Source organism: Zonotrichia leucophrys, chromosome 1 (assembly GCF_028769735.1).
Source record: "Zonotrichia leucophrys gambelii isolate GWCS_2022_RI chromosome 1, RI_Zleu_2.0, whole genome shotgun sequence".
In the NCBI taxonomy this organism is placed as follows: Eukaryota; Metazoa; Chordata; class Aves; order Passeriformes; family Passerellidae; genus Zonotrichia; species Zonotrichia leucophrys.
The window spans coordinates 15,263,768-15,552,125 of record NC_088169.1 but is presented as its reverse complement, the minus strand read 5'-3'; the positions used below and the strand labels follow the sequence as shown (position 1 = coordinate 15,552,125).

General features: G+C 40.0%; 2 protein-coding genes and 1 long non-coding RNA gene across 9 annotated transcripts; 2 read left to right on the top strand and 1 right to left on the bottom strand.

The window, feature by feature from the left end:
• Nucleotides 1-16,674: 16,674 nt before the first annotated feature.
• On the top strand, nucleotides 16,675-19,577 carry LOC135445022 (uncharacterized). The gene is made up of 2 exons (XR_010439440.1): nucleotides 16,675-16,734; nucleotides 18,209-19,577. It is a non-coding gene; the product is annotated as an uncharacterized LOC135445022 (long non-coding RNA).
• A 39,831-nt stretch (nucleotides 19,578-59,408) lies between these two features.
• CNKSR2 (connector enhancer of kinase suppressor of Ras 2) lies at nucleotides 59,409-268,890 on the top strand. Of its 7 annotated transcripts, XM_064707344.1 has the most exons (22): nucleotides 59,410-59,793; nucleotides 96,766-96,929; nucleotides 108,787-108,989; nucleotides 120,214-120,301; nucleotides 135,208-135,249; nucleotides 144,999-145,118; nucleotides 151,586-151,645; nucleotides 156,346-156,414; nucleotides 173,011-173,157; nucleotides 182,799-182,932; nucleotides 186,603-186,814; nucleotides 190,670-190,759; nucleotides 192,116-192,330; nucleotides 210,031-210,079; nucleotides 210,946-211,118; nucleotides 213,203-213,276; nucleotides 215,702-215,773; nucleotides 221,523-221,590; nucleotides 226,128-226,228; nucleotides 227,619-228,156; nucleotides 262,941-263,137; nucleotides 266,160-268,890. In XM_064707344.1, exons 1-22 carry the CDS (start codon nucleotides 59,730-59,732, stop codon nucleotides 266,373-266,375), a joined length of 3,096 nt encoding a protein of 1,031 aa, XP_064563414.1. In that variant the 5' UTR covers nucleotides 59,410-59,729; the 3' UTR covers nucleotides 266,376-268,890. The 7 variants fall into 7 exon arrangements, with proteins under 7 accessions (XP_064563422.1, XP_064563432.1, XP_064563414.1 ...); XM_064707352.1 differs by lacking the exon at nucleotides 156,346-156,414 and having other exon boundaries at nucleotides 59,409-59,793; XM_064707362.1 differs by lacking the exon at nucleotides 173,011-173,157 and having other exon boundaries at nucleotides 59,409-59,793.
• A 1,182-nt stretch (nucleotides 268,891-270,072) lies between these two features.
• KLHL34 (kelch like family member 34) lies at nucleotides 270,073-271,860 on the bottom strand. The gene has a single exon (XM_064707009.1). It carries the CDS (start codon nucleotides 271,858-271,860, stop codon nucleotides 270,073-270,075), a length of 1,788 nt encoding a protein of 595 aa, XP_064563079.1.
• Nucleotides 271,861-288,358: the final 16,498 nt, after the last annotated feature.

Below are 288,358 nucleotides of genomic sequence, written 5' to 3'. Positions count from 1 at the left end.
GTCCTCTCTGCTGATTTACTACACACAAAATAAGGCATCCTGCTCTGGTTTCTGAGCAAGACAAAATTAATCAGCTTAACTGCCAGTACCTTCAGAATGTAATCTCTCTGTTAATTTACACAAATGTGATGGAGTTCACCAGGGATGAAATATCAAATCCTCATGAACGGTCATGATGCTGCTGTTCAAATGGTGCAGATACTTCTAGAGGATCAGATGTTACTAAACATTAAGGTTTAGTTAGCACTTTTTTTTTTTCTGACAAATCACAGGATCAGTATTTGGACAAGATTCTTGTCTCCTTACTTTGTTTGCTGATCAGACCTTTCTTACCACACACTGATTTTTGCCTATTGAGGTCACACTTCTTGTTTTTATGTTCAGCACAGGATTTGGACTGCATCAATTGCCTTTTTTTTATGACTAAATTAATCTCTTCACATTTAGCACTGGATTACTAAAACAATTTGAACTTTAGCTGGCTCCTGCTAGCTTGGATAACTTCGAACACAGCCCTTGCAGATGATGTGAACGAGTCAGTATGAAACACTAATATTCTTTTCCAGCAGCCTTTTGACTTGGTTGAATACAAAATGAGATTTTATTATCCCAACTGGAATGGATAAGGTCACTCAGCCATTAGTCTTTGCCAGAGTAATTTAAGGCCTGTCTTAAAGAAGGAGAAAAAAGAAGTTTGATCCAAACTATTATAAAGTTGTTGGTACTAGTACCCTATTTTACTGAATCACAGAGATAATCTTTCTGTTACCTCTTTCCCTAGTTAAGGTTGGATCTCAAGTGAAAATTTCCTGTAATTTCTGGTAAAATAATTTTTTCCTGTTTTATTTATTATAACATTAGGCCTTGGCTGGAGGACAATACATGGCAAGTCACTGTGCTGAGGTACATTTCAGTCATGACAGAAGTAAAACATCAAGAGGAAATGGAATAATGAACATTTTTAACCAAAAAGCTGCCCGGTCTGGGTCTGGTTTTGGGTCTCCAGACCTTCTACCTGTCACAAGTCCCACTTGGTACTGGCAGCGCTGGAGGTTGCTTTTACCAGAGCCATATCCCATCTCCAGCAGTACTTTCTCAGCACAGTCATTTATGACATCCTAATTCAGCACTTCTCCTTAGAGTCATCTCTGACATTTAAATGCACACTTTACAGAAAGTCCAGTTTGGTCTCATATTTATTTTTATTTGATTTTTTTTTAAAGTGGCCACAGTAATGTGAAGAATAGAAATTGTTTTCCTATCCACCTGGTTCTGAGTGAAAATGGAAGTGTTGATTTAACAAGTGTACTCCCACATGGTCTGGGCTTTTTTCTCTGTAAACCACAAAAAACCCTTGAGAATGACTGAGGTATTTTTGTGAATAATCCCTTGCATTGTATGGCCAGGGTCACCAGAGGCCAGGGGAGCTCAGGAGAGGCCACTCTCCATTGGAATTTGATCCCTTCATTGTTCTGCCAAAGCTGGAGTGTTTTGACCTCTGGGGCTCATTATAAATCTCTGTTACTCATTCAGACTTGTGCTCTGAAGCATCCACTGTGGAAAGAGTAGTGGACTCTGTGTGGGTCCAATGAAATGATGCAGCCCCCTTTAATATTTCATGCATGTGCAGAAAGCACATCATGTGAAAGCATTTATACCCTGGCAATGCCATACAAATAAATGCTGAAGAAGTAAAAGTTGAAAATGGGTTTGATTTTACCCCCATTTGCACAATTCAGTGCAACACAGATGGGTACACAATTTTAAAACACTTAATTAGCATATAAGGTGGCATTGCTAGTTTTTACTGCTTTCCCACTATTCTTTCTGTACTGAGAGGCTCTCTCTGATTGTGGTAGTCTGGGAGAGCATAGCACCACAGGCAATGTGCAAAAGACCTGTCTAAAAATTTTTATGCTCCTTTTGTTTGTTATACCTTCAAAAAACCAGTTACTCATGCAACTCTTCACACCTGGGTAACAAATCAAGGGGCAGCTTGCAGCTCCTCATGCTGTGAGAAAGGAGGGCAGGTTTCTGCCCCTGAAAGGTGCAGCTGCCTGAGCACTGTGAGTAAACACTGTCAGCTGCTTCATGGCCCTGGGGACAGGGGGAGCAGGGATGCTGTGGTGTGCTGGAGAGTCAGCAGTCAGAAGAGAGGCAGTGTCAGAATGTCCTGTGACCAAATACACCCTGTTTATTTAACACAGGGTGTTAAATAAAAGTGGATTTTTTTTTTTAATGAATCATCATATCTACAACATCTAGGTAGCAAACATATCTTCGCTAGGTATTTGATCAGGCCAGAATGTAGATTTGCATTTCTAACTGGCTTAGGTCTTGATGGCATTTAAGTTTCCAATCTGCAACTTTGAGTCTATGTTTCAGCACTTGCCTCCCTTGCACTTTTTTCTTCCCCTGCCTCCCTGTTTCTCATAAGCACACATACACAGATGAAAAGGTAGCAGCTCTGTGAATTCAAGGTTTTTTTCTCTACAGATTCTTATGTTTGTTGTTATTAAATTAAAAAAGCATCTGTGTTAAAATTCATGCTGGTTTATTCCATTTTGTGCTAGTAAAAGCATTCATGAAACCTACACTGAATGCCGAAAAGAATTCATTCTGTTGTTCTGTAGCAAGTAGTTAAAGACCACCTGTGGGCTTACAACAGCTGGAGTGAGTATGAAACACTATTAAAATTAATGCTCTATATAATTCATGAAAGCTACCTGTGTGAGATGTGACAGATTTACCTGGTTATGGGCCAGCTCTGCTGCATCTCTTGTTACTGACCTTGGCCCACAGTGTACACTAAACATGGCAGAGACAATTCTTAAATGAAAGTATTGCTGAAGCAGGCAAAACCCAGTCTGTACCTGTAGTGACAAAATCAAATTTTTAGGCACATGGTATGCTGAGGCTTTCTGCAGATTCATGGAATAATTTAAATTTAATTAATGAAGCAGTTAATAGTTACTGCACTGACTGCAGTCAGTGGATCACTTCAGCACACACATTTTGTAACAGCAGGAGTTCATAGAAGGTATTATCAGGGAAACCAACCAGCAAGGAGTTTGAATAGTGTAATCTTGAGGTAACAAAAGCATGAATAACCATTGCAGGCTCTGGATCAGATACAACTGGCTGCAGAATGGTGATATTCTTTAAGCGCGCCCAACAGGATTTGGATTGAACCCAGGAAATAAACCAAAACCCTAGACAAATTACTATTAAAATACAGACAACATCAAAGGCAAGAGCAAGGAAAAAAAAGATTGAAAGAAATGTTTTGGTGCAAGGATAATTTATTTTCATTTTATCAACCTTTGCACATGAGTTTTTTAGTTTCTAGGACTGCATATTTTACAGCCATATCAATACAGCAATTCACATTTTCCTCTTCTACTGAGCTTTTCTCCAATGTTTCTCCATTGCTGAGTCCATGTTTTTATTTGTTGTTTGTTTTTTTTTCTTTTTCTATTTCCTTTTCTCAAAAGCCCTCTTGACATTAAGAGAAGGGAAAGAGAGATAGATGTTCTCTTTCTCCTTCCATGTAACTTAGAAAGCAACCAGAAGAATAGAAAGATAGAATTTCTTTTGGCTGTTACTGTGACAGAAAAATAAGTTAATTCATTAAAATTTTTTGTCTTTATAGAAACACAGATGGTTAAAAGAGAGTTTTCTGTTCTCCCAAAAAAGAGAGTTAATAGTTCTCCCAAAATATGCTTGGTGCAGTGTCCCTTAAAGTCAATGGCATCATATGATCCTAATAACAAGCAAATACAGTCAAGACAGATCAGCACAAAATTTGAAGGCCCAGCTCTTCTGTACACTCCTGGAAAATTTCCACTGGCACAGAGTCCCATAAGGGTACCTGGAGCTGAGATTCATCCAAAGATGATGAGAAATCCCTCTGTGCTGAAACAGAGTGGGCAAAAACAGGAGAATGAAGTTTGTCAGAGAAAATGACCAAAGTAGCTACAAAGTCAAATATAGGAAACAGCATCATAAGTAGTTGAAAAAAATCAATTTAAGAAGCATGAGACACACTTGGATACCCACATTAAAAGTAAAGTGTGTAATCACTGTTAAGCCCACTTTTGTACTCTAACGAAATCTATGCTGTCACCAGATGGATTTTCCATATTCAGTAATTATTCATTGGAACTTTTAGAGAAAACTGTTCAAAGAATTGTAGACTAGATGACTAAGGACTGCGTGTCTGTAAAAAGGAATTACAGGTTTTGAGCAACTGCTTTTGTGTACCAGGGGTATCTCCAGTCCTCTCATCAGCAGGCTGGTAGCACCATGAGGGTTTTTTGTGGGAAAGGATTCATCTTGGCACTCAGAATTCCAGACAAAGGGTCAGGGATGGTGGGATGGTGTGGTGCTCCTCTGGATCAGGTGCTGAGGAGCTCTTAGGGAGACTGACATGTGTCAAATTGCTGGAATCCTGTTTCTCCCTCTTTCTGGGCCCCATCTTTTGATATGGACACGATCTGGGCTCTATCTTCTGATTTTATTGTAACAGCTCTTGAAGACATGACCAACCTTCCTTTAAGTCCCTGCTCCATTCCTGTCCCACAAGCATGACTTGGTCATGGAATCCTTTAACTGCCTCAGTGAAACAAATAATTCATGAGATGAACACTTTCAGTTTAAGCAGTGCAGTAAGCTGCAACACTCTCTTTTCTGAATAAAGGCATCTCAGTTATGCATTAAAAAGTTCTCCCATGCCAGGCTCCAGCTTTCCTACACATCCATGCAGAAGAACCTAATAAGGGCTCTGTACAAAAGTGATTAATAATTTCTCATTAAATTAGGGGAAGTGCAGTAGAAGTTATAACTGGGGACATCTGCATGCAGATATCAGATATCAGTCAGATATCTCCAGTTTCTACCTATTATAAAAGATGCCAACTTCAAAGATTTTGTTACAAAACCTCTTATTTTATATTTCCACTTAAATGTGCACTGGGGGTTTTGCTAAATGCTGACTGTCAGAACAAAGGGTCAAAGCTTAGTGCACATGCATAAATATGTGACTCTAATACTTTTTATTTATTTTGGTATGCAGCTCCCTTCTATTTGTATCACATCTGTCACTCAAAAAACCTAATAAATTAGTGTCAAGTCAATACAGGGAATCCTCTTTCTTCACACTGCTGCCCCTAATTTAACTTCTTTTTTCTTTAGTGAAAAAAATAGGAAGACTATTTTATTGATTTTCTGTTTAAATTTTTTGAACAAAGGAAGTAGGCTGACCTCATTAGCATGTGTTTGGTGATATAAGAGTTAAGTTTTGGAAACTGTCATCCATATCATTCCTGAAGTCCATTTCCTAAATGAATTTTAGCTTTGGATGCTTCTGAATAAACAGAGATTAAGCCCCTTCCATTTTTTTCCCCATGGTAGGCAACAGGCAGAATGCAGGAGAAGACAAACTCCCTATCCTGGTAAGAGTCTAAGCCCCCCAAAAGTAAAACAAGGTCTTGGAACCCACTGTCTGAAGAAGTCCAATGGTTTGCAAGTTTGGAAAGCACTTCATGCTAAATCAGATTAACTAAATCTCCTATGCTATGTATCTTTCTGTGACTTGCCAACAAAAGACATTTCTGAGACTAAACACTGATTTGAAAGGAAGTTAGACAAATCCACTCCAACAACTATCTTTGTCATTCCAAACAGAATGGGAGCCTTAAGAGGAAAAGTGAAAAAAACCACAAAACCCCCCACAACTGCACAGAGCTCCAATGAGATGCAGAACTTTACCATAAGTGACCTGGTGCAATTTTTGCATTTTACAGAAGTGAAGTTGAGCACAGAGGGTGGAGCTCAGAGGAACAGTATCCTGACAACCAGCATCTGTCCATGCCCATTGTGCGACCCTGTCTTTGCTTTGGACAGCCAGGCCTCACATTTACTGACAGTACTTCCAAAACACCCTGCTCCTTGGAAGTTACAGCACAAATAGGTTTTAAAATTCTTGTGGTTTTACCCCAGCTGGCATCTAAGCCACTGTAGTTAACCCACAAACACTCATTCTCCCTCTCCAGTGAGACAGGGAGAGAATCTAAAGGGTAAAACTGAGAAAACTCATGGGTTGAGATAGAGTTTAATAGGTAAAACAAAAGCTGCTCACACCAGCAAACTGGAACAGGAAAGCCATTCAGCACTTGCCATCAGCAGCAGGCAGGGGTTCAGCTGTTCCCAGGAAATGGCCTGCACCCCGTGTGACAGCTGCTTGTGAAGTGCCATAGCTCCCAATGTCCCCCTTCCCTCTCCCAGCTCACGTGCTGAACATGGCATTTAAGGTGTGGGATACCCCTGTGGTCATTTGGGGTGAGCTGCCCTGGCTGTGTGCCCTCCCAACACCTCGTGCACCCCCAGCCTGCTCACTGTGGGGTGGGGGCTGAGAAGCAGGAAAGGCCTTGAGGCTGTGTAAGCACTGCTTGGCAATAGCTAAAACACTTGGGTGTTATTACACTCTTTCCATCACAAATCAAAACCACAGTCCCTTACCAGCTACTGTGAAGAAAATCACCTCTACCCCAGCACAAACTAGCTTACCAATTGTAATTGTTCCTTTACCCTGCTTTGATCATACCAAGGAAAAAGATGTGTCTGGTTAGGTTTTCTTCTTAGCAAACACCTAGATATCTCTTAAACATGTTTATATCTATCTATGCTTCCAGGCTTTGTCCACAGAATATGCCTGTGTAGGGGGGTGTTAGCCTGAACCCTAAATATTCCCATGGTATTAGCTCAGGTGGCTCCACATGACATGACATTCTTCAATTTAACATTACCCTGATTCCCCGTCCTTAACTACAGAGCACTGTCAAGCATCAGGGGCGGGGCCAAGGGCAAGCTGAGAAAGTTCACAAGAAAAATAGTCTCCTGGGACCCATCCTTCCCCAGCCTCATCTGTGCCACTGACATAAAATTCAAAATTATGGATGGGAAATGTATGAAAAGGAAAAGATACTTTGTTGTTTATAAAAATGCTGATGAAGGATTTCCTTCTCTTTATTAGAAAATAACTAAATATTTAAAGTGAACAGATGCAAACAAGAACCCTCAAACTAATTCACTTTGGCTAATCAATTCCACATGGAAAATAAATCCATGCAAATCTAAGTCTTCACAAGAACACACCTTTTCAGTGACATGTTCATGAGGTCATTTGTTTCAGATTAATAAATCAGACAGTTCTAGCAGCAGCATGCTCACCAACATCAACCTCTTTAATCAACAGTTCATTTGCTTCATGGAGGAGAGTTGGCCTCCTCCTGATTGCTATTTTCTGGTTAAGAATATGCTGAAGCTGTTGGGCACAGGATGCAGATGGGTTTCAAGAAGGGCTGGTGTTTATTCTGCCCAGTGGAGCGTGCTGGAAAGCTCTCCTTGTGCCCTGAAATATTGGGCTTTTGTCTGGTAAGTCTGTGTCAACAAAGCACAGGCAAAGTAAAATCTAGCACATGAAAAATTGGAAAATAGAGGATCAAGGACCAGCAAAGAAATCTTAGAATGGGAGCATGTGTTCCTTTGCCCTGGAAGTAACAAAGGCAAAATTAATTTATCTTTATTGATATTTTAAATAAATTGAAGATTCTTAACATATTTGTGTAATGACATCCACTGATCCAATAAGATTGAATTATACTGATATTTTATGTGTACAACACATCCTTAAAATTTTAGATTTTGTGGGGGAAAATATTCAAAAAAGTAGTAAGAAGAGAGGGTGAAAGTCTGAAGTTCAACTTTCCCCACTGAAATCAGTGGTGAGGTTGCTGTTGGTTTCAGTGCAGAATTTTGCTCGTGCTCAGAAAGCATGAACAATCTGTAGGATGCCGCTTTTCAACCAAGGCCATCTCATGACCTAGAGTTTCCTTTTCATGGGCAAGATCCCATCCTATGGTAAAACTTCTCACAGTCTCTTCTTGCACTTGTGGTCTTTGGTGTGTGTGCTGATTTTATCCTGATTTCATGCCAAGCTGAGAGGTGTTTGTGCAGCCCAGCCTGCCCCTCACACGCTGGTGTCCCCTGGGAGTGACACTGCCCCGAGGGACGGTGTGGATGTGTGGAGAGGGCACTCTGGCACTGAAGCCCTGCAATTTAAACATCAGCTACCCCTGGTTTTTTGGCTGGTAGAGAAAACTTGTTTGCAAGTCAAAACCTGCTTTTTTTAACCAGCTCCAGTGTGTGGGAGCCAACATCAAAATGTGGTGTTTATTTTGGTCTTGTTTCATTATGTGGGGGTCTTTAAATTCAAGCTCTGAGAGGTTTATCATAAGTTGAACTCTTCATTTTCAGAGCTGCAGATCAAATCATAAAAACAGCCCTTGGAGAGAGAATTTATAATTTTACTGTGTAGTTTTAAGCTCAACTTTTAACTCCATATGCAAACAAACCTGATTAAAGATGATATCCAAAGAGCAAAAACCGTAAGTTTTTTAAATTTTCATTGACTTGGAGTTTGCAGGTCAAATGCTTTCCCCAGTGAGCCATGAAGAACTGTAACTGTGTGTACAGCCTTCAAAGCAAAATACATGCTGTCATGCGGCCCTGATCCCAATTCCCTGCTCTGTACTGCCAGGTAAATGGTGGGTATTTGTTGCACACTCATTCCTTTAGGGCTTTTAAAGGTGAGAAAGTATCACTTTAAAAACTTGTTTCAAAATCTGATATTGTACTTGCCTTACACTTGTTTCACTGTCCAGTTACTATGAGAATCAAAATGGAAATTTTGATAGTTCCTGTGATGCACTGGATTAATAACTGGAGAACTCCTTTACCAGGAGGAGCAAAAGGGGGAGACATCCACTGGATTATTTATGTGCATGCAAGTGTTAAAAATGAGAAAACTGAAATATAAACCTTGTAAATGGCCAAAGAAAAGAAAAGAAAAAAGAAAAGAAAAGAAAAGAAAAGAAAAGAAAAGAAAAGAAAAGAAAAGAAAAGAAAAGAGAAAAGAAAATGCATAATGTTGCTTCTAAATGTTAAAATGTGATTTACAAGTGAATGAAGGTGATGGCAATTCTTGATAAAATGAATTCAGGTATTCTTCATAATTATATTATTGTAATGACTGGAAACTGAAGTAAGATTTTAGTCTTCCATTGCTCTAAACCTTCCAGTGAAAAACAAGTGAGTAAAACATATTCTGTTCTCCAGGGGGTGTGTTTGTGCAGTTTCAGGCTGTAAACATAGATGGAACAGATGATAATACAGAATGGAAGAAGGAGAATGGAAAGGGGAAAATGGGGGTTAAATACATAAAAATGAACATATGGCTGGAATTGATTGCAGCAATAGTTTCAGCTCCCCTCACACTGAATTCTTTAATCTTTCATTTCCTGGCTTATAAAGGAAAAGGAAATAATGAGAATGCAATAAAAAATGCACAATCGTATGTTAGCCTGAGAGTACAGAATAGTGCTTTTACTAATTTGCAATTTAGAAATATTCTGTGGAATGAACAATGAAATTGTCTTAGTCAGGAGTCTGGCTCTGAGTCATTGTGAGGGATGCAAGCTCTTAAGTCAGTCTTCTCTCCAGGTTTGAGGAAAATCCTCCTGTTTCCAGACATTAGATGCTCCAGTATTTAGCAATCAAGAACACTGATGAGCTTTCACAGAAGTAAATTCCTGGTTATTTCTTGGGTTTTGCTGACAGATTTGTAAATGCAGAAGAATTCTGAATGGGAAGCTGCACCAAACTGCCCATTTAAGAGTGTTAATAATGAACAAATGGAAAAAGTGCAGGTTAATGACAGCATTAATAAGAGGCAAGCCTGTTAAGCAAACAAGTTTTACTTAAAATGTTTACATTTTTTAAAATTAAAACTTAAAGCTTCAGAAGGGTTTTAATGTTTAATTTTCTATTTCTCATTTCACTGAAATAATTGGACTGTAAGTGGACTCTTTTTACTTTTATTGTTTCTTTGTCCGGCATGAGACTAAGTAAGAAAAAATTAGTGTAAGAGAATTTCATCACAATTTTAAAAGAGAACAGGACATAGGAATTTCTGTGCTAAGACCTCTGAGACAGGAAAATGTGAGGAGGATGATAAAAGTGATTAGCTGCGAGCATCTCCTTATGTGCTTTGGGCCTCAAGTCTTCAGCTGATGGAAGTCACCACAAATACATTGATTTCTTTCAAACCGTGCCTGCAAAGGATCTGGCTCTTCAGTTTTAGTAATCTAATAATGTACTAAAAAATAGCTTGTATTGACAGGCTTTTAAATGACAATATTTAAAACAAAAACATGTGGTTACAAAAAATAGTGATTTTCAATGTTTTGTTGCTACCAGAGCAAAATGTGTCATTGCAAATGCACAGCTCTTTTGTGATACATCGCACAACCCATGGGGGACCCCCTTCCGGGGCTGCTGCACCTCAATCTGATGTACTTTCTCATTCCACAGAAGACTGTTCTGTGAATCCCAAGATTTCCATTTTTAGAGGCTTTCTCTCTTTCTATCTGTGAAAATATTGCCTATGACTTGTAAGCTGCTGCTCAGTTTCCAAAATCTCACAGTACAAACATGTGCCAGCGGCTTTACCCTGATGGTCTCAGGCTCCAAAAGGGGGCTTATATCTCTTGTGAGATAGACTGATAGCTGGCAAGAGCTGTGCCAAGTTTTCCTGCCTCTTGGCCTCATGAAAGGATCCTTGGACCTAAAGATTCCTTCCATTTATCCTCTCATGTTAGCTATATATTGCTTAGCTTCCTATAATCCCCACCTTGTCATATATATTTTCTCTTCCAAAGAATGCCCTGGAAGGAAAAATTTTTCTTTCCTTTCTCATAAAACTCCCTTTCCATTCCCTTATTGAAGGCTTATGGCTGAGCTGTCTGAAATGGTGCTGAGCAACCATTCAAACACAGGGAAGGAGGTGGCTGGGCACCACCTGCCCCACCGAGCTGCATCCCTGGGCGCTCAGGTTTCAGCCCTTTGTTCCCTCCATCTGGAAAATGCTTCCCTGGAAAGAAGAGGGCATAGAGGGTTAATGTTTGAGGAATGCAGAGCCGGGATTAGTGCTTGTGGCAATTAGTTACTCAGTGGAGCTGCCTGTGCGCACCAGTTTTCCTGAGGCTTGACACAACGGGGAATTTTACTTACCTGAAAATTCTCTTTTAACCTGAGAAGGGCTCCAAACTTCAATAAAGTTGGACACACGCATAAGAACTTGAATCTTCTAACCCTAAAGCAGTAAAATCAACTGTATTTACAAAACCTGGTTTTGAAATACAACCCTGAACTATCACAGAAATAAACCAAGCAGAGGACAACCTCACTTTTAGCCCTGATCCCTCACTGCCAGCCTCAGTGCACGCAGGGGTGGCTCTTCCTGACGTGTGCAGCCTGCAAAAAGTGAGCTTGCAACACATGCAGAGAGCATTTCTGGAAAACACACAGAGAATTTATAATATCCATTCTATGCCTCCTCCATGCAAAAGTAAACTGTATTTAAAGGCATTATACATGCTTGCTATGTAATTACATCCATCAGAGAGAGCTGCTTCCCTGCGTTCCCCTGCTGTTGCCATGGCAGCATCCCCATGTTTGCAAAGTGCAGGGCACACGCTCTTAATTATACTTACAAAGCAGCTACATTTCAAAGGAATACAATAAATACAAAGTTGAAGTGAGGGTGCTGCACCGAAGTGATATGAACAAATATACTTTTATCACGTCTGCATCTCATGCACACTTCACACCTATTATTCTGCCTAATTCCCCAGTTCCTTTTGTGCATTTATGGAAAACTCCAGATTTTTGTCTGCCAGAAAATGCAGTCTGTGTTGCAGGCCTCAGAATTATCTCTGCTTCTAACCCGGGAGCTGACTGTTTATGAAACCAAAGCAATTTAGAGAGATCTTTCCATTTGTACCGATCAAAATGTGCCAAGGGGAATGTCTCCTTACTTAACCACTGTAAAATGCCATCTCTGCTCTCCACTCCCACTGGTGCCCAAATTACCCACCCAGCAAATGCCTAACGAGCTGCCCCCCTGCTGCAGTCACCGTGTCAGTTTTGGTGACAGCAAAGGTGATGCAATCAGTCTGAGGTGCCAACATGACACTGATCAAGCAGAATATATTTTGATGCATGAACCACCAGCTTGGTGCAGCACACACCACCAGCACAGTCTTTGCTTCTTTGTGGATGAATAACATGGAAATTGCAGCCGATGTAAATTTACATTTTGGGAAATTTGCATTTTTACCCCTATAAAGAAACAAGGGATTCCCTCATTCTGAAATTAATGCTCTCCCTGAAGTTGAACAGGGCTTATACAGATGCTGGATTGCAGATATGAATTATGTATTTTCTGGGGGTGGAGTGTCATGCAATTTTAGTGTTATTCAAGCCACAAAGATCCATCAGGGGAGAAGTAATTAGAATATTTCAGAGACCCAGATTTACATTTCTTAAAGCTTGTGAGCAAAATGAAATTGGCTGCCTCCAATTTACATGTCTGCAATCACACCATGAAAAACCTGTCAGATCTCAGCTTTTGGATTTGAAACCTCTGCGGGGGAAACCAGGTGTTCTGGCAAATTCTGGTGTTGCTTTGGTGTCACTTGTGCACAGTTAATTCTGAAATAAATATGTGCTGAGGTGTAGGGGGCACTGTGTTATTGCATGTATATAGGCAGGTGGGAGAAAAGCCATTAGATCAGATTTACAAGACAGAAGCCTTATTTTCTAGCTTATTTATTTCTATTCTTAATTTCTTTTTCCATGTGTATATATTTTTCACCTTGTGCATGGGAAACTGTGTTGTTCTTACCAGGGTGTATGCGCTTAGCCACAGGAAAGTGAAAGAATTCTGCCTTATTAATCAACTATGTTCTGACTTAAGCAATGTGGCCTGGATAAGCAATCTGAGTAAGCAATGTGGCCTGGATAAGCAGCAGGGTCTGGACATGGCTGACACATAAGGGCATGTGGGCAGTAATGATTATTTTATTTCAAAAAGGAAAGCAATTCTACAATTTGTCCTGTGAGCTGTGGCCAGGTGCTGTTGTGTTTTCTGGCTCTCTATCTGTTCTGTCCAGGTAGCTGCCATGGCTCCCCTAAAATTACAGTGTCTATCTTCTAGACAGACTTTGAGTGTCATTTGACTCTAGCCTGCTGATATGGGTGGCAGAAATCTTTGGGTTGCCCTGGCTGGAGCTTTGGATTGAACAGAAGGCCACAAAGCCCTTTCAAGGCAGAAGTTTGTTGTTTCTTGTACCACATACTGATTCTCAACACTGGACTCAACAGATCCATTATGTTTCCTTTCTCAACACTGGACTCAACAGATCCATTATGTTTCCTTACAACAGAATAAAAATAATTCCAGAGTGGTTTGGACTGCCTTGTGCAGGCTCATATTTCCAGACCTTTTTATCTGCAATAGTTTCCCCATAGGTCTGAGAAACAGAATCACAGAATGATTTGGTTGGAAGAGACCTTCAAGATCATTGAGTCCAACCCAGCCCTAATACCTCAACTAAACCATGGCACTGAGTGCCACATCCAATCTTTTTTTAAACACACCCAGGTATGGTGACTCTGCCACCTCCCTGGCCAGGCCATTCCAATACTTTATCACCCTTTCTGTAAAAAACCTTTTGCTAATACCCAACCTATATTTCCCTTGGTGCAGCTTGAGACTGTGTCCTCTGGTTCTGTCAGTTGCTGCCTGGAGAAAGAGGCCAACCCCACCTGACCACAGCCACTTTTCAGAAAGTTGTAAAGAATGATAAGTTCACCTCTGAGTCTCCTTTTCTCCAGGCTAAACAGGCCCAGCTCCCTCAGTCGTTCCTCACAGGATTTGTGTTCCAAGCCCCTCACCAGCCTCGTTGCCTCCTCTGGATGTGCTCAAGCTCTCAACATTCTTCCCAAACTGAGAGGCCAGAACTGGACACAGTTCTGGACACAATGTACTGCTGAGAGCAGAAATTATATGATTTAGGCTGCTTTATGTCTATAAGTATTTGGTAATGCACACAGAAACATACCTATATATGCATAGATGTACATGTGGAGCCTCCCTCTGCTGCCCTTATGTGGAGCACAGATGTTACATAATGCTTCCATCCGGGAACAGAGGAGCAGGGATATGACTAAGCAACCGAGCGTGACTTATGAATAACAAATTGTGCATATTCCCAAAGATATTTCTTTAGCTGATCTCCAAGGAAAGAAATCTCCAAAATTAATACATTTGAGAAAACTCCCATCTTCTAGAGGACTGCAAGGAGATAGTGGAGGACAAAGAGCAAACAGAAAAATAGGCAGAATTTATTCCATAAATTTGCATTGCTCCTTGTAGATAACTCATCTCTGACAATGACTTCATGCATTGGTTCTGATGATTAATATGTGGGTCAAGAGTTTTCACCATGGCACAGCAATGAGGGGGATTGAACCCCAGCTTGCAGCTGAAGGCAGAAAGCAGACCCCTCTCAGACATTTTGGGGCAGATTAAAAATCAGTAGGGTGAGATCTATAAAGTTCTATCTCCTGATTCTTGATAGCTCTATCTCCTTGATACTTGACCAGAGACCTGCATGCAGACACCTACAGCTTTATCACCCTCTTGCCTTGCCTCTTTGGTTTCTCAGTACCTCCTGCACAAACCAGCATCTGAAGATATCAGTGTGCACAGTATGAGCCCTGTAAAGGGGCAGCATCAGCTAGGCAAGCACTTCTAAAACCTTTGAGCCAGTTCCTTGTCTGGAAGAAATAGGCAGAGCTCCATTCCCACCAATAGAACTGTGCCAGATGACTCCTGCTGGGTCTCTAGGACTCAGATTTCTCAGAGAAAAAAAATCTAATTGACGATAAAATAAGAGAGGAGGAGGGAAAGCTTTTAAATTCCTGGAAGATGATTTGGAGATAGAAAATGAAGGGCCAGGGGCAAAGAAACAAAGGCACATTTGAAATGATTCAGTAAGTTAATGTGGAAAAAGATGGAAGAAATATCATAGATAATGGGAGAAGGGTGATTATTTTCCATCTCCTCTCTTAATCCACATTTTGTCAAAGCAATCATGATTTTCCCATAGAGACAATATGACCGTCTGATCCAAGGAGCTTTCACTCAGGTGAGACATCTGCTTGCAGCAGCAACCCCTCAGCCCTGGAATCCTCGCTCATCTTAGCGCTGATTGGGTGATTGCATGGGGCTGTTCATTATCTGCTGGATTTCTAAAACCTCCCTTTGGTGCAGTTGTACCTACACAGGCACTGCAGGACAAAAGGAACTGCTGAGCTCCAGCTCTCCCTTGCTGGTCAAACAAAGCTGAGTTAGTACAAAGCCCTCTGCAGTTTATTGCAAGGGGAAGGACCCAGGGAAGAGTGCCATGAAAGGCTGGCTCCAGAATAGGCACCTTTTTGGACTGAGCCTTTAAACTCAGGTTCTTTCAAAGGCACAGCAAGGCCAAGCCTTTCTGCTGACCTTTTCAGATGCTCACCAGCGGCATGGCTCTTCATTTCCTCTCAGATCCACTGTCTCATCTGCACTGGCTCTCTGTGCCATTCCCCTTGCTTCTCCCCCAGGACAACACAGTGTGATCTCATTTATTAGTCTGGCTAACAAGGCCTTGTTCTTTATCTTTTCTCCTTCTCTTTTGCTGTCTTCTCCTATTAATCACAAGGCTTGCTTCAGTCTGTGCGTTTCACAGTTTGCCATGACATTATTCCTCCCCATGCAGGGCAGCACCCCCTGATGTGGATGGGCTCTGGCTTCCTGGGACACGCATTTGGGTTCCTGAGTGACGGAATGCTCAGCACAGTTCAGGGCTCCACCCAGTCCAATGTGATGCTGATCTGGACAGTGAGGGCAGCTGATTTCATGGCTGATTGCAATCTGGGCCAGGCAGGTCCTGACCAAACCAATCTTCTGTCTGTAACAGGTGCTAATAAGTTTCATGATGTGGATACAACTTTGATCTTCATCTGAAGCCTCAATGTGAAGAACCTAATAACCTACCCCAAGGAAATGAAGTGAACACCTGCAGTTTTCCCAGGACCAGTTCAGCTGTGGACCAAGGCTGAAGTATTTGAAGTCCAGCGTTAAGAGGAGAGGGATGCATGTTTAGGCAGGTTATTGAAACCTTTAGTTCCAAAGAGCTACTACCTGATTTGGAAGGACTTCAAATATCTGAAAGATGAGCTCTATATATATTTAGCATCCAATTATAAAAATAACTAAAATGAGTGCACACTATAAATCTTTCCTTGATGATATTTGTGTCAGAACTGGTGGTAAGACAGCAGCATAGAGATGGCAATTTGAAAAACTCTCCTTTTTTATGTCGCATTTCATACCTTTGACCAACTCTCCAAGCTTCCCTGCAGCTGTCTGCTCTGTTGAGATTTATTCACCAGCAATCAAGATTCCAGGCATTCCCAGGCACATTTAAACTGACATGTTCCCCTCTTCCCACTAACCCTCATCTATGCCCACCTCTTCTCTTTCCAGCTCCATTTCTGTGGAGGGATAGAATGTAAGAAAATAGAGATAGTGCAGAAGGTAGTCTCACACCTGAGGAGCTGCAGCTGTACTAATCACCAAAGATTAGGAACAGCCCTGCCCTTAATAGGCCACAGCTGTGTCCAGTAAGAAGAAAAAGTGCTACAAAAGAGTGGGTTAGCTGGGTGGGGAGAGAGATGGAGTTTGTTGGTTGTGCTGTGAGGAGCTGACCATGAGAAATCACTGAGAAGGTAAGGGGCTTTTGAAATATGATGACAACACATTTCATTGCATTTTCTCCTCTCCTTTGGCAGGGCACTGATTCTGCTTTCTTTTCAACATACTTTCCTGAGCATGGCCACTTTGAGACTCAGCAGTGGTGAGAAAGGGTCATAATAGAGATAGCAGTGTTTGGGGTTTTTCATTGGGACTGATTTATTTAATAAAATCATGCAATAGTTTGGGTTGGAAGGGACCTTTAAAAGTCATCTAGCTCAAGCTCCCTGTGATGAGCAGGAACATGTTCAATTAGATCAGGTTCCCCAAAGCCCTGTGGGGATCCAATGTGGCTTTGAATACCTCCACTGATAGGATATCCCAATCACTCTGTACAATGTCTTCCAGTACCTGGCCATCCTTATAGCAAAAATTTTTTCCTAATATCTAGTTTGAATCTGTCCTCTTTTAGTTCAAAACCACATACCCCTTGTCCTATCACAACAGGCCTGGCTAAGAACTCTATCCCCATCTTTCTTATAAGCCCTGCCAAGTACAGGAGGCTGCCGGAAAGTCTCCCCAGAGCCTTTGCTTTTCCAGGCTGGACAACCACAGCTCTCTCAACTCCCTGCGCTCACAGGAGAGGTGCTCCAGCCCCTGAGCACCTCTGTGTCCCTCTGGACTGCCCCAACAGGTCCCTGTCCCTCCTGTGCTGAGGCTCCAGAGCTGCATGCAGTGCTCCAGGTGTGCTCTCTCTCGAGCCACAACTGTGTGTGTTCTGTAGATAACACCGACAACAAAGGTGTTATCACCTGCTAACACCAACTGAACAAGCTCTAGAGGCAGCAGAGCAGTGCCAGCCTAGCTCTACTCACAAGGAATAAATCTTAACCACTGAGCTGGTTGCTCTGTGCCACTCTGTATTGTATTGATTAACTTCAGGGGCTCTGAACTCACCTCTCCTGCATGGCATAGGGAAGTGAGGAGGGATTTCAGATAGTTCTTCACATTCTGAACTCAAAATGAGAGGGAATTTCTATGCAGCCATGCATGTGATCTCTACTAAAGAAACACAGACTTCAATGCTCTGGTTTCTTTCCTATGTGGATTTTTTGGTTTTGCTTCCTTCTAACATCTTCAAACACTCCAATTAGCTGTTTATGTAGCAAACAGCCTCATTTATTGCAGGCTGTGTCAAAGACTTTCAGCATGGACTGTTGGACTTTTGGCAACTGAATTGTAGCTTTTCTTCTGTTGAAGTATTCCCTTTTTGGTTAAAAATAGTGGTTTCATTTTCTAGATCTTGCACATTTAACTGAATGCACTAGTATAGTACGACCTTCCTGTGCAAAAACCTTTCTTTTTTAGTCTATGCTTTGTACTTTGAAGAGCCACTTTAATGAAGCTTCACATGTGTGAATGTTTTTCTTTGCTTTCATGACAGCAAGCACTGTAACATATTGATAGTTTCAAGGCAGGTTGTACAACTGAAGATGTTTGCTTTCTCAGAGTAAACAGGCTCTTCTGATTCTGCTGTTTAGTTTGGTCAAAAAGTATTACTAACCTTCCGCAGCATGATATTTACATAGAAGGAATGCAAGCTCTTGTCCAGCTCAAGTGATTTTTATGGTCCAATGAGTAACAAGACATTAGTCACCAGAAATCTTTTGATCTCATTTATTTTTACCTTCTTTTCTGCTAATAAGTGTATTATTCTGGTTATGAACTGCCTACTCTTTACTCAGAAAAAGTCAGCTTCCTGGAAAAATCTGCCAAATGTAATTCACTTTCAGCTTGATACCTTGGAAATTAAAACAAATTAATGGTGTGTTGACTTGGACATAAGTTTGCAAAACAGGAGCCACTTCAAAGCTACTCTTCTGACTTTTCAGCAAGCACAGAAATATGGAAGCAAGGGCTTTGTATATATTGGGCAGAGGAAACACTTGAACTTCTCCATCCTCAGGCCCCTGATGTGGGACCTCCAGGCCATTTAGATGTGAATCACCTCAGACCTTTTCCAGCTGAGCAACAAAGCCCATCTGGCCCAGACAACACTGGCTGTTGTAGGAACAGCACAATGGTTTTGCAACATGAACAAAGTATAAAGAGGGACAGGTTGCAAATTCCTTGGAGATGACACAGGGGAAGACCTTTCCACTTATGTGAGTGTTGAACAGGCTACTTGCATAACCCATACTCCCAGGACCTCTGCTGGAACAAGGATCTGGAATCAGCATCCTGCCATGTTAGCAGATGGACATGAGTAAGGCAGCCAAGAGAGCAGAGAAAAAGGGACGCTTACAGGGAGATCACATAAAGGGAGTTCATCCCAACTGGAGGATGCAGGCAGCTGCTAACAAGTTTGTTGAATGCAGTGGAGAGACATAATTATAATATGACTGTACACAGGCAAGGAACTGGGATTAAGACCTCAGCAACAGCAAAGCAGGTTTTACAGTATGAATCACCAGCAGGCAACTACTGTTGTTTATGAAAGCAGGTTCATTACCCTCTGCAGGCAACGCTGTGTCTTGTCACGAGATGAGGCTGAAGCTGGCATATTATCCTTGCTGGGACCACGTGCAGCTCTGTACTGCTACTCAGCACGAACAGATCTATCAGAATCTCTCTCTAAACCAGCAGAAAAATGCATGAAATTTGCCACTTCCAAAAGCTCAACTCTGCAGTACAACAGAATATTGTTGAGGGCTTCTAACTCTGCACTGCAAATAAAATGGCAGAATTATTCTGTTTGCCAACAGGTAGTGCCCAATCTGCCTATTTTCCAGTTGGATGCTATTTAAGGATAATATAAACTGCTCTCCTGCTGCAGTAATAGTACATTGTAATAAAATTGTAAGTTCTGCTGCTGAAACACACCTTTGTATGCTTTTATGTGTTTATTAGGAGCTGTGCAATTTAATTAAATAGAGGGCAAGCATTTTATCTTGTCAGCTCAGCTGACAGGTCTGACATTCATTGAGCACAGATGCTCTTCTTGGAAGATCTCTGTTCTGTCCTAGCTGTTAATCCTGCCCCTTCTCGTTTTCTGTCTGGTTCTTTGTTTCTAATATGTGTATGTTCATTTGCCTATGGGGACTTTGCAGCAGTGAATATAAGGACAGCTTTTAGTGTAGGTTACAGAATCACAGAATGGTTTAGGTTGAAAGGGGTCTCAGAGATTGCATAGTTCTAACCCCTAAGTACATGATCTTTAAAGTCCCTTCCAAACTCAACAATTCTATGATTCTGTGAATCAATACCCAGTGTATTCTGAAGCCTTTTTGAATATCTACAAGAGGACACCTGTCAGAAGCACCTAATAAAGGAGACAAACGCTTATTTGAGTCTTTTCTAGCATGGTTAGAGATTAAGGATGTAAAGTTAAGACAACAAATGGTTTGTGTCAATGTGCAGATGGACTTGCAGGATGAAATTTTTGAATTGTTATTTGTGCCTTAGATTGGCTCCATGGGAGGGATGGGATACATCAGGGCTGGTGCTGCAATGCTGCCCATAGCCTGAAGGCAGGAATCCCTCTGAGCCTCCATGGAGCAGAGCAGGGTAAGTGCATCCAGAGGGCTTGCACTGGGCTGCTGGGAATCCTGGCACCTAAAACAGGGTTCAGAAGACACTGGAGACTTCAGAGCTCCTGAGATTACACACTTCCATATAGGAAACCTACATGTAGTGCCCACATCCTATATGGATGGACCCAGCTCTCATGGAACTGGCTGTTGTCTTTTTGCTATGAATTCATGTGTGTTTCAGTGCTCACCTGGAGTGACCACTGACAAAACAAGGCAATAATTCTGCTCTGTCAAGCATCTCACTGCTGAGCCCACCAAGAGAGGGTGACAGCTGTGATTTTTGTGTTAGAAAGTGAGCTGCACTTGTAAACAGCTGACAGGTAAAGCTGTTTTTGCTTGTGGTGAACCTGAGAGAGTTTAAAGAGATGATTAATTCATAAAAGTTTCTCTTGACCACTAGCCCAGCTTCTTAGACACTTCGTCACCTCACAAATATGCAATTAGTTACTTTTCCTTCCAAAACCAGCTCAGAAACACACTTCTAAGCTGTGGTATCACTTATTAAATGATGCAAACCCCTCATCCTTAATGTGTCATGGTCTGGAAAAAAACCAGCCTTACTGATAAATGAGTACACTGAGACCTTCCTTTAGGTTTTGTTTGTGATGTTGCTCTTTGGAGATTCCGGCATGCCTCACTGAAAACCCAGAGGATTTGGGGCTTCCTTGCCAGGCTGGAGCTGCAGAGAAGCTCTGGGAATGAATGGGCTGCTGATGTGTGGGTGTAGCAGTCCCCAGAGCGGTGGCAAAGCATTGTGATGTCACTGGCAAAGGCGAGGGCAAGCAAACAAGAAGAAATTCAAAGAGAACATCAAACCACTGTAAGCAACCTGAATTATGCAGGAGTCATAGAGTGAACACCAAGAGAATTGGATAGGAAAATTACTGAAAAATGTATAGCAACATCTGTCTTATGTCTGTATTGGACTCGAAGCAGAGCTGGAGAACCTGTTTTGATGACATGCCAGGCGAAACAGAACTGTTTCCTGTCCCTCAAAGAAAATGAACACACAAAAATACCACAAATTATTTCTCCTTCTACCACATTAACCCCTTCAGAGCCACCTCTCTGCTTCAGTAGGTCTTACAAATTCAGAGGAGGCAGCAGCAGTGCTCAGGCTGTAGTTACCGAGGAGCTGCAGCCTGGTGCTGAAAGGGGGAAGCTGCTCTTCTGTCTCTGCAGAATATTTCTGACCCAGGGTGAGCCCATGCTGAAACAGGGGCTGGTGAGCATGGGAATGGATGGGATATACTGTCAGTGCCAGGAGCCATGTGGCTGCAGGGTTGCTGCCACCCCAGCTCCAGGGTTTCAGAGCTCAGGTAGAAAATGTCCCTGTTCGGTTCAGCTGCTGCAGCTCCAGGCACCGAATTTGCTCTGGGAGAGTAGAGAGGTGGTGCCTGCTCTGCCTCTCAGATTTTTCCCATAAAATTCATGAAGGAAAGGCTGTAGCAGTGCCTCCTCCACAGCTGATTCTGCTCTTCTGTTTAGCAACCAGTCACCCATAAGCTGGAGCGTGAAGTTTAGCCCTCTGGAAGAAAATATGTCAGGCCCTCAAAGGACACATGGGGCACATGGGAATCTCACAGGCACCTCTGCTCTGTGCTCATTTGCAAAGATGCCAGGAAGCAAAACACTGTCAGGATTACATTACTGGAGGCAGAGATAACAAAGCAAAATATTTAAGCTAACAGTTTAGCTTAACAGTCCAGGACAATGTCATTAATAATGATTTCTAAAAGATAATTTATAAAGGACTGGATTGAACACCATCTGAACATTTTGACAAAAACATAAGATGATTTGATCTCTGGTTTGTTTTTTTATTTTTTTTTAACTTTTGTGCTTTTTAAAATGAATTTTATAAATCTCATTTCATTTTTCTGCCTCAAGTACATTAGTTTCTATGGAAACGTGGTAGTCATTTATGTGCATGGTGTTTTCTGACATCCATATGGGAGTATAAGGACAAGTTATGTCACCATTATGAAGTGCAGGCATTTATGTGATGCTTACCATGGTTCTATGTGCAAGAGAGAGGATGAGAGATGATATCTTTGGTCTGTTATGTAATAGATGCAAAAGCCCAGATACAGGGAGGCAGCAATGAGCTGAGCTGTAGAATTTAATATATACACTCAATACATTTATACTCACACCAAATAAGAATTCAGGATTTACTTTGTTTTTATTTTGCTTATTTGGTGCAACCATGCCTGTCTTCACTGTGTAGAGCAACACTGAAACTGAGTGAATTAATTACCACAGATAGCCTGATGATGTAACTCATCCTTCCTGTGACAACATCCAGTATTGCTGAAGGAAAAAAAAGGAAACAATCATGCTGTTTCTTCTTTCATGAAAATGAGAAAATTATATTGTGACACCATCTGTAAATAACAGAACCATTGGCTGTGTAAGTATTTCATTCAGGAACATAAAACAAGTTTCCAGTGAGTCATATTTGTTCCTTATGTTTTAAATAGAGTTTTATTAATCTGCATTTCATGTCTTCTGAAGGGTTAATGAAACCCTCCCTATTTGAAGTATGTTTTAAAAAGCCATGCTAGTCAGTCCAGGATACTTAGAGAATAAAATTATTGCTGTACCTTGGGCACACTATGGAGCTGGAATGCACCCACAAAAATCCTTTTGCTGTTATGTGAGCACTGCACTTTGGGAAGTAGCTCTGCTCATTAAAAATTACCACAGCATTGCTTCTTATGCATCTCTTGCTTTTGATTCTTAATATTCAGAACCACAGTTTGACAATTTTTTTATCATTTTTACCATTAATTTCCTCTATCAAGACATGAAAATCATGTTCCTTGAATAAACCTCAGCAATACAAATTGAGTTGCAATGGGAACATTAACCTTGGATGTACAAATCAGGCACTGCTGCAGGTTTTTACTACCACAGGACTAACCACCAGCAAAAAGCTGCAGCAACATGACAGGTAGGATGAATTAAATCTAGCAGGCAACTGAACCCAGCATTTATTTACTAAGAGGACATAACAATACAGGCAATGTTATCACTTACTAAGAACAACACAAAGCAAACCATACTTTTTCAGACCCCTCCAGCTGATAGTTGGGATTCTGTGTATTCTTTCAAATATGTGTAGAATTCAAATGTTTTGATGTCTCCTGCTGCATAGGAAGAGTTGTGTTTTCTCTAAGAATACCATTAGGAGAGACATAAGTATCCACATTTCTCTGTCAGCCCACCTTCAAGTGCTCTTCTAGGGGATTTAGTAAGGGCTGCCAACTCTGTCAGCAGCTTCGATGAGCAGAGACAATTGTCCTGGTGGGGCATAGCAGGACAGCTCAGTGGCTCCTGAATCATTCATCAGCTCCCCAGCAGAGCTGAGTGGAGCATCCCAGGCTAAAGGATGTGGGCAGGGTTGGGCTCACACAGGGACTGAAGGGACATTTTTCCATTTAACACCTTGTTGTAGTCAGTATCTTCAGCTTTTTGTCATGTCTGAATTTGGAGTGCTTTAATCCCCAAATTCTCAGCATTAGACAAATGAAGCCATCCGTACAGGCAGGGCTTTGTTATTTCCAGTCAAAACTAATGGAAACTAAAAATCTATTGGCATGAGCGCGGATGAATCCAAATGCTTGAAAATGTGGGATTGTGGTACTAATGGGAGCAAGATGGCATTTTATCCCAGCTCCCTGGACTTCTTTAGGAAACAAATGACACCCAAGATAAGGTATTTTGTGGTCTTGGCAGGTGGGTATTGAGCAGAAGCTTATTTACCTCATGACATATGGCATTGCCTGATAGCCTTGGTTCTTATGCCCATGAGAGCACCAGCACCTGAGCCATGGCCACCTTGTTGGCTGCTGAGAGGTCCCTGTTCCTTCCCTGGTCAGTGTGAAAACAGCCCAAAGTGGGCTGTGATAGAGACAAACCCAGGAGCTGCTGGCAAGAACAGTGCTGCAAATCCCTTCAAAAGCACTGGCAAGTCCAGGTTGCCCTGACTTAGCCCTAAATCTAACACTAATTTCAGTCCTCAGTGAGATGTCAGACTTAACACTGCTCTTCTATTAGCTGTCTCTGGTTCCCTGGGGTTTGCCAGCAAGGGAAAGTTGCTGGGGCTCTGGCTTGCCATGCCAGAATTTGGTGAAGAAACCTTTTTATTTTGTCTATTCTGTCTATACTGCCTGAATTCTCAAGGCACTCCAATTCATCTACACTGGGATGATTCCACTCTAAATTAATTTGAGGCTGAGAATCCACTTTTGAAGGGAAATGCTAAAATAGCTGTCCTGATGAAGAGAAGTCGGGTCTTGAAGTATGTGACTGTCAGTGCTATGGGATAAGGCTTTTGCTGAGTGCAGGGTTTATTTTGGCAATTCTTGGTACACTAAATTCTGTATCACAGCTTCAGCCTCACACTTCTGTGTGTTTTTCTTTCTCTTGTCCTTCCAAGGACAGCTGTCTGATTTAGCAGGAATGTCAGATGGGTCAACTAGGAAACAATCAGCCTGGTAAAAGCAGAACAAGAAATGTGGAGTGAAGGGAAACACTGAATATTTATCTCAGTCTTGGCTCTGGGATGGTTCCAGATGTCAGTTCTGTGTCAGTGGTGGAGACAGCAGACAGGCTGGCCACCACCCTGAATTGGTCCCTTAGGATTGTCTTCCATTTCCAGCCTGAAAATTTCCTAGGAAAGAGTGTGGGTTTCTCAACAGGTTTTTTGAATGAATTTAATGAAATGCTGCAGGTAGCATGATCTGGTGTTCCCAAATATCCCCTACAATATCCCTAATACACATAGGAGGGGTGTGGAGTGGATCAGTGTGTGTGGAGAGTTGTCCCCCAAGATGCTGCTGCTAACACTCAGGACTGTGGCTATTGAAAACAAACTGTGATTCTGGCAGATCCAAGGAAATCTGGTCCTATTCAGCTTATGTTTACTCAACTCTCTATAAACTGGTCCTTTTCACTTTACTGACCTTTGAAGGCAGACATGAATTTCTCCTCTCTTAGAGCTTTCTTCTGTCACTGCTATAAAATATGAAAGTTGTCCATGCAGAATCAATAACAAATTCCCTGGTGGATTTTGGGTAGTCTCATGAGTGTTATAAAGTCAAATCTCTGCCTGAGAGAGCTACTCTGGTGATTTTGTTCTGTTTTATTCTGAGAGAAGTGAAATGATATGAGGACAAAATGGGACTTTTTGTTAATTAGCGCCACTGCTGGAGCAGAGGCTTTCCCTTGGATGACAGGTTCCTACAGGCTCAGCTCCCAGTGCTGAGGTGCTGCTCCACTGGCAAATGCTCTTCCACAAGGCTGGGGCCTCTCCCACATGGCCACTCTTGTCCTGCCACCTCTGCCATCCCCCAGGGTCAGAGCTGTCATCACAAATTTTAGCGTAGCTGGGGATTGATGCATTCATTAACTGATTTGAAAACTGAAGCCAAGGCACCTTCCTGGGTGTTGGCCAGGGCTGGAGCCAGGCTGGGGAGCAGCCACAGGAGCGTGGCCAGCCAGGCCCCAGCTGGAGGCAGCCTGTGGGGCAGCTTTGGCTTCAGGAATTACCCTGTGCCAGCATGGAGCAGACAAATGCCATGGCCACATGCTTGCCAAGACTACCAGGAGATTCAAAAAGGCACTTTATTTTAAAGATGCTCAACCTCATCACCCATTCACTGTGCAGAACCAGACAGGAACCCATAGGATTGCACCTGTTGTCCAAATGACGGCTTGATGTACTTGGCAGAATCCTGGAAAAGACCTTTGGTCTTCAAAGACATCTCTTTCTGACCAGCATCACCTGAAACTTGTCCGGGCTCAGCTTCAGAGCCAAGTGCTCTTTTTTTTTCATTTTCACAGATTTAGTGGCATCAGATGATCCCTCTACTTCTCTATATATCTATATCTCTATGCCCCTAAGCCTCTATATTTATATAATCACCAGATTTTTAAAGACTATACATATGCACACACACACAGAGCTATATTATCCCCATCATCTCTAAGTGCTGCTGCATGTTGTCATTTCCTAAGGGGTTCCTGTCGTTTTGATGAGGAGACAGGATACCATGAATATTTTTAGGACTTTGAATATGGCATTTTTTCATTGGCTTTTTTGCCTCAAAGGATCTGCACCAGAGGGTATAGCTCAAATGTTTTTCTCTGAGCCTTACAGGGGTGCTAGGAGCAATATCAGACAGAGTCTGTGAGGCACAGGATAAAACTAAATCAGGGATTTTTCCTCCTCACTCCTTTTCTATTATGTTAATATTTAACAATAATTCATCAATGAGCTTGCATGATATTTTCTTGGAAAGGTTCTTGTTTTAAAATATTTTTAGGAGTAGGGAACAATCATCATCAGCCAACAAAAAGGGAGCAGTAGTGCTTAATCCCATCATACAAGAAGAAATCACACACAGCAGCAGTGAAAGGTTGTGTCACAACCATCACAAACCCATTTTTCTCTCAAATGTGTGAGGTTTGAAGATTTATGCTGTGAAAGATGTCCAGACTTCTGTGAAAGCATAGCAAAAATGAGAAACTCCCTGCCCTACCTGTGCCTCTCACAACAGGGCTTCCCCAAGAAGGGTCCTTATCAGCCCATGTAGCCAGAGGAAAAGAAGGCAAGAACAGTGCAGAACCCAGGAGTCCCCAGCTGCAAATTGTGTACTGATTCAGACAAATAACTTTTACAGGATTTCTACTAAGGGATGTGGTACCTGACTAAACTGTGAGCAAGAATTTTGGTGATAGAAATTATATTTATGCTATCCATTATTTTTTGCTTTCAAAAGGCAGCAGTCCATTATTTTTATGTGTTGGACAACTCTAATTTTAATTTTTTTAATTTTAAAAATTAATTTTTAATTAAATAATTTTAATTATGCAAGATATTATAAAAGTATCTATTTCTAGTCCTTTATGGTATATGGGAGTTATCACCAACTTCTCAGCAAGAACTTGAGTGCTTTTCTCAAGAAATTTGGAAAATCAAAGCAACTGGATTTTACCACCTCACGCTATAGGAATATGCTTGGGTTTTAGCAAGTGTATGCCTTCTGTTGACTTTATTTTCAACCATTTTTATCTTCACTAATTTTGTTTTCTATCTTGGGTTAAGAGCAAAATATCTGAGAATAGAAGCTTCAATATGTGTGACTAGAATTTCTTTTAATCATAGATGTAAAAACCCAGCAAGTCTAATAGAGAGTCAATGACCAACACTCAAAGATGCCCAACACCCACAGCTCACCTCAAGAGGAAACAGCAGCTAAACCAGTACTTGTTTCAAACCAGTCTCAACATTTCTCCAGTGCTATTTGACTACACTTCAAATCAAAATGCCAGATCTAAGATTATACGCCACAGTCTCTCTCTGTAGGAGTTAGATCCTTTTACAGTCTCCTGCATGAACCTCTTTGAGGCAAAAGGATGATTTTTCCACCATGTTTTGCATCTGACATCCACTTACTCTTTCACATATCTATGTCTGTTGGACACTGAATTATTCAAATGTCTGATTATGGTTTGGTTGGTTAGAAACCAATTTACTAAGAGAACACATATATCCATACAGTCCTGCCTGTGTTTGTTATCCTTCTGTGGCCTCTCAGTAGGAGCAATTTTTCCTTTCCCTGCTTTGAGAACACAAGTCAGGTCATGAGGGCTGCACACACTGGCTTTGCATCAGCCTGTGGCAACCTGCAGGCACTGGTGACTTCCTCCTGCCCCGCTTTCTGCAGGGCAAATCTTCCGTCTCACTGCTGCCTTTTGATCTCCAGCTTGGAAAAACAACTTGTCATGGAACCGAGCACCATGCATGGATTTTTGCACACATGGATTTTGGATTAAGCTGTTTCATCTGACCCCTTTTAGAGAAGTTTCTTACCAAGATGTTGTGCTCCTTGCTTTCACAGTGACCATGTGTCACTCTACTCTAAAGCTGAGGAATGCCAAAATAAGCATTCACATATCCACAGTGTACTCATTAATAGACTGAAGATCTATTTCAGGTTATAAATGACATATGCTATGCAAGGAGATAAATTTCAAATTTGGAGCACACACAGAGTCCCTAACCCTATAAACTGACTTCTACCATGGCCTAGGAATGATTTTAATAGAGAAAGTTAAAGAAAGAAGGTCAACATCACAAAAAGGATACATTAACAGAGGAATGCAAATGCTGTGCACCACAATCTATATGAAATATTGATGAGGTTCTAGAATAGCTTCATTTAATACAGTGCTGTTCAGATAAACACAGTGGCCCAGGTACTCAAGGTACTTAAAACACAGAAATGCTCTCAAGACCATTTTCTAATGCCTGTACATATCAGAGCTGAGCAAGACAATCCAGGCAGGCAGCTGAGACCCATGAATGAAGGGTACACAGGGCACTGCTCAGAAAGCACATGAACATGTAGGTAAAGCTTACTCCATGTACCGTCTTTCTCCATGCAACATTTCCTCTAAAGCCCATCTCTTTTTCCAGGCCACCCAGCTTGTATTTGTGCTTGGGAAAAATGATCAGAGCCATAAAAAAATGCATTATTGCAAAGAGACTTTAATAGGGGAAATCCTTCCCCAGACTACATCCGACCTTTGCACTCTGTCCTTGCTCTGATCTCTCCAGGTACCCCCAGGCAGGCTGGTTTGGCTGTGCTTGTGGCCTGGGGGACAAGGAAGTCTGGTCTGGATAGCACAAAAATCCAGGGAAAACTTAGTGCTGTCACTGTGCATTGCAGCAAGGTGAGGCATGAGGCAGAAAACTCTACACCCTGCTAGGGAGACTTGCTTAGGTGAAAGCAATTACTTACACTGAAACTGGGCCAGAGAACTCAGCCTAATTGCACTTACCATTAATGCATGGCATTTCAAATACCTGACTACTTAAAATGTCTTGAGATTTGTGCTGATCAGAGCTAGCTAGAAATCCAATGCTACATTTTTAGCGATTCCTAAATTATTACTGTTGCTCTTAATTACTCAGAGTTATATAGCATTTGATCAGTGCTTCTGTTACATAAACCAGCTGTTGCTCCAAGGTCTTGCAGTCACTAAACACCTGGAAGCCCTCTGTCTCTGGTTGCAGAGGACAGGGCATCAGGGCCAGCCACAAGGCTTTGGAGAGGATTCACCTGGTGATGCCTCAGCACCTTCTGGCTGCAGAGGACTTTAAAGACTTCCCTGTGAGATGGGATCCGCCCCATCCAACACTGGCTGGCTGTCTCGGCCAGGTACCCAGCACAAACCTGTCTCTCTGCAGTCAATAAAGAAGGAGAGACATTCAGAGGGCAATTTATTTCATGTCTCAAGCAGAAAATGAGTAATTTCCCAAAGAACCGTTTCTTTACTTGCTGACTACAGGACAAGCCTAAACGGCCATCCATCCACATTCTGTGCCCTCAGACATACTAAAAAACCTGCAAGCAACCATAGAAAGGTCTGTTGCTAAAGAAAATTACTAAATTTCTTCAAACCCAGCCAAACTCTTATGAGCTTGATTCACACATGAAGCCAGAGCCTCTATATAGCCCACAGCTTTTGAATCCTTGGTTGAAATACAGTAAGATTGCAAGAGAAGGGAACTGAAAGATTACATTTTGTAATGGAAAAGTGTTATCATTAGACAGTGTTAGACACTATAGAAATGTTGGCATAGCCTGGCAGCCTAATTTTCTATATGCCATGTAATTACATGAATGGATCTTTTTGTAACTTAGAGCTGCTGAGAGATATAAATGTACTTGTGTGAAATTGGTGATGTTTGCAGTTTTGTTCATGTCCTTTGTTTTCCTGGTACATTGAAGACATTACACAGATAACACGCCCCATTAGATGTATACCATATTCTGCAATGAACTAAATCATACTCTTTTATTTACAGAGAATCATGAGGATGTACTATTTTTGTCTGAATAAATAAATAACAAATGCATGCACAGTGCAGTTTTGATGACTTGGATCCTAAAGAGGCGTGTTATTGGCTGTAACACTTCAATTGTGCTTTTCTCTGTTTTCCACATTAAGTGTTTCAAAAAGGACATTCTAATAAGAGACTGTACCTCCTCCAGAGACTCCCTGGGCAAGCTGTGACACACACATTTGCACATGCATATCTGAAAATTCAAACATGCTCCCTTTGTCCAGATTAGAAAATGGACTACTAAAAATGTGTCCTGTTAATCTTTTGCAAAACACCACTAATCTTCTTCCCACTGTTTTTGAATACTCTCCTTTGGATCCCTCTGTTGTTAACTATTTGATCAAGGAAATGTAATTCCATCTGGTCATCACAGCTCCCCTTTATACTTCAAAGAAATGCCTGCATGTTTTTCAGGAAAATTATTTTCCACTGTTTCACAGAGAGCTTTATTTTTCTTTAAAGAGTGGGTGAATAGAATGTTCTGTACCAGCATGTACCAGCAAAAGCCATAGGCTGCAAAGATTTCCTTGATGCTTTAGCAAAGAATAAAAATGTTTATTAAGGAGTTTGTTTTCCACATTTCCTGAGATAAGAATACAGATTATCAAACTGATGTCTCAATCTTTTTTTCTTTGTAAAAATAATACATGTACAATGCAAAATAATACAACTAAAGGAATAATACAAAAATAATACATGGTCACATCTAAAACATTCTAGGACATTAAACTTAAAAGTGCTATTCCTTTCTCTTTAAAGAACTCTGGTATGAGACACTATACCTATGAATTTTTGAGAAACAGAAAACAATCTCTGTGTGATATTTGAGAGAATGAATTCTTTTCTTCATAGCTTTCATTGACAGGGAAGCAAATTGCAGCAACAGACAGGTAGGAGCAGCCTCACATTCACAAATCCTGGTCCCCATGGGAATATGAATATCTGTTGGAAGCACAGCACAGCAGGGCACAGGCAATCCAGGAGGTTCCTGGAATGCACTGATGATAAATTCCTTCTCCAGGTGACAGAGGAGCCACTGAGGAGAGGTGCTGTGCTCTGCTGGACCTTGCTGTCACAGTCAGGGGCTGCTGAGGAATGTGAGGCTCAGGAGAAGCCTGGGCTCAGTGACCAGGGAATGGTGGAGCTTGGGATCCTCAGGGCAGTGAGGAGGTTGCACAGCCAGCTCAGTGCCCTGCACTTCAGGAGAGCAGACTTTGGCCTCTTCAGGGATCTGCTTGCTAAAGTACCTGAAGGGTACCCTGAAGGGCAGAGGGGCCCTAGGAAGCTGGCTGATGCTCACAGGTCACCTCTCCCAAGCTCAGGAGCAATGCATCCCAACAGGGGAACACAGGCAAAAATGCCAGGAGGCCTCTGTGGGTGAACAAGGAACTCCTGGACAAACTCAAACACAGAAATGAAGCCTACAGAGGGTGGAAGCAAGGACAGGTAGCATGGGAGGAATACAGAGAAATTCTCCAAGCAGCCAGGGATCAGGCTAGGAAAGCTAAAGCCCTGATAGAATTAATACTGGCCAGGGATGTCAAGGGCAAGAAGAGAAGCTTCTATAGGTATGTCAGTGATGAAAGGAAGACTAGGGAATGTGGGCCCTCTCTGGAAGGAAACAGCAGAAGGGATGTGGAGAAGGCTGAGATGCCCAACGACTTTTTTGCCTGATTCCTCACCACTAAGCTCTCCAGTCACACCACCCAAGTCACAGAAAGCAAAATCAGGAATTGGGAGAATGAAAAACGGCCCACCACAAGGGAAGAACAAGTTTAGACCACCACAGGAAGCTGAAGGTGCACAAGTCCACTGGATGTGATGAGACAAATCTGTGGGTAGGAAGCTGGTGTATGAAGCTGCTAAGGCACTTTCCATCATATTGGAGAAGTCATGGCAGTCCAGTGAAACTCCCACTGATTGGAAAAGGAGAAATATAATCTCTATTTTTAAAAAGAGAAGAAAGGAAGACCTAGGTAACTACAGGCTAGTCAGTCTTACCATTGTGCCTGGCAAGTTCATCAAGCTGATCTTCCTGGCAGATGTGCTAAGGCACACAAAAACTGAGGAAAAAAACAATCTCTGTGTGATAACTCTCTTGGTGAAAGCCAGCATGGCTTTACAAAGGGCACACTGTGCCTCACAAATTTGGTGGCCTTTAAGGATGGAGCTACAGAGATGGTGGATGAGGGAAGAGAAGCTGCCATCACCTACCTGGATTTGTGCAAAACACTTGACACTGCCTAGCATGACATCCTTGTTCCTAATCTGGAGAGACATGGATATGACAGGTTGTCCATTCAGTGCGTAAGGAACTGGCTGGATGGCCACACTGAGAGTGTTGTGATCAATGGTTCAACATCCAAGTGGAGACCAGGGATGAGTGGTGCTCCTCAGGGGAACACCAGATATTGGAACTTGTTTTACATCTTTGTCAGTCACATGGACAGTGGGATTGAGGGCTCAGAAAGCCAAATATGTCTTGGGCTGCATCAAAAAGCAGCATGGGCAGCAGGGCAAGGGGGGATTCTGCCCCTCTGCTCTCCTGAGACTCCACCCCACAGTGGAGGACAATGTCCAGCTCCAGGGCCCCCAAAATCAGAAGAACATGGACCTGCTGGAACAAGCAGAGAAAGCCACAAAGATGATCAGAGAGCTGGAGCACCTCTCCTATGAAGAAAGGCTGCAAGGCTTGGAGTTGTTCATCCAGGAGAGGAAAAGGCTTCAGGAAACCCTACAGCACCTTCCAGTACCTAATGGTTTACAGGAAAGCTGGAGAGAGAATTTTCACAGGGAAATGTAGGGATAAGACAAGAAGGAATGTCTTACTGAAAGATGTCTAAATTACATGTGAGGAAAAAATTATTTACTCTGAAGATAGTAATGGATGCCCTATCCCTGGAAGTGTTCACCACCAGGTGGATGTGGCTTTGGGCAACATGGTCTCATGGAAGGTGTCCCTGCCCATGGCTGGGCAGCTGGAACTGGATGCTCTTTAAGGTCCCTTTCAGAACAAACCATTCTCTGATTCTATAAGTTCTGAATTGCTTCTTGGGTTACATAAAAAAATATACTCTAGGATGAAGTGTCAGTGTATTACATGGTGGACAAGTATCAGAATGTAAACAGTCCATTTTAAGAAACAGAGGCAGCAGTCCAGCAGTACAGGTATGTGTGCTCAAAGTCCTATATGTGAATGTTTCTTATGCTTAACAACAAGTGCATGTGTAAGTATTTTTCCAGACTGGTAACCTCTGCCCATTCCCATTGCAGGAGAGCTGCTACAGCTCCCTGTCCTGTGCTTCCACACAGGCCTTGCTCCAGGTGCTGCTCATTCATGTCTTTCAAGTTCTGAAGATGGCAGGTTAACCAAAATTAAATTGTTCAAATTAAATCAGACAGGAATTAGAGAAAATTGTTATTTGAAGCTGACAGAAAGTGCAGCTGCAATTTGGAAATGAAATGCAAGTCTAAATAGGAGCAATGAGGGAAGAACACAGGTGTGTAGCATGAAAACCCCAGCAATGAAACCCCTCTGTGATATGTGAATTGAGAATTGATTTGGAAAGGGTAAAACTATCTAGACAGGCATGTACTGAACTGTAGAATAAATTCATAACTTTTCACCACAAATAATCCTGAAGTTCTTTGTACATTTAACTGATGAAAATTGGACATCTCAGAATTGGAATCACTCCATGATGGAACAGTTTAATACAAGTCCATGCAATACCATTCCATCTTTGGAAAGGTAGAAGCTTGGGGTGAAATCCAGCTTCTAGTGAAAACAGGTGTTTCAGCATTGCCTTCCTCTGGGCCCAAATCCCTCCTGGCATCCAATGTTACATTTGTAGGACTGCAGCCACAGGTGTGCAGCAGCCCCTGTGTCTGCAGGAGATGGGGAGGAGACCCAGGCAACTGGGACTGCACCATCACCCCTTTAGGAGAGCCCGTCCTGGGTGAGACTGCCCTAAATGCCTTTTGTCCCTTTGGGAGGTGCATAATTGAGGTCCCCTGGGTGTGCTGCACCCAAAGCAGCAGCCTATGGTTTGCTCCTGGGGTTTCTGTTTCCTCTGTCTTCTCCCAGGAAATGCATTAAAGCAAACTCTATGTGGGGGTTCTGCAGAAGGGACCACACCAGGCTAAGGAAACAGAAACCCTGGATTTCAATATCCCCAAATTTGCCAGCAGAAAGGCAAATCTGGCTCTTCAGGGGCATCTGGGGAGGGACAGATACTGTCTTTGGAGATTTCATTGCCATGAGTGGAATGGTTCATTACCATGGAGTCTTATTTAGCAAATCTGTGACACATAAAGTGGTACTGAAAAGGTCATGCTGTTTAATGTAGGATAAATAAAAGTGATCTTATTTTAGCAAGAGGCAATCATATTTCAGTGTTTTTAAGGCAAAGACTGTGTCAAGTCCCAGCATCTTTGGTAAACAGGTTTTTTTTATTGTTTTCTATAGCCCACAGAGAGTATAAAGTGACCTTGTTTGAGGGAGAAGTACCAATAATATGTCAAAATATTATTAACATCTTTCTCCACTTTCCCAAGTTTTCCTAATCCAAGTGACTGAATAAATAAAAATCAAAGTGAAGTAATCAATAAGAGGGAGCTTGATGACAGGAAGTCTTAAACAGAGGAAAAACACTCAAAGTGCAGAAGCAGCAACCCAGTTTGGCCATAGGGTAAATATATATTTATTAACAGAACTCCATTATTATATTTACATATGATGATATTGTGTACGGGATTGAAATATACATAATAGAAGGGATAATTAATTAAAAAATATAAATTAATTCCTTAGTCTCTTTCAAAAATCTAGCTGTATGAATATTTAAGGTGGAATATCCAAGGCACATGTGGTACAAACTTTTTAATAAAGTATTAAAATACTTCAATTAGAGCGCCCAGCCTATTATCAGACTGTTCAGGCCAATATACCAGCTACAAATTACTTTTGATAGCAAGATGCCAAACTGAACACCTCCAGAAAACCAGAACAGATGTTCTCAGGGATAAACAATCTGGGTCATTTCTGTAATTACACATTTGCATGAAAATCAAATTACTTTGTTGAAAAAAATATTTTTTCAGAATATATTCTTTGTTAATCATGAAACCAAGTGACCTGAGTGGCTCTGATGTGGCTTTTTGTCCTTGCTCTTATCCAATACTTACTTCAGTGACCTCCTTAATCATTCAGTTAACTTGTAAAAGATGAAAAGGGCAAACAAAGCCTACGTGGTTTGTCAGTATTAACATGAATAATGCCAATTATTTTAAAGAAAACAAGAAGAATAATGTCAACACAACAGGTTAAAAAATGCTCATCTAAAAGTTTTATGAGAGCTGATTTCTCTCAAAATACACTAGAGTAAATAATGCATGTGGAAAATTAGGCAGTGCAAGAAGAAAAAGAACATTAAAGATAAAAGCTCAGACTCTATTACTTTGAATATGCTTCCCTTCCACAAGCACACAAATGACACTGCTAACCACAGACTCCCAGATCTGCTATGCATCGACCAGTTTACATTTGTCCATGTGGATAAACCTCACCATTCCATGGAGAGGCAAGGTGGCAGTGTGCCTTGAGGCAACCAGCAGCAACTGAACGTTCCCAGAAAGTATCTGTGACTCTGAAATCTGATGGGTAGGGGCCAGGGGATGGGGGGGACAGAATGGAAGGGAGATAAAGACAAAATAAAGCTATGGGAGATATGACAAACATCTAAACTTAATAGGGCTTGGTAGGTACATGAGTTTCCTCTTGTGATGTCAACCTAAGGAAATGTTTCCCACATTTTAAAATTTAAGGCTGTTCCTACAGTGTCGCAGACATCTTTTATGAAAAATCTTTTCCTTAGGATTTTTCCTCCTGAGAAGCTGAGAGGCCTCAGGAACAAAATGCAAACAATGGTTATCTGCTGCTATGGAATGCAACAGGGGCATCTGTGATTGGTCTCATGTGGTTGTTTCTAATTAATGGCCAATCACAGCCAGCTGGCTCAGACAGAGAGCCGAGCCACAAACCTTTGTTATCATTCTTTGCTATTTCTATTCTTAGCCAGCCTTCTGATGAAATCCTTTCTTCTACTCTTTTAGTATAGTTTTGGTATAACATATATCATGAAATAATGGATCAAGCCTTCTGAGATATGGAGTCAGATCCTCGTCTCTTCCCTCATCCTAAGACCCCTGTCACACTACAGTAACATTATTTAATTGCTAAAAGGGTGTTCTGCTTTCTACAAAAAAATGTGTTATCTGCTTTGCCCTCATGAGATAGTCATTCTCTTATTGAAATGCTTCCTCCCATGTTTAGTCAATATGACATTCAAAAATACATTCAAATTTGCTGGTGTTTAGTTTAGGATAGTTTTCAAAAAGATCAGTTTTGAAAAAGTGGCAACAATGTGCATTGCTTCATCTGGAAGTATTGGGAAATGTGGGTACTCTAAAATTTGGTCATTTTCAGAGGAGTAAATTTTCTAGCATGAACATTTCAATACAAAAACTTTAAGCAGTTTGTTTTGTAGAAGTTATACTAACCTGAGAGTTCAAAGAAATAAAATATTTTAAACACTATATAGCATATTTAAGCAAAATTTCAAAATTAACAAAAATGCAAAAAGTCAGTGTTTCAGTCCACAAATCTCTTTTTTTCTTTTCCTCACACTTCTTGTCCTCTTTGTCACTGGAATAAGTGAAAAAATCAAAATTAAAAGTGGAGGAGGAGGAAGACTTTTCCTTACTTCTCACTAGGAAAAAAGTTAACTTCTCACCAGAAGCTGGCTGCTATTTTTGGTTTTTAGTATATTCTTATTAGTGATAGAAAAAGAACATATTTGAAGATTTAAAATGCTGTTTTTATTTATTCAAAGAGTTCTACTTTTCACTCCCATTTTCATCTGGGGTGGTGAGGTGGGGAGAATAACGGAACATAAGGATTTGCCATTATTTGGACATAAAAATGTCAAGCGTTATAAAAATACCCTCCTGATTCTTTTTAGAAGTGGTACTTCCCCCCAGAACACTGGCAATGTAATCTTTTTGAAATATTCTTATTGAAGAGGTCAGACCTTTAAGTTTACACCTTAAACAATTTTAGATTCACACATACATAACCCTCACTGAACTGCCCCCATTCTTGGCTGCATCCTCAGGAGGCTCCAGGAGGAGATGGAGGCTCAGGTTAAACACTTGGGAGCAGCGCTGTGATCCTGCAGCTCCTGGGCAGCCGCTGCCCACGGGGGGCTCCCACCCTGGGCTCCTCCCACCCCTGGGCTGTTCCCTTGATAGTAAAAGATTTTAAAATCACAAAATTCAAGGAGCTAGAAGGAAATTTAGGCTTAGTAGGCCCTGGGAAATGTTAGACCTTGTAGTTGCTAGATCATGTTAAACTGCACCTGTGAAGTCAGTGTATGATAAATGATATAACTGTTAGATGTGATTAGACATAATTATTGTTTAAAGAATCCTGAAAAACTGTGTTAGGAGTTTGAGGGGAGATCACGAGAAACCCACGCTTGGATGAAATCAATGTATACAACAGAACAATGCAAGTTTAATAATTAAGATGTAAGTTATAGACTATAAAAACACATTCATCTCAAACCCATGTTGGAGTCAGATTTGGGTTTGTCTACCCCTGACACCCAGAGCTCTCAATAAAAGCACCTATAATATAATCATAATCATAATCAAGCTATAATATAATCATTCAGTGGTTATGTGTTCCTGAACACTGACACCCTGAGCAGCCCCTAGGTGAGGCAGAGGACGGTGTCCCTGTGTCTGTCCCTGCAGAGCAGTCCCTTGGGTGAGGCAGGGGATGGTGTCCCTGTGTCTGTCCCTGCAGAGCAGCTCCATGGCGAGGGCTGCGAGCCTCAAAACCCTTCAGGTCCATCAAGCACATGGCTCCTGCCTGAGGGCACCTCCATGCCATCCTGTGCTTCTGGTCAGAACCAAAACCCGAAGTGATTTGGGGCTGGGTTTTAGTCTGGCCTCGAGCAGGGTGTCATCCCCAAGGAGGTGCTGGAAACCCCCACTGACCCAATGAAATCTGAGTGCTCCAGGCGAGCATCCTCAGCAGAGAATGAAATGGACTCTGCCCCCACTCTTTAAATAAGATTTTTAATAATATACAAGGCCTCTGTTAGACATACATTAAAAGCATGAAGAACTGCCCCCACCACAAACACAAGTCAGTGTGAAGCATTTTATGGGCTCAGTCAGTTTTAGATCAGTGTAAAAATAAAGCTTTATTCTTGGTGAACAGAGCAGCATAAATAACCAAAGTTATTCTTCAGGGAGAAGTGTGAAGATGCAAGCAAAAGAAGCCTGAGATAAGAAAAGCCACACAAAACCAGAATTTGTCTTTTTAACACCACCTGTATTTACAGTATTTAGAATATAGAAACATATATAGCTGTGGTGCATGAGGCAGAAAGGTACTTTGAGGAAGCTTTCTGCCTGAGAACTTTCAAAGATTAGTAAACAGATATTAGAGAGGATATTTCAGTCTTAACTCCTATTGTTAAAGAAATTAAATCATTCCAACAAATATCCTTAACACCTTTCCATTAATTTGATATAAACAGCGCACTCTCCTGAGACTTATGAGGACCTTGAAGAACTTTCTCCTTGCCTCTGTAGTGCTAAAGCCTTTTCTTTCCAAGGTGTGCTGGGAATTGATTTCTTCCATAGATTCTGTTTCCATGCACTTCATTCAGTATGGGGAGTTAGCAAGCTGCTTCCACAGCAGGACTGAAGCTGTGTGCCCACACAGACCTGCAGCACAGCATTGCTGTGGCCAGTGTTTGCCCATGAGGTTTGTGTTGGTTTTGCCAAGCCTCAGCACTGGAGCCTGTCCAGCTTGCTCTGTCTGAGCTGCCTCAGCTTCACTTTAATTTGCTTTAGCTGTAACTGCAGTTTTCCTCCTGACCAAGTGCCTGTGGCTATTTTGGCTTGTTTTGCTGTATGGTACTGCTGAGGTTTTGTGACTGCACAGGAGTGGTTCAGAAGGCGAATTCCACCTTGGTGAGGCAGCAGTGGCTCTGGGATGTTAGATCCCATGTGTGGTGTAGGGGAGTACAGCATGGGTGACAGGAGATGGGGCACAGGTTTGGCTCTGGAGACCCCGGAGCTATAAACAACTCAGCAGTGTCAGATAAAGAAATGCAGACCTGAGGCTGGACAAAACTGATTCTAGGGCAGCAAGTAGAACAAAGAAACAGTACCTAGCATATGTATGAGGCTCTGCTCTGTCCTTAGCAAATTCTGATCTGATGTAGAGATCAGACCACTTTAGTAAGAAAAGAGATGTAAATGCATGTTAACTGACATGCAAAAATGCACCCAAATAGATTCTAGAGTGAGAAAAAAGAAACTATCAACACAAACATCAAAATTCTCCTTGCAAAGAACTAAAAATTCATAATTCAAAATTCAACAAAAATTCATAATCCTGCCAACTCCAATACCTGAGCAAAAACAGCCACCCACAGCCCTGAAAGGGCTGGGGAAGAAGGAACATTTTGCCAGGAGGAGGGGTAGAAACTAAGGAGTCACAGTTATAGCTGTATTATTATTCCTACTACAGTTGTAACCTTTTCTGCATAGACACAGTCTTTTCTTTCTGTATAGTTGTACATGGAGTAGTAATGACTTTTGGATTAGACTCTTAAGGTTTCAATTATACTAACAATAAATTTCTGCCTTTATATGTAAGTTGCTTCTGCTTTGCCCATAAAACAAGATATTGAGCATAATGAGTAGCTTCACTAGATCTAAGTCATAAAAATATTACTTGTATTGAAACAGAATCTCTTCCTCAGAGGTTTAATATGACAGACTAAACAATCTCAAGACTTTTGACTCAACACAGCATCAACTGAAGATTCACTGGCATTTGCCAAAATGAAAGGACATCATGAGGTCAATTTTTAGGTGGTATAAGCTGGTTTAGTTCTTTGGTTGTGTGGGAAAAGCAGAGCCCTCATTTCAGGCTGTGTTTCTGGGGCACATGGCTTCCTTGAAAACCTGAGGTGTGGCACCACAGTAAGAGTTACTCTGAGGGTAAAATCTTGCTCCATCTGAATCAGTGGGAATTTTGCCACTCACTCATTTGTACTTGAGGTTTCACCCCAGGGAATTTCACCCAAAAGCAAACTCTTCACTCAAGTCCAGAAGGAAGGAGATCAGAATGGATCACAGCCAAGCTTAAGTCCACTTTTAGGCTATCACTACCTCGCCTTGTGCACAGCTGGAACTGAAAGCATGGACATCCTATGAAAATAATATGGTGACACAGAGTAATCTGGACCTGTTGTCTGTGGGATTATCCAGCTATGGTTCAGAGACATAAGTGGGTGCATTAGATCAGCTGATGCTTGTTATAAATATAAAAGAAAAAAAAACCCAACCAAACAAAATGTATCCCAAAAAGCAAAATCCCCAACCAACAAAAACAAGAAAAAACCAACCAACCAAACGAAAAAACCCACAAACAAAAAACCAAAACCAAAACCAATGAACAACTGAAAAAACAAAAACAAAACCAAGGAAAAAAAAGCCAACAAGAGGCATATCATTACACGCACCTGTTATTAAGAAAATGCAACATTATTAGAGTTATGACTAACTGGAATGCTTGGAAGAGATTTACCACAACAGAAAAAAATCAATTTGGTATGGATGTATACCATATATATACATCTTACTAATTCCCTTTAGGTTGCTCACTCAACTTTAGGTTGAGTGAGCAACTTTTAATTAAGCTTCAGGTTAAAATATGTATATTTGAGTACATGTATATGAGGACATCTCATAATATTGACCATAAACATATTTTAGTTCCCATATGAAATGTATCAGGAAGGTTGCTGGCCTATTTCAGTCAAGGTACATCACGTAAAGATGTAAGTCCGTAAACCAAGACTGAAGAGAGTATGGATGACCTCTTCAACCTGGGTACACTTCACACACCCAAGGAAAGTTCTCCTGTTGTCCTTGGGATAACCAGTGGTTTGAGATGCCTTCATGCCAGAGAATGTGGCACCACGCAGTGCTCTCTGACTCCTGCTCAAGCACACACATGCCCCACATTTCTTTTGTTGTTTTGTCACATCAGCCTCTGGGTTTGTGCACATAGAGTATGGGCTGCATTTACTCAAACTTAGATTTTCTGAGAAATTAAATGTCTAGGTCTGAATTATTCACTATTGGATCATTTTATAGTCTGTTGAGAGGCACAGTTATTTCCAGAGGGCAATTCCTCTTCCTGTAAGATCTTTAAGACAAATCAGCCTCTAGAAATGCCTGCTTCTCTTAACTGGGCTTTGAGGGTGACCAGCTCAGACTGAGATGTCTAAAGTTTGCTTACTTAAGGTTAAGCAAGATGCATCCCTCCCAGAGACTGTAGTGGAGCACACAGTGTCTATCAGTTCTTGCCTGTACCTGACTGGAGGGCCATAAAACAATATCAAGTGCTATGTGTGACTTGAGATTGATGATTGCTGTCATTTGGAACACTTTGTATTTTGTATCTATTAAGTTTTAAATTTTATATACTTTTCTGAGGTGGGATAATGACCTCAGAAAATATTTTTTTTTTCCAGAGAGGATTCATCTGAATGACTTTTCATCAGAAATTTACAATTTTTGGTGAAATTTTTCAAAGTTTTAAAACATTGGGATAATTATAAGAAAATAAATTCTAAATAAGGTATATATTATGTTAGAACCATTTCCCACAATATAAAAAACCACTCAAGCATCTCAGCCATTCTGTGAAAACAGATCCCTATGATCACTTAGAATTTTAAAACATTATTTTAATTACTTTTTAAATTGCCTTTTTGTTTTTAAATGAACACATGAACGCTTTCATTTCATTTCATACTCTAACCCCCCAATTAACTGCATTAAAGTAAGCACTCAAACCTTCACAAACAGTTGTTCTAATAACATTTTATTAGCAAAATATTAATTTTTGACAAATTTGCTATGAAGTCTCTTGCATCAGACAGAGGATAATATCCATCAGTAAGCTAAATGCCATAAAATCATCTTTAAATGCAACACTAGGCTTAACAGAGTGGGAAAACATAATCTCTGATTGGGAAGTTCATTTTATGAAGTAATTCAGGAAAGAGGAGCTGAGCTCTGGAGTAACCTCGGGACCACTGCTTCCCTGCCAGATGGAAAATCTCAGGGATGACACATTTGCTCCTGAGGGGAAGGATGCAGCCCCTTTGGCAGCTCCACACCAACTTCATCAGCCTTGGAGGAGGTTATGCTCCCATCCTCCCTGCAGAGGAAAGGCTGATTCGGGGGGAAATGGAGGGAAAACCTCCAGGCTGTGCTTGTGCACAGGGGCAGGCAGCAGACTGACAGGGGCCAGGCTGCTGAGGCTCCCAGGTGGAGCAGGTGATTCCAGCAGGCACATGCACATGGAAACATCACAGAATCATGGAATGGGTGGGTTGGAAGGGACCTTGAGGATCATCTCATTCCAGTCCCCCTGCCACAGGCACAGACACCTTCCACTAGACCAGCTCTCACACATACACATATGAACACAGACACACAGATCACGTTTTTAATGCTGCATTTGTCTTTCCCAGAAGAGCTTTTTGTTTCTTTCCTTGTTGTTGCTGCCCTTCCAACCATGTAATCAGGGGTAGCCCTTGGACTTCAGTGTGACCAATCTCAGACACTGTAAGTCCAAGTGCCATGTGCACCTTGGGGCCACACAGCTCCTCTTGGTATCCAGTCATGACTCCAGAATGAATGACAGTAGTGGGGAGCCAAGGATTTCAAAAAGTACAATATCTGGTACCAAATCCAAAGGTTATGTCTGGAAGTGTAGACAGGCATTCATGAGTTTCATTAGCTCACAGCATCTCTGGTCTGGCTCCTGGGCTGTAAATTCACGTGCAGCTGGAGGGTATTTGTTGTGCCACTGGAGTCTTCTGGTGTATCTGATGTAGAAGAATCTTTTTATTTATTTATTTATTTAGCTCAAATTTTTTCCATACAGAGCAAAGCACAGTAAATTGGGACAATTGATAAACTCACTTCAGCTGTGACAGAAAGATGACTGTAGACACACTTTCAATCAGAGGAAATGAAACCAGAAATCAATCTCTAATTTTAAAAATAAGAGAGAGAGAGGTATAGAGAGCATGGAATTAGGCATATAGGAGCACATTTTATGCATTCCTGATGTTAGATTTAGTCCAAAGAAAATATAAACTGTGCATAATGTGTTGGATGGACCTACCCCTACCAACACCTCACACTGCCTGCTGGCAGATGCTGCAAGAGGCAGAGGCAGCCAAATCTGTCCCTCGGATCCAATTCTGTCCTGGAGGGTGCTTTGGATCCAAACATCCCCAGAAGTGTGCACATGTCTTGTTTTGGGGAAATCTAGAAGGTTCATGCCAAACTAAACTGGAACTGGACTAATGTGGATGATTAGAGGACAGAACTTGGAAATGAGATGGGGAATTGTGATTTAAGGGGATACATGTACCTGATGGAGCCATTACTCTTTGGGGGAAAAAAAAAAGTTACTTATTCACTAACAAACAAAAGCTCATTTCTGTAGGAGAGCTAGTCCTAGCATAGTGTGTATTTATTTACTTTATTTTTTTTACTTTCAAGGTAGAAGTACTTAATCTTGTGTATTTATTAAGCCAAATATTACAGCAATTTCAGTTCAATTGCAGTTAGCAATGGGTTCCATATTAGTTCACAAACAAGGAATGGTATTTGTAAAATAGCATAGTTTAGGCTTCCTGAACCAACAAAAATTGTGGACCAAGCCTATTATGAAGGCATGCAGGAAAGTTAATCAAATAAATGTGGAATGTAAGTTTGCCTAACCTGCAGGTTGATAAACGCCATATGGGTGCTCTTACAGAGGAATAAAATTGCTTTCATTTTTTGTAGCTTAATTCTGTTTAAATTGCTGCAAACTCCAGTCTCTTTATTCTGAGTGAAAACACATGTCCCAGGAGTTTAACGTGCTTGAACTTATGCCTATTAACTTCACCACTTGATTATCCATAACTTTCCCAAGTCTCCCCACCCAAACTTGCTGTTAAAACAAGTTATTGTTCCTACTTTCACACAAAGTGTTTAAGCAGGCACAGCACTGTGCTCCACACCAGCTGCACTTCAGCCGTGTGGGGCCCTCCAATGTGTGCCTTTGCCCACGTTTGCAAGTGTTCAAAGAAGTTAAACTCCCAAAGGGAGTTAGAAAGAGAACTAATTGGGAATCTTTAGAGAAATCTGGCCCCTTTCTATGCACTTTTTCTGAATTTGTCCCATGGGCACTGGACCCACTTCTTTCTCTTATATGTAATGCAGGGATGGCAATGCATATCCAAGAGGACCATGGCAGAATAAAGTTGCTGTCAAGCCTTAGTAAGAATGCTGCTTTCTGGTCCTCACCTTCTACCAAATTCCTCAGGAAGAGAAGCTGCAAGTTATTCTTTTGCACTTTACTTGCAAATGCCCTTCACCATTCCAGTACTTCTCGATGTACTGTTGCTGATTTAACTTTAATGTTCAGCATTGCATTATATTTCTTAGCATTTAAAAATATGAGAAGTAGTAAAAAGAAAAAACAAATAAAGTAAAGCAGATCAGCAATAAATACAAGCTAATTCATGGCTGAGGTTCCAGAGTTTTGCCCAAACTGTCTGGCATGTGTTTGATGTACAGGATGACAAGAAACTTCTCACAACAACTATTTCATTAGTGTGCTCCTAAATAGGGCAGGAATATTCAGAAGATGTGCATCACCACTAAATAATTCAATCATTGCAGGTCTTGTTCTATGGAGCATGAAAGCAATACTGCCTTGATCTATTTTGGAGGAGACTGACATCAGATGTGGCTCCCCACCCGTGGCAGGAGTGCCCCTGGCATCACACAAACCACTTCCAAGGCCATGGCCAAGGCACCTCCCTCTTCCTGTATGGATGCTAAACTGAATTGCCCAGGAACAGCCTGTTCACAGGCCATAACTAGCAGCTGTTTATGCAGGCATCCAGCCTGTGCCTCACTCAGGCCACCACTGCCTCCTGCCCTGGCTGGCCCCGGGCTCCAGCACTGCTGACTGTCTGCAGACAAGTGGGCTTGAGAGATGGAGGAGTGGGAAGGGTGGGCTGTGAAGCTGATGCCCCAGTGTCAGAGTAGGTGCTTGGAGGAGATGTGAACAGCAGGGGTAGAGACAATATTCAGTGTCACCACCAATGATGTCACTCTGTTTTGGATGTGAGCAGCCCAACTCCACAGCAACGATTTCAGTGTGTCTATGAGCGACAGCTTAGAAAATAATTTGGAAATGAATGATAAAATTCATACCTCTCTGTGACTCTGGTTAATAGACAGCTCCTTATTTTCATTGTTTTTAAAGGAAGTTTTACATTCTCTGTGTAATCTAGATGAGAAAAGTGCAAACCTACCTCCTATGGACAAAAAAAGTCTAAGCTTCATGGATACTGTTGCTATATACATCTTCATAACTCTGTAACTGGACTCTAGGTTCCCCATGAAAAGAGGTCTTAGAGGAGAAAATCTGATTTTTTTGGGAACTCTAGAACTATATTGAGAACAATGTATAATATTAAAATTACATCAAGAATTATAGAATACAAGAATTACGTCAATAAAATCCCAAAGTGATTTATCTTTTGCTAAATGATACCCTAAATTTTAATACTAAACTTTGCATCTCCAAGTAAGTTTAGATTATTTAATATGACCATATGAAAAATCTTAAACTATGCCAAAATTTTGTGGTTGACCTCAAATTCAACTTCTAAGGAGAAGCAAATATATAGGGAACTTATGCAAGAAAACATGCACACACTTTTGGAACACTCTATAACCAAGAGTCTATGAGAAAAGGAAAATATGTAAAAAGCGGAGGCAGCTGAGACAAAGCATCAAGAGTTAAAAATATTTAGCTGATACTAAATAGTTTTTAAAAAGAGAGTTCAGAAGTGTTGCCTATCTTATTCTGGTATTTTTAGATTTCTTTACACTTCTGATGATCTGAAAAACTTAAAAACTTAGTATTATTTGGAAAGCACACTTACTAGCTAATTAATGTATCCTTGCTGCATATTGTAACTGATATATTGGGCATGCCAGGGCAGCAGCCTCTGCCCTCCCTCTCTGTCCACCACAATGTCAGGGCATCCTCCTGTGGACACAGCATTTTGTTGATTTTTTGCTGTACCAAACCTTGTGAGATAAAAATCTCCAGGTGCTGTGGGACAGTCTTTTGGGATCATCTCTGGGAGTTGTGGGCTTTATTCTGGAAATGTCCAAAAGGGAAAAAGAGCCTTGAGGCTACGGGGCTGCGCCAGGACTCTCGGGCTGCCAGCTGTGCAAGGCCCTTAGCTTGCTTAGCCCTTCTGTGCCAAATTTTTGACCTCCACAAGAAGAAGAATATAAATATTTCAGATGGAAATATTACACTTTTCCTTGTTTTAATACTCATACTGCTTGAGACCCCTGAGTGAGGGATGCCATATAAATATGAAAGCAGTGACAAGTGGCTTTGTCAAGCACCAGGACAAATAGAGTGGAAGAGTTTAAAAGGCCAATCCCAAGTATGCACACATGAGTGCATGCAGGAAAGGAAAACCTCAGCTTGCTCAAGACATCCATGCACTTCTTGAGAGTTAATGTAAATAAATGGAATTGCCTGTATGAATATCATGAAGCAATATAGGCTGGAAACAATTAAATGAGTCTGCCTACTCTATTCTGTGGCAGAAACATAAACTACATGCTGTTTGCATTCAAATGTCACATCAAAAGATTAGGTGCATAAATTTGGATATGGGGTTGTGAAAAAATGCTTCTGGAGTACAGGAAGATTAATCCACTGGTCAATCCTTCCTCAATGTAGCATGTTAAAAGATTAACTTCCCTTTAGTACCAATTTCCTATTGAATATATTATTGAAAAATGCTAATTTTATGCAATTTTTAACTCTTATGTATGACTGACTTACATTGCAAAAGTACACAATCCTGTTTTTCAGTCTGACATAGTTTTCTCTGATGCTTTGAGCTCCTCTATGTAGTCACTTGACTACAAATTATAACACACTTGACTTTTAATATCTGAAGGATAGCTTGAGATATTTTTAAGCTTTATTCAAAGTGTGCACACACTGGATTAATATAAGTGGAAAACTAACTTTCAAAAAACTCCAGTGTTTTCTCACCATAAGTGTTCTTTTTCTTTTATTTTTTCTGAAAATAAAAGAAGAGAATAATATACAATCTTGTGGTTACATGACTGTATTTCCACAGGTTTTGATAAGTTTTTCTGTTGCAGTTGTTACTTTAGAAAGAGCTAATATGACTGACAGAGTAGAACAAATTATCCTAGAACTACATATCTTTTTGTGGGCAGAAATGCCATGATGAAAGAATAACAAAATTGAAATATGATACAACTTTCGAAAACATGAAAAAACCCATTGCTCTTCTCTTTGACAAGCTTGTCACAAAGGTGAGACTAAAACAAACCTCCAGATACTCGATATTAATAGGTAGTGATGAACAACAAGGTTCCTGCTCTCCCCTCATGTGCCAGGGTGTTCAGGGGAAAGCAGTCTACCCTACCTAAGTCACTACATTGAATTCTCTTCCATACACTTAACACTCACTTGCTTGTGCTTTGAAGTTAATGGAGTTATTCTGAAGTTAATTGGGTTTAACTCAGAGGAAAATTGGACCCACTAGAATGATACAAAATACAAAAGGCTTTGGAAGCCAGCCTGCATTGCTGGTCAGAGATTAACAGTGCAGCAGAAAAGGACCTCTCAGAAAACAAGAAAGACAGGAGTCTGATGCAGAGGAAACTTGCCCACTCTTTTGAATTGGCAGCTGTATCACATACTCTAGTGGGGAGACACTCAGCACCACTCTCCACCAGTTCCAATAAATTTTCTCCTTGGTTCTTCACTACAAAAGTATGTGTATGATGTAGGATGAATAAAAGAGAACTGTCAGAGGGGTTAGCACAGGTCTGGGATAATGCTTACAGGGATCAAAATTAGTTAATCATATCTAATGTCTTGAAATTTGTCGGATCTCAAGATCTCAGTCCTGAGATGCTGAGCCTCCGAGACCAGCTTAGGGGTCTCGGGACTCCTGGAATGTTGCCAGAAGTGTCTGGTAGCTGGACTTTAACCCTACACAGGAGACGACAAGGATGAGGGCTTCACAGGGTGAATGGTGAAGGGATTAGTTAATTAGAGAGTGAGACACAAGGTTTAAGATTTATGTACAGGGGGGTTTGGAGGAGTAAGATGGAGGAATTGGGGTGTGTCCTGTCCTCCTTCTTCTTCCTCTTCTCCTCCATCTTCTTTGGCCACGGTGGCACCTTTCTATTGGTTATTACTAAGAGTACACCGAGTTATAAGAATAGATGGTATTGGGGAAAAATGATAAATATTGTACACGTCACAATGGGTATAAAGATAGGTGCCTGCCCCGGAGGGCAGAGACAGTGTGCCCATGGCTGACTGCTGAGCAGATCTCTGCTGGCTGAAAGAACATCTTTTAGATAAACAATTAATAAACATAAAACCAGAAAGAAGAACTGAAGCCTCTTCTCGTCCTTCGATACGCGGGCTGCCCCAAGGCCACCTCCGGGCCTTCCAGGCCCCTCAAACAGCCGAGATAAACCGGACACTTGGCGGTCCCTGGCTGGGCTCCACCACCACAACCTTTCGGGGAGACAAACCGGACAGAAATTATACATGCAACTGTGCTGAAAAAAAATAGATCCAGAAAATACATTTTATCTCATGTTGTTTAAAAATCTGTTCCCAAATTAAAAGGCAACATCACTTCTAGCTTCTCACAGTAACATTGGATCAGTTGGTCAAAATAGTTTCTGTGATCTCAAACCAAGAGTGGTGCCACCAGCTATACCCTAAATTTCTTCCATGGTTACTGAGTGCATTTGCATTTACAGTACAGTATGCAAGCCCACATAAAGTGCCCCAAATAAAATTAATTCCTAAGACTTTTATATCTTTCAAATAAATGCATATTAACCAGCAAGGTTTTATCTTTCCCATACTGAGTCATTTCCTTCTTCAGCAAATGATCACTGTGTAACCCATTGACTTTCTCCATGACTACCGGCAGCTGTAAGAAAGATTTCTTGCACTAACAATAAGACAGGTGCCATGCAAATTGGGATACATTAATGTTGCTCTATACATATATATATACATATCTATAGAGAATTTAATCTATAATTACTGAAGATGGTGATGGCAATTTTCTGCAGAGTGCAGGAGGAAGTGTCAGATGTAAAACCTGCTCAACATTTTCCCCTGTTGAGCTGTTACTTTCTCTCTCCTGGACTGAAAGGAAAAAATGGGCACTTGGTAATTTTTCAAATACACCACATTGAGTTCATGTTAGATTCATTGCTAGCATTGCCAGCAGGGCAATGCTTTCCTTCTAATATGAGCTATGAACAAAGGACACACTTTTTTGGCTGTGCACGTTCTTGCTTGGCAAATAACTGATGCTGGTTGCCAAAAGTCTCTCATGAAAACAAAGACACATCGTGGTCATTTAGGCCATAATGGCCATTTGAGCCATCTCTGAAGGCTGGAGAAGCAGTTGCACTTCCATCTCTATAGACCTTGCCTGTGAAATTACACAAGCAGATTTTCTCTTCTGTTTGACACCTGAGTGTGACTGCTACCCTGCTACAGCTGCAGGTCCAAGTACCTGCAGACATAAACCAAGAGGGTTTAGTGGGCAAGCTAGGACTGTAAAGGCTTTTGTCCCTCCCTGCATCACCAGATGGCATAGCATGTCACCCATGCCAAATGACCAGATCTGGTCAGGTGGCCATGGAGGTAGATTGAAACCAAATGTTGACTTCACATAAGGGCTTCAGGGAGGGTTTTTAGCTGTGGAATCACCATGGGCCTTTCTGACTTTTCTATTTCTATTGGTTTTCCATTAGTCAAGACTGATGGAACAATATTTTTCCAGGTAATGGTTGGAGACCCAGTCCATGGCTGCCATATGCTGACATAGTTCTGAACATTGTTGACTTCCAGAGTGGACAGATGTAATCCAGTCAGCTGAGAAACAACCTCAGCTCTGGAGTGGAAAATGTAAAATTCAGGCTGGTTCAAGAGACAGCAGCTGACCTGCAATGAGAATGAAAGTGGGCAAATAAATCATTGTGATGTCTGCAGACTCCGACCTGACCTTCATCAGTCCCAACAGACTCATTCCAGATTATTTGCAAGATGACTTATTTCTAAAAAGCCATATGGCCACATTTGCACAGTAGGAATTCACATCAGCACAATGCATTATGCAAACTCGGATACAAACCCTGTGCTCAGATGCAGGGCAGGTCTTAAATTGGATGCTGCTTAATTTTGGGTATGAAACCATATATGCTGCAGCAGTGCAAATGTTAATATGCACCTCTGCTATGTATCTGCTGCTGAAAGACTATTTGAACAAATCTGGGTATGCTAGTGCAGTGTTCTCCATGCTGTTCAACATCACAAGAGGATGTTTTCCCAGGGTTCTCTGGGATTCACTCCTTTGAGAGACCAGAAGTCTCACAGTTATCAATGCTCTCTGGCTAAAATGCAGGACTCCTCTCTGTCAATGCTTTCCCACTGTAATAACTTTAATAATAGTAATAAAGCTACATGAATTGTGTGCCTTTTCCTCCTTCCCATGTTGAGCAAGAAGAGAACCAAAAATCTATATAAATTAGGTTAGATGGTAGGCTCATTTAATTCTCTGGAATGCTCAGAATACTATGGAGAAGAGCACAATGGAAATGCCTTGGAAAATGAGATTAGATAGCTGTGATACCTGGGTGTCACTGGGATATAATAAGAGGGATTTTTTAATTGGGGTGGTTAAAGGAATCTGAAATGAGATCATGGTGTGCATTTTCTCTGAGCAATTATTAAAATTGCAGTTGAGATCTCTGCCAAAGTTTTTGATCTGTGACTCCCATGTCCTGACTTCCCACTGCTCATCCTTGGACAATTACAGAAACAAAAGCTTCTGGAGACCTCAGGACTGGGGCAGCACCATGATTACCATCAGACTGTGTGGATTGGAGGATGGGCCTTTCTGTTGGGACTTTGAGGCTCTGAAGGTAGAGGGGGCTAAGAAATGAGAGTAAATAGTTTCATTTGTAGTGTGCTATTGACTATTTATCCTCATCCTACTGCTTTTTCAAGCACAGGTATGGAGGGGCAGGGAAAGGAAGCTGTTGTGATACTTCCAGTTGATTCTAAACTCTTTTGAGACAGAGCTTAGATTACCTTCCCAGGTCACCTCCAGAGCACTCCTTTGGGATTTATGACACCTTCAGGACATCCTTGCCCTTTGGTTGCCAAAGCACGGGGATTGAGAGACCAGATGGAGACTCCAGCCCAGGCTTCTCCTACTGGATGCTGCTTTCAAGACATAGTAGAGCAGAGCATGAATCAAGACATGGAAAGCAATGCCAGAGCCTGTGGTATGAATGCAGGTTCCATCCTTAATTCCCTAGGAGAAAAACTATCTAGATCCTGGAATATTTCCAGGCATAATAACACTCAAATGTTGCCCAGCACAGCTAACACCTCCCAGACAAGTCCCAAGCTCTATTAGGGTGTTGACATGGCCAAGAACCGTTCAAAGGATGCTGACTACATGCAGCCACTTGGTTTTGCAGGTAAAGGCTATGGACATAGGCCACTCTGTGGTGGCTGAGACCAATGCTTGAGAATGAGCCACTACTAATCCAGCAGAGCTCAATTCATTAGCTCTAGTACAACAAGGAACAAGAAAAATAACAACAAAAAGCCTTTGTTGAGCACTTGGGCCTGTTTTGGGAGGAGCTTGCTTTCTTCTCTGAATAATTAGTTTAGCTACTTATCCTTGGCTGAATTCCTACTGAGTCACTTTAGGTATTTCAAATACACCCTGTCCAATCTACCTGCCTTTTAAAAAGAGCTTTTTTTTCTAAAATCTGTCCATGTTTTGGAGTTCTTAGTATTGACAATATTCACATTTTCTCATTTATTTCCTCACATTTTTAATACTCTGCCATATCTTCTGACTTCACTCTTTCTCACTCTTTCTAACCCTCCCTACCCTTAATTCTACCTGTACCTACTGATTGATCCATACTAATATATATTTTAATTTCTTCTTATGCTTCCTGGTTTCCTCAGTTTCTTGTAACATTTTCTTCTGATTACTGTATTGCTTTCTGTAGTGTATTGCTTTCTGTAGTGTATTGCTTCCTGTGTATTGTATTGCTTCCCTGTCACTCCTTTCGTAATGCCACCTTTTCATCTTGACCCCTCATTCTTTTCCATACTGATACATTTCCTTCATTATTACAGCTATTTAATACTAGAAAAGTTTTGCAGAAATATTCCTTGTCCTTCCCTCTGATAATAGCAATAGTCCTTTTCCTTATCATTGTTTCCTATGCTTTAACCAGGTCTGGCTGTAAACAGAAAAGAACCATAAGAAGATGATAGTATAAAAAGGTCCAAACCATAATAATGATGTGATATATAAATGCTGTGTGGTATATAGGTCTAACAAGTTCTCTGGTGAAAATCCATCTGCAGGCATTCTCTTGATTTGGCCATTAGACTCCCAAAAATTCCCATTGATTTCAATGTGACACCATATGGACAAACCTTTAGGTCTATGTACCGTCCAAACAGACCTCCAGGAAGAATTTGGAGTCTGGGGAGGACAATTCACAGTAGAGGACCTTAGGTCATAAATTTATCTGTAAACATGAAGCTGCATGCATTAAATCTCAAATAACTTCTAATCATAGCTTTATCAGGGCATATCAGAGCATATTTAATTGTAACACCAATAAGCTGCTGCACGCCAGGAATATTTGAAAATATGTGAGTTTTTTCCTTCTCCTGTAAAGTGCATTTGAAAGCAACAAATGCTTCTTGAAATTCAGGACAATTTTCACAGAAATAATTTTTAGAGAAAGTTGTAAGGTATGAGAAATAAAGCAGACCTGTCAAGTTTCCCTCGTCAGTAGAAGCCAAATTATGGCTGTCCAGTTCATCCACAAAAGCTGGCTGATATGAAGTCTTCTGGCACTAGAAGATTTATATTGTCTTTAATTTTTTCAGAATAAATACTCTCCAAGCAGGATGAAGCCCGCACAGCACGAACAAAGAACATGCTATATTTAAGAGGTCATGTCTGACTTTGAACATATGGTAACGATTCTTGAAGTCAGAAATAAAATAAAATACTTGTAATATGGCATGTAATACTTTCTGTACTCCACCAAATTACCAGGGAAACAGATTGTGCTTTTCTGAGTATACTGACAAATGTCCCTCCTCATTATAATTTTGCCCTTTTTGTATTACCATATCATTATTCTTTTTCTTCTGTACTCCAGTGTGCAATTTAGATGACTGCATTCTTTGGCAACATTAAATATTTTCAGGATTGCTTAGAAAATTATCAGATATTTATTATTCTTCAATATGAATTCATCAGAAATATATACCTCAAGGGGACCCACCCATTGCATTTAGCCAAACCAGCCAACCATTCCAAAGGCAATAAAATAGCATTTATCACCAGGAATAAACTCTGACATTTCCTTCTAATGAGGTTTCCAAGCTGAATCTTGTTGGCAGCCATTTTACATTTGTGATGCTAATAATGTGGGGACCTGAGTAGGAACCTGATGTTAATAATTAGTTGCTGTTTTATTTTATAATCTTTTTCTGTATGATTTTAGCACAGAAGCATACTTCCCTTGGGTTTCTCATTGTTTGGGGCAGGGCATTGGTGTGGCAGTAGCAGAGGTGCAGCCTTAGCCAAGCTGATGAACAAACAGGATCCATGAGCTCGTGCCTGACAAGCAGAAAATGAGAAGGCCCATGTAGCACAACCTATGTGTATTTATTTTCACAAAGGAACAGAAAGCTGTTCTTTGAGATGGCAGCTCCCCACATAGCTCCAACTCAGTGCTCCTGACAAACCCTCTGCCTCTGCAGGGACATACCTGTTGCCCCTCTGCCACTGGCTTGCACATTCCTCATGTCAGCATCGCTCTTTCCCATCTTTGTTATGAAGCAGCACCAGCTGGGAGAAACCATGAGCTGCAGAAAGGCAAGGGCCTTCCACATTTCCAGACATTCCTCTTCTTTTCAGTGACAAAAGGAACCAGCAACTTGACTCCACATGGAAGGAGATGAGAAATGGATACAGTTTGGGCCAGAGAAAACATGATCAGAGGAAAGATAGTTCCCACCACCACAGGAAAGGTTGGGAGAATTTCTTTGGCAGGAATCAATACAGGAGAACATGTCAGATGGTTGGGGTGGTCCCTCCTGGTAGTCAAAACCTATTAAACCTTTGCACATCCCCCCAAACCTGGGAAAGGAAGAGGTCTCAGCAAGCAATTAATTGAGTCCACTGATTGAGAGAGGAAGTGGCACTCATGTTGTGTGGTTTCTTTTTTTTTATTTTAAATGAAGAAACCTAATTAAAATTATAAGAATTTCCTGGGGAAATTCTCAGCCTCTTCATTTTTTAAGAGCCTTTGTATTACAAAAGGTGTTTGAAGTCCTTGAATTTTTACCCTTTAGCCACCTTTAATCTAATTTTTAATCTCTTAATAGCCTTAATTGAGTTCTGAATACTTTAAATTATTAAACATCTTTGGGGGATTATGATTTCTATTTCTGATTATACAAAATAGTATCAATTGCCCAACAACATCCCCCCCACCATTTATATCAAATTAAACTACCAGGGATGTAAGGCACATACTTCAAGGCCAGGATATTTGCATTGGAAACATTTAAAAAGACTTGTGCTTTCAAGCAGGTTGAAGAAGATGAGTGGTAAGAAATGAGGGAGATCCCGATGTAGGTCCCCAATCATTGGAGGCTCATTGTCTTTTTGTCCCCTTTGCTGTACAGGTAGAGGCTGCCCATGGCCACGACCAAGCAGTGCCACCTGCCAGGGGCATGGGCCATGCAGGCCCCTGAGGCACAGGCAAGAGAGCCACGTGCTCTTCTCAGCTGGGATGGGCCTCCTTCCCACCCCCATGCTCCACTGCCAGGGACAAATGCTCAGATTTGCACCCCAGTCTAATTCAGCGTGGGTCTTCAAGTGCATCTAAGCCCCTTTGCTCCTCTAAACTTTCTAATCTTCCTTATCTTATCAATGTCTACCCTTCTCAGAGGCTTACTACCTTACTGTGCCTCTGATCATGAACATTTTTCTTCCTCCTCTGCTTGCCCCTGCTCCTGGAACCAAGGCTATTTGTTATTTCCCTCCTCCCAAAGCTTGGAAGATGCCAGCCCTGGCAGAGCAGCAATCCTCATCCTGCTGAGGCACCAGCTCAGGCACTCCTCTGAAGGGAAAAAGGCTCTGGGGAACAGAGGACAGGCAGCAGCCCTCCCCTCAAGGAGAAGAGCAACTTGCTTTACACCTTGCTGCAAGATGTGGAATAAAATGTTCTCTAAAATGCAGATATGGCATCCAAACCAGGTATTTGTAGCATGAGCTAGTACCAGTGGAAAAGATCGATTCTTATATAAAATAAAGCCTCATTTGTAAAAATAAGGAATTATTTGCTATCAAAACACAAACTTTATTAATGTGGAGAAAGTATTAGTTTCTTTTCCACTTTGCTTGCTTTTGCTTTTTTAAATTTTACTCCAACTGTTTTTATTAGATCTGAGCTTTAGTTACTGTTAATTTGTCTCCACTTGTTTTCATCTCCCACCTAAGAAAGAGCTTTAATATCCAGCACCAGAAACAACATATTTTGAGAGCTCAATTTGTTTCTCTAACTTCAGGGCAAGATTTCATTTCTGAGCATCTTGCATGTTTTCTAGACACTCTAGCAAAAAGTCCATGAAGTTTCTGAGGCACCTCAGAACTCATCACTGATACCCACTGTAGAGTCTGACTTTATATACATAAAACACATGACTATTCAGTCTGCTATTGTTAAAACCTGGATCTAGCTGCCACCATTATTCAAGATGAACAGTGCTCTACTTCAGTTGTCCTATTGATGAAATATGCACAAAATGTACATTATTGGACAGACTTGAACTATTTACTGGTATTATTTTCAAATCTGCATTGCTGTAGCAGCTATGATAGCCAGCTGAGCTCTAGGGAGGTTGGTTTTTTGATAATGTACCATGCCAGAAAAAGCAGTATCTTCTGTGAGCTTGCAGTCTGAGGTGCTGATCCATGAGGTGTGTGTGCTCAAACTTAGCTGCTAAAGCTGTCCATCAGTATCTGTGGTGCTCAGAGAATAGATACCTAAGCATATATGTAGTTTTATATTTCTGAGTTCAGACTGACAGTTCAATTTTAAACTTATTCCTGTTCTTTTATTTTTTTTTAAATATTGAGTTTTATTGTGTACCTTCTTTAACATTTACTACCTAATAAATGCTTTCTTAACAGGAACATGTATATTTAGACATATTTTTGAACATAATAATTTTTATGCACTATATGGATCAGAGTAATTCTAAAACATAAGTTAAGACATAATTCTGTAGCTCAGTGTCTCTGCAGGAGACTATCCCATGTGCTTTATGTAAAAGGCCTGACTCATACAAGTGTGATAGCAAGATGAAGGCCACTAAACTGAAAGATGAAAACATCTAAAAGACATTGGTTAAGGCATTTTGGCTGAAACACTTTAGTTTTGGAAGGTCAGCAGAAAAAGTCATTCAGCTCTCCTTCTTACCCTAGAAAGAGAGAACAATAATAAAATCAGGCAGAAATAAATTTAGAGCAAATTAAAAAAATACTTTTATGTAGCACATGTCCTGACTATAGAATTCATTGCTGTAATAGGTCACCAAGTTAAATAGCATGGATGGGTAATTTTATCATTACTCCTGAGCCAAGTCCTCCCTACCATAGCAAAGCCAACAATCTTCAGTGAAACTGAACCAAGATCTAAGTAAAACAGTGGGATTTTCCCCAGTATTTATGACATGGCTATACTCTGTGAGAAGAACAATAAAGGTAATTAGAATCCATGCTCAGCACTTCATCTGTTTACTGAAGTGGAAGAGTGGACTCCCTTTTACCACCCCATAATTTGATAAAACCTCCATAAAGGGGTTTTAAAAGTAATATACACTGACCATGGGGACAGTCTTGGGTCACAGATGCTTTACTGAAAAACTTGCTGCAGCTACAAATTACACTGGCAAGCTATAGGAAACCCGGGGCATGCATAATTATGTATTATGGGACTACATACATACATATGTACTGAGAACCTACCTCCCTGGTCCTCTCCTACAAGGAATGTTTCAGCCCAATAAGAATTGCACAATGACGTTATAAATTACATGCCAGGCTTCAGTCTGATCTTGCATATTGAGGCTTTTAAACCTTTCAAACTACTGGTTTCTAATTAAAATTATGACATGCTCTTTCAACAACAATAACTCAGTATATAAGGATCCTGCATACCTTTCAAACCTTTCACAAGGAAAAGTCAGCCTTAGTTTGCGAGTGAGTTTATTGTTTCTGTGGCTTTAAGTAACACAACCTCTTTAGAAGCAGACGGCCTCGTCATCGTGCTGGCAGGAATGTGACACAGGAGACACGAGTCTAGAGCTAAATTCGAGGAAAATTACAGTGTGCAAGCCCCAGTTTTCAGTGAAAAGATTCTTCTCAAAGATAAATAAGTACAATCTTTAAAGTGAGAGCCAAGTCTACCTAACACTGGTGGGGAAAGCCTTCCTGGGTCTCCAGGGAGAGGCAATACCAACCCTATGGCTGCCTCACTGCCCCCCATCACTTCTACTCCAGCCTCACATAACAAAGTGAAAAAGCTCCTGGCACCGCCTGTACAGCACAAAGGAATTGATTCCTTTGCTATTACCATTTCAGGGCTGAGGGAATCCTCTTTTTTCCTCACATACAGATAATAAATGTCAGTATCAGCAGCTGGCGCTCAGCAGCCAACGCTGTCAGAGGGAACATCTCGGTGGTCATTGCTTCAGCCTTGGCAGGAGAAGCAGGGTGAATGCAAATGCAGGCAAAGTCGTGTACTGGCCAACTTACCAGCAGGAAAATAACCTTTAGCACCACCCTCTGCCTGGAGCTCCAGAGGGGATGCCACCGACTCAGAGCAGAGGCTCCTATGAAGGGTGCTAGGAGGAATCGCTGTGAGCTTGGGAGGGGTTCCTACAAAACACTGTGCCACAGGGCCATGGGAATTGCCTTTTTTGGGGTAACATCCAGGATGATGCAGCCTGGGGAGACGGAATGAGGAGAAAATGAACAGCTCCAGCAATGATGACCCGCTGCAGGGATGGTGGATTTTCACACCTGCAGCCTCCATACGTTCGCGGTGCAACCCGCAGGACAGGGAGGGCAGAGGAGCACCCGCGGTGCTCTCTCCATGCCGTGGTCGTAGTGGTCCGAGCCCCATTCTGCGGGCTGACTTCGCTCCCTATGGCCCCATTACCGCACCCTCGGCGTGGGGCGGGCAAACCACAAGGTGCAGCTCCTCTCCTCTCCCTCCCCTGCCGGGGCTGCCCCCGCTGCCCGCACACCGCGGCCAAATGCCGCCACCGCACCGGTGCTGCTGGCACGGCTCCCTCGGGGCGCCCGGCGGCACCGTCCATCACGGCCGTTTTACAGCCGGGCTTCGCTCTCTCTCAAAAAAAAAAGAGAAAAAAAATTACTTTTCCCGCCCACGCAGTGATGCTTAATTCAGGGAAAATAAAATCCAACAGACCCACACTCGGAGCGCCAGCTCGGTGCCGCTGGCTGCGCTCCCCCGCTGCCCGGCCCGCCGGGAGCAGGTGCTCGGCGCTGCCGCCGCCCCAGACTCCCTCCCGCCGGCGGCGGCACCTTGCGAGTCATCCCGGCTCCCTCCCCTCCCCCCGCCCCGGGCGGCCGTCGGGTGTCGCTTCCCATTTCACTTGGAGATATTTTCGGGTGGCAGGAGCCGCCTCGTCATTTCCGCCAGGAGAAAAAGACACCGGCGCGGCAGCCGCGGCCGCGGAGAGCCGCGGGAGCCGCTGGGCACGCGAGCGGGCAGAGCACGGTCAGTGCCCCGCTCGCCGCCGCCGAGGACCGACCTCTCGGCGGGGCCGGGAGCCGCCGCCGCTGCCCGCGGGTTCGCGGGGGCGGGAGGCGTCGGAGCGTGCCGCCCCCTTCTCCCCCTTCCTCCTCCTCCTCCTCCTCCTCCTCCCCCTCCCCGCCGAGCCGGCAACATGAACTGAAATCCCCAGAGAGGCACAGAGGCGGCGAGCGAGCGAGCGGAGCGAAGGCAAGCGGGGATATAGCGGCTCTCTCCTCCCGCCGGCGGGATTCCGGGCAGCGCGGTCCCTCCGCCCCGCACAGCCTCGCCCGGAGAGCGGCGGCCGCCCGAGCCCCGCGCCCCCAAGCCGCCCATGGCCCTCATCATGGAGCCCGTCAGTAAGTGGTCGCCGAGCCAGGTCGTCGACTGGATGAAAGGTAAGGAGCGGTGCCGGGGCCGCGTGGTGCCCTCTCCCATCACCCGCACCCCACCCCGCAGGTGCGGGGAGCTCCGCGGCTTCCCCCGCGCGGGGATCCCGCCTCCTGGCAGCGCCGGCTGCCCCACGCTTTGCCTGGGCTGGGAAGGGAGGCGGGAGGCCGTCGGGGCCGCGCCGCTGGGGCCGGGGGCCGCGCTGCCCCCCTGCCCCGGGCTCAGAGCGGCGACGGCGGCTGGCGGCTGTCCATAGAGCTGGGGAGGGGGCCCGGGGCGGAGGCGAGGCTGAGCCCGGGGGTGCCCGGGATGCTCCCGGGCGGCGACCGCGGTGTGGCGATGGAGCCGCCCCCCAGTCGCCGAGGGACGCGGGAGCGGGTCCGGCTGCCCACGGCGGGCGCGGCGCGAAACGCCTCGGGAATGGAAGTGCAGCCGAACGTGCGGCACCGCCGGTGCTGGGGGCGGCTGGGGGAGACTCGGCTGCGACCTCCCCCGCCAGCAGGGCCCGGGGGCGCTCCGCGGGCGGCGGGGCCGGGGTCGGTCCGCGCCCCCGAGGTGCCGGGGCTGACCCCGCTGCCGGGAAGCCGCCGTGCCCGCGGGGGCCTCCTCCGCCCGGGCCGGGGGCTCCGCGCCTCGGGCGGCCCCGTCCCTTCCCCGGGGGCTGCGCTTCAGGGTCCGCGATTGAAGGGAGCGCGAACAGTCTGGGCTCTGGGCTGAGTGAGGCTGCTCCGCTTCTCCCGCTCCCTCACCTGTCCTTCCCTCAAATAAACTCTTATGGGAATAAAATTTGGACCTTTTGGAAACGCTTTTCTTTTATTCTCTGTGTATGCCATTCTGACATGGCTTTAATGCTGTAATGTGAAAAGGTATTTTGTTGTGTAGTTGTGTGAGGTTTTTTTTTTCTTTTCGTATTACCTTTAAGTTAGGCTGCAGCTGTGTTTTGAATAAATCACCATCTAGTGTTATATATCTCTTTATAAAGATAGAATGACCGGATGGGTACAAGTTTTGAACAACTGCTACATTGTGGGAGTTCTTTATAACACGCTGTGTGCTACCAATGTGACAGTTTCATCATCCTTAAAATTTCAGGCATATAGCATATGTTTTCAGTTATTCAATCCTGGCATTTATAGCTGGCGAGTTATAATTGTATTTAGTAACATAGATAGTTTAGCAATTTCGGAAGCGTTGTCACTCTATAGAATAATAATTGAAAAGAATGATGTAATACTTTATATCCTGGGAAATTAATAAATATTAATAAAAAACTTGAAGAAGCTACAGATGATCAGTATTAAGAGGAAAGCATTTTCAACATAAAAGCGTTTTTTACAGCAATTTAGCTTCCAATGTTTTTACTTCAAAATGAAAAGGTTGTGTAGGACTTTTTTTCTAATCAGTGTCTGAGATACCTTCCCCATAATTTGGGGAATGCATAAAACCAATGAATTTGCAAGTAATGCATTTTTAAAACATCTAAAAAATGTAATGCATCAACTACTTTTCATAAATGACAGGTGAAGTGCGTTGCATACTCTGCTTTTGTATTACATTATTATAAAATCAGTCATTTGAAAAGAACAGGCTAAATGGTAGCATTAGAAATTGTGCTGTTGGATAAGGGTTTGTAGTTAGAAACCTGTGACTAACACTCAGAGCTGCAGATCTTTTAGAAATAATCATGTAAACTTTACCAAAAAAAAGGCAGTTATTGCAGTCGTGCCCTCTTTCTGGAATACAAAGCCTGCTTTTTAGTGTTTAACCTGTTTTTTCTGGCCTGAATGTTTGATTGTTTCTCTGGAGGACTTTCATTTTTACGGAGCGAATGCATATATGTTGCTTCACGCTTCCATTTCTTCATTTTGTATTCTGTGTAGCACGGGAACTTTCACTTAGGTGCTGCAGGGAGCTGAAGCACCTGCCTGTGACTGGCACTCTTGGAGAAGAAGCACCTGGGGAGCCACTCTGGTTTCAAAAGCTGAGCCTGGAAACGAGTATGACCAGTAGCTGGGGGCAGGTTTGCTCCTGCCTGATGGGTCACACCTTGCTGAGTTTGGTGGTAGTGGATAAGGGCAAGCGGTCTTTGCTGCAACAACTTTGTGTTCCTTATGCATAATTTGTAGCGTTGCAAACGTTGATATTGAAATCCATATGAAAATACGTTCCTCTAATGCTTTAAGTGCTTTGTTTCCAGCAAATTCTGTTTCTGAAAGTCCCCAAAATAGCTTATTTGTGTACCCAAGACAAGTTTGATGAGTAAAACACGAATGTGTCTGTCAGGAGAAGTTTGGAAGGAGTGCAGTAGTGGTCTTTGCATTAGTGGCAGTCAAGTCTTGCTTGCAGAAATTACATTAAACTTCAAAATGTGAGAATATTTTGCTGACTTACTGGGGGTTATTTTACAGAATTATAAATGTTGAACTTGGTTTTAACCTCTTCCTTGAAGTAAGTGCCCTGCTATGTCAAGTGCCTGCTCAGAGGAGCTTGGTAAAGAAAATTCTTCCAAATAGATTTCGATGTTCAAAGCAAAATCTTTCCTGAAAAAGGAAAATCCTACTGTTCAACATTGTTTACAGTTATCTGAAAGCAAGGGGAAATGAAACACTTTAGATTTTATTGTTCTTAGTGTTTTTGTGATGGTCTTGTTGGTATGACCTGAACATTTGCAGTAAAAGGCCTCATCTGGAATTCTTTATTTAGGCAAAAAAATCATTACCTCAGTGGCATTTTGCTCAGAGTAGTGATAAAGCATTGGGCCTGAAATTATAAGATGTGAGAAATTAACACGGGGAGAGTATTTCAACTCAAAGGGGTTAGATGAAAGTGCCAGTCCCTGGGCTGGATGTTTGTATAGGAAACAGACTCAAGACTGGGTATTCATGGAATAAATGCAGTTTCTCCAGTATCTTGTCAGTTTTTAATTCCTTGACGGACACATTGTCTGTGGATCCCTGTAATGGCCTAATGCCAGTGCTGCTGAGTTACAGAGTTGTTCCTGGAACTGGTTATACAAATAAGTAACTACCTAAATTTTGACTATGAAAATGTGTATAACAAGAAGTTGTGGACCAAAGTACCAGTTAAAACTCTATAAGTGAATGGGACAAAGTGAGGAGAGCCTATGTCAGCCTATGAGTTTTCCAGGGTTTAAAGTGAACCCAGAAGAGAAGCTGTCATAGAGCTGGAAAAAGCGTAGATGGATTAGCTCATCTCTCCCACAGGATGGCATATTGTACAAGGAGGATAAAATGAGTATTTAAATTGATTCAAACAATGCATTACTGTGCTTTTCGTACATTTAGTACTAATTTTAAGGTCCTGTAGGGATCAGTGAGATGAAGGTGTGTCAGCCACCTCCTCTGCCTCCCCTCTGGAGGACACGTGTGGATTCCACTGCTGGGTCTCAAGACGTTGAGACGTTACAAAGGCAGTGTCATCAAACGTCATGGCTTGCACTCACTCAGGAGGGGAACATGCCAGATGTAGTTTAGATTTCTGAGGCTCTGAGAACACTTAAGACACTCAGTTACTTACCGAACATTAGGATGTTTTTAACTGAGTCTTCTAATCTAACTTCTTTGGTCTGAGGTTATTGATGATTGCTATATTTTGATAAGGGCTTGCTGCTTTTAACAATATTCAAATTTTGATTCAGTACCAATCTCTCAATGGCAGAATCTGTTCCAAAAGGCACTCCACCTGAAAACAAAAATTAATATTACTTTATCTAACAAAGCTTAAATATTTATTTTTTGCTTGCTGAATGATAGCTCATGAGGCTTGTATGAAACTTGTACAGCTTAAACTGTTATAATGGTAGTCATAATCAAGAAGCTGACATCTGAGGCATGGGGTTGCCTTTAAAGGCTTCTACTGCTAAGGAATAGGGGCTTTTAACCTCTACAAGGTCTACCCTACCAGGGTTTAGAAGGATGCAGATATTTAGAAGGACTAGGGGGAGAGAAGCAGAAATATGAACGTGCTAGCAAAGTGAAAGCAGAGTGCAGAAGTTCCCCATCTGTATGATTGAATATTGCATGGGTTTGAGAGCTGATTCTGTCTGCTGTTTGTGTGCTGAACTTCATGTCCATTTTCAGTGGCATGTGTTTGCAGAGTCATCACAGGCTGCCAACAACTGTGCTCCACTTGGTGTAGTGGGAATTATATGTTATTCATCAAGAAAATGCAACAATTTGTGGGAATACTCTGACACTAAATACTCCAGTACTTAATGATGATTTAAAAAAAGTATTGCCATGGGGATCCTCCTACTCCATTGGTGCATATGCAGAGCCCTAGGAGTGCTTTGGCAGCACCCGGGTTCTGCTGCAGTTCCTGAGCCATCAGGTAGCAACAGGGAAGCTCATCAGTGGGGTCACAAATTCTCTCACAGCACTGGGATATAACAAATCAGTTTAGGCCTTAAAAAAAGTCAGGGTGAATCCTGCATTCAGGGTCACTGTCAGACCAACCTCATTCTCGGCCCTGGCTTTCTCTAAGGACTGACATGGACTGGGTTTAGGGGGGAGCTTTTTCTGGAGCATAGGATGGACCACAGTGTTACAAAGGCACATGAGCACCTACTTTACGTTAAAGAGGAGGTGTGCTTCCACAGGTGTATGTGCCTTATTTAGGGCTTTCAATTTTGTCCATAATTTCTAGTTTTTCTTCTAGTGGTCTATTAAGTTAAAGCTTCTTTCTTATGCTACTTTCATTAACATTGATATTGGCAGGGCCCTTAAAAATTGTGACTGTTGGAAATAGTATGGAAAAGGCTGAGTTGTCTCAGGGAAAAAAAAAAAGCTGGATGAGAATATGAAAAACACTTGCATTCTGAAACTTTGATTCCTTGTTAAGTGTGTGTAGGTGACTGATGAGCGTCAGAATAGTCATCAACTTAATAGTCATTGCTAAGTGCCATATGTGGAATAGATCAGGCATTTTACAATTTGTCAGCATGAAACCATTATTTTCTTTCTCCAATGTAAAGCAAACGAAAATTTTATAGTATCAGAGGGTACATGTAGTACTCCATTAGCTTTGAAGTGATGCTATTAAATGGATTTATGGCTTTTACTGTAATGCCTAGCAAAAAAAGCTGTAGAAAAATGTGAAATAATGGCATAGCTGGAGTTTCTTTTTGATGAGCACACAACCTCTTTAATTTATGGATAGTTACTCTGTAAGAAAGTAACAAGAATTTTAGTCGGACAAAGAGAGGGGAGTTTATACAAAGACAGGTAGTCAAGAGTCAAACTGCACTATTCCAAACTTTAGTTTAAAGGACTCCAGGTTTAAAACTGGATTGAAAGCAGTGCTGGAAGATCTCTCTAGTTTATTTTTCCTGTGGATCTCCCACTTTTTCTTGCCCTTCTGACATGAGGAGTTTTAGCAGTATCAATGGCTGCCACATCAATCACAATGAAATGTTTTAGAGCATCTTTGTTTGTGATTAGAAAACCTCTCCTGCCATTGTTAATCAGCAGAAAATGAAACTGCCCTTGCAACTGGGATGTGTCAAAGCCTAACAGCCGGGTGTTGCCATAGCAAAGGCGATGTTACATAAGCAGCCACTCGGCAAATAATTCATGCAGCCAAATTTTAAGCATAACATCAGAATTAATTTCTAAATTTATGATCTTTTTAGGAGGGAGCTTTCCTAGATGAGGTCATTTCAGTCGCTACTAAAATTGATGTGCTTAGTTGTGAAGCTCTTTTAGCACTGCCCATTTACACCTTAATTTTGTTTGAACATATTGTTCTATTTCTGAAACATCTGTTAGTTTAAATATGGCCTCACAATATGTTTTCTCAAGTGGTTTTTTGAAACAGTTCGGTACAGCTCTGTATTTTGATCTTATTCAAATTTATTTGCACAATGCAGTATTAAACCAAGCAATTTACAAATGCCCTTTCTGGTTAATGCATGTCAAGAATTTTGCAAGGCAGCAATATTAACCAGATCACTTTTCAGATGAGAGGATTGATATATATATACAGATGTATTTTTAGAATCTTTGCAAGTAGTTGTCTTTAAGCACTTTAACAATAATAACCCAGGCAGTTTTATCTTCTAAACCTCAAATTGACAAATGGTCTAGCCTTTCTGTCTGATCTGCAGAAGTGTAGATAACCATTTAATCTCAGTTAAGTTGCTGTAGCTTGTGATTGTACTGTATTTCCCTGAGTCAAGTAGTAATATTTGTTACCATTTTCCAGAGGAATAAGGAGAAGCTGTTTCCTGAGAAATTTCTCCCTGTATAGGCTTGTATTTAAAGGTGTGCAATGAAGAAAAAGAACTAATTCTTTAAGGCTTCCATTCTGAGTAACTGCATTTTTTTTTCCAAGAAGTTGCAATATCATCCTTAAATCATAATTGCATGGAGGATCACCTGTAGCAAGGGCTTACTTTACTTTCATCAGGATAACAACTTTAGATTTTTAGATCCAAATAAAGCAAAACTGTACTTTTACATTTATTGCTTAAATTATTTTCTTAATGAATACTCTAAACCTTCAGTTTAGAAGCTGAATAGTTACCAAGACAAATGCTGAAGAATAAGTTCCCAAATACCTTGTTAAAAAATCCTGTCTGGAAACACTGTGTTGGGAAATTCTAAAAGGTCACGTTTTCTTCATTGATTTCTTCCAGCTTTTCAAATGCATTTACTTTCTCTAAAAGATGAATTGAGTGATGAAATTAATCTCTAAAAGGTGAAGTTTTCAGATGAAAAATTTTGGGGGCCCGATATTAGGCTCACGTTATAATAAATCTGCTGCCACACGAATCTGCTCAGAGCATTGTCATTTTCCTGTTATGAGACAGGCCTAGCAGGGCAGCTCCTCTTCAATTTGAAATAGCTGACAGTCCAAGAGCAAGCATCTACTGCTCCTCATGATGTTCCTTTCTTGCACTTGAAGGATGAAGGGCTGGAAGACACAGATCCATTGGTCTGGGGCAGTCAAGATCTGGCGTGCTTAATGAACATCCTCTCTTAAACACATTTTTGCCCTCCCTCTGTAGGGGGTTTAACACTTATCTGGGAGACAAAATAGATTTTTCCTCTAGGTTTTCAATGCAAGCATTTTTCTTATGCAAAGGGAGTCCAGCACTGTCTATAACCAGTGATTTTATAGTACTGGAGGCTTAAAAATCTACCCCATTTTGTGCTACTTATCTGCCAGATAATATTATCTTGAAGAAAATAGCTGTGGATGTCATCTTCTAGGATGTTTGGCATTTCCAGCTTATCCTTTAAGCAGAAATTTAGGGCACTTGGTACCTCAGATGAAGTGGCTAGAACAGTAATTTCAAAGTGTTTGGCTTTACATGATTAACATCTGCTGCAGTGCCATATGGTGGGAATTTCCAAGTAAACTATTAATTAATATTGAAGTGCACCAGAGTAAGCCTTAATTAAACTATATTCAGCTTAAGTGTATTATTTTAATATAGTCAGTTACCAAGTGCTGTACTTTTGTATCGATACCTTTTTCTGTCGTGTGACGAAGAGGGGGAAATGTTGATGAGAATTATTTGAACCTTTAAATTGAAGGCTCAAGTAGCTTTTAAAATAAATAGTTTAGGACTCGCATCAGCCTCAAGCATCCATTGATTTAAGGGTCTATATTTGGTGGTGTAGAGTTGTGCTTTGTGAATGCTGTGGTGACTCCTCTGCTAGGGTTTTTACTGCTGTGGGTGGTCAGAGGGTGTCCAGCAGAACTGCATGTGCCATTTTCACAAATCTTCAGATATTACTGGTGGGGTCTAGTAGCACTGGTGGAATGATACATTCCTGTGTGAGCTGGCCAGAACAGTCTGGAGGAGTGTTGGGGTAGCAGCTGAGGTTGTCCATGAGCGTGGGTAATGCTGGGACCTCTCCTGGCCTCTTGTGTTTGGAAGGATGAGCATACCCATGTATAGAGCTGAGCAGCTGGCAGGCTCACCTCTGAAGGGCTCTTCCTCCCACAGGCAATGATTGTCAGCTGTAAAGAAACTGATAACATTACTGGTTTTGTCAAAATATACAATTTATTTTTAGTTTGGCCAGATCCACCAGTTGCCAGTAGCTACAGCTATAAATGACCTATTTTTAAATATGTATTTTTTTCCCTGTTTTCTCCTCCTTCTTTTATCTCCTTTCTCTCCTGGTAATCTTCACATCAATAAGAAGGCAAAGAAGTCCTTCCTCTGAGTATTGAGGCCAGGTAAATATAGGTGGGATGTGCCAGTGTTGTCTGAGTAATTCGCTAGGTGGCATTCTTCCCTCTGAGTCAACACTGAAACCCTTCATGGGAATGACAAGAGAACTTAGTCATTTTAGTGAGATGCCAACCTGAAATCTTGACCAGGTGTGGTTGCTGAAGGCTTGCTTCATTGTAGTGGCAGAGTTAGCTGCAGCACGCTAATTAAATTCCATGTTAATAATTAAAATCTTTGTAACTGGATTCCCCTCATCGATATCCATTACTGGCATGTGCCTGCCTTACTTTCTTTAATTGCTTTGCAGCTTTGTTGGTTGCTTTTGTGCAGTTGATAGTTTGATTTGCAGGGTGCAGTGCTGTTCTTGTCCTTGTTTTGCTTCAGATTTTTGTGTTTGAAGAAATATTGGTAGAGGGATCTCTTGAACACAAAGAAGAAGTTACTCTCTTAATAAAAATATCTTTGGTTGTGTACACTGAACAGTTGTGAACCTGCACTTGTACAGCTTGGTGTGCACTTTTTAAACACCAAAAAAGTAACAAAACAATTTTCTTCTTGCTTAGTTTCAGTGAAGTGTGACTGGAGACTTTTTTGTGAGATATCCAAGAAGTACCTTCTTGAGTGTTCAGCATTGACTGACCTCTGGCTGTCTTGTTTATTGTTGCTTTATCATCATGGATAGAACCATGTGCCTTTTGTCTCCATTTCTCCTCAGACTTCAAGAATGGCTGCTTTTGGTAGACTTTATTTTATTAGAGCTAATATGAAAAGAACCCAAACCAAATGTATTAGTCTGTTTTCATTTTGGTAGTCCACTTCTACTTGCTTCCAAAATTTTCTGTAAATGCAGGATGACAAAATGGTCCTTACTGCTTTTCTAGAGGTGTTAATTATTTCAAATGTTGCAGTCTTCAAATATTTTCAAATAAAAGTATATGCTAGTTTAACCTAGAATGTGGAGGCTTAATATTTCTTAAATTTCTTTTAATGTTTTTTGATATAGTGTTGAGTATTGTGCCCCACAAGTCCTCTTGAAAATACCAGCAGTCTGTAAGTTCACTGTTGGATACTGGACTTCAAAAGCAGATGCAGTTTTTGTTGCTTCAGTCATTATTTCATTGTATATTTTAAACTGCCTGGATCTTAGCTGTTTAATGCAGTCTGGAGTCAAAAGCCTGTTTCTGGAGTTCTGATAACTGAGTCCAAGAGCACAGTGTAGTGTGAATAATTTGTCATGCTCTGCATGTGGATTTGACAGAGTTTCAGTCTGGAAGTGTAATCATTGCAAATAAAAAAATCCATATAAGTGTCAGTCTGAACTTTTGAGGTACATAGGCCAGATTATAGTTAGAAAAATAAGACAGGTTTATGACAGAACTCCTTGAGAGCAATTAAACTAATTTTTTAAAAGAACTGGATAGTTCATAGCCTTCAAAGTACTGTATTAATTATGAATGCTTTAGCAAACTTCATTACTGAGAGACATTTGGATGTCTAATGAGTTGTGGTGAAGTTACTGTTTGCAAGTATAGAAAGTATAATGTCTATGTAATTGTGAAGTTTCTGTATTTCCTATGATTACCATGTTTTCTTCTTGGTTTGATAGGATTTTTTTGGATGTGTTTTTTGTTGTTGTTCTTGTGGGTTTTTTTCTCATAAATTGGTTTTGGCATTCCTGATGTACCTTGGCTTGAAGAAGGCAGCTGAAGAGTAGTGGTAGTGGCCGTGAAGAGGCGGTAGCCATCTCACAGAATCATAGGATTGTTGGGGTTGGCAGGGGCCTCTGGAGATAATCCTGTCCAACCCCCTGCCAAGGAAGGGTCACCTGGAGCAGGTGACATGGGAATGTGTCCAGCTGGCTTTTGGATGCCTGCAGAGAGGGAGACTCCACAACCTCCCTGGGCAGCCTGTTCCAGTGCTCTGCCACCCTCAATGTAAAGAAGCTTTTCCTCATGTTAAGGTGGAACTTCCTGTATTTTAGTTTATGGGCATTGCTTCTTGTCCTATTGCTGGGCACTATTGAAAGCAGTCTGGCACCATTTTCTTTGCCCCCATTTCCATTATGGAAATGTCAATATTTGAAAATGGTCTTGACTGTTTACCAGTTCAAGGTCTTAAGAAACAGCGAAAGAGAAATTACTTTTCTGAGGAAATCCCTTGTACTGGGTAGTATTTGTTGGATGAGAAAAAGATTAAATCTGTTGCAGAGGTCTAAGGATAGTTTCTTTTCAGTTACTAAAATTCTACAAAGTTAGTTTACAAGGAGCACACCAGTATTTTGGTTGATCTGTCTTGGACACTAAAACCCTTTCCTGTTACTTATTTGGGCATCATCTAGCTTCTCTCTTGCATCTTATCAGTTGTTGTTGAGCTGACTGTAAGCTGAACTATCCAGCTATGAACTGGAGGTAACTAATGCTAATGAGCTATGAATGAATAAACCCAAACAGACTGGGCCTGCCTGTGTTACCAGGGGTTTCAGGGGTGCTCCTGACAAAGTGGGGCGCAGTGGTGGTGCTGCAGGTGGCTGCCTGGGCATCCAGCTGCTGTCACTGGGGGACAGAGGCTTGAGTCTGCACAACAGCAGGTCCTGAATGTTTTTCACCTCTGCAGATCTGAGCAAATTCCTCTTTAGAGGAATGAGTGCTCCATTTAATACAATAACTGAAAATAGAACTTCAATATGTGACAGGTCCCTTCAAAACCTCAAAAATTAATTAAAGTTTGTTTTCTAGTTCAAGAGAAGGTAAAGCTGAATACAAACCTCACTGCTCACTCTGTTACTAAAAAACAAATTGTAAGACCTTTACTTTACAAATAATTTGTTTTTTGGTTGACAGTATATTGTAGTCTGTGGTGGGAATGCTGACATTTTAGATTGAAAGAGAAAATGAACATCTTAAAACTCTTCATTTGTGCATATACAAAGTCAGGCAGAATGAAATAAGACCTAGAAACTGTAATATTGTCATTTCATTAGATTTTCTAACTTTGTTTGTGTTCAGCAATGTGATGTAGGTAATTGACTTGTATTTATATAAAGAATTAAAATTGTAAATCCTAAGAATTAAAATTGTAAACCCTAAGCCTTTCCCGTCTTGTTTCGTGCTCTCAAATACTATGAGGAGTTTCCTGCAAAATACTGTTTTGATAAATCTTACTGAATCAAACTTCAAAAATTACAGTGAGACCTCTGAAGGCAAAGATTGATGTGTATTGGGATTTAGTCTCAATCAATGGTAAAATTTTTTATAAAATGACAAATGTATCTAATTTTCTTTTGATAGAGTCTTTGAAAGTGTTATAGCAGGTCGCAAACTTGTAACTCAAAGTTTTTGAGTTCAAAGTGTCTCAGTAATGCCAAATGTTAGGCCTGTACCCACTAGAAGGAAAGTGGCTTCCAGTTTACAATAATTCAGAAATGGGCATAGAAGGAGAGTTTTGGTGGTGTGATTTTGGTGTTTAAATCTCAAGAGATATTTTTTAAAATTTTTGTTTGTTTGCTCTTGTTTTGTTTTGTTTTTGTTTGATGCTCACTATTTTAGGACTTTTTTGTCCCTTTGGAACCACTCAAAATAATAAATAGTTTAATGGTGAAATTATGCCATAAGTGTTGAGAATAATAAATCCTTGTAGTTTCTGTAGAAGAGCACACCCTTCTGAAGTGGAATCAAAGGCACTAAGAACAATTGGCTTGAACTTTTGATGAGTTCTTAAATCTGTTTCTTTCAAAGTTATTATCATATGGCAGATGGGGAGTAAGCTAGCTGGGAATTCAGAGAGGTCGGATACGGTCAGGTATAAAGAATTGTCTGCCTGATTGGTTTTTTGGGGATTTTTTTACCCTTTTCCCCCCCTTCCCTTAATGACTTTTTGCTGTGACATATGTGACTTAATATTTGAGTTTTCTCTGTGCACTCTAATCCAATTCTTTTGTTTAGTCAAATGAATGTTTTTTGTTTCGTTCTGAATTTTAGCTATTGGTTTCTGCATTAAATGTGCATATTTAATTAGGATATGTTATTAAAGATTAGATTCTCACAATGGGATGTGTGCTAGCTCATGAAATGAAGTCATGCTTGTCAGGAGATAGTAAATAATAAGCTTAGGAAGGTTTAAAAGATGTGTCTTGCAAAACATTAGCCCCTGTAATGAGTGCAAAGTGGCAACAGCACATAAATATCAATTGTTTTTCTCCAGTGGAGCCATTTGAATATGAGTTTTCTTAATTTGAATTAAATTTTCTTTTACCAGTTTAATGAAACAAGCAAGAAGGGATATGTGTCTTTTCAGAAACCAGTTTCCCATCCCAGAACAATGGCTTGTTTTGAATTGAAGGGGAACAATCCAGCATTCATGCAATGTCTTGTAATCTCTGTTCCTAAAACCACTTTAAGAAATAAGAAACTGCTGTCCAGTGAATCTCCATTTAGCTGCAAGGATGTGTCTTGGATTCCCAGCTTTGCTTCCAGGACTGTCTATATTTTGCTCTTCATTTTACTCAGAATTATCTAATAATCGTGTGCAAGAGCTGGGAGCTTAAGGTTCCCTGTGCCTTGAGCATCCTGGCTGGTGTGCCCAGGGTGGCATTGGCAACAGCAGGATCTGGAGGCAAGGATGTGCCTGTCTGCATCCTAATCTGATCAGACAAAACTGCCTGAAATCATGCCCTGTGATCTGAAATTCAGGCATCTAATTTCTCTCTTCAAGTGCCTGAGTCTCTCTCCTTGGGCCTGGGCAGACTAAGTCTTCTGCTAATAATATTTGCAGTGGGCTTTCCACTGATGTTTTTGATGTTGCCCCTGGTGCTTTTGGGAAAAGGAGCAGCTGGCACAGCCCTGCTTGGGTTGCACCTCAGCCCAAAGCAGAGGGAAGATGGGGACCTTATGTTAGAATGCAATTGTATGATGTGGAAAGCAGAGTCCCTTAAGTGGAGTGGACAAAAAAAGGTCTATTATGCATAAACACATATTCTTAGTCTTTTTTTTTTTTTTTTTACATTATAAAATAGTGTATCCCAAATATGCTATGGGAACCATGCTGTCACTTTTGGCCAATGCACAAAACATTGGTACTCAATACTGGAGGGACTTAGAATATCCTACAGTTATTTTTGCATTAAACTCTTAGCCCAAGTGTCTGGAAAATTATAGAAAATGGTCCTTTTTAGTCCTGACTTTTTTTTCTCTGTGCTGCTGGACCCTCTTTATTGCTGGCATTTCTGGGGAATTACAAGTATTGCAGTAGCAGGAGAAGGGCCTGCTCATCACCTGCTACTTGGGGATATTGCTCTGGTGCCTCCATGTTATAAGAGAGGGAGAAAGTTTATTGTCTTATGTCATCCTCAGTTTTGGTGCACTGAAGCATTTCTGACTGTCTGCTTTTTTTAATGAAAGAAATTTGTCTTGCAACAGCTTTATATGCCCAGCTAATTAAAACCACTGTTATATTACTTGCCATGTATCCTCTTCGTTAGGCAGAAATTGTTTGCACTTTGGCAGATTAATTTCTTGTTGATAGTAGTTTTGTGGGATGCTGCTAGCTCGGACTTATATAACTTAGAAATAATGAGTTGTTTTAAATACTGGCAAATACAAAGTTTTGTTAATCATTAACACAGAAAACATTTTCTTAGCTTCATAAGATATGGTTTGTTCTGCCTGTGTGAATGCCTCTGCCTTATGTGGAGACTAAGCTGAGTGACCTTTAGTTTTGATACAAGAAGCTTGGGAATGTGTTTTAAATAAAGAAATGGTTACAATGCCATAATCCATTTTCAAAAGGAAAAATGCTCTTTTTTAGTGAAGAGGCAGGATTGTCTATTCTTTCTTAGGCACTCAGTGGTGGCTGATGTCTTTCAAATTACTTGAGGCATTGTGTGTTTGTTCTGTGGTATCCTCATTGAAGAGCTCTCATTTCTTCCACACCAATCTGAGCTTGCACAGGTGGGACCTGGAGGCTGCTGTGCTGCCTGTCACTCCTGATTTGAGACTGGAGGTCTGAGGAGCTTCACCCACCTGGGAAGACTGAGCCACCTCCTAAACAAACCGTACTTTTCCTCCTGTCTTTTGCCAAAAGCTGTGGGGTGCATTGAGGATTAACAACCTCATTACTTTTGTCCCTGCTGTCAAGCAGTCCCTTGAAAAGGTTTTTGTTGGTCATGATGATGCAGATTCTTAGCACACTGAAAAGTAAAAAGGTCATTATTAGTGGCTTAAAATTTCACACATGAGGTTGGATTCTTTCTGTAAGTACAGGAGTCTTAAAAATTAAGACCAACCACCCCCACCTGCCCAAAAGTAAGGGATGGGATGGCCTTAAGGAAGCGCCTCTCTTCATCCCTGAGTGAAGAGGATGTTGCAGCCAGAATGGCACCAGACAAGGTGAAGTAAATAATTGTATAGGTTATTTGGAGGAAGAGATCTGGTCACCCAGTGGTGATTGCTCATACTTCTGCCTGAGCAGTAGAAGCCATCACATTTTGCTATCTGGTTCACCATTATTCTGACTGAACGTAGGAGAGATGAGATGTTTGTAATTCATAATCCACTATGTTGGAAGAAGCCTGGTGCCAGAAACCAACTGAATGGGTGCCCCTTTTCTTGGGCTCTGTAAGATGTAGGCCCTGTATAACTTCGTCACATGTGAAAAGAGAACGGCAATGTATGAACAGACAGAGAAAAGGTACTGCAAATTTTTGATGTTATATATATTATCTGATTATTTAAGCAAAAGAAAACCCTTCAGTATAAAATTCCTGCCTGACATATCTTACAGGCCTGGTTTGATCTTGCACAGCACATATTACTGTTACATTGATAAGCAAGACACTGGAGAACAAATCTGTGTAGATGGAAAATAAGCAGATACACAAAAACCTACTTCAGAAATTCCTTGAAGCTTCATGAGAAATACCAAAGCTGTGACAAAATACTGGTACATGGTGTAGCAATGGCCTTATGCTGACTCTGCATCCTGTTTATTCCAGGGGCAGGTGGGGCTTCTGTACACCCTGCCCAGTAAGTCACCAATTGTGACTGTAATAAGACTGCAAGGATTTTTTAAAGTGTTCTGAAGAGAAGTAAGTGTACCAGATAATTTGGTGAGTCTGTACAGTATGTTCATGTCTTAAAAGAAGCTCAAAATATCAGCTGAAGTCCTCAAGAGTACTCACGATTAGTAATGATAGTAAATGCTGACATTCTGGTAAGCTCTAGCTGTTATTTGCACCAGTATTTGAGATGTTTTTTAATGGAACATTTTAATGGGTATTTATGGACTTTCTAAAGGAAAATTTGAAATTACATTATCTTACAGGTTGAGACTAAACTGTTTCTGTTTCTGAGTTTGCATAAAAGAAATTATGATGCTAAGATACCAACACTGGTAGTAAAAGCATCATGACACAGAAATTACAGAAAACAAAAAGTTACCAGTGCAGCATATCAGGTATAAAGGATACATCAGTTTTCTTGCTTTACTTCCTAATGTTAAAATATTATGACAACTGCTTATGGCATTTACCATAGGCCAAAGGTGGATTACAGGGAAGGCCAGATGGAGATGCTTTCATACTCTTGCTAGATGGACTAAAAGAAAGTCCTTCTAGGTGTGTCTTTGGCATATTGGTGTGGACACAGAGCTGCTGGTGTGGGAGCAAGGTGAGGGTGGCAGGGTCACTGCTGGAGGTGGCTCTGGTGCTGGCCAGGGGACATCCCTTGCCACAGCCCTGAGCCTCCCTGCAGCGTTCCTGGGTTATTGATGTGCTCAGCAGGGGGAGGTTGCTGAGCCTGTGAGACAGGCCTGCATCCAGGGAAAGGGAGTGAGAAAGTCTCACGGTTAACAAAGAGAATTCATTCAGGTTGGTTGATGTGCAGAAGGCAGGGGGAGAGTGGTAGTGGTAATATTGTGGTTTTATTTGAGTTAGGTTCTGAAATTGGTGACTGCCCTTGGGCTGTGGAGCAGGGGGAAGCGAGAGCCTTCCCAGCAGGTGGGTGTGAGCCAAGGCACCTGGTGGGACAGGTGGGAGACAGTGCTAAAGGGCGTCACTCTGTGTCACCAGTGCTTAAACCAGCAGGTCTGGGATGTTCTGATTCTGAGTCAAGCCAAGCAAAAGAGTCAGGTTTATTCATTGCTCCACTGTAGTGAGAAGCTCTGTAACAATTGACAATTATGTTCTGAACACTCATTAGCACTTCAGATTAGCTATTAAAGGACATGAAACATTTAATCACCATGTCTTTTCTTGTTAGCAGTAGTCACTAGCAGAATACTTAAAAAAATTTGTAATTAAGTGAAAAATTGTACTTTAGCAATTTTACTTGGGATGCAGCAATTTCAGTCATTGAGATTACTGCCCTGAGGAAACTACTTTTTCTTCTCCCTTAAATAATGTTTTTTAACTCTTGAAATAGTAGCATAATAATTCTGCATGTCATTTTGAAGCTGAGAAGATCCCCGTTTATTGCCTCTATATGTTTGGGCATTTCTAGTGTGTCGTGCAAAGGTGGAACTTCTAGTCATGATTGAAATTGCTGATTTCTCATCTTCCCCAGTCTGCTATTTAATGAAATATAAGCGTGATACAGCAGTTTTCTGTAGCAGTGACACATTCATTGAATTGCTTTTCTCTTCCCTAATACTAGTTAGCTTTTAAAAAAAGCTATTTGGAGTAGACTTCTGACTAAGTTTAAGAAGGAGCTCTCTTAATTATAGATTAAAGGAAAATTTATAAGCCTCAGAAATCCTCAAAATACCGAAGCACAGTCTTTTAGAATGTTTTCAGCTTGATATTCAAAAGGTTTTAGTAAAATAAAACAGCTAGTTCTTTCAGGGATCTGTAATTATAGGCCTATTTCTTAAATTGAGATCTGTTTCTTTGCACAGAATCAGCATTTAATCAAAATAATTTTCATATAACTACTTGTGCTCTAGAAGTACAGAATATGTGAAAGATAAAAACAAGCACCCATTTTTAATAGTGTGTTCCAGCAAACTCTGAAGGCAATGCTATGGAAAATACCAGTGAGACTTTGCTAATCAACCCTTGTCCTTCCCTCTACTCTTCTAAATAGCCCAGATCTTTCCCAAACCATGTCAGGAGACATCTTCACCATGAATGTGGTGACTGTGGTGACTCCTGCCAGCTGTGCTTTTTAGGAGCATGCAGCCAGCTCTGTACCTAGAGGTGTGTGGCGTCCCATGGCATCCCATGGCAAAGAGGTGTGTGGCATCCCGTGGAGGAGGCAGCTGAAAGGCTGCATGAAAATGGGAAGATGGGGCTGTGGCTCCCTGCAGTTCCTCCCCTGGCTCTGAGGGGTGGGTGGCTGTTCAGCATGGGGGGGCTCTGAGCAGACATCAGGGGGGTGTGGGCAGAGGCAGGGCATGGTCACACTGAAGTCTTCCCCAGATGGAATGGGTGCGGTGAGGGACTCAAGGTGTCCACGCTGCAGGGCATGGACAGGGCAGGAAGAGCAGTGGGTTTGTACAGGGAATTTTGGGATGAGAAAGACTGGCTCTTATGGGTGTTCCTGCTTGTTGGAACTGGGCTGAAACATTCTTTTTTCTCTTTGCCTCAGCCAGCCATGGAGAAAGAGTGAGTGGAATGCAGGTGATGACTGCTGCAGTCAAAGGTCTTGGGAAGAGCTGAGGTTCAGGAAAAATAGACATTTTTTTCCTATAAATGCTGAACGGTCAAGTTTGCTGTGAAACCTAACTGTGAAAAATAACCCCTTGTTATGTTTTTCCTGCATGCCAATGGGGTATGTTTTTGTGCTGGCATTTAGAGAGTGCTGAGTCGTGAGGACAGGGTTTACAGAAGAAAGTTATCTCCTCCTTTCTGGAGCTTGGCTTCCTTCATATGTAGAGAGGAAGAACAACCTCTTTGCAGGTCTGGCTGAAGTACAGCCTTGGTAAGAGGTGGGCATGGTGAAATTGGAGAGTAAGATGCAAACAAGAAAAGGTCAGTTATTACTAGAAGTAAAAATACTTTTGTGGGCTTGACAATACAGAAAATACTTCTTTACAAAAGGGAAGAAGGATTGTGTATAATGCACAGCTTGTAGAATCCTAAAAATGCATTTGTCCTTGACAAAGCATCTGAAGGTGTCAGGAACCATAAGATGTTACAAGCACCTCACAAGAAGACATCTGGGATCCTGATTCTCGAGATTTCAGTGCAGCTTTAGGCTGGAGTGCTTTCTCCTTTAGACAGTGTGGTAGGATTTGAGATTCTCTGAAGAGATGAGATTAAATCCTTGAAGTTTGATTATTGAGTGTTAATGTCCAAAACACTTGCAGATTTTTTTTTAATACATTCTATATATATTATATTCTAACATCTATTCTAATACATTCTGTTTTTCCATTCTATAACATTGTAAATTCTTGAAGACCAAATTCATAAAAAGTTAGACTGTCATGGTTTGAGCCTGGCACAGAGCCAGTGCCCCCATGAAATTGCCCTCACCCTGGTGTCTGCTGTGAGATGTGACCAGGAATAAGCAAAACAGGCTCCAGCTTAAACATAAAGAACACTTTATTACCTAAACTACAGGAAAATAGGGAAAAACTATAAGGAAAAGAAAAAAAAAAAAATTGAAAACCTTACAAAAAAACCCACTTTCCTCCTCCCCACTACCTGAATTTCCCAATCCGATACATTCTCCCAAATCACCAACTGCCCAGCCTGGCACCACACTTTAGTATACTCAAACTTCAGTTCATGAAGAGGAGAGGAGTCCTTCTTGTTCCATAGGCTTCCCCTGGAAACACACTGAAACCTCGTGTGCTTCCCTGTCACTTCGGCACCACCCGGAAAGTCCTTTTGCCGCTTGTGACATCTTCCTTCCATGCCCAGTGCTCTCACCACCGTGCATGGACCAGAGCTGCTTTTAGGGTTGTCTTTTATGGATGCCTTGTCTCACTCCAAAAAGGCACAGTCTCTGCTTTGGGACATCTGTCCCCCCCATATTTTTCCAACCCCCTGGGGCCGAGGGGTCCCCACGATGAACCCTCCTGGTTCTGAGGCACTGCTTCCCCCCAAGTGCAGTCTCTGTGTCACAGGAACAAACTGAGTCCATGGCCACAAGAAAAGTCCAGCCAAAAGGCCACTCCAAATCATCTCTCCCCATTCAATCATCTCCACGTTCTTCGGGCCAGGTCCTTGTCTCATCTCATCTCCTATCTCCCTTCTTATTCAGCTTCGAGGAGGATTAGCATTTTTGCAAGGCCCCAATCATGAAAGAAAGGGGTTAAAACTTGCAGTCTCTGTCTGTCCCGGAGCTGCGGCACTCCCACACACGCTGCCACTCCGGCCGGGCACTCTTCCCCCCGCCCTTCTCCTCCTGGGCCGGCTGCTATCACATTCGGTGTCGCCGGCTCTCCTCTCTCCCTCCTGGGGGGGGGAATGGCTGCCCGAGGGCTGTCTCCCTGGGCTCTTCCACCCTTCCATCCTCGAGGGCCTTCTCACCCCCCATCTCTGTCCAGGCCCCAGGCCTACCGCATGGCAGCCCCTCCCCCGCCCAGCAGCAGCGGCTGGACAGGGGAGGGTGATCTGACCTCTTCACCTCGACGTCCCAAGAGAACCTCCCAGGGCCAGAGCTCTGCTTTTTAACCCCTGTGTATTCTCGGAGGTGTGTCCAAACCCCACTGGCTACACCAGGTGCCAGTATCAAACTCAGAACATCCATTGGTTTGACCACAGCCTCCCAGAATTCCCACTTCTTCCTGGTCAAACCACCACATAGACTTTAATTATTTTGCCAGTATTAAAGCTAAAATGAAGGAACATGTCAGTAGGCCTTATAGTTTTATAAAACTGTATCTGAATTAATTTTGGAATATATTCTATCATTTAACTCTGTTTAGTAAAATATGTTTAATTGGAGGGCTTTTTAAAAATATTTCCAAATGCTGATACCTTTGAGATTTTCACAATATTCTAAGGTAATTAGATTATTTTCTGAGAGAAGCTGTGCAGGACATGCTTAGTCTGATATATATATATATATATATATATATATATTCCTTCAGTAATATCAATTAAATTATTAGGACACGAGTAGCTTCACAACTTTCTACTAGAACTAAAGCTTCATCACCTAACAAGATGTGCGAGGTCACGCTAACATAAAATGTTAGTGTGATCTGCATTAGTTTCAGTTGGAGTATTCACTGTCTCAAAGTTAAAATCATGGATGCTCTCAGAAATGAAGCCCATATTTGAGAACTGCAGTGTAGCTGTGGTACCTGTACCTTAAAAAGCTTACTCTGGGGATTTTCTCATTTTGACTTTTTTTGTTTCTGCAACTTTAATTCTGCATTTGTGCTAGCATCTACCATTCAGTTTGCATGTAGTTGTTCCTTAGTTACTTTATTGAGGGTGGTATGTTTCTGGGTTGCCAGTAGCTGTGAAAATAATGTAATAATGAATAGTCCTTTAAAACTACTTTTGTACTGGCAAGGATCTCTGTTTTATCTGGGATGAAAGGTTTACTTTCTGGTAAGCTAAAAAAAGCATTTGTTGTTTTTTATGCCTGTACCCTCATAAACTTTTTCTAGTTGTTCTCCTCAAGGCATTTTAAAAACATTGCTTTCTCATTGATTTTGTTTAATTGCTTTTAATTGTTTTAAAATGTTTAAAATGCATTCACAGAGTGGGGTTTTTCTTTTCCCTCAAGATGGGAATAGACTTTGAGAGGATTTAGAAAGTACAATTGCTGCCAGCTGTCTTGGATACACATTTAAGCTTGCTAATTTGCTTGGTAAAATTCTTTCAAAACTCAGAAACTTTAGGATCTAATGATTTAAGTTGGGCTGTGAAAGCCTCTAATCCTCTGTGTCCAAACTAGCCTTCCTCATCCTGTGCACAGAAAGAAGGGAGACGTTTTGGGATGGAATTCAATAGCATCAGGCCAAACACTGAAAGATTGTTTGCACAGCTGTGCCTAAGCGGTGACCAAACTGTTAAACAACCTAGTGGGGAGAAAATGAATAGAAACGCCTGTTGGCCAGAGGAATGAGTTTCCTGGACAGTGCTCAGGACGTTATGAAGTCATTGCACATGCTGGGTCAAGGCTTTTACCCATATTTTCCCCTTGTGCTTGGGAAGACTTCATGCTTCGTTTTTTCATAATAATATAATTGGCTTAAAGCATCTGAACAAAATTCTGCACTGACTGACGAATGATGCACCGTGGTGTACTTACCTTTAACTTCAATTAGGGAACCTTTCTCTGCCAGTAAACTGATTCACTGATGTGAGAGGAGACAGTGCCTGTATATCTGTCTTGCTTCCTTGCAAATTGTAGATTATGAAACTGGACTACTGAGCAATAATTTAATCAGTGGCATCAGAAGAGCATTAAGCTCCATTAAATGTTGGGTCACCATCAATGTCAGATGAGTATTAAATTATGGCTTGCAACTTAGTTGTACTCATCCAAAAACACAGTGCTTCAGTTCTTGGCAAGCATATAACAGTTTATTATGAAACAGATGCTTTAGAGCTTAACATATGACTGAAGTGTCAAGTTGTATCAGAGAAGAGGGTCCCAGCAGTAACGTGGTGCTCAGACTTTGTGAGACACATGTTAGCAAATCACTCCCTACCTCAACGATGTGGGTTAAAATTATTTCATTAACAGCATCTCCTGTTGAATGCTTGGAGGTCAAAGCAGTGCTCTGCCTGCCAAAGACTGGCTTACATAATTCTGTCTGCAAATGGTGGAGGTGCAGTTCTCCTGACAAGGAGGGAGGATCCCTACAGGCTGCTCAGAGTTTGAATTTTTATGTAGAACAAACACAATTTTCTCTCTGGTTCTGGTGCACCACGACATTGCCAGCTTGGAATTTAGAAGATGTCTTTGATACCTCTGTTGCTAGTGATGGATTTTCCAAGTGACATGAGTGAGGTGAAACTAGTAATGCCCTTCTAGGTGGCTTTGCTAATGTCAGCAGCAGCTCTCATGCAGCAGCTAAATCTTGAGCCTCTTGTCAGTCTGCTGTACAGGTCCTGCCTCTTAGGAAAGCTGCATGCTGCAGGAGATGCTGACCTTGGAGCTGTGCGGGGAGGGAGAAGGATGAAAATTGGATGCTTGGATAAAATGTTTTTTCCATTCCTGTTTAAGTGGAAGGATTACGTGGTGGAGCTAAAGGAGAGAGGGAGTGGGTTGACCTGGGAAAGTAACAGATGTGCTGAGGAGAATTTTTCCTGGTGATGGTGCTGGGAAAGGAATAAATGACAGTGATGCTGATGTAGGTGGAACTTACCTGATCTTTATGCAGGCTCTAGCTCAGCAGTAAGATGGGTTCTCCAAACAGGAATCTGAAGAGGATCTCTGTACCCCTCTGCTGAAGATGGTGCTTAAGGTTCTTGCAGAAATTTTGTGTGTGGTTAAGATTTTCTTATCTGGTGGTAACCACAAGTTGGCCACATAGTCTTATGAGCACAATATCGGGGCAAGATAGTTAAAGGAGTGTTGCAGTTTTTTATTTGAGGGTTGTGGTGCTCAGGTGTTGCCTGAGCAGCAATTTCTTATTGCTGTGTAGAAACCATAGTACTTTTTTTCGTGGCAGTGGAGTGCAGATGAAAATGCTGCAGTTTCAGCTGAAAAGATGACAACTGGCTAGAAGGCAGTGGTCTTCAGGGATGAGTCCTATGAATTAGCTGCAGGAAGGGCTGCCTGAGGTGATGGAGCAGTGTGCTGCAAAACCACTTCAGTCAAAAGTCTCCTGAGTGTCCTTCTGCCCATCATTTTCACCCTAACATTTGGGGTTCATTTGCTTGTTTAAAAGTACTGTCCCAAAAATCTGCATGTCCTATATTTCTCTTTTCAAAACTCTACCAATAACTTGTTGAAATTTTGATGGTAAGCTATTATTATCAAGTGTCAGATATTCTTTCAATTTTTTACTTCTCTACCTATTACAGTTCTGAAACTGGCTGTTATGCAGAGAACCAACTCTGATGGGAACTTCATCAGAGCAGAGCCTGTCATGAGGAGAATTGCACCTTATCATAGGCATTAGAATTGTCATTTTCTCTCTACCAGAGCTTGTCTTCATGCATGCTTTATTATTAAAAGCCCTGTTATTTCTGAAATAATTCAAGTTAGGAAAGACATTCTAAAAGAACTGAAAGTTTTAAGGTATTACTCTTTCTTAATGGGAGATGAAGTAAAACACAAACACTAGCATGCATTTGATGCAATGCAAGATCAGAATACAGCTGATAGATACATGGTTGGGATTTAGAAATGGTGGTGAAATTTTGTGTTTAATACTTAGAGAAACACAAATTATGTGTTTCATACTTAGACATTTTTTTCTCTTAATAAAAAAAAACAAAAAAGCACTCTAAGTCTCACTCAGAATGTTATTTTTCAGTGAACCCAGAGGAGTTTGTGGCAGGTAGCAGGGACAGTCACTTCTTTCACTTGTTCAGTTAGCAACAAGTAGGAAGGCATGCAAAGTCAGCCAGCAGTAATATCAAAATAGTAATTATTGACTCATTCATGTTTTACAAGTATATGAAATTATATCTGTCTAACCTTCTGTTTCAGGTATGTTTTAAAGGTTAAATATGGAATAAGAGAAGTCTTATACAGTAGAAAAATCAATACATATAAAAAGTCCTATTAAATTCAGCAGAGTGAAAATTCAGGGGTTTTCTTCACCTTATTTTTGTTCTTGTCTTTCTTTGATTTCTTATTTTCCTGGCTTCTGATTAGGTATGGATGAAGTGCTAACAAAATACATAGGATTTTTATACTGTTCTCTTATCACTTTTCAATACAAATAATGCTTAAATGGGTAGGAGATAATGGACAAGACCAGGAAGTACACTACAGTTGGCTATATCCAGCTAGCACAGGAAATGCTAAACAGCACTTAGCATAAACCTCCTGCTGATGTCTCGTGGAAATGGGCAGGAATATCCATAATCAGTGCACTTTATCCCATGCTGACTAATACAAGCATTTAGTTCTACCAGCCAGGGCTATTGCAGAATAAAGGATGATGATCACAGAAAGAAAAGGCAACCTCAAAATTATGTCAGTGGTAAAATTTCACCTGTTTTGTTTTTGTTTTATTTTACTTTTTTTTCCTTTTATCTGATAAGCTGAGGCCACAGTAGACTAGGGTTGCAGTTGAAGCTCAACATTGTTTGTTTTCCATGCCTTCCACGTGCCTTGGGGCAGGGCTGTTTGCCAGTACAGCCAAGGGAAATGCAGGAGAGCATCGCTGTGCCTTGTGCTGCCTTCTGGAGGGCTCTGTACCAGCAGAGCTCTCAGTGGCAGCATGTTTTCTGTGATGTTCCTGGCCTCTTTCTGCGTGAATCGCTTGGGAGGGTGAGTGTGGTGTGCATCTTCCACCTCCCCACAGACAGTTGTCAGTGTTGCCTGAAAGAGTGGAAAGTGTGGGAATTTCAAGTTAGGATTTCCCAGCATTAGGCCTCTGAATGGGTGAAGTAAATGTTTGTGTATATATCTGCATTATAAAATGTTAGTAGCACTAAATGACAGCATTTTGCACAAATGTATTTAGTGTGTAATACTATTATTTAATGGATTACCTAACCCTATCTTCGGGAAGGAAGTTTAGGGATTTATACCATTAATTTAGTGCTATGCAGTTAATATTAAAAATAAATTGTTATTATTTTTGTGTGTGCACGTGTTACTTTCCATGTGAATGTTCATTTCACTTCTCTGGGAATGTAACATTGACAGGACTTGAAAGAGACTAATATGTCACTGTAGATTAATTCAGTCTTTGAAGGGTCTAATTCCTAGTTACAGCTTTTTGCTCATATGGAAAAATGGTACAAGCAAGTGATTATGTAAAATGAGAAACTAACTAAAGTGTAGTTTACTTGTCACTTCAACAGATTTTTTTTTTTAAATGTATTTATAACCTCAGCAAAACTGACAACATTATTTTGGAAAGTATATTGCTAAAGAAAAACAACCCAACAGATATATTTTACCATGATCCAGTTGTGTGGTTTGCATTTCCACTTTACAAGCTTGCAGTCCATGTTGTAGATTTTACATGATGGAACGTATTCTTCACTTCTAATGAGTGAGAGGAAGAGTGGAGAAGAGCACACACGTAAAGTTATCCTTGCCTATTCTCTTATGTAAAGCTCTCTGCTTTGGTTATAGTTTGAAGCAGATTATGTTAGCCAGGAAGCTTAAAACCAAAATGTTTTTACTTCTTAACATATCTATGCATATCAGAATGTAATAAAGCTGTAATTACAGGACTGTTTTTAAAGTAATTTGAACATATTCTCTCCAATTATGGTTGATGTCATTGGGGTTCTCTCTTAATTCTGAAATCCTTCCTGAGAGCCAGCAGATAGAGCCAATGAATGCTGGATGATTTTGCTGGTCATAGAAGGAGAATCAGATACAAGGAGAGGAAGAGTAATTTGAAGCATGGATGAAGTCATTGTATAAATACTCCCAACCAAACTTAGCATCTTGTCCTGTTGTTCTAGAGAGAGGTTCAGTGTAACTGTAGCAAAACGATGGAATTGCTCCTGTCGCAAAAGAAATCAGTTTTAACAATCCTGCTGGGCTGTATCAAAACCACAGACCCTCTGTGGAGAAAGGACCAAATAAATCTTGAAGCCTTATTTGAACCATTAGCAGATTTCTCTAGTGGGTGGGAGACTGTAAAGTACAGAGGTAAATGAAAGCTTTAACAACTGTTGTATTATTTCTTCAGGGACACAGTGTTCCAGCTTGTGCCAAAAGGATGCCTTCTGGCATAATGAATTATTGGCAGCAAAGCTGGTTTTCATGGTGAAAAACTCTAATAAAGACTGTGGAGGGGTTATCTGACTATTTTGCATAATAGCATATATATTAGCCCATGTGAGGGAGGAGGAAGAGGAGGCCAGTTGTTACTGTCGTGTAACAAGAACAGTTGGTTTCAGGTGGCTGCTCCAGAGCACGCTGTAAAAATGCAAACATGGGAAAGCACTTGAAAGAACAACCAGTACTTATTTACTTACTTGGCTAATGTCAGGGCTGTGCTTGGCTTACAGAAACATCTTTTGACTGTCTAACATATTATAGTTGTTTATTCTGTTTAATATATGATTCATTTATATTTTCCAGAGGTGTGGGATGGTTACTGAGACATTTTATATGAAGTGATGAATATTAGAATTATAGCTTTCCCTTTCTTCTTCAAGACACTCCTACACATATCGAAGTATTTGACCAGTTGTTTTAAGTTACAGATGTTTCTTTGTCATGTGCAGGGGGATGCACAGCTTTTTCTGCCCACAACTCTAAAACCATCCCAAGTCTCACACTGTGCTGAGTTGTGCGAACTCATTCTAAAGAGTTTTGAGCCTGGGAAATGCATGGGCGTTGTGAGAAGGAACAAGGAATGGGAGGGAGTTCACTCAGAGTTTGAAGAAACTTTCCCTCCTGTCCTGCCTGGTGCGTGCTTGTGCATTTGATGGCTTTGCACTTTCTATGGTTGTATGGTGTGAAGCACAGCTGCAAATAATCATGGGAGACAGTGAAAAGTTATGGAAAATTAAGGCTTTCATATCTTAAGTCCTGAGGGTGTGTTTCAGACTTAGCCTCTTCTAAAGCATTGAATAAGCCAATACCACACCTATTCAGACAAAGCCTGCCATCCTTAGGGAATATGATGGTTGCATTTCAATGCTTACAGTAACCTTGGGGAATTTGATAGTTTGTCATTGTTACTTGGCGCAAAATTATTTGGGGGCAGGTGAGGCACATCAGTGCAGTTGTGCTCAGAGATGTGCAGCTGTAGCCCAGGGCTGGGACAGATGGAGGGCAGGTTTGCTTTGGTCCTTTCCAGCTCTGGCACTGCTGTCTATGTTGGTGGTGTGCTTGAGGATGGTGGTACTCCCTTCAGCCTCTTTTAATGTCATCAGTGTTCAGTGCTTGCTAGAGAGATGTGTTGGAGAAGTAACAATTGTTATTAAATGGTCAGTTGTCTTTTCTGTGTAAACCGGTGGTTTAGCCTCTTTGTGTGCTGGTACCAGAATATTGTATTTTTGGGGATAAGTTGTGTTTTAATCTTATAAAGTTGCTTTGTTCTTGCCCCCAGATACTCTAAAGTCAGAAGGACATTGCTGAGAGCACACTTTGTTGTGCTCATTCATATATTGCTTTGTATTGTATGAAGATCCAATTAGTAATAAAGTTACTCCTTATAGTTGGATGTGTAATAGCAAATTTGTAGGAAGCATCAAATCCCCACAGTGGTAGTGGTGCAGACAGCTGTTGTACAAGGAATCATTTTAGAGAAGAAAAATGGTAACATTTGAAATTTTAATGGTAATGGTAACATTTTAAATATAAATCAAATAGGTGTTAGTTAATGGTATTTAGATCCCTAATTTTATAGTGGTGGTTGAAAAATTCCTATATGCTAAGATAATTGCAGTATATTCTAGTTTATTTGTGATAATTGGAGCAAAAACATGGTACTTTGAGGAAGAATGTTAGATTTCCCTTTCTTGGGGTACTCTGCACACTAGAGTACGTTTGAAAAAAGGGGAGAATGATTGTGAGAATATGAAAACTGCAATGTGAAACAGAGTAGAAATGAAAGTAGCTGTTGAGGGATTTGCCTTTATTAGCTAGCCAGCGTGAATTTCTTGGGAAAAGAGAAGTATATTGAGCTTCTTGGGTCAGGGCCATGTCTCCTTGTATGTTACTTTGTTCAGTCTCTAGCATTGTGGGGCCCTGAATAAGGCTAGACTGGCTGGATTCTTAAAAATCATAAGCCTGGATCATAAAAATATATTATTACATGTAAAGTGCCAGTGTCACTTTTACCTCTTGCTTTTGCAAAGCTTTGATGGTACATTCCTGTCGTCAGTTCTGCTCCAAAAATCATAAGGCCATAGACTTAAGTAAGAAAAAATAATGTAATTTCCTCTTTGAAATTTTAGGGGAGTATTTCATTCAGTCTTTATAGTCTTATAATCTTAATGCTTGGATGACTTTTTGGAGAACTTCTGATTTTGGATCAGATATTTCTGAGATGCCTCTCCTATTGGGCTGAACTTCTAACCTTGAACTTAAAAAGCTGTCATTTTATACATTCTACTATAAAAGTGAATGCACACTTTCTCTTCACAGCCCCACTGGGGCTGTCCTAGGCCCCTGCAGTTGGGTATTGTGATTATCAAGAGTAAGTGAATGTGTTCCTTTCATTTTGCTTCATTTGAGGGATTCCTGATATTTAATGATGCTGTGGGTTGTTTGGCTCCTCTCCTTTCCACTGTCAGAGATTTCTGCTGCCATTATCAGCTACACAAACTTTTCAGCACACTTCAGCAATTCTCATGTGTAAAGGCCACAGCTGTAGTTGAACAATGTGTTCATTGTAATCCAATAATAAAAGTCCTAAATATAACAATAATTATAACCCCTTACATCGAGAACAATATTGATAATCAGGGATACTAATCCTTGAATTTCATAAAAATAAAGCTCAACACTGGTTGTTGAAGTGTTATCCATGTTTTAAGGTTTAGAAGACTTTGCAAAACTACTATGTGGTTGTGTAAAGATTTGGCTTAGCTATACAGATAGGCATAATGGAAGCAAAATGTACCCAGAGAAATACAAATGATTGCATTTACAGACAGCTAAACAGAACACTGTGGATATTATTCTTGTAATTAACAAGTCCAGCTTGCCATAATAAGCTCTGATTATAAGTAGTCTAAACTGATTTTATTAAAATAAGCCCTGTTGGACACAGCGCCCAGTTTGGTCTGGTGTGTCTTTAAGTCATGCTTATAATTAGTTCTACATCTGCATTTTTGGTTTCTCTTGTCTCCTTTTGGTTTTTTTTTTTCAATAGAAATTGGTCTATTGGTGAGTCAGTGTGAAGTTCTTTGTAAGGTAGAGCTTTTGATGAGCCACGTGTGATCCACAATGTCTTGATATTTCTCTAATTTTCTGATGAACAAAATTGCCATGTATTGCCAACATGGTCATAGAATTAATATATCCAGATCTTATAAGAGGGCAGTCCCAAAAAGAGAATGCACCTGTAGGCATAGAAATAGCAGCTCCTTCACAGTTGGATTCCTTGAGCAGGATTTAATTTTTAATTGCAGAATTCACAGTGACTTGAGACAGTACATCTTTCATCTCAGGCTTCTGTTTTGATCCATTGCTGTCACAAAGGCACCCTTTGACTCCCAGGTTCTTGCCCAGTGTAATGCCATCTCCTTGTTTGCTTGTGTCTTTCCACTGACCAACCACAGGTCCTTCTCCTGGCAAGGACCTTAAGAAGAACAAGTCAAGAGAGGCTGAATTTGAATTATGTTGCTGCTTTTCATGTTCACATCTCTATTTTGTATTCTTCATTTTACAAACTTAATATGCTTTTCTAGATTTAGTAGTATATACCCAGTGGATATAAAGTGGGTTTTTTAATTCTGTTTCTCTTTCATTATCTAAAATAGTAGTTTTCAGTTAGCAGTACCTTTCAGCTAATGTTTTGACTGAACATTTGAAAATTCTTAGTAAAAAATACATTTAAACTAAACTGCACCTAGAAAACATGTAATCTTATACTATATTCTGTGAATACACATTATGCTTGAAGGAATAATTATTTGGATGTTCTTGGTAATTTTTAATACTTCTCTTTAATGCTTTTGGAATTTTATTTTAGTCTGCTATGTCACAGAGAGGGAGAGAAGGGAGTAAGTAACAGAGTAATTCTACAGAGTGAAGAACAGATATGTTTTGCAGTTAGAGAGCTTTCATCTGAAATTACAGATAAACAGTGCACAAACTGATTGTCTAGCTCTTTTGCAAGTACTGCTGTAATCCAGGCATTTGGCAATTCTTTTTTTCATTGATCCTGTACCCATTCCTTAATCGGCCTGCAATTAATGTGCTCGGGTTTTTTTTCCAGTTTCAAATGTATCATAATGTTTTTTCAGTCTGTACTGAAAGCTGCTTCTGGTGGCTCATGGAACATCCTTCCTCAGTGCTCCTCTGGGGTGGGGCATTGCTTTTTTGCAGTTATCGTGTTCACAGTAGGCATTTGCCTTCCACAGCTCTTAAAACGTTCTGTTCTTTGCACTGGCTTCTGGCACTAATAACTGTGACATCTGTTTGTCACATATGAAGCCCAGGAGGTGCTGAAGACCCTGAAGCAGCGAGCATCCCTTCTGTGGGCAGAGGAGAATTATCTTTGCCTCTCAGGTGGGAGGTGGCTGGCTTGGCTCGCCCCTGCTTTCTGTGCTGACATTCGGACTGAGGGGCATGGAGAGTTTCCAAATGCCCATCTCCCATGTACAGACTGTGGGGAAAACTGGCATTTCCTGGTCTTGCCTCTCATCTTTTGGTTCTGGGGAGAAAATGTGAGTGGGGATAATTGCCTGTTGTGACCTGCCAGCAGTGTCTGTGCCCAGGAATGGCTCTCTTGGTGGAAAGGGAAGAGAGGGCATAGTTTTCTGCTTGCTTGCCTTGCTCTTTGGCATAAGTAAAGCTTCTACTTTTGTGCAATTAAAGTGAATAGGCTAATAGCCTATCAGCCTTGGATTAGTAAAGCCTAGGTGCAAATGCATATGTCATAGCAAAATTTTTAACTTACCTTCGAGTCTGAAACAATTTTTTAACTTCAGACTTCGAGTTTGAAATATATGTAGACTGATGTGCAGTCTCAAAGATTGACAGTCCTTAAGAATACTTGGCTAAAATTTAGTGGTGAGCAGGGATAAAACAACTGTAACTTTTGAGAGGTGACTTCCAGCATTCTGGTTTAGGTAAAAGCATTGCAAATAATATTTTGCAATATGAAAAGGCATTGGGATAGTGCTACATATATGCACACCCAGTCTATATTACATTCCAGCTTACTTTTCTTTTTCGTGGTTTGGTAAATTCTGTGCTGCAGTGTGCTGCTTGAATTTTTATTTGTTAAGGTATAAAAGCTGTTGGAGTTCAGGTACTCCTTCTGTTCAGATTGAAAGATAAATTTGTTTGCCTTATATTTAAAGAAAAAAGAAAAGCCTAGACATTTCATTTTGTTTCTGATATTTTTGGTTTTTTTTTAGTAAAGCTGTGTGTTTTTCCTTCCCATGCAAAATTATTCGATGGATTGTTTGTATGTTACTACTTTTCAGTAAGTGCTGTATTTACAGAACAAGGACTTGCTCAGGGAAGTTGTCAGTTTGTGTCCTCACTTTGATATACCAGGAGAGTAGAAAAATATACTCCCTTGTCAAAGTTTCAGGTATGATAATTAAACCTGTAATGTTATCATCCTTTCCTTAAGCCAAACTGAAAAGGTGGCTGATAAGGACAGAAGGTTGGTTGTTTCCACTGTAGTTTCCCAACCTTGAAGAAAAAAATTTTTACTGCCAATTTCGGGAAGAATATTCTACCTAGTTGACTCTGTTTTAGAACTGTATCTGAGCAGCTGATTTTATTCAGATCTAGCCATAGAAAGAGCCTATTTTAATATTTTTTAGTCTCTTAGAGGTAGAAGAAAAGACTGAACTGCTTGCAGAGAAGGAGCAGACTGAGACCAGAACCTCAAATATATTTCATGGAGAGGCTTATTTGAGTTTCAGTTATCACAGATGTGCATAACGTGTTTGGGCACTGAATTACAGGGCAGTTTGTTCCTTGGCGTGTTTCAAAAGAAAACAGATGACCTGTTACACACATCAAAATAAGACAATTCCTCAGAATGATCATGAAGTTTTTAGTTAGGAGACTGTGACATGGAGGATTTCTCTGGAGGGTTGTAATGGATTTTGCAGTCTTATTCCAGAAAATCATATGAATAAGAAAATAAAATTAAACATTTATTGATCACTTTCTATGATGCTGTTGTAATAAAAGGAATTAATTACATAGAAATCTGTCTGATTTGCATCTGTGAAGTGTTAAAAATTGTTAGTGGTTTGATGAATTCTGAATAAGCTCATGCAAGGTAGAACTCACTGACAGAGTTGGGAAAAAAACCAGCTCCAGTATGTTCTACTCGCAAGAGAAACTTTTCTAGATGAGGGTTCTTTTTTTTCATATATATTTTTTTTATTTAAAGCATTGAGTCTTCTGTACAGTTTCTTTTGGAGGAGCATTTCTTACTTTCTTGCTGGTATTTATGTATTTAATCCCACAAGAGAGGTAGAGCTTGCTTGAGATTAAATGTAAAAAGTTGTTCCTTCTCTGTCAGTGTCCAGAATGGTCCATTTGTGTACACAGCACCTCAGGTACACACCAGCTAACAAAGATGGGCAGTGTTTCAACATCTTCATTGCTCTTGTAGGCGCGAATTGAACGGGCCAGGTCATGAGTGACAGTGGGGTCTGGACAGCATTCAGACTCCGTGGTTGATAAGCTCGGGTGAAAAGCATGTGGGGCAGGGGAGTTAAAATCACTGGAGATCTGTGTTACTGCTGGAACTCAAGACCAGGGATCTTTCAAGGAAAAAAGGTTATAGTATATAGTTTCCTTTAAAGAGTTGGTTTAAAAGGAAGAGGACTATCATCATCCAGTTTAAGAGGACGAGTGTCGTACTTTACCTCTCTTTCTACTAAAACCCCTGTATCTTTACATATTCTCGGAAATCTCACAGTTATTTTGGGTGATTGTTTGGGTGGTTGTTGAATATAAGACTATTACTTGTGTACTGACACTACAAAACCTAGTTTTTATGTACTCCAGGGCCTTACACATCCAGAACATAATCATGAACTTGGCTTTTGGACTGAGGCCACTTCTTGAAATATCCAAGAGTGCTGGATACACTGCAATCTTAATCTCACCCATGGCCAGGCACAGGGAACAGTGCATCATACCGAATTATTTGCTGGAATTGCTGTGATATGAGAGTTGGGTGACATCCTCTCATATGACAGAGGGGAAGAAGCAGAGCAGCCCTTGGCAGCTAGAAAAATTGCTAACTACATTGCGGTTGGGTGGAGTTTAGACTTGCAGGAAATTAGGAGAAGAAAGTACTCTTTAGATGTTATTTTCACTTAGCTTCCTCTCCAGGCACCTGGTGTTTTTTGGTACATCTTGTCCTGTCCCAAGTTAATGGTATCATCAGCTGGGAATGCTCGTTCCCTGCAGCTCCCCTCCTGTTGATTTGAAGGCAGCAGTGGCTGTCTGGATGTGTTGTGGCTTTGGGGGCAAAAGGTGTTGGAGAGGAATGCTGGCCTTTTTGTATTATTGTCATCATCATCATTGTCACCATTATTATCTGTGCACAGTTTTGTTTACAAAAAGAAGAGTTGTTCTTTAATTTAGAAATAAAATGACAGAAATAAATTACTTTAAAAGGATGCTTAGGGAATAAGGAGACATATTTGTGGCAAGCTATTCTGTAAATGTCATCCAGTATATGGTTAAATTATTTTGTTGTTTCCTGGCTGTAATTTATTTGAAATTGGTGAGTCAAACAATTCTCAGTAGTATTTTGTTCTCTTAAACTTTTTTCTCACCCTGTAGGGACTACATCTAGAATGACAAAATCTGAATGACAAAAATAGTTAGGTAGCAGGAGGAGGGAGAGTAATGCCTTTACGTAGAATTATCTGTCAGTAACTGTTTATTAAGTGCATCTGTCATGTCTTATTCTGAATTTGTGTTGCTAGTGCCTTAATTGGTAATTCATTTTTTGATACCTGATGACGTTGATTATTTAATGTTATTCTCATTCAGGAGTCTGTGTGGGTTTCAGGTTCAGGAAGAGCAGAAGTACACTGAGTCCCTCATCCAGATCATCAATATTTTAAAATGGACTGGTCTCAACAGAGAATCCCGAGGAGCATCACTTGTGACCAGCCACCAGCTGGATTAACTCCATTCACCGCCACTCCCAGAGCCCAGTCATCCTGCCAGTTTCATACCCAGCCAAGAGTACACCCATCCAAGCCATGAATTGCCAGTTTTTCCAGAAAAATGCTGTGGGAAATGATGTCAGAGACTTTTCTGAAGTCTATACCACAGCTTTTTCCTCGTTTGCTAAGGGGGTCACCCTGTCACAGAAGGAGCTCAAGTTGGTCAAACAGAACGTGCCTTTTCTAAATCCATGCTGGTTGGGCCTGATCTCCCAGTTGTCCTGTGTGTGCTGTGTGATTGCAGTCAGGAAGAGCTGCTCTGTGACCTTTCCTGGCATGAGTTCAGACTGAAAGGTTTGTGGGTGCCCAGATCCTCCTTCCAGCACTTCCTAGAGCTGGACATCACATTTGCTGACCTGCAGTCAACTGGAACCTCTCCAGTTAGCCAGGACTGCTGGTATTTGGTGGAAAGTGGCTCAGTGAGCACTTGCACCAGCTCCCTCAGTACCCTTGGGTGGATCCCATCCAACCCCACAGACTTTTTTGTGTTTAAGTAACCTAACAGGTCACTGACCATTTTCCCTTGGGTCATGGAGGCTTCATTCTGCTCCCCATCCCTGTCTTCAAGCTCAGGGGGCTGGCTGCCTGGAGAACAACTGGTCTTGTTACTCAAGGCTGAGGCAAAGAAGACATAAACCTTAGTCTTTTCTTCATTCTTCCCTACGGTGTTTCCCCCCACATCTGATAAGGGTGGAAGATTCTCTGTGGCTCTCATTTGGTTGTTAATGTATTTATAGAAACACTTATGTTTTCTTTTATGGCACTGGCCCAATTAAGTTCTAGTTGGGCTTTGGTCTTTTTGATTTTCTCCCTGTATAACCTCATTATATCCCTGTAGTCCTCCTGAGTTTCCTGTCCCTTCTGCAAAAGTCATAAACTCTCTTTTTCCCCTGAGTTCCAGTCAAAGATCTCTGTTCAGTCAGGCTGGTCTTCTTTCCTGACAGCTCAATTTTCACCCTGTCACAGAATTACAGAATGTTCTGGGTTGAAGGGGCCCACAAGGATCATTGAGTCCAGCCCTTAAGAGTGGTCTGTACAAGGATCAACCCCCTCCCAGCTTTGGTGCATGTTAGCTCTGACCAGTTGAGCTGGTCTAAGCAGCTGCCTATGGAGGGGGCCTCTCCTGCCCTCTTAAGATTTCTTTCCTGAAAAATGGGTTGAGCAACTGATTGGAGAGGGCAGTGAAATGAAGGCAATAGCTTCAAGTGCTTGATTAACCTAGACCTTTAGGTGGTTATGTTTTGGAGGCAGAAAATCAGGCAGCAGGCTCTGGAAGGACATGGTTGAAGTCTGCTAGAACTGGGGACTTTCTCCTGTATCTTGAGACTGGAGCACTTCTTTTACAGCTTGTTTGTGTGTGGTTTAGTTTCAGTGTGTGAATTCTAGAGGTTAAAGCCACGCTGTCCATGCTATACCAACGCAATATGAATATTGTGTTGGTGTAGCATGGACAGAGTATGGGTGACTCCTGCCCCAGGGCTGAGCCAGGAGCAACAGGCTGTCCTGCTACTGGGGCATCCCTGCCTGAAGCACCAGCATGTTCCTCATGCGAGTCTCTTCTGAGGTGTGGCTACGCCCTGAAAAGCATGAATGAGAACCAAAAATGCAACAAAACCAGTTTCAGAGAAGCTTTATGTTGTATACCAGGGCTCTTACAATATAACTGGGGCTCAGCAGTCAGATCAATCTTTTATCTTCCATTTATCTTCAAATTTTTCAGACATTTTGATTAGCAAGTAAGAATGTTCTTGGTTTCTTCCAGTCTAATGAGCAGATGTCTTTTTACTCTTAGGGATTGTTTGAAGACATTTTTCAGAAAGGTTGTTATCTCTCAAGAAATTAATGCATTTAGAGCTTTGTCAAGTCCTGTTGCTTGGTAGCAGTCATGTTGATCCATGGGAAATATTCAGACAGAAATGTTAAATGGACCACCAAATACCCAAGAGTCTTACTTATCCCCTTGGTACATGAGTGCACATGCTGCAGAGCTTCCCTGGACTGCCTGGCTCTCTTGGGCAAAGATGGATGGGCCGGAGATGTGTGATGGATTCTCTCACAATCTGCAGAGCTCTTTGCTCCAGGTGAACGTGTGGCCAGCTGCATATCATTGACTCATAATCAAACGGAAAAGGTAGAATATGGAGGCCCCCCAAAGCAGGACCTGTACAATGCTGCTTAAGCCATGTCCTGAGCAAATGTGGTGCATGACTTTCAGCCATGATTTTTGGCACAGTGGGTCTGTTTCTGCTCCTTGTGTTCTGAGGAGTGCAGCCAGGTCTTGTTTTGAGTGGCTTTTCATGCTCATTTGTGTACTGTCATTCCTTGCAGGTCTCTTTGTGGGACATTGAGCTGGATCTGCTGCTGGGTTGGGGCCCAGTTTTTGCATTTGCAATGCTACTGCCTTTCTTGTTCTGTAGAGCTCAGCTTGTTTTAGAGGCTAGCATGATCTGTGAACTTTTAGGTGTCTCAGCAATATGTGAGGGACCTTGGAGTGGGAGAGATGCTGTGGTGTGGCACTGCCACTTTGACTGTTGTGCTCCATTTTCTTCTCTCCCCTTCCACATGTGTGGAGGCATCCCTAGCATACCTGTTATTAGGGGCTGCCAGGTTGGCATTCACAGCACAGTAAACTACAAGAATTCAGGGCTTTTTTCAGGGTTCAGGAGCAGTTGGTATTGTCCACAGGTATAAAAGCCATGGCTGCTGTAGCTCTTTGAATCTCAAGGTTCTTGGGTAACATAAAGTTTTTTTAATGTTAAAATGCTTCTCTTAGAGATAGGGCAAGAATCCTCTTCTGCCTTAGTTTTTGGCCAGTTTTATTTCCTGCTAGGGTACAAAAATGTTGCTAACTTTTGTTTTCCCTCCTTCTGTCCTTTTGTGCAGGTCTTGATGATTGCCTGCAGCAATATATAAAGAACTTTGAGAGAGAGAAGATTAGTGGTGACCAGCTATTACGAATTACTCATCAGGAACTGGAAGATCTTGGAGTCACACGAATTGGCCATCAGGAGCTTATCTTGGAAGCAGTAGACTTGCTCTGTGCACTGGTAAACTTCTGGGGCAAATTGGGAGGGGTGAGCACATTGGGAATGGGAAGTGTTCACATATTCACACTTCCTGTACTCAAAATGTTAGTCCTAAAGACTGTCTAAGCAGCTCAAGAAACTCCTGATTTGTAATGTGTGAACAGTTTAGCATTTTAAGCCAGGGGCAAGATAAAGGGAAAAATCTATTGATAGAGTGATGTTTGTTAAATAAACTCGCATCAGAGATTTAGGGCTTGCATATTTGTCTTTATGGAGTAAAATTTTATCTGAAATCACTTGTTTCTAGAGAAGCTAGACTCTAGTTTGGAATGTAAAATAATTACATATGTGAATGGTGTAATTGAGTGTTGGTTGCCCTTTACAAACAAAATGTTCTGATATTAACCATGTCATTTTTCACTGGTCCTTTCATGCAAATTATGTTTTAGATGGTTTTTTGAGCCTGATGAAACAGAGCTGCTTATATTTCACAGTTGAAAGGATTAAATACTGAAGTAATTACCTTATGTATAAATAATATATAAATTTTTGATGAGGCATAGGGAAGGATTTTGGTAATGATCTTTTCAGTCAGGTCATGTCGTGCATAACTAGGATTATCTGCTCAGTGAGGGGTGTGGTGCTGACTTCACCCTACTTATGAACTTCTAGTGTGTGTCTGTAAAGATTAGTGATAGATTGGGCACACAGTATTCTCCACTGTAGAAAAGATTGTGAATAGCTCTGTTAAGATGTACTTCACTGCCTAAGGTGCTGTTTTGTGGGTTTTTAGTACATGCTATTCTTCAAGCCTCAGAAGGAGCTTTTAAGAAAGCTGAATCCTGGGAGAGGCAATCAAAGACGGTAGGCTGAAAGGCTCTTCACAAGGGCTTGTTGGTTCTCCATATGCAGCAGCTTTTCTGAATACCCTGTTGTTACATTTTTGGGGTATTGTGAAATGTAATGAAAAGGAGAGAGTGAAAAAAAAAACATACGCAAAAAAAGTTAAAAAAAGGAGAAAGCTTTTTGGTACAGGAAAACATTTGATTTTAAACACAGATTGTCTTCAGTAGAATACAGTTTCTAGTAGCGTTGCAGTGTGAGTCAGTGCAATAAGTTAACTCATCAATTTGTTTTTTTAAATAAGGAAGCTGCAATCTTAAAAAAATGCTACTGATATAGAAGGGGACATAAAGAGTTATTCACAAAGTACTTTTCTTATCAGACAGTGCAAAAGAAAACAAGAAAGTAAATACTTCAGTTAACTGAGAAGGATAAAGTCTAAGTTAGGGGGAGCACCAATGACTGTTTTTCCCAGTCACACAGAGAAACAGATTGTGGCTCTTTGAAAAATAGATTACTGTTAAGGGAAAAAAAACCTTGTTTATTAGCTGAAATTTCTTTTTTCTTTGGTATGTAATTATAGATATAATCTTCAGACAAACAAACACAACTTGTCTTTGTAGCTCCTTTATCTTAGGCAAAAGTATATGGAACTAAGTTGAATATAAAATGATGAATTTCTAGCAAAGGATAACACTGCATCTTAAATGCATGCAGCAAGACTCTCCATTCCTGGTTCTTGTTGCACATACAGTATTGTCTGCTTTTCTGAGTTTGTCTTAGAGAAAATTGCTAAGACACAGTGGCATGAGTTCAGATTGCAGCTTCTAATTTAAGATGAGGTTTTTGCAGTCTCACTATTGGCTCCTGATGGCTCCTCGGGGATACAGAATGTTATTGTTATATTGATTTCAGTGGACTTAATTTGAATTTATTGTTTACCAATCAGATAAACCTCTTAGAAAATTTAATTCAGAGGCAATCCATTTGGCTGGACTGGTCCTATACATACAGGCTTTTTTTATTGCATCTGTGAGTATCTGTCCTGGGTAGGGCTTGTCTTTTCTTCTGATTTGACTTTAATATTAGCTGTATTGTTTAGAAGAACATTAAGCCTATGACTCTCCAGTATAGGATAACTGGTAATTCAGATAGTGGCTATGCAATTTTTTTAAAATTATCTGATTTTTTTGTTTGTTTGTTTGATAGGAGTTTGAAAGACGTTTCATGATAGAACTTAGTAAGAGTTACAAATACATGATCCAAATGAGTTAACATCTCTTTGGATGCTGGAGAATATGGATGGGATGATGGGCTATGAGTAGTAAAGTTAATTATGCCTTGCAAGCTTAACTCCAGATTGATTTAAAAGCAAATATTAAAAAATTAAAGGATTGTTGCTTCTGCTTCTTCCACCTTTCTCTCTGGGTTAGTGAGTGACCACCTAAACAGTTTTTGGCATTGAGTACAAGTGAGGGGACAGAACCTCTCCCACTGTTCATCTGTTCCCACTCTGCAGGGGAGTTTTCCAACGCAGAGTTGCTGTCACTTAGGAAAGTTTCTGCAATGTTGATTGCTGATGTGCTTTATTCCTGCCACCCCTTCCCAATATTTTTTGGGGGTAAACTTCTGCTTGCAGTTCCCTGGCAGCTGTGGATATGGCAAACAGCAAACCAGCTGTTTGTGTTGCATGCCTATAATTCACAGGACTGCAACTTGTTACCAGGGGAAGGTGGAGAGCCTGAACAAGCAAATCTGGCTGGTATGGAGAGTGCAGGGGACACGCCAGTGGGGGCTGTTGGACTGTGCTGAACGCACAAACTGCCACAGTAAGAGCTGGGAGCCAGTTATGATTGATAACACATCCTATTTAAAGGATGTTCTGTATGGGTTTTTGACAGAAGGTGGGTGGGTGGCTGGCTGTGGTCTCTCACATTATTTGCCTCCTGTCATCAGCACTTGCAACAAATGGATCCTCCAGAGTTTGTGAGCTGATCAGAGGACAAATGGTGGCCTGTGCTATCCATCTTTAGTAGAGTCTCTCTTGGCTGCCAGCCTGCCATACTGTGCTCCTGACAGCAGAACAAGCATTCAGGGGGTGATATTCACAGGTTTTCTTTTCCTGTGGTGCTTAGAGAAAGGAGGAATAAAGTTTTTGCCCAGCTGCTAGTGCTGTTATAGGTCATGCTTGCGGGTAATGGTGGGGGGTGTACATCCTGCATACCTTCAGTGGAGCTGAACATGCTCTGGGAGAGGGCAAGCAATCTAATAAAGGCAGTTCATCTCTTCCCTCTCTCCTTCAGACTGGGAAGGTGGGAGCATGTTCAATAGATTATCATGCCTCAGTGCAGCTTTGTGTTTTACAAAATCTATATGTCAGAAAGGGCATCATAAAGGAAATGTTCTCTGTGCTTAGAAGAAATAAGTAGTGATGTCTGTGATGGTATTTTGTTGCTGCTAAGAATTTGTCACATGCTTTTTAAGGTGAGAAACCTTGAGAAGCCACCATGATGGATATATGCTGGCATCATTACTTGATTTCCAGCAAGACAAATCTCCTGTTCTTGTCTTTCTGTTTAAATTGGGACATGCAATCAGACTGGCGGTGTCAGAAGGTAGATTTTTACTTGATGTGGATGGGCATTTTTATTCATACTAACAAAATCACCCAGAAAAATTGATGTCTCAAAACTGGTGGAAAATGATAGACTGAGGAACTACTAGTCCACCTCTAGAGATACAGGAAAAACTACTGAGTTGAGTGCCATGTTTCTCCACTATTCACAGGTAATAAAATACACAGTCATTCATTAGTTCTAACAGTTGCCATTAAGATCTTAGCCTCAACATGATCATGTGTGAGGGTGAAGCTAGCCTAACACTGCTTTTCATTTAATCATTAAACAAACAACAGTGTAGCAGACTTCATCATCACAAAATGTGATGAGCCTTGTTTCTTTCATGGTTCCTTTAAGAACTGAATGGGAATGAGCAATGCTAGTAGAAAATAAATTGAGAAGAAAAGGAGATGATGCATTGGGAGGAGAGAAGTGCATAATAAAGGGCAAATTCCTTAGATACTGCTGTCAGATTACTGTATCAGTCATCAGGTTTGTAATGCATTGAGGGGATCTTGTAGCTCCTGCTACACGTAACTGGCATGAAGAAAACAAAGAAATTACATAATTCCTTTTCCATCATCTGTTTGTCAGGAGATGGAGTTTCATTTACAAAACTGTGTATGACTATTTTTTCCCAAAAAACACTACACGCTGCCTGGAGAACACAAAGACTGAAGACTGCTCAGCCAAACATGACTTCTTCCATCTTTAAGAAAATGATCTAGTTTATCACAATGCCTTGATAAATGAGATGCCAGATGGAGAGTCTTTTTTTTTGTTATTTTTTGCTTTCCTGAATATCATGTTCATTGTATTTGCATGAAGATTAAATTAATTTGATTTTGCAAATATTTTTAAACAGAGATGCTAAAGTAGATGTGTTGTTATAAGAATTTGAAAAGCTTCAAAAATGTATTTTGGATGCTTTGGAGTTTTTCATTAGCAAAGAACTTCATGAAGTTCCTGTGAATTTGCAAAATAATTCTTCAGGAAATCTTAATTTGTGTAGGATAGAGTTTAGTTAAAAAATAAAACAGCTTTTGCTTTATAGAGCATACTAGTTTCAGTACTAGTTTCATGCTAGTTAGTTAAATCTGCTATGGCTGTACAGGAATTTATTGCACACTATATTTGAATCTGTAAAGCTAGAAGATTGCAGCAGATGAAGTAGCATTATTATTTGGCAGAGAAAACATTGGTGTGCACTAACAGCATGAAATTACTTACCATTTACCACTAACACAAAACATTGATATGCAAATGAATGTAAAAAAATAGACCTACTTTACCCATGAATTATTTGATTCCTCTTAAGAATTATGCCTTTTATCTTAATTTCATCTTCCTGCCATTTCTCACACAGAAATGCTTTTTTTGTACTTATCACTAGTCAGATCTTAAAACTGTTTTGTCAGTAACAGTGAATATTAGACTTAATCATTCTGGTGCTAAATGAAGTAGGCTTCATTTCAGAATGGAGATTTATATGTACTGAAGGTGGAATTTACTGTTAGTATTCTGAATGCTCATAGCAGAAAAATTACTTACTGTTTTCACTATTGCCCATTGCATATTGAAGTTCTGCTTATATATCATATATCATATGCCTCCCTGTCCTCAGCCTGAGCTAATCTAACTGCAGTGCAGGAAATCCTGAAGTCCATCACCAGATCAATAAAGCTAAGGAGCTAAAGAGTTTCTGATAGCTCATATAGATCACATTGAAAATGTGTTAACAAATCTTTTGCACAGAACTGCAGTAAACCCCATCTTGTGCCAAAGGCAGTAAATATATCTGCATGCAAAGGGTGAACATCCTTCTGCCCACCAGCCTCAAGAATCAGTCATGGATCCTAGATACTTTTTAATTGTGGATTTTGTTGTTGTTGGTCTTTCTCTTCTCTTCTCTTCTCTTCTCTTCTCTTCTCTTCTCTTCTCTTCTCTTCTCTTCTCTTCTCTTCTCTTCTCTTCTCTTCTCTTCTCTTCTCTTCTCTTCTCTTCTCTTCTCTTCTCTTCTCTTCTCTTCTCTAGCAGACCAGATAAAAAAAGCTGTTACAATGTAAAATGCTTCTAAAAGGTAATGTGTTCATAACAATACTTATTTCATTTTTCAAACAATTATTTTGAACTGCTGATTAGCTGTTTAAGACTTTTGGAAATGCATGTAACTGGATATGGAACTGGTAGTTCAAATTATGGGGAAATAAGAGCATTTGGCAGGCTAGGGACTAAATTGCATGAGAGAGTAAAAAAACCAAAAAAGTAATGAGCATTTGGTCTTTCAGAGGCTTTTGATTGAATAAGAGAAAGAAGAATAGTTTATATAATTGCTCTATTAGTGCTACAAAGCATGGCCTTGGCTTGGCTTTTTGACATGTTCCTTGATTGTGGTGTAGAAAAAGAAGGGCATTTTTCAAGGAGATAATGATGATGACTTCAGAGTCATCTTTCCTGGGTTCTGCAAGGCTAGAAGTATCACACACCTGAGTGTTTTTCTGACCATAAACATTTAGGACAAATATTTATACTCTTTGAAACAGTTTGCCTTTTAATCAGTGCATGTTTAATAATTGCAGTAAATGATAAATGTCATTTGAGCTATCTGGGGTTTCTGTCCTTATCTACTTATTCTGTGTAGAAGAAACAGATGTGTCAGGATCATGTGTTGTGCACTTCTAAATTACCCCATATGCCAGTGCTATTTGAAGGAGAGATAACCTTAGTGTTAGCATTTCGAGACGCTGGAGGAAGGGCCGTTAGAAATATATGTTGTAGGCAGATCTGATGAGGTATAAAGTTACATAAGGCACCTTCCATATGACAAGCTGTGATATCAGTTGCTAGCAGCTTTGGGCTGGTAAGCTATCTGCCTCATACTTTGTGGGACGTGTTCAGCCAAATGTTTTGGAGAATGAGTTTCGGATCCATTTTGTTCATTTTTAAAATCAACTTCAGAGGCAAAGGGTGGAACTTATCTTGGTGAATTTTTGCCCACCACTAATTTTCAGGTGTGGTTGTGAAATGACTGCATGTGCTGCGATATCTGTGTGATGCCGTTTTGATTATTCATTTAAAATCTTTCTCAGGCTCCTGAGAAATGAGGATCCTGTGAACTTTACTGTTTCCAGGTTGTTTGTTTAAAAGCAAATAAATCATACAAACAGAAAGGATACTTAAGAATTAAGTGTGGAAGGTGAAAGCATTGGAAAGATAGTGAGGAAAAGAATTAAACTCACCTGAGGTGATTTTAAGTCCATTTCTTAGCAGCCATATTTTATTCTTGCCTAAAACTCCTGTGAATAAGTGAAAAATGACTTTTTATTGCATTGGAGAGAAAACGTACTATTTCATTGTTTTGATAGTTATCCTTATTACTGAGATATATCAGATGTAATTGAGAAGTTGCACTTCTTTACACATAATTGATTGCTCAGTACAGCTATCTAGACTATAAAATTTGTCTTTTCAAATGGTTGCCATTTTCTCTCTTCTTAAAATTATATTGTTTGTGTGCGTTACAAAAAATAGTTACCAAATTAAAATAAGCCTTCACCTTCTTCAGTTTATACAGTCATGGTTGCCTTCTGCAGAGGAGCAGCAGAAATTAATCAATGTAAGCACTGCTATCTGCTCCCTTGTCTGGTGAAGATACTGCTTTTATTTTCTTCTTGCCCACAAGCACCAGTATTACAGTAGCACCTTCAGTTCCCATCTTGTGTCTCTTCAGCAGAACTGAGCACTGGTCTCTGCATGCCTTTTGCTCCACATGGTTTTCAGCAGTATTCTTTCATTGTTTCCCAATGTTTTCAGATTTCTGGGCTGAAGAAAAGACACTGATTTAGAAAGGTAGGCAGAGAGGCCATATGTTCATTTCCCTGTCTTGAAGTGTTTGTAAGAGTCAAACAGTGTCACTGAACTTGATACAGCATTTGTGCTTGGAGACGTAGAGATATTCATGGTTGCATAAAAGTTGTGATCGAGACAGCTGTTCTAAGGGATTTCTGGATTTGTTAATGGGACTGTGGTTATGTCTGTGTTGCACATTGTACTGAGTTTAGATCTGAGCTTGGCTTATTTAGGTAGCTGAGATGGCCTTGCACTTGGAATGGGCAGTATAAAAATACCCAAAACCAAAGTCCTGGCATCTTCTAGACAGTCTGTCTAAGCCAGCAGAGATTAGTTAGCAGTGTTCGAGTTTGGAACACTTTACTTTTCAGCTGTGCTAAAAGTGTCAGATGTATTTCCTACCATCAAGAATCAAGTGAATTTAACACAGGAAAGAGATTAGGTCTAAATTTTAACTTTTTTTTTTTGATTGAGGGAAGCAGGGAACATAACTACTGAACATTGATGAAACTATTTAAAGAAAAGTTTGCTTTATTTTCACATTTGGTTTGTGAACTCTCTTCCTACTCTTGGTATGCTCCTGCAAGGATGGGCTTGCAGAGGGACCAGGCTGGCTGTTCTCACAAAAATACCCTCAAAAAACTCCACAGTGGTGATTAGAGCTGCTGCTTGTCAGCATGTGAAGAAAAGAGCTACAATTCCTTGCTCACACTGTCATGTTAAGGCACAGAAAAGTAATTAGCAGGTGAGATGTCTATTAATAGCACCCACCACCTTCAGTTCAAACACCTGCTGACAAGCTATTACTCTGTGTAGTTCAGCTTCATCAAGTTCTTGTTTTATGATTGCCAGAAGGGACTCCATTGGAGCCTTTTCTGTTGGGGCAGGGTATCTGAAGACACTCTGTGGCCTCTCACTGGGGGAGTGGATGCCTAGGCTTGTGTCACTTCTCGTAATCTCTACAGGCATGCAGAGATTTCTTTGTGGCTCTTTCAGTGACTGTGAATATATTTTGGCTAATGAAAGCACAACTCGTGTTAGTGCTGGCTAAATGCAGACTAGGGGAAAACAAAGAACTGTCTCCTTTGCCTGCAATTATCTTCTTACAGTGCTTGAAAATAAACGCAGTGCTTTTCTAACAAAACCATGTTGTTAATAGTGTATTATTGAATATAAAGTATGATTCAACTTGGCACTTTTTATTTAAGCATGCTTTTCCGTAGTATTAGAACACACAGCTCTGGTCGCTTTTAATGTGGGCCAGAAATATTAGTGATAAACAAAGTGAGGATTTTGTTAGCTTGGCTGCTGCTTTAGGATCCTTCTACTTAAAGGCTTCAATAAATACAGCTGCCCTGAAATATATTTTGCCTGAAATGTATCTCTGTATTTTTCATATCTGGCTTTATCTGTATGATATTACAGGTGGAGGCTTTACCAAAGCCATCCTCATGTAAGACTGAATTCACATGTGGCCTAGGCCCAGTGTTTTGTGTTAACACACACACACACACACACGCACACATTTGATGAAGAGGTGTTAAAACAGGCTTTGAATCTGTAATGCTGTCTCTTCCTTCCCTCATATCTGATGGTGAAAAACAGCCTCTGAAAAAGAATGTGGCTGTAGGTGGCCATCATTTAGATATTAAGAGGGAGCGACTAAGGTTTTGTAGCTGATTTTCTAAAGAAGTGTATACATAAATGTAGCCTGTTTTCCTGTTGTACAAAAAAACCTGAGTGTTTTGCCTGGTCTGCAGCGTTCAATATTGCAGGTTTTCTTTTCTTCTGGGGCTTTACTTTCTGCTGGTACTGCAGGTCTGCACGCTGCCTGCGAGGGCTCCCTCTGGGGTGGGCATGGCGGCCTGCACAGGCTGGGAACCAGCACCTGCCTGTCCGAGCAGGTGAGGGACAGACAAGGTGACAAAGAGGAAATGGCAAAAGAGGGGGAGCTGAAATAATCTGGGGTTGTTGAGAACCTTTGGGGTCCCACCTCAGCCTCAGTGTGGTGTCCCCTGGCTCTGGGCCCTGTGTGGGGCACAGCTGGGGTGACAAGAAGGTGCCTGGCCTTGTATGGCATCTTCCTCACACACCCCTTCCTCACCCACCTTAGTTTTATTTTTGGATTATCAGACTCAGCTCCTTAGGAACAGCCTGCTGAATTAAGAAATTCAGCGTTTCAGTGTGTCAGAAAGAAGGCAGCCCTGTGAGCAGGCCCGTGGCTGGCCTGCAGCCTGTGGTTGTACCTCCACGTGTGGGGGTGAGTGCCATGTTGTTGGGGCTTGCTTGTGGTTGGTCTTTAAGACATTTTTGGTGATGTATCATTCATCCAGAATATTTTTCATTTATTTCTTCCTCCATTAATTTTGCCAAAATGAGCTAGATGTTCAAGAAGCAGAATGAAGTAAGAAAAAACCTGTTATCTTTTTTCAGCTTACTCCCCCCCACTCCTTAATTGTGCTTCCTCAGCAGGCCAACCACAGAAAGCTACAGGAAAAAACAGATATATTTTTATCTGATGTTTATCTTCTTATTTTGGACTGATTTAATAAGTTATGAGCCATTTAGATGCATAATAAAGTACATTTTTCTTTTCAATCCCAATTAATTGTTTTCATCTTGTAATCTCTATTTATAACCCAATGCTATCTGTTGTATAATTGCTCTTAAATATGTACATGGTGGAAAAGTTACTGCCCAAATATACAATTTGTCTAATTGGGATTGATTGTAGTGGCAGGGGACAGCATCTGTGTAGTTGAGAAACATGCCTGCAGAGCCTTTCTTGCCCGAGATAGGGATCTTCACAAAAGTTCCAGTAAATGGTTTATAAAGTGCAATCTTAGTATATGGTCAGTGGCCCCTTCAGCAGAGTTCCAAAGTGCGTTTTCTGCTGCAGAAGGATGGTTGTTGGTTGAGCAGCTCCCTCACAAAGAGTGCTCAGTTTGCAGGCACACAGAGCTGGCTGGGAGGTGGCAGATGAGCTGTGTGCTGTAGTCTCTCCTTTCCATCATGATCCCCTTGGCATGGGAGTGGATGTTGGGGATGGCAGGGGGCTCGCTGGGAATGGCTTCAGTATAGTGTTCCTGCAGTCCCTGTGTAGTAAAAGAGAATTAAATTCATTTAGTAGGTGGTTTGGATTGGGAGCAAGACAACTGCTGTAAATAATCACCACCTCACATTGTGCCCCCTCAATTCCAATAGAAAAAGACTAAGGTGAATAAGCTTCAGCGGTCTTCAATTAGCATTGATGAGTGTATCTCTCCTCCCTTCTCTCCTTGTGGACAGATCAGCATGGGAGGAGAGCTGGGGCTGTCATGGAGTGTCATTAGGAAGTAGATTTTTCTGTGTGCATCTGAGGGGCTTTGTGCATTCTACTTCATAGTTTGTGGTAGGAAATGGTCCATGCTCTGTAATGAGTAGCCCATTTCATTGTCAACTGAGCGAGTTGTCAGCACCGCATGCTATCACCCTCTGATGTGGCTGAAGTGAGAACCTTCAAAATTCAATTATTCTGTTAGAGGAGTACTAAACTCAAGTCTGTGCAACTGCTTGTTCCTTTGCAAAGGCAAATAAGTCCTTTTTGTAATAACTCTATCACTCTTTGTGTATGTGAGGAAAACAAATCTCTTATAGAAATGACAAATCACTGATGGTACTTTATTATATTGTAATTGAACATTAAATCAGGGCATTCTTGAGGGCTGTTTTGGTAACACTTGTACTTTTGAAGGATTTCCAGCTACTGTTTGTTAATATTGTTTGTTTACTACTTTTTGTTAATATCTCTGCATAATTATTTATGTCTCTTCTGCACAGCTAAGGAATGTAATTTAAGCAAGTGATTCTTGAATGGAAACAAGGTTTAAAACTTGACTTTAAATGAGTGAATATTACAGGATAGAGGCTGTGCAGGGCAGCACTGTATTCTCTGGTATGTGATTGTGGTGGTCCTTCACTGCTAAAAAAGAATTTAAGTATGCTAATTAACTTAGATCTCTGAAGCCACCAAAACCAATTTAGTGCCACACCATGTCCATGCTGCATACTTCTGCAAGTTGCTGGGCCTGGTGCTAGGTGAGTCTGAGGAGTTGTGAGTATGGACATGAGGTACCAATCCCTTATCATCAGGTCTACAGAGAGAACCCTCTGATCAAGGCCAGGTTGGATGGGGCTCTGCTCTAGTGCAAGGTGACTGTGTACATGGCAGGGGGGTTAGAATGAGATGGTCTTGAAGGTCCCTTCCAACCCACACCGTTCTGTGATTCTGGTAATCTACTGACAGTGATGCAGTGCTTTGAAAAACAGTTTTCCAGACTAGGTTTTTTCTTTGAGATGTTTTTCTCAGTACACTTAGAACAAGCTAAAGGATCACTCATAATTTTGCTCTTCTTTTGTTCACTTTTTATGCACTTCAGAAACAGAACATTCTATACATTTAAAAACTACTGAGTGGGTGTATTTCTGACTTAATTACTAGGAATGAAGTAGAACATCAGTTTTGCTGTTCTTGGTTCTTCTGTTCATCTGTAAAGCTAACTTTCTTTTTTTTTTTTTTTTCAATGCAGAACTATGGTTTGGAAACAGAGAATCTAAAAACTCTTTCTCACAAACTGAATGCATCTGCCAAAAATCTGCAGAACTTCATTACTGGGAGGAGGAGGAGTGGTCACTATGATGGAAGGACCAGTCGCAAATTACCAAATGATTTTCTGACATCAGTAGTGGATCTGATTGGAGCAGCAAAAAGTCTTCTGGCTTGGTTGGACAGGTAAAATCTCCCAAATGTCTCACAGGTAACCAGATCATGCACATGAACAAGCTCCAACTTCTTTACAAAATGTAACATAGAAACTGAATGGAAGCAGAATTCATTCATATGTTCCAAGGGGATGTTTGTACCAAATCATTTTCTTTTAGGTCAGCATGCAATTCAGGTTAGCTTTTCAATACAGTACCTTCAAATGCACTTTGACCCTACACATATATATGCAACACATATGAGCAACAGGAGGACATCATTAGGTTATATATCTATTTTTTACTAATATAAAGCAGCAATTTAACTTGCATAAATCAGATTCATTGCTTTGATACTATCAAGTTCACAAAACTGATCATACTTTTCATTTTACGGATGTCAACATATAATTTCAGAGTGTGTGTGTGTGTGTGTACAAACATGGATGTTGTGTTTTAGGTTTTTTTAAACAGCAGTGAAATACTTCTGATTTTCTAGAGGCAGTGCTCTACACTTTAAACTCTGTTACCTAGGACATGTGTGGGACCAGGATTGAAGTACTTTTGCTACATTTGTAGTGAATTTTTCTAATTATAACAAGAATAATACACAGATATTTAAGCTGATCATTTAAATTCCTGAAGTGGTTAAAATTAGTCTATGTGTAAGTCTTTATATAATGCATCACAGTGGATTTTCATCAAAGAAAATAAAATGCTTATCTTGATTTAAAGGTGTATCTTATTTTGTTTCAAGCAGCTGAAGGTTTGTTCAGAGTATGATATTTGTGTAACTTTTTAAATCCAACAGAATTATTTAGTTTTACTGCGTTGTTTAGTGTTTACTGTGTGTTTTGTTTTTCTGAGGAAAACCAACAACTTTCCCATAAATTATTTCCATCTGAATGGTTTAGGTGAGGCCTGAATCTTTTCCACTTCTTAAGCTGGACTGGAAGCTCTTTGTTTTGTTCAGAAGATTGCAGCTACCATTGCTTCTTCTTTTCTACTCCCTCTCTAGCCTTTCCCCAAGGTTGAAACCCAGAGTACCTAAATTTGGCTCCTAAATTTTTCTTTAGGTATTTAACATCAGTGTGTAGAGAATTAGTGCAATCTCATGGAAAGAGTTTAGTATTGAGACTTGAAAATTTGGGAATATATTTTTAGCTCTGTTCTAACCTTTTAGTGCTTGGAATATCTATAGGCTTCACTTTTTCTCCCTTGTAAATTGTTGTTGGCAGAAAGCAATGCATCATACTGAGTTTTGAAACAGAAAGAACAATAGAAAAACATTTTCTTTTGCATAGATGAGTCAATTTTTGCCACAGATTTCTGTTGAGAAATAATCTTGTTTGGTTTCTCATTGAAACTGTGGTCATGATTAAAAGACTGTTGGCTAGTAAGAACTCGAAGTTCATTTTGGGTTTTGATTGTTTGTTTGATGGAGTTTTGAGTTCTTTTTTTGAGAGTCTGTTATTCAAAAGTAAATTTCATATACACGTACACACATTTAACACATTGAAGAACAATGGGTTTTTTGCAACTAAATATAAATTTAATAATGGAAGTTCAGGAAGAAGGTAGTTATTAATGCTAGAAAACATCTGTATCTGAGGACTGGTGTGTCGCTGCAGTACTGTGCACTGCATGTACTTTTGCATTTAGCTGAAATGATCAGTGATCAAACCCAGGAATTCCAAGAAGTCAAAAATGAAGGAAATGATGGTGATATCACACTTTCAGCAATGCTGTCTTAAGTGTCCAAAAAAAGCTTCAGATTTCCAGGAAAGTTCTTTTGAAGATCTAAACACCTGGTTCTAAGAAATGTTTTTCTAAAACGTTTTAAGAATTTTCTGATTTATGAATGTCTGGGTATTTTGGTAAAGTTTGTTCTTCCTTACTTGTGAAGACCCGAAATGAGGATGAAGGTAGGCCAATAAATACATTTTTCTCAGGAAATGGGAACATCTGGATATCAATAGGATTCTGCTTCTTGTATGCCTTCTAAGAAAGTATTGGTGCCACTAGGGGGAGATAGAAAGATTTAAAAAATTGATTAGTAAAAGTTAGAAACATGGATTAAATTTTATTCTGCACACCTGTTACTATCAAATCTAGACCCCAAATCTTAGTTTTTTGGTTGTTTTCTAGTACCAGTTCCATCTTAGGTTGGGAGAGGGGATGAATAGGATGGATGAAGTGGCTGTTAGGGTTGTCCACCCCATTGCCCTGCTAGGCTGCCCCTGTGCAGTGGATTTTGAGGTTATGTCTGGGAAGAGCAGCTAGCAGCAGCTCCAACTTGCATAGACATGCAGTGATGGGGCTTTATACATGGGGAATGGTGACAGTGCCATGCAGATTGTGCTTCCCTTGTTGCTGTAGTGAGTGCTCTGTCTATGATGTGTCTGTGGGACACCTAAGATCGTAAAGGACTTTGTGATGCCTGGCACAGTTATCTAAAGGAGTGTGAGTTGTGATTTGCTGAGTTACTTTCACTGTGGTCTTGCAGACTGTGCAGGGCCGATCCAAGGACACTCTTTGTTTCAGGTCTTTGCCTGGAGCAGTCCTACTTCCAGATGTATGTCAGAAATTGAGTTTAACTGAAAATTAGAGTGGCTTTTATTGCCAGGCTTTAAAAGTGTTTTGGTTTAGTTTCATTTATGAGCTGGAAAACTTAAAAGAGAATTCTATTTTCAAAAAAAGTTGTCTGAGGATTTTGAGGAGCATGGAATAACTCTGCTATAACATGCTGTAAAGAAACTGTCATCACACTGATACATTTGAGTCTAATTTTAATTTCCTGTTACTTTCTCAGCCCACAAAATGTATCTTCTTTCAGGAGACTTCCTAGCTTTAAAACGTTTTGTTTTATACTTTCTCCATTATCTTAAAATTCTTCCTAGTGAATTTCGTGACAAGATTGGTGCCTTGAAAACCCATGAGTCTTTTGTGAAAGGGTGATGCATTTCTACTTGACTCTGAACATGATGTAGACGGATGGAAACCCACACTTCAGACTAGGGCAAGAAACTACTTACCTGATCAAAGCAACTTGGCATTGACTGTCTCCTGTGATACTTCTCCAGAATTACAGTCAATCAGGTCTTCTAGACTTCCAGAAAATCTCTGGAGTTCTGTTCAGTCTTTACTCCTATAATTCATGAAAGTTATATTCTTTGGAATAGTAATATATGTCACCTTTATCTTCCTTCTTCTCTGATGTGTCAGATTCCTGGAAATTCTTCTGCTTTCTGTAGGGCTGATTCACTCCATCCTGGTGAGGAATATTTAAAAATGTGTAAATTAATTAGGATTACTGATTAAAATTCACTACTGTGGATTTGCACTATGAATGTGTTGCAATTTTTTTGGCATAAAGCTATTTCTAAGCTCATGAAAATATTTTTTTCCTGTGCACTATTATGTCCAATAGTATCTGCACATTTAATTGAAATTGAAATTGGGTATATTTACTTCTGTTAATCCTGATTAAAGTTTCATTCTTAGACCACACATTTATAATCCACCTGAAAAGCACTTTGTAAAATGTTGCTTTATGTGTGGACGTGTTGGTATTCACTGCCTCTGCAATTTCTGAATTATGTATACATTATCCATCCATACATTATCCATCCATGGCTTTCATGATCTAAAAGGAACATACGAACACCTCAAGGATTTTGAGAGCTGAAGTCACTTTTTTCCATCTTTAACAAAATTCTGTTGGGATTTTACCATGTTACTTGTATCTTTAATGACACCAGTGAAAATGTCCCAGTTGCTGTCTAGAGGCAAGCATAAACTGGAAAGTAATGATATCATGGGGATCCCAGAAAATTCTTTTGAGCCCCAAGTTTAGAGCATTTACCAGTGCCTATAAGTAGCTTTCTCTCTGCTTAGGACACAGACAGGTCTTGTACTGTACTCCCAGCTCTTTTTTTTTGTACTGATTTGCTGATACCTATCAGTTGCAGTACTGAAATCACAATGAGTCCTGAATTCCTGAGTGCTCAGGTTCATTCAATAGATTTTCTCCCAGATCTTAGCAGACCACCTGACAGGCAAACAGAAAGTTGTGTCTTCTTCAGAAGCTGGCACAACTCTGAGTGTTGAGTTTGTCTCCTAATGAGTCAGAAGCTGCTGCAAAGTGAAGACAGCCTTGGGAGCAAAAGGCTTTTACAAATCCTTTAAGCACCTCATTCTTTCTCTTCAAGTCCCACTGTACATTGTATGTTTTTCTTTCATGGGACTGCTGGATTTAACAGGTACAGCTCATTACTGTAGTCCTGACTGGGAAGAACTGTATTGTTCTTTGTGGAAGAGGAAGGATCCTTAACAAACCTGGACTGAAGTGACATTTGAAGGCAGCTTCATGAGCTCTGTCTCTTCCAGTTTCTCTCCTTGCTCTGCCAGCACTAACTTCTTGTGATGTCATCTCCCACGTTGTTCCTGGTTTCATATGTTCTCTTTGTTCACCCTCACCACATTCAGTTGTCTTTGCCAACCAAAATCCCTGGAAATCTGTATTTCCTGCAGATTGAACTAAGCAATAAATAGAATTCTTAGTTGTGTTTCTGGGCTTCTTCCTGTCTAGTCCAGTGTTTGGGCCATGTTATCTGGAGCAAGGACTCCTTATACCATATATCTTATGCAGCATCAATAGAACATTTTGGTTCCTAACAATAGGAGTAATATCTGTATAAAGTATAAACACAGACTTAGAGAATTGTAGTGAGGAAGGATTGGTTGTTTTTAGGACTGTGTGAGTCCTCATTAAAGAGACTAAGATAATGTGGTAGGTTTTGGTGGTTTTTTTAGTTTTAAGCATTTAAAAAAATACAGTCAACTTTCCATGAGATAACTACTACAGCGTTTTGCGTCTGTTGTTGTGTCACAGGTTTCAATGGTCGTGAATTAGGATTTGTCAAGCACCACTGGATTTTTTTCGTGTACTGTTTGACTCAGCCATCTGTGTGGGCAGAGATTCAATATGTCTTTCACAGCAACTCTTCTGTAGCTCTTGTTTTTCATACTAGCACTATCCTCTTTTTGAAAATAAAAAACTTGAAGTGCTGCTGCAGATTACACTGCAGTCTAAGTAGGAGAAACAAAGAGATTTTGTGGAGATAGATTTTTGTATTCAAGACTTTCAGTGCTGTGGCCAGAGAAAAGCTAGCAGGCTGACAAATGTGCATCAGTCTGATTAACTTGCCACTGCTGTCTGGATACATGGTACATGAAGAAAATGGAAAAAAAAGGTGAACAAAAAACCTAACTGTAACTAGAAATTGTTGGTTATATAAAATATATGGTAAAATTATTGATGGAAATAAAAAAAGATGTAAACTTTCACAGTCAAAGGCCTTTTAGTCAAGTCTAGGTCTACTTTTAGGGTCATTCCCAGAATAGTGGGGTATAATCCTCTAACTTCTAAACCTCAGGTGGGCAAATTATTTTGGTACTGGCATGAATTGCTACAATTCTGTGAAGCAGTTGTATCCATTCAGAAATCCTATTAAATAGTAGTAAAACCTGTTCTTGAAGTTAAGGACATTTGAATACTTCAGTGGCTGACAGCAGAACAGGATCTCCTTACACCGTGGGCTTTTTTTGGTGGTGCTTCAATGCATCAGAGAAGTGCAGCCTGCAATGATGTAAATGGTCTTGGTTTGTGACTGAACAATTCTGGATGTTCGGGTTTAGCACACCCTCTGAGTGTGCATTGTGTAAAGCATTGTAGTAGGAGAATGCTCCCCACACCAAAATGGATGTCCTTCTTTTCACCATGGTGACATACTCAATGCATGCATTTCCTTCCATTGTAGGTAGAATGTATTCAGCTGGGTTTCTTTGCCTTATTGTTTTTGGTGAATGAGCCCTGATGATGTTTATGGTGTGACTGTTTTGTAGTTTTAGTAAAGAGGTGCATTGTTTGTAAGCCCATAACTTCTTACTTACAAAGAAAGTGTTACTGGTTTAGAGTCTCCTTTATTAGAAACTTCATACAGTCCTGCTAGCTGTGCTTGGTTATTACTTGTCCTGACAGGGTAAATCTGCTTTGTACACAAGGTAGTGGGAGTAAACAAATGAAACCAAAGCAAAAAGAAATAAAAGACTTTAGTGGTTCTTTACTCACCCCACCAGTATTGCACTATTTGTCAACTGGGTTTCAGCCTTAAACCTTTGAATCTTGTTTCCTTTATGCATTTCCCTTTTTGCTGGTTTGAGTGGTATACCAAACCTGTCACTAAGTGCTGCCTTAGAATGCTATGGTACTTAACTGTATTGTGCTCCTGGAACAGCTGTAGAAGTTTAATAGAGCACTCGTTTAAAGAGTTCCTTTGTCCAGTGTGAATTTTCCTGCATTCTTCCCTGATTCTACATAAAGCAGTTCCATTAGAAATACAAATGAAATGTTTGTTTCATGAAAGCCTAGAACTATGAACCTTGGATGGCTTAGGCAGTGTATATACAACAGTATTGTGCATTCAGATTTTTATTTGACCTTAATATGTTGCCTTTGAAGACTGCATTATAGTACTGCTTTGGTTGCCTCTCTCTTTGAAAGATTTTGGACTATTATGTTTAATCAAAAGGCTTTGAGGATGTTTTCCCTTGTTAGGGTGCTAAAATAAGTATGATACTGGTTTTAAACCACGCACAGTGTTTATTGTTATAAAATATCTCAGTACTACAACTAATGGTGAAATAGGATTAATTTTTGGTTTGGGTTATGCTTTTACTAACAGCAGTCTGAATTTGTCCAAATTGCAACTTTTTAAAGTGAGATTGTTATTTCTATGTATTATTTCCCCTTAATGTTTTATGAAGAAGGCAGATGAGGAGGCTAAAGCATATGAGGACAAAAAAGTTGATAATGTAGAAGTACTGAGGGTATTTATCTCCTTTGCAAATTTTTAATTGTTTTTGAAGGATTTTTCTTCATGTGGAATCAGTGACTATTAATAGCTGTTGACTTGTATTATTTCTTAATTCTGTGATGGAATTAGCTGTGCTATGTTAATGTGGCTGGTTTTTCTAATAGTCCTTCAGGGTGGTTTCATGAATGAATGTTTAATAATATAACTTATTTTTTCATTCTGAAAGATGCTGACGCTGCTAAAAATGCTAATTAGGTCTCAATTCATAAAAGTGTACACATATGCATGTGTGTTGCAGCCTACATTACATGTGTATAAACAAAGTCAAATTTCAGAGCTGTTAGATTATTTATGTCCAACACTGGTTTAAAAAAGTGTGAAAAGAACCAGTTGCCTTTTCATGCCTTATCTTAGGAAAACCTTACATCCTATATAGATCAGGGCATTGAAGTTGATGGACTTTAGTGTTAATTAAAAAAAAAAAAAAAAAAAGTAAGCACCAGTGTTTTTTCCCTGTGGATGAGGTGTTTCAAAGCTCTTCATCTTGCCCTGGTGTCTCATAAGGTAAAAGTTCACAATGTGGGTTTGCACTGTGACAAAATATCATGGTTCCCACTTTTCCAGCTGTATTCATGATCACAAAATGTCTATGAACTTAATTATCCTTGAAACCCATTACCCACTCATTTGTGAAAGTGGTTTGAAAATGACTAATGGCCTCAAGTGTTGGAAAGGAGAAGGATTGAGAAAATGGGAAACTAAAGGCAAAAAATACCATGTGTTTGCAAAAGCATTCACGTGATTGTGTAAATTTATTTTCCTTAAGATATCAGGTGTAGAAGGGTTAGAGAAATAATGAAAATGGGAAACCAGCAGAGGTTTGGAAGAGGAAATGTGGAAAGGGCATGTGGTAGGCATGCTGTGGAGCTACAACGTGTTTTCATGTGGGTGTTGTAAGGAAATCACTATTTTGAAGGAAGAACAAACAAATTACATGAGAAACAGTAAAAAATCTTCCACAAAGAGGGAAATGTGCATTGGAAATATCTTGGAAATGCCTGTGAGAGGTGAGACAATGAGACACAGATCAATGTTACAGCAGGAAGTGAGACAACATGTGGCCCCAGAACAAGGCAGTTCTTTACTTCCTGTTTTAATTTGAAAGCACCAAACTGGACAGTACAGATGTTGAAAATTGCAAGTTTTTCTCAGGGAATTTTCTTCACTGTAGTTGTATAAAGTTCCTCAGACCTGAAGGTCCTAGGGTCTGTGAAAAATGTGGCTTTGAAAGAAAAGCATAGAAGCATTGCAAGGTGATAGAAGTGACTTTGCCAAGCCAAGGAAATATTATTTTTTTTTAAGTAGAGAGAAGTTGTCTAATTAAACAAGGAATTTCTTACACCTGGTGCAGGTCTCAAGGAAGAAAGTGTTTTAGCAGTCATCTGCAGTTATACTATATGTAGGCTTTATTTACATTTATACAAGTTGATTCATCTATTCGCAGTCAATAATATTGTGCTGTATTAAAATTATAAGCAATGGGTATATTACCAATGAGGAGTTTTTTTTGTCAGATTGGTATTTTTTACTGTGTCTCATGTGAAATCCAATTGGTGATCCTGCAGTGAAGTTTCTGTTGCTATTTTTTTTGAAACTACTGGCATGTTGTTACACTGAATATTGCTGGACTTTGGCTACTGAAGTTGAGGCTTGGAATGGAATCCCAAAATACATTTCCTTTGGAGGAAAATATTTAGAGAGGCCTTTCCCATTTATCCAGCTGCTTATGTAGAAGTGGCTGTGTAATTGTGCATGTAGATTGCCTCCAGGGATGTGATCTGAACTGGAGATGGGGAGAAAAGGGAGCTGCAATTTTACTGGTCCAGTTTGCAGCAATACCCCAGAGAGGCATCTGCAGAAATTGATGCAAGGGAGTTGGTTTAAATGCTACAGAGACTTCCAGAGGAGGCAACTGGAGGATCCCTTTGGTTTTCTGCAGAAGCAGAGTTTATTTAAACCATGAATCTGCCTCCTTATCTTTTTAAGTTGTGAAGCACTTCTCAAAATCTTACATCTTAGTTGTGGATTTGTAGTAGTCTTCTTCCTCCTGCTGGCACCCTTGCTGCCTGCTTGACATGCTGTTGCCAGTAAGTCTTCACTGGGATAACTTAAATGTAACTAAAATGAGTAATGTCTCAGTCCCTTTGCCTGCTCTTTAAAGTCAACAAAGTTTACTTAGGGCATTTTTAATGATTTTCACTAAGAGTAATGATGGTAAAAAATACTCTTATTTTTCTCATGAACCGTGAAACCAAACTAAATTACAAAAGTATGAGGGAGGATGATGTGGTATTAGAAGCCAAAGCCTACTGTGTGATTTTGTTTAGAGAAATGCTGGAGGCTGTGAAATGTCAAATAGATTCCAGTTGTGTAATTTCAGGATCAAATTGTATTAACACCCATACTTAACGTAAAATAATACCATTTGCTAGTTTGATTCTATTCATCTTCAATAAAAGCAAGTTCCTAAATGAGCATGACCTTTTTAAATCAAGGTTTCAGGTAGATTTCAGAACCTCAGTAGTTACAATTATGGAAGGAAAAATCAGTGGTTTTATACATCTTGACTAATGTAGTTCTTCAAACACAATCATCACAGAATCACAGAACCCTGAGTTAGAATGGACCCAACATGATCATTGAGTCCATCTCCTGACTCTGCACGGGACACCCCAACAATGACACCATGTGCCCGAAAGCATTGCCCAAATACTTCTTGAACTCAGTTCTGGTTTATAACCAAGCAGTTCAGTTACCTTGTTACCTTTCATCCTTTAATATGCTCATAAATGTCCTAAACTTTAGAAATAATCTCCGGGCCTGCTCTAGTGTGTCCCTACTGTATGGTTGTCATATGCTGCAGAAAACTTGGACGCTGAATTGTGAGTGTATGTCGATGTCCAGTGACTTTCATGAGGCACCTTTTGGAACTTACCTTAGCTTCCAGTGTCTGTGCTTTCATTTTAAAAGAATGTACTGGTTTCCTCTCTAGAAAATAAAGGCAGAAAGTGGATGTCATTATGTGATGTATTATATAAAATTAAAGCTGGTTGACTTAATTAAGCACCTCAGAGTTAATTCTGTCTTATGAACCATCAGGGCTGGATTGAGAGCCCTAGAGAAGAAAGAGAGCATGAGATGAAACCATCAGAGATAGTGGAGTTCACATGGGGTTATTAATGGACAATTCCAAATCTGCCCACACTAAAATTTCAGTAATTCTGTGTTTAGAATTAATGTAATTTAGAAACCTGTTAGTACCAGTAGAAACAGAGTATTTACAGCTATCACTGGCACTTGCTTATAGCAAAGTTCTTTGTACTGGAAATATCTTCAGGCTTAAATAAGGAAGGCATAATACCAAGCAGTGCTGTAAAACACTTCAAGGTAGGTGCAACTGTATGTGAAGTGATGAAAGAAGCCAGTTGGGGAAGGTATCAGTCACCCATCCTAATATAAAGACAACCTCACTACCACCTGTTTTTTTGTGTGTTTTAAGTGTTTGAAGCAGGTATATTAGAGACAAATGCTATCTTTGTGATGCTAATAATGCCCATAAAATCCTAATAAAGTCAAGCTCTTGACTCCTCTTAGAGAAAGTAACAGTCCTGCCTAGTGTTTGGCTACTTCTTGAATAAAGAATGAGTCACATATATGAGCTTACAGTTTGAGAGGCTTGTAGAACACAAATCAGATGACTGCCAGCTTCACTAACCAAATATATTTTAGCAGTGCCTCTAGAAGGCAAGCAAGCTTCCAGGTAGGCAAGCATTTTAAACATCCTGATATAAAGTTTTTAAAGGCTAGGACACATGTAGGTGAGGTCTGTGAATGTTGGATTACACTTTTCATTTCCCTAAGCAGTTCTGACTGTAGCAGTGTGTGAGAATGTTGGGTTGTGCTTCCAGTTTAGGCTTTGCAGCCACTTCTCAGCATTCATTGATGCATCTCTGGCTTTAAATGCTGTTTCCCCCTCTAGATTCTACCTATTCCAAGTCCCTCTACTACTTCTCCCAGATAGTAGATCAAATCCCAAGAATCCCAGTGAATCAGCCAAAAGCTTCTCTGATCTCATTCACATCTGGACACTGCTCATATCACAGGAGGAAGTAGTGCCTCTGGCTGTCTTTGTAAGGGTATTCCCAAACCAATGCAGAAGGCCAGCTGGGCTTCTTCTGGGGTAGTAAAGGTAGTACAGAAGTAAACTGTTAGGAATAATGCTTTTATAAATGGAATTTCTGAAAGAGGAACTTAAAACTGCAGGTAGATATCTGCTAGTGCTATTCAACTTTTTTCTTTTTTTTCTTCTTTTTTTAGATCACCTTTTGCTGCTGTCACAGATTACTCAGTAACAAGAAATAATGTCATACAACTCTGTCTGGAACTAACAACAATAGTACAACAGGTATGAGACAGTTTGCTTATCAGTTTATTTTTTTCTGAACTGTAAATGGCTATTACCTTTTTCCCCACAATTTTGTTTAAAACTGGCTATATCATTGTCCAACCAAAATAAGGGAATACTAGTATTTAGTAAATGCTTTTTTAAAATTCTATTTTCTGGTTTTATAGTACTAGTGTCTGTTCTGTGTATATGGCTCTGCATATCTCATCACTAATATTTATCTTGAGCTCTCTAGTATAATATAACCATGTAAAATGAGGTAACTACCTGATAATTTGCATCTTTAATTTCTTATATTTTGTCTTTTAATTTTAATTACCTGTCTGGTTCAAATGATACATATTTATTGAACTTTAGTAATCCTTTCTTTCCTAAGGTTTGTATAATCTAGACAGCTGTTGAAACATGTTGCCATGGGGTGGTTAGAATATTTTGATTATGTTTTTGTACATCCTACCTTCAAGAAATCCAGAAGTAGTTACTGAGAAGTAACTTGCTTAATGAGTTTCACTGGGGAATGCAAACCTGGGAACCTTCCCTGCCCTTCTGTCTGTGGGTTAGGTCTGTCTCTTGTTCTGCTGTCTGTTGTTCTGCTGAACTGTAAGGTCTCTGCTGCCAGGCAGAAGTCTGAGGGATGGTTTGCACTTGAGAAGTTAGAGTGGAGAAAAAGGGAGAGAGTGGGCTAGGCAGTAGGAGCACTGAGGAGACTTTCTGGTTTTCACAAGCATCACACCAAACTAAGAAAAACTAAACTTCTGAGTCAGCTGTCCAGACTGGTCATTTTCCACTGTGCGTCACTGTCTTTGGATAGTTTTTAGATGAGGGAAGGAGGCACCTGATCAATTTTCCCTATTAATGAGAAAGTGGGTAAAGTAGCAACCACAGCAGTATTTCCCAGGAATTAGGTCATTATCAATTCTTCTGAAAAATTCATCCCTATCCATCATACTGCTAATTCACCGTGGTATAGGTTGTTATTTCTCTAGGTATATTTTTCAGTGTGGATGATAATAATTGTTACTATTTAATACCTTTGGAGAACGGCATTTTTACCTTCTCCAAAAATGACATAGTTCTGCAATCAGAAAGCGGTTCATATATCCATACTTTGAAGTCAAAAGGAGCATTTATGTGCCTAAATTTAAGCATGTACTGAAATTGAATTGGGCTATATTCAGAAGAACAATAATGAAAAATTCCATTAGTGGTCTCAGCCATGTGTTTTGTGCTCAACTTAAATGCATTCCAATGGGGCATTTCAAAATGTCCTAGCTGCTGTTTTTGTAATGTGCTCACTGAACACACTGAGATTCTTCATTGTGCTTTCTTTTGGATGTAAATTAAATCTTTCAATATCACGTGGTTTTTCTGTCTCAGAATCTTGTTTTCTTTTATATGCAAAGCATTTTATAGTACCTTGCTAGCTTAGGGTTTTTTTATAAAAAATCTACAGAAGGCAATGTTGCATTTTTTCTTTTTAACAGCAGAGAACAGTTCCTTACAATGCTTAAAGGTTTATAAAAGGTATACAGTCTGTACTTTTTTAATACCTTTGAACTTTTTTAAGACTTTTGTAAAATTTAAAAACAGAACTTTAGTAGCTGAGTTCCATTAGGAACTTTTGGTGTTGATTAATTTATAGTCAATGTTTAGATTTATTAACCAAAACACCAATTCTGTAGTCAATATGAAGAATAAAAAGCAATAAACTTAAAATGGCTTGCTTGAATTATTTTGCACATTTTGAAGGTAATTGTAATACTGTGTTTTTTCATAGAGTTAAATGATATTGGGCATCTCCCTCATTATCAAAGCTAAGTGGATAATGAATTAAAATGACAGTATTGCATCACTCTTATAGGGATAAAGTCTAAGAAAACCTAATGAGTGTCTGTTTTAACTTATAAATAATTAGAATAGCTGGAGTTATAGACAGATTTTGGTATAAAATGTGGGAAGACACATGCTTTGTTTTAACTATCAGGTTTTCTATGTGTGTTGCACATTGCCCAGGGCCTGACAGGCCAGTGTGCAGTGGATATTTGCCGGTGAGAGCAGGCCCCTCAGACCACTGCAAGTTATCACTGTAGCCTGCACTAATCATCTGCTTCTATGCAGCTGCTTTATTTTGGCTGAGGTATTTTTTCCTCCCCCTTAGGATTTTAGGGTATTGTTTCACAGCCTCTTCCTGCAGGTTTTGACTCGTAATACTGTCCTCCTTGCTGATGGCTTCTATAATTTAGGGCTTGCATTCTTGTTCATTTTTGTAAGAAACTTTCCTTGCAGAAAAACTAGAGGGGATAAAAAAGAATTTAAAAAACAAATCCATGAGACTGTTATTATTTTTTGCTACCATTTCCTTGAATTCTCTCTCCTACACATATCTGCCTCTCAGTAGGAATTGAAGGCTGAGCATTATCTGTACTTTGTTTCCTTTGCTATGCATAAAGAAGGCATAGATCCTGTACTATCAAGTTCTTTCTTGATGGTACAGGATAGATGTCAAAGGGCTATGGTTGTGTGTATGTGAGATTGCTTTGTGTTGTGTTTGTTTGCCTTCGGTTCATTCACGAATTTAGATTTCTGTTGACAGAATTACTCCAGTCACAAATGTGTGTCAGGAAGAACATGAGAGCCTGTTCTTGATGGTGTTCATGGAAATCTTGCTGTTGACTTAGATAGCTGGGTTATTCAGCTTCAGTGGGAGCCAAGAACTGGTTGGTCCTTTTGAGTGTGCTCATTTTGGTTTAGAAAGGTAGCAGTAGCTAGACCAATAACTGTAGGGAACAGCAGATTTCTTGCTTTCTTTGGGAATCTGTAGATAGCTTTTATTTTTATTCTCAATGCTCTTATTCCTCAAATTCATTAAGGTTTCACTAAAGAAGCTTTCTTCTTTAAAATTGAAGCCCTGGAAATCTTGGGAATATCTGAAAAGTCTAATTTTATGTTGACTTTGTAAGTTAACAGACAGTAAAGAAAATTTTGCTGCTGAACACACTATTTCTTTTGCTGCTCTGTAATAGTGATCATTAGAAGCCCTCATCACATGTTTTTTACTTTCCTTAATCAGCCTTCACAATGATTTGTGGTGTTTATTTCGTTTTCAAACCACCGATGTTTATCTTGCAGCTTTAGTGTCTGGTGGGATTTACTCAGGAGTATGCTGCAGTAGGAGCATAGCTGTAGGCCTGTAAATACTCCTTTAGAAAAGCTTCAGTGCACTTAATTCTCTGCCTGAAGACCTCTTTGAAGAGCTGTGGTGGAAGCAGTGCTGTGTAACCGGGGTGGAGATGGAGAGCAGTCACTTGGCTGGCATGGATCTGCCTTGCATTGCTGCACAGAGCACACTTCTGTCATCAGCTGTCACAGCAACTTCTGGAGGTCACCTCAGATTTTGGGTGACACGGGGTGAGAACCTGAGTGATGCAATTTGGGAGGTGGCAGCCAGGATAGAAGATAGCCAAGAGAGACCAAGATAATCGTACACAAATGCACTGTCTGGACTTTATGGGCACCTGTGATTTTGGGCTAAAAGCTGTGCTGTAGAGCACACAGAAATGCTCTGTGCACTGCTTTAGCTGAGAGGTTTGGAACTTTTTTCCCATTTAAAGGCATTTAAGATATAAAAGAAAATGCATCCACATATTCCTTGCCCAATGGATGCACTTCCCATCCCATGGGATATTTCTGTTGGGCTTTTAGCCATGGCTGTTTCTCAGATAAAAGATGTTGAAAAGGATCACAAATTATTTCTTGGAAAATGCACTATTTTTTATGTCATTGTGGGTTTTGTAATCACACGGCTGTAAACTCAAAAGAGAAATGTTTCAAATGTTAAGTTTCACTGAGAAATGTCAGTAGAGGCTTGTTTTCCAGTTAAAAGGATAAAATGGAAATTTACCTTCCTAGCTCCCCTGCTCTGACTCAGAATTCAAATGCAGTGATATAAAGTGGTTCTATTCATTTGCTAAGGACAGTATCAAAATCATGAATGAAGAAGAATAATTAATGTCCTGAGTGCCAGTCTTAGAAATTATCTCTCATCTTTTCCATCACAATTCCTCACTTTTGTTTTTAAGTCCTAATTATTAAGGACTTTAAGGACTCACTAAATATAGCTTAAAATTTTAAAATTTCAGGTCATACCAAATTGCTAATTATCTCAGGTATCTTTAGCTAATAAAATGGTTTTTATATTTTAGTGGTGTGAAGCTATGATTGGATCATCATTAAAGCTGCTTTGGGCCTCCAGATTGTAGGAATTTTCAAAGCAACATGTGTCGGCTGGAAACAGTTGCATATTAAATTTTAAAGTTTTTTATTTACATTTTTAGCATTATTCATTCCACCCCAACTTTATTACCGAATGTTTGGAGAAAAAACTTTGTTAGCTTGCTCTGGTAATAATAATTTCTTTCCCATCTTTTTAGATAAAAATACTGCATGATGAGGAGGCCACATTCTTGAAGTTTCCTATCTGTATGCATAGCACTCTCTTTATACAGTGTATATATTTTTGTTTATACAAAACTGCCCCATATTTGTTAAGTGTTCAATTGAGGGGGAAGTGTACAAATATGTAGCTAGATAGATGTGGGGGAAAGTTATAACTAAATAGCTCCCCTTGAAAACAATTCACAGGCAATATCTGCCTGTGTATCAAAAGGGTTTTCATAGGAGAGTATTATAAGTCATTGTCAGTAATGCTGACAGGAATTCACTTATCTTGTATCCTTCATGCACTGCTCTTATGCAAGATTTTCTGTTCTATAGGTTTCAAAGCACCTCTCAGTAGTGGTGTTTCAGGATGCATACTGATCTGTGCACTTATTCTCTTCACTTTTGAAAGTTAATGTGTATTGCATATAATGTATGTATAGTCAAAAATAGAAACTAAAGGATTGTGGAGAGCATGAAACTGTTGTTTGTTTACAAGAAGCTATATCAAAGTAGTTTAAATGTATGCTCATGTATGCTCTTTAGCAATGTTTTTCTCTTTTTCATAGTAAAGTAGCTTATTTCTTTTAAAGCACACTTTTATGGAAAATTTCAGATGTAATTTAATGTAATGTAAAAAGTGCCTGAGGTACTTAGCGTTGATGCCTGATTCTGGTAGTTTGTTTCTGCTATTTGATTATACAGGTTTTTTTCCCCTTGAAATGGTTTACTTGTATATATATTCTCTTTTGATGTAAATTTTGAAATGCTTTTTGAAATGGAATTAGCCATGGAATAACTGAAAGATTAAAAAGTCAATAATAGTCTATTGGGATGAACCTCTACTAGAGCTGATTTGATGACTCAGTAGTTGCCATTGAGATAGGTGCTGTAAAGAGGTACGGGGTTTTCTTCCTAAAGTTGTGTACTGCTGTATATGTCTGTGATGTGACATTTTCAAAGTAGCTTATGAAGCTGCCACCCTGTAAAGGTGAATTTGTTTTCTTTTCCATTCTCAGAGAAAGTAATTTTCTTTTCCTAGGGGATAGAAGGAAAAAAAACCCCAAAACCCACCAAAGTACTCGATTGCCTAATAGGTAAAAAACTTAGCGACCAGAAAGCAAAAATGAGTTGGTATTGGCTTGTTTTGTTATTTTTAGGCTTTTTTTGTTTTTTGTTTGCTTGCTTTTCTTCTGGATTAATGATTGACAGTATCTGAACATGGGGAAGAGTGAAACACAAAGCAGAATATTTTGTGAAAAAAGAGTATTCTTTTTCACAGTGCATGTGTTGGTAAACCAATGCAGCTGTTAAATTTTTCTAAGAAATGGCGGTTGAGTGAGTCAAGGTGACAGTGAAGGAGTCAGGGACTATGGAGCCACATGCAGAAAGTTGCAGAAAGTTGGTGAAAACTGAGATAAAGTGTAGATAGGAGAGAAAATGTGGTTTTGCGTCTCATGTTTCCTTTAAACAAAAGCTTTCTTTACAAGGCTGATGTGGGCCCTGTGTCTGTGCACACTGAGTGGCATCACAGTCTCCCTCTGAGTGAGGCATGCAGGATATGCCACTCTTACTGTGTAATTCGTTATACATGGTAACTTCCATGATTAATGGTGATGTGTGGTGTTGGTCATATCAGTAGGTGTGAAGCCTGAGATTCTGCATTTATTACTTTGGACACTGATCTCCTTTCCCAGGCCAGAGCACTCTCTGTAACCAGGTACACTGAAGCACATTCCAGTTCAGTACGGTGAGTTACAGAAACCATGTGTTGCCAAGGAACCAGTAAGAGCCTTAAGCATAAATTAGTGTAGTGTCTGTCTTCATTTCAGGACTATGAATGCGTCTGTTTGCTTAAATCCATTACAAATACATACATTTGAGATGATCCAACATGAAACGTTGAAGTTGTAGCAGAGTCTGGAATTATCTCTACCTAAATATTAGTACTTTTTTCAGTTCAAATAATTTAATTTTTTCTACTGGCAAAATAACCACCTATAAAAATATAAAACATGCAATATTTTGCTGCAGTTGTATTTTTAAAACTGGGATTATTTACCATGGCACTATTGGAAGAAAAGCAGAACTGAAAAATTAAAAAGTTATTTACCTCTAAATTGTCTTGGAAGTGACATTGAAAATTTAAGAACTGTGCAATACATTGTGCTACAAGCTCTGTTTTGCATGCCAATAATAAAACAGTTTTGGATGCATGAGGCTTATTTAGAGGTGTGGGAAGTGTTTTGAGTTTGGTTTTTTTTCCTTTGGATGTACAATTTTTTCCTCAGTTCCTATCTCTCATCTGTTAATAGTTTCAGTGGATTTTTTTTTGCCTCTGAGAATGTCACCAAGTAGAGAAATCATCTGAGCAGCTGAAATTTGACTTAGGCCATGTAAGCACTTGGATTCTGAAGGATGTATGAGCAAGTATCAGTGATTTTACTTGGTGCTGAAATACTGGCTGTGGCTTCTGACTGAATGGTGTGCTGGCTCATTTTAGAAAAAAGGAAGAGGTGTAACTCTCTACATGCAAAGTAAGAATTAATATGTGACCAGATCCCTAAGGAAAACAACATGATGTCTTTTACAGAAAGGAGAAATAATTGGAAATGGAAAATTACTTCAGAAAGATAGAATAAAAGAGCTTAGTGTACCTATTGCATCTCTCTTAATCCAGCAAGCAATTTTTCCCTGTAGTTGCTTGGTCTGTGGGTGATTTATGTAAGTTGTATTAAATTTCTACATGAAGTATTCTGTTACTATGGTGATAGGTGCCACTCCACACAGATTGTTTAAATAAAATTAAAGCAATTCTTTGTACTCAGTAAGCTGAGTAATTGCTATTAGTTTGTACACAGGGGTTATGAACTTAGAGTACTGCAGGTTTATTGCATTTTCAGGGAAAGGCTCTAGACTTCTAGAAGCATGTGTGTAGGTTGCATAAGAAATGTCCCTTTTTATAGCATTTATTTAGTAGCTTGCATTGTATTTTCCCAATAGAGAGTTTTTCCTTCTCCTCTTGCTGTGATGCCTGCTCACCATTCTGCTTTCCCCCACCTCTCTCAGTTCTTACGCACATTTCCAGTGGGCAAGGACAAAGTGGGTCCTACAGGTTCAGGTGAGTTTACTGGCATTAGTGTGGAGGGGAAGGGACTTAATTCTAATAGAATGAGGATGTTATAGACCCAGTGGCAAGAAACTGCAGGAATTGAATAACTGTAGCATAAATGAGAAAGAAAGCAAATATTTCTGAACGGCAGTGGGAATAAAATCGACAGGATTTGTGTGGGAAGCGAAGAGGAGTTGAAAATGGCACCCAGGTTGTGAGCTTGTGGGACATAAGGTGGTGGAGCTGTTGACAGAGATAGGGAAAGAAAGGGGGAACAGGGAGTGTTTGGGAAGAAACGTGATTGCAGCTCTTCAGCATCCTGTGTAAGGGCTGGTGGCAAATATCCAGAAGGAGATTCTGAACTGAGAATGTGAACAGAAGGGCTGAGAGATCTGTGACTCATCCACACAGAGATGATAATTAAAGCAGCATGATTTTAGGAGGCTGCTGAGCAATAGGGAAGAGGTTGCAGAAAAGGGGAGAGTTGAGGATAGAGCTCCCTGGGACTGTTGCAGTTGAAGCAGCCGTAATGGGAGACTTTTTGAGCAGCCCAGTGGAAAGAAAGTCATGGAAATAGCATATTTTGGGATGGTTACTTAGAAATACAGTGCAAATTTTAACAGTGTCTGTGTAGTTTTAAAAATTCATTTCCTGTGGCAGCAGCCAAGGGTTACCTGTGCAAGCACTGAGTGTTGTATAGCTCGGAGGAGCTTGCTATTGCATTTTAGTTAGGCAAGAGAGAAAAGTATTTCCTTTCCCCCTCTCTCTTTTCCAAACATTTGTAATTTTCAGTGTCAAGGTCCATACCTTTTGTATCCAACAACCTGCCAGACCTCAAAATATAAGATGTGGTAAAGCACATCAGGAAGTGGCTGACTGTTTCGTGCTCTTATTTCTTAGCATGTTGCCAGAGGGGAATGTTAACTGCTTACTAGCTTCTGTAGCTTTTGGGGCATTTAAGGTTTTTTGTTCCTTGTACTTTTAAAGGGGGGTTGGAGAAGGGGGTTGAAGGGAGCTGTGTATCTGTCAGTTTGTTTTCTATTATTCCAGTAATTACCCAGTCAAGCTGTAAATCACAGTCTAAGCAGGATTCCATAATATCCATCAGTTTTCTAATCACCGTGTTCTACAGAACACAGCATTTTTTCATAGGCAGCCATAGCCTGGGCTGCTTCAAAAGCAGATTGAGGGAGGTGATTCCCCCACTCTGCTCCATTCTGGTGAGATCCCACCTGCAGTGCTGCATCCAGCTCTGAAGCCCCCTATAAGAAGGATGTAGATCTGTTGGAATGACTCCAGAGGACATCACAAAGATGATCAGAGGAATGGAGTCCTTCTGCTATGAAGACAGGCCAAGTGAGTTGTTGAGCCTGGAGAAGAGAATGCTCCAGGGAGATCTTATAAGCATCCTTCCAGTGCCTAAAGGAGCTACGAAAGAGCTGGAGAGGGACTTTTCACAGGGCCGTGTAGTGACAGGACAAGGGACAATGGCTTTAAACTGAAAGAGACCAGCTTTAGATTTGATATTGGGTTGAAATTCTCTGTGAGGGTGGTGAGGCACTGGAACAGGTCTTCCAGAGGAGTTGTGGATGCTCCACCCCTGGCAGTGTTCAAGGCTAGGCTGAATGGGGCCCTGAGCAGCCTGGTCTAGTGAGGGGCATCCCTGCTCATGGCAGTGGTATAGGAACTAGATGATCTTTAAGGTCCCTTCCAGCCCAAACCATTACAGGATATCATTCAAGTCTACTGTTTCAAAACTGTCATTGTTTATTCCTGCCATCAGCTGAATTAGTATTTTCTAATTAGTGAAAGTCTAAATTAACTCAACCTGTTTGGAAACTCTGTACCAGTGTCTTTGTGTGAGAAAAGTGATAATGATAATAATGAATGAAAGTACACTAAAGGTTATGAAACTTCTGCCACCTTCATGTGTTGGCCAAGCTTTAGACTTTGTCATCATTATTGTTGAGAACTTTTGTGAAGACATTCAGTGATGACTTCAGCAAAACTCAGTCCTGTGGCTCTCTTGCTTTAGCTGAATTGGGCAGCTCATTTTCAAACCAAATGAGCCCTTCTAGAGCCAATGGCATAAGTTCCCTAGACCCAGTGACTCTCAAACAGGCACCTTGGAGCCAGAACAACTTATTTTGCACTCCTGAGACTGAAGGAGCTGGAAGTTATGATCTGGGCATTCTCAAGTTAATTATTTTTTATTGTTGCTAAGTAGCAAGACCAACCGATCATCCATTTGACTCTCACTACTATTAAAGTATTCAGTTACAGTTTTAATCAATTTGAGAAGCAAAGGGATGTAGAGGATTCTTTGGTTTAATTCCATCCAATGGCTACATTGCTCAAGAGGGTTTTATGCCAGAGGTTTGGTGATTTATGAGAGTCTGAACTCCCTTTTAAGCAATCATGTAATTCATTATTTTTGTTAAAAATAGAAAACTGGAGCTGCATAGCCTTGAATATTTTGCATGACTTGAAAAACAATGATGACAACAATTCCATTTGACATGTTTTTAGCAGTATGTAAAATCTAACCCTCTTGAAACTAGACATTGAAGATGAGTGGGATTTCTCATGCATTTTCCAGGTAATTTTACTACTGCTTTTAAATGGTGTTCCTAACACAATTACCTATGTTTTCATCTGCCACATACTGGAAAAAACAGTGCAATATTCACATACATAAACATAAACATATATTAAATAGCTTAATCACTTTGTTAATCATAATTAGCTTCCTGTAAATTCAGTTGGACCACAGGGAAAAAGAAATGAAGTGAAGAAGCTCCACCACAAGCATCATAAAAGCTACCCAGAGAATTGATGATTTCATGGCAAGCTCTTGCTCTTCACAAGTTGCTCCAGTTGAATCAATCACACAGCCTGCTTTTTTAGGCAATGCTACTATCATATGAATATACAAAGGACCCTTTTGGATTAATGTGTTACCTGAAAATTTTGACATTTTGTTTCTGAAAATCGCGTAGTCTGCTTCTATATCAGTTCTGCCTAGGAATTTGCCTTGCCTTAGAGGAGAAAATAGAATAGGATGACTACATATACATGAGCAACTAAGGCATTCTGCTGAACAAGCAAATATAATGAAAGGAGTCCACTCCATCTCTGGGTACTCTGATGTAAGGTTTACTAGAAATGCTGAAATGTTGGTGAAAGATTTAATGCATATATTTCTGCACTTCTCCCTTTTTAAAAATCCATTAACTATTTCTCTGTATATATTTCTTTTTCTGAACTAGCATAATTTATTCTGAAGTATGAAGTTGACAGGAACTTAAGACTGCCACGAAGAGTGCAGTGCATCAGCTGCCTGGAATACATGGCAAAACCATGAATAATAATAATAGTTGTAGTAGTGGTAATAATGATGGAAAGTTTTAAGATTATAGCCTGCAAGTATAGTGAGAGAAGTGTTTGACAGGTAATTGCAATAGGTAATTTGACAGGTTGCCAACTTGGACTTGTAAACCAAATCATGTAGGTACAAAAATAGAAATGTTTTGTGCAGAATATTTATCCCACAGTTATAGTAATGGAGAACTGCATGAACATTTTTTATCTGTGGGACATGGGAGCAGTAGGGTAAGTTGGCAGGTTGTCTGTACCTCAGTTCTTCACATTTTGAGTTGAGTTGAGACTTAATCAATGTGGGTGCAAAGAAAACAAAGAATAAGGAAAATAGTAGTGTAATCAGCTGATCCCATTCCCCACTTCAGTGAGATTCTAATACAAATGTTTAAAAAGAAGGTGGTAATACTGAGGATAAAAAAAAGGAAAAAATAAAGCATCATAAACACTGCTTTTGGAAAAAAAAAAAAAAAGTCCACAGATATTTGTGTTTTACATATGTTGTCTCACATCTGATTTGTTCCAGCAGTGTCTGGGGTGGGATGGGTAAAATGTGTATATTACAGTGTTGTCACCAGTCAGTGCTGTCTCATTTAGTGGGTTTAATATAAACATCCTCAGCAATTATTTCTTATGACATTATGGTAGGATCACTATGGTGCAGATATAATTTAATTTTTTTTTTTTAGAGACAATGTGAAGGTTGTGAAGGTCAAAACTTCTGGAAGAAAAAAGCAATGCCTCTCAGTTACAGTGTGGTGTAGGTCTTGCTAGTCTTAAAATTATGTACTGGGATTGAAGATGGAGAAGAACCTGCTCCTTGATTTGTGTGATTTGTTCTTGCTGCTCTTATCTTCCTCCCTTATTGCTTTTTTTTTTTTCCCCTCCCATATTGGAACTCTTGTTTCTCTTTTTTTAGGATAGTTCCAGTTGTATGACAAAGGTCCCTTTTGCCATTTTTGTGCACAAGGCAGAGCTGGAAAGAGTGACCATGAAGATCTGATATTACTCATAAAGTTGTTCCATCGTATTTCCCTTTTAAATCTCTCCTTTTTCTTGTGGATGATGCTCTGCCATTTTTCTCCCTTAAATTACTAATGCCAGTATTTGACTATATCTTCAGGAAATGTAAATTAACAGAATTTCTTTTTTTGCTTTATTAACAATATGTGTCATTAATGTTTTCGAAAATAATCCATAATTAGAAAATAACCTTACAGTGTTTCAGCTGAAGTTTTGTTCGGTTGGTTAGAAGATCACATACCTATAGCCTAGGTATACTTACAGTATGGCAGTGAATATATATGCAAAGTTCAGAGAATAAACAGGTAGAAGTAATACATGTCCTCCTTGCTGTAACTGTGCCTTTCAGTTCAGGGATAATCACAGTATTGGTTTAACTAAGTGAATAGCAAATTTTTAGCTTGTGTAGGAGTAAAGCTTGGTTGCAGATTTTTGTGTGTGTTCTTGCTTTTCTAAAGTAGAAAAAAAGTTGATGTTAAACTTGCATATGATCTGTTTCTTACCTTAATTGCAATATTTTGGTACTCTAGTTAAACAGATACTAAAGAAAACCTTTAAGGAGTAACATATAGGCTTGTATGGAAGAGAAAGACATTCTCCAGGTGTGGGTGGTATTGCTACTAAGAATAAAAATTTATTTCTAATTGCATAGTTAGAGGCTTTTTATAGTTCTCAAGTGCTTTAAGCTCTTTTAGGTGAGATGAAATGGGCATAAAAAAGCAATAACTGTAAATGGTAGAAGCCCCCAGTAATAAGCAGCAAACCCAAGGGGTGTTTGTGGAGGGTGGGCACAGTTCTCTTTAGCCCTTGCCTAAAGACAAAGCACAAGGCAGCAAAGGGAAATAAACTGTTCCCTGTGACAGAAAGCGGCGTGGGGCTTTTGCTGCTGGGGTTGTTCAGAAGCAGTCTCAGCCCTCCTCTCTAGGGATGGCTGCAGGAAGTGGAAACAAGCTGAGGGATCAGCTTGGTGACCTTTTCCGAAGTTTCTTTGAGTCCTAGACTTCAGGGCTGCTCTGGATTGCCATCATGGTTCCTGCCATTCCTGTACGTTTCCCAGAGTTCATGCCTGCATTATGGTTAGTTGCTGTCATTCATGTATAGACAAAGTGTATTTTGGAATTTTTGTTTTTTTACCTAAGCATTGCATCTGCTGTCTTCCAGTCTTTCTGTCTTTTATGGTTTACTGAACTTTTCTCTTGCCTGCATGTAATATCAACAATCTGCTGTTACTATATGATGACTTACTTAGCAATTCTTTTACTTAAACCCTGGATTTGTAGGGAATGGTGTGTTGAGGAGGGAAATTCAGGGTGAATCTGTTTATAGACTGGATGCCTGAGAAGTTTTCCACTTGTTTTGCTATCTTTTGTGGATTCAGAAGTATTTAAATTTTTTTATATATAGTCTTGGTTTGCCAGAAGAAAGCATATTTCTTTACTTTCCTTCATGATTGGGGGAGAGTTTTCAATTCAAGGCTTTAGCAATATTTATCTGTTATTCACTCCTTTCTTGTTTGTAATAAACTCCTACAGCATTTGAAATTAAATCTTTCTTCTCTTAGTAGTGAGACTTCTCAAACACTATCCTCTTTAAGCTATGTTTAAACTTATAGTAAACGCTTCCTATTACCAGTGAAATTATGTCTGCTTAAAAGCACTTTTTCCTTCAATATAAATGTTGCAATCTCTTCCTGCTATTTTTACAAAATGATTCATAAGTAACCATGCAGAAAATAGATGTATCCAGATTGAAAATGTTACATGCCCTCCCACATATAACAATGAAATGTGTGTTTTGCTACTAAGATTGCAAATACTTCATTGATGTCTGCATATAATTAAATGTGTTAGATTTTCTTTCCGGCTAAACTTACTGGCAAATGTTTCCTGAATGCCAACAGCTGTTATTGGGAAAATGCTTCCCAATCAACATGCTACTTCTGCATACATGGCTTTATATAAAGCCTAAGGACACATTGGCTTTTCTTGCCTGAGTAACACTGGAAGTGTTTAATGGATTAAAAGTTCTTTTTTTTGAAAGAGTTGCATATAAAAATGTTGGTTTCCTAGCAGGATAAATTGATTTTAAAATGAGACTTTAAACATGAAAACTTAGTCACATCTTGCATGTGGTTTGTTAGATAGGATGTAAAGCATCTGTTCCAAACAGAGCTTGCACTAATTACCACGAAGTTTCAGCACCTGAATGAACTCAAGAGTGGTTCTTTCACCAATATTGATTGTATTCTGTGTGCTCTCTGCCTTGGGAATTCTATTTCCTTATATCCATTGAGATTCTGGCCTGTCAGAAAAACCTTTGCAGTCCCAGCCCCCCGTCTGTTGGTGTTGCTTATGGAAGCTGCCTCACATGCTGCATGAGGAACTGAGAATGTGCCCCAGGTTTAATGAGTGAGCTTTGGGGGAGGTGTTTCTCCTCCCTCTTGTCAAGGTGTGTTACAAAAAATCAACTCCTCTTCTCTCTCCACCAAGGTTCTCCTTCCCTTCTTCAACAGTGTGCAAAAATGTCAGTTCAGCTCAGCCAGAATTGTTCATCTCAGTCACTTAAGACTGTTGCTGGTATCTCTGTTTTCCAGTGGGACCATTAGAAGCTGGTCATTTTTGTCCATGCTCAGGGGTGGCTGCTGGAAGGCACTTGGGTGGTAGACATGTGAGTAGCTGGTACATGCCAAAAGCATGTAAAGTAGGGAGAGTATTATCTGTCTCAAGGAAGGAATCAACTAGAGCTAGTGAATAGATAGAAACATTGACCAGTAGCTCATTTCCTTTAAGTGGTAGCTTCACACTTTCTTTCAATTCTGCCTAAGTCTTTGAATCTTTGAAATACTTTGTTTCATCCTAAAGACTTTTCATTTTAGTTCAAATTGCTTTAAGGGTAAGTAAAGGCAGGGAAAATGATTGGACCAATTTAACCTGCTTTTTCTGCTTTCCTTTTTCAGGATTGCACAGTATATGAAACAGAGAACAAAATTCTTCATGTGGTAAGTACCATTTGGATTTCTCATAACCAAGTTTATAAAGACCACATAGAATTCTAGAGCTGTGTGTTTTGTGCTTTTTGTATGCAGTGGCAGTTTGATAACTAACTAGACTGGGTATGACTGAATGAGTTTATAGAATTACTTGTGAGCAGGTCAGGAGCTTTGAAAGGGTTTGTGTTTGTCTGGCTCAGGCCCAGCTGTTATTTGTAAACCATGATTAGAAGAGTGATGTTCTTAAAAGGCAGTTTTTTGAGAGAGAGATGGTTGCTAGGCTTCTATGAAATAATTTATGTTTGTGTTAGTAATATAGCTTAATTTATACAGCTCTATTCCCCATAGGAGCCAGGAGATAGCCTAATTGTAGGAAAATTAATGTAATGTTTCCTTTTGAATTCTCAGCATAAATACAATTGTCTCTTCTGAGAATCTTTAGTGCTATTTATGGTAAATGAAGCGGATAAAAGTTATCAGGGCATCAGAAAACATGATGGCTTTAAAAGGCTGGTGTATAGAGTGTCAAAAGCTTGAGTAAACCTTGTCTGAGAGCTGCACCCAAATTTTGGGTATTAAATTGTATTTCAAGTTGTGAATGAGCTTTAGTGAGTATTAAGTTAACCCACAGGTTGTTTCTAAAAGTTAGAAGTGAAGATAATCTCTTTAAGGATGAATAATGAATTCGTTTAATTTATTTCACATTCAGGTGGGTTTTGATATCTTACTGTTCTTATTACCAGAGCTTAAGCCAGAATATACTACATTTCTTTAAGTTATCTTCCCAGTAAATGTACTTCTTTTTCCATTATTTATTTTATCCATAGTGTACCTGTATGAAATGCTTGTCAGGCTGAATCCTGTAAGCTTTTGATGCTTTGGTTTCACAGTGATGTGGAATAAAATGTCTCCTTGTATTTTTAAGTTTCACTGACATTTTTTCAGGTGTGAGACATAAAGAATTAGCAAATTTAGGGAGGCTGACATCGTCATCTACACTAGGTCAACCTCTGCAAGCATTTAAGTAATAAAATCTTTCATTACATAATCTTGGCAAAAGCTGAAGTGCTATGAGTTTGAAATTTATACATATAGCCTGGTTTTCAAAGCATGCTTGCTGTCTGCTGTAAGAGCTGAGAGTTCTGAAATCTTTTATATACACTATATACCTTATACAAATTGGCAGAAGGGATTGTAAAGGAAGCTGCCAGAATTTAGGACTGAGAAAACATCACTTTATACAGTCATTAACAGACAGTTTTGGAGAAACTGAGAGGAGTTAATTCAGGATACACGAGTACACAAAATCGAGACAGGTTTCAAAAGTTATTTTACATCATTTGGACTCTTGTAAGTTTATTTCTTTAGTCTGCACTAACTTCGGTGTGGTCGCAGGTGGACACAGGTATAAATGTACCTTCTGTGATCACTGCGCAAGCTTGAAAGGAAACATGAGCACAAACAGAGCCTTGAATGCCTTAGTGAAGCCGTGGGTTAAAAATGACCCTGTAAGGATTAAACACAACTTTATAGATTACATGTAAGTTGGAGCATTTCTGACCATGGTGCATATCAGCTGATCAGTGGGATTTGATGGGGAAAGGCTGACCAAAAGGAATTGGTAAAAGGTAGATCTGTGACTAAGTAATTAAATTATGGCATTTGAGATCATAGGGGCACGTAGAAGATACTCATCATATTTTCAGTTTGAAAGATAGTTTTTTACATGTGCAGGTAAAAAGGTTGATGAAAGAATTGGAATTGAAAGCAATCATAATTCCCTCTAACCCTTTTCCTTGAAAGATAGAAAAAAGTGTCATGGGTTTAGCCCATTAGACAATCTGGAGGGAGCAATCCAATAGTGAAAATGGGTTTCTCTGACACAAAAAGAACAGCAGTACTTGCGGAAAAGGCACAGAAGGAACCTTGAGTTAGAAATACTGGGAGAAATAGGAAAGATTGAGAGGACATGTGCACAGATATTGTAGGAGAGAAAGTAAATTCTCTCTTTTTAAATTCCGAGATCACACCATTCCAAGTCCATTTCCCATCTGAAGTGATGTTCGACCAGTATTCTATCCAGCTACCTTTGAATGATCAGATACAAACATAGAGCTGTGTTTGCTGTGCTGACTTAAACAAGAAGTTCAAAGCTGTGGGCTCATCCCATGTAATTTCATGTACTACTTTCTCTTTGTGACACAAGGAAAGAAGTTTCTCAAAAAAAGTAAAAAAAAAATTACTAACAATCAATTAGCATTTCATGCAATTAGCTGAAGGAAATCCTTATTGCAAGGTATTCTTACTTAAGTTTGAAGCCAAATTTTAAGAGAGCCTTCTTACATAAGTAAAATCGATCTAGAGCTACAGAAATGAAAAAAAACCCCAACTTAAAGGACAGTTATGTACTCTTACTTGTCAGGACACCAAGATATTTACCACCTTAGGAGCAGACTGTTGGATCAGAGTAGTAGATTTTGTGTTCTGGGTTGAACATCTCCATTGTCTGTGGAATGAAAAGGGGGTTGTTTTTTGGGTTTTTTTTGGTTTTTTTTTTTTTTTTTTGACTCATGCTGTGGATCAAGGGCTGGAGCTCTGTAAGCAGAGATCTCCTGTGGGGATGCTGCCCTGTTTCCCTTGGAGTGAGCCTGTGCCAAACTGGAGAAGAAGAGAATGTGTGGGAACAACAGAGATGTGAGACCATCCTTGGCTATTGAATTACACACAAGGAAACCTCCAAAGTTAACTCATCACTGAGTCTTCATGGCTTCCTCTAGGGTGATAGAATACAGGAAAATAAAGATAGTGTAGAAAGTAATCTTATCCCTAAGGAGCTGCAGCTGGGCCAATTAGCAAAGATTAGGAGCAGGCCTGACTTTACCAGGCCACAGCTGTAACCAATGAGAAGAAGGTGCTATAAAAGAGTGAGGTGGCTGGGTGAGAGGGGAACTGGAGTCAGTGGCTGCTTTGTGGAGAAGGAAGAGTCAGTGCTCTGAGGAGTTGCCCATGAGAAACACCAAGAGGGTGTGGGACTTCTGTGACATGGAGACAACAATCCCTGCAATAAGATGGCAACAGCTTCCTGTGAAGCATGGTGAAGTAGGCAAGAATCTCAAATAAGTGACTGACCAGTTTGCTTTAATTAGGGAGACCAAGAAAGAGTTCATGTGCTTGTATTCTAACAGCACTATTTTTTTTTAAAAGCACATGAATGCCCTCTTTCCTTCAGAGATGACAGTGTGTGACATGTGGAGATGGCAGAATTGCCTTGTCCACAGACAGCACATTTCAGTGTCACTTAATGTATTCACATGTTGACTTTTCAGGATTTGCTTTTTAAGAAATGGTATTTTGAAGACACAGAACTCTATAGCTTCAGCTTATATTCAGGGAAGATATATTTTTGTTTGCTCCAAGCAATATGTGTTTCAAATGTTTTTAAAAAGCATTTTGATTATCACTTATGGTATTAGGTTAGCCAGGAAATGAATCTATGTTATTCAAGTAAACATATAAAATGTATCTGAATGAAAAAGGTCTGACTGAATAATTATGAAGTTTTAAGATGCAGTTACCTACTTGAACTCGTTTATTTCTTCTAAATGGACTTTCAAAGTGTGTCTAAGGAAAAAGTCTTTTCTATAATATTTTTGTCGTAGTGTTGAAAAAGTTATTTAAAGACACCTACATTTCTTAAAATTTGGGGTTTTTTTTCTGTGACTTCTTTATCAGAAACACTTGGTTTTTGTGGAATAAGAAGCATGAAACCGCACAGAAATAATGTGTTGGGTTCTGCTCATTAAATTTCTGAAATGTTCACGAATTGGGAGAAATGCTTTGGATTTCTGCCACCTCATTTCTCAGTATGTTTTTTCCAGGGTAGCTTCCTCTAAGTAAGCAATGTAATAAATAGTTAAATAATACTAATCATAATTTCTTGATATAAACAGAAATGAAATAGCACTAGAAAATAGTACTAACAGAAGTAGATGGCATATATACTAAATATATAATAATATATAGTAATAAATATTATTACTAAATAAATACTAAACCTGCTTCTTAAAGAAAGCAGGTTTAGTATTACATAGGGCCTAAATAGGGAAGGATAAGCCATAGGAGTGGTGCTGGCTTCAAAATTGAAAATTACTATGCTCTTGCTAGTTCATATTTAGTAACTTTATATTGATTTAACTTGAGATGATAAAGTATTTAGAAAATTGCTCAACTTAAAAGGCTATCAGTTTATATCTGCTTATTTGGGGAATTATATGTTAATCCTTGCAAAATTCTGACTGGAGTTTTAAAATACTTGAAAAATAATTCATTGATTCTATCCAGCTGTTTCAGGCTGGGATGGAAATACCCAGTTCAGATTAATCCACATGAAGCAGTAGAGTATTAAAAGAAGAGCAAAGCTAGAAGAACTAATTATAGAAAGTAGAAGCCAGGCTTCAGTCAGATTAACAATAAGTTTTAACTGAAAATTTTTAATAATTTTTCTTTTAACTTTTTTAGATTAATTGCATAAGAAAAAAAGACACTTTTATTAAGGAGTTTCCCTGTTTAAAAATTAGGCTGCATGTCCTGCAAACAGAAAATGCAATTTTTTTGAGTTGAAAAACTGTAGAAAGCGATCTGCAAAGGGAAACTAATACTCAGAAGTTTTTTCAAAAGCAAATGAGCTATGCAAATTTGAAGAGTTAAAAAAGAGAAACAAGCAATGGATCAGAATGTTCTCTTTTTCCAAGAGGCTTATTGAAACCACAGTGATGATAATTTGCTCCTGCCCACTATATTTGAATATTTGTTATAGAAGTATAATGGACTAAAAATACATTGTCAAAGGTATCATTTTATAGTCTTAAAAAAAAAGAAAATGTAACCACCTTCTGCCTTTCAAGAGTCTATACCTTGTAAATTGAACTGAACAAGCTTCAGTTTAATAGAAACTTCTCTTTTTACAGCCAAAAGCAGATGTGGTTTACTATTTCAACTTTATGTATGCATCAGTGCATGTTCAGGCCCACTTGGTTTTAAGACTGCTGGAGTTACTGATGTGTTCTGTACAATATAGCAATTGTTTTGGACTAAAATTAATTGGTTAATAATGATTTGGTTTGGCTTGAGTTAATTAGTTAGACTTCATTCATCTTTGACAGCTGCTACTAACTAAACTAACAGACTAAGCTTAACATTATCCAGACCTTTTTTTTCTTACTGTTAGTCTTGAAAGTCCATATGTCTTCTGGGTATCCTGTTCCTCACTCTGATGCCATAGGTGGGGTGCTGATGAGGGAGGCTGGTGCTTTTCTTCTCAGTCCTGGGAGCATGTTTAAGCCAGGACATTTCAGTATTGCAAATACTTGGCAAGATAGGATTTGAACTTGGCCACTAGCCTGGGTAAAAGGAAGGACAGGGACAAACCTAAGTCTGTTTGCTTGACCAGAAATGCTTGGTGACCCGAGAGCTGCCTGAGCTGAGCAGACAATGGATGGACAGGCTGAGGAGAGGCCACTGAGGCTGTGTCCATAGGTTCTTCATCTGATGCAGAACACAGATGTTTTCCCTGCACAAACTGGAGTAGCCACAGAGAATCAAAGCAGATGCAAATCTAATTCAGTCACCTTTAGCTCCCCATCCCCCTGGCTGAAAGAAGGAGCAATTGTGGAAAAGCTGTTAGAAATTGGTACCTTACAGTCCAAAAATACAGGTAGAAACTAAGTATTATCTGTCATTCTTCATGCTCTGAGGCATAAAGAAGTTGCCTACTGAGGGAAAAATAATGTTTCCCTTTGAATTTCTACCAAACAACGAGGTGCTGTGTAGTGATATTTTTTGTTCTCCTTTGAGTCATTTAGCTTTGCACATAAAGACTGTGGTGTAGCTTCAATCTGCAATTATAGGTGTGTCACTTGAATAGAGAGGAGAATTTATTACTGAAATGCTCTGATGAGTTACTGCAAAAGAGAACTGAAATTGTTGCTTTAAGGCTCATAGTGAGAACAGGGACCATATGACAACAGGAGAAAATGTAATTATCTGTTGGTTTCTCTCAGTTAATCTTTTGTAACTTGCTTTTTTTTTTGGTCTGGACAAATCCTTTCACTGTGTGCAGATACCTTGCACACTGGGAGCTGAGTGCAGCTTGAAAAAGGCTGGGGATTTTTAATGCCTGCTGATTTTTGTGGGAGCAATTGGATCCTCATCTTCCTGTGTGTCTTACTGTAACTAATACTGCATTGCAGCAGGCAATCAACACTTACAAAGGATAAAGGATCCTGATCTTGTTAACAGTGTTTTCATAATCAGAGGTGTAGTTTTACAAAGCCTCCAAAGGTATGACAATTTGAGAGGAAAGGTGACTGCCATCTGATTTTAGTGGAACTAAAATACATGTCTGTAGTACAGATTGTCCTGAATAATTCTGCTGAGAAATAATGTGTTCAAAAATTGTTAGGAACAAAATGAGTGGAAGAAGTGCAATGCTTGAGTGCTTTGCCATGTGGCAACATCTTTGCCTTGGGAGGACCTGATCCACTGAATGGGTCCAAGGTCTTTTTCCATACGGATGCCTAATGGGGAGGAAGCACCTTCATGGCAAACAGACTGTTTTGTTTGTACGCTGATTGATTAGCATGCTATCAACACAAACTGTGAATGAGAGATTCCTGAGAGTAAAGGCAAGGAGAAAAATGCATAATTTTGCCTGTGTCAGCCTTTGGACATGTTTCCAGTGAGGGCCTATGTACCCTGCCTTTGCAGTGGGCAGAGAATATCTTCAGTGTGTGTGTTGCTTGCTGTCCTGGCTCTCTCTGGACAAGTTCAGTTAATGAAAATTTATCTTTATAGAATCACAAAATGACTAGGTTGGAAGAGACCTTAAAGATCATCAAGTCCAATCTATGCCTTAACACCTCAACCAAACCATGGCACTGAGTGCCATATCCGGTCTTTCTTTTTTTTAACACTTCCAGGGATGGTGACTCCACCACCTCCCCAGGCAGGCCATTCCAGTACTTTATCACCCTTTCTGTAAAAAACCGTTTCCTAATACCCAAACTGTATTTCACTCAGAGCAGCTTGAGACTGAAACATACACCAAAGATACCTGATCCTGCTTATAGTTCAGCTCTTTAACCAAGGAATATTTAATGAAACTATTTAAATGTATAGTAGTTTATAGGGATAATGTGCTGCATTATCCCCATAATTAATTAATGTTGGACTGCAGTGGGAATATATAAGGAAGCTGTGAGACCCAAAAAGCAATAGTCTTTTAGAAATACATTGAAGCATATGGCAGATTTTTTTATCCTAGCAGCTTGGTGATTTTGGCACCTAATATTCCCAGAACTCCTCTTGAGGAATATTCACACCATCTTTTTTTATGATTGCAACCAATTAACTGTACTGGAATGCTGATCCCCATAGGCATTGCTGTGTAGACTGCCTGAACCCCTCTCATGAGGGGGCAGAGGTGCAGCTGCTCCACAGGACTATTTAATGCATCTCAGCTTAGGCTTCTGCTCCATGCCACATCCTGGACTTGCCCAGCTCCTCTCCTTTCCCCATCATCTGTCAAGGCAGCTGGGAGTGTGCTCTTTAATGAGGAGCCACATCTGTGAAATGCCACACCTTGTCTTAGGTGGTAGGAACACTCCTTTTCTGTGTATTTTGTCATCTCTCTGCAATGCAACAGTTGAAAATTGGAGAAAAAAATTAATTCACTATAAATAGAAGCTTTTCTGAAATTGCTAATAACTCCATACATTTAATGGGTTTAGAGGAGATTATTAGGAAGAATAGGTGGATGAATACGAGTCTAAACAGATATGAAAAAGAAAAACTCCATTTTCATCTGCAGAGAATATTTTATGATGTGAGTCTCTTCACTTTGCAGAAATAGCTGAGTGCTCTGTAATTTTTTAAGCAATTTTTCAATAATTGTCAGTGCAGTTCCAGGATGGAAGTAGAAATAACATGCCAACACTGTATTTAAAAACACAAATTAACACAAATCTAAGCTTTCATTTTTATTATGTAATTTATTATAATTTTACCTTTTTAAAATGTCTGCTCAAAGCAATTTTCATGTGTCCGAAAGCCATTAAAGAAGCCCAAATTTCAATAAAGTTCTCTTTTTCACTTTTTTGTAGTTCTGGTGAAGCACAAACCATTCTTAACCTCATTTTATATATTTCTTGATGTCTACTGTTCAGTAATGATTCTCCATCATGAAAAAGTAGAAGGGTGGTGTATGTGACTGTGGTTGAAAGTAGTATTTTTTCTGGAAGAAGGTCATGTTGGTATTATAAATTTTGTTACATTTTCCATTTGATTCTGATATGCTTATTCACCCTGAAACATTATTGCTCAATAAAATAAGCAATTTTTACATAAGCCTAAACTTTCATCTGTTTTTAAATACTTTAAGGAGGAGAAGAATGTACTGATCTGTAACAGGATTAAGATGTCACTGTCATCGGTTAAAGTTTTTTGGGTGTTTTTTGTTTGATTTTTTGTGGGGTTTTGTTTGGTTTTTTCTTTGTTTTTTTTTTTTCTTTTGTTTCTTTGGTTTTTTGATGGTTTGTTTGTTTGATTTTAATCACTTTTAAAAAATTTTCCTTTTTACAAAAGGTATTTGTAGTTTACAATTTGAAATTATAATGGTGATTTGGCAGGAGGTTATATCTGGTTTTACATCACATTTCCATAGCATTGTTGCAGATGTTTTTACTGTAAGAACTGTACTTTGGGATCTTGGAAGATTGATTGGAACAACTGTTGCGTGCAGTTGTGTTTCAGTCATTTGAGAAGACTGGTTAGCTTTCATCTTTGGAATTTCAGAGGAGTTAAGCTGCTTCTTAATTGCTTTTGGAGATGCCCACAGTTTTGGGACCAGAAGAATCTCCTAATCCCTGAATTTGCTGACAAAAGATGGATTGGAAATCTGAATAGGGAAATCATTTAAAGTTGCTGAAATGGGGCTTCCTAGAAAACATTGAAACTCTCAAAAATCACTTTCTTACAGAGAATGATAGGAAAGCCTCACAGCTTTCCTGCCTCTTAGAAGAGGTTGTTCAGGGAGTGAGAAATCAGGAGATAAAACAGTACCAAGTTCACAGTTTCAGCCTTTTTAGATTTTTTTTTTCTGTCTTGCTGCAGAGACTGCCAACTATAACTGGTTTAAGAGTTATCCCATTGTGAAGTGGTGCTTTATTGTAATCTTCATGTCTGCAACAGTAAATCATGTGTGGCAGCTGTAGAACATGGGAATGCAGTCCAAGGACAATTAGCATGTTTTATTAGTATAGAACTGCAGAGTTAATGGGAGTTACCTGTCGTCATCAAGAGCCTGATTTTCATCTGTGCTGAACAGCTGCGCATTCAGTGGAAATTAATGGGCTTTGAGACACTTACTGGGTTTGCACAAGATGTGGGTGGGGTGAGAGCTGGGGCTCACCACACATTCCCTGTGAGCCTGAGCAGGGCTTCTATCCCTGAGAGTGCATGGGAGCCCCTCTTTGTCTCTGCTCAGATACAAAAGCATTGGCATCCTGTTCTTCCCTGGTCTGGTGCTGTTAGTTCAGGGTCATCACAGATTATGTATTTCATATTGTATTGCTGTGTGAGGCCTTTCCCCCTCTGCCTTGTATGCACTTGAGAAACATGGCGATTTCAACTGTATATTGACATTCAAATAGTTAGCAGTGGTCTGCTTATTGTGACTTTTTATTTTCTTTTTTCTTTCCTAGTGTAAAACTCTCTCTGGAGTCTGTGATCACATTATCTCACTCTCTTCTGATCCACTGGTTTCCCAGTCTGCCCATCTCGAGGTGATCCAGCTTACAAACATCAAGCCAAGTGAAGGGCTGGTAAGAAGTACGCAGTTAATCAAACCCATCATCCAGGATGAGAAAGTGATGGTTTTAAAATAAGTTGTATATATGAAAATAAATAGGACATTTTAGCCTTTTCTATTTTAAAGTTTGAAAACAGTTTGATTCCTTTTGCTCGTTTGGTTTCTCATGCAGCTGGGCTAACAGGAAGGGATTTTGTAAAGCTGACTGAAGTATGCAGAGTTTAGTGAACAGGGAGAAATGAGTAAGAAATTCTTGCCATTTATACCAGCTTCTGAAAAATGGTTCAGATTGTTCTAGGATCTTGAAGTCAGAAGGGACTTAAATTACTGAGATCAACTCAACCAAGAAGTTTGCGTGGGCTTATGCACAAAACCTGTCAGATTCTGGAAAATGCTTCATAGTATCTCGGGGATACAAAGCTATTTTATAAGTTATTCCAGGGCTTCATAGCACTGCTGATAAGTAACTCATTGAATTTTACTGCAAGAATTCTGCATTCTTAATCAGGTGCTTGTGAAGGCTCTTAATGCAGCCATCCTGTGTTTTTTGTTCAAGAGCTGGCCATTGATCTCTTGTTTACTCAAGTATCCAACACCTGCTGCATGGAAAAAACCAACACTGGTAACAATTCCAGATGTATGACTTTACATCTTTAATAATATCTGTTCCCATAATGTTTGGAGGTAGAAAAAGTGTTCAGAATACAGTTAATTTTTTTTTTGTCTAGAGAAATAGCTTTTGCAATTTCTGCCCAAGCTTATTCTCGTTCTATATTCTTGAAAAGTCTTGAAGGAAGACTGTCATACTCTTTACAGCAGGTTTTTGAAGTTGTCTGGTTGTTGCAGTTTTGGAGAACATTTTGGTTTTTGGGTGGTTGGTTGTTGCTGGGTTTTGGGTTGATTTGTTTTTCTTGGCAAAGTTGGTATGCCAAGTTATTTTGAGCAATTGTACACTAAATTAATTTTCCATTCTTTTGGAAAATTGCAATTGAAATATGAGAAAAACCTCAAAAGCTTGGATGAGTAAATATGGCCCCATCCTTTTAGTCTGCAGTTTGTTTTCCCTTCCTCTTCTGGCTTTCTTTTTTATCTCTGAATCCATTTTAAACTTGTCCTTCAGGATTTCAGCTTCTCATGGATTCTCTGTTCCCTCTCTTTCCCTTCCTTTCCCCTGTAGTCAACCTTTTGAACCACTGCAGTCAGCCTTTTGAAACACTTTCTTCTATTGTAATGAGAAAATCTTCCTCTTTCTCTTGGTCACCCTTTTTTGAGTGCTGTCCATTTTTATCTGAACTTGAATTTTTTTTCCTTTGTCTTGTGGCTGGTTTTTTTTTTTCCCTTCATTTAAGTCTTTGTGTAGGTTGGTATGAACTCCCAGGGACCAAGAAATGTTGAATGGTATTTTTGTAACTAAGAGTGTGTTTCAGGGGTCTGTTCCTGCTGGGTAGCTGATGAGAGAATCTCTTTCCCTCTCTGTGCCTCTGTTTTACACCCTCTGTCTGTCTTGTCTGTTTAAACTGGAAGCTCTTCAAGGCAGGGTTTTTTTCTTTTTATGTATTTGTCAACCAATTTAGCAGAGTCTTGATGTCATTGTCTAAAAAAATAATTATATGTTATTTTTTAAAAAAGGAAAATAGCAACCATGCAGTATACAAGCTTTAGAAGGATACAATGCCATTTTGACAGTCATGTTTTTTTCCCCTCATCCTTGCCTGTGTGCCACTATTGTGTTGCCTGGGCCTTGTGCCTCTCCTGTAGATTGTGAGCTCTCCAGAGCAGGCACCAAGGATGTGGATTCGCGCCGGGAGAGTGAAAATCGTCCCCTTCCCTTCGGAGCCGCGCCAGTCTGGCCAACAGACCACCTGTGGCATGTGCTTCCTGGTGATTTATGTGCTCTTGGGCTTCTGTTTGCTTTGTAAACCAATGCCTGCCCCACTGAGTGCTGAGGGTGTCAGTTTAAGAACTGGTGGTGGAGTTTGGAGTTGTGAATATTCTTTGCACAACAGAAATGCTGGGATGAATGTGAAGCTCAATCATTTCTGGACCTTCTTCCAGGAGTTGTGCAATGATGGATCTGGAAAAATGGTTTATTGTCAATTTTCCTGTTTCCAGATTTTTGACCCACATTACAGTTCTGTGCTGGCTTTACCAATCACCAAATAAAATGTTGTATAAAAACAGAAGGACTTCAGGCAGAAGAAAAAAGGCAAGGATGACTGCTAACTGGGAAGATTTTTTTTGTCACCTATCATAAACAGAACATCTACCATCTCAAATTCAATAGCTAAGAAGCTAAAGTAAATCTGGGAGAGAAAAAGCAAAGGACATGAGAAGGAAGTTAAAAGCATTGGAAACAATGCTGTTGGTGTTGAAACAATTGGAAAACAATGCTGTTTCCCTAAACTCATGGTAAATATATGATGGAGTTAAGAAAATGCTTGAAGCTTTTACAATTAAAGAAGATTGGCATGATCAGGATATTTTAATCAGCACAAATAGTTCCTTCACTGTGTTTGGTCTTTTCGTGTGAAAACGTAAGTATTTGTCAGAGGTAAATATAAATTTTCAGACTAATACCTGAATGAAAAAGGATCAAGTAAATGTGTTACCATGTCTCATAGATACTAAAACTAGCTAACATCTCTGACTAAATAACCTTTTAAGCAACTAATCCTGGCAAGCAGAAAAAGCTGTTAGGTTGTGATGTAGAGAACCTTTTGTGTACTGGTTAAAGCAATGTTGTGGGTGGGGTTTGGTATTGGTTTTGTTGTTTGGGTTGTGGGTTTTTTTTGGTTTTTTTTTTTTTTTGTTTGTTTGTTTTTTTTTTTCATTTTTTTCCCCCCTCTATCCTTATGTCTTGTGATTGACTGCATTCATGTTCTTCAGTGAGTGCTGCTGGGGGAAGAGATATAGCCTGCAGTGGCTGTGCAGTAAGGGTGAAGAGTTCATGATAGGAACTTAATTAAAAAGCCTTAAAATGGATTAATGTGGTCAACTTTGCAATCACCAACATGCTCCCATGTGTAATCCTTTCTTTTTTTCTATTTTTTCTTTTACGGATTTGCAAGTTGTTTTATCTGTATCAGTAAGAGAATTTAATTTTGTATGTTTTTACATTGTTCATATACAAAGAAACCAAACTGACTAGGTTAGGTAGTATGTTTTACCATGAAACAGACTTAAGAACGTCACTGCTTGACTGAAAACAGTGAATCTATTTAGACAAAAAGCAGAAAACCAGGTTTTTCTTGGGCAGTTTTTCTGCAACAGTCGCTTCATACTATATTTTTAATATAAAAAAGAATATCAGATCTGTAGCAAAGGTTAATCTTGACTTTCAGTTGTTTCCTGTTCATATAATCATTTTAATCCCAGGTAAGTGTGATGTGATCTCAGGGGTTCAGAAATGCAAAGGTAAATTCATCAGAATATGGGGTTCCTTTTTGCCTGCTGAAGCAAACACAAAAGAAAGCTGTAATGTAAAAAATTGCTCATAAAATACAAGTCATTGACACAGCAGGGTGTGGCAACTGATTTAAGTGTACTGCCTACTCTCTTTCCAGGATTCCAGTGCACTACTGTTTCTGCTATTTCTCCTGAATTTTTTAGTTTGAAATACTGGAAGAGCTGGGAAAGAGTTAGGAACAGTTGTTTGGGGTTAAAGAGGCACGTGCAACTTTGGAGGGCTCCATGAAAGTCGAGTCAAAGTAAAAAATTCAGTTACATGTGTGATAAAATGAAATTAGTATCTTCTTTCTTTTCCATCCAGCATTGCATAAATATTGATAAATATGTTATAAATATATCACATTCTGAAAAAATATAAACAAAAGCCAAGAAAGGGGGGAAAAAAGAAAAAAAAAGGCACAAAAGGTCTCTTTTCTAAACCTTCATCACCAAGATAAAGTGTAATGATTGGTTTGAAATTAGAGCTCTACCCAGAACTGATCAGGACAATCTCTCATGTAATTAGGCATGAGTTACTAATTTTTTAATCTAGGCATACATTTATTCCTGATTACTAGATTTTAATAGCAATATCTTTGCTTTTATCTGGTGTAACTGATTCTTGTAAATTCTTAAGGACTTATCTTTGAGTATCTAAGACTGTATCTACCAATTTATTTCAGTGCAAATGGACAGAGCACACACTGATCTCCCATGTATTCTTGATTGCTAAAAGTATTATTGATATTGTGCAGCTGCAAGGAGGCAGAGAAAAGAAAACCTGCAGATGTCTGTGGTATTCTTATTTCCATTCCAGATCAAACAATTGTAAGCCAGAAATGTTCTTTTCTCTTCTCTGTACCATTTCCCATATATTGTTCACTTAAAACAAGGAGTGAAGAAACATGGGTGAAAAGGGCTTATTTTTGTGTTGCAAAATGTTACCTCTCCTCATGTAAAAGCTGCCTTATATCAAGAATTATGTTGGCTCTTGTAAAATTAATGTGACATGGTACAAATATAACATTTATTAATTTTGCTTTTGTAGAATAAATACAATGTAGGGTGGATATTTTTCAGCTTCCTTCTTCCCTCTATTTTTTAATGTGTGCAAAATCTTGATCCTAGCCTTTAAAGAACATTTTGCCAAAGTTCTTTCTCCTCTTTTGCATTTTCAAAGTCTTTTAAATTTACTAAAAAGACTAGATTGGATGTGAATTGTCCTCTGGAATGGTAGGACACTTGGATGAATTTACTATCTTTTGGAACAATGCTTTGCACAAAACTAAAGACTGTGTAACCGTAAAGTGTGAGACTTTTCCCTTGGCTTTCACCCTGATGTTTAAGGTTGAAAGCAGTAACTCACTGTGCATAAAAATAAAGATGTGGCTTTCTTTAGAAATTGCTCTGTTTGGGAACCTGACTCCAAGTTCCTGTCACCTTGGTCACTGTGGTTTTAGCTCTTGCCATGTTGCAGGGTGTGTGGCCCAGTGACTTAGATGGGGATCCTGAGAGGGATTGAGGTCCCCATTAGTGGTGGTTTGAGGGTAGGTGTGTGTACCAAGGAACAGATACCAACATATTTCACCCTCTTGTGTGGCTCATTATGCTTCCTGTAAGATATCTGTGTGAGTGTTAAGATGTGTGTATATTATTAGTGTTTCCCTACCTCACAGGGGTGTTGTGAGGATAAATGTATGAAAAAACCATTCTACATTTGAGTTAAGCAAAAGCTGTGTGATGGAGCCAATCAATGGACAAATTGCTGAAGGTTCATAGAGGTGCTGGAAGTTGAAGGATGATGTCAGGGGGTTTCTGACCATGTATTAATTAGTAGGTTCTGGATTATTTTACCTTCTAGCTGTGGCAGCTGAACACAATAACTGGGTTTGATGTGATTAACACATGTAATTGTGCAGAACAAAATAGGAGTTCACTTTTGAGCTCCTATCCAGAGAAACTCAGGAGGCCCCTGGCTTGTTTTACTGGGGATATTATTTACTTTGTTAATTTAGGTGTACTTGCTCATATCTGCTACCAAAATGTGTGCCAGTTCTGGTCCCAATGTAGGTTAGTCCAACTCGATTTGTCTTCTTTGCCTCTTTACCATCCTTGCTCACCAGGGAGAGCACTGGGCTCCTCAGCTAGGGACAGACTTCTCTGTGGCACTCGGATGGAAAAGCGAAAGAGTATGTTACGGAGAGGATGTTTACTCAGGCACTCAATGTTTACCTGCTTTCTGTAAAGTGGCTGTGGGAAAGGAAATTTCTCAGAAATTATTGAATGCTCAGAATGTGCCAATTATCTCTCCTTTTTCCTTCTCTCAGTGTCATAGTTGATGTTGTTAAAATGTTTGAATTGAGGCTTGGTGGAAAGGCATATTTGAGATGCTGTCTTGGACTATCCATGCGGGAACTTCTGTCTGTTCACAGGCTATCCCTCCTTTTTCATATTTTTTGGAAAGAAGTGAGGTAGCTAATAAAGCTGATGTTGAATTTTCCATCATTGAGTTTTATAACTGAAGTGTTCATTGGGATGAGTGAGGCTATTGAGAAGATCTTACAGCCACTTTACAGGCACAATTCCAAGCACTGGCTTGAAAGTTGTGTTTGCAGTGTTGCCTACTGAAGACTCCAGATGTTTTGCAACTCAATGTAGTTTTCAAAACAAAACAGATATATTGATCATACTAAGGCAATTTGTAGTTCTGGGGATTTTGGGAAGCCATTGTTCTATTTGTAGTTGAAGAAGTGTGTTTAAAAATACTGGGAACTATTTATGGACATAGCTGTGATAAGCATTTTAGTTTTCTATTGCTAATTAGGGCCAAAATTATTTGGGCTGTTCTTGAAGTGTATAAAAAACCACTTTCTTGTGCAGAGACAAATTCCTCATGGCATGCAATAAAGTCCACATGTCTTAAAGAAAACAAAAAGAAAAGAGCGATTCTTTAAGAGATATGCAAGTTTTGTTTGGATGGTGATGGTTTGTGAAACACTTTAAAAATTCTTTCCCATAATGTCTTTTTCTTAGGGTATGTACATTAAGTCAACATATGATGGTCTTCATGTAATTACTGGAACAACAGAAAATGTAAGTATTGTTAATACTGTATGTTCAGACCTGGAAGCCTTTCTGACCTTTCCTGTGGTTAATGCTTTCCCTTTCCCGTAAACTACATTTTGCTTGCAAACTTGTGCTGGTTGGCTGTTAAGAACCAATGGCATGTTGGACAGCAGAGATGCTTGTGCTTGTTTACCTCAGAATTGAAAGAGTTGTTCCCAGTTAAGGACCAAGAGAACCAGTCTTGATGTGTTCTTGCAAGACACCTAAAATGCTCTAGTTGATCCAGACAGGAAGCTGCTGTCTTGGAGTTACTTTGCTCTGTGAATAAAAGATAAATGTCTATATTATATGTAGACTGTTATGCTGAAGTTTGCTGCAGTATTAGACAAACAGCTTTTATATTTTCCATCTATCAAGCTTCATTTTAAAAGAAATGAGTGCATGGAAATGGACATCCCTTCACATTGACAAATAACCATGTATTTCTGCATGAACTTCTGAGTAATGCCTATGGAAAGGAACACTTATTACCATGTACTAATTCTCACTGAAGGCATTAAAGAGCAAGTAAAACATGACAGAATACTTTTCAAAAGCCTTTGAAATACAACCTCCTTCCCTTGTACACTATATTTAGGGAACTGGCTGTCTGTTAGGAGTTGAGAAAAATTATAATTTTGGAGGAAAATAGTTCTATCCCTGGTCTTCAATTAATGTGGAACAATCACTAAACAACACTGAACTGTTCCATAGTGGTTTAGTAAATTCCTTTGAAAGATTTTGATGGCATTTTCTTAAAATGAAGCTGTCAGAAATGTTTGTTTTATCATGCTACTGTGTCATCCTGTGGGATGTGCAAACTACCTACATGATATTTACAGCTGCTGCATCTGATCTGCAGTGAGGTTCTGTTAACATCTCAATAAAATAGGAATAATATTTTCATCCTTTCATAGGAGCTGCAATCTGATAGCCTTTTTCCTTTCTGTTTTCTGCTGTGGGCAGAATATCCATGGGTCATAACCAATAGATAATGCTTGTAGAATTTGTGTGAATGAGATCTGTATTGGAATTTTAAAAAAAGCAAGGAATTTCAAAGAAAATAAAAATTCTAGTGTCAGGCCTACAGCTGTAGACATGATTAGTGAAATTAGCAAAACTAAACAAACCAAACAGAACTACAGTTGAACTTAATCTAGAAAATATATGAAATAAAGAAAAATTTTTTACAGTTGAATCTCTCAAATTAAAGAGGGAGCAATTTCTTTCCATAACTTGCTAATGGATTTAATTTCCCAGGGGCAAAGATAAAAATAAAATCCTAATGCATTCCCTCAAAACCCTTATCTTTTGTGATTCATGAATATAATTTAAAGCTATGTCAGGAAGCTTCAGTCATGATGACTCTTCTGCTGTTGTTACTGACTCTTTCACTCACTGTGACACCCTGGAGGTGCTCACAGACCAAGAAACTGCACTCTGTTATCAAGGGAAAAAACTGCTCTGTGTTAAAGCAGTTGTGAAAATGAGTAGTGCTTGAGAGAAAAAAGCAGGAGACATCCTTCTAAGAACACAGTTTCTAGCTGCTTTCTTTAACACACACGTGCACACACACACACAAAAGCACACAGAGTTTTGATTTTGGTAGATGGGAGGAGAAAGATCTAAGCAGCATGTCCAGAATAAGATCACAATGGTGCACATGTGATCTGACCTGCTGGTCTCAACACATTTACTCTTTGCAGTACAGTTTGAATCCGAATTCTCTTGCATTTCAACAAAAAATTGTGTCCTTTTAATTTCCAAGTCTTCTCTTCCAAGTGAGGCAGTGACACAATTGTCTGAATGATCATGGAGAGGAACGTGTCTGTATGAAACACAACATCATGGTAGTGCTCTCCACATTAATGTAAGAGTAGTTTTGTAATGACAGTTCTGCTTTTTCTGTCTGGCCTTTGAGGTGCTTGATGTACAGCTGCAAAGCGCATTAGAGTTTGGATCTTACTGTTTGGCATTAAAACTCATCTTCTCCAGCATATCAGCCCTGCAGATCAAAGCAACTGAGCTCTGAAGCTTGGACTGAGAGAGAGCAGTGTTCCTTACAGGTCACTGCGCTGTAAGGGCTTCTCTCTGGTGGCTCTGTAGCCTTAGAGCAAGCTCATCTTTCCTGTCTTCTGTCTTTTGTTTGGAAATAACAGTCTAAAGGGTGTTTTGGTCTAATGAAAGATTTTAGGTTCCTTGTTGAGTAGCCCATCTAGACCATATTGGAGAGATTCTTTCAATTCACAAACTGAATGTGTCCTTCAAATAAGACCATTTTGTCCTTTGGTTTTCCAATAAAAAAGAGCATTTTGGTAAAGTAATAGCATGCAGTGCATCTCCAGCAGGAATGTGACTTTGGAGGGAGAGCTCCTAGTGTCAGTACTTACTGTGGTCGGGTTTGCTTTGCACTGTGCCCTTAGATCACAGGGAAGAGAGATTTTCAGAAGAAATACTACCAAAATTTCCACTGTGGGCATGCAGCAGTTGTGCTCCAGGGCCTCTAAACTGGACTTTCAGACAGTGTGGGTCTACCAGGGAAATAGGAAAAAAGGCATTTGGCCTAAAGGGCAAAACTAAATCTATTCTAAAGCATAAATCCAAGCACATTCTGGATAGCTTTTAGTTACCGATGTGTGAGCCTCAGTGGCAGGTGCTTCCATCTCTTCAACTCCCTGTTGAACCGATTTACCAGCTAATGAGGATGCAGTTGTGGTGTGGCACACTTTGTTCCTCCTAGTAGGACTTCATGAGTGGATTCTGTGCTTAATGATCAGCATATACATCTAAAAAGGAAAGACCTTATTGATTCTCCTCTGTTTTCCTTAAATAGCCATGATAAAAGATACTGTTTTACCAGCAATGTCTCTTTTACTGGAGAGGTAAAAGCAATAAGGAACAGGTGTTACAACCCCTTCATAAGATCACAGCCTTGACATTTTTAAGTTTTTGGGGGTTTTTTTTACCTCACTTTGTATTTGAGGCATAATTGCAATGAGGCATTTTTTAACATAGACTTTTCCAGTTTGAAGATTCTCAGACCATGTTTTAATGTCTTGGCAAACTTGACCTGTTTTTTCAAGATTTAAGCTGCAAATGCTGAAGACACTGTAAAGCAAAGGATGTATCATAATAAAGTCCTGAAGAGGTCAAGAGTAATGACCCAGAATTCACTTGCTTTTGCATTTTAAAAGTCTTAGATGTAACTACATCTGAGCTAAAATAGCTATATTGCATAGGAGGTTTATAAAGATTTTAGAGGTATGAATGAGTGTGAGTAGTAAAATGGCAGACAGAAGACAGATTATTAGGACATAATCACCACTGTTAAAATTTTTCCCCAGGTTACTCAGCCAATACCTTTATTGCTTAAATAGTGCCAAAATATCAAGGCTGGTGTTCTTTATATAAAGTAAAATGATATTACCAGCCCAGTTTGATTTAGGATGTTCTGTGCAATGTCTGCTAGGAATGAGTCATGAGTGACCCTTCTTTCAGGCTTTCGTGTCTCTTGGATATCTTTCATTTGTACACTGTCCTTAGCATAGGCTGTGAATTGTGTGCAATTGAACTAGAAAGTCATGGTTTAGCTGTGGGATGTATGTTTTGAATGGGGATGCACTACATAGGTTATTACAAAAAGTCCACATTTCAGATGTGGAGCATTTTATTTAGATGACCTCTTATCTCACCTGAAAATTAAATTAATTTCACTCCTGAAAATAAAATTTATAGCAGTTTTTTTTTTTTTTTAAATCTGCTCCTGAGCAACATGTTTCCTTTGGGTTCTTTTTTCAAACTGTCAGTCTCACCTTCTACTGTGGAGTCAATTAAGTGCCTTCTGGCAGCCACAGTATTGTGAGAAAAATTAAAGTGTGGCTCTGAAAAACTGAAGGAATTTATTTTCCTTTGAACTTAGAACTATTCCCCTCAGAAAACAATTGGTCTACTGTAAAGAGAGAAGGGAATGTTTGCGGGGCTTTCATTTTAATGAAAGAGGCAGTTTTTGTTGTGGTTTTCATTTTTATTTGATTTTTTGTTGCTGTTCTCGCTGAGAATTTTTTTGAGGCAAAAGCAAAGTACAAAACAACTCTGCTTTTTTGAAAGTGTGATCACTGTAGGATTCTGATGATGGTTACATTTCTTTCACCCTGATAGTTTTTCAAAACCACAGTTACCATTAACTTACTTGCTCTTCCTAGATTGTGCCTAACCCAATCTTCTCTTCTTGTGCACTCTTTCCAGAACAGTAATTTACTACAGCTCCCTGCAACATATTGAAATGTTGTAGAATAAAAAGACAATTTTATGAAATTTGTTTATCAAGAATTGTCAGCTAGTCTTGATAGGTTCAAAAGTCAGCCAGAGATTGAGTTTTGAGGCTTAAGATATGTCCAGCAGATTAAAGCATCCTTTTGGCAGGATGAAATTTAGAAGAAATCCTTAGGACTCAGTTATCATATATTCATACCTTTCTTAACATGTGATTTTGTTGTGTAGAATAGTGCATATCATTTTTCTCCCAAAAGAAAAAACTGATTTATTAAATATTTCTTTAATTTTTTATTTCACAGTAGAATGTCTATCAATCTAACCTGATTTACATAGCTTAGCAATCATACTGCTGAAAGAGAGATGATGACCGGTAAGACCTGTATTCTTGATCATCTCTTTTATTTTAAATTCAGTCACCTGCAGATCGGTGCAAGAAAATCCATGCTGGGGATGAAGTGATTCAAGTTAACCACCAAACTGTGGTATGTATAACTATGTTCTGTGTCAATTGGAGATAGAGGTGTTGGGGCACATAGCATGTGGAGAGAAGAATTGTATAGAAAAATGTATTTTTATAAATCATTAATTCTTCTAACATCTAAGTTTTCCTTTTCTCTTTTGAAACCACATAGTTCTTAAGTCTTTAGCTAAACACTGATCATCTGAGCATTACTGGAGATACCAAGTTAGGCTAAATATCTATGGCTTGGGAGATCTCTTAGGCTGTTTTCTGCTTGCCCATGCACAAGTTGGTTTAAGTGTAATGGAAATTTTGGGTTGAATGGATGCAAGGAGTTGGAAATACTGTGCCCATATGGGTTTCACATCAAAAATGCTTCCTGGAGGCTGGAAAACTTACTACTTTTCAAATACACTGGAAGGTGTAGAATGTGATTTTTAAGAAGACAAGCATGTGAAATTCCCATAGGGGTACATAGGGTGGTTGACCTAATGTAAAGAGAAGTTTTAAACTTGGAATTTAAAATTAAACAGACCTTTCAGATATGATAGTCAAGAAAACTAATACTACGCAAATTGCCCTTTGTGGGAACAGATACTTGTTAGTGCCTGGTGATTTTATTTAGGATTAGTGAACTGTTAAAATTAATTTACCTTTTCTGAGGTAAGGCTTTCTGAGAGAAAAGGTGGACTTACAATATAGGAGGTAGCTATTCTTTTTCCAAAGGATGAAGTTTCTTGAGAGTAGTGAAATTCAATATATGGTATTAGTGCAGCAGCCATTTGTTAAAAGTTGTGTTTTGTCATTCCACATGGGACTCCACTTCCAGCTTTAGGCCATTGTACATCACGTCAGCTCCTCTGCACAGATTAGGGTAATATTTCACTATACCTTCCAGTTAAGTCTGAAATCAAATAAACTATACATATGTGGACCTTAAGAGATGAGAAGCTATCTTTGGAGCTATGCAATGTAATTTGATAAATCCAAGCAGGTCAGGGTGAATTCTAATATTGTTTTGGCCATACAGCTTCTTTCTAAGTGTTGTATCCTATGATTAGTTTTCATGTACAGTTGATGACTAATTTATCTGGTGTTCTGCACTGAGGGAGGTTATGACATCAATTTAATTTGAAAAACATTTTAGAGCATTACTATTTTGGCTATTAAAATGTATACACATCTGAAGAAGCACATCATTAAACATTCAGTACTAGCTAGCTGTTTTTCCCAAAAATTTCTGATGGTGCTGTAAAGTTGCCTTGTTAACTTGAAAATTTCCCGTTGGCTCGGTATTTATTCTAGTTTTCTTAGCACATCTACGCTGCATTTATTTGATGGAAAGATCAGATTCTTAACCCTAACACTACCAGTAATGTTTTGACTATCCTTAAGATAAGCTTTCTTACCTGCATGGATGGAATATTTAATGTAGGATTTGAGTGTCTTGGCTTTTGTATAAGTGAAGTATTTTCAGAGGCACAGAGAGAAATAATTGTACTTTTAGGTAGAAGGGACCATAGAGAGCTGAGACAAACTTAGTTTAAATGGTGAATATATATAGCAATAGACTAAACCACACATTTACTTTGCTTTTCTTTGTTGTATCAACAATATAATTGAAATAGTTATCATCGTTGATATTGTAAACAATGTATACAAATAATTTTCTTGTGTTCTAGTGTTAATTTTCCACAGTGAAAGTCAACTAGGATTTTCTTAGAAATCTGATAGTGCCTCTCATGTTACCTTTGCAAAACTACACTGCATTCACTCTTCAATTTTATAAAGCCCAAATATTTATTTTTTTCTGTAGATTCTGCAGAATTTGATAAGAATCTAAGAAAATCCTTTTGTACTCCAGCCCCTGTCATGAGGAATTTACTGTCCAGTTCTAGAAATCTATTTTTCTGGGAAGAGGTATTATTCCTTACACTGACTCTTGCTCAGGAGATAAATAATTCTGAAAATAGTATATTTTGGTTCTACTGGTTATTGATTTTTTCACACTTGATGTACTACTCACTAGCAGCAGATACAGGACAACTTGCTCCCTGTAACTTATCATATATATCATATGTACATATCATACATATCATATGTAACTCATAATACTTATATCACTAGTACTGACCATAGAAATAACTGATTAATTTTTTTAAATATCTTATTTTTAAAAATATCTAATTCTGAAGCTATAAGGAAGTGTTATTCACATGTAGCTGTTATTAAGCTTATGTCTTGTAGATGAGGACTCAAAATGTAAAAAACAAAAATTAACTTTAATGTCTTTTAGAGTTATAGTCCCCTTTTGAAAAAATTTTCTTCAGTTATTTCAGTGTATTTATCTGTCAAATTGAAATTAATGTCTGTCTTGTGTACTTTATATTTCAGAGAGCAAATACAAATATGAGGAAGAGAAGTTCCATACAATTGGTTTAAAAATCCAACTTGTTAGATAATACTTTTTACAAGGGTCATATTGTAATAACTATGAAAAGGCTGCTTTTTCAGAAAGTCTACTGTCTTTCAAATAAGCAGCATGACAAAGTAGGAGAATGATTAAGTGATTTATACTGATTTATCATTATGCATGTCCTAGTACTGGTCAAATAGTTTTAAGTTATCTATTGACAGCCTCTGCTTTTAGTGATGCTTAATCTTTGTAGTATATCATTTGGCAGTGAAATCAAAGAATTTAAAGTGATTATTTTGATTGTTTGCTGTTCAATATAAAACATGCATAACAGGATTATTCCACTTGTTGCTGGCAGGATGTTTGGACTATTGGAATCTTCTAAATTAAAAAAAAATATTAGGCTTAAAGTCAGTGAAAAGTTAATGTTCAGAAAATTGTCCTTTAAATAGTGATTTCTTGAGGTTGAATAGCTATGTGGGTCTTCTGTGTCAGTTTTGCTTTACAGGACAGATCTGTTCTTCAGTAGCTCTGTAACTAAGGGTTATAACTCCCTCCAATATGAGAAAGTCCTGGGCCTGTTAGATCAAGTCCAGAGGACATCACAAAGATGATCCCAGGGCTGGAACACCTCTCCTGTGAGAACAGACTGAAAGAGTTGGGGTTGTCAGCCTAGAGAAGAAAAGGCTTTGAGGAGATTGTGTAGCACCCTCCAGTAACTAAAGGGGCTGCAAGAGAGCTGGAGAGAGACTTTTTACGAGAGCCTTTATATTAGTTTAATATAAGTTTATATTCGGTGTTAGGAAGAAATTCTTTGCTGGGAGGCGTGTAAAGGACTGGAAAAAGTTACCCAGAGAAGCAGTAGATGCCCCATCCCTGGAAATGTTCAAGGCCAGGTTGGACAGAGCTTTGTAGGGATGTCTGTGCCCATGGCAGAGGGTTTGACACTAGGTGATCTTTAAGGTCCCTTCCAACCCAAATGATTCTGTGGTTCTGTGACTCTTCTTTTAAGATTCAAAGGATTTAGACAATGTCTTCTAAACTTCCCTGCAAATTCCATCCTTTATCTTGTCTAAAAGCCTGCGTGTCTAAAATATTTCCAATGTAAACAAACAAGGAAAAACACCTTCCTCATTTGGATATTTCAGAATTTGCACTGCAAATTGATTCATTGCAGTACTCATGTTTCTGCCCATATATAATTCAAGAGCTTATTTTGGCTCAGGATAGTCCTTTCTTTAAGCAACTAAAAGTGGAGAAGGCTATATTACTGCTTAAATGAATTAGTACTTTCCACAATATTCTTCCTGGTTGCTGTTATCAGTGATAAAACAGTAGAAAAAATACTGCAAGCAGACAACGGGGATGTACAGACTCAGGATGGTATAGGATTTTTAATTAACAGTCTGTTCTTGTGTAATATTTTTTTTATTTTGGAGGCATATTTGGCATATGCCTATACTTTGAATACCATTATGATATGACTTACGGATTGAATACATGTTTGATATGACGTGATAGAGTTGTGGATTCCCAAAATTTGTGTTTGTTGGCTAAAACTCATCAGAATTTATGTAAATATTGGTGATGGGGAAATAATAGGTGACTATGGTCAATTGTCAATCTGTTGCATGTAGAAGCTGGTAGGTTTAGTGTATTTAACACCTATAAGCTGGAATTGGTATCTTGGCAACTTGTAGTAGATAACACTTAGCTTTTATACAGCATTTTGCTTACTGTGGAAACTCCAGTGTGCCAAACCAAGTCCACATAATATACGTACAGGAACTCTTTTTATATTTACAGTACAAAAACTTAAAGGAGATTTTGCTAAAATTGCTCTGAAACATGACAGATACATTTACGAGATCATACCTTGCCTTGTTGTAAGGATATGCATTTAAGGATATGATGCCTTTCTAGATACTCAACCTAAATTAAATCTTTGTTTAGGAAAATGAAAGAACACATTTTTAAGTTTTACTGTATAATTTGTGAGGAAAGTTTGACTTCTGCAGAATGTCTTAAGATTTTTTGGAAGATGGTAAATTCCAGCTCATAAAAAATTCTGGACTTGGGATCCAAGTGAATCTCTAGAGTGTATGCACCCAGAATGGAGTTTGCAGTAGATGGCTTCTTATTCTGGGGGGACAACCGAACAAAACACCTCTAAGTAGAAAAATTGTGTTACAAATATTTGTTTTTTCTTCACTATTTCAGATCCCGCTAGGCTTTTGTTAGCACAGGTATTTCATTTATGGCCTTGTTAGCTTGGCTTTTAATGAGGCTGTGTTTCTAAAGAGGCTTAGTGGGGAAGTGGGCTGGAACAATGATGCCCTGAGAAGCTACCTGGAACAGAGGCTAGACAGTGTTACAGGAATAAAGTAGGTGTTTATTGAAAGGCCTTCAAAGGACACACCTTGGGCAGTATGAGAGCCTGGCCAAGTCTACACCCAAGATGAATGATGGGTCAGGTGTTTTCACACTTTTGTAAGTTTTGGTCCATTTACATATTGGGGTTAATTGTCCAATTACAGCTTCAGGTTATGAAGTCCCATCCTCCCAGACTGCTCTCTTCAATTCACTGCTGTTTTTACTTTTTGGGCCTGAAGCTGTGATGCTGTCCTTGGTTCTTGGCTGGAAAAGGATTGTTTTGTCTAACTAAACTGTAAAGAGAACCTGCTAACACTTTATATGAAGGTCAGAGTTATGTACTAATGCAGTACAGAATCTGGAAAATTTGAAAGCTAAAACTTAAAGCATCAACAGTAGAAGGGAGGGGACAGCCAGGTCAGTCTAAGCTTTTAACATAAGGTGTTTGACACCTTCTACAGCTTCCATTCACAACATTTTTATTTAAAACAGTACTCTTATTTTCTTTTGAGGCTTGACTTGAACAAAAAAACCCCCAACAAGTTTATAAAAGTTGATGGAAATAAGCTTTTTGTTCAATTTCCTTCTATTGCTGTCATGCATGGGGTTCTATGGAGGAGGAGATAGAGGAACAGCTCCCAAATCATGCATTTAATACTTCCTGAATCCTTGGACTTTTTCTGTTTATGGAAGTTTGGTAAATGTTAACAAAAATATTTCATTTTAAAGGTGGGATTTACATTTATAACCTTTATAGGGCTATCCCGAGACGTTCATGGAAGTCTTTATGGAAGTAACCTAGTTCCGTAGGGCTCTGTTCTAAACTCTTTGTAGTTTACCAGGATAAGGGGTCCATACTTTGTGGCAGATTTGGTCCTGTAGCCTGGGCACTGGCATCTCACATCCAGTGTGCTCTTGGTTCTGTGCTCCAGAGCACCTGGTCCTGACCCTCTGCTGCAGTTTGGTGCTCTAGAATATGTGCTGGGCATGGTAAACCTCATCCGTGGGATTGGTGTGGAACTGATGGAGCTGTGAGCAGTCAAGCACTGAAAGGCTGATGTTGCTGTTCAAGTCCTTTCAGGAGGTTCTTTCAAGAAGAAGTTGGTGCAACAAGAGATGGTCTTCATCACATATGACTGGGACATGGCTTCAGTACCCATACATTGTATTTCTAGAGGTATTCCCTGCCAGCTGATTGTGGTCTTGCTCACCAAATGCCATTTGCTGTCCTACAGCTCAGTCAAAACCAGATTTCTTTTATTCTGTCCTGACTGTACCCCAGAATGGACAACTCTACTGCTATTGAGCCCTGGTACTTTACTTGTGTGATTATATGAACATACAGGGACAACAATCAGCAGACAAAATTCATACTGAGTTCTTAAATTATTTTTCTTTGGGGGAAAATATTCTTCAGTAGTTGAGGACTTAGATTGCTCTGTGCAGCTGTTGTTTAGGAATACACACCTGGGCTGACTTTTAGGCACCAAAGTATCTTTTAAAAGCAGTGTAATTGTGGTAAGAAATCCTCTGCAGACACCAATTGACTTTTTCTGAGTGTCACTAGTGGGCCTTCATAGTGTCACCACTGGCAATAGCCACGTTTCTGAGTCCATATCCAAGTCTGGTATTTTTATACAAGCTATACTTAAGACTATACTCCTGAGGATGTGTTTGCTAAAAACTGCTGCAGTGTTCTGTAGAGTGTTTTTGTGACCTAATTGATAAATTCATCTTTCTGCACAGAACACACTGGAAGATGATGTATTTTAATAGTTTTATTCTAGAGGGTTTTTTTCTGGTTTGTTTTTTCCTCCACATGATAGCATTTCCATAGGAAAAAAAAACCCTTTAAGTGGTGCTATAAATGGTATTAATATTTTCAACATAAATATTGAAAGACAATATACTGCCAAAATGGTTTGCATATATTACTGATAAAAATTATTTTCATATTCTCAGTAGTTGCTGCTGGCTATAAATCTAGGTACAATTTGTATTTGTAAGCAGTTTAAATTAAAATTTTGACAGTATGTTCTCTATAGTGAGAATACTGTAAATTCTGCAGTTAAAATTGTTTCAGAATATATAATTAAATTTTTTATGCCAGGTAGCAGATATTAAGTAGAATTAGAGTTTTGTATTGTTACCATTTTTGATGCCTGTAGTATAGAATACAGATTATGTACTTCTTTTTGTCTCCTAGGAAGAGGTTAAAAAGGCTTACTATTAGTGTATGTTCAGGTGTGTGTATTTGGAAAGGAAGGCAGGTATTATTCTGCTGCTAATAATTTCCTTTTAACTGAGGTTGCTGAAAATTGAAGTACACTGTAGAAAAGATGATGAAAGCTTAAGGAGAGATGTCTTCAATGTTGTGCATATTAACACAACAGCCATTACAGTTGTGCACAGCCTGGACCATATATGAGTTAGGATGGAATAATTTTGACTGCTTCTGTGCTTTGTGCAGGGAGCAGCTGTGTGTACATGACACAGCTGATCTTCGGGTGCCGGCCTGATGTTCTGTTGCATAATCTGTTGTCTTATTCTGGTGAAATTAGGAGCTAACTGTGAGGAAGTGTAAGACAGTGATAGTTGTTGTAAAAATTGATCAAAACAGTAAGAAAAGCAAATCCGTGCTCCCATGGGAGGAAAAAATAAAGCAAGGGAAATTCTATGATTTACTGTGAGCACGTTAATTTTTATTTTTAAAAAGTCAGTAATGGATTCAAACAACTCAGTGGCTTGAACAGAGTACATAGTCTATATTTGATAATTTTAATGGAAATAAAATGAAAAAAAAAAGCAAAACTCTATCATGACTAAATAATTCCTGCATTTTTAAGACAAATTCTTTTAACTCGATATCTCTGTCCTCCCTCCCAGGTATGTGATGCAGACTAAGTTTGCTTACAGGCTTATTTTCTATTTGGATATTTTTTTTCAGTTTGCTTGGTCATTAATGTCCTTAATTTTGGGCTTTTTTGACAATTTCTATGTAATGTCTTAATTTATTTTCACTATATGAATTCAGTCTCGAGAAACATCTGCTTCAAGGGTAACAGCACTTGAGCTGGGGATCTCAAGTAGTTTATTTATACACTGAAAATCTGGGGGAGGTCAAAGACTGTTGGAATTACTGACTCACTGGAATCATTCTAAAATAATGAGTTTTGATGATGTAAATCTAATTGAAAGAAATATGCATATGTGTATGCATGTATGTTTCCATATGTTTGTTGTTGTAATTCCAGGACAAGCATTTGGGGATGAGACTGTGCAATGTACACACATACAAGTCAAATTTCCATGGTGAGATTAAGCACAGGGCTACAAAAATGAGTTCCTGTAAGGCAAATGTGGCTGGGGGTTAATACTGCAGGGTCACTTCTGAAGAGCACATTCCTTATGCCACGTGAAATGTGAAGAACTTGGCTCTTCCTCTCTCCTGAGGAAGAGGGAACCCATCCTCATCCATACTGCAGCTTAATCTGTGGGAAAGCAGGGTGTGACCCAGTCTGCCTAAATGCTGCCCCAGCCGCCAGCTCCTGCCGCTAGCTCTTTGTGCCTGTTTAGATGGCACTTGAGATTTCTTAGCATTCACCAGAGGCCACCCAAGGATGCTGAAATGCCTCTTTGTAGGAGATACTGTCCTTTGGCAGAAGCCCTGCTGAAATGAATAGGCACCTGGGCTCTCCATATGTTCCTTGGAAGCCCTTGGAAATGAGGCCAAGCAGGGACTCTGGTGGCAGCACCTTTGTTCATAAGAGTTTAATTTCTGTGTCCTTGCTGAAGAAAGGGGTAGGGCCTGCTCATCACAGCAGGGCTCCCAGACCCTGTTCTCTGCACCGTGTGTTAGTTTGTATTGCATTTATATTACATAAAAAAGAGGTGTGTGGGAATTGGGACCAGAGCCTTCATTGCCCATATGCCAGTGCAAGGAGCTAATGTTTTCTTGTCTGTTGTATCATTGGGGTTTGTGTTTGCATAGTCCCATCAGCACAGTGCTTTGCCCCCATGGAAGTTATGCACATCTTGGTGCTTGAAACACCTTTCTAGTATTTGAAAATATTTGACTGAGTTTAGTCCTTCTGAAGATAGAAAGTGCTGAGATCCATGTTCTGAAACTAGACGGAGAGTTGAGTAAAAACCTTCCAAATTGCCAGTAGCTGTCTTTTCTGGTTATCTGTGCTCCTGGTTGAAGAGAGAGATGCCTTATAATTGCCACACTGCAGACAGCCAGTCACTGCAGGTACCCAAGTGAAGGAAAATGCTTTGAATTTCAGAGGTGCACCAAATCTGAGCTGGAACCAACCCCATTTTTTAGAGCCATACCCTAAAATGGGGAAATGAGACCCTTCTTCCTCAGAAATTGTACCTAGTAACTGACCTTTATGTCTGTAAAATATATAACCAAACCCATAAAGTTGGAGTCTACTCTTCCAACAAATATGCTCATTTATTTGTTCTAGGATGTTGTACTAGCAATGACTCAAAAGCAGTGGGGTAGCTCTGAGCTGAAGGTTGATTGTATCAGTACAAAATGAAAGGTAAGCACTGCTATTAAACAGTGTCCAAGCTTTAGTACAAAACTGATTCTCTGTTTCTGGATAAATCAAATTTTAGTTCCCTCATGGATAATACAGATGGTTGCCTCCTATGCTGAGGTGCTCTGTAGTCATGTTACTAATATTTTCAAGTTTGTTGAATTATGGTGGTACTTTGCTGTACTTGTGGAAGTTAAGCTCTGGGTCAGATACATGTTCTGACAAGGAAATGCATTTAGGGCAGCTTAATGAGAGGTGGTGATTTCTGCACTCAACTCTCAATTTAGATCCTAACTTAGTTTATTCTTGGGAAAGTCTCTTAATTGTGATCTTTAGTGTACATAGCCAAAAATGAATTTAAAGATACTTATTTCATGGCTTGATGGTAGTAAGCAGAAGATTTAGTGAAGTATCAGGAATTATTCAAGTAAGAGAAATGACTTTTTTCAATGTACTTTACATACAAACTGTATTGTTGTGACTTTGGGCAATGATACAGTGCAGTATGATCAGTGACATTTTTAGGATGCACAGAACTGACTTTTAACATTGAATTAGAATTGCATTGATTTAAATAATGTAGCCAAGATACTCTTTAATTTGAATTGCAGCCTATGCAATCACAATATTATTAACCTCTCCTCTTTAGGAGAAAACCATTATGCAAGTGGGATGCTATTATCATGCTAGCTTAAGAACCTGGATAAATCCCTGATAAAACATCTCCTGCTCTCCTGACACTGCCTGCCCTACTGCATACAGACACAGCTTTCATCTCTGTGATGAGATCCATGCTGTAAATATCCTTTTGTGGTTTCCTCACTAGTTATGTTTTCTGGAGACAGAAGACCTATGGCTTTCCATTAATTTTTCACCTTTTCAGGCATCTGCAGCAAAGGAAAGGGAAGAAGATACTTGCTACTAACATTTGTTTCATGGGGCTAGTAGCTGACTGACCTTGTTCCGGGCCAATGTTCATGGAAATCGGTTTGGTAATTTAACAGCATGATGCTGTTGAATTTCTTGTCAGATTCTGAGTTGCTTAACAACGTGCCATGTTTGATATTTGTTATTTGAAGTGCAGTGTTGGGGATTTTTTTCTTATGCATGATTTTTTTTTTCATTAAATGCAAGATAGTGTTTGATATGGAAATCTTAAAAAAACCTATTTTTTGAGGGGAATGCATTTTTGCTCCTAGAAATTGTTCAGGTTTTTTAGCTGAAAAGTTGAAGCCTGAAATGTTGATCAGTCAAAGTACTCTGGGTGCATGCAACTAATTACAGGCAGCATTGAAAGAAAAATAATTTTGGTTATCTTCTCAGTCCACCAACTTTTTAAAATTAGACACTAGAGTGGATTTTGCATATTCCCATAGTTAGAAAATAGGAGATGGCTTAGCAGATTATATTTAGCAGCAAGGTATTATTTTTCCTTCAAAAGTGTAAAGATATTACTACTTTTGCCTTTTCAAAATCTGCAAGTTAGGAAATAATTAAAGTAATGGGGAAAAAAACCAGTTTTGTTTTCATGGATGCAGAAAGCTTTCAGTAACTTTCATGGGTCACCCTTAGAATAGAATTATTCCTGTAAAAATAAGAACTCTGTTCTCTTTACCATTTGTCTGTTATCCCACCCTCTCAATGCTGTAGTTGCACTGTGTATTGGGTTTGCACACTGCTTTTAAATGATGTAGCTGTTCTCTGGGGATACAAGACATAGATTTTTCAGACTGTAGGTTATTTCATAGCATCCTAAAAATAGTTAGTGCAGGGCCATCCAATTGTATTTGAGCTTCCTGCTCAAATACTTTACAGATCTCCTTTCTGGATCATAACATACAGCAGTACTCATGAATGAGCACAGGACTATGGGAATACTGTCATGAGTGCAGCTGAGTGACAAAAAGATTAAATGAATGGTTGTGGTTACTTCCAGAAAAAGCAAGATTATTGCCAATCTTCTAATCTTGTCATAAGGGGGTAATAGATTAATTTGGGGGGAAAAACCTATTTAAGAACAGCTTTTAATTATTTAGAAGTGAAATTCTTGACAATTTAGAATAGAAATTCAAAATAAAAGTTTAATTTCAGGCTGTTGTAATAGTGTCATCCAGATGGACTTGCTGAAAGCCAAAGAAGCATAGAGATCTTTTAAAGGTATCTCAGCTTGCTCAGAAGCATGTTTTTTTCCAGGTGATGGATGGGGACTTGTAACAGCACCCTTTGCTAAAGCTGCCTGTGATTTGGGTTAGTGGGTGCTTGGCAAGGAGAGGAGGAGGATGTGTCAGGGCTGTGCAGGGCTCCCTCCCGTGTGCCTCTCTTGCCCTGCTGAAGGAACCTGGGTGTCCTCAGTGACTCTGGAGCACCCTGTGAGGCTTCCCAGCCTGGCCACAGTCCCTGGGCATGCCGTGGTGGAATGAATGAGAAATGTGGAGGTGGCCTGATGCCGGTGCTGTAGGCACCCTGTGCGCAGGCTGTGTCTCTGTGCAGGGTTCCCTCTGCTTTGGGAGTGTGGTGCCCCTGCCCGTGCCACCCCAGCAACACTGTGGATCTGGCCTTGGGCCACCAGTCCATAGGTGTGGGTCACCTCTTGTGTCCCTCCCTGCCCTGGCAGACTCCTCCAGCAGAGCTGCTCTAATGTTGCTGCTCTAATCTCACCCAGACCCTCGGGGCACCAGTGGCTGTCCTGGTGGCCATGAGCTGCACAGGGATTCAGGCGTGGGCAGCAAAAGCCAGCGCTGGGCTTGGGCTGCTATCACACACCTCTCCTGGCTGCTGCTTCCAGGTGGCACTAGTTTAACAATGTATAATTTTAATTTTAACAATTTATGTTAAAACAAACAGCAGTATCTTCCTTGCCCCATAAAAATGGCCACCTGGTCAGCATAGTGCACTGTTCTCAAAATTAATTGCTCAGGTTATTTTACTATAAGTGAAGTAGTCTGCTAATACAGTCCTCTTACATATATATTGAATTTTCAAACCAGGGTTGAAACTTTCTTGTTACTGTCCTTTTTTTGCAGTACATGGGCAAGGTTATGATAGGAGCTTAAAAAATTCTGCCCAAAAAATTTGATTATTAGAAATTGCAAATTTTTAACTGTGGTAATGAGAAAGGAGATGTTAGAGAGAGTAAAACCAAATTGTAGTTAAAGGGTAGGTTACTTGTCACTGAAGTGGAATTCTGAAAAAGGGTTTTCAGTTCCTGATATAGTCCCCGCTTTTTCCACTTTGCAGCCTGACCTCCTCAAAAAAAACTGTTTTGTCTGTGTCAGAATGAATTTTGAGAGTATCTGAACTATGTTGGAGCTGAAAACCAGGCCTCCTATGTGGGCATTGATTTCTTTCAATTGATTGTTGACTACCTTTTATGTGACTTGTTCCTCTTAGGCCAATTTAGTTCTTTTTGTTCTGATTATGAGGAGTCATCAAGGCCTGTCTGGACAGCAAGAAAACGTTTGCCAGGGAACTAGATAAAAGCAGAGGATGAACTTCATTTGAAATTTATAGTAAACTCAGAATTTCACTGTGAAAAATTAAATTGTTTTTATTCATGAGCTTCTAAATTAAATACATCAGATTTATTGCTTTGAAGCTATTTTTTTCTTTAATCCCCCCCAAACTCTTATGAAGAGACTAGATAATCTCCCATTTATTGCAATGTAATGCATATTTCAAATACACGAGGCAGTTTATCTCTGCAAAGTATGAAAGTGCATTTAAAATTATTTTTAAAATGCTAGCTGTCATGGTTTGAGCCTGGCACAGAGCCAGTGCCCCCATGAAAATGCCTCACCCTGGTGTCTGCTGTGAGATGTGACCAGGAATAAGCAAAACAGGCTCCAACTTAAACATAAAGAACACTTTATTACCTAAAACTACAGGAAAAAATAGGGAAAGAAAAAAAAGAAATTGAAAACCTTACAAAAAAAAAACTTTCCTCCTCCCCACTCCCTGACTTTCCCAATCCGATACATTCTCCCAAAAAATACCAACTGCCCAGCTCGGCACGACACTTTAGTATACTCAAACTTCAGTTCATGAAGAGGAAAGGAGTCTTTCTCGTTCCATAGGCTTCTCGTGGAAACACACTGAGAACCTCGTGTGCTTCCCTGTCACTTCGGCACCGCCCGGGAAAAAAAAAAGTCCTTTTGCCGCTTGTGACATGTTCCTTCCATGCTCAGTGCTCTCACCACCGAGACATGGACCAGAGCTGCTTTTAGGGTGGTCTTTCAAGGATGCCTTGTCTCACTCCAAAAAGGCACAGTCTCTGCTTTTGGGACAACTGTCCCCCCCATATTTTTCCAACCCCCTGGGGCCGGGGGGTCCTCACGAATGAACCCTCCTGGTTTTGAGGCACTGCCTCCCCCTAAATGCAGTCTGTGTCACAGGAACAACTGAGTCCATGGCTACAAGAAAAAGTCCAGCCAAAAGGCCACTCCAAATCATCTCTCCCCATCCAATCATCTCCACAATCTCCGGGCCAAGTCATCTCATCTCTCATCTCCCTTCTTATTCAGCTTCGAGGAGGATTAGCATTTTTGTAAGGCCCCAGTCATGCAAGAAAGGGTTAAAAGTTTTCAGTCTCTGCTGTCGGTCCCGGAGCGACTCCCACGCACGCTGCCCACACGCTGCCGCTCCGGCCGGGCAGTCTTCCTCCTTCTCCTCCTGGCTGGCTGCTCTCCTGGGGGGGGGGGGCTGGCTGCCCGATGTCTCTTGGGGCTCCCCCACCCTTCCATCCTCGAAGCCCCCTCAACCCCCACCTCTGTCCAGGCCCCAGGCCTACGGCATGGCTGGCCCCTCCCCCGCCCAGCAGCAGCGGGCCGGGCGGGGGAGAGAGATCTGAACTCCTCGCCCGACGATGTCCAAAAGAGGAAGTGCCAGGGCAGTGCCCTGCTTTTAACCCCTGTGTATTCTCGGAGGTGTGTCCAAACCCCACTGGCCACACCGGACGCCAGTCTCAAACCCAAAACCTTCATTGGTTTGACCACAGCTTCCCAGAATTCCCACTCCTTCCTGGTCAAACCATGACACTAGCATAGCCAAAAAGCCCCAATTTTATTTATATTCCTCTGGCTATTTCAGTGAGAAACACTGGCTTTAAAGTACAGTTTTCACATGCAGTGTACTACCAACTTAATTGGGAAGAACTTTACATCCTGACTCCATAACTGAGGTCAGGTCATGTTCTCCTCAAAGCTCCCTGTGCTGCTTTGTTCAGCAGGATCCTGCTCCACCAATCCCTCTTCAGTTGTTGCATTAGGGAATTACAGTGTACAGTACCTTAGGTACACAGATAGCTTACATGAACTGCAGGCCAGTGATTCCTTCTTTTGGATAGCAAATAAAAGCTCACATATGCCCACAGTGACATGATGTATCTGTGGGGAATATATTGCTTCTAAGCAGTGGTTGGAGTCTCTAAAATAAGAAAACAGTATTGTAAATAGCAAGGGGGTTTTTTTTATAAGATTGCAGTGTCCTTACACACAAAACTTAGGCTTGAAGATATTTTGTTTAAATGTTGTTGAAACGCAATGATAAACTTCAGTGGGATGTGGGAATTGAGAGGGAATTGGTTAATTTAATATTTCATTTTGTTTGAAGTATAATAGCCGTATGCCTAGTACATGGGAGTAAAAATAAGGATTTCAGCATGTTTAGAAGTTTTCTGTGAGAGCTGAAAAATATTTATAAATAGGCATGTTATCAATACCCTTTTTCTTTGCATACAATAATCCTACTGTAGAAGTGCATCCTGGATATATTGGGCTTTGCTGTGGTGGAAACAGGACAGGTAGGTTCACAGGAGCTGGAGAAAGGGTGATGGGATTTGAGCCATGTCTGTGATTCAGGGTTGTTGGTAAAATCAGTGTTGGCTCAAGTAGTTTGTTGGGGAGAAGCAGTTCTTAAAAGAAGTGATACTAATCAAAATAAGTGGTACACCAATGCTTGTTGTAATAGGGAATAAGGTACAAAATAAGTAGCAAGAATCTACATGTGATTATCTTGCTTAGGCATAGGTAACATATGTTTGTGTCATGTTGCACTATACCAGTGATAAGGAACATCTGTGCTCTTTGTTCACACTGCTAATGGGATTTTTCAATGTATTATTCAAATAGAAAATAACCTTATCACTTCCAAGTTCTAGATCTTTGTTTTTCCTCTTCTCAGCTAGATAATTTTCTTCTTGACAGTGTTCTTGTACAAATTGTGAAAGAAGGAAAATAGCCACAACTGTGATCATTTACAAATCAGGGAAATTTACTTGTTTGTTTAGCAGGGCAGGGGTGGGGGACAGAGCAAAAAGAGGTAGAAAAGCTGTCAAATTTACAGAAATAATCACTTTCTGGCCAAAATTTTGAAGGGATGTATGATTCTGTGTATTGCCAGTCTAGGTAACAACTTGAAAAAGCATACTTTTACTGTCCTAAAGCATTTTGCAATTTAGGTACCTTGTAATCAGGCCATATTCAGACTTTAAAACCATTTTCATAAATTAAAATGTTTTAGTATTTTAAGTACTTTTTTAGTATTTAAAATACTTTAAAGTGCAAAATAAATTATTCAGACTCCTTGCATTTATAAATAGAAACTTGTTGCTTTCCATTTTAATCAAGGTTTTAATTTTAAAATATTTCAAAATGCTGTAATTAAATTAGGAAAATTTTATTTTGGGCTAATGTGTAGTGACTGGACTACATTTCTGTCATTGATTTACTGTATTTGTTTCTGAAATCATCATGAAAGAAGCACTGTTTAAAAACAGGCCTTGTGATTCTGGCTTCATTTTTATAGCAGTGTGAAGAGTAGGTTTTCCTGAGCTGGTTAGTGCCTGCATAAGCTGCTAGGAGTTGTAATGTATGACTACATGTGGTTAGTGACGTTTGAATAGGAACCACAAAGGACAAAATGCTCAGTTTTGAAATGAACTGTCAATGCAAAAGCCAGGGCTTTTTAACTTTCTAGTCTCTAAAGTCTGTGTACCAGAGCTGAATTTGAAAACACCTTAATTTAATTGTGCATTTTTCAGTGAAATAACAGTAGTTTATTAATTCTAAAACCTGACATGATGCATATACATCTTAATGCATTATAGTAATTATTTTAGTTTATGTAATTTTTATGCAGTAATTAAGTTTCGACATTTCTAGAGTTAAATCTCCTTTATGATATATATACACTCCTTTATGTTATTTACTAATCTTATTTAAAAAGGGAACATTACATATTGAATAATGTACCTCAATTTTATTGTAATGATTTTACTGGTTACCAGGTGGGGTGGCAGTTGAAAAATTTGGTGAATGCACTACGAGAGGATCCGAGTGGTGTTATCTTAACTTTGAAAAAGCGACCTCAGAGCATGCTTACCTCAGCACCAGCTTTACTGAAAAATATGAGATGGAAGCCCCTTGCTCTGCAGGTAATGAAGCTTAATCATAAGTCATACACCATCATTTTAACTACAGATTATCTCAATGATGCTTTATTGTGCTTCATCCTCAGCAGCATATAGATTTACTCTTGTATACTTTGAAAAATTGTTTCTGAAATTATTTCTATGTGATTTGTTCTCATAGGCTTAATTGAAATTAAACCTGTTAGAACTTTTCAAAGTTAAAAAATAACCATCCCAGTGTTCTACAATGCAGAAAAGTAGATAATCTTTTCTAGCTAAGGAGAGACAAACAATACTTCACAAATGATGAATTTTAGTTTGATTTCTTGTGAAGATCTCAGTACAGCATAACCTCAGAAAAGAGGGGATAAAAATGTTTGAGTTCTCACTGGTAGAGTTATAGGAAAATTTATAAGGTGATTGTATTCAATAAATCACTTGACAATCAAAATTTCCTCATGTAAGCAAAGCTGTATTTGTGTCAGAGTTGTGTTTGAGACTGAAGGCTTGCACGTAAGGAGGCATAGCACAGGATGTCTGGCTGGGCACATAATTTTAGTAAACCTGCAACGTGCTGAAAGCTGCGGAAGAATTTCATTAAAGCTTTCATGTTTAACTCTAGGATAAAATGTCACTGTGATTGATTACTCTAGGAAATAAAAGTTATGTTCAGACTGATGAAGGCATGTAACTAACTGATGCAACCAACAAATAATCCTTTTTTCCATTCAATTCAAACAGAATACTCTTTAGAAATTTATTTTGTTTGCATAGAGTGCATTCTTTGGGACATTTTTTATAACCACACTAAAAGTTCTAATTAAAAATTAAGTACATATGAAAGAGAAAAGACGTCTGCAAAGTTTGAACAATGGAAAATGAGATATGGAAATGCCCCTGCCATTATCTGTGGTCTTGTGCCATTTGAAATATTAGGAGATACATTAAAAACTAATGCCATGAAGAACTTCTTTCATGTGTGTGTGTATATATGTGTGTGTGTGTGTATAAATACTTATATAATGGTAAAATGTATTAGAGTATTTGAAACTAAGATTTTAAATAATTGAGGTTTTTGGCCTTTCAGATATAAACAGCTGAATGCACATGTGACAAAAACTTTCAACCAGAAATTAGTATCTGGAGATAAAAGTGCAAATCTGGATGCATGAAATGAGTGTATGAATGTCTGCATTTGAAGGCTTTTTCCATAGCTTTAGTGAGAATATAAATACAAATTTAAAATTCACATCACTGCTTTAAATGGAGTCAGATGTTTTCAGTCTAAATCCTGAGTATGGGTGAGTTTGGTATTTCTTCAGGTGAATTGGACCAGGCTCCTAAATACTCCATTTTGCTTCACTTGATCATTTATTACCAGGATAATTACACTGCAGATCCCACATCAAAAGTTTCTGACAGGTACTTGGGTCTTACACAGCTGATCTAACTTTTAGATCTGCTATGTAAATATCTACATGTCATTCAGGTTTCTCGTTTAAACTCCCTTTGGCCAGCAGATGTGCATTAGTAATTACTGATCCATTCATCTTGGCCTGTTTTTAGCTGATCTGCCTTTAGGATACAGTGAATTTGCCCCTGCACATGCCTCTTTCTCTGCCTTTGATGATAAAGGGAGTCTGGACAGCTGCTTTGAATGTGGATTTTCTTTACTGGATGACATTGACCCTAGATGGTGATTTTCTGTAATCTTACAGATTTGGGGAATGTGGGGCAATGGGAGTATTGGGGTGGGAAGATCAGTTCTTGCTGTTTGCATGAAAAATATGAATATTTTCAAGGCTAAATAGAGCACAAATAGAGATACTGTTAAACATTGCAGATAGAGTTCTGGTATCATGATGATATTATTCTGATTTTATCAAACATGACACCAGGAAAAGGCCAGAACCTCATTCAGCACTTATGTGTGCAGTGGGCATATGTGTGTCTGTTTCAATGTATAATTTTAGTGTGAGAAACAAGAGTTTCCTTAAGTAGGTGGAGTGTGGACAAAGCTCCAGGGTGAAGTGCAAACTTCAGAGGATGCATAATGTGGAAATTTATGTTGTTGATTTATGCAGATCAGAGTTGAACAGATGTTGAAGTCAGCTGATATTGAAGTTCAAGTGTAGCCTAAGTGTGATATCAGTACTGTATATTTTATCAATAACAAGCATCAAAAGAAGTCTGAGTGCGGTGTAAATTTATAGCTGTTAAAATATGAAGAAATTATATTTAACTAATTGCCTGGAAAAAAAATTCTTCAGAAAAACTCTTAAGTGTAACAATTGCAATTTGATGCTATGACAGTTCTGAAATTTCTTATGTTCCTGATTCACATAAAGGAGCTGTTCTTTAATAAAGCTTGGGATGTAATGTGAGAGGAGAGGAAGGAAAGTGATAGCAAATACCAGAAAAACGTAAAGGAAAGCATTGCTCAACATCAACTTTGCAAGCAGGGGAGGTTATGCTAACTTATTTTCCCTTATCAGGATGTCTTGAAATGTTTGAGAATGTTACACATGTGCTGTCATCCCAGAGTTAAGTTACTTGAACTAAATGTATTATTCAGCAGACACAAGCTATAAGGAAATTGTGATTTAGTAATAATTCTGTTGAGGTGTAAAATATTCAAAAGATTATAGAGTGAGATAAAGATTATAGAGTGAAATTCTGACAAAATGGGAAATAGGATCAGCAAAAAAACTGCTGTGGTTTTTTTGTGTCTGCAAATAGAGTGAACACAGGAAAAACGTGGTGTCACAGCCTAATCATATTGTGATGAATGAGGGGGGAAGGTGGAAGTGAGCCCTAATGTAAGGAGGATGACACAAAATCAGACTGGATTTTTTTGTATGCATCCCACCAATCAATACATTTAATAGCTTATGCCATAGGTGTAGAAGGTAAGGTTTTCAGTGTATTAAATTAGAAGACTCATTTACATTACCATTTACAATGTGATGTTTTAATTGCGAACCTCTGAAACTTAATTTTGGCTTAAAGTGAATAATGTGGAGGCATTATTGGTAAATGACATTCAGCTTGTTCAGTCTGCAGTTGCGTTTAAGAACATGAAGTTTACCATTTGCAGCTGCATGACAAACTAAGCTTAATGGAGAGATAACAAATATCCCTGTGGGCTGGGAAAGTGCTCGATGGGTGTCCCAGCTCAGGCAGTGTGCAGGTACCACCAGTGCATGGAGCTGGTTTGTGCATGGGTGACAGGGTGTCCTAGGAGTTAAACATTTCATTATCAGTTTATAATTTAAGAGCTTACTGCCCACTGTTAGTGATCTAGGTTAGCCATATGCCAGCCAAACATTCACAGTCTCCAAGTGTGGAAAATGCTTTTAGATCATTCAGATGTTAACTGGTTTTTAATTGGCATAAATGCTTCTTAGAATTTTTAGCTGTTTCCTTTGAACAGCTCTGCCTTTGCATTGCAGTCTTGCCATGAACTAGGAGTTAAATTCAGGCTACGTAATTATTGATTAATTCTTAATTCTTGGTGAAGTTTTTTTCCTTTTTAGCAGAAACACTTATATTTATTCTTTTCATAAATTTTCTTATCCTTAGAATAAATATGAAAGGTTAGGAGAGAGAAAGAAAGAAGAATTATGCATCTGGTATAGCCATCCTGAAACTGAATGGTTTGATGTGCAGTAAAATAATACAATTAGCCTTTGGCTATACCATGCACCATTACATAATGAGTTTGTAAGCGCACTAATTCCAGCTCTAAGGTCAATCAGTACAGAAAAAACCCCTCCTTTTTTTCCCCCCTTGTGTCCTGATTAAAGAAAATGCTGTTTGGTTGATTGGGGATTTTTTTTTGTGTTTTCAGTGAGTTGATTGTCTGTTTTAATATCCATCAGTATCCAACCTCTTACTGGTAATCAAGGTTCTCCCATGATGCATTTTAGAATCATGTCCAAATTTGTGAAGTCAAGGGATTTTTCAGCCTGTGTTGTTTGTTACTGCTTTTTCAACAGTTGAATTAGACAGCTGTGGTCTTGGGGAATTTAGTGGGTGCCTTTCGCAAAGTTGAAAGTATTTATTAGTATGGTATTGTACCATAAATGTTAAGGTGCTATGCCTGCAAGACAAACCTTACTAAATTTGCCTTTCAGTTACTTTTTTTGATAGGCTGATCCATTGTGTGAGAACCTGGAATGATATTGCAGTTTGCAATATTTGTATTTCTGACTGCTCCTGAATATAGTGAACAAACCAATTAACTTCAACCCTTGTGTTTTTTTTTTTTTTTTTTTTTTCATTTTCCTTGTTTGATATAGAGGTGATTTTATCTTTGAACTCTCTAAATTTTTGTCTGGTTCAAAACCTAACCAAAATAAATTTCCTCTGCTCTAGATTGTCTGTTTTATTTCTCCTTTCCACTTTGTGTTGTTCTGGGGAGGTTTCAAAGGAAGGCTCCTTCAAGTGCTGTTGGAATAAAGGGGGAAAGTTCAATAGAGAAGATTCTCAGAGCACATGAAATTTTGTGTAAGTTGCTGGCAGCACACTAGCAAGAACCTAGCTGCAAAGTCCTCCTTTGTCTTCTGGAAAAGTCTTTGTTAATTACTCAAAAGAAAATGGACTTTATTACAGCGTGGAAGACTCTTCATCCAGTTATTTCAGTACAGAAAAGGAGTGCCAGAGCAGCCTGTGCCATGCTCCAGTTAATGTGGAATGCACCTGCTGGTGTCAGGGAGAAGGCTCTTCCTCCTGCACTGAGGATGGGGCAGGTCCAGCTGCCAGCCACATCTGCTGTGTTGACTTGGAAAAAAATCTTCTGACCCCTCCTTCACCAAGCCTTTTTAAATGTCACCTTTTGTATATCTTTATAGTTTGCTGTACTGTTTTGTATTTGATTAAATTGTACTGTTTTAAAAGCCACCAGCAGCTCAGTATCTGTAGTTTTTCTAACAGAGTTTGTTTTGGATTAGATGTGCATCATATTTCCACTGTTACACATTGAGCTTTTCATTTTCCTAAGAAGCAAAGGCAACAATAAGAAGCCCTTTGTTTGAAAGAAAATGATGCTTTTATTATTTTTATTCAGTATATTTTCTTATTTGATTATATTGCCTCCATTCATCTAGACACAATGCTATACTGTTTTCATCATTTATGACTAGAACTAATGATCCTATCCTTTTTAATTATTAAATTTGAATAAAACACTCAATTGTTTGTTTTTAAATTACTTAGTTGTCTTTTAACTGCATGGAAACTGGGCATTCTTTGTAGCACTGTTAAAATGAACTCTGAATTAGTTACAGTGTCTCATTATTTCATGTCATGATTGTTATTATAAAAAATTTATTGGAAACATTTTGTTCAATGTATTGCTGTAATTTTGATTCAATATGAAAAATATATTGGTAGTAAAATCTGCTTATTGATGCAAATACTGTATAAAGATAATGAAATCTAAAATTTTGTATTAGCTTTGCTTATATTTTGAAAAATTGTATGTCTTTTTTTGGAGCAATGTTTCTCAGACTTCTATTGCAGCTTTCAAGGGTGTTAATGAAAGGTTCAAAGAGTTTTGACATTTAAACATTTAAAATAATTTTAGATGGTGTATATTACATATTGATTACATTCATTGTTTAGATAGAAAAATCGAAAAGAATATGCTGATTCACTGGAACACCCTCCCAGTTTCTTCAGGACTGGGAGTGCAAAAAGCAGCAACGGGTCCTGTTGGCAAGAGGGAGGTGGGGACCACCGGGCAGAGCCAAGCAGGGGCAGAACAGCTACTGAAGGGAGGGGCCCTGTCTGCTGCTGGTCAGTGCTGCCAGGGATTTCCTTTTTCCCAGCTGCTGTGAGTAAAGACTGTTGCTTTCCTGTTCTGCAGCCAAGCAGCAGTTTAGAGAAGGCTCTGTAAAGAGTAATGAACCTGAGGGAGGGTGGTGCATTCAAAATGTTTGAGAAATAGTACTCCAAAATATATTGAATTATAGCTTTTGTGTCTGTCATTGTGGATTAAGATTGATGCAGAGTCATTTGTGTGACATTTTTAGGTTGTTCCAGTTTTAATATGTAACTTCCAAACTTTCTCTGTCAGGCTTTTCCCATGGGCTAAGTATTCAATTCTTTAGACCTGAAAATGTTTTAGTTTTATTGCTGTTTCAGCAATCCCACTTGCCCTGGCCAGCCTGCCAGAAGGAACTGCAGCAGGAGAATCTCTACTCCTTGGCAGAGAATTAAACCAGTGATACCGCTGATCTCCAAAGCATCCACTTGAGAAATACTTGATGGAGTTGCCTGTGGTTTTGTGTCCAAGGAGCCTGCATGTGGCCCTCTGGGTGGCTGCCCTTGAAGCAGAGAGCTGCACGAGCTGATTGCTTGCATGTGACCAGATTGACTTGAGCAGTTGAGATCTCTAAATTCCTATGCAAAATGCTGTGTACGTGTACCATACTTTTAGGCCATGTTCTGAAGGCTTTCTTTTCAACCAGAGAGGTCTGAAGACTTTTTCATTCTGTACATAAAAATGAAATCTGAACTTGTACAGCACAAGGTGGTAGTTACAGCAAGGCTTTCAGTGTGTTGAGCTACTACCAGGAGAGACCATTTGTATGTTCCTACCATGTAAAAATTCTTACTAACCTACTGATTTACTGATGTAATCATGATAAATGCTGGGGTTTTTAAATTGGAATTTCCCTTTTTTTGTATTTGGACAATTTTTCTGTTTGTTTGGAAATAAGCAGAGTTGAGGTTGGCAATGCAAAAGCAATATTGAAAATAAATGAGACATCCTAGTATATTTTGGGACAATCCTACAGGATTGTAGCTCCACGTGGATTGGATTGGATTGTGATTTCTGTCCCCTTGGGAGCTCCAGGTGCCCTGGGACGGTGAATTTGCTTTGCCATCCTGTGAGGTACCACAGTCATTCAGAGTGTCCACAGTTATACTGTGTCTTCACCTCTGATGGGGAACCACTGGCCTTCAGTAAGTTGGATAGCTCATGGCTTTCTGGGTTAGACTGAATACCATTTCTTCCTATTGCACTCACTGTTTCAACCACCTTCCTGTGCTAAAAGATAAACCAAAATACGCATTTGTCAAAGATGTCTAAACCCAAACTGATTTCCAGGATCAGCCAGCAATTTGCCTGGAGGACAAACTGACTTGTATGTCAGGGCTGTGTGTTGTACCAAACAGATTCCTCAGACTTCAGCATTTTTTTTTTCTTTTTCCAGAAGTTAGGACAATGTCATTAGAATTTATATAGTTGCAGCCTGGTATTCTAGGCTGTAACACAAGGGAAATTCTTTCTCTGTGTCCTCTAGCCCTGCAGCAGCTTGTCAGGATCACCAGAGGCACATCAAACTCTTGTAAGTCCAGAACGCTTTCATGCTTGAGCATTATTTTCCCTATGTGAGATAAACCATAAGCCCACTGCTTATGGTTTGACTGACTTTGGTTTCACTGACTGCCACAATTCTGGTCTCCAAGTCCCCCTCTCCTCTTACCTCCCTTTTCATGCAGATAAAGTAAAGGCTTGACTACTTTCTCTAAATGGAGAAGAGCAAACCCGTCTACACAGTTTGTCTTCCTCTCAGTGCTTCTGCTGGTATGAGCCATGAGCAAACAGCTTGGGCTTAACAAGTGTAAACAGGATCTAGGTCACAAAATCCTCTTGGCTTACAATGAAAAATAATTCAGTGGGCCACTCAGTAAGCCACAAAGTGTTCTTGTTATAGAAGTGCAGGGTATCAGAAAGGTAGCAAACACTGTTGTATTAGTGGTTCAAAGACGTCTATGGCTACAGTGTCACAGATGAAAATGTTAAAGGATAAGATTTTTGTTTCTCTGAAAGAGAGAAGGGGGGATGTTCAGGATGTTTTTATTGTTTTGGGTTGTTTTGGGGTTTTTGACCTGTTCTTGCCACCAATTTTATTCTTATTTTTGTAGATTTGTCTTGTTTTTAGTGGTTGTAGTCTTTTACCTGTCTGGTTTTTGTGTGTGTCTTTCTCCCTTTCTTTCTGTAAGTACTGGCAGTCTTTCTTTGGCCTGGCTGTAGGATACTCACATTAACTCTAATGAGCAACAGAAGAGTTAAGCAGTATCACTGTTTATAGGAGACAGATTTTGAACATTCAAACCCAGAAACCTTCTGTCAATTTATAGCTGTCGCTCTAAAGGTGGACTTGCAAAGTTTTAACAAGCAAATTTGAAGCATGTATTTTATTTTGTTAGGGCTACATAGCACCTAACACAGCTCTGTTCCAAAACAAGGCAGTAGCTGTCTAAAGGATGAGGTTTCCTAAGTGATATTTTTTGTTCCTACATACAGATTGTAAACAAGTGGCACAGTGGTGGGGCCTTGGCTTGGTAGGCATAGATTTGTATCTCTTATCACCAGCTGATGAAAGGCCAACATTCTGGCAATGATCCTGCTTTAAACTTTTTGGGTTTTCTGCTACAGTGTCAAGATTAATATCTAGAAAATGAGAATTTAATTATTCTGCACAGGAACACCCTTTTGCTCTGTTATAAAGTATTGGTAACAGTGCTGGGAGAAGGATCTTTCTATGCACCCATTCAGTCCACATTTAGAGCTTCTCTGCCATCAATACAGTGTGAAATGTTTGTGTCTTTAAGTAGTTACTAAGGTCATAAATTTTAGGTGTAGTGAACTCTCTTGAATCCTAGCACTTCTTTCTTCAAGGAATATACTTCCAAAAAGATGGAGGAGAAAAAACTCTTTCAAAGCACAACTCAGTATATTTTAATATTGGATTCTTTTTTGGGTATATGAAGATACTCTTGAACTTGCTATTCTGCTCTTTCTTTTTCTTCTGCCTGAGTTTAGCTATCACACAAACCAAGCCAGACAAGGCTTTTTTTTATAGACAGATGTGTTATTAAGTAGACTAAAACAAAGTTTTCATCTCATTTGATTTTTCTGCATCTGTGTAGAGACTTAGAAAATCTTGTGAAAAAATGTGATTAAGAGAAGGATACTGTATGAACTAGAATGGTAGCTAGAATGCATTATTATTTTGAAAGGAAGGTACAGTTTATTTACCTGTGAGTAAATGTTATTTTGTGAGGAGTGTACCCAGGAGAATGAATAATAATAATAATAATAATAATAATAATCTCCAGTTGATTCTTTCATAGCGTGTGTGCTCTGGGGATGCAGCACCTGATTTAACAGCATCTGCAGGCATAAGCTGAGGCTTTTACAGTTAATTCTTAAGCTGTAGAGCAGATGGAAGGACTTGACATTCAATTTAATACCTACTTATGCACCTTTTGCTGTAAACACTAGACTTTTTCTTTTCAATGTTAGTTTATTTAAGGAATTAACTGGATTCTGTTTGTTATTTACTCATTAAGCCTTCACCAGTAGCTCATGTGATCACTGATTTTATGGGCATTGGCAATAAACTTGCTGTGCTAAAGAGAAAAAGATGGAATCAGAGGAGTCAATTTTATAAGCACAATACATGTCCATTTGTAGATTTGTCCTCTTAGCATGAGTGGGTTTTTAGTCAGTTTAAAATCACCCAGAATGTTAGAACTGCTAACTGTTTCTTTAGACTTCTGAACTAATTCTGGTTTTGGCTTTTACAAATAAAAATGTGTAATATATAAGGATAATCCTGATTATTTCTCTTTCTCTTTTGAACCAGCCTCTTATTCCTAGAAGCCCTACAAGCAGTGTTGCTACTCCATCCAGCACTATCAGCACACCTACAAAAAGAGACAGCTCTGCCCTTCAGGATCTCTACATACCTCCTCCTCCAACAGAACCTTATGTTCCAAGGTAAGAAAGACCATTTCTCAGCACAATTTGAAAAAAAAAAGTTTGTGAAGTAACCATTCTGTTCATACGTATTTATTAGTCTTCCCTGTGGATAATACTGTATTAATACTGTATTTTGCAGGTAAACTGGTTATTAAGGGTAGATGTGTTGAATCAGACCCAGAAAATTCTGAATCAGTATTTTGTCTGCAAAAAGTAGCCTTCAGAAAAGAAGGTCCAGTACCCTCTTTTCTCATATATGGGGTTATCAATTGGCTGCAACAGTCTCATTCAGAAGAGCAAAATTTACCTGAAACCCTGGATCTGTAACTAGGAAAGGAGCTCATATTTGTCCCCTTGCCCAATAATGTTAATGCAGAAACTGAGTCTGAGTTAAATGAAAGAAACTTTTCAACTCCAAGAACAGAACTGTTCAGTCCTGCTATAGTGTTTTCTTTCTCTGATATTTGAGAAATTTCAGGTTTGTGTTTTAGTGTGGCCACTCAGCCAGACTGTGCAGTGACTTTGCTGTTCCCTGTCAGTACAGCCGATACTCTGACCTGCCACCTGGAACAGCATTTTCATTTCTCCCAGGTCTCTGGACTTGCTGAGCCAAAAGAGCAGCAGATCCTCCTTGCAGATTCATTAGCCTACCTTTACACAACCACCAATGATTCAGTATAATTCCATAATGTACACAGATTCCTGAATTCCTGAAACTCTGAGAGAATTATGGCCTACAAATAGTGCAAAAAGTGGCTGCCCAGAGTTTTAGGATTGTCTTTAAGAGGAATCAGAATTCCTAAAGCTTCCATAATCTTAGACACAGGTATCATATGTCCAGTTAATGTATTTTTAAATTAATTGTTGCTTTTCTTTTAGTTACCTTTCTTGGAAAGGTTATAAGGGCAGCATGTTCTTTCTTGCACCTCAGTGTCTTGTACCTGAGTTTTTCTTACACTTTCTTATCAGCAGCTCCTCTAGCCAGTTGATAAGATGTATGACCTGATACTGACAGGACTTTCCACGGGCTTGTCCAAGAGTGAGGTATATGGCAAGTTAAATTGCCTCCTGGGGAGGACTTGACATTCTATGATAAATTATTACTTTTCAGATATATGAAAAACCTTGCAGGGCACAAGTGTGATTTTGACTTCATGAGGATGTCAGAAGCCTTTTGTGAAGCCTTAAGCTGTGTCCCATGTTCCTTCCATGTACATGGCTTGGTTTCTGTTTCTCAGGGAAAAAAATAATTATTTCAAATGTGGCATGTATAATCCAGTTGAACTAACCATACTCTAGTTCACTATAACTATTTTTTTTCTTTAGATTAAATGAGAACATTCTTAGTCATGACACTTGAATTGTGCACAGTAAATGAATACATATTTTACCTCCCTGATAACAATTCTTTGTTATGCTCACATAAATATTTTAAGGGCATGGTTTTCAGAAAATTTACAGAAAAGAACCAAGTATTTAATTCCAATCCAATAACATAAAAAAAGTTGGGGGGGAAGAAAAACCCAACCAAAGAGTAGTCTTAGGTGTGTTTCTCTTCGAATGCAGTAGTCATATGGTAAAAACCCAGTGCTCCTGAAACTGATTATGTTTACCATCACAATATATTTATTTGATAAGAAGTGCATCCTCATCCTTAAATTATTTTTGCTAAACATTCACTACTCTTCAGTTTTTGAGTTCTGCTGTACAAATTGAGAACTTCCAAATGAATTGTGATTATTTTTAATAACATCTCTTAAATCATGATGATAATGCAGTAGTTTGGACCAATTCAGATTAAATCTTATAATACATATTAGTACAAGCTGTAATCTTGTAGAGAGATTAGGCTTGGTACATTTGAATTTTTTCATCAGCTTAATCCAAATGGACTGTTCTTGAGTTCACCTGTCTCATAGGGTGCAGTGTTTCTGAATAATTTGCTAGGGCATTTCATCAGATTTTTTGCCCATGATTAACTATATTAAATCATGTGTGTATTTTGGGTATTATCAAACTGCTCAACATCTGTTTCTCAGCTTGTTGTTGCCATTCCAAAGGAAGAAAAGCAAACAATCAAGCCTCCTTTTGTTCCTAGAATAGAGGAACAGACTTGATATTTTGATGTAAATTGTAAAACCCAAAGGCTGGGTGATGATACCCACAGACAGTACAGCTGCTGACATATCCTCTCATGGATGGCATGACAAAAAGGGACCAACACTTGCCATGTGCTGGTTGCTTAGGAGTGCTGGTATATTAGTGCCTGCTCATATTTATCAAGCACCTTTGGGGATGGGAACTGGAGCCCTCATCTCTAGAGGGCTGTGGCAAAGGGTGTTTGCCTGATGGCTCTGTATTAACTCCATGCTTGCAGTAAAGATTCCTTTAGGTCAGGCTGCACTGCCTTCCTTGGGCCAGCCCTGATGGTGGCTGCAGCATCAATCAGCATCTGGCTGGTTTATGTCAGTGTCCATCCTGTTACCTGCTGGGGTGCCCAGCTCTGTCAGCACAGAAAGGCTCTTTTTGAGTGGAGGAGAGCCCACAGCCCTGTTGGGGCTGCACCAGCCTCCTTCCCTGAGCCAGCACCATGCCTGCTCTGGGAAAGCAGCTTGGCCAAAGTGAGTGTAGTGATCAGTGGGGGTTTGTGATGCTGCACTGTCACACCAAGGCAGGATGGCCTTTTCTCATCCTGCATGGCTGCCATGAGGAGGTTTTGCTTGGTCCTCAGATGGAGTCTCAAGATTCCAGGTGAAGTAGGGGTCAGCATGGTGGCCAGCTTGGAACTCGCATGGAGGTTCACAGTAGCTGAAGGACTCCAACAAGAGCATATGGCCCAGCTTGTCTTTTGATTACCTCTTGAATACTGACTTCTCTCTTGACCACCTTAATTGTGCTGCCTAGAAATGGCTGTCTGATCAGGTCTTTTGCAGCCATCTCCAGGCAGTTGTAGCAGCACATTTACTATATAAGTCCTAGTTCATCTAGTGCAAGAAAGGACTCCTAACCCAACGCTGCTTGCTCTCTTGTTTGATGCCTTTGACTATTTTCCATTTTCAAAGAGTGGGGCAGGGGTGGAGGAAAGCAAAAAGATCATGGGCATCTGACACAAAGTGCAGAGTGAGCACTGTCCTGGGGTAGCAGCTGATAAGAGGTGCTGCACACTGTATGTGAAAATGCATGGATGTGTTTATACAACTTCTAGACTGAAATGATTGTGCAAAACTATATCAGGTGTCTGTACATCTTCCGTGCCTGGTTCATCTTGATCTGGGATAAAGTGTGAGGAACCAGACTGAGTTTGCTGATGCTTACCACGTAGACATGTCTTAAAAGTATGCGATGTAAGGCCAACATTTCTCCTCTGCCCTAAATCCCAAAGTGCTAGGTAGATTCCAGAAAAAAACAAGAAAAAATTAAAAGAGTATTTGCACATCAATTTTATTTCAATAATAATTTTCAAGAGAAATCCATGAGATGGATAAATCAGTAAAGAACTGAACAAGCAGAAATGTGTGAGGTAGCTGGCATATAAATGCATATATACTATGTGCTCCTGATGTGGGGTGGATTTCATCTGTTTCAGCATATAAAATATTGGCATAGGCCCATGTTTATTGCAATATTCACAGTATAAAAAATCAGTATTTTATCTCAATATATTAAAAACTTTTCTTTTTAACTGAAGGGATGAAAAGGGAAATCTCCCCTGCGACGATGTTGGCAGACATATAGTGGGCAAACCGGTTCATACAGGATCTGAATCTCCAAACTCATTTCTGGACCAAGAGTATCGGAAACGCTTCAACGTGGTTGAGGAAGATGCAGTTTTGTACTGCTATGAGTATGAGAAGGGAAGAACAAGTGGTCCTGGAAGGAGAGAGAGCACACCAACATATGGTACAGCATTGATCTCATAAAGATAATCACCATTTGTTGATTTCAGGATTTTCATGCATCTGCTTTTGTTTTTAACCATGGAAATACTTCTGGTGGCCATTGATTTTGCTGAGAATTAAATACTACTTTAGTATAATTTCAGCCAAAGAGCTTATCCTGTTATAGGAAGGAAAAAATATTTACTATGATAGGTAAGTCCAGTTTAAAATTGATGAGGTTTCTGTATATATATTTTTGCTATCAGCTTAGTTTTCCAGACTATGTTTCAGTATGATTTTATTGAAAAAACATATACCAGAAGCTCATATTTTTTTACTAAAAATTCAGAATGGAGTTTCTCTCATTGGAAGGGCAAGATTTGAATAAGCTTTGGAATTCAGATCTGGAAAATTTTTCTTAGGTATAACAACAATCAAATCCCTTCAGATTTACCAAGAGGTGACTTACTGCTTTCATGCTGCACTGCTCTCTAAAACTCTAATTCTTTAGTCTTAGAATTGAAGTATGACTGATGACAGTGGTCTTTTTTTGGTAATACTGTATTAACCTCCTGTAACTTCCTTTGTTACAAATGGTGGCTTTTTACATATAGCAGTTCCTCATTATTTGAGACCATGGGTTGTTACAAAAGGAATTTTGCATGTAAGCACACATGTGTATTTGTGCTACATCCACATCTTGGATTTTGGCTTATTTAGAATGAGAATTCAGGAACAATTTCTGGTGAGAGTTCTGATGTTCAAACCCTTCTACTCCAACTTATTTTACCCTTGAAACTGTTGGAACTCTTCCTTTACCTAGTGTGGTAACTGGTTTAGCTTTGGACTAGGAGACCTGGTTTTCTGTTGCCAAGTATAAAATTGTACAGACATAGAGTTGGTAGGCTGTGGAAGAAAATGAATAGGATATCTCATGTTTAAAAAAGTTATTTTGACTGCTATAGTATTAGCTGAGCACACACTTGAACATTTTTTCAACCTACCTGCTGTGTTACTTCAGCTTTAAAAGTGAGCACAAGCTGTATGTTAGTTATTGTAACAGTCCTGTCATCATATCCCTTTGTGAAGAAAATAGATGTAAATTATGAGGAAGCATAGATTTAGTACATCATGCAGCCAAGCCCCAGAATCACTTGGGGACCTTGATATAAATTGAACTTGACCTGTGTAAAGTATCCTCAGGACCTGGAGCAGCAAGCTTGCACAACATGAAAGGTTGCATTTTCACAAAATGCACTCTTTCTACACAAGTGCACCATCCTGCTGAAAAATCTTCAGTATCCTTTTGATTTCAAAGTGTTTTCAAGTGTTTTCTAACCATGCCCATTCTGTGCAAAATAACTAAGTTTTGAAAATGCATACATCAATTTTATTACTCCAGTATTTCAAATATTACAATTGGTGGCTGCAGTCAGTTCCATTAACAGAGATGTACTCACTGTTCCAGACATTAAATTTTAATACTGGTGGTTGAGAGGAAAGAACACATTTCTTCTTCAAGCACTGCTGAATCTATTATTTTGTTATAGGATAGCTTTTTCTGCCTTTTTTTTTTCTGTTAGCAGAAAGGGTCATAAAGACATGGATCAAAGACTCCACTGAAAATCAGTCATTATTTAACACATTTGTTTTACAGTCTTTCACTTTTGATCTCACTTTTTTAATGAATTCAATTCCATTTTTAATGAATTGTCAAGTCCATTTTCATTTAAGTGTATTTTCTAAAAATATTACTATTTCAGCATTAAATTCTAAAGTTTCCCACATGCATTTGTTAGCATAAGGTTTGTGGGTAGGCATGGCCTTAGGGTTTCACAGAAATCTGGAAAATGACAATAACACTCTTCTGGCTTATGGTCACCCATTAAAGAAGGTCAGAGAGAGTTCCCAGGCCTAGAGAAATAATTATTTTCAACATGTACTTACCATTAATCTTGTGATGTGTCAACTTTTTTGCAAAAATTTTCTCAGTTCTCCTTCATGAGAGGTTAATAAGGCCCTTAGTAATTTCTTTACTGGAATCTTTTGATATTTTTTGACAATGTTAACAAAGATATTTCTCTTTGTTGCTCTTACTGGCTTTGAGGTCTTCCATAGTTGCTGCTAATTGGCCTTGGAAAGCTTCTGTTCACATGCAAGATGAAAATTTTCCTAAGTGTCCTTTCGATGGAAAAGAGATTAGGGAATCCATAGGGGTGTAAAACCAAGGTTAGTAGGAGAGGAACCAACAAATGAAACTTGAGTTTAAGGAGAGAAACAAATTTGATCATTGCAGTTTTAATGCCAGATACAAAAGCTGGTACTTTGAACAGCTGAAGGTTTTGCAGATAATTTGTTGTTACTTTTGATAACAGTCAGATTTAAACAATCAATTTTGTAGCTTTTCTATTTTATGAAGTGTGCAGGTAATAAGATACTATTTGTTTAACCTCACAAAGAAAAGAAGGTTTTATTTCTAGAAAAAGAAACTGTTGAGAGCTGTTTATGATCAAGTAAACATGAGCCAAATGCATTCCCCACTCAGGAAATGACTGTGTGCACTAAATCTTACCAGCTTCAATCAGACTTAAATATGTGTCCCTAAATAGTAAAATGAATGATAAGAGAAAATTATGATTTTCCTGAGTAGTGAAGTATTTGTGACCTGATCCTGTGGTCTGAACAGAATGTACAACTTTTTTTGTCAATTTTTTTTTTAAGATCATAAAAACTTTTATCATTATGCTGGCTGAATGGTGTTGTTGTGTTTTCCATGGACACAGTACTTCAGCTGGGAGATGGACATGTTTGAATATCTGCTTTCATTATAAACATGTATTTTTTTTCAGTGTATCATGAATTTAAACTCAAAATGTGGAGTAAAACTTTCATGTAGGAATTTTCTACTAAAATAATTTACAGGACTTTTGAAGTTTTTACTTTAAGCTTTGCTACTTTTAAAATCAAACTATTTACTTGCTTTTTGGATTTGTGACTGGTAGATTGATTTAAAAAGTGCAAGGGAAATCTTGTTTGGAAAACATTTTGTTTTCAGTCTGTCAGATAATATGCCGTGTGCTATGCTTCTCTGGTTTGTTTCAATATATTATTTACATACACTTTGTTTCAATACACTGTTTAACTTGCTAAAGAATTCAGACCATTCTGACCATTCTAAGTGGCCCCACTAAGTTCCTTAGCACACTGATTTTACTGATTTCCAACTATATACGTGAAGCATTTTTTAAAATCAATTCAGCAGCTTCCATTCAAAATTTAAAAGAATAGTCTTCAGCTGTTCTTTTTATTGCTGTCTGAGATCAAAGTGAATTTAGCAATAAAAATGTACTTTGCTTTCTGTGGATGAAATGCAACAAAAGAAATGACATGTAGAGGTTTTCTATTTCCTTCTCAGTCTCTGATGGATCTTGTAAGCCCACCAGCAAATATGCTATTTGTGAAGGTACTTCAGTGATATGCACAAGTTTCTGTTACCCACAATTCCCATGTGCTTTAAAACAGTTCTCCCATGTGTGTGCCAGAGGCTTCCAGAATAAGAAATAGATACTGCTCAGTGAAAGCTGAAGTAATTTGAATGTGTTTTCAGTATCAGACGTCATTCTACTGATGACTTTGTAGGACACTGGATTTATTTTCTAAAATTTAAAAAAATTCCATTAAATACTTAGCTGCTTCTTTTCTGTTAAAGAGAACAGAACTCCTGTCTTAACCTCTTGTTCAGAGGCAGCGCTGGATCCTCTTTCATAAGCAACCCTGTAGAATTGCAGCTTAGCACATAATTTGTTCTTTCTTCTAAAGAATGTTGGGTTAATGCTGCCTTATGGTGCATGATCTCAATTCTTTCCTCTGTTTCCAGGGAAGCTGAGGCCTATTTCTATGCCAGTAGAATATAACTGGGTGGGAGATTATGAAGACCCCAATAAAATAAAAAGAGATACTAGGAGAGGTAAGTAATCTGAACACACGTCTTATACAAGGCAAGGTTTTATCTTGCTTTAAGCTATATATTTCAGCATCATTTTGCTGCTTGCTTAGCTATATATGTTTGTGAACCTGTTTTGGTATTTTGTTTATTATATATGCTTAATTTTTTGCAGAGTCTATTTTAGGATTGAGAAGTTGGTTGGAAAACATTCTAGAGCAGAATGGGATTTACTTCAAAATCAAAGAGGCTAAGTTCTTCTGGGTTGTGAGGCTTGGATACATTACTCCACGTACAAAATTATGACCTCTGAGATTGCTGTTATCAACCAAGAACAAGATGTTACAGCAATGATAGCTATTTCTGTAAAAATAACTAAATATTCAGTAGGGATCACAAAAGGAAACACTTAGGAATTATTAGGAAAAGAATACAAGACCAAATTTAGAAGCATTCTTTTGCTGCCGTGTCAGTTGTTGTCATGGTATGTGTGTGGAATCCCAGTCTCTTAATCTCTTAAGAAAAATACAGTTGAATTCAAGAAAGTTTAGGAGACAACAAAAATTAATCAGATGCCTGAATTGACTTCTGAACTGGGGCCAGTTACACAGGCTGGCCATTCTCAGTTTGGGAGCAGGACATAATAAAATTTTATAAAAGCTTACGTGGACTGAAGTAAGGAAATAGGTTTGTCAGTGTTTAATCTGAAACAAGAGCAAAGAGCTCAAATATCGCTGTCAGATGCTGGATAAAAAGAAAATGAGCTGGTGCAGTTCATGTTCAAGTTGAAGAACATCTTGCCACAGGAGGTTGTGGGTACTAGAAGTTCACATTAATGCAGGGAAAGAGAGACAATTTTGTGAAAAAGAAATCGGATGAGGTTTCCTAAATTGACAGACATTGCTTCTGGGTCAGCTACAAATTGGTACATGCTGGAAGAGTATTCAGGGAAAGTATGTATGATATGAATGATCCCCAATGAACATTCAGAGCAAATTACTTTAAAATGTGTGGTGCCGCTGACTTTTGTATTAATTATGACTCCTGGTTAAAAAAGTAGCAAAACCCACAGAATTATCATAGGTCCATCATTGCTTATTTTTTTAAAACTCCAAGACAAAATTTATTGATGACATCTTCTCTTATATTTTGTACCCATTATTTAAAACATACCAGAATAAGAGTCGTGAATTTTCCCTACCAGAAGTTTTCTTTCTTATTATATCTGAACCAAAGAAGCATATGGGTTTTTAAATTAAATAGTCCCAAAGAGTTAAAATTGGCAGTAGATCTTAGCAAGAATATTGCATGTTCTGGAAGCAGGATTTACATGCATGTAAAAGTTCACAATGATGTTTTGCATTACTTTCCTTTCAACAGAAAATTCATTGCTTCGCTATATGAGCAATGAGAAAATAGGTCAAGAAGATTACATGTTTCAAAGGAATAGCAAAAAGGATACTGGGAAAAAGTCCAAAAAGAAGGGAGACAAGAGTAGTAGTCCAAGTCATTACTCACTGTTGCCTAGTTTACAAATGGAGTCATTGAGGCAAGAAGTCATGGGCACACCTGGACCAGAAACTGCTATGTACCATGTAAGTAAAAATAATATTAACAAAAGTAATTTCTCTGTGCTTGTGGTAAGAGATAGTCTTGATTTAGTAGTGTTCTTCAAACCTTCTCTGGACTGCTGCTGTTGCACTGATTTATATTCTTCAGACAATAACTAAGTCTCAAAGAAATATTTTAGAATTCTTGATTTTGCTGTTAAGATGAAGGATGGACAGCATTATTTTATTTCCTGTATTTGAAAATGGCACTTTTGAAATGCAGTGTGGTATCTCTGCCTTGACTGACTTGCTGCTGATGGAAAAGGAAGCAGCAGCAGTTTCCTGACTGGCTAGATACCTTCTTCCCAGCATCTTCATCACTGCAATATGCTAAGTATTGTCAGATAGCCCCTTTACTACAGGTACTTGGAAGGCCTGATAATGGCAGGAAAACTTGTGGGAGGTGTTTGTTTTCCTTTGAGTTAAGAGGAGCTCTAATGCATGTAACTGTTTTTAACATACAGCCCTCAGGAATGCAGGTATAAATGTGAAGGTAGCAGTTCTGCTGGATAGGATGCAAAAGGAAAATTGCAGTAGCTTGCTTGTTTTTAAGTGTGTCCAAAAAATGGAGTTAGAAGATCACAACATATTTAAAATGTGATAAGACATTCACCCCATAGCACTTTCCATGTTTCAAGAGAATACTCATCTCTCAGTGACATTTGTTTCTCAGTATATGTTAAATTCCTGACACTATGCAGTAACAAAATCTTCTCTTTTAAGGTACCATTTTTTTTTTTGCTTTGGTTCCCTCTATAACATAGTAAGTCTAGTTTCCAGATTCTACAAAATGAACAATGCACACAGGAACTGGCGGGTTCTCAAAGCTCTGGTTTGGAAGTTAATGAGCAACAGCAAGCATAGAATTGACAACAAGCATTTTTCATTTACTTTGGGTATCCATCTACAAAACACTTGAAATGTTACCACCCCAAATTCCACCAGTATCAGTTAATCCTTCTTGTGCATCATTGCCATTGCCATCTCTCTCTGTAATGCCGTTAAATCTTCAGCATCTATTTGAAAGTTTAGTTGGAGCTTATTACTTTATAAAACTAAAAAAAGGTTATCCATTCTTTAGAATACAAATCAGTATTGATCTGCTAACTGGTTATGGAACAAAATGCTTGAAGTAAACTGAAAAAGGAATCTTGGACTATTGATTTGTCCAAGAAATGGGAAATAGAAAGGAGCCCTTCACAAAACATTTACAGTGCACTGCAGCTGAATATTGCTGATGCTGCCTCTGCAAGCTGGCTGCTATTATGCAGTTCCAGAGTTTCTAAGTAGTAATGACACCCAAGTATTCTGGTGCATATTTCTTTTGCCACACAGCAGAGTCAAAGGTTTTTTAATAAATTGGGCAAAACTTTTCTTTCAATCTTCAATAAACAGTGCAGTGAGCACACAAAGAATGGGGGAGTACAGATAACACACAAAGAACTCCTATCTGTTTGCAGTAAAACTTTATTAAGCTATAGACAACAAATCAGACAATGAAAACATACTTTATACTCAAATTGCATCTTAAAGATCACTAAAAGAGTGGCTGTCCTATTAAAATTTTCTTTTTACAATCAGCAGCTACCTAGTTTTTCCCAAAGATTTCAGATTATTTGTAAATGGAAGCCTCCAGATACGCATGAGTTGAGTGTAAAAGAACTACCCTGATAGTAGTGAAAGAGCTGGAGGGTTTTTTTGTTTGGTTTGGTCTGGGTTTTTCCAGAAGTCAATGTTTTCATCATGCTAGAATATCAGGGGAAGAGAGAATACTGTGACTGTGCTGTGTATACCACAGGCCAGTAGATTTTTCTAAAGTAAAGAGCAGCCTCTACCATGTGGCTTTAGTTAAATTTGAACCTTTAGTGCCTCCATTGTTTGCATAAGGTCCCTGTGCTAAAGAACACTCCACCAGGCTTGTTAAGTAGCTCAAATCCCTCATTGCTCTTGTTTTTAAGAGTATTCATCTGTTACCCTGTGTTTACCTGGCTTCTAAGTCCAACCGTAATTTTAAATGTACCATTATGCATTATCCTCTGGATTGAACCATCTTTAGTTACCAAATTTATCCCTCAATATAGGATTTTACAGGTTATAATCAAATAATTTTGTAGACTCCTCTTGCTTGCAAGAGTTATAATGATCTTCTTAGGTTTTTCTTCAAAAATTGTGTTTTCACATCCTTTCCTCATTCTCAAAATTCTTTCAAATCTTCATATCTAATCCTAAACTATCTTAAGCATCCTTCCTAAAGTATGTATGCCAGCACAGCACATAAATTTCCAGAAGCTGCTTGGAAAGGTTACATAACCATTCCTGTTCACTACTTCTCTATTTAAATGCTCAAAGGACTGATTACAGATTTTATCCATAGCCTTGGAATGACAATGTGTTTGTTACTTGGTTTTAGTTTTATTTTTTCTGTAATGGTATTATTTCAAATCAGTTATAGGCAAGATAGATATTCCCAATCTAAAAGCTTTTATCTTGCATTCTTTGTTCTTAAATGCAGTACATTCTATGTAGTTGGTCATGTTGAAACATGTAACTTCTTGGGTATGATTGCTAAATAATCCTTGTCTCTGAAGCAACTCTAAGTATGAAATATGTGAGGGTAAGGACTCTGGACCCTCAAACTGGACCCCCATGACTCTCAAGTCCATAACAAAGGAGTATTGAAGATCCAGGAATCTGGGGTCTGGTGTGGGGTCTCCTTGTTCTGAAATTATATTTTTAATGTGTGTACTCAGTGAAATAGAAAGCATGCACATTTCATTTCTTCTTCTTTTTCTTCTATTTTTCCTTTTACTGAATTCCCTGGAGTAAAAGCCATGCTGCTCATTCAGCAGTAAGGTTTTGTGTCGTTCTCTGGTCTTTGATTCTGTGTTACCTTTATTCAGTGATGTTTTCATTCTTTTTTGACTCCATTGCTACAAATGTTAAATAATTTTGGACTAAAATGCATCCCACTGGCCTTTTTCCTTTTGGATTTTGCAGCTATTGACATGAGCAGGTTGATTACCTTTTTACTGTGAAGCTTTTCTGCAGAAAAGCACAATAGTGCTGACTTCAGCTCCTTCTGCAGCTTTTATGTATAGCTCTATAGAAAAGAAAAATCTTTGTTCAAAAAAATACACTGCTGAATTAAATTACCACAGCAGAAATGGTATTATTTTTTGTGCTGTAAACAAAGTGGATTGTGTTAAAAAAATTACCATGGTAATGTAGAAGTGCCTGGTTGTTATTTGCTAAAAGCTATTCTGTAAAATGCCGGCAGATTCAAATTGTTATATTCTAAAATGATCACAAGATTGTGTCAGTCTAGCATTTTTCTGACTGTCAGGGTAGTAAACTTGCATTAAATCACCAGTTTCAAAAGTTTTTATTGTATTACTGACCTGCCTTTGCCATCAAAACTGTCTGGTCAAGGGTACGTTTCAGTTGCAGCCTTGAAAAGTGAACAGGGTTTGTTTGTGTCCACTGAACATAACCAATGTGATAGCCAATACCACAGCAAAATGAAAACTAATTTGTGTTGTGTCTGTGAACTAAACATCTCTTGTATCCTGTTCTGGTGTTTCTGAATCCTCATATACAAATTTTCTGCACTTCTTTGGTTTGTTTTTTTTCCCATCCTAGAAATTGGTTTTGGTGTTTTGTTGATTTCTAGACAAGTTGTTGTTCTTGCATTCTATTTTTCTTCCTCAGTATTGTAAAAGAAACCAACACAGAGTGTTAATGTTTTTATTAAGCTGAGGCAAACTGTTTGAGCTGTTGCTAATCTGATGCGCAGGCAGGTGTTCAATGTGATCTATTTCTGTAGGTAGAGAACAGCACGTTTCGTGTTGAACTTTTGGGGCACAAGAGATGAAAACTCTGACATATTGTTGTAGTTTCTCAAGTTCATTATGTTTTCTGTAAAGGAATTTTCTTGGTGTGTTGTGCTTTGTTTTTGTTGAAGGAAAATAATATGGTTATTTAGGAGGGAGATAGAGTCATAGGTCAAAAGAAGTTCACTGCCAGGTTAATAATAATTTGCTGCTAACTGGATCAATACAACTTTCCCTTAGCCTAGAAGCAGCATTGCAAAGTGAAGAAAAGCTTACAGGCTATTGTTTGTGGTAGTAAGTGAGATTGCTTTTTCTTGCATAACTCCCTGCTGTATACAATAGGCTGTAACCTCCACAGATAAACTTATGTTATTGACCTTGTTTCTTCTCCCTTCCTGCATCCCATTATCTCTGCATTTTCCAGTGTATGCTCAGTTGTTCATGTGTTCTTACCAATACATAGTGACTCGCTAGTTGTAGGACAAGCGGCAGAAAAATAACAGCCTCTCACTATACTGTGATAACCAGACTATTTAAATTTGTTTAATTAATAGTGGAGTTTTCTTAGTTATTTTATTTGCATTTGAAAATAAGGTTAGTTTAGTATGAAATCTGTCACTTGAAGTTCTTGTAACTGAAACAGATCGCTCAGTAGTGGGTTGAGCAGATAAATCAAGGTTTTGTACCATTGGGATTTTGCTAAATTTACACGTGCTGATATGTACACATGCACTTTAATATTCCAGTTCTATTTTTAATAAGGGAGAAATGAAATAAAAGCTATCAGCTGGAGTTGTACTGCAAATTGCATTAAGTTGGTCCAACTTTGGTAAACTTCTTTTTTTCCCTCTTTAGCAATGTATAACCATCCATGTGGTTTAAATGCAGCCTGATAACTCTTAATCACATAATTCACAGCAATACTTGCTGCAGTGAGCCCCCATGGAGAGCCAGGCTCTCTCCTTCCTCCTCTGCCAGGGAGGCAGCAAGGACCAGGGCTGTGAGCAGGGCTCAGTTTGAGCTGCTCCTCCCTCCACAACTCCCCAGGTGGCTGTGCCAGGGCAGCTCCTTGGGTTTTCTCAGCAGAGCAGGTGGGGCAGCATCAGCCAGGGTCAGCTGGCTGCAACAGTGATCTTGCTGAGAATACTTCAAGTGAAGATGATTTGTTTATGGACCTATTGCAAAAGTCAGTTTTTAGCTAATAATATAAATTGGAAAGGAGACTAACTTTTAGCCAAAATGACTTATACTTAAATCATGCATATTTCCAGGCTTTTCTTGCCTCCTACAAACCCCTCCAGAAAAAATATAGGAAAATGCTTTCTAAAAGTTGAATGCAAAATGTATGTGTTTAGGTGTTGTCAATACAGAAAAGAAGTCACCAAAAAACTCATGATTTTGAAAACTTCAGATCTAACTGAAGTGGGTGATTTTCCCTTACTTCTCCTTTTCCTTTCTGCAGAAAGGCTGAAAGGAAGTAAAAAGTGAAAATACTTAAACTACATAATTTTTATGAAAATTCTTGAATCAAATATGCATGTATTTATAAAACCTTTAATCATAGTACCCAATAACTAGCATCTTAAAAAGTGCATAGCATGTGCATATAGTTTCCTAATAAACTTATGTGCAAGCTAGCCATCAACCTATTGCAAAAATTCTTCATTATAAAAATGGTGACTAAAACACATTAAATAGTGTAGAATGATTTACTAAAAAAACAGCCCTAACAAAACTACCTCACTGAAAAACTAGAAGTTTCCTACAATTTTAGATATCACAGTATTTAAAGAATTTATGTTCAGTTAATTTTTTTGTCATGGGTATTTGTAAATAAACAAAAAATTTGTAGAGAACAGATTAAAAATGAGTTGAACAGATTTTAAGTAGGTGTCTGAAATTTTGAATGTCATTGTACCATTACAACAGATGGAGTTGGTTTTTTCATAAAAATTTTCTTCTTAAAAATGTCTGGAGTCCAACTATGGCATTATTTAAATAACAAGCCTCCTTTTTTCTTTTTCTCCTCCCTGTTTTCACAGTAGTCTATAGTTAGGCATATAATTGTTGTAGAATAAAAATCTAGCAGTTGATATCAAAGTTCAGTTTAACCCAAGTGAATAGTAAAAAATATTTTCCAATAGAGTCTCCATACATTTTGTTAATATTTGAATTAGTGTTAGTTCTTTGCTGTGGTCTTTCATTTCCATTTAAATATATGTATTAAAATAATACTGAAACTTGCAGATAGATTACAGACTTACATGCTTTAATTATCTGCAAAGGAAATCTTAAACTCTCTTTTGAAAATGTAAGAATTATGTAATGTAAAGAAATTACAGTTGTGTTCCAGTTAAAAACCATTGGTATTTTATATTCCCAGCTAAGAAAGTGCACTGGATTTCAAGTAACTGTCCAGAAATTAAATAAACATAATGAACAGTTTTAGAAATAGTCGTGAAAAATTTCAGTGTCTAATTACCACAGTGAGAAATTATTTTAAAAATAATTTCATTACTGCTTTGTTGAAAGTTATCCCTTTACAGTCAAAATATAATTGTGCACACTGTACTGTACTTCTACTCTAAAGGCAGAAAAATGCAAGCCTTTACTAAAAGTAGTACATATGCTGTTAAAATGTCACAAGTGAACAAACTGTAATTTCTCCTGATGCCTGGACTGTTCAAAGACAGCTGTCTCAGCCTGGGCTGGGAGGAGGCTCCTGGGTGCCTCAGGGCAAAGTCCAAGACTGAGCTGCTGTGGTGCCTGGGTTTCTCCTCACGTGCTTCACGTTCATGGAGCTCCAGCAGAGCTTGGCTGGTAAGAGCTCAGCACCTGGATGTCCTCTCTGGAAATAACTGGAGCATTTAAGACATTTACATCTTTCTTTTCTAGGTTATACTGGTCACATCTCAGCTAAGTTTTTGTAGCCTTAGGGGGTTGTTTGTCTTGTTCTAAGACTTCAGCTCTTGCTCCCTATTCCATCAGTGCAATGAGGAAATAAGGCTGTGATGGTAGCTAGGTCCACATGTGTGGAAATGGAAGGAACTCACTGCATTGCAATAGAAACTGAGCTGAAGAGGCTTATGAAGTTATAGAATAATATGATTTGGAGTTATTTTAAAAGCCTCAAAGTCTATTCAGAGGCAAAAGTTCTAGTAAAATGTTTCATATAATGCAGTGCAGAGAAGCAAGTGCAGTTGTGATATGAAGACATCATGAGCTTCTATCCATTTCTTATCAGCCTAATCTATGGTTCAGGTATAGACAGCCCTTTGCGCTGAGAGACATATAGAAAGAACAATGCTGAAAAAATTAAGGGAAAAGTAGGATAAGAAAAAGAAATATAATAGGAAATTTTTACCTATTGCCTTTATGAGTCTGAAACACCGTAATGTCGCACAGCCCCATTGGCCATGGGCAGCTTTGAGTGCCTATGCATGTGGGGTTTCTTTCAGTTGGATACTTGTGGGTTTGTATATTTGCTTCTGACAGGAGAGCAGCATGTCTCACTCATATTCTAAAATTTGGAATAGTGGTTCCAGGACTTGGCCATCTTCTACACCCCAAAAGAAACCATCTAAACAGTACTGTATGTATCCTTTCATTTGAATGCAGCTCTTCACAAATATAGCAGACACAAGATAAGCGATAAAAATAGTGTTCATGTTGTTAAAATCTGTGTAGAAACTTCATCTAGGTCATAAGTGACCTGTATAGCATAATAAACAAACAATGCAGTGAAACAGTTAATCAATAAGCAAAATATGCCTTTCTTGTGACAGTTGGAAAATGACTGCCATAGGCATAAAAATGTTGTGGTCAAAGGTAATTTTTGCTATTCCATCAGAGTTTAGTAAAAATTTGGTTCAAAATAAATCTACATTTCTGAGAGAAAAAGCAAGAGAGAAGCAGCATATAAATTCCTTGCTAATGGAAGTTGGCTTTCTATTATTTTTAGTCTAGTGCAATAAACAGAGAGGAATAGAGAGGCCTGTGGGTCTAGTCCTTTGCTATTACAGTCAATCTCTTTCACTTAATCCTATTCAGATCTGTACTAAATTCCACATTCAAATAGGGTATGAATTGTTCTTACTAATGATGGGACCAGTAAAAGATGATTAACTGGGTGGATGGGTAGCCAGTTGTCATAATTCCAAGTAAAATGTTGGACAGAGGGAGGAAAGATGCCAGCAAGAGCAAGGCATCTAATGAATTTACTACAGAAAAACAAAACCCAGATGCCTCAGAAACCAACATAAAGTGCATAGGATAATAGGATAATTCAGTCTGGGAGCAACCTCAAGAGGTTCTGTGCTTGGTCTTTGGCTCAAAGCAGGGCAAGCTCTGAGGTCAGACGAGGCTTCTCAGGGTTTTGCCCAGCTGGATGCTAAACACCTCCTGAGATGGAGACTGAATGAACTCTTGGCAACCTGCAGCACTGCTTGTGTGCCCCATGGCAGGAAAGTTGGAGATGAAGAGCAAAACAGGTGTTTTGGCAATAGCTGAGAGGATAGCAACTTGCTCAGATTTAAGGGATAGTTGCTGTTGTTTCATTGCTGCTTAGCTAAAATCATCTCAGGGATGTGCCTTGGTAATCTCACATCTGTTTTCCCAGCTCTAGACTCTCAGTCCCTTGAATCTAGACTGAAGAAAGTAGATGTACATATGCAGCTTTTATATTTGAGCATTGAGTTCTGTTTGGGCATATATTTTGTGAAGCACTAATACTTAGTCTCCTTGGGAGGGGGTGCTAAGTTCTTTTAATTATATGGAATAATATCTGCATTGTTCTTAAGGTATATTATTCCTGTCACACATTAGAGAATATTTTCACATCTGCATTGTTTCTCTTTGAAAGAAATAGGTAATACCATTAATTTGCTCTTATTGGGGAAGTGGTTGCCCAAATGAAATTTGAAGTTATTGAATATGGGAGATTTTACATCTAATTCTATATGCTCTCTGATCATTTCAAAAATCCAGAGTTACTTATTGCAGCAAAGCAAAATCCTCTAGAGATGAGGTAAGATTTGTTTATGGGGCATCATGAAGCACAGTGGGAGTCTTCTGTGGGAAATTTTTGTTTATTGTGACCATGAGGGGAAAAAATGGCCTGTCATAATTTCTTTCCGTGGCAAAGCTGGGGAAATCTTAAAAAATGAGAGAGTTACTGTAAAGGTCATCAGTCCAGCTCTGCCAGTCTAGATTTATTCCTTACTGCATAGAATATAATGGTCTGAAAATCTAGATCTAGAGATGTAGATCCATACATTAATAAATCTCTCATCTCAGAACATTTCCTAATTTCCTTTCACATCTCCATTCTGTATTTTTTTCTGTTACATATTTCATAGAATCATTCCTGATTTTATCCTGCTTCTATTACCTGATAGAGGACCATTGCTTTTGTAGGTATTAGCATTGTTTGAACGTGCGTAAGCTACATTACCTGTAGTTGGTACAATCACAGCAGCACAGTTTTATTTCTTATTAATGTAGAATAAGTGATTTAGTCCCTCAGTTATTCCCCTTTGATAAAGAAGAGATGAAGTGTAGTACATTGTTCAGAGAAGTTTATGTCAGGTATTGCACAGAGGGGACTTAGCATGAGTTACCACTGCAATATGCTGGGGATTGTCACATCCAGGGGAACTTTGATCCAGGGCCTGACTTTTCTACTGGCTCTTCTTTGTTTTCCTTTCTGCACAAGGGAAAGGGAGATACCAGGACTCTGAAAGCATTTAACCAAGGACACTGACTGGCATGTGTCAAGAAATTTGGCTTTCTAAAAAACTTGTACTGAGTGGTGGAAATGTTTTTTGAATTAATGGAGCACATGTGCCTGTTTCAAAGTTCCATTTCATGTCAAAGCATCAAAATGCTTTGACAAAGAGCTCCATTGTTTCTGAACAAGGGATTTTTTCCAAGTAGTGGATTTGACTCCACAGGAGTCTCTGCCCCATTCCTCTGCTCCACTTACACAGTGGTGGCCCCTCGAGCCTGCTGCTAGCACACAATATCTGAGATTGTATGGTTCCATGGTTCCACCTGGGAGGAAAATGGCTCTTTGCAGCACTGCAGCTCCTGAACTGAAGCTGTTTTGTTGGGTGTTTCTGTTCTACTGGAGAGAAGTGCTTGTTGCTTAGCGCCTGATCCCTGAGTCAGCCAATCCATCTCTGCTACTGTGCTGTGCAGGAAAAAGCAGCCTGGTATTTTTCATAAAGCAATAACTGCTTTTTGTCCACTTCTCAAGTATATCCCTTTGCTTTCAGATAAACCCAAGTAGATAGCATTTCCAACACTACAGAATTCTGGCTTTAGAGTGATGTGTAAAATTTCTTGTAAGCTAGTTTGTACCCATAAAATCACTATGGCCAGCTCAGAATTAAAAAGACCTAGTGTTATCTTTCCCCACCTTCTGCAAAGTTCTGCTTCATCTTATGCTTAGAGGAAACCTTACTGAATTCCAGGAAGTAATGAGACCTTTATCCTGCAATGAACTGTTCTTTTTCTGCCTTAATTCATAAGGGCAATGGAAGTATTTGGTATGAATTTTAACAGAATATATAATTCCTGATGTACAGAAATTCTTTCCTTCTTTTTCCCCTGAAAACTTCCCCTCTTTTGAAAGCCAGAAGGAGTTTTCTGTTTCTTTCCCCAAAGGATATTATGTCCAAGTGCTAACAGAGAATAACTTGCAATAGTGTATCTTCCTTAAAGCAGAAATCTGTTTTCTCAGACCACCTACATCCTCTGCACTTTTTCTGTCACACAGAGTATGAAAGCGATCCTGCTGAGGGGCACAATCAGAAGTGTTGCTCCCTCCTCCTGCAGAAGGAGGTGTTTGTGCTTGTCACCGTAAGCAAGCCCCAAGGTGTTGTAAGGGGGCATGAGATTTTTATTCTAGGCTAATGATTTTTCCTCTGCAAGGACCATGGGCTTGGTGGAAGATGTTAATGCCTCAGGGGTGACTTTGTTTTACAGCAGTTTTTTTTTCTTCTGAAAAGGTCCGTGTTGTGCCACAGACCACCTCTTGAATCCAATAGTAGATGAAGAATAAGTTTCTTAAATCTGTTTGGATCATCTTGCTGTTTTAATGTTTAGATAAGCATACAAGAAAAACCTGCCTTCCCTGTGAATAACATAGAAATTTTCTAAGCAAACCAAGATTTTTCGTGGAGGAAATTGCAAAGTTTGGTATCTACTGGAGGGGCGTAGCAGCAGGGCACAAATATCCATGGGGTCTTTGGGGTGACTTGTCTCAGACACACTGTGAAAAGGACAAAAGGCAATGGACAAAAATTGAAATCCAGGAAATTCCATACAAGCATAAGAAAAAGATACTTTTACTGTGAAGATGGTTTAACTGGAGCAGGTTGCCCATGGAGTTTGTGGAGTCTCCATCTTGGAGACACTGAAAACACAACTGGCCACAGCCCTAAACAGCCTTCTCTGCTGGAGTCTGCTTTGACCAACAAGGCTGGATAAAATGATCTCCAGGGCTGATTTCCTGCCTCAGTTGTTTTGTGGTTTTTCTGACTGGTCCATTCTCTTCAGTAAGAGGTTAAATTGGGAACTGATGGGGAGTAGAAATCCAAATAAAGGGTTAAATACTGTTCTGTGACAGGTGATAGTTTAGTTTCTATTTTCCTTCTTAAATGGATACACTTGAAACACCGAGTGATGGGGCAACTGATGCATCTTGGGCTTATGCCATGTAAAGGATATATAGAGTTTTTGAATCCTCCCTTTCCCTCCTAGATTTCTTACTGTCAATAAAAAGTGCTGGGGGAGGTACCAAAATTGCATGTTTCAAGGTAGATGTAGAGCAGAAGAATGACCACAGAATAAATTATCCTAATGAGTAGCACTTCTCTAGTTTAACTGTTTATTCTCATTGGCTTCAGGCAGCTGTGACACTGCTGCAGTCCTTGTTATGTCAGTCAGAAAGACTGCGGGAATATGAGAACTCTCATTTAAAGTTAATGTTGTCCAGGGGTTTTACTGCTTTGGTATTTCAGTATTTCAAAGAGTCCCGTGGCTTAATGGCTAAGAAGGAGAGTCTTTCCTTAGTGGTGGAAAGCAGCACCACTGTATATTATTTTTCCAAATAGGCTGAAGATTTAAAAAATAATTTTATTTTTGCATTCATTATGCTAACAACTTCTGACAAAATACTTGCACTACCTTCTGTAACTGCAGAGTTGTATCCAGCTACTGTAGTATTTGCCACAGAGCGCCCCCCCCCCCCAAAAAAAATGATAAGGAAACATTTAGAAGTGGGAGAATGAATAAAAAAAGCTGTGCTTGCTATCACATTTCAGACAATCATAGTTCTGCCCTCAGCTAGCCTATTTGTCTTGGATAAGCTGACATAGGAGCAGTTGTATGAAAAGAATAGACATCTTAGATGTTATCAACCTTTGTAGATTATGTGATAAGGAGATCATCCTGCACAGCTCATATAGCCATTGCTCACCTCAGAGGAGTATATAAAATTTGGCAGCTTCAAAATATCAGCCTGTTTTTTATGCAGTAAAAAGCTCTTGAGGCACACACATGCTGTTTCTTTCTTTTTGTGAACATTAACAAAGTGCAAGAAGGAATATCTGCTGCTGATTGGCAGGGGGTTTCAAACTTTCTAATCTGACAGAGGTCTTACCTCATCATATCTTTGTAAGATTTTGGCAAAATCCTGTGTTGTGAGTACCCTTAAGCATGAGATGTTAATACTGATATAAGTGTGGTGTTGTATCTAAATAGGTTTGCATTTTCCCCCTTTTCAGTCTTCTTTTAGCTCTGAAATTTTGGATCACAACACACCAAATGCAGAGAAATGTGTATGTGGTATATCAAAACAGTGAAAATAGAACATTGCCCGTGTTCTCAAAGCATTGAGAACGATCTCTCAAAGTGAGAGATCAATGATATGATAGGCAGAACCAGCTTTCATTTTTTTCCCAGATCCTGGCTTTTCCATCTGTAGCAGAAAGTTCCAGTAGTCAGATGTGTTACAAGCTATCCTGCTGAAACTAGAGAAAGCTGTCTTACAGTGACAGAGGGGAAGTGCCTGCCTGTAAACAGTTCCTTGGTGTCTAAACTTGCAGCTTGAGAAAAATTGGATTTGACCCGAGCTCTAAATAAAGCTATAGATATGTGCCATTTTCCCTTTCACTCAGACTGAGCCCAGATTTGGGTAGAAGGACTGGATATTATTTTTTTCCATAACCTGGTTCTCTCTTCCAGCTTTTTTTAAACAAGCGAGTGAAAAATCTCAGAATAGTGGAGAAACAAAAAAGCCCTTGAATGAGACTTTTAGGTGCTGTTCAATATAGTACTAGTTGCTGTGGTCAGTCTGTTCCTTCAGAGAATCTTCAGGTGTGGTCTTTTTTTTGGTAGACCTACACATTCTGTAACCATGAAGATAATATAGTTATTAGAATATATATTCTTTTTGGACATGGATGTAATGTTCTGTTGGTCACACCTTTGTAAATTATATTAAGTCTTAGAGAAATCTAAGAAACAGCTTAACCTCAAAACTTCAGACATCTTCCTCATACTCTTGAAGTTCGTCAAAATAACTAATCTTCTCAAATTTATCATTTTGATAACCACTCTATTTGTTTTCTACTTTTATTTGAGCTATCAACTGGAACAAAGTTTTCTAATTTCCATCATAAAGTTATGTCAAACATTCTCCTCTTCTGATAGCAGTTTCATTCCAATTTAATATTAGTACTGAAAGACCATTTTATTAAGTTTCCTATTTGATGTGAAGCAAATAAATTCATTGAAACTTAAATAATTTCACACTTTCATTTAAATACATTTTTCCAAATAGAGAGCTATGAAATTACTGCTAAATAAGTTACATTTTCAGGCTTCTGAACATTAATGACTAACTTTCCATCTTGTTTCCCTTCTGAACATTAATGACTAACTTTCCATCTCTTTTCTCTTCTGAGCAAATACAGAGTAGTCAAAGGACTAACCGATAATAAATACTTTCTCCCAGAAGAGAAACCTGAATAACTCTGAGACAGAAACACGATAGTCTCATTTCTTGAAAATGTGTTACATGTACCAAGATGCAGATATGTTATTGTGTGCATGCAGAGAGTATTGATTAGTGGTGATCTCTTTGGTTGGTATGAGCCTCCACCTGCAAGTTTTTTCCAGTGTAGCTGCATTGCTGTGCTATAATCCTAAAAGGCTTTGCCCTGGGGCAGGTTGGTCTTTGCAGGTGTGCAGTCTGCTGGCCTTTTGGAACTCTGTCAATCATTTTGAAGACTGTTAGAGTAAATACAACCCACACAGCAAGTCTGGTAATGAACAGTTGCAGGAAGAGTGGGACTGTTGTGGCTCCTCCCTGCACAATTAAATCTCCATTGGCTCTGGAATTTGCAGCTAAGACCTCAGAAATATAGGGCTAGAGGCATGCTAGAACATTGGTAAGAAAAACTAAACAGACAAAAAACAATCAAAAATCCTCACCCAAAAACCAAAACACCAAACCAGAAACAGAAAAAAACCCTTTAATGAATGGTCTTTTATTCATCTTAAAATACATGTCCTTTGAGGCTGCTAATAGGAAAGGCAGGCTTATATATACATTAAATGTTTCTTTGATATTCTCCTTAGAGATGCACTTGTCCAGGGGCTTTATTAAATAGAACAAGCTCAAAGATCACATATTACAGGAGAGAAAATCATTGTGTCTAAAAAAGTCAGTGAGTCTCAGTGTATTCAAAGGGGGTTTTGATGAATGTTAAACATCAAGTGATACCTTGCTTTTGGGTAAAGTTTTTCTAGTTGTGTTTTGGATGATTTGAAAGCTTATAATTCAGAATATTATTAAAGAGTTTCACATTTTCTTCAGGAGTGCCAATTTCCATTTATCTTAAGGTACTCCTCCGTTTAATTTTTTCAGTGTCCATCTTGTTTCCATTTTACTCATTATTTTGAGTTAATAATGACTTTCTTTAATATGGAATGCTGCTTTCTATTTCATTTCATGCTTGCTCTCAGAATTAGTAGAAGAGATGGATTCTTGGAAACTGGGACAAGATGTTTATGAAAGCAGTTACTCAAAGCCCAAGGTGTATCAGAATCAAAATGCAGTGAGCATACATTGAATCTGGCTTTGTGGGCGAGTGATTAAACAGTGTCTTACAGCAAGTTTGCATTAGTACAGCTGAATTTCTTTGTGTAAATCCATGGTTTTAGGGTTCATGGCATTTAGAAGTCATAGTTACATTATTTCTGTACTTACCACATCACAGAATTAAGCTGTAAAAGAGGAAACATCATAGTGGCCAGCATTAGAACAGGTTGCTTAAAGAAGCTGAGGAAAGTACCTCTCTGGAGATAGTTTATCAAGGCTGGAGATGGATCCAGTGTTGGCTTCAAAGCAAGCCTTGCTCTGGTCAGGAGGAAGGATATGACCTCCTGACACCACTGAGAACACAGCACTTACAACTGGTAAGGCTGTAGATTGCATTCAGTGAGTTCCTTAAAAAGCAATAAAAGAAGCATTTTTAGATTTCATGCTCACTTTTTTGTTTTTGTTGTTCTCTAATTACATATGTTATATTACATATACATTTTCTGAGTTAAGAAAAAAGATGGTGCTGTTTTTTGCAAAGGGTCAACTAACTTGAAGTCTGAAGTCTATGTAAAATAATCCAAAGTGTTAGTTAAAATCACTGCAGTTGAAATTATTCCTAGGAACTTCTCACAGTTGTTGAATTTGCCCTTAATTATTATTTCATTCAATGAACTAATTTAGAATAATAGTTGAATTTAATAAAACCTTTCTATTTTGCAATATAACATAATGTATGGAAAAATGGTTAGACATGTAAATTACATGCTTTTTTCCTGTTAAAAACTGATACCCCTTCATTACCCTTTCTTCTCAAAAACTGACTCAGAAGTTAAGAGGTGTGAACTGAGGTTTGCAGGATCAATTTACAGACAAAACATCTAAAGAGAAGGCTTTTCATATGTTCTCACCTGCTCTCAGAACTACTTGTGAAAAAATGGAGTAGAGATTTTCCTTTTCTGTTTTGACACTGTGAAAATAATAGTGCAGAAAAGTCAAACAACAGAATGAAATTGTCTGAGTTGTGAACTGAGAAGTGCTAAATTTTGGATTTGTATGTTTGTGTATTTTTTCATCCACTTTGAATTAAGTAAGATTTTTAGAGGGAGTTACTCATTTCTGCTCAGCCACTCTGTTATTCCTGGGTCATTAAGATCTCGTCTAGTCCTTCGCAGGTTGAAATATTTTGTGTGATGTAAGTGGGATGGGTGTTGCTGTCTTGGTTTGTTGCGAGCTGGTGCTGATTTAATTGGTAACCAGTTGCAGAAGAAAAAGGACAAGAGCCAGGAAATGAGAACGAGTGGGATCCTCTTTTTACTTCCCAGTGGAGGCCTACTTTGACCCACAGAGGTAGCAATATAGGGGAGTAGGTTTTGTCAGATATGGTCTCTGAGGGATCAGCACATCTAGCAAGTCAGTTAAATTTTTTAATTACACTTAATTATTGTCTTGCTAGTAATTATTCCCCATGGGCATGTTAGTTTTTGCTGCATGAAAATCTCTCAGCTGTGAGGCAAGAGATCCCTTTGAAGCTGAGTCTGCTGCATGTGAGCTCAGGGGTGTGGGAAGCAGGGAGAAGAGACATTATTAGAATAAAGTCATTAAGGTTGGGAAAGAACTCCAAGATCCCAAACATTTGACCAAACAATATCACATCAATTAAGCCATAGCACTGAGTGCCAGGTGCAAAACCAAAGCTGCTCTTTGAATTGAACCTAGTCTTGTAAACTAGGGGAGAGCGTTTGTGTTACTACTAGGAACAGGATTTGGACTTGCAGAGCTGTCAGTGCTTTTGCTTAGATTTATTTTTACCAAGTGGCACAGAAGTATTGATTTCTGTATTGATTCCTGGCAAGCTGAAATAGAAAGTTTTAATAAGCAGACACACTAATGGTAACCTTTTCTTAGTTTTAACACTGATAACATTTATCTGCCTTTCTAGAAAACTGAAGTTCAAAACAAGTCAAATCACATCTTTAAATTTTTGCTGATTCATTACAGATTTATTATTTTTTTAGTTCACTGGGGATTGTGTTTATCTGAGTCAAAGTTTTTAAACAGAAATGTGTTAATACCTATTGATCTTACTAATAAGCTAAGATCTTAAATAAAGGAGCAATTTCCATCCTGTCTCATTGTCAGGGGAGTTTGTGGGAGTGGATCAGCTGAAGGGAAATACTTCCACTTTAAAACCTGGTGAAAAAATAAAGTTCAGACTTTTTATTTGGGATACTTTTTTCCAGTTGTGATTAAGCAGAATTTACTGATGTCTTTCAGAATACTAGGCCTCGTTCTTAGAAAATTGTCTGATGATCTAATGACTGTTGTATGAATACTTCCACACCTGCATTAGGCAATGTGTTATTTTGTATATTTACATATAGATGTCAAGAATACTTTATTTAGTGTGTACATTAGAAATACATGGGCTGTGTAGCTTCATTACTGTACAAAACAAAGAGAGATATTCCTTCTTTATTAACAGAACAAGAGGAGAGGGACCATTTTGGGCAGAAACAACAGTTGGTTTGGCAACTTAACTGGTGATCTGTTTTGAGATGTTTGACAGTGGCTTTTGCTTTACAACCTTATGAACAGGTGAACTAAAATCACCTTTATTCTTAGGCTAGAAGTCTCTTGGTTTGTGTTACCTGATATGACTTAACGTAACATTTCTTTTATTATAAGTATGTGGTTGAATATAAACATTGTAATTTCACTTCTTGCATTTTTATTTTCTTGTAGACCTTTCAGCAGTCTTCTCTACAGCAGAAAAGTAAAAAGAAGAACAAAGGTAAAAAATAAATTTGTTTTCATATATGGGTACGAAGGGATTTGCCAAGATGAATTTTATGGTATTGCAGTATCTGAGGAACTCTAACTTGTTAGCTCCAATAAAATGTTCAATTCAGTTGATCATGTTGAGAATGTATTAGTCCATTTCTGATGTCTCATAGTTACCTAATGTTCCTCTACCTTCATGTATCTGCTTTTATCTTTTTTTTTTTTGAATACTTAGACTCTAGCCTCTTTGGGGCCAGGGTTGGTTTTTCCAGCTGTGTTCAGGTAATGCCTCACTGCAGCACTTGCTCATTACCTACGCTCTCAGGTAATTTATATCATAGTAAATTTTCCTCCTTTGATTTTGAAGTACAAAGGCCTTAGGAACTGTTTAGTTTCAAAAAGAGCTGCAAAGAGAGGTTTGTGAACACCTGTGAAGTACTTAAATAGTTGTATTTGGTAACCAAGTGGGAAGTACATGAATTTATATGTTGTGCGCTTTATTGTAATGTGAAATAAGTTGAAAATTACAAATAAGCATTTTTCTTATTTTTAAATATCTTGCCTTTCTTTTCCCTATAGTGTCTTCTGTCTTCTCTTTCTGTGTTGCCTTTTTTTTTTTTTTTTTTGTCTTATCCATAGGATATGAGCTCTGAGATGCTGAACATGGTTTGGTTTGGTTTGGCCTTTAAATTACGGTGGTGTGCATAAGCTTTGTGGTCAAAATAGAATGCTTGTAATAATTTTTCATGGCAATTCAAGGTTGAATTTTTGAAATTAATTTTCTTAAACATATATATATAGTGCTTTCTGACTAGATCTCTTGATGATTTAGTGGACAAATCAAATGCTTTCACATCACCTTATTGTCATTTTCAGCTCCTATTCCTGGTAAAAGCAAAAGACGGATCTCGTGTAAAGATCTTGGTCGAGGGGACTGTGAAGGCTGGCTTTGGAAAAAGAAAGATGCCAAGAGTTATTTCTCCCAAAAATGGAAAAAGTACTGGTTTGTCCTGAAGGATACATCTCTGTATTGGTATATCAATGAAGAGGTAAACACCTGTACTCATGGTCTCAATGAATACTTTGTGTAGTGCTGTAGTCAGGATTTGGTGTGAAAACAGTGCCTTCAGTGCTTATATATGTTAATAACTTTATTCACCCAAACAATCATACTGAAATTAATATTAACTGTCTGACAATATTACCATGAAGGTTTTGAGATATTTGTTCCTTCCAATTCACCTCTTGCTACATGGAGAAATAACACAGTTTTCTGTGTCCTCATGACACCAGTTTAGAATAAGTTTATCCTCAAACCCTTGAAAGTGAAAAGGTAATTACTTGATCCTGTCATTCAAGCTTAGTCATGGAAGTGTAAACTTTAATGTTGTGCTGCCTGGTGTTTCTTGTTTATCTCTGCTAGGCAATTAAGGAAGATAGTTCTGTTTTCTCAGTTCTGTTCTCCTGCTGTTTCTTCTTTGTACCTTTTGATATGATTTCAGTGCTCATAAATGCTGCACTTAAAAGCACAGGAGCATCCCAGCTGAATTGTGTACAGCTTTGATTATGCAACATTTTCTGCATTGGTACACATTTATTATATCAGCTTTAGCTGCAAAGCTTTTTGCCAGGGTTATGATACCTTGATTTTTAATCCTATTAGACTCATTAGTAAATATGCTGAGATAAAACCATTGTTAACATCTGTATGCACTCTGTCCTGGACTTGTTCTTTTAATCACAGCAAGCATTTGTACATAACATTTTCAAAGTAATCCCCAACTTCTCTCTGAGTAAACAGAGAGCAAGTTGTTCCAAAGCTTGTTTTCTCAGACTCATTCCATTTGTGCCTTGATCTCAGCTTCAGATCAGTAACCCTAACTCCCTCCTCTCCATTCTCCCTCCCTTGGCTACTACAAGGTTTTCATCAGGGCAGTAATTGATGGCTACAAGTGCAGTGAGTGGTCAGCACTGGGTCCAAGGAGCAGCTCTGAGCTGTGCCATCCTTCCCATGTGGAGTGCAGTGCTCTCAGCACCTCCATCTCCTACTCCATCCCAAGTTTCCCTGAGGTTTTCTGATTTTTGGTTATTTTTGAGCCCTCAGCTCCCTCAGCTCAGTGTCTGTCATCACCAGTAGAGTCAAAGGCTGGTAGGGGGTGCCTCAGTGGCAGGTGGACAGACAAGCAAACACTGCTCTTGCCAAAACTCTGTTTTTCTAGGCAACCATTCAAAAAAGAAATAGCAAGATTATTTTAAACACTGTCTTTTTGATTTTAAAATACCTGCTAATGCAGAACCAGTTACAACCCTGTACCTTCCACATAATGACTCCAGCTCTAGTTTTATATGCTGATTTGTGCCTCTTAATTATTTTGAGGAAGGCATATAATCATATGGACTGCATATGTGGTGTAAATAACCATTTAAACTCTTAGGAAAAGATGTATATTTCTTCACATACATTTGTGTGTTTTCCAGTTTCATTTCTATGATCCTGTGTTAATTTTGCATGCAAAGTTATGGGCAGTTAAATAACCAGGTCTGTGTTATTGATGTAAGAGTAGCTTAATATAAATAATGCTTTCAAACTGTGAAAAGTCAAGGGAGATTGCATAGCTGATAAAATAAACTCTGTAAAATCTTCAGAGGAGAGGGGAGGAAGGTCAGATATATGCTGAATGTTGTAGAGAGATAAAAGTAGCTGAAGAGATTTCGTGCCTCATAGCTGTGATACATAAAATGATAACACCCATTGAAATTGCTTTTTTTCTCTGTTTCTTCCACCAGGCTGCATTTCTCCTTACTAATTAGTCCATTTTCCCCAAAAATTAACTAATTACAATAACTAATTGACTGAATACATTTGGTGATTTTGTATATTTTCAAATGTTGATTCAGCTGTGAAATTGTTTCAGAAAACTGGGTATTTAAAACTGTATTTTTCACCAAGGGGTCTGTCTTTCTACTTCAGCAGAAGTCCCAGTGACTTCTGTGAGAAGTTTGCCGGGGTAGAGCAGACATAAGTATTCCTTTTGTAAGAAGCAGGCAAATGAAAATATTTGCAAGTTTTCAACAGGCTGGGGTTTTTTTCGTTACACTTTAGCTACAGTAATATGTGGAACTATCTTTGCAGGATGAAAAAGCAGAAGGATTCATCAGTCTACCAGAATTTAAAATTGACAGAGCCAGTGAATGCCGCAAGAAATAGTAAGCATGCTTAAAAATAATGTGATGATACAATAAATGAACTGTAAACATAAGACAAGGTTTTCCTTTAAAACGGAGAAATAATGGACTTTGCTACAATTGTCAAGAGGTTGTATCACAGAATAAGCTCATATGAAAAAGCAATTTATTTTTTTCTGTTTGGAATGCCATCTTGCCTAAAGAAGGCTATTTTTTCACTTCATCATGAACCACAGTGCTTGACTAGACCAAAATTAATTATGAGCAACAAGGCTGCTTGGCTGCTGCTGTCGCTTTATTTTCCTAGTTCTACTTTCCTTTTTTTCTTTTCTGTTTGGGGTTGCTATTTTCTTTATTTGTTTGTTGAGGGTTGGAGAGTCTTTGTGTTCTTTATACTTAATAAACAGCTTTAAGCATAATACAGAGACCATCCAAATAAGAAAGTCCCCAAGTTCATGGCCAGGCATCAATATTTAATGTAACTCCAAATCCATTAGCATCATCTCAAAGTTTGCTGAGACATTATTTCAGTCCTGGGTCAGAGTAAAAAAAAGAGGATGACAGTGATTTGTTGTATTTTTGTTATATGACCTAAAGGTCTTAAAAGAACATTTCTTCTCACCTGTTTATGCAGCTGTCCAGGTTTGTGCTATTGCACAAATCCATTTATTATTTAGATAAGTTCAAGCATGTGTAGCAGTGTGACAGGTGCATGCTCTCACAGGGATATTTTTAGAGCCATTATTGTTCAAAATTTTTTTGCCTTGCCTTCTAATGATTTGTACATTTTTAAACGAGACTGGAATTGCTGAAATTCGTCCAAAACATAATTTTCAAATGCAAAATGGTATGGTTTGTACTTCCTCTAGTTCTGCAGAAAGCACCAACTTTGTATCAGTTGATCTATATCTCTCTTTAGGGTGAGCTCTACACTTCAAGGTGGTCTCAAAGGGCAGAAGATAAAAACTGTGAAGAAAAAAAAAAAAAAGATACATAAGCTTGAGTCTGTTGTCCTGTGTCCTTGGGCCACATTGTTTCTTTTTTGGTGATGCAGCAGCATAAAGTCAACTCATTTTTCAGAATTGCACCCTGCTGAAATTGTTTGGTTTGGTTTTACTTGATTTAATGTCTGTTGAACAGCAGCACATAAAATGTGGTTGTTAAGATTCTTTGCTTGGGTGGCACATAAAGGGAAAAACCCTCTAAGAATCCAGATGACAGATGCTGTAACAGTTTTAAGAAGTCCAGTTTTAGGTCTCAGTGACTTGATGATGTCTTTCTAAACTGGCAGATGTCACTGTACATCTGCTTTGACTTGCATAATAGTGTTTGCTGTCATGTGATAGAGGAATCTGTTTAGTCTCTGTGTTATGTTATCTTCTCTAGAAATAACTTTCCTGTTACCAATTTCATTTGCCTGATTTCTAAAACACTGATATGTGTACATCTGTGTGCACACATACATGTATACTAAAAATTGCAAGCATGATAAGTATAAAAAAATAGTGATAAGCACCATTTTTTTCTGAGACTCAATTGATTAGAGAGTGAGAATTATTATATTACATTATATATATATGTGTGTATGTGTATATGTATAAAATCCATTATGTCTCAGAAAAATGGTGATGATGCTCATCATGTATCATGTTTGCAGTTTTCCTTATTTTCTTTAGGACTATTACATTTTTTGTTGTTAAGAGGCACCTTCAGATTATTCTCAAAATTATTCTTCTCTACTGTAAATTATACATTATTTCAAATGCATTTGCTGGATCTTCAGGTTCTTCACCGTAAATCTTTATCCAACATAGTTAAAAGACTCTTTCTAGTAATTTATTTCATATTATGTATGAAATGCAGTAATTCTCTCAGCCCAGTCATGTTGATTACTTTGGTGGAAAGGAAAGATGAGATGTAATTGCCCATTGCTTAGGATGACCTCATGAAGACACTGTTGATTTATGACAGCTTTTCAGAAGTCAATCAGCACATCACAATTTTCTGCTTGAAATGCAATCATTAGAGCTAAAAGTCAAAGTCATTGGGATGTGAGAAATCACAAGGACTGAAAATTTTACTGTTGTATTGAATTAATTGTTTAGTCAGTTTTCTGTTCAGAAAAAATTGATAGCTATATGTATATCAGCAAAATTACCCAATACATAAAATTCTATCCTTAACAGTACACTGCAGGTGATGGTTGAACAATTATTTATGCACATATGAACCAAGGATTATTTAGAAGGGTAGTTGAAGAGCACTTCACTTGGTGAAACCTGGCACAATCCTAAAAGTTGTATGTTCATATACTGTTTGGGGGCATGCAGAAATACGAACTCATCTCATTCCTTGGTGACCATGTGATCTTACATTTCAGAAAAAAAAAAAGAGTTATTAAAAAAGAGTGCCATTACATTTCTTTAATTGTGTTTTTCCTCTACAGTGCATTCAAAGCCTGCCATCCTAAGATCAAAAGTTTTTATTTTGCTGCTGAACATCTAGATGATATGAACAGGTAAGGAAATCTAGCAAAGTTCAAGGACCCACTCCTTAAATGTGAATTTTCTTGAAGCTACTAATAACATAGGTATAACAAATTACTTGTTAGTATAAAAAGATAAGTTTAGTTGCTGAGAAAATAGGTGCAGAGAAACGTTGTTTCTGACTGGCTTCATATGTTAATTATTTAATTCAAAAATATTACCTCTTTTTTGACACAAAGGTTTGAAATCTTTAGAAACTTGATTCCATGTTTCTAAAAAGAAACAAATACAGTGTGTGAAACAACATCCAAACACAATTGCAGAATTTCAGGTTTCTGTTTTTGGTTGTGTGTGGCACCTGCAAAGGTGAGGTATCTCCAACTCTGCTTCCTTACATACTCCCAAACATGGATGCTTCCTCTGGGAGTCCTTCTGTTTCTTGTCCTGAAGGGAGTAAGAAGTTGGAGAAAGATTTAAAACAGTCACTGTTTTCTTATGCCAGTCTTGAAAAAGGAGTGGAATTTACAATGAATTTTGCAGATTCTCTCCACTTCCATGAATTTTGAAGTGAAACTTTGGTTGTATTGGATTTGATAGGGAAAATTTCAGCATTTCAAAAAGAACAAGGACTTAAGTCTTAGCTCTTTGAGTACTAAATTTTACTGTATCTGTTCTTGGCTACTTGTGCAATTTTTCAGAAAAATTATTGAAACTTCAGCACAAAATAAACACAATTCCTCTTAATTCATTTAAATGGTAAATTAGACCGTGAATCCCATGTTTATTCAAATATTAGGGGGTTTCTTTCATTTATTTTCACAATATCAACAGAAATTAACTCAGTTCAAAATAATATGCCATTTTCATCAAATGACAGACAACACAAACAAAAATCTGTTATTGCAACCTGAGAATTGTTCTATCTTAGATAATGTCTGTTGATATCCTCACTGACCAGAGCTGTTTTCAAAACAGAGGAAAAAGGAGAAAAACTGAATCAATAAAACTTAGCAAGTCCTGGAATCATGGTTTAAGCTCTCCTGTGTGTACTAGATTCCACTACCTGGCAGAGCACCTTCAGGATACTGCCAGTTCATTGCTGATAATATTTGGGTGGAAAGGCATGCTGATACTCCACTGTGCCTGCTTTCCTTTAGAAATATCTGTCAACATTTTTTCAGAAGTTTGTGCATGACTGAGGCTCACTTCAAAAGTCTCTTCACAGTTAGAAAACTTAAAACCTTTTTATTGGTTTGTGAAATTTTAGACTTGCCTTTCCTTGATAATTCTGTCCAGCCAGTCACTCAAAAAGTAGTTTGTTGTGCAGCAAACAGAATAATGGCTTGGTCTGTATTCAACATACCCTGAACCACAGCAGTAGCTGAATCATTTCTGTCAGCAGCTCCTCACTCAGTATGACAAGGCACCTTCTTTTTGAGGATAGAAATTTATATATTTTTTCAGTAATCAGAAAGCAGCAGCAAATGTGCAGCAATATTTTTAAAATATATTGCGCAGTGTAAAACGCAGGAATTACAATATTTTTATTTCCTCACCATAAATATTCTTTTTACCATATTTTGAAACTAGTGCATATTAATTCCTTTAGAATGAGCTTGACAAAGTTTGGATCTGAGTTATAAACATGTAAATTTAAACTCTGTCAGGGTCTGTGGAATTACTTGAAATTCTTATATTTGAGTTGCCATCAGTCTCACCAAAGAATTTTATTTTTTCTCTTTGTTTAATGTTTTAGAAAAATTATTTCACTTTCACAAATATTCAGTTAACTCAATAGATGGGAAAAAATTTACTGAAAAATAGACTTTCAAAGGCAAGGATAATAAAATACTTCCTGTCTAAAAGTATTTTGAAGCCTAGATGAAGTAAAATATGGAATGAAATTATGAAGTTAAATTAGTTTTCTTTTGATCATTTTATGTTCTTTTTTTTGTCAAATTTCTAACATAAATTCTAGTTATGTATCAGGCAGTCATTTCAGTTTTGTTTATACTTGAAGCAGAAGAAACAACAGTAGAAAACTGCTAATATATGGAATGACTGAAAATTCAAAATCATTCAATTCCTTCATCCCTTGTATAAAATGATTCAGTTGTTTGTATTAAAAAATGTTTGCTAGCTATGAAGTTTTTGTTTGTGTATATCTACTCACATAAAATGGGTATTTTAATCTCAGGTTATTCTGTCACTATTCAAATTTTCTTACTACTTTTATGACTGTGCCACACCATGGTGCTGGTAAGGAGTCTGGAGAGCTGTAATCACTGAATTTTGTTGCTGTGGCACCTGAAGTCCCATTAGTCCATATGGTCACAACAGCAAAATGTTCTTTGTACCTGTTAGCATGCTTTTTCCATGTGAGAAGAGGACAGAATATCCTTTATAGATGTAAAGTACTTTTTTTCTAGTGTAAATGTATGGTCATGGAAACATGTTGCTTGGAAATTCGTTGTTATTCTCTTCACTCTGGTTAAACTGCATTCAGGTATTCATGGACTCTCTAAGGTATCCAAATTCCCATACAGCAAGTTCATCCTATAGCCTTGAGGTTTATGATTAAGGAGAATTTGACACTCTGCTCTGACTAAATTTATTGCATCTACTTGAATGTGAGATAAGATGGAGAAACGTTTCCTACTAGTCTGTGAGAGTGAGAGTACTGTGCATCCTTCCTTACATAAATTGCAGGTCTCCAGAAAGTCAGGGGCTTTTAATCCTGTTCTATGTGTCATAAAACTGTTTTAATTAAATACTGACAAGAAATGCATGTGCTGTTCTTAAAAAGAAAAAAAAAAAAGGAAACCTGAATGACTGCTGCAGTTACCAGTGACACTGTGTTGTCATACCTAGAAAACAGACTTTAGAATTCTCACAAGAAAATTGAAGCTGCATTTGCTGTAAAGAAACAATATGTTCTTGGCCTTTTGCCCTCCAAAGGTTACAGTGCCTACCAGGACAAACACACTGAAGGGAAGAAAGATAGAAGTCTCCCATGGCCTAGGGCTTTGTATCTGTTAATATGCAAATTAAGAAACATTTCTGTAGCTGTATGATTGGAACTTTTGTCCCCAGTGCATTGTAACCCAGGCATGTATTACTCCTCTTCCATTCTGCAGGAGATCAGTGTGTTTCCTCTTTGATACAAGTCCAGTGTGTTGGAACTCTCATAGAAGTCTAACTTGAACAAACCAGAGCTCTGGTCATGCTTTATTAAAATAATACTAATTCCCTAACCCTATCTGAAAAGGCTTTAGCAGCCACATATCAGAAACTATGCAGAAGAAGTCAATACCATTCCGTTAGTTTCCAGACTGGCAAACTGCTCAAAAGCTGTGGTTGTTCACAGTGTGCAACCTCATCAGGGGTTACAGCCACCTTCTGGTTCACCCCACAGGCTCTGCAGGTCACAGTGCACACCTCAACACAGATCATGAGCTGCAGAAATTCATTAGAGTTGAAGTCAGTCTGCTCTCTCTCTCAAGAGTCAGAGAATGCTACACATTTCCTGGGCTCTCATTAGATTTTATTTTTCAGGAAATAATGCTTTCCTGGAAACAGTCTTCTGTCATCTCTGTAAGCAGCATCAACTGTCTGACAGTTGAGTGTTCATTAATTTAACTGTTTACCTCAATCATAAGGAAACTTACCAGGAAATGCTATCTCATGTTTAGGACAGAATGAAGGACAGGAGAACCTTTATGGCTCCATTGTCTAATGCTTTGTGGTCAGCAGCCCTACCCAGTGGGGCTCATAGGTGGCTGCTCCCTGCTGGCAGTGCAGGTGAGGATGGTAAACTGGGGGTTGAGCTGGGAATGTGAAACCCTGAAAAGGTGAGAGGCAAGCAAAGCACCATCCTCACTGTCTGCCATGCCATTTGACAGAGCAGATGCTTGTCATCTTGTGCTGCTTTACCCTTTGGGCACAGACAAGTGTGTGGCCTTTGTTGGTCTGGGTGAAGTCCCTACCTCTGTGCCTCTGATTTGAGCTGGCAGAGCTGGTTCAGCTGGCAGCTGAGCTTTATTCCCCAAAGGAGTTCTTCACATAGCAAAAATGTGAGCCTAAAATATGGCTTTTCTTTTGGCTTTGAAGGTATAACATCATTGTCTGAGATGAGGTTTGTTGGAATTCTCTTCCTGCGTGCTGCTTGTTTTTACAACTGTATGGCACTTCCTAACAATTACAACTCATTCTGAGTGTCCTCTTCAGCTTCCCTATTCTTCTGGCAGAAATTTTGATTGTGTGGTAACATGAAGTATTCTGCAATCATTTTAGGTGCAAATCCCTAGCTTTCTTCCCAATGTACAATGATTTATGGATGATTAATATGGTAGACAGGTCAAAAATGTGGTCACTATTTGTGCTAAGACAGTGGCAGTCACTGGAAAGTGTCCCTTCCCCCATGCCAGGAGGATTTGTAACTAGAAGATTGTTAAGGTCCTTCCAGCCTAAAGCATTCTGTAGTTCTCTGACTCCATGATGACAGGAGTTAATTTCTAGGAGAACAACTGTATTTTATGATTTGATGCTTGCTCTGCATTGCAATGTCTCGAAGGCAGGCATGCAGGAGACATTACAAAGGTATGTCCTCTGCTGAGACAAACATCCTGCTTCTCTGCATGCAGTATGCAAACAAAACCCATCAGGCACAGGTTTCTGACATGGGGGTTTCCCATTCCTGAAGAAAACCCAAACCTGACTGCAGTTGTCTTTCTGTATACCCTAGCAGTTAAATTGCAAGCCAGTAGGTTGGCAAACCAGGCCTGTCAAATTCTGGCTATGGGATGACTGGAGCAAGTAATTCCAGGTTTACCATGGACTGGACAACACGGGAGATTGCCGTGGTGGTTTAAAGCCTCGTTGATGAAGGACCTGATTCAGTGTAAGCATTTGGCTGATGAATACACTGAGAGCCCCATGGGGGAAGAGCACAGGTTGAAACTGCCCTGCTACAGACAGTTCAGTGTATGCTTGGCAATGATGGCCCTACTAGAAGAGAGCAGCAATAGCTCATTTTTTGGATTGGTTTTTTTGGGGTTTTGGGGAGTTTGTGTTTGGGTGTTGGGATTTTTTGTATAGTTTTGTTTGGGGTTGTTTTTTTAATTTGTGCAGTTTATGGAAGCACTTTTTCAAAGCTAAATTGGGATTAAAACCTTAGATGTGAATGGCATTGAAGCAACTGTCTTTCTCCCTGCATTTCTGTGACACAAACACAAAAGTGAATTCTGATATGCATCCTTTCTTTGTACATGGCACTGTAGGTAAGCTCTAAAACATAATGGCATAATTAAACCACAATGTCTGTTTGGGAGCGAACCTTTTCTTTTTACTGCCATTTTCTGCTCTGTTCCTCTGCTAAGTTGCCAATTCAGGCCTTAAAATATTGCTTCAATCTCTGAAAAGTGGTATTTGTTCTTAAGAAATCAAAACAGCAGGAGTATTTGTGTGATGGCATATCTGTGAGCAGCAGACTTAACAACTCTTTGATTATCTCTAAGTCCTTTATTTTACAGATGTTTGACATCATACATGGTTTTCCATTTGAAACAAAATCCTTGCTGTGAAAGCAGTTTGTTCAACAGCAAAATCATAGATCTTTGGAGACTCCCTGAATAAAAATATCAAAGAGAACAGCTGTCTGATATGAAAAATAACATTGTCCTTAATCTCCTTCAGATGCTTCTAGGTTTGTTTTTTGCTAGAAATGCATGCAAAAATTAAGAGGCTGGATGGGTATCACTGTTTTTTTTAATATTATTTCAGATGGCTCAACAGAATTAACATGCTTGCTGCTGGCTATGCAGAAAGAGAGAGAATCAAACAAGAGCAAGGTAATGTGTTGTTATTTTGTTTTCTTCTGTCAGCTCTTATCACAAATTCATCTGTTCTCTTTTCCCTGCTGTGTATCAGGCCTGATTCTCATCATCTGAAAGCAAATCACATATGGGTATTGCTGTTATTGCTTTAGAGAATTCCTTCTCTGACAGGAGTTCTGACTAATTCCTTCAGACTCTGATCTGCAGACACTTCTGAGATTATTCCTGAGAAGACCGCAAAAGATAGCTAAAAAAGCAGATGTACTGCCAGTAAGCTCTACTGTATGGTACCAAGGAATCTGTGTCCCTTACCAGAAGAAACTTAAGAATCTGGAGGCTAAAAGAAATATTTGAAACATTGCATTTGTGTTTGAATTCACAGAGGGCAGGAGTGCATGAAATTGGTCTTGGGAACAAAACCATTTTTCTAAAGCCTGTTGAGTTAATTGGATTTACTCTAAGGACTTTAATTTTAAGGCCACTTAAATTTTGTGATTCCTACTGGTTTTACTGTATTGCAGTGTGTTGCTACAGCCCTGTTGGCATTTCACTTTGAGTTGTAGGCTTACAACATTTTACATGTTTATTTTTTTATGCCTAATATTTAATGGGTCAAAAAACCAGCATATATAAAATAATGTGTTGATTTTCTTTGAACTGTTGCAGTAGAAGTTGTAATTGCAGACAGAAAAAAGAAAGGGTCAGTCCAATTGTGTTGTGGAGGCTGTTTCTTGGAATTGCCAGTGACATGGATGCACAGAAGGGTTCCTATCTAAGTATCTGCTTTGGCAAGCAGATAGCTTTTGAATTCATGCTCTTTTCAACATATGTACCAAGCAGCAGGCACCAGAAAATTGCAGTGGTTGTGATGATCCAGAGCTTATCCAGATGCCTGTCTGCCTGCTTCCCACTCAGTCAAAATCTCAGTTTTTAATTCTGTGGCTCTGAAGCCTTCATCAGAAAGACTTTGGGTTTTGGCATGTCATTTTTGCCACCAGGCCCTCTGGATTCCCACAGCCCAGGATAGCAGCACCATGATCATTCTTCTTCAGTCATGTTCTCAGTGCCTTACCAGACCTGGAAATCAGTTTGGGAACCATATTTCCTAAGCAGCACTACTGTAACCTGTTAGAAAGAACCTGTGTACCATCTGTTGTCACTGCTTGAAGAGGCTGTGAACAAATTCTGAATCTCAGAGTCTTCGAGGAAATCCTCTGTTTTGGCATTCAAAGCCAAATTACAATTTTTATTGACAGTAGGTTGGCACCAGAATTACATTGCCATGTGGGGCAGTAAGTGAAAAGGTGTATGTTATGCTAATGGTGTCCAAGTGCACTATTACACATTATACACCTTTCAAAGTCCAGATGGACATGCAGAAATATTTTTGCTACTAAGAAATCACTGTGTAATAAAATAGCAGATGATCCAGATAGACATGAGATGATGTGCATTCAGGCCTCATGTAGCTTATTATTAAAATGTCTCCCTATTGAAGATAATCAGTGAATCCCCACTGACTATGCAAATTATATCCTAGGCACTGACAGAGTTCTTTGTTACACTAACACCATTCACTCATGTTGATTTGTTGCAGGCAGGTAGGTAGAACTGTGTCCTCTTTGTGTTGCTTAGTTGTGTTTAGTGTGGGAGGCAGAATCACATTGTCCCCTCACTGCCATACACTGTTTTAATGCCTCTGGTGATTTTCCTTGGCTCCCAGCACAAGGGCTGTTACACAGCTCAGTATTGTCCCTAATTAGCAAAGTTAGCAAAGTAAAACCTCTCTATCACTTCAAGCATTTTTGCCCTTAGAGAAACTGTGAAGCTAGAATTTTCTATATTCAGCGACTGTACCAATTGTCATCTGCATATTTGATTTGACAAAAGCTCTTTTCTTTCTATGTGGTTCAGCCTTTTGCAGCAAAGCTTTATAATACCTCTGAAACAATTCAACAGGAGTTGTCAAATCTGTCTCAATTAAGAGTTGAATGGTTCTGAATCTAAAGTTCATAAATATATTTCAAGAGCTTCAGAGATGCACGAATCATCGAATTGTGGGTGTACTGCTGAATAAAATGTTACATTCTGTACAGAACAGTTTTATAAAAATACCTTCAACTTTTCATGTGAAATACAATGCATGTTAGCAATACATCAAGGGACTTCCTTGGATGGAGAAGTTATATACTTTCCAGTCACATAAATCTGAGGGAAAAAATCCCTAGTTTATATAAATAGAGTATATTTATTCAGGAAATGGCAGATCAGTGTTGGTTTATATATAATATATTCTGTCTGTTAGTCATTGAGAAAACTTTCACGATATGCCTGATGCATAGAGCTTGTCCATCACTGAATTGGACAAATCTACAGAGAGAGATACAGCAGCTGTTTCATAGCATCATACATGTTTTACATGGACTCTAATGAGTCAGTTGCTAAAAGCAGAGCATTTATAAAAATTGGTGGGAGACCATTTTCATACATTTTATCTGAAAATTGACCTCTGTTACTGCAGAAATTTTCAAGACAAGCTATAGGCTGCCCACAGAATTCCCTGTCTGAGATAAGGTGTGCAAAAGCATCATCCCACAGTGTTCTCTTGTATGTGGATTTGACAGGAAGAACACCTTCGTATTTTTAGCCAAAATTGGAACCTGCACTGAGGCTGCTAAATTTTGCTTTCAGAATAAACAGTTGAGCTCCAAGTCTGCAGAAATGTCACTGAGCAATGCAGTTCTGACAGGTCTCTCACCACACAGCACACCATTAGGCTTTGCTGCAATAGGAACAAACATGCCTACATGTCAATATTTTCAAATGTTTTAGGTCACTGGAAATAAGTTTTCTTAAAAGTAGGATTTATTTAGAAAAAGAGTTTTCATTGGTTTAGTTGTTCATTTACCAGAAAATAATTATTTGCAGATGTCTAGAGACATAACTGTTAGGATTATTTTTTATTTTGTAGTCATAAAAGCTTTATTTATGCAACTTATTTATTATACTGTTTAAAGAGAATGTCTCAGCTGTAAGCTTGCAGGAAGCAAATGAAAAGGCTTAGAGTAAAAACAGAATTGCTATTGTGTGGAAAAAATTGAATAGATAAATAAGGCTGTCCCCACCAATACTGAAATCTAAAAAAATACAAAACCGTAGAGACTCCTGTTCAAGGTGATGTCATTTAAAGGTAAGTTTATGCTTTAAGTCTTAATAAGATTAAATATGGTAGATCACTGATCATACAATACAGTAATCGTGAGAGAAAATCATTAAAGACAAGATTACATGTGGTGCCAGCTCAGATTTTTAGTTTAGATTATTTGTGAAGCAGCAATCAGTCTTTTTCTCCTTATTTATCAGAGAGAGAGTAGTAATGATGCACTTTGTTGAACACTTGAGGTGAAGTGAAAATTGCCAGTGGTTAATCTGTGAGCAGTCTGAGCTATAGTGTCCTGTCACACAATGATTTACCCAAATCCTGGGAGGTGATGCAGTCAGAAACAAAGTGACAGCAGAAATGTTTGCATAAGTCTTACAGTGTGCAAAAATGTTAAGAGTTGTCTGTCTTGAACTGAATCAGCAGTTAACTGGGTTTTTTTTTTTTTTGCAGTAAATATTAAGGTTCAGTGTCCTTTTAGTTAGTTGCCCTTCTACTTCAAAAAATATTTGTAACATAATGAATTCCCATGTAGTATATTCTTCCCCTTTGAAATAAGCTTGGCTATGACTTGATTTCCTGAAAAAATGAAATGTTTTAATTAAACCTTAAACTTAACCCACAAAATCTATATCCTTTATACTTTCTCATCCTTCTTTTTGAATTCTGTTCTTAAATGTCATTGTCATATTTTTCCTTACCATATCACTTTTATGTTCTTACATGAGCAACAGGGCAGCAGCTGTTTATGAAGTAGATGTATGATATAAAGTCTTGCCTTAAATACCACTGTTTGTTATTAGAAATTGAACTGAAAAACATGTCTGGTAGAAAATAATGGAAAAAAGGGTAGAAAAATAGCACTGATTATTCATGGGTGCAATAACTCCTACCTGTTTGATTTTCCAGTTGGTTAAATACATTTGTTGGTGTTATTTGCAGTCAACAAGACTTGACAAAACAATGTTTTTAATAATTTCAGTTCAAAAACTATTGCAGGATTTTTCAGCCAGTAAATATCCAATCATAATTATTTTTATGGCTGTATAAATATTTGAAAGTCTGATACACGTATTAAGAGTATTCTGTATGCCTGTTGCATTTATAAGGTAAGCACAAGAGTTAAATTTGTGGTCATTTTCACATTGCTGTCCAATAGTTCTGTAATGGGACATTGGGTTTCTTATACCCCATAATGTTTAGATTTTCCCTCTTTAGATTAAGACAATTCCAAGTTACAGCAGCTAAGACTGACAGCATCAGCATTAGTATTTCCCTACCAACAATACCAAAGGAGGAATTTCATGTTGCTTTTGTGAAAGCACATCTCTGATACAAAACTGCATCAAAAAGTGCTGGCAGTTTCTGACCTGATCCTTGTGTGACCCGTAGATTACTGGAGCGAGAGTGACAAGGAGGAGGCTGACACTCCATCGACGCCGAAGCAGGACAGCCCCCCGCCCCCCTACGACACCTACCCACGGCCGCCCTCGGTGAGTCACCTGCAGCTGGCCCTGGCAAGGGAGTGTGTGCCCAAAGGGCCACCCCTGCAGCTGGCCCTGGCAAGGGAATGTGTGCCCAAAGGGCCACCCCTGCAGCTGGCCCTGGCAAGGGAGTGTGTGCCCAAAGGGCCACCCCTGCAGCTGGCCCTGGCAAGGGAGTGTGTGCCCAAAGGGCCACCCCTGCAGCTGGCCCTGGCAAGGGAATGTGTGCCCAGAGGGCCACCCCTGCAGCTGGCCCTGGCAAGGGAATGTGTGCCCAAAGGGCCACCCCTGCCTGCTCTCCTGCCCATGGGCACAATCATGCACCCAGGATGGAGCTCGGCCATGAGGTTTTTTAGTCAGTGCTTGACTGAAGGCATTGGTTAAGAAACACACATTGCAGACTTCAATGGCCACCTTTGCTGTTTCCACTGGTTTGTAGAGAACAGGGATTTATAATCCCACTTGCTGTACAAAATAGATTAAATTACAGAAGTCTTTCTTCTTGTTCTTCATTCATGATGGACAGCTAGTCATCCATGCAATCCCTGACCACCCTCTTATCAACTTTGTGAGAAAATGTTATTATATCAGGAACAACACAGACTCTTCTCTAAGGCTCCAGCAGTTGTTCTATGAAGCATTACAGTAACAAATTACACTTGAATTTCCAGAGAAATGCCAGCAGAAAAATGTTCTGTCTTGTATTGCAAACAGCAGTACCAGGTGTTCTCTTATTGTGAAAAAGTAGGTTTCTCTTATAGAGAAATATAAATTAGAAAAAAGGAGGATTATTTTGCTTGAACCAGTTGTTGACATAAAACTATATTATAGACCTCTAACTTATTCTCCACTGGAAACTCTAACTTTCATCTCTGCATACTTAGTGTTAACTAATGCATCTTACTTGGATATGGTTTTTGGAATGAACAATGGGGAAATACAGGGGAAAAAGATCATTCATGATGTGTAATTTGAAGGCAGTACTTTATCTCACAAAATTATAGACCTTTGAGTGACAATACTGAAGCACTGCAAGCATGATTCCAAAGAAAAGCAAAATAGGATAAAAGGCATTTGGATAGCAGTTTTAAGGTTTTGAATGAATCGGGTACATCTCTACTATGTCTTTCATAGTGCCATATTTTGCAAAGTTTTCTGCAAATTTTCATGGCTTATTTTATAGATTAAGTGACATAGTAAAGATACTTACTATGAATAACTATCAGTATTTGACCTACTGTTGTGACATACAGACATGGGTATGCATTAAAATTAGGATCAGGACAGGTTAATTAGGTAAGGTTGCGAGCCATGGCTGATGAGGAGAAGCGACAGGTTATTATTAGGAGCATCTCTCGGAGTGCATTGATCTGAAGCCTGCTCCTTGCTGCCGTTGCAGATGAGCTGCACAAGCCCCTACGTGGAGCCCAAGCACAGCCGCCTGTCGTCCACGGAGACGTCGCAGTCGCAGTCGTCGCACGAGGAGTTCCGCCCGGAGGTGGCCGGCAGCGCCACCGAGTCCCCGGTGCGCAAGACGGCGAGCCAGCGCCGCTCCTGGCAGGACCTCATCGAGACGCCGCTCACCAGCTCGGGACTGCACTACCTGCAGACGCTGCCCCTGGAGGACTCGGTGTTCTCTGAGGTGGCCGTGGTGTCCCCCGAGCACCGGCGGCAGTCCACCTTGCCCACCCAGAAGTGCCACCTGCAAGACCACTACGGCCCCTTCCCCCTGGTGGAGGGCGAGCGGATGCAGGCGCTGAACGGCAACGGGGGAAAGCCCCGAAGCTTCACCCTGCCCCGGGACAGCGGCTTCAACCACTGCTGCCAGAGCCTCTCGGTCGGCGCTGCCGACCACCACGAAGAAGCACAGCAGAAGGAGGTGGAGGAGGAGGAGGAGGAGGAAGGCAAAGCAGCAGAAGAAAACCAGGAAGATAAAAGTAAGTATGGGATATTTCTGTGGCCTTTCAAGTGTCCTGTTTGTGCTATGTAGAGGTTGTTTTTCCTTTTTCCTATCAAATATCCCCAACAGTCTTTCAACATCCCCCATGTTTTACCAGGTCCCCCTTGTTGCACACCTCTTTGGTTTGCCTTGTGTATGAGGCCTAATAACCAGAATGCTGCATGACCTCTCAATCACCAGACATTTCCCTGTAGGCTGGTCACCAATCCCCTTCTACTAGTAATCCTTAGCTTAAATGGATTTTGCTTCCATGCTTTTCTTCATGTTTACACTTGCACAGTATCCTCCTCCAGTAACAAACATGTTTTTAAGGGACATACTTGGTAAGATTTCCAGCCAGCCCCATCTGAGCTTAAAAACCTCTTGGTAAATCCTGGAGTGCAGGTCAGGCTGTGATTGTGCAGTATCCAAGCAGGCAGGTCAAAGGACATCCCAAAATCTGTAAGAAGTTGAAAGAGAGAAGGTATTTTCCCAGTTCCTCTCATTGTGATTTATAAGGAAAGAAATTAAAAAAGCATTTCAAATAAAAAAAAATATATAGAGAACAACAGTGACCAGTGAGGCTTAAAAAAACCCCATAATGCTGAGTAACTGTCAGTCATCTGGCACAAAAACTCCATGGAATATTAGTCCTACTTATCCAACATAACCTGAATAACCAGGGATTAGAAAAGGTCCCTGCCCGTCCTGAACATGTAAACACATTTTTGTGTCTGTTTCATGCTCTGTCCTTCACTGTCATTTGTGGAGCTTCTCGGTATGTGCTGCTAGCAACGTTGAGTCCACACCCAGGTTGTAGGGTCAGTTGGTGAAGCCTGCACTCATGATTTGTGGGGTTGCACTGCAATTAAGTTATTGAAGAGGCAACGAAGGCAGCATAGCCCTTGAAGCTCTCCAAGAGTCTGTGCTATCTATTCCTTCAAATTCAGCTTTTTCGCTGCAGTAAATAAGTACAAAAATGGTTAAGAGAGAGGAAAGGATAATGAAGGCTTTGTATGATTAACTATCTATCTAAGTTGATTCATTAAAGTTAGCACCTTTGTTGAGCATTAAAATTCATGTGGATGTTATTTGGTATACTTAGGAGAGATCAAAAGTTTTCCATTGTTCTTATGCTTTAGGCATTACCTTCTAAACATCTCCAATTCTTTACTTTCTTCTGCTGCTTTGAGAAAACAGTGGTTTCTCTTGCAGATATTAAATTTGATGCCATTAAAAGTTTAAAAAGGCACTATTTCAATTGTGTTCATGCATGACACTTTGCAAAAAACTGATACATTTATTAGGGTAGTATTAGATTCTTACTGACTGAAATGAAGCTGTCTAATTAACAGGGTTAAATTTCATCAACTGTGCAGCACATTTTGTCCTATTTTTAGCCTTCAGATTTGGTTTTCAAATGGGTTTTTACTGATAGAAATATAAAATTTTTTTCTAAAAATGTCCTTACTGAAATGGAAAGGGTCAAGGAGACTTTCTACTGGTTTTGCTGTGCTGTTTGGGCACTACTTACAGATACCATCGCAAGGTCTAAGAGCTTTTTTAGGTGTTTTAAATGTCAATTTCAATGCCTTTGTGTACCTGGTTGTAGCATTTTATAGCATGCTAATTACTAGTAAAAGGCTAGTGCTTGATTTAATCATCTTGGGTGTTTCTCCATCCTTCTATACTAATTTCCAGAAAAGGAGAACAAAGGTGTAATTTTTGAAGTGATCTCCCTGTATACACATGCTTATATTTTTTATTTGAGTGAGGAGGTTTCCTTGGTTGAAGCTTTAACAGGAGATTATTTTTCAGTCACTGATGACCAGCTAGACAGGTCAAGTGCTCATGATGAGTTGTTGACCTTGAAATTATAAAACCAGAAGTAAAATACTGTCTTGTCTGTTGAAAAGTTTAACTGTTGAATTGTTTGTTGCTATGACTGCAATGTTCTGTTTGCAACACTGACTTTTTCCAATGCCCTTCCCAGTAAAAGGCAGGAGGATTTCCTGCAAGTGGTGTTCCTAAGTGCAAAATCCAGTTTCTGAGTTGAGAGGTTTGCTTACATCTGCTAAGTCACTACCTTGTGTGCGCTACCTCACTGCCTCCTTCACTTCCATTGCTCTGGGAAAATGAAACATTGCAACTGGCTGGAGAAAGGAAATCCTCTCTCTTTCAGAAATGTTTTAACCTCATGTTGAATGTTTCCTCATGTGGTATCAGAATCTTTTAAATATATTTATTTGCCTTACACATTTGTGATCCTGACAGAGTTCTGGGCTCTTGGATGATTATGTGTGTTCTTGTGTGTGCTTGTGTGTGTTTTAAAGCTTAATCATTCCTATTGCTTTTTGTGCAAGACAAGAATGCAGCTCCTTTGCTGTTGTCAGATGCCATTGCCAAAAGTTTGTTCTCTCAGCTTTCTGTTGTTACATTCTCACTGTTAGAACCACCTGAATTTAAATTAGATAGTAAAATGCAGTCCTGTTTCTTCCAACTTCTCTTGCAGAATTGTTTTCAAATAACTGCACCACAAACTAGGAGCTCCACACTTTTTTCAGATGCTGTCCCCAGCTGCTATAATTTAACATATTTCTGTTGATTTTGTACTAAAGTTACACTGATTTGCAACAATTAAGCATCTTCTCTCAGACAGTCACCATTTTATGTCTTAAATAGATATTTCAAGACTTTACTGACCCTGTAAATAGTTCTGTGTTTCAACTCTTCTATAATGCCTAGATATATATGGCAAATTGAAAATATGGGTTGTTCCTGTGTTTATCTTTGTTGTGTGTTCAGATGCTTATTTTTGTCCTGTTATATCACATTAACATTGCACTGCTAATCCTTAATGGATTGTTCTATTTCCCAAATGACTTTTGTGTAAATCATTTAGATGTTCCATATTGACACCATTTTGTAATGGTCTCTTGCTTTGTAATCAAAGAGGATTCTCTTGTGGGATATTTGAGCTTTTCCATGTGTTTGTTCCTGATTATGCAAGTGGCAAACCACGTTCAGACCTGCAGCACCAGCATGCCCCTTGCTGTGCTGTTCAGAGGCAGCCTGGACACAGAGGGCAGGCTGTGGAGGCTGTGGCTCAGTGTTTGCATGTCTGTGATTCAGTTGTGAAGGAAAAGTTGGGCCTTTTCGGGTTTGTTTTCTGCTAGTGGGAGGTAATAGAAGGAGACAGCAGCATATCATGACACTGTCACCTCTTCCCCTCTGGCTCCACCTCTGTCTGCACTCTGTTTTGACAGATTCTGCCACTTAATGCAAAGAACACTTCTAGAGAGACTGCTTCCAGGTTTTGTCCCAGGAAAGCTTGTTTCAGTTTTTTCTTTATTTCTTTAAATTATCTTTGGTGGTGGTTGTTTCATTTTCAAAGACTTCTCTGGTTTGTGCATTACTAGGGTTTACTAGCTCTCTGCAGAGTGTAGCTAGCTGTTGATCCTGCAAGCCAACTAAGTCAACTTAGTTGCAGAAAAACCTGCACCTTTTTTGCATACTCCCTGAAAAAGCCTTTGGAGAACAGCCATATTTGAGGGAGTCTCAGGTGTTGTCATCTGCCCAGAGAGTGCTGGGACAGGAGCTCTGCTGCTGGCTCCAGGTGCTGCAGGGCTGGCTGGGGTAATACTGGCACACTTTCCAGGGAACTCACACCTGGGACCTGCAGCAGTGTGCAAGGGAGTTTTCCACTGTGCTGGCTCCATACAAATTTATTCAGGGAACATGGATAGAAAAGCACTGATGTCTGTGTTTGAGTCTGAAAAGGGATTTGCAGCAGGAAGAAATCACTTAGATTGTCTTTGCTGTGTTAAACCCCCTTTCCTTCTGTGTTGTTTCTTGCCTCTTTGTTCTGCAAGTTTTCAGTCCTTTTTCTGCACTCTTAATACTATTGTTTTTCCTGACATGTGTTCAAGGACTCTTTTTGTTGCTACCCCATCATCTTAATTTCAGATAATACCTTCTATATAGCATACCTTCTATATGGCATGGACAACTGTAACAAAGTTTTACATAAATTCTAACAAATTACTGGCTGCCCTTCTGGGGCAATTAATGGCTTGAGAGCTGCTTGTTTGCTGCACTGGTTTCACCCTCCAGAGTGTTTACAAGATGCTACAATCTCCCTCCTGTGACTTCTGCCACCTTTTAAAGATTTCACAGGGCTTCTGAAGGCTGGGCAAACTCACAGATGATCCCTGTCATTTTGCTCCATCACCACAAGCCCTTGTGCAAGTTTCCAGCATCTCCAGGCATCCCATGCTTGGTCCCACACAGTCTTGTGAATGCTGCCCCAGAGGAACACAGTAGCCTCATGCTCCAGTCTCTGAAACCTGCCTTTTGACCCTAAATTTCTGAAAACACTGTCAAAAGCCAGAGCAGGAGCTAATGTTGGCATTTTGCAGCTCTGAGAGATGCCCAGTCTCTGTGAAGGGTTTCAGGAAAGATCAGCTTTATGTCAGGGAAGACTGCTCACTGAAACAGGTACCAAATGACTGTGCTGAGGTACCAAGCCTGAGAGGTTTTCTTCTTTTTTTTCCCAATAAAAAAATACAAACCAGCCAGAGAATAAGGGAAACTCAGAACAATTTCTCCCATGTTGCAACTTCCCAGCTGCAGAAATAAAGTTCAAGGTGGCAGTGCTTTCACAAAATAGGACAGAGGAGCTAAGGGCTCCTATGACTGGCAGCAAGTATCATGCACTGTGGCCAAGGTGTATCCATGGGACATCCTAGGCAGATTTGCTTTCAAGAAGGAGTTAGTGCCAGTAAAAAATATACTCTCAATAAGGTCAGGTATTTCAAATTCTGAAATACAGGTCTAGGGAGGCTTCCCTCTTTATAATGAGGGGGCTGTAATGCAGAGTGCAAATGGTATGTCTCAGAAGGATCTATGTTTGCTGATTAAACACTATGTTATGAAATGGTACCCTGTGTACACTTCTAGGCTTTGCTTCTCTGCATTTTAGGCAGAGTGTCTTCACTTTGGCAGGTTTTAGGCACAGTGAAATCTGGGAGTCGGGATGAATAACACATGAAGCCTGGATTGCACACTCTGGAGTTGATAAGGATGTCTGGCTGAATTTAATAGGGCAGTTTGCTTTTTTGACAGCCTCTTTCCATTTTAGAGAGGACATCATTAGTGGTGTCCTGTTGTCTGACCACCTAGTTTTATCCTCACTGAGAGGCAAGGGAGGAAGCATTAAGATTTACTGTATCTTCCCCTCTGGAATTAATGCCCAGGAGGGTTTTAAATAAGCAGAGTTATGAGAAACTGAGGTAATGTTTCACGTTAGACGTATTCCATGTGAAACTGCTGCATAGCACAAAGTGCAGCACCTTCTGGGACACTGAGGGTGTTATTCTGACTTAGTGCATCCACCATCAGTCCTGTGCAACCAAGAGCATTTAACAAGTTGAGGGTTGGGTTTTTTTGCCTGACATCCTTCTGGGCAACACAACCCATGCATGCTCAGACACAGGAGTAGGTTAGTGAAATGTCTACTTTTTCTGAGCTTTGTTTTTATGATCTAATTTTTCATTCCTAATTCCCTTTTGAGCCTTCCTGTGGCACCTGACTGGGCATTTGCACTCCTGTGGGCTGAGGACCATCAGCATTTTATGCCTTGTCTACTTGTCCCATTGCCTCCAAGGCAGTGATTTTGCTGTTAACTCAAATTGAGCTTACCTAAAAGTGCTGCTCAGTTATGCTCAAAATTTTGACTACCTTACATAAACAACTTGGAGTAGATATGTTAATTTCTGAGCATGTTCCTTAATTAAAATTTAAAATTTAGTAAATACAGCTTTTTCAGTTCTCATATGCAGAAGCAACTCCACTGCAGAAGTGAGTTTGTATTCTAAACAAAAATGATGGGATACAAAACCTCTATATCCTGATTTTAAATTTCAGTTCAAGGGGAAAAAATTGCCTGCAGTGTTTGGAAGCCAAGTATTGAATCATTTACTGAGTAGCAGTTCAGAAAGCAATATGGGCTGTCAACAAAAATAAGAATAGTTTTAATTTTATGCTTGTTACTGTTTATACATATAGATGCATTTTGCCCACAAATATTTTGTTGCCACATTTAAAACTTTATTTGATTTCCATTGCCCATGCTGCTAAAAATACAAAGGAGAGATGAATTCCTACTTTTCTTTTGGTTTTAATAGCTTTGGGTGTCATTGCCAATAAAGGTCATCTGCTTTTGCCTGAAATATATGGATTAAATTATGTCTTTTTATGTGCAAAAGAAGTTCACAAGAGAATTTCTTACAAGGCCATTCTTCCAAATTGCTTTTCTTGCTAAGTTTCCTCAATTCAGTTTCTAAGCTGGGGACTGTCAATGGAGCTATGCTGCTCCCTACCAGAGACCCCTTTGGGTTGGGTGGTGAAACAAGGAATCTGTACATGAAAAAATATATTTCTGGTGGGGCTTTTTTATGTTCTGCATTAATTCTCTTGCCAGGTGTTGTGTAACCAGTCTGTTTTGCATTTAATTTTTCCACTTCATGGTGTCAGCAAGCTCTGTCTTGCTGCTGCCCTGTCTGGGTCTGGCTGCAGAGATGCTCTCCTTGGGAAATGTCACTCATAAATGGTAAAACACTTCACAAGCAGCAGAGGGAAGACAGTCCAAGTCCTCTAGGGATCTCTGTTTACCCCACTGCTGTTCCATCCCAGTTTGCTGGCCTGAAAAGTTTTGGTAGCAATATTAAAAATGCCCTTTTTTGTGCTTGCTGCTTCCACTCCCTCAATTCTTAATGTGCTTTCAATCTTTCAATTCTGAAGCTATAGTCAAATTTTCTATGTGAAGATACTTAGATTTTTTTTTTAATTATTTTGTGGGTGAACAGGAAAATCCAACTTTATTTTTTCATTACCCCATAATTTTCCAGTGAAAAGAGGGTTTTCCTGTCCTAAAATTTAAACTTACTTACATTTCTTTTGGTTTCAAACATGAAAAACATGCATTTTTAAAATCATTTATATAAAACTTCTCACTGAAACCTACAGAAAATTGTTATAAAGACATTCTTAGATTTGACTACTGCAATTTAACTGCAATTTTTCCATGACAAAGCCATTTCTCACTGGGATTTTTGCAGAACTGGCATAGTTCTTCTTTGAGATATAGCAGGGATTTGGCCTAATCTGAAGGTTTCTAAATGCAAAGGAAACAGAAATCTACAATAAAATCTACAATAGAAAAAATTAGCTCCCCATGATTTACATGAGAATGTTCTTTTGAAATGTATAATTTTAAATTTTCAAAGCTAAAAAAGATGAAACCCTTTCTATAATCAATGGCAATCAAGTCAGAAGATGATGGCATAGTACCAGTAGGACATGGGAACAGAGGAGTACTAAAATCTTATCAGAATGTCTTCATTACATCTCCATGTGGTGCCATCTGTTGTGTGTGCCTCTCATGTTCTTTCAAGGCAATCATTGAAACAAGGATGAACTTGAGTCAGTAGTGCTTGCAAGGACATGGGAGGGATATGGTTTTATTAAACTACTACCGTGCTGAATGTCTGGAGGGTCACCATGTAAAGATGCATTCTTGTTTAATTAATATTCATCATGGGAAGCAGGATAGGCTATTAAAGACTTCAGTGCAAACAGTCAGCATCCTGCCAACATTTTTTTGCTGGACAGAGGACTCTAGAAAAGCCATATTTTGTATGAAGCAGTTGAGTTTAAACTATTTTTTTAAAAAGAAGTCCTCAGAATTTTTGGATTTAAGATGAATATTTTCATGGAGGTCTATGCAATCAATGTTGTAGGACAATTTTTTGTGAATTGTGAATTTTTGTGAATCCTATCATGCTTGCTTGGCCTTCTGGCTGCCTTTCCTTGCAGTCACTAGCTGCTGCTCCAGAGGGTCACCTGCCAGCCCTATGCAACTTCCTTGGATACTCCTGGGCAGCTAAAATGGCACTAGATGCTTATTTTTTAGCCTCTTAATCTCCTTATTGGTTTCCTAAATCTTTCCAGTGCAGGAGGGCAGTGTATATAGGTTAAAGCCTTGGTCCCTGCAATGACCTTGGTGAAGCTGTAAGTGTGATGTGGGTGTCTGGTGTCTCGGAGCTAGGAACTGGAGATTATTTGGAAGATTATCCATTGTAGCTCTGCAATCTAGATCTGGAGCTGCCATACCTTCCAAATTTAAAACACCTCTGGTGGTGGGCATTCTTCATTCCCTCCAGACAGTGCTTTTCCTCTTTGCTGTTTTGGGAAGGAATAATTTTATTTTTTCCTGCTAATGGATATTGAATTGTTCCCTCTGCAATTTAAGCCCAGCATTTCCATTCCCTTATGGCACAGAAAACAGACTGCTCCATTACAGCAGCCCTTCTTCCCAGCTGAAAGGTTGTTGTGAAGGTTAGTTTGGTTTTTCCCATAGTTAGTGTTTGCTAGGACTGCTCTTGCTGAGCTTCCCTGGGTTTTCCAGGCTGACTCCCATCCCTTCTGCCATGGCGGTGTCCAAGCTGGGTGCAGCACATCTGATTGAGACCAGGGAGCTTGCTCTGCCCTGGCTGTTTTGTGCTCTGTACTGTGGTAAGCATCTGTTTGGCAACCATACTGTACTTCATATTTCACTTGGGGCTGTACAGTGTCCCAGATGGTTTTCTGCTTAATGCTTGTTTTTCTAATTGTAGTTGTTCTGATTTTTCTCTGGGCCTCTTACCTATCCACATTAACTAGCTCATGTTAATAAAAGCCTCAGCTGAATTAAAATGTCAAATTAATTGGGCTAAAACCAACCAACAAATATATATGACATTTTGTAAAACTAACAGCCTGACTAAGTAAAAAAAACAACAACAACAAAAGAAGCAAAACCCCATGAAACAAAACCTGGTGTTTGCCAGGCTCTGTGTCTGTTAGCACAGCATTTACCATATTGGTATCTAAAACTTGGCAAGGGATTTCATCCTTCCAGATCATTCCAGCTCTGAAACTGTCCTCCAGCAGTCTAGGAGAAGTTTCCTCACACTTTGGTGCCTGTGGATTTTAATAAGTTTATTCTCTTGCACTGTTCAGGCTGTTGGTGCCATCTGGGGCTGTTTCTGGAGGCAGAGCAGCCTCAGGGGAACCCCACATTGTGCAGCTCCTCCCTTTAACAGTGAGCCTCTGGTGTCTCCTCCATCTGGGCTTGGCTTTGCTACCAGAGGACACCTTGGATAGGAATGGTTTAGACATTAGGTGGCTAATATTGTTTACTTCTGAGAGCTGAACTTCTAGAAGAAAAGTACAGTTCCCTGTGTCACAGACCTTCTGCATCTAAATAGCCAAGGAAGAAGTTCCCTGGAGATGAGTGGGGAGCATAAGGCTCCTGCTTTTGTCACTTGGGATTCCATCCATCCCTCAAAAGTGTTCAATGCTTAGAGTTTATAGTAGTCATGTGTGTTTCATTTGTAAGATCTTCTGTTAAGAATTAAGAATGAATTCAGAATTTCCAGTTCTTTTGAAACAAATGTGATAATACAATATTAACAAACAAACAAAAAATCCCTGTAATCAAGAAATTTTGCAGTTCTCATTCATTATTAAGAAAGTAAATTTTTTGTCTCCTTTTGGGCCCCAAATTTGGAAGTTTTTAAATCTGATCGATAGTTGACTGTCCAGCATCCTTGTACTAGTGTGGTGCTATTAGATACCATGATTTATGAACAAAGCATGAAAAAAGTGCTGTGCAGGATCTTACTGTATTTACATGAAGAAAATTACTGCATTTTAAGCAGGATTTTTGCTTTCTGGCTTCACTTTTTGAGTACTGCTGGCACAAAATTGTACCAGCTCATTATCTCTTCTCTTCTGGATCCCAGAGAGATAAACTTCAGGCTTTTGGAATATAAAATATCACCACTGATTTCTTGAAAAGTATTTGAGTTGTTATCACCATCGGAGAGAGGGGAGAGAGGCTGCCAAAAAACTTCAATTTAAACCATCTTTCAACCAGGTTTTGAAAAGTTCATTTAATCATGAGATGATTTACAGGCTTCAAGGAGGAAGCAAAATTAAGGGAGCCTCACTTAGGAGATTTCTCCTGGTTTTAAATTCAGGAATGGACAGAGATCAGGCAGTGGCAAGGGCAGGAAGTTTACTCAAATCTCTTTATCCAGCACTGCTGATGAGAGTAAGCAAGAAAACTCAGCTGGGGATCCTTGTGCTTTTATTTCCATGTTGAAAGGAAATAAAAGATTTTGAGTGAGGAGGGATGGCTTGAGGAGGCTCCAGGAACAGCTCCTGCTGTGGTACCCAGGGGCTTGGCAATGCCAGTATCCCCTGTTAGTGGGGCTTCCTACCTGTGCAGAGTTGTCTTCATGGAATACTTGAGAGATGGTGAATATGAGGCACAATTAGAGAGTGTTTTCCTGTAGTAAAAGTAGTAAAATCTGGTTTAGAATTCACATAACAGTATTTCAATAGCTTCTACACTTGCCATTAAAGTGAGATTTTTTTGCTGTACTAATGTGCACGCTTAAAAGCCAATCTAAAAACCATACTAAATCCATAAAAGGCTTGAAGCTGATTATTCTGAGAGTTCTTGTTCTTTCCTCCCTGCTAGAATGTGTCCTGCCATTTATTTTAAACTTCTAGTTAAAAAAGAAAAATTATTCTCAAGACATTTTCTTCTTTTTTTTTCATTAAGCTAAGTATATGTACATAATTTTACAGCAAAACAGTTATATTTCTAACTTTATTGTAATGGCTTTAAAGACAACTGGAGTTGCTGGTTTCTGTTTCTTTAGAAGACAGAAGAGAGAAGTTTTATTTATTTACTTCTGACTGTGTAAAGAGCCTGGGGAAATTCCATTTAAATTTTACACTCCAAACTAAAACTATCCAAGACTGAATTACTAATTTTTTACATTGTTCTGCTTACCTTCTCCAGTGTCACTGTGTGATCTAGGTATTTAATGTCCTCTTTCTTAATGTATCCTCAACAGTTTCATGTGATTATTTTAGGGGCTAGAAATACTTATTAATGAACTAGACTAATTTAACCATACCAATTTTTTTTATACCAAGACACTGAAAATTTAACAGGATTTATGAAATGGTGATACTGTAGAATAAAAATAAAATTAATAAAAAAGACCCAACAAACACTAATGCACTTTAGGCACTACTGCATTATGGATTAACAAATCAATAGTTTCCAAGTTCTCTGCTCGCTTTTTTTTTTAACCTTGAGTTCACAAATTCTGCCAGCAGATAAAGATCTCTTTTTAGTGGCTATCATGAATCTTAAGCATAAACAGGTTATCCTTGTATCTATGCAAATCGTAAGAAGTTGAGAAAATTCATTTTATGAAAGCTTTGCACAATTTGTAAAGTATCTGTAAAATGTCTTCGTAGCAAAATAAGAGGAAAAAAGATACATGTTAGCTTTCCTGGGAATACTTGTTTAATACTTGCTTACTCATGGCTGAAAGTTTTGGCACAATTATTTCTGAACTATTGTTAGAAGGTGGAAGGAGGTGTGAGTGTTTTCATAAAGTTAAAAAATTATTGCCTTGAGTACTCACAGTTTGGAAATGGCTTTTACAGTTGATGCAACTCAGAACTATGTCAGCCACCTTCTTCTTGGCCTGTCCCATCCCAAAAGACAATTTTCCTAAGCTTGTGTATGTTTGTTGTGGCTAAACAAGACTATGGGATTTATAGGAGAGTATAAAAGTCACTTGAACTAAAAATTAGATTCTTCAGTTTTGAGAACAGAACTTGGATCTGTGTGGATTTCATTATTCCTGAAATTTAGTGGAGGTTGAATGTGGAAGGATGAGGGCATAGTGGATGGCCATGAGCAGCCAGTACCCATGGCACCTGTAGTTTCTACTTGGAGGAAAACAGACATGGAGGGGTGAGATTTTATATCCTACATGGATTTGGCTTTGCTGCCAAGGCTGTCAGAAGGCATTGTGTGCATTTTTCAGTACAGTGCTCCTTGGAATGATGGGGAGTAGGAGGTTGCTGAGAGTAACCCAATGAACAAAGGAAAGCACACACCCCCAAGGTGGTGGAGGCTTAATTTACCCCTTTTCTTGGAAAAGAAAAGAAACAGTTTGTGCAGTCTGATCTGTAGTACTTGGGAACTGGAAACATCAGGGTGTAGCTGGGGAGGAGGTTGCAAAATCGAGTGGGGGGAGATGGAAGCAAAAAGTAGACTAGAAATAGGGCATAAATCTGTGATGGTGAGGTAAGCTATGGAACGAGTTTAATTAAGTTGTGATTGGTTTTTGAAATGAAAATCCCATCAGCCTCTAATCCTCTGTGCCACAAATGAGGATGATGGTGTTATAAATCTTTTCCCAGTTAGAAAAACTGTTTTAAAAGTATTTTATTTCTACAGTGTCACATTTCTCTTACAGCATAACCTACTGTAAATGCACCTATGCTGCTTTAGCCTTTATTTTAAAGATTTATGCAGTTTAGCATTTTGAGCCAAGGTGAGCCACGTGGATGGATTTTATGCTGGGGCCATGTTCTGTGCATTGATAATGCCAATGCATTGAAATACTTCTCAGTGCAAGTTGTCTTTCAAGAAGACATAACCTCATTATTTGGTTGAATAAATAAAAAAACCTCTGCCATAACCTCATTGTTAAATTGAAAACCCTGTAATATTAATGTCCATAATTAGTTGGTACAACAGTTATTTTTGGCCCCTTAGCTCTTGTCTTCTGAAAATACTAGCTGAGACTTTTTCTTCAGATGACTTTCTCAGTTGTGCTGTATGCAAATAGAGTAAATTTTTTAAAAGACAAATTCATGAGGCTATTTCTTTATTTGGTCCTTGTATGTTTTGCATTTCTCTAGTCTGATGTTGCTTATCTTTAGCAGTGTTATTAATGACCAAAAGTATACAGCCAAATCTTCATCTCTGGTCCTCCTGTGTTTTACTAACATCTGTTGCTTCCTTCCTGGTTGTGGTAGTTCCAGGTTGAGCAGGGGAGATTGTTCTCTGCACTTAGACTTCAGCTGTGGATTTCCAGTTCTGAAATCCCCCCAAGGTTTCTGCACACACCTTCTAAGGGGTTGTTTTAAGCATCTTCATCTTGAGCTGAGTGTGCTCTTGCTGTATTTTATAGTTCACAAAGAAGTGAGTAATAGTCACCAACATTTTTCATCACCAGCTGTTGTGTTACCAGATACGTAACCGGAACAGATCAATTCTTGCCTGTTCCTACCTTCTCTTTTTCACAGAAAACCTAAATATTCTTATTTTTCCACATAGATGTTGAATAGATCTGTCATACAATATACACTGAACTTTTTGGTTACTGTGTAACTCCTTGCAGTAGCCTATTGCACTGATGGCGAGTCCTGGTGTTATAGTGGAAAATTATTGCATTTCCTGACACTAGATACACAACTTCTTTAAGAGGGAAGTCTACATTAGTCTGAAAAAAATAATCCTAGCAAAATTAAAAATTCACTGAGCCTTTTATTTTTACTGTTTAACCTTGCAATCTAGTACTTCCATTCTGCACAGCAGAATGAGCTTTGCAAATATTGTCTGAAACATTGGTTTGTCCAGTTCTATATCAGATATCAGACTCTGAGTTATTCAAATTTTAAAAAGTCACTTGCAAGAACAAGTGTTTGTACCAGAGAGATGAGTCCCCATGCCTTGAACCATGCCTAAAAACATATTTGTAGGGAGAGTTAAGGGTATCTTTCTTGTAACCCTTGATGGATCATTCTTCCACACAACAGTTTTATTGATTTTGAACTCAGGTGTACTTTGAGCTCTGTTATGCGGCAATAAGGAGTTGCACATTTTAACTCCAAGCTAGAGAGACCAAGCATCTCTTCTAGTTAGTTTTAAACTTAGCACACAAACTTTCAGATGTTTTGATTACTTGAAGAGGCAATTACCAACCTTTTTCTGCCTTTATGTCCTTAGAAAACAGGCTTCTGTTCCATCCTCCTTGTTTATAGGGGAAAAATCTTGATTAGCCCTAGACCTTGTATTCCTTGCAGGAAAATCCTTTTGCACAACAATAATCTTATCAGCCCTTCTCTGCCTCTTTCAATACTGCTTTTTAAGGTGAGATGTCCCAAATTAGTATCTTTTTATTTTTTTTTGCTTCTACTTTATCTACTCTACTTCCTGTATTTATATATAGGTAGAAGCCAAACCTCCCTACTTCTCTGTTTTTGTAGAAGCTGATTTGACGTTTTTAACAAGTGCAATCCAAGAAGAGAGCTAAAGGGAGCTGTTTGGTATAAGATGTTTCTGCCTGATAGGGAAAAAAGGAAAAGGTTTGGTTTTGATGTTGGTAATGCATGAAAAAAAGATGTGTAGTGCTTATTCATGTACAAGACTGCAGAGGAGAAGAAAGTAAAAAAGACAATGTAGCTTCTGAAGAAAATAGCAGAGAACAATAGCTAACTGAGCAGCTTGAGAAATGCATGGGAGGGAAGTTGCTGTTATGGGGTAAGAACAGAGCTCAGCTACACGATAGTCAGTGTTTTTCAGGCTGTAGAGATGATATTTTCTTTGTTTAGTTGTGATATTTTGGGGAAAAGCACATAAGCAAACCAAAGCCAGAATGTGTAGTAAATTGCTGGGAATACATCCCTGCATACAGCTCTGGGTTTGGGTGCAGCCTGTCCAGGGGACCCTTGCTCTGTGACTGGTGTGGACAGCAGAAACCCCTCCTTACAAGCATCCTTTGGCTGACCATCCCCTGAGGGAGGGCACTCTTACCTGCCATTTTCAAAAGGTGGCTGTTTTTACAGGTGACCCTTCCCCCAGCATCTCAGGGTGTTTTGGTCTGTTTGGATTCCCTGGCATACAGCAACCACCAGTTGTGGTGACAGTAAGGGATTTTCTCCTCGAGTCTCTTGATGCCCTTTGTGCTGCTGTTGGCAGGACCAAGGGCTGAGCACACAGCAGCTCTGGGCACTGGCACTGCTGGAGGCTGCCAGGGGAGCAGGCTGGGCCCTCCACATCATTACCCAGATCGAGAGGTTTCTTGTATAACTAGTTATGTTTGAAATGTGTCCCCACCTCCCAGCTGATTGCTACAGCACTGCCAGGGTCAGGTGTCAGTGGTGTCACTGTGGTGGGTGCTCCCTCTCACCCCATCCCTGCCTTTCTCCAACTCTCTTCCTTGCCTCAGCCTGATCAGCCACCATCTCACACCAGCCATTCCCTGTGCCCAGCTGCTCCCAGAGCTGGGCAGCCCTTTGAGGAACAGCTGCCCTCACTTATTTCAGACTTCTCTTTCCCTGGATATTGTTAACTTGGAATAAACAAAGTATTTTTCCCTTTTTGCGATCAAAAGACCTGGATGAGGTAGCAGAAGCTAGCAAGTAGTCATGGTCATTCTGAGATGATGGCACTCTCATTTCCAGTTGAAAGCTGCAGAGATCCTGTTTTCATTCTCCTGAAAGAACACCACTTCTAACAACTCAAAAGGCTTCGAGAAGTGCCCATCTCCAGCACAGCTCTGGTGGTTTTGCCAGTAGAGGAGCTTGATGTACCTTAGGAATGGGGAGGTTGGTACCTGTGCACTGCTCCATCCCTCCAGGGGGACAGCAGGTCTCCCGCAGGCTCTGCCCTTCCATGCTGGGAAGGGGTCAGGTGAACGGGAGCCTGAGTCACATTGGTGCTGTAATATGTTCAGTGCAGGATTAATCTTTTCTGTGGAACAGTGCTATCATACAGAAGTATGGCAGCTACACCTCACCAAACTGTGTGTGATGGGCACTTTTGGAGATGCTTGGGGATGAATTATGAAGGAAGAAGCTAAAGAGAAGCAATTTTCATACCCGTGTCTTTGTACCTCTGTGCAGAGGTCATTGAGGGTAAAACCTCCTGAGTTGGTGGAGGAATTGGTGGAAGAGTAGGAATTGATGGGAATGTAGATGTACCTTCTTACTGGTTATCACCAGTTCACCAAAAACTTTATCAAAATCTTTCTTTGAAAACCACTGGGTGCACCACATCCTCTCACCAAGAGGGTCTCTGGTGGGTGAAATACAGCCTTTCTGTATTTCAGGAAAGGCTGGGAAGGAGGGCTAAGGACTCCTGCATGGCTGGGCATCATGGGCATGGAACCCTGGCATGGCATCCTTCAGCTTTGTCTGGGCTCCTGGCCAGTCTGACAAATCCCTTTTGCCATCCATTTTCATGAATGGCAGCCTTGTGATTTTCAGAAAGAGTTTAGCCAGCAGCTTGAACACATAAGATGATATGACAAAATATACCCTTGATCAGTTTGCTGGTTTTTCCTCTCCTAAAGGGCATACTGAAATACTGTCTTAGCAGGCTTCAGGAGGTTGTATCCATGCTGTATCTCATCCAGTCTAGCATGTTCAGGGATTTCAAATAATTTAAAATTTGCTATTTATTGCTATCTATAAAGTTAAAATACAGTCAGGAGATTCTGATGTTTTCAGCACTTGACTCCTATAACAGGAGTCCTTAGTGTAATGAAATCCCTGTGCAGTCCTGATTTTCTTTTATTACACTAGTGATAGCATTGTTTGGAATATGAAAAGTTTAAGATACACTTTTCATGAAAAATTTGTATCCCCTCTGAAAACAGCTCTTACACATTAAAAATATGCAAGTGATTCTTAACAAATAGCATAGCAATGTTTGACTTGTCAGAAGAGTACCTTGCATAAAACCTTTCAGTGCAAGCTTTCTATATAGAGAAAATTATTCTCATAAAAAAATAATTTAAATTTACCAGATGAAAGTACAAGCCTTCAGCATCCAACAAGTGTGAAACATTTAATCAGTAATTCTTCATTTTATACTCTCAAATAGGTAAGGAATTACTCCCAGGCAAACAAGGAGGCCATTTCTGTGTTGGTTTGATAGGCTTTCAAGACACCATAGATAGCCAAGAAAGTAGCTCAGTCATTGGTTTAGAAGAAGAAAGGTGATTCCTGTCTTATTTTACGTGAACCAAAGTAATTAAAAGCAAGACTTCTAAAAGCAGTTTCTTTATATGCTAATTTTATGCAGTATATTTCAGGTTGTTGATAGGAGGGAGGGCTTCAGGTCTGATAGCATTTTTGTTACTAAATATGGTCCTCCTCAAACCTGAAAGACACCTGACTGAGTAAAAAATAGAGTCAGAGCAGAACGATAATTCTTGCCTGGGAATAGTCAAGGCAGGTTGGATTGACAGATGAAACACATGCTAGAACATGAGGAGAGGAGAAGGGAACACCTTTGTTAAACACAGCACAACCAGCCAGGAGTGGTGCCAACAATTCACTTGTTGGCCTTGCCAGGACAGTAATAGTAGAGTCCATGTTTTGTGTGTGTGCCCCTCCAGTGAGCTCCAAATTAAATTACAGTATCTCAACCTGATCAATGTTGGTGTAACAATAATGATAATCTGCTCCCCTAATTTTCCTAGAGTAGGTTTTGACACCATTCCCATTGGAGGTTTTGGCAAAAGCTGCTGAAAGACCTCAGCTGAATGTGGCACAAAGAAGATAACACTTTTTTCTCAGTCTGTTTTACTTTAAGCACATCTTATGCTGTCAGTAGCTTGCAGTGTTCAGGTGCTCTGTGCCTCTTTCATTGCCCAGTCACAGAAGGGGTCCCAGCCAGCCTGGCAAGTTGCTTCTGCTGTCAGCAGCTGTGGCAGGGCAGCATCTCCATACCCTGCCCTTGGATGTAGCCTGGCAGTGGGAACATGACAGTCTGGCTGGGGTTATTTAGTCACACCAGGCATTTTGTCAGTGTATTGGTGTTTTTGTTATCAGGGTGGAAAGCCTCACCAGAAAAAGCAATCATGTTGCTTGATAACATAATTGTTATCTGTTAAAGTCTTCTCTGATCAAAGAGGCTTCTACTGGTTGAAGTTAAAAATTTATTTGTGTAAATTTAAATTTGTTATGCTATAATTAATTCAGTATGTTTCTGTCTGCTTTTAAAGCCCTGAATAAGTTAATGTAAAAAAAAATCCAGAAATACAGTTCTTGAAAAAGTAAAGTAATACACATTACAAGAATAATTTGTCACAATAAGACTAATTCTGCTTAAATACTCCTTATTACAAAAATCATTGATAACAATGCAATAAATTAGTCCGTTGCTTACTTTTCGGGGTTGATGTCCAAAGCATTAGTCAGGAAACAGAGCTCCCACCTTTGTGTTGTACGTTAACTCTTCCATGGGGTGATGGACTGGCTACAGTTGCTGCTTTATGATCAGGAAACAAGGATATGGCTTTTCAAGTAGTTCCCAGAATAAACAATGCAGGAGGTTTAGTAGATTAAATTGAGTTTTATATGCCATTGCAGTCATAGCCTGGCTGATTTTAGTTTACAATACTACTAAGAATTGTATTGAAAGGAATTTCACCATTAGATATATGGCTTATATACTTGTCTTTGGGATTTAACATAGACTTCTCCTAGGTGAGGCTTGTCCCATAGGCTTATGTAACTTAAATCTCTGTGTTATCCAGCAATTAGAGTGCCAATATGCAGAAATTTTAATATCATTATCAGAATTCACAAACTGCCTAGTGGGATGCTAAAGTTGTGATTATATCCTTTGCTTCTAAATCTATATAAAACTATGAGAAGTCCAGCCAGCTGGTCTTTTTTTTCCTGAAAATGGTTGTTCAGCTGTGTCTCACTGGTTATGTCCCAAATTAGAGGGCTTCCTTTCCTGGGAGCAGCTCTTTGTATTGCTTTGCAATTGTTACAAAATGAACTACTCTGGAAAAATAACCTTATTTTCTGACATGACACTCAGACTGCTCCATCTTGAAGCTGTGCACTGTCACTCCAGTAAGACCCTGGTAATGAGCTGAAGGAGAGAGTTTTGCAGATATTAGAGAGATATCTGAACAGCATAAGAATAACCATGAGGTAAATCTAATATGGAGGGACAAAATAGGGGCAGAATTAGAAATAATATAATATAATACACTATAATAATATAGTAAGAGTTAGTGATTTGGTAATTTAATGTGCTACATTTTAGTTTATTTAGTTCTTTAGTACTGGGTAGACAGAGGGTTATTTAGCAGTAGCTGTAGTACCTGAAGTGCATAGGAGAGCTGGGTTACATTTGCAATTTAGAAATACTGTGCTAAGTGGGAGGGAAAATGCCTGCTGATCAGAGCCCTGTAATTTCCACTGCCTTGTTCTCATGGGATCCAGTGCAGCACCTGCAGAGGAGCAGGCACTGGAGGTTTTTGTGGGCTCACACCCTGTGCCTGTTCCTCACCATGGCGCTTTCCCATGGAGCATTTGTGCTCTTGGTGTTCCTCAGTGAGGACATGGGGCACACTAAAGCTTATATTGTGGTGTTGGAAAAGCTGAAACTTGCTTTTTGCAGAGAGCATACTCCTGTATTAGAATTGTTTGATTTAGTGCCCTTTACTGCAGAGTGCTGAGTGACTCCTGCTATTGCTTCCATACCTGACTGGATTCCCACAGGATGATGTGGGCAGGCACTGCTTTGGAGTGCAGTGTTGGGGAACTGCAGCACCAAATCCCTCCTTCCTCAGGCAGTCTCACTGCCAGGCTCTACCAGCTCCTTTTCATCTCTGCATGGCATCTGTCTGAGCCCTGGAGGTGGTGGGAGCTTCCCACCAGTGAGCAGCACTGGCAGTTTGCAGATCTGCCAGTGTTCCTCCCCAGGACTCTGTGTCAAAGGGCCTTGAGCCATTTCCCTGGTAAGGAGAAAGATGTATCTGCCAGTGCACTTCAGCAGAGACAGCTCTGTGGGACATGGGGAAGGTTTTCCCTTCCCTGCTGTTCTTTGCATTCATTCTTGTTGGTCCCTGATCACTCATACAAAGGATTTACCTTTTGGAGAAAATGCATGGCTAGATATGCTTCATTATAAGACTAGACAGTAGGTAAGGGCTTCCAGTCAAAGTTCTTCTCTCCTGAATAGGTAGACAGATGTAGAAATAGGTACACAAAATAGGATAAAAACTAAGGAAAGGGTAGATCTTCAAAAGGCAGGTACAGGTTTACTGATGGTCACTACAGATGGGAAGTCTGAAATTTTCTAAAACTTCAGTATGAATTAAAAAAATAAGTTAATTAACCTGCTATTCTTCAACCTAACCTTTATTTGAAAAGAGAAGTTGTCATAAAAATACCATTTAATAACCAGGTATCTTGTAGTCTGTTTAGGCAAAATATATCACGTGAAGATTGATAAGAATGTGTGCCACTAAGTGGCAGTGGTAAAATCTTGTGCTTTTTATTATGAAAAAACACATCAAAGTAAAAACCCTAACTTCATACCTTCTCATTAGTGACTGCTGGTGTTCCCTAAACATTTATTTATAGATCAGTCTCAAAGAGAAAGAGTTGTATCACCTTCTGTGTCCCTTTCCTTACATAGGACTTCTTGTGTGAGAGCCATTTTGAGAACTTATTGATTGTGATTCTCAGATATTTCTCTCATGAGAACTTTCTGCTTCCCTTTGCTTCCATTTTTATTGCCTTGTGACACTTGGCCTGGAAAGGCACACAGAGCATCCCCTTGCTCCTGCTTGGTGGGGTGATCCCAGCCCAGGTGCATTCTGTCTCAGCACTTTAGATGGGTAAAGTACCTCCTACTGCTGCAGCTTTGCTCAGATGTAAAATTCCTCACATCCTACATGACCACTTCAGCTGAATAAATGGGCAGAGATTTACAGCAGACAGTTTTGGATCTGTGACCACTCTGGGGAAGTAATTTGCCGTAAAACTCATAATGCAGACCAAATTTGGTTGATAAATGGAGTAAGTTCACTTTGCTGTATTCACAGGGTCACATTCATTTTTGTATGTGAATGGCAGTTGGTTTATTTTTCAAAATGTTTGCAAGTCTCATGAGTTTCATAAGTTGTAGTGTCAATAAGTATCCGTCCAAAAGCACGTTACTCGTTCATTGTTATTTGTATTTGTTCTCCTTTAAAACAAATTTTAAAACCCTTATCTAGAAACAAAACCACATGCTGGAGATTTTTTACATAAATAATTTTGCTAATGTTAGTGATACAGAAAAAAATGTGGAGTTTGTAAGAATAAGGAAAAATAATTTTTACTACTAAAAAGCAGATTTTCTAAACACTTAGTTACTATCCGTAAGTGGTATTGAAAATCTATTTAGAAAAGCCCCCTAGTGCCTAAGAATTGTAGTCACATTAAGATAAATAGGAAAGAATATGCTACCACTGACCTTAAGAGGTTAATGGAAGGCAGTTCATACACAGTGACTAATCCAAACTGGGATAGTGAAAAATTACCAGTGTTTGATAATTTATATCATTTATATAATAATAAAACCTTAGCAATATTATGGAGTAGTCTTTACAAAAGTGGGTCTTACTAGCAGGGTTTTTTTCAGAAATAGTTTTCTAGTGTAAAATTTAGTTGAATTTTATGTACATAACACAAGTCCTGTCCCACCATCTGTTGAAGGTAGCACAGTTCTTCCACAGATAGAGGACATGTCCCAGCCAGACTCAGCTGGGCATGAGCAAGAGTTGGTATGGGGGGCATCTGCTAGATAATGCCCTTGCCTTAACTTCAGTAACCCTCCTTTATTTCACAGCCACCTTGTTTCACAAAAAGGGAAGTTTCTTTTGCCAAAGCCTGACTTTGAAACAAACTTTCTGAATTCTTACTGATTAAGTTGTATGAACAGCCATAAGATGACAGGATCCCCTGAAGCTGCAGAAGGGATACGTATGAGGCAGCAGTATCCTCTTTCACTTAATGCCTTTTTCCAAATAAATCCAAGATCCTTATTTTCAATGCTACAACTGTTCATAGTATAGAACAGGATGAAATCTGAAAAACATTCCCTCTTGTGCTCTACAAAGTCTCCCTTTCCTCAACTCCATGAGTCCTGAAATGTGCTGGTTTGGCCTTTTGTTTGTCAGAGGGTTGGGGTTTGGTTTTGGGGGTTGGGTTGGGTTTTTTTTCATTTTGGTTGTGAAATCTAATGGGGTTTTTTATTTTAAACAATAGGTTATGTAAAAGTTTCTCTTGACTGCTATACTTAGAATTTAGTTATATAAACTGTTTTCCTCACACTTCTTCCTCCTCTCCTTGTTGACGCACAGAGTCCCAGGAAATCTCAGTAATAGAGAAGAGGCTGAACTGGGTTTGAGTTCTGTGTAGCATTGCTCACCCTCTGCCTCTCTGAAACTCATTTTCCAATTGCTGCCATGTGTGGAGTAAATGTCACCAATGTTTCCATCTGGGATTCTTTCTACCTTGTGTTTTCTGTCCCTGAGAAAATATTTCTTGTCTGCTTTCCAGACCTTTTGTGATATGCTCAAGAATAAAAATGGCAATGCTTGATGGTTTCCTTCCTTTCCATCCTGTCTTTTGGAAAAAAATAATCTCTTTAACAGGGGTTAAACAAATCCCACCCGTTAATTGGAATGAGTTTGTGCATCTTTACATTAGGCACAGTTGAACTCTTTCCTGAAGTTGTTTTTTTTTTTTAACAACAAAATATCCCCCATCTTTTCATATGTGGGATTCAAAATGACAATGGATGTTAAGATCCATGGAGTTTCATTTTTTATTACAATTTAGTGTAGTAGGCAATAGAATAGGGAATGCACTGAGAACAGCCAGGCTTTTGAAACTGCCAGTGCAGAGACTGTGTATCCACACAGAAGCTCTAAGTAAACAATTTAGCTGTATGCTGTTTATTCCACCTCTCTCTTTCTCTTTTCTTTGCTAACACAGGTCCACAAAGATTCTCGAGTTCTCAAGCCCTAGCTTATGGAAGTGTGTAATGTCAGTGTGGTTGCAAAATCACACGATCTCCTAGCTCTGTATCTTATCCTTCACCCAACATTGCACAACGCTGGACTGTCAGCTAGGAGAACGAAAGGAGCCAGATTGTGTTGTGCCACCTCTTTTTCTAGTTCTCGCATAAGTTGCCACCAGGATATTTTTCTGTGTTTGTAGCACGTTCGGTGGATTTGGGGCACATTCTTTGCTTCCATTCTCCTCATTCATGTGACCCTTTCCCAGTGCTTCCAGATGAGCTAATGTGTCTTCAACATGGAGAAAACCAACTAAGTTGGTTAGGATGTGTATTGTTCTCTTGTTTTATTTGTGGGTTGTTTGGGGTTTTTTTAATTGGTCTTTGTTCTGTTCTTTTTAAAAAAACATATCTACAAAAAGAGAATATATAACTTTCTGCCCTAAATACCTCTTTTGCATCAGGGATGGATATTTTAATGGAGTGAGGTGTAATAGCAGAACAGTGCCATGTCTCTGTCCTCACGAGCATCGCTGCATGCAGATTAGAAAGGCTCTGTAGTGCTGCTACTGTATGCCAGATTTGCTATTTGCTCTTGTTTGCATGATAGTATTTCTAATTTACTAATATGATATGGAAATAATGGCACATCACCGATCTTTCAACATATTGTATCACTGCTTTATCATATTAGGCTAATACACTGCGAGAGTTGATAGCACCTCTCCATGTCAAATGGGAACCACATCTCTTGGCACTGAACCGATTGGACTCAAAGGTTGATAAACTTATCATTAGAGAATTGGCACGACGGAGACTCAACTTCAGCCTCTTGCAAGCAACCTAATGGCCTCCGTTCAGAAAGTCAGTTCTTCTTGAATAACTTTGATGTTTATAACAGAGAACAGACCTGTTAAAGCATAGACAACCACATGCCTGAATATGAGGCCTCCAGGAAGGTGTCAAAGGGCATGGCCAGTCTTTTGAAGAATGCACCCTTTCCACAGTGGGACTAGGCACAAAGTCAGATCCAGTCTACATGGAGCACATTTGCAGAAAATACTGCCCCCCGCACGGGAGAACGGAAGGGGAAGAGGGTCTTGGCAGGGGAAGGGCTTTGATGTCACTCAGTTTTGTTCTGCACACCTCGAGGAATTAAAGAGGGATTCAGCCATGGTAACTGTAATTTTCCATTGCTTGTACTGAACTCCAGTGAACCCATTCAGGCCTACCAGACAGAGTTGTGTCGTTTAAGCGTGCTTCACGTTAGTGAAGGAAGTTTCCTTACTGTGTCATGCTAAACTAAGTGTATTCTGTCGAGTGGAGGTATGTACAGACCTTTCAGAGACTTCCATTTATCCAGTGGTTTGTACTGAATTCTCAGAGGGTACACTGGCACTCGTTCGGACGGTGACGGAGAAGATACCTCACGCTGAGATTTATTAGACTCTGCAGTTCAATCTTTGGTTCCTCTTTATCTTCTAGGACTAAAACATGTGAGTGATGCTGCCTGGCCAAGCAGGCACAAAGTATTCTCTGTGTAACACCCAGACTCCGGAGGGCTGTTTTGGGGCCAGTATTTGTCTGGATGTCACTCAAAGTAGATTCAGATATTGTATTTATCATTATGTTCTGAGTCCCCTATGGGTTGATGTTTGCCTCTATCTCTGTGATTAGAATGTGGATTTTCCTTGATATATTTGGCTAAGGGTGTATTGTAATAATGTTAATGCTAATTACTTGATATTTCATACTATCTTACGGGGAGATACTTTTAAAAAATGTATTTTGAAATGTTTTCTTTCTGTTTGCTCAATGTATGGTATTGCATTATGTTAATACCAATAAAATTATATATATATATAGTTATATATATATTTCCCTTTTATAAAGAAGTAAATTATGCTTTTTTGCCTCTCAAACAGGAAATGTGCAGTGAATAAAATTACATCATTCTGCCTTACAGCAGGTGACAAAGCTTATAATAGTTTTAATATTCTTTTTTTGAAAAATAAAAAGTATAGTATGACATAAATTAGTTGGAAATTCATCAAAATGCATGTTTTATATTTCTGCTCAATGGGACTGTCACAAAACAGCCTAAATATTTAGCAATGTTGTTTTGGCATCTTTAATTTTTTCTAATCAGAAACATGCACTGTATTGCTATTATTGATTACAAAACTGTACTGTCATAAATTTTTGCCTGTTGGCCAGATAGACAAACCCTCTGAGTTTGTCTGTAGGAATTGATTTTAAAATATAATTTAGTGCTCTCCAATGCTTGGCAAAGGCAGAATTTATTTTTTATATAAGGTTGCCTTTGAAGTACCTGCCTCTGCCAGGAATGATAAATCACTGCTAAGTACATAAAGATTCTGCAACCTGAAGGATATGTGATTAAAGTCTTGTTGGAATGGCCTGCAACCCCAGCCAGTCCTTTACATTCTGTCATTAAATTCCATAATTAGTTAGAGGTGAAATGTTTTGGAAATGAATTAGAGAAGCAGAAGCAAGGATGTGACTCTAAAATGTCCTTTGGCTGCCATTTGGGGTAACACTGATAGCTTATTTGCTGCTCGTAGCCAAAGGCCAGCATATATCTGCACTAATGCCTATTAGATTGTCTTCAGCTTCCTCTCTTTCTTTTCCCCACCCTTTCTAACATATTGTATTGAGTATCTTTGTTTTGCAGAGGCATTCAGAAGGGCTGTAATTAGCAGTCCCTGGCATTTAATTGCATACACATTTGTTAAATATTTTTCTGTATGCCTTAAAATAAAGTATAGAAAATGGCAGTAAATGTTTCTTTAATGAAGGCATTTGATTTATTCATGAAGTCAGGATTTTTTAAAGGTGTTATTTTGGGCTTAATAAAGGAAATAAGCCAGCAAATTTTCTGTCTTGCTTTTGCATAACCATCATCTGTCAGGGCTGACGTTCAGTTCCTTTCTCTTGTTCCTTTTGTGGCAAACACATTCTGCCCAATGGGGGGGGATTGGACCTTTCTGCTGTGACCACTCTCATGCCACTTTTCAGAGCACTTTCTGCTGAGGTTCATGCATGTTCACAAGTTCATTTTGACATCTGGTGACATGAGTGATTTCTGGAAGAGCCACGTGGAATTATTGCATTTCTCTTGTCACAGCAATAGCTGTTGACGTGAAAGGTATCCTGAACTCTCTGTGGTGCTTACAGACCATGGGGGTGTGATGGGCATTCAGCAGCTGATGGGGGGTGCCTAATATTTGGCAGTGTTGTGCCCTGCATAATTAAGATGTAACTCAGGGTGCAGCATAATTAGGTTGGAACCTAATCAGTGCAGCTATCATAATGTGCAGTTATAAATCCATTAATAAATCTGAATATCTGAATAAATATGTCGTCCTCTGGGATAATATTTGGGAAGTGTTCTGGGCCCCTTTCAGAAATGCCTCAGGAGGTGCTTCCCCAGCAGACCACAGTGGGTTACAGAGGTAACTGAGGCAGACATTCAGTAACCTGGCCCCTGCCCACACTAATGTTTCTCCCATGTTGAAAGTAGAATTGCAGTTCCTTAGTGATGCATTTTGGAAAACTCCACTCTCGGTGCTACATTTTCATACAAAGAAGCAACTTGGGGTGTGGCCTGAAGTGGAGTTCATGTTCATGGTGGGTGTTGCTCCCCAGGAACGTGTCCCCCATCTGTTCAGGCTTGCTTTCAGGTATCAGTCCCATAAGCCTTGCCAGGCACTGCTGTTGTGCGAGCGTGACTGTGGCTTGATTCTCACTGGTGAGTAATGTTGCTGGGTCCGTATCGTTTGTCACTTAACCTTTCACAACTTTGAGTGCTGCAACATTAGGTTAGGTTTGTAATACCAGTATTTTCCTCAAGGAGTAATTGCTTCTATATATTACTTGTGGTTATTATTTGTAGGGAACTCCTCATCCTGTTCCAAAGCTACAGAATCCCCACATGTCTAGCAATTTTACCCAGTTTGCTCCAGCTCCTGCCTTTCCTCATAAATACAAGTTTTCTGTTGTTTTTGAGCTGCAGGGCCCAAGGGGAAGTGTACCATCAAAGTGGGATTGGTATGTTTATTTCACTTCAGCATTGATAGCTTGTAGTAAAATTAAACAGCACTTATATCTGTGTGTGGCATAGAAAAATGTCAGGATATCCTATTTCATTGTGTAAAATTCTCCCAGAGAGTCACTAAAATCAGCAGATTAGGTTAAACTGGTGCCTTTTTAGGCAGCTTAATGAGCAGAGTACCATATCCAAAACCAAGGAAGGATGCAAGTATAACCCTACTGCAGAAAACTTCTGCCACTGATCAGAATTCCATTACTTTGGGAAGCCTTGGAGTGATTTCATTCTTATGCCTATGAATATAACCTCATGAAACAGCAGGACTGTGAGCAGAGGGAGCTACAGATGCTCATTTGAGGTGTGCAGGAGCTGTCAAGGGGCAGGACGAGCAGATAAAGTTAATTATTCCCTCTGTGTGTCCCCTTCTCACTAACACCTTAGCTGGCACCTGTACTTCACTGCTCTGTGCATGTCAGGAATGGCTGAATGTCACTGTCAGCTCCACAATACAGATCTGCAGGAGAGGGTTTTTCCTTAGTTTTTCCTCAGTTTTGTTCCAGCTGTGTTTGTGTGGAAGGCTGCAGGGATGTGGCTGAGGTGGGTGTGGGACTCAGAGCAAGAGCAGCCCAAGTGTCCCATGAAGGTTGAGGTTGCACTGTGAATGTGCTCCAGCCTGCAGCTCACACTGCAGCAGCCACCAGGGCACAGGAGCCTGTGGGGCCATGGCTTGTCCTTCAGATGTCCCCAGAAAGGTGACTCCAGTGGAAAAGAGATTCTCAGGGATCTGCTGACCCAAAAGGAAAACTGCTAGTGCCATAAGTAGTTCCCAATAAGAAGTAGGCCTTCAGTGCCACAGCAAAGGCTTGGCATCTGTCAGGCCTGGCAGAGGCTAGGGCTAGATCTTTTAAAGGTGGTACCCACCTGATTCTGGTATTGAACTTTGCTGTAGTGGAAAATGCCTGAAATACCTTCAGATATCTGTCATTCGGAAGATGAGTTTTCCACTTGCTTGCACAGTTCACTTTATTTCGAGAAACCCACTTTATGCTCATGCATGTGAGAGGAGAAGCAGGCTGGTACCACAGGGTGTAAAACTGCAGCAAGTGCAGGACTCTGTTGTGTTGGTGCTTTCAGTGAGCACCCTCCCTAGGGAGTATCTTCTATTGTCTGCAGGCTTATGTAACAGGAGCGAATAGAAACTGTGTACAACTATCTTGGTAACCAAAAATACTCCCACTTTAGAGGAAATGATGGTATAAAATCCAGATTTAGTACCTGCATTGAATAAATATAAAATAATAAATGCAATAAATATAAAATTGAATGATCCTACAGCTACTAAAGTTGTACCAAACACATGGATCAAAGCTTGTTTTTAAACAATGCTTCTCCCTTCCTTGATTCAAGACTTCTGGGAAAATCCTGCATTTTTACAAACACAGGGACAGAAAGAACAGAGGATCATGAACATGAATCAGAAGAAGGCAAGGAAGGGGAAGCAATACCAGAGAGAAGGGTTGCAAAGACTGGGTACTGCTCAAGAAGAACCCGTTTTGCTTTTAGTTTAGCTTTAACTCAGCTTGCTTAAACTTTTCTTCAGTTGTAGAAAACATTAATATGCTCGTGTGTGTGTTTACAGATGTAATCACATAGCCTGGATTTTAAAGTGGCATAGGACATACATAGCATAGCTATCTTTGTACTTTAGCAGGGAAATTGCTCTATTTTACCTAGAGCAGATGATTAGCTGCTGTTTCCATGCAGATCTGCATTTTATTGCACCTCCTGCCTGCTGTACCATGCCAGGCTTAAATACTGTGTTGCTTCTTCCTTTTCTCAGTAATTAGGGATGTGACCTGTAACATTTTCCTAGGAGGAGCCAACTTTCCCTGTCATTGTGGCTCCCCCGTACCTGTGCAGGAGTGACATCATGCACAGCCACAGCTCTGCAGACACCACCTCCTTTAAGCCTTTCATTGATTTCACCACTTTGTACCTTTTAGCTTGTGGGGGGGGGAAGGAAATACATACCTTAGTCTGCCAGCCAGCCATCTAAATAATGTTTAAAATTATTAATTCCTGAATCTTTGTATTAAAAGCATTTGGGTATGTCTCACTCTTGGGCAGTTTGGACTCTCAATGATTAACCTGACCAGCAGCAAAGATGGATTTAGGCTTTGCACTGAGAAACCAGCTGCTTCTCTGGAGGATTTCTTTTCTCCCCTCCACTGCAACACTGCTAAAATCCACATCCACTCTCCTTTCATCCTTCTTCATTTTCACCTTCTATCTAGTACCTAGGGAGATCCCTTCATTCTCTCTCCTAAGTGTTCCTGGGGTTTACAAGCCCAGCCAGGCTGTTGCACGCTGTGGCCACGGCCCTTGCCTGCCTGTGGGCACAGCTGGGGCTGCAGAGCTGCTGCAGGAGCTGCCCCTTCCCAAGGGCTCAGCAGGGCTCTGTGTGCTGCAGGATCTGCCCCTTCCCAGGGGCTGTGTGTGCTGCAGGAGCTGCCCCTTCCCAAGGGCTGTGTGTGCTGCAGGAGCTGCCCCTTCCCAGGGGCTCAGCAGGGCTCTGTGTGCTGCTCTGCCTCCCTGTCAGTGAAACCACTGCAGGCCCAGGCAGGTTTGATGGTCCCTGTTTTAGACATGGCAGAGAGAACCTGAAGATTACAAATGCTTTCTTGCTGCTGGGATTATATCAGTTTTTAGTTAGCTTGTGGCAGACCAGGGTGTCTGTCCCCAGCATAGACACATCAGGGTCAAGAAAGCAAAGGAAAAAAAACCACCCAGAGGTTTGTGCACCCAAGGCTGTTTTATCTAACTCGAGACCATTTCCCAGAGGCCTGGGATGCTTCTTGTTTTGGGGGAGTATTTACTGTCACTCACAGAGAGTCTCTGGGACACTTGAGGTAAATGCCTCCCCTGCACAAAAGGTAAAGAAAAAGGTATAGCTCTCAAATTGGAATCAAATCTTTGGGATTTGGAGGAAGGAAATAGTGTGGCAGCTGTTTAATAATGTAATTAGTGATGTATCCTAACAAAATTGCCTCCTTAATATCCTGAGAAAGCTGAGGTTAGCTGGTTCCTCTGCCAGAGGGAGTGGGCTCACCAAAAGAAGTGAAAATGGGAGTTTAAATTTCAGTGGAGCCTGGAGATTTCAGTCTGACTGTGCCTTGTTCTCTTCCTGTCGCAGACTTCACAGCAGCTTGGCTTTCTGGGGATTTGCAGAGGGTGGCACTTCTGCTCAAATGCAGGGCTGACTGCAAGGAGAGGAGTGGGCGTGTGTGAGAGGAGTTGCACAGCCAAAGAAAGTGCGTCACTGAGCAGAAAAGGCAGCAAACAGAAACGAGCAGAGTGGGAAATGGAGAATTCCATCAGGATGTCAGTGGTGTCCGTCAGTCAGGATGAGAAGTCTAAAGGCAATGGGGTTGAGCCTGGGTGGTGTCTGGAGACACTGGCGGAGATCAGAGGGGTCCCAATAAAGAGCTTTGATCCTTGAAAAACATCACCTTCTTGGCAGGGTAGGTGACAAAATTTATTAACTGTCCTTACATAGGCAGTTCTGTTCACGCAGCCCCACCTGAAATCATGGGCTCCTCTGGTACCTCACTGAAAGACAAAAATCATGCAAGATTGTGGCAGCTTGAGCTTTAGCAGAAAAGGGAATCACAGAAATGCAAGGACCTCCACTGAAAACTGCTGGAGGTTATTCCATCTATTTAGAGCAGATTTATGAGAAGTGTGTGCCTAGAGATTCTCTGTGTCCAGAGAGCAGTGTCTTAGCCAGCTGGGCTGCAGTGACCTTCTGCAGGGTTCTAATTCAGTACCATCTTCCTGAATCATCAGTTTACACAGACCAATGATCTCTTGATCCATGTAAATACCAATGGTAACTTTCTCTCTGGTCACTTTTCACAGAAGTACCTTATGATCTTGGTTTATAAGAGGGAAATAATGGAAAGATGAATTGCCAAACAGAGCCAGGAGGTGATTACACTGTAGTACATCACAGAGCTTGGTGCTTGCTCTTTTCAACAGCACGTGGCAACACAGTATGAGAAATCCCACCAGTTCTTTCCTGAATGCCAAGAACCCAAACACCTGTTGGAGTTTTACCTAGTCAGCTATAATCTTCATCTCTCTCTCCTGAGAAAATGTAAAAGTAGTTACAAAGATTTACTGCATTCTAAGAACTGAGGGCAAAGTAGAAGAAGTTCAGAAACTTTTCCTATAGAAAGCAGAATAGTGAAAAATAATGGTAAACACAATGTTTACTAGACAAATGTACTCATTGTCTCCAGAACTGAGCAAATAACTTTAGATTCACTTGAAGACAGCAGGAGCTTCTTTGTTACAAAATTCAGTGCCTGTATATTCTTGTATTTGGAAGACAGGGCTATCACCAAATTTAGATCCCATGTGCTGCAGTTTTGCAGCTTTATTTCTGCTCCTGAGTTACAGAGCTGTTCAGGCTTCTGTGGGGCAGGGGACAAAATTACAGCTTCAGAGAAGACACCCTGCTTTTCAGCAGTATGTGGAAACTGTGACCTGTACAGTGCACTCAGAGAAACAGGAAAGATGCAACCCCCTACTCAGCAGCTGAATGAGTGTGAAAAACAACTGTTGTGTTGGCTGCTGCTCTGAGGTCACCTGCAAATCCTATTAGACCACATTTTCTACTTAAACTAAACATTACCAGAGGTCTTATTCTTCCTTAACGAGACAGCCATGCTGTAAAAGCATGACTTGCATGCAAATCCACCAGTTTTAAAAAAGAAAACATGTTTTAAGCTCAGCTCTATATCTAACAGAATACCTCAGATGCTTTATGGTGCCAAGGGTTTCACCAACACCTACAGGAAATCAATCAAAGGCTCTAGCAGAAGGCTGAGGGAGGGGAGCTGTGTGTGTAATCTCATTCCCGCCCACTGAGAGCCATTGAGAGCAGCAGCACCACCTTCAGCATTTCTCTGGAAAATATTAAGGGCTTGGGATGTGTTCTCATGCCACCCACTGCCCTCTCCCCCACCATGGGTGAACAAGGCATCTTGCCCTCTTTAGAGCTCTCCCAGCCTCAGCAGCAGCAAGGCATTGAAGGGACTTGTTTTTCTTCCCTCCTGTTTCCTCTTTAGAAAATTCTGTCCCCTTTTTGACGTGCTGCTCGCAGTGACATCACCAAGGCAGTGACAGAGTGTGGGGGAGGCAGCCCCAGCCTGTGGAGGTGATGTTCTGATGCCTTCCAGAGACGTCCTGCCAGAGTTCTGCTGCCCAGCCCAGCCTGTGTCCTGCCCCACAGTCCTGTGCCCTCCCTGAGCAGCCTCAGAGCTGTGCCCATGCAGGGGAGGGCAGAAATCCTGTGTCCATGCTCCCTCTGAGCCCACATGGAGCCTGTCCCAGGGGATGAGCCCTGAGGAGCACCAGCCATGCAGATCCCAGGCCAGCAGAGTGGGGAGGGAGGGCAGGACAAGCCTCCCTGGCACAGGGTTTATAATCACAGGGGCCAAGTTGCCATCCAGGTTCATTGAAGGCACTTGCATTCAGTGTTGAACCTTAGGGTTGAACTCAAATGCTGTATTGTGCCTTGGTGGGGAGTTGCTCTGTTTTTAGGAAGCCGTGGGTTTTTGATGGCAAGCCTGGTGTGGTGGCTGGCTGCCAATCCAGGCTCTAGATCACTCTAGCAAAGTGAATTTAGGTGGTGTGGAACCAAAGTGCTGTCCTGCTGCTTCAGCAAGCCATCCCTGTCCTGATCCCCCCAGGTGCTGCCTTGGCAGTGCTGCTGGGGAAGGGACACCTGAGGAAGGATCTCTTTTGCCTTGCATAGCAAGAGATGAGGAGAGAGAGAGAAACAGGTGTGAGATCCTCCTGTGTCAGACCAGGAGGGAGTTTTCCCTTTGCCCTTTAGCAAATCACTCCCTTCCACAGCTGTCAGACTGGTGGGCATCAGCACTCAGCAATAGGAACTGATAGAGAGATCCCAAACTTCTGATCTCATTGCTGCATAGACTTCTCAAGACAGCATAAAAATCAAGACCACAGAAGATTTTAACCAGTTTCTAATTATTCAGCTACTGTATGTTTTGCCCTTTAGCCTATTAGATTCAGTTTTAATAAGTTTTATATAGTTTAATTAGTTCTTATAAAAAAGAAAATTACAAGAAAGAGAAAAGCATCTCATTTCTATTTTATTTCAGTTCTGGCCACCATTGACAGTGATGAACTCAGCTTACCAAGCAGGGTAGCGCAGTCTGGGATGATTTAGGGAGCTCTGTGCAGACTCAAAATAATTCCTTCAATAAAAAGTCTCCCACCCTTCTTCACTTCCGTATCTCTTTAAAAAAATTAAAGTGTGTGCTTTAAAAACATTTCCCTTCTAAAAGGCCAAAGGAATAAACTGATGAGAGATGAAGCAAGATTAGTTGCTGATTGCAAAATTCTTGGATTGTATAAAGATCTGTACAAATGCAAACACTTCTTGTGATGTGAGATTTGGGTTCCTGGAGTTCTTGCCTGAGCCTGAGGAGAGTTGTTGCCCTCCTGCATAGCATGGGCTCAAATGGGAGGTAGCCTCAGGCAGCTCTTGATGGACTAAAAATGTCACTTCTAAACACAAACTGCTTTTCTCTTGGTGCTGATAACAAGCCCTCTAATCCCCTGAGGACACTGGGGCTCTTTACTGAAAGGTATTTCTGTATGTGGGAAACTTCCAGCCACTGGAAATCGCTGTCTTGGGTCAGTCACAGGGTGAAGCTGATGCTTGGAACCAAGCAGCCTTCCTGCAAGAGCTTCTGGGAGAGCCTCTTGAGGCCACAGGCACCACTGTGAGAGCCTGGGGGGATCCCGAGGCTCTGGGAGCAGCCAGGAGGCCACAGGCAGTGCCTGGGTGCTGCATAAACCTGGGTCCGTGTGCACAGCAGGGACAGAGCTAAGGGACACAGCCAGCACTGCCCCAAGGGCTGCCCTGGCTACTCCTGATCCCCACTCTGCTAATCCTGGCTGCACTGGTGCTTGCAAAGCTTGTACAGAGTCACCAAAGAGTTTCCTCTGGGGGAAACATTGTGTGGAAGGTTGAAGTGGTTTGATGTTTTCTAAGTGAAGCTTTTCAAATGCTCATATCAGAGTAACACTTCATGCCCAACTTTTGCTTGGTTTTGTTTTTAAAGAAGCAAAACCTTTCTTTTTTTTTTTTCTTTTTAAATGCTGTCAGTACTAGTTAGAACAAATATTTTAAACCTGTGATAAATAAATACTTCTCATATTTCTGTATTTTGTTATAGTACATTATAAATATTGATTTTTTTTTAACTAAACCATAATGCAAACAGCTCTGTTTTGATTTGCCATGCTGCCAGGTCACGGTTGTGCTCTTATGTTTAGTCTCTAGTTTGCTGCTGAACCATGAGGTAATAGTAAAGTAACAGATCAGCATAAGTGACAGCATTACTGACTATTGAACAACAGTGCTGAGTTCAAAACTCAGAGACAAAAATAAGTGGACTTTCTTAGGACATGTCATTCCAGGGCCACCATCACATATTCTTGAGTGCTGTTATCAGCACTCCAGTCTGAGATGTGATCCCTGATGGGCTCCTTAGCAGGGCCTTCCTCTGCTTTTAACAAGGAGGTCACCAGAACTAAGTAGCTGCAGTACCAGAAATCTGATTTCTGGTAGTAAGTCACTGCACCTTGCACTATTTCTCTTTTTTCCCTGTTTCTCTGCATATCAAGTTTATACATTCTTGAAAGTTTTTCCCCCTTTCTTGTGAAGGCAACAGCAAGAAGGAGCAGTGGCAGTGCTCTTTTCTAGGACTTAGGAGATGTGAAATACTCTCTTTATCGTCTAGTTAAACCTGTTAAACATTTGGCAAAGGTTTTTGATAGGTCTTCATGTAATCACATTAATGATGCATTGTTGCTTTCTCTATTTCTTCCTCCTTTTTTTGTTTTCCCCTTTGTCTCATTACAGTTGAAACTGTAGAGGAAAAAACAGCAGACTCCTTGCAAGATTTGTACAGAGCCTTGGAGCAGGCCAGCCTGTCTCCTTTAGGAGAGCACCGGATTTCCACTAAGCTGGAGTATAAGAAATCTTTTATAAAGAGATGTAGCGACCCAGTAGTCAATGAAAAACTGCACCAGCTGCGAATTCTGAAAAGCACTTTAAAGGTGAGATAAAGCAGGGAGGAAAAATCCTGCCCCAGGGTTGGATTGGGCTGTATTGTAATCAGAGATTATTGTGTGCAGCTGGAGTCCAGGCTGAGCCCAGTGTGCAAACAAGGGAGACATGGGGAAGCACTGCTTGAAAAGAAGAGGAAAAATGTGCCTGGGAGAGCAGTCAAAGTGAGGGGATCAGTTTTAATTTCTTTATTTTCTTGAATTTAATCTCAGTCAGCTGCTCCTCCTCTAGCTAGTTTAACAGAAGTTGACACACCAAATTATTGGAGGAAACCTTAATCCCTTTTTTGTCCCTGAACATTTTCATTTACCAAAACACATTCACTTTATTATTGCCAAAGTCTAAAGTTAGACAAAGCCAGCCTTTAGAAGGGAACAGTATCTCTTGCAACACTTGTCTGTTTTCTAATTGATGAGCTTGTCCAGGAGGAAACTGTGTGCTTGCTTTCTGTGTAAACTTGATAGGATCATTGTATTTAATCAGTAAGATTGATTAAATAAGTGATGATAATGACAGATTTGAAAATTTATCTGGTAATTTTAAATGTACTACAGCTCTTTTAGCCTCCTTGTCAGCTTCCTTTGTTACAGCAGTTTCAGTTATGCCCTGATAGAGATTTCAGCAAACAATATGCTGGATTTCCTCGGGGACCCTGTTAACTATATTAAATTACCACATTTTAAGCCACCAGATAATTGTACAGTGCATTTTGTAACAGCTTTCATCAAAGAGGGCTTTATAAACATTAATTAATTTAGTTTTCTATCACCTAGAGAAGCATTTAGACAATATTGTTTTCGTGCTGTGGGGCTCCCATCCTGAAAAGAAATCCTACATGTGCTTAACTTTCTGTACTGTATCATCTCCTCAAAGGCAACTTGCATGATTATTTTGGTATGCAAGTCTTTGCAGGTTGGAAGGCTGGCAAAACAAGGCAGCATTCACAGCTGTCCATGACTTGTACAAGCATGAGAAACTGAAACAAAATCTCAGTGCTCTCACACACATCGGGGCGACAGGAGTTTCACGCCGTGATTGTGGGTTTGTCCCACGGTGGGGTCACACCACAGCTGGGTGCAGCACCAGCAGCCTGCTGCCGTGTGAATTGTCTCTTTGTTAGTGGTTTTTGGTTCCTGAGATGCATGATACCAGTGGCTTCCTGCAAATGAAACTGCTTTCCTTCAGGGAAGTCCAAAACTCAGCACAGCCTCTTGATCCTCTTGAGCAGTGCTTGTGTTTGTGCTTCTCTGGAACTTCTTTCCTTTGGACCAAGCAAACACAATTTTTTCATTCTCTGACTATGAGCTGTATTTTCTAAGCCTGTCAGCACTCTTGTTTGGGCTGTGATTGGTGTGAATCATTGTTATGTACATGAGACCAATAATGGGAAATGCAATGGCAGCAAGGAGCAAAGACAGATAATTGTTGTTTTCTGCACAGAGCAGCAGTGTAGAGTGACACATGCTTGGTTTGCAGTGACATCATGGTAACTTGTCACTGGCTGTGTTCCAGCCCAGAGCTCCACCTCTGCCATACTCTTGGCAATTGTATCAACCAGTAGCTACTGCTATTACCCAATCAATTAGTCTTTCTTTCCATCAGTAACTTTGATTTCTCCTTCCTGAATGCAGCCAATTGCACTGGCCTGTTGGCACTGATGTTCTGAACTCTCCTTGAATTTTATTCTGCATAATAATATCCAGAGACAGTCCTCCAAACTGCTTCTGGCTCATGATGTCCTATCTTCTAATTAATGAAAGACCCCTGTGCTCTCTATCCTGTGATAACACAAAATCATTCTTCTGTCATTGAGTATGAGCAGCCTTGGCTGGTAGTGCAAAGGTGTGTGGGACTAGCCACAATCTGTGAGAAATAAGTTATGGCAGCTCAAGCAGAGATCTGGTGATCAGGAGTTCCCATGGTTTCTTTTCCACAGCTTGCTCTCAGCTTGCCCTCTCTTTCTGGAAATGAGTATTCTAGCAGATAGTGTTAATTTGCTGTTGTTTGCACAGCAATGAAAGCACTGCTTATGGAAGATGTCTCTGACCCTTCTGATCTGTCGCATCATGCACAGCTTGGTATTTCCCCTTGCCATGCTACCCAGAAGGATTTAACATACTCATAGCATGGACGTGGAAAATGTGAGTTAGCCATGAGGAGTGTGAAACCCATCTTGCAGGGAGCTTGGAGGGGGGATTGCTGGTGGCCAGGCCATTCATGTGCTGAGGAGCTGTGCTGGGAACCATAGGTGTGTGTTAGCTGTGTTTCCAAGGATTCTGGCTGTGGCATCCAGCTTCCTCCACTTGCAACAACCGTGAGTGGCTGTGGGTACATCTGAGGCTTACTGTGACACTCAGCTCCATGAAAAGTCACCAGAGAGGGTTCATGGTACAGTCACTTCCCCTGCCTCCATGGGGCACAATGAGGCACCAGCAAGTGTGTTATATTTTCCCTTTTTCTGCCTTCTCTCTGCCACATCAGTGGTAGAAGAGGTTGCAGCCAGCAGCAGTGGATCTGCAGTGAAGATGAGCTCTCATTCCCTGGGTCTCCTTGCACAAACCTTTGCAGTGCAGTGCTCAGGTGCCCCATGGCAAGACTGTAAGGAGGTGTAGCTGTGCTGTGCCTGTGTCTGCATCCCACACACCCACACAGAATTTCTGATGTGATCAAGAGCAAACACATGGCACTTTGCTGTGTGAAACCCATCCTGAGAAATGCAAGCAGCTAACAGTAAACAGGGCAAGGCTTTGTCTGAACAAGGGGGCAAGTGGGGGAATAGGAATTCTCACTGAGGGTTCTGGACAAGGCAAGGGAAGCCCAAGTCCCACAGGGGAATGTGGGACTGTAGAAAGGCTCCTGTGTGTGAGTACTCAGAGATCAGAGAGTCCCTGTGCTTTCAGGGGCTCTGAGGCTTGAGCTGTACCCTCCATTCTCTGCTTCCACCCACATGATTGATGTCGTCACTGACTGATCCCTTGCATTAACTCTCTGCTTGTTCCTTTTCTCTCACAGGCCAGGGAAGGAGAAGTAGCCATTATAGATAAAGTTCTGGATAATCCAGCCTTGACGTCTAGAGACTTTCAAGAATGGAAACAAATGTACCTTGAACTCTTCATGAACACCTATGAAAGCAGCCCCCGGAGGGACTCTGTTAGTACCTCATCAGAGGTTGAAGCACTTATAGGCTCCTTAGCACACACTCACTCTTACATAGAAACACATGTATGAAGGTCTCTCTGTCCATTTGCTACACCCCAGCCCTTTACTTAAGTGCACAAATTAGTTTTTATATCAATATGTGAGAGCTCTAGTAAATTATATTTTAATGTTACTCAGTTGTGTGAAACCTTCAATGGTCAACGATACCACTTCTTTAATGAGGATTTGTATATTTTATATGCTACCAATGCTCTGCTTGTGTTTACCTTCTGTGAATTAAAAAAAACATGATCTTTAGCTATTGAAGAAAAGGATTTAAAAGCATTTTTGGAAGACTGTGGCCTTCATGCAGGAAGTTCACATGCTATAAAGCTTTTGTTATCAAAGGTCAGTTTTACAATGATATTTTATATTATATAATTCCAGTATTGCATTGCATTTTTGGAGTGCAGGTACTGTTTTGGTGGTGGAAGAAAACCAATTTTTATATTTCATGAGAAACTCTAGGAGTTTTCTTAAATAACAGGGAAAAGGTGTAATGCAGCTGTTGTGTTTCAGTTTTGTCAAACACATAAAAGGGTAAAAATCAGCAGACAAAGAAATGACTAATGCGAGTTTGTATCAAAAGGTTAGGTCTTATTTCCTTGTGCTTTTTTTAAAGCCTGCTGCTTAGGTTTACCACCATTGCAAAGGGATGCTGGTTTGTATTATAATTAAGACCAAATTGTATGTTGTCTCTTAAACACATTAGGTTGATTTACAAAAAAAAAAAAAAGTCATGGTACTGTGATTGATGAAGCTTTTGCACTGAAGGTATCAGTATAATGTGCAGATTTTGCAAAAGAGAAAATACAGATTTTCAACATCCTTGGTAGCAGCATTTCTTTAGCCCAGAATAGCAGCAGTGGAAAAGGTTTCCTCTGAGATACTTTGAAGATTCCCACAATAGAAAAGGAGTGAACAGGATTTTTCAAGTAGTTTCCTGTGTGTTTTCTGAGCTGTGAAATTTGGCTGTATTGTATGCAGGGATAATGTGTGATGAGAACAGAATTGAGTATGAAACCTGAAAAATAACCAAGGAGTAAAAAAGCTTCTGGTTTGCTTTTGAAGGGGAAGGGATGTCTCTGGGCTCTGCTGAGTTCACAGGCCAATAAAAATGTTTTAAACTTCCATGAGATTTGTTATCTGCTGAAGACAACCCAGTGAATATGAGGGGAAGTAGCTCCTTAGAGTTCAGCACATGCCTGAAATAAAAGTGGGAGAGAACTCTTAAATCATATGTTTACTTTTTATGAACTTGGTTCTGAGAAATGTTAAGAGCATGACACAATATTTCTGCTGCTGTTCAGTATTTTGCTGCATAAGTTAGGACTCATGACATAATTTACTAATGCTCATGTGGAAAGAAAAAGCCTACTTTATACTTTAATGAGCTGTACTCTTAACCAACTTGAGACTATTGCCTGTACAGCTCAGTGAATGTACTTTAAACTTTATGAACTCTGATATTTCCTGGCAGTTATATCCATGAAGGGATGAAGGAAAGAATGGATGGATATATTTTCTTTCTTTCTTTCTTTCTTTCTTTCTTTTTCTTTCTTTCTTTCTTTCTTTCTTTCTTTCTTTCTTTCTTTCTTTCTTTCTTTCTTTCTTTCTTTCTTTCTTTCTTTCTTTCTCTCTCTCTCTTTCTTTCTTTCTTTCTTTTCCTTCCTTCCTTCCTTCCTTCCTTCCTTCCTTCCTTCCTTCCTTCCTTCCTTCCTTCCTTCCTTCCTTCCTTCCTTCCTTTCTTCCTTCCTTCCTTCCTTCCTTCCTTCCTTCTCTTGCGCTCTCTTTCGTTCTTTCTTTCTCTCTCTCTCTCTTTCTTTCTCTTTTCCCCCCTTTTACTTTCTTTTCCTCTTTCTATCCCTCATTTTCTACCTTGTTATTGCTTTTGGATTGCAAATGTTCTGCAGATTTTGCACAACTGTACAGAAGAGTGGCCTTTCTGTAGCCCATTTTCAATAATCCTATATTCAAGTTGTCTGGATGACAAATCATGTATTAGCATTTGTATAGAATTCTGGATCCAGTGTAAGATTTGTACTATTAGAAGAATATTGTTTGTATAAACTGGACATTTATTTACTGCATGGGTACTGACTTGTATATTAAATTTGTGAGGTTTTTGTAAATTTCTCTTCAAAATGCTTGACTTGAAATGGATTGTGCTATTGTTCCAAGCATTTAGATTCTCTTGCTATTGTTTTACTGGACCAAAAGCAAATATATTCATATGAAAAACTCTTTATATCTGATGGATGTATATGCACATTGTGTAGTTGATTCCTTGTCAAAACCAAGGCAGTTCAGAAGACTTAGATCTGTTGCTATGCAACAGCCATTCTGCCTGCACTTTACATTAGTAAAGTTAGCTTGATTGCTTTAAAGGTGAAAATTCAACATTACAGTTTTTTAAGCTAGTCTAGTGACAAAGAACATGTGTCCTCTCCATTGTGCTGCCTTCTTTTAAGACTATTAAATGTTCTTCTATATATATTTTTGTTGTATTAACTCTCAGCCTAGAAAGGGAACACTGTAAAAATCAAGTACAATAAATTTAGCTTTTAAATGAACATTTATGGCTCAAGATTCACTTTACTCTGTACCAGGTTGATTCTGTGGCATCTGACCAATTTGTCTGCATTTCAAATATCCATGTATCTTAAAGTGCCCCCTTGTGACTTCAAACACTGCCAGTGTGGCCAAAAGGGAGTGACACTATTGCTGATTTGTATGTAGGCAGACAGTGAGTAAAGACTTCTGAAAACCTTCAGTTACCTCCCTCCCCTTTGTACTCTTTGATGAAAGTCAACCTTTTCTGACTGCAGGGTTCTGTCGTGCAGCAGTTCAACCGCAAGGAAGCATTTTGCCCTTATGAGCAGGTGTGATAAAACAGCAAATGGTGCCAAGGTAAATGCCAAGGTGTCAGTGACATCCTGTTACTCCTGTGAGAAGCTTCTTGGAGGCTAAGGATAAGGATACCCACTCAGTTCTGGCTATCTAAGCTAACACAGGGCCGGGACGCAAAAGAAATGTACATCACCAGTAGTGTGCATCTTTAAAATAGCACAAAATAAACATCTGGGAGGTGTTCTACAACAAAGGCCACTGAGAGAGAAATGGCTTCTATCAAACAAACACTGTTTTAACTTTCAGCTGTAGCTGAGTCTACGCAGTGAAAAGTCCATGCCTCTGTCCAGTAATTTCATGCTAGTTAGCTAAGACATTCTTGCCTAGTAAGTAGTATATCAAATAATACCTTTTCCTTGGCAATACTTGCTACTAATTCTTGCAGGCATCAATTTTCTAGTCTTCATACAGCTCTCTTTCCTTTTGCTTAGCCATAGCATAAAACTCAATAGCACTTACCAGCTGGGAAAATTACCTCTGATTAAGAAAACAGAAAAGACAGATTATATTTTTTAATATTTGAAAAATCCCACTTGCAACACCTACTAATTGCTATCTAGGTATTATCCAAAAGTCAAGGATTACAATTCTCACTCATCACCTCTAAGCAAGCTACTTGTTACATCCTTGCTCAGTGAGATCAGCTTCCAGCTTTATAAATCCTAGATGTGTTTCCTGTGCTGGAGCCAGATTCTCTTGCCTGTTTCCACCAAGCATTTGGCTTATCCAAGCAAAACTTCCACTCTCACATTCAGAGCCACTGCAATTTTCACTTCTCCAGGACTGCCCTGGGATGGACATTCCTCAGCATGGGAGCTCAGCAGTTGGGCAGCTTCTTCTGGTGGCTGTCACTGTCCTGCTCCTCGGCCACCTCGGAGAGCTGGAGCACAGCACACTGCAGCCCACACCAGGGCAGAGGGGCCTTGCAGATCTCCTCCCAGCCATCATTGTCGATGTCATAGCCAACCACGTCTTGTGTGGAGACCTCCAGGGAGTTTTGCCACTTCTTTCCCCCAATGAGAAGAGCTGTTTCCTCCACCACTGCCAGGCCGTAGGAGAATCGATCGTAGACCAGAGGTTTCAACCGAGTCCATTGGTTTTGATCCGGGTCATACCTTTCTATTTCAGAGAAAGGTTCATATAATCCCAGAAAGGTGAATATGGATCCCCTGATTGTTGCCATCTGATGCCCAAACCGAGCAATGCTCATTGGGGCACGTTTCACCCACTGCCCTTCAAGTGAGCTCAGAGAATAAACATCATTGCTTGTGCTGGCTGGGGCCGAGTACTTGCCCCCAGAGATGTATATGGTGTCCTTGCAAACAGCACTGGCATGACCATGGATCCTGCATGGCAATTCCCTGGCCTTGGTCCATCTATCCCTGCTGATGTCATAGACTTCCACAGATGAATGCAGCGACCCATCCTCGCCCCTTCCACCAATGGCAAAGATATCCTTGCCTAGGACACAGCAGGAAAACTGGCATCTCTTTTCCAGCATGCCCGTGATTTGGGTCCATGTGTTAAATCTTGGATCATACCGATGGACCTTGTTTGTAACCAATAAGGTCTTTCCAACTTTAGCATCACCCAGGGTACCAGTTTGTATTTCCCCCCCCAGGACGTAGAGGAAGTTCCCCACCACGCACACGCTGTGGTTCTGCACCCTGTCCTGCAGCTGGGTGAGGGTTCTCCATTTGTGGTTGTAAACATCAAAGGCCACCACATCGGTGACGAGCCCCTCACTTGCTGTGCCTCCCCCCAGAAGAATGATCCGAGTTTTCTGGTTCCTCAGCATGGTGGACTTATCCTGCAGGACAGGCTGTTTGTATACAGATGTGTGATAATTTATTGCTTTTATGATCATGCACTTAATACCTGCTGAGAGGGACACTTCTGACTGTGTGTAGGTTTTTCTCAGCTCTTCCACTGGGATGAGACCATATCTTATGTGCTCTAAAAGGCTGCTTGCATGATCCAGCCTGGATTTATCCCGCTTCAACCACAGCAGGACAAGATTCAACAGGCGGCACTCTTCCACCATGGGGAGATCTGCTGATTGAATCACTGCTAGCAAAGACCTGAAGTTCAGCTCGAGAAGTCCTGACAAATCCAAGTCCAGCAGCTTCCAGACATTTTTGATAATGTATTTTTCTGCAGCTGCTAGGGCATCTGGCAGGTAGAACTTCCTGGCCACGTTGGCAGAGTAGCAGCAGTTTTCCAAGGCAAGATTTTTAACTAAGTACTGATTGCACAAGCCGATAGCATCAGTCACTTGCAAGTAGCTTGCAGCTTCCAAGGTATCCTCCAGGCTTTCAAAGGAAAGGGGCAGCAAGGATGTGTAAATGAAATCCAGGATGTGCTGGAGCCCAGTGGGTGAGACAACTTGTAGGTGAATGACACTGGCTTTGGACTCTTGGGTATAACTTTTGAACATGGCTCGGAAGTAGTCGCTGGAGCATGCCAACAGGGACTTGTGTGCAGGAAACTCATTTTCTTTCACTTTCAGCAAAATGTCACAGAGAAAGCCCTCTGATCTGAGGCTCTGGTATTGGGCGAGCACGGCGGTGCAATGTGCTTTGCAGTAGGACAGGAAGTAGCTCATGGCAGACAATGCAATGCTTTTCCCTTGAGCTATTAGAGCTAAAATGCAATTAGATATTGAAACAGCTGCCTCACTCAACAGCCATTGCTTGAATGCCCAGCAGACCTCCAGCTGTTAGAGAAAAGCCCAGCCCAACCCAAAAAATACCAAGTCAGTCTCTTGCCTGGCATAGGGGGACAGTTAGTAGTTTTGTAGTGAATTCAATTCATTCCTTTATAGAGAAAATAGCTGAGTGTGTATCAGCTGTGGGATGCTTACTTTTCTTGCCTCCACACGTTGCACAAGGATGAAGGGTCCACTGGTGTGCCCAGCACTTGCTTGGCTGGCCATCAGGTGACAGATGAGGGAGCTCGATGACGGTCCCAATCAATGGCTCTCCGTGTCTGCTCGGCCGTCACCCCCAACCCTTCCTGCTCCACGGGCAGATCCCAGGGATCCTCTCTGGCTGCCAGTGCGTGGCTCTGAGCACACACAGATGAGAAGAGAGCACCGACTTTGCTCCTCTTGTTTGTATTTTGAACTCCAATCAGTTGAGACGTCACCAGCCCAGGACAGCAGCTCCTTTCCGTCCCCTTTCCGTCCCCTTTCCGCACGGCCCTGGGAAGCCTCAGCCGAAGATCGAATCAGCACCCAGGGATTATTATGGGAACATTTTCTGAGCCCATAAATCTTTCCCCGGCAGCCACTAAGACAACCAAAATACCGTGATTAGTCACTGGTCCGATTTGACATGCATTTCTGGCTCTTTGCTTCACGTGACACCTCCGTGGCTCACAGCTACCAGAATAGCCACAGGCTCGTCCCCTCGTCCCCCTCGCCTGGGAGCCACCCCGGGCGGGTGAGAAATGGGGCCAGAGGAGCTTCCAGCGACAGCCACGGCCAAAGCAGCTGACTTGGAATGACCTGGCTGGAAATCACAAGGGTAACACATTGACACAGAGTGGGGACAAAAATAGATTCCCCCAGTTCGGCCATAATAAACCAAATTCTGTTTATAGAGGAGACTTTGCATAATTGTGCTCTCAGTTACCAGCTGGGAGCAAACCCGGAGCCCCCAGGAGTGGGCCAGCACTGTCTCTCAACTTTCTCACTCTCAGTTTGTCCTAATTAGAGGCACTTATACAGGGATTATCCCTGATTTTCACCTGGGCACTTCAGGGTCTAATTTCTACCAGGAATAGCAGCTCTGGGCAGGCTACACATTCTGACCTCTTAAAGCTTGCTTTTATTTCTTCTTTTTTTTTTTCCCTGCGTAACTCTGGGTGAAGATGTTCAGGAATTTCCTCCAGACACCTTTCTTTTCAAATTAAACACCCTCAGGACTTGCAGACCTTGCCAGGGTTGATAAATCCTCATCATTTTGCTGCACTGTGAGCCAGCAGACTTGGGAGCAGAGAAGGATCCCACAGGACTGGAAAATTTCACTTTTTGCTTAAGCCCAAGGTAAAGCCTTTTTACTATATTTGTTTATATTTATTTATGTGATGTCATTAAATTCTGGCTTACCCCTGTAGCTGAGCAGTGTTTGGAGCTGACTGGATCCTAATATGGGCTGTGCATGCTGTGTGACTGTTCCAGTGAGCTTAAACTGTCTTGCTAAACAGACTGATACCTACACATGCTCTGCTCTGTTTGTGGGGAAGGACTCCAAAAACATCACTTTTTGTTGCTGTAGAGCTCTGAAAATTGATTTCTTGCTTGAATCCACTTCCCATCATGACATTATAGACCACAAATCAGGATCTTGCCCTTTGCTAGCAACACAACATGTGTGGGCAGTAGGGATGAAGGAGAAAAGGGATGCTCGCTTCTTTTTCCCAGCAGTTTTGCCAGTGTCCAAGCTGGGACAACTCTAAGGTATTTCAGGTGTTAGTGAAACTGTGCAGGTGATTCCAAGCTTCAGTTTTGATACTTCTCCTGTTCTGGAAGTAGAGAACGAAGGCCAGGTACCTCTGTCACCCTTGGCAGTCACAAGTCCTAGTGATGAGGGACCAGGCCTTAAATGCTCCCACTCCTAGAGGTGCTGCTTTCCCCAGTTAAACCCCAGCAGGTACCAGATTTCTATAACATGAGATGCAGATAAACCTCCACTGTTTTGAAATAGCAGGTGGGCACTGCACATCACAATTTCCCTGGAGCCTGAGATGAGAGGCAACAGTTCCTGTCTTCCACCAGCCTTAGCCTGTGCTGCCATAACTGCTCTGACCCAGCCAGAAGTGCTGCACAGGGAGAAATGGGGAAAACCCAAAAGCAGAGCAGCAGAGAGGCCTCTGTGGCCCAGGCCAGGCTGCCAGCCTCCCTCACTGTGTGGTCTCCCAGCAGATGTAGCCCAGAAGAGCTGAGCATGGCTGGGTGCCTGGGGTGCAGCATCAGGAGGGATCCTGGGCACAGAGCAGGGCTGCTCTGCTGTGGGACCAGGGCCAGCAGCCCCAGGGCACTGCTGAAGGGCCACATGTGCTGGTACCATGGAGTACCTGGGGGCTGAGGACACATAAATCAATCCACTTGCCCTGCATCCAGATTTACCAGAAAGAGGTCAAATGTATGGCTTGGCCAACTGAGGGTATTGCCAGCAGCAGCCAAGGAATATTTCTGACCCCCATGTGACACTCCTGCCTCCCAGGGGATGCATGCCAGTCCAAGGCAATGTGTCTTTTCCTCACTCCCAGCAAGGCACTGCCTGGTCTTGCACCAGTTTGGCTGGAATGTGTAAAGTGCCAGCACAGCTCCAGCCACAAAATCTGTAATTTCAGAGGCCAAACGAGGCTCAGCCTGAACGTCCCTGCCTGTGCCCAGAGTGACTCGATGTTAACCCCACCAGTTGCACATCACTTCCTTTCTGTTGGGGAAGATGAAACAGGAAAGCCTTACAAATATGATTGCCTGGCAAAATATTTTGAGAATATAGAAACTATAAGCGAGATTGAAATGAAAGCAAGTTTTGAGATCCCTTAGTTACTGAACAACGGGAAAACAACCGTGTGGCCGGCTGAAGGTAATCCTGTTTTGATGAAACAAGACCCTCTGCTTGCAGACAGGTCCAAGAGTCCGAGCAGACCCTGCCAGCTTGGCAGAAGAGGTCCAAAGAGTAGTTTTTAGGGTTTAAAATGTAGCACAGTATGGTAATGTAGTGATTCTTATAGGTTGTATAGAAATGGTATAGGATTTGTATATTGTACTACATTGGTTAAGTGAGAATCAGAATATTTAACACAGACGATGATTTATTGTATTGTAACGGGAACTTCGCTGTCTTAGCTCTTACCTCTTAGTTCTTATCTCTTGTCTCTTACCTCTTGCCTTTTATGCTCTTACCCTCTCATCCTCTCTCCCCCTCTCTTCTCTGGGGCCTGAGCTGTGGCTGGCAGCTCCCAGCAGGGCCCTGCACCCAGGCCCTTTGCAACAAACCCCAAATCCCAGCAGGGCCCTGCGCCCAGGCCCTTTGCAATAAACCCCAAATCCCAGCAGGGCCCTGCACCCAGGCCCTTGCAACAAACCCCAAATCCCAGCAGGGCCCTGCACCCAGGCCCTTTGCAACAAACCCCAAATCCCAGCAGGGCCCTGCGCCCAGGCCCTTTGCAATAAACCCCAAATCCCAGCAGGGCCCTGCACCCAGGCCCTTTGCAATAACCTGCAAGTTCCAGCCCTGGCTGCAGAGCTCTCTCGTCTCCATCCGTCCCGACCGTCCTACCCCCCATCAATCCTACACCTTTCCAAATGAATTCCAGCTGTGGGTGGCTGTTTATACAGGTCAGCATCTGGAGCTAATTTAACTGATTTAACACCAGTGCCAGGTAAGCAGGTCCCATAATTGTATGCAGACTTGCTGTGCTATTCTCTCTCAGACCTACTTCATCTTCATGGCAAGTCAGCTAATGGAAGTAGTAACAATCATGATCCTTATAAAGCTGTTTATTTGCCTGGAGATTTTTTTCCTTTGGCTTATAATTGAAATAAAACCTCATCCCTTCCAGTCCCTTGCTCTGGAGTGATAAAAAAATTATCATTATCAAAATGAGGTTTTTCCCTGCTTCACTTCCAGGCAGTCAGCCTTGTCTAACTAGGGAGCCTGCTCAGCCAAGACCCTCCTTTGTCAACAAACAAATTATCTTCATGCAGAAGTTCAGGTCTGCAGCACCTTTGGAAGAATATTTAATGTCCATTAGTGAGAGAACAGATGGTGACTAAACAGCTGACTTACAAATCTCAGCACCAGACCTAGCACTAAGTGGGATGCAGTGAAACCAGGATCTTGTTTTCCTTGGGCATAATTTGGAAGATCAGATCTAATGTTTGACTCACTAGATGATGCTTAAAATTAGGGAAATATTAGTGTTTCAATGATGCTGATTTGTTGGGAATAGATAATATATTTTTAATCATGTGCATCATTTAGACTCTAAATTAGATTTAGACTTCAGGCTTTCAGCATATTTTCTGTTGAAGTGATTGCTCTATTACAGTAGGCAGCCTGAAATAAAAAACATTCAGATGTGTGCTGTGAAAAATGCTGGCTTCCACACATGCAGAGGTTTTTTGCTATAGAGAATTGAAAAATGGCCCAAGTTACAATGCCATGTTCAGTTTAATATTGCAAGTAGGCCATTGGTTAATAAACAATTGAATTATTATTTTAAATGCTGCCCATTATTTTTAAGGGTAAAGATTATAGAAAAAGTTGTACAAGTGCTACTAGGCTCATTACTAACAAGTGCCTTACTGTAAAATATTTGTTATAAAATTCCACAGCAGAGGATTACCAGGCTACATTTTGTTCCAAAAGAAATCAATGCAGTCCAGAGGACAACAGAGTAAATATTTCAGATGCTTCATAATGTACAAATGAACAAATAACAGCAAAATGAGCCAAGTAATGAGTGTAGCCATACAGGTTTCCTAGAAGTGCTAATCAGAAAGATCATATTGATTTAAGTTGTCTTGCAAAGATCGTTGGACTACAGTCTGTTCTTCATCCTTGAATAATCATTCACAGTTGTATTTGGGTCAGCACATCTATTTAAAGCAAAGGATGTTTAGCCCAGGAAAGCAGCTCTTAAGAGCAAAACAGTAAGAGGGAGGAATTTTCTTGCAGCTAAAAGCAGTGTCTGGTGAATTATGTCTGGTACAAAAGCAAAAGAGAAGGTCCCAGCTTGCACGAGGTGGGCTTAGCTGTGAGGGTTCCATTGGGGCAGGGGGAGGCTGGGGCTGCCTGTGCTTTTAAGCAGTGTCCCAGTGGTGCCCACAGGCCTCTGTCCCTGTGAGCTGGGCAGCAGCACCAGGCAGAGCCTCCCTCAGCCTGGCAGAGAAGTTCTGCAAGCCCTCAGCACCCTGTGTCCATGCCTGTGCCACCCCAGAGGGGTCTGGGGACAGCCAAAGCTCTGAGAGCAGGGCTCTGTCTGCCCGTGGGGAGAAAAGAGGCTTGGTAGGGTCAGCAGCCAGAGCAGGGATCCAGGCAGGGCTTGCTGCAGGACCATGGCTGCTGGGCCATAGCTGTGTGACACTCCTCTGTGCTCTGGAAAAAGAGGAGGAAAGGAGGAAATACCTCTGGCACACCTGGGCTAGGAGTGGCCATGTCCCAGCTGGGTCACTCCAGCATAGCTTCGCCTGTGCAAGAAAGCATCCTGTGTCAGATTGTGAAAGGCAATGTGAAATACCAGACTTTCAATCAGAAAATGCCTCATTTATTTCCTCTCCCTGTTTTTTCAGGTTTTGTTTGCCTCCCATGAAGACAGAAGCTGTTCCAGTTTCCATCTCAGTGGGTTAGACATGAGCTTCCCTGGTGAATAAAAAACAAGTTGGAAAATTTTAAACTTGGGTTCCCACTCCAGAGCAACTGCAGTGGGATGAGTCAGGCACTGCAGACACAGGATAATGAAGGAGAATGTGTATTTTAATGAGCCCATTTCAGAGCAGATGCACTAATAGCTCTCACAGCATCTCCCAGCTGAGGGTGGAGGGCTGCTTGGGGTTCATCTGTTCCTCTATGGCCAGGTGGCACCAGAGATGCTCTGCATTGAGCCCTGGCTTTCACCCCGGGCAAGCAGTGCTGCTGGGCTGTTGTTGGGGATCTTCAACCCCTGCCCAGGGGCATCTTCCCTCTGCACCCAGCTCAGGGGTGCTCACAGACACCTCTGGCTGCTGACCTTGCACACCATGGGTATGTACTGCCCTAGCTGAAGCTGCTCTGCTCATGGGTCCCTTCTGCACATATGGAATCCCTCCTGCTATAAAAGGAACATTTCTGACCCCAGTGGGGCATTCCTGCCTCCCAAAGACCTTGGGGCTGGTTGAACTGTGTTTCCAGCCCTTATCTGCTTGGGTACATGTAGTGGCAGCAGCTGCAGCCTGGGCTGTGTGAGCACTCCTGGCAGGAGAGCTGGGCTCTGCCTTTGCCCTGGCTGGACAGAGCAGCCAGCACTCCCTGCGCTCTGCCCAGCCCACCCTGGCCTGATTCCATGGTGTTCCATGCATCCAGCACAAAACCCCTACAGCTGGGAAACACACCTCAGGTCTAAGAAAAGCATAAGGACATGGGGACTGGCCTCCCACAGTTCAATCAGCTTTGAATGCATTTATTTGTAATTAGAAGGAGGATGAATTTTTATAAGGATAGAGATGTAAGGCACAACCAGTGCTCTGAGACCACAGAGGAAAAAACTGACATTTTCCTGTATTGGGACACCACAGAGATGAAGTAAAGCTGCAGTGTTGAAGACAAGCTGCATGTCTCTGAAACCAAGAGACATTATTATTTCACATAAGCTATTAGGATTCAGCTCTACCATCCTCTTTGATTTCCTAATTTGCAATCATGCAAATGTTCTCCAAGACATGGACTGTTGGTGAGCAAAGTAAGGGTTACAGTGCAATCAGCTGCTGTTTCTGCATGGGACAATGAGATGCTGATGTCAGCTGATCACTGGAAGTGTTCCTGGGGTCTGTACAGTATTGTCATCACTGCTGTGATCACTGTCAGCAGCACCACCACCCCACTCACTGAGCTGGACTTGGCCCCTCCATGTCCTGTAAGTATCAGGCTTATCCTTGGGACTGAAAGGATTGCACCTGCACATGCTGATTCTTTTTCATTTATTCACAAGGTTTGAGAGTGGAGAGCACCCATGGGTGAAGTGCAGCTGGAATAAATTGCACATGCCAAAGGATGAAGGATGGATGACAAACCCCCAGGTATCTAGAGAGCTTTTTTCCCTCAATGACTCTGACTGAATAAAGCCGTACTGGAGTGTGACAAAGGCATTGATGGAATGTGTGTCATTTACCCCCCTGATCTTCAGGAGTTACTGACTGATGTGTGACTAGCAAGCCTCTCTGATCACTTGTCAGGCTGATCTCAGAGCCAGTCCATAGTGGCACAAGGTACTGGTGGCCCTGCTCATCAAAAAGGGAGAGAGAGAACTCCCTTCACACCAGATATAGTCTCTAAATTCCACTCCTGAAAGAAATTCCTAGGGTAGCTACAGAAACTGCGTATGCCAAATTTTCTTCCCCAGGCCAGAGTCCCTGCAGACCATGCAGGATTTCAGTCATCTCCCCTCTTTCCTGGTATGATCTGGATGACAACTGGGCATGCACATAAACTGTGGACAGCAGTGAGCCAAGCCTTCATCTCCAAGGCACTCTCCAAGAACTAATGTACTATGAGCTCACTTTTATTAATTTTAATTTGGAGTTCTTATGACAGGAACAATGCAAATACTGACTCCTCATGGAAGTTCAAAAAAAAACTCACACAGTATGTCTTGCTTGCACAGAAAAAACACACAGTATGCCCAAAACAGCTTGAAAGGCTGTTCTATATTCAGCAAGTTTATTTTGGTCTCATCTGTCTAGGATAAGGATTGACATAAGTGACTCTTGAAGGGAGTGACCACTCCTGCCCTGAGCCACAGCAGTGTGCGCCAGTGCAGCAGCATCTCCCTGGTACAACAGCTGAGTGCCCAGGGAACCTTTGCACTTTGCCTGAAGTGGGAAAATCATTGCTCTGTGTTAGTTCTTCTGTCACACCCAAGAAAGGAAACCACGGACAAGTGAAGAAAAAGCAGGTGAAGAGGACAGATGAACCTGAAACTCTTTGGGAGGAAACACAAATTTTGAAATGTCTGAGAGCAACACAAGCTTTGAAATGTCTGAGAGCAACCTTCCCAGTGCTGCAAAGACTCACGTGCCCATCGGTCCCCCAGGTGGCCCATCTATCTCTTCAGGGCAGGGGGTATCTCTCAGCAGAACCAGAGGGGGATCTCTCAGCAGAATCTCAGCAGAATGTCTGACACTGTAAATCAGGACTCCAGCAGGGCCCCTGGGGCAGGCACACACCCTCCCCAGGAATGGGGGTCAGCCAGAGGGATGGGCTGGCAAAACCCCTCCTGCAGTCAAGAGAGAGCTGCCCTGGGGGCTGAGGGTGGGGAATACAGCTCAGCAGGATGCCAGGTTCTGCCAGAAAAGTCTTAGTCCCCACAAACAAAAACCCAGTAGAGTTGCACCTTGCTCCTTCATTTAAGAAAGCAGCACTGGTGTCAAGGAACCTCTTCTGATCCCAACAGAGCCATGTCCAAGGGGAGGATGCTAAGGAGAGCTGAGGTTCAGTGACAAATGTGGTTAAATGGAATTACCACACAATCGTGTCAATTCCATATCCTAGCATTGAAAGGAGGAAGAGAATAAAAAATAATTGTATATGCCTCAATTTTTTTAAAATTACAAGTAATGATATAGTTAGTATTTCGTGGAGGTCATTCAAGAACAGCAATACAGTGATTTAGGCCAGCTTGACCAAATTGAAAGAGTGTAATTTGACTTCCCTACCTTCCTTCTCTGCCAGTCTTCCTCTTTGCTGAACCATGGTCCAACAAGCAAGTTACCACAAAGAAAATCTCCTCAATTTGCACTGTGAAAATGACAAATGTGGTCAGAAGAAAACTTTCAAAAGGTGATTAGGTTTATATATGTAGAGCAGTAGATAATCTCTCTGCCTGCACCTTCGTTTAGCTCACAGTAACATATGAATATGCCTACAGCCTTGGCAGAAAAACGAAAACAAACCAAACCAAAACAAAACCAAAAAACACCAAAAGAAAACTCAAAATATTAACTTCACAAATTAGACTGGAGGCAGACTTTCAGCCCATCATTATGCAGGCAGATACTATGCACTGCTGGTATAGCACTTCATTACAGCAGCTAAGTCAAAACTTCTAAAACAATGGATTATATGAGGTAAATTCTCCCATACTTCCCAACAGCAGCACCATAACATAATTTCCAGGGTTTGAAGATTGCACTTTCTGGGAAGAAAACACTCAAATTCAGGACATACCTTGAAATAGCCATATCCACTCACTTTTGACACACACCAGCTGTACATGTAAAATAAACAGTCTGTGCACACAAACTGCACACCCTGATATTTCTGCCACTCCTGACTGTGGTTTAGAGGCTGTAAGTTGAAAGTAGAAACAGAATATGAAGGCAGTCACCATACAATCACCTGTCTCTTTTTCCCCAAGCAGGTTATTTGCCTTTGATGATGTAAAATTGCTCTCAGAAGTCTAACAGATCTTCTGCAGGGAGCAGAAATTTTGCAATTTTTTTCAAATGAACCTCGTGGTTGAATAAGTGTTTTTCAGTCCAAAGTTTCCAGAGTTATATGGAAATAGAGACTGATTTTGGTTCCTTCAAAGCCAATAGAAATTTTGCCATCAACTCTGGAACAAGCAGAAGCATGACTTTCTTAGCATAGAGAAGCTTGGGAGGTTGTCTCAGCTTAATTTTTTAATTATTATTTCAATTATATGCTGTCTTTCTCACCTGATATGCAGGGTATAATCAACTCCCAAGGGTCCTGTTAGAATAAAGGTCATTTTAAAGATCAGACCCTTTACAACTGAGCCCCTTATCTCCTAGAGAAGACAGTCTGGTGAGTTTCTACCTACAGCACTTTATTTTTATTGGGTTAACTCTTGCTGTGTAGAGGTTGTCAGTGGCATGTTTGGAGTGAGCAAGGATGGGGAAGGGCACAATAATCTCTGCTGGGATGTTCCCATTCTGCAGCCTGCACTGATGCTTTGGGGAGCAGAGTCCTCAGGCACCAGTGTTATGGGGGTGCCCTGCTGATCTCACCCGGGTTACTCCAGAAGCAATATTGTTTCCTACTGCTTCAACTTCTGGAAATGTTTCATTAAATTACTAATAACAATAATTAATAAAAAATGTTGATTTTTTTTTTCCTCTGCTAGTCAGATCAGGCATTCTCCTGATCTTCCTCTTGTTTTCAGAAAAGAGTTATTGGAGAAAATACTGCATTTCTGCAGCTTCTGGAATTGCAGCACATTGCCATAAGTCAAGAAAAAAAAAGTATTGCAAAGAACCTCAGTTCCTATAGGCTATTTGTGGTTTTCCATGTACTGAAATTCTCAACTGAAAAGACAAACAAGAGGATAAATAGGCATAGCTAAGCATCAAAAACAAAAGTATTCAGGTCACTTTCAAAGGCAGAAAGAGCAGTGAGAAGCCAAGGTCCCATCAGGCAGCTAAACAATCCTAATGGCCACTGCTCCTCATGGCAGTGTCCTTCCTACTCACTAAAATGCTGTGATTCTGTTATCAAGGTGACACCAAACTGTCCAATTTGTTCAGGACAGTGCAAGGGGCACTTCTGAAACACTCAGAAGGTGCTGGAAACTGCCCTCCCATGAGACCACTACTGTAAGGCACTGCAGTCAATAAATCCTTTTGCCCTTAATTGTTTGGGTTTCTCTTAGAAACAAGTATTTACCAGCTTCTGGTTTGGACAGTGTTCTAAAGGTCACAAATGCTATCTCCAAGGGGAGCCAGGCTATTCAACCTCCAGCTATTTAACCTTGGCTTCCTGGGGCAGCCTGCACTGCCATAAAAGCAGGCATCACTATGGGATGAATGTGCAGGGATGGGAGGTAAAGTTCTTCTCCCCTTGGCCCACCTCAGCATGTTATTTTTAAAAGCTTATGTGTTCAGTGATGAAAATAGACATCTTCCTTCTGCTTATCCTTTTGGGTGGGTTTGATGTGTTGGGTGCTAATGGTATGCCAGGAAATTAGAATTACCTTCTCATTTAAAAAATGTGGATGGAGGGAGGAGAAAAGGATTTTCTTGTGATTGTTATTAGTGAAAATTTGTATTAGGAATAAAAAAGAGTTCATGTTCTCCAAAACAACTTTAGTCCTTCTACATCCCCTACACTATAGGTGGGAAGCTGTAGCTCCAGCAAAGCTTCAACTCAGCTACTGGTCTCAGCTTCCTAAGACTATTCAGACATGAAATTATCTCTATCAGTATTACTTATACCTACCTTTCATGTCATCATGACCAAAAATTCCAACCAGGAGAATCACTGGGGAAGGTATAATCCAACTTTGTGCCTTGACTCTTTCTATGACTTTTCAGCATAATTTCTAATTACACCAGTCACTGCACACTCATTTGGGCTCCTCGCTTGTGAAGATAAAAAAATGTGTTCTGAGCTGCACTTTCTGCATGGTGAAGTGGTTTGGGGTTTGACTTTTAAACTTTAGTCATCTATCCTCTTCCTTTTTTCCTTGTTTGGGTTTTGGTCTGTTCTCTAGTGGCATTAGAGAAGGTGGAGCCTTCTCTCCATCCTTCTCTGGACTGGGAACCACTAGCTCTTCTGAGTGTGAGCCTTCTTGCTTGGGTTCAGCAAGAACCAGCTCACTTTCCTTTAAGACTCATTATTTTTGTCATCTGACCTAGAAAAATCACAAGAGACCAAGGTCCCCCCCTGCATGTAGGTCAATCATGTCTTGGGAAATACAGAGTTTGCTGTCTCACCTCTGAGAGAGAAATTGATATGGTTGTCATAATTTTCCAATTCATTTTCCAATTTGATTGCTCTACTGAGTGTTGTATGTTTCCTGCAGAGGCATAACATGTAATATCACAGATATATTATATATATATATATATATAATATATGCAGGCCAATAATAACAGCTTTAAATCAGGTAAGAGTTTCTAACAGTAAAGATAACAAAAAGCTAGATCAAGTTGCCTAGGGAGGTTGTGAGGTTGCCATCATGAATGGCATCATCTCTAAAATGTGCCGTAAAAAATGTATTCCTTACAAATCTGCTTGGAGGCAAGGAGATAGATTAGATGGCATTTTGAACCCCTCTGAGGGCTGTACTTAAGGATCTTCTGCTTCTAATAAGTGTTCAGTCACAAAGTCCTCAGGCTTTGGTGATTCACACAAGTGATTTTCTAAATAGAGGTGCTTTACTGAAAAACAAAAGCTTTAAATAGGAGAAAGCCTGGGATGCATGCTGGTGTGTGGTGCTTAGGAGACATCATAATTGCTGTTTGCAAAATTTACTAAGCATGTCAGCAAGCTGAAAATGTACAGGAGAGAGGACATGCAAAGTGTCTGCCTGAAAGCACTGCCTCTCTTCACAGGAGGAGCCATTGGAAGGCCAGTGCCCAACATCACTGCTCCTTATAAAGATGCTTCCCAGAGATGTCATGACTTCACATGACTTCTGCTGAGACAGATCCATGAAAATGTATTTTTGACAACTGAATGCAGTAGTGTGGAAACGAACTCCACCATCACTGATGTCAGAGCTAGTTTTTTCTTGTTATTTCTCCTACATGTCATAAAGATGAGTAAAACAGGTAATTTTCTTTTTTAGATTGGTAGAGGAGAAGTATTTCTTGCTCTGGATATTAGTAATTTGTATTTCTGGATGTCACTTTCTTCTCCCTTTTCTTGAGAGGGAACGAGGTGTGCAAAATATCACTAAGCCAAAAAAAACAACAAGCAAGACTAACAACAGCCATATGCTCCTGATTCATGCTGTTCCATACCAAGTTGAAAGAGGTGCATCACAGAGACCCCGCCTTGAAGAATTGGAAGTGCTCTTGGTAAAGGTTTGCCAGACAATGCAACACCGGTGAGACTGCTGGGGTACAATGAGACAAATTCTGGAGGAATTGTCTCCATATTGACATATATTGTGTTTCCTGAAATCCTGCAATGCAAAACCACTTCCCCATGGTGCTGGTTCACTTCTGCTCCAGCAGGACAGAATGACCTCACAGAGGAAATCACAGCCACATAGAGAAGCTCATGGAGGGATGAGACAGTCCCAGGTTTGTGGGAAAGGACTGGAAATCCTGGCACTGGGCTTTTCCCCCACAGGTGTGAGGAGCTCCCTGAAGGACAGCAGGGCAGGAAGCCCCAACCAAGCAGGTTAGATGGTGCAATCCCAGGAGAGGGTAGCAGAGCTAGCAGAGCCTGGGTCTTGCTGAAGGGAAGGGGAGGGACAGAGAGGAGTGTTCCTGGCCTGCCTCCACCCCAGCAGGAAGGGGTTTTGGAGGCTGTGGTCCCACCTCACGTCCTACTGAATCAGGCTCCTCCAGAACTCCTGATCTGCTGGGGCTCTTTTCCAGGTGGAGGCTGGTGGTAAATCCATGGTGCACAGCAGCAGAGCTTCACCTGCAGCTGCAGCTGACCTGGCCTCTGGGTTTAGGTGAGAACAACTGATTTCAGCTGCCTGGCTGGATGTGTGGCATAGGCAGAGCACGTTCCTCTCCTCTCAAAGGCAAGGGAAGAGCCCACAAGTCCCATTTGAGTCATGACTATATGAATTTGATGTCAAATGAATTTTCTCAACTCTGTGGTGCCGTCCAGTGTCATTTTCCTAATCTCCACAGAGCTCTTACCCCTCACACTGCCCCACATGTTTGCCCTTACTGTGAGGATGCTCAGTAACATTTTATTGGAGAAACAGCCATAGCAGGGAGTTAAGGGGTGGCCTCATTCAGAGGTGTTAGTGGCTGAGTCACTGGGATGTCATTCAGGCATGGGGACAGACTGTGAAGGCCTTCAGATCACATGCGTGCATGACATTTAGAAGAGGTGGGTGACCTCACAGGAGATTATCTGTGAGCTCTAAATTGGCCATAGAAAGTGGCATTGGAGGCCTTCATTTGCCCTCGATAACCTTCAGCAATAAAAACAGAGGATGAGCATATGGATGTGCATGCAGGGAGCGTACAACGAGTGCCGAGAACATTGTGAAGGCCAGAGGGCTGGTAAACCATACCCCAGCTCCAGGGACACGTGTCTGTCATGGAAAGAGGGAGGAGGAGGACACTCTGTGCTTCACAGGGCAGAGGAGTTTATTGGTTTTATTTGATTTTGTGTCTGTGTGCATTTGCTACCTGTCTGTGCAATAAGACATTTAAGAATTTGTGGTTTTTACCTAGTTTCTGTAGGAAAGCACAAATCTGGATATTCCCCTTACCCTTGTAATTCTGGGGGTCATTGTAATTCATCAGGTCAGGGCCAGGCTTGTCAGCAATGGTGACAGCAACCAGCAACACTGAGAAGCAGAGCCCTATTTATTCAAACCTTGCTGTTTCCTCCATTCCTCACCAGTGTCTCCAAATCAGCACCTCAGCACACACAAGCACTCTTGGGGGGAAGGAAGGAGAAAGATGGTTTTCCTAAGTTGAGTAACAATAATGATCCAAAGGTTTGTCTTCAAGTCTTTGGCCTCCTCTAAGCATTTTTCTCTCATGGTTCAATCCAGCCCACATCTTTCACCAACCTGCTGGACCTGCTTGGGTGAACCTGCTGCATTATCTTTTCAAAAATTTGGGAAGAAAGAAGTGGTATGGCAGCAGGGATTTTAGAATCACAGAATCATAGAATTGTTTAATTTGGAAAAGACAGGATCACTAAGTCCAATCTTTAACTCAGCACTGTTAAGTTCACCACTAAACAGTGTCCATTGACCTTCTTGGACTCACTCCAGCCCCTCAATGTCCTTCCTGTAGTGAGGGCCCCAAAACTGGGCACAGGATTTGGGATGTGGCCTCACCAGTGCCGAGTACAGGGGGACAATCCCTGCCCTGGTCCTGCTGCCACACTATTGCTGATCCAGGCCAGGCACCATTGGCCTTCCTGGCCCCCTGGATGCATGCTGGCTCATTCTCAGGCGCTGTTGACCAACACCCCCAGGCTGACCCCGTTACACCACACAGCTTTCCATTCTTTTTTCTCCAAGTCTGGAGTGTTGCCTTGGGTTGTTGTGACACAGGTGAAAGACATGACAGTTTCCCTTACTGAACCTCATACAGCTGGCCTCAGCCCATCAATCCAGCCTGTCCACATCCCTCTACAGAGCCTTCCTGGCCTCCAGCAGATCAACACTCCCACCCAGCTTGATGTCATCAACAAATTCTGCTGAACAGGACTGGCTCCATAGCTGAGCCCTTGGGATACCAGTTGTGACCAGCTGTCCTCTCAAAGTCGAAGGTGGCAGTTCTGCTGACCCCCCTCCTTATGTCTCCAAGAATCAAAAACTTTTATTGTTTCATGATGGCTTTGCCGGAGACACCCTCCAACCATCACATCACCCACGAGTCCTCTGTCCACAAACAACAGGTCCCCCAGGGCACCTCCCCTGAGCAGCTCACTCACCAGCTGGGTCAGGCAGTCTTCCACACACTCCAGGAACCTCCTGGACGCTTTCCTCTCTGCTGGAGTGTATTTCCAGAAGACAACTGAAAAGTTGAAGGCCCCCATGAGAAAAAAGGCCAGTGATCGTGAGACTTCTCCCAACGGCTTATAAGAATATTTCATCTGTCTTATAAGGATACTTAATCTGTTTTACCTGAAGTAAATCTTCTCCCTGCCGCGTTTCTCAAAGCAGTAACATAACCTAGGCTGTCTTCTGCCTCTCAGCCCCACCTTCCAGATCTCATTTTCTGTGGCTCATCCCTCTTGCACTATCCTCCTGCACTTGACGTGTTGATCTGCTGTATTGGATTTGCATTAGCCTGGCTTTCCTGGTAGCAGGAAGGCCACAGAAATGCCTGTGAGAAGCTGCTGGAAGCTTCCACTATGTCTGGCAGAGCCAATCGCTGATGAGTCCAAAGATGGGCAGGCTGCTGGCCAAGGCTGGGCCAATTAGAGATGGTGGGAACATCTCTGTGATAACATATTTAAGAAATCAAAACAAAAGTTGTGCCACAGTTGTAATTTTTGGCCAGAGAAGAGCGAGATGAGAACAAGTGAGCTCTGCAGACACCAAGGTCAGTGAAGAAAGAGGGGCAGGAGGGGCTCTGAATGCTGAGCAGAGATTCCCCTGCAGCCCCTGGTAGAGGCAGCTGTGCCCCTGCAGCCCATGGGGATCCACAGGGATGCAGAGATCCACCTGCAGCCCATGGGGGAGCCCCACACCAGAGAAGGAGGATGCCTGAGAGGAGGCTGTGATCCTGTGGGAGACCTGTGGAGAGAGGGACCCTGCTCCCAGGCTGGAGGAACCTGTCCTTGGAGGGATGCACCCCGTGGAAGAGTGACCCACACCCCAGCAGTGTGAGGGGGATTGGTGTCCATGAGATGGATTCATGCTGGAGAAGTTCATGGAGAGCTCTCTGCCATGGGAGGGACCCCAGGATGCAGCAAGGGAATGAATCCTCT

Coding starts and splice junctions, on each gene's coding strand:
- CNKSR2 (XM_064707344.1), top strand. CDS start 59,730: ATGGCCCTCATCATGGAGCCCGTCAGTAAGTGGTCGCCGAGCCAGGTC. Junction 156,415..173,010: donor AAGTTAACCACCAAACTGTG/GTATGTATAACT, acceptor ACTGGTTACCAG/GTGGGGTGGCAGTTGAAAAA. Junction 263,138..266,159: donor TTCTGAAAAGCACTTTAAAG/GTGAGATAAAGC, acceptor TTTCTCTCACAG/GCCAGGGAAGGAGAAGTAGC.
- KLHL34 (XM_064707009.1), bottom strand. CDS start 271,860: ATGAGCTACTTCCTGTCCTACTGCAAAGCACATTGCACCGCCGTGCTC.